General features: G+C 38.9%; 1 protein-coding gene and 1 long non-coding RNA gene across 2 annotated transcripts; one reads left to right on the top strand and one right to left on the bottom strand.

Annotated features, from left to right (window-relative positions):
- Positions 1 to 74,959: 74,959 nt before the first annotated feature.
- On the bottom strand, positions 74,960 to 221,686 carry LOC130606516 (contactin-6-like). Its single transcript, XM_057422950.1, is given in 27 exon segments — positions 74,960 to 75,093; positions 75,778 to 75,897; positions 75,900 to 75,942; positions 77,675 to 77,787; positions 81,252 to 81,438; positions 82,362 to 82,477; positions 82,991 to 83,225; positions 85,937 to 86,007; positions 89,602 to 89,751; positions 89,858 to 90,017; positions 90,875 to 91,000; positions 91,341 to 91,516; positions 99,266 to 99,393; positions 115,789 to 115,907; positions 115,909 to 115,940; positions 116,960 to 117,089; positions 120,563 to 120,699; positions 123,102 to 123,230; positions 123,233 to 123,282; positions 130,916 to 131,018; positions 132,773 to 132,837; positions 132,839 to 132,971; positions 143,847 to 143,942; positions 160,972 to 161,096; positions 167,225 to 167,351; positions 192,950 to 193,084; positions 221,252 to 221,686. Coding segments are annotated over 26 exon segments (3,060 nt in total). The 5' UTR covers positions 193,005 to 193,084; positions 221,252 to 221,686.
- Positions 76,395 to 83,112, top strand: LOC130606517 (uncharacterized). The gene is made up of 3 exons (XR_008973992.1): positions 76,395 to 78,526; positions 81,491 to 81,687; positions 82,899 to 83,112. It is a non-coding gene; the product is annotated as an uncharacterized LOC130606517 (long non-coding RNA).
- Positions 221,687 to 288,358: the final 66,672 nt, after the last annotated feature.

Genomic DNA, 288,358 nt, shown 5'->3' with positions numbered 1-288,358 from the left:
GCTCCTGGCTACTTCTATGCACGTGCTTTGAGAAACTCACACCCACAGGCGGTGGAAGTTCCTATATCAAAACCAGCTACCAGGTCCTTTGAGTGGTCCAAAGCATGAATGCTTAGGCACATCGACATGCAGGAATTGTTATTGGTCAGAATGAAATCTAAGCCTTCCCTTTCTCCTCAAAGGGATGCCCTTTGTACATTTCTGTGACACCTTGATGATTTTGGTGCCTCAGCAGCAGGTGGTATTATGGGATCCACGTGACAGCAAAGAAACTCAAAATAAATGTCAAAAGCTCCACAGAGAATGACTCAGAGCAGGAGAGTTGGAGGAAGTGGGTGGAGAATTACCAAGTTTCCACACATTTATCAGGCTTAGTCATAATCTAGCTGCTGAGAAGCTAAGCCATGGCAAAAACTGGAAAAAGCTGTAGGCATGTGAAGTGCCTCTCCAGGTGCCTCAGCAAACTGAAAAGAAATCAGCACTTCTGAAGCACAGGTGCAGACAGCAGCAGAATGGGGGCTTCTGTGTCTCTGTTAGATTAAGAAAGTTAATCTCATCATGGATCTGCCCAGGGGTAAATGAAAGGAGGAAAACTTTACCCACTTTAGGCTTCACCTGAGGGCAGGGAGTGATGATTGGTATGACACAAGGCAGTGTTGCATTTTGGTTTCAGCAGCAGCAAATGGAGGAATGCTGGCATCCGCAAACATCCCAGTGGAAAATTAAATTCTTACAGAAGCTGCATTTCACAGTGAAGAAAGCTTCTTTTCAGCCAAAAAAAAAAAAATTAAACTTTTCCCAGTGTATGGGTTGGTTCTGTGAGAATACTTCCATTGAAAAAATCCTCTACAAGTTCCTGAATGATTTTTTCGTTGTAGAAAGACCTTGTAGCGGAGTTTCAAGTCAGATTTGTTTGTATTTTCATTTATACATACCCTACCCCCCCCCCCCCCGCCACAGCTCAGGTCTTACTGCATAATTGCAATTATTTATCCCATTTTCATGTAAGTGACGACAGAATGCAATATACAATGCAAAGGTTCATTTGAAAAAAATCTAAGAGCCATCAAGATGCCACAAAAAGACAGCAAGCTACATTTTGCCTTTTATTGGCCATCTGCCATCCCTGGGATGGCAGTCAATAATGATCTGTCAAACAATTAACACAGCTAATAAATAATCACAAAGAAACCTAATTTTCCAGCAACTAGTAGCCACCAGTTGGGAATTAATGTACTGTAGCTATTCAGTGCCACACCTGACACCCAACCAGATGGAAAGGAAACATGATATAAGAGATGATGACTAATGAGGAAAACTACACGCAGCGTTAACAAGTATTAACACGGAAATCCTCTTTCTGCCAGGTACAGGGATGTGACTATTACAGGTGACACATTGCCTTGCAAAGGAAATAATGCTACAAGAATTGCTGAGATGCCACATAAACCCAGCGCTCTCCATATGTCTCTCCTATCCATGGTGAAGTCTGGAAATGTTCTGGGTTTTCTGCTGACACTGAAATTTTCAGTTTCATCCTTTCAGCAAAGAGAAGGAGGGTGCAGAATACTAGTGAAGTGTATGGAGTCTGTGATCAGAGCTTCTCAAATCTTGCAGAACTCTCCTCAGACTGATTTTGAGGTCTGAAGGGGCTGTTTTAATAACCTAGTCTGGCTTTGTGAGAAGCACGAGTTGAAGAACAGTACCCAATATTTCTCTCATCAAGCCAATAACTTCTATTTGAGCCACAGCATGATGTGATGATTTGGTAAGTCAGTCCATATATCATGAATTCCAGCTTGATTTTTGAAATCTCTGCTATAATGGCCTGAACCTTTGGATGTTCAACCTCATGCTGCCTATTGGAGTCCAGCTGGGGAATGGCACACGTGTGCCTACCTGTGAACAAGTCAGTTGTTAAAGACATTGTGTGGAATAGACTTAATTTGAGGAGAACAAAAGAATAACGGAATTGTCCATATTGCCACTTTTCTCTAAGCTCTCTGCAGGGTTCGGAGAGGTGGGAGACCATAATTTCCCCATATCCATGCAGAGATCAGCTATTAGTGTCGTGCCTTAAATTCATGAAGCCTGCAAAATTCAGAACAGATGCTCAGAAAGGAAGGGAAGCTGAAGCAGAAAAGAAAAACAGTGGGCTCTGGTTTTATAAAGAGAATATCTTCTTTAATGCTGGGATCATACAAAACAGAAATTTTATGTAACACTACACCGGGAAAAGAGTGCTTGTCTCTTTTCTGTTTATGAACCACTTAGGCTTCTCTTCAATTATCCAAATACATTAGTGAACACAGACAAAAAAATCAGTGGCAGATTCAGTCTCCATGAAATGCTTTTTAATTCCTGACTCTCTTTTCCTGCATTCAAACACAGGCAGCTGTGGCTCAGAGCTGAAAATATTCAGTGCCTTTGAAATTCATGGAAATTGCAGAGAAATTCATGGGAACTGCTCCCTCCTGTGGAGCAGCTGCTGTGCAGAAGCGGTTCTCCCACCGCCTGGGATCACAGCCATGGCTGCAGCCACCATACAGGGACCAAGGGCCACTTTTGTTATCATCTCTGCATGATGGCCAAGGGACTGTATTGCCATAGCAGGTACAAAGCATCAGTTGCCATTCTGTGAAGGACCATCACATCCAGGTAGAGATCTTGCCACAGCAGCAGCACCCAACAACAGGCAGGTGGTAGAGAAAGGAAAAAAAGAAAATGCCCACCACTGTATTGCAGCAAAATGATTAATTCCAGCTTAACAATTATGAAAAATCATTGCATTTTCCAAGCCCGAATGGGAATGGAGCAGCTTACTCCTCACAGTGCCAGGGCTGATGTGGTTGGAGCAGTATGGGGCTGTGTACTCCTTATGCTGAGTTCTAAGGCTGGTTTTGTCTTGTGAAAGTCAGGACATACGTTGCTATAAAATGAAAACACCAGATTCCACAGCACAGTTTTGTGGCATTATTCTACTCCTATGGGAGTCACATGGCTGAAACATCAGGGACAGGTGAACTGCAGTGCATCCAAAGGCATGATCACAACACATCCCCCAGTGGCACTGCTCTCTTGCCCTCCTGTAGTGTCCAGTGAGGCCCTGTATCATCTCTGATTGTGCTCATGAAAACACATGGTGATGCAGGGAGTGAAATACAAAAACACCGATTAAGAGAAAAAAGATCAAAATCACAAATCCAGAGCATTCCAGAGTTCACAGACTCCCTTAATGAAGGGGTTGCCCAGTAAAAGAACAGGCAGCAGAAAGTGAAGCAGGACTGAGCTGGCCATGGGAGATGCTGTATCACAGCACCCTGCACTTATTCAATTCCACTGTATTCCTAAGCACCTGATGCCTCCACACTGCTGAATGGTGCCAGGGCTGCCGCATCAGCTTGCATGAGCTTAGTCCAGGTGCTGGTCACTGCAGCACTGGACTGATCCATTCATCTCCTCATCTGCAACTCCTGCTGCTGTGTCAGCCTCCCTACAAACACAGTCTCCCGCAGACATTTCACTTCATGTCTCACATCAGTGAACATCCTCAGAGAAGTCTGTCTTTTGCTTATGCTTTTATTATTTCGTTCCTGTGCCTAGGGGAGCTGGGCACCTGCCACTGCTCAGCAGTCTGGCAGGGAAAGCTGCTGAGAGTATTTCAGCTAATAAGGACCCACAAAATACAGATGTGCAAAAGGTCACCTTCCACCTCAACAGCCCGTCCTATTTTATCATGTTTCAGACTGTACATGATACCAGATGAGACTGGTTTGTGAGCGTAAATGTTTCAGGGAGACTAACAAATGTCACTGAACAGAAGGAAGTGGTCAAACCACATTAAATATGTCATTATTAGGGTTAACCTGGATTTCACAGGTGACTCATTTAAATAGGATTTCCTCACCCTGTATGTTCTCAGTCCTGCACAATGCATGAGCAGGAGATCCTGTTCTGGCAGGTTCAAGTGTAAACTGGGCAAGTTGAAAGGAAGGACAAGGGAAAAACAAAGGTACTGAGAGTTGAAGAAAGGTACTGTGGTTTTTAATCCATTTTTCAATTCTTCTTTCTACTTTCCCTCCCCTTTCTCCTTCCTCCCTGAGCTGCAGTTAATCAGCACCTTTGAGCATTCATTGCCTCCATTCAGAAACTCTGTGGAAAAGTAGAAGTATATACAGAGAAAAATAATAAAAAGTAAAATAGAAGATATTGGAATTCCTGTGCCCTGCCACATAATTTAGAATGTATTCCTGCTCTTGTCAATCAAAAAATGCAAATTTAGAAAGATGTGCAAGAGGCAGAAGAGATGAGAACTTAATAAAAATATCTTCTCAAAAGCAGTGAAGAGACCATCATGTCTATGTCCCACAAGCTAGCAAAATAGTCTAAACAGTTAAAAGAAAGCAAAGTAATTTTATCTGCAGGTTACCACGATGGGGGTGGCTTAGCAGAAAGAAGAAATGGTGGTGAAAGCACATGTGTATAGACACACACGTAAGTGATTTTATAGTGGGAACTTTGACAGGCAAAAAAAATACTGAATGCTGACTAGGGAGGGTTTCAATTATTTTGACACTTATGAAATGATTTCAGGGAGGATGTTTGTTCCTGGGAAAAGTCAAGAGCTGTCTCAGCACTCAAAATCTCAGACAAATGCCAGAAACAGGCCTCTTTTCAGTGCTGAAAGGAACCACGGCTCAGTTTCCAGACAACCTGAGTGAAGAGGTGGGTTACTTCATTACCAGCCATGAAGTTTTGGGATGGGACGGATCAAAAAAAACAGGTGAATGGGGAGATTTCCATGATCTGAAATGGAGTATCTCCTAAAGCACTTTTTCTCCCCACTCCTGGAAGATAACACGTTATTGCTACTCGTTTGGCAGAACTTTAACTAAAGAAACAGTTTATCCTTGGGTTTCTTAGAATGAAATGATGCAAAACCACAAGCAGAGCTGAGTAGTGTATTGGATCTGCTATCCTGAATGAAGAACAAGGACATCCACTAATACGGAGAGCAGTCAATGCAATAAGATACTTCTCTTAAGGGTGTGTGAAGCCATTGAAGATTTGGACCTTTTGGCTAGGATCTTCCATAGAAATTAATAACTTAAAATGTAAACCTTAAACATTAGTTAAGAACAAAATGTAGGTGGTCAAATATATAAATCTACTGAAGAAATGACTCCCTGAAGAATGGAAAGTAGCTAGCTGACCTGTTATTGAAGAAATGTCCTAGATGCATGCTAGAAAAAAAATAAATAAAAGAATAGATCAGAAAAGAGCATCGTTTTATAGAGAAAGTGACCAAAAGGGTTTTTTGAAGATCAAATAGAAGAAAAAGCAGAGGAAAAATCTACAGAATTAAACACAGTCAACAAGATTTCAGAAAAGAAAGGTCAGGCTTCAGTAAGTTTTGCAAATTCTTCAAAAGCATGAATTGCCCTGGGGGTTGCAAGGACCAAATGTTCAGGCTTTCATAAAGACATGACCAAAGGCTTATCCTCGGAGCACATGTCTAAAGTATGAAACCATAGAGTCAGAAAAATTTTCAGCAGATGCCATTTTACAGTACTTTCCTCTAAACTGGGTGAAGAAGCAGTTACTGCCTTCAGCATAGTGACAAATGCCAAAAGACATGGAAATAGGAAGCTGAACTCTCCGAAATTGAAACAAATACAGTAGCAAACAAATATCTTAGTTGTACATGGTGTGTTCTTCTAGACCTTAAAAGATCAGTGAATTCTGTTTCTAATTACATTTGACAGGCTATGGATTTTGGCATAAATTTCAAATACCTATGGGCTCCTGTGGGCCCAGATCAAATGAACAAAATGATCAATATTTATCATATATGAACTCAGAGCTGGATGGAAAGAGCTGTGATTTAATTACTTTATTTTCTGTACTGGACTGTGGCAAAACCAAATTCTAATCAAACAATGGCCTGAAACAAAACTGAATCATGTCAAACACTTGGTCATCTTTAATTTTAAGTTTTCTTTACTCAGCTAGTCATTTCAAATTTCAAAAGGAAAGGGAATTACCCATTTAAAAATGAAACATTTTACTCGGAATAGGGAGCTGGATGTTTTAACAATTTCAAAATGTTTTTTTTCCAGAACAGGGAGATTTTTCCATGTCTTTTTGTCCCCTATAGAGATTTTTGATGAATTGGCACTTCTATATAAAACCAAAAAGTGTTGGCGAATTCTCAATCTGTTCCATAGAAAAAGAATCACGAAAGCCTCACGACACGGCTGGCAGTCATGGCATCTGTTATTAGATCCCAGCCTTCGGCAGAGATTTCTAGACATATGTAAAAATACTTAGTTGAGAGGAGAATGATCAGCATGAAGACTAAACATAACATAACAGAAACCAGAACAGCAACTGCTGCGCTCCAGGATTAAAATGGGTCCCTCACGAAGCAAGACACAGAAATACAGAGAATAATGTTGTCATTTTGCCTCATATGCAGGTGTGCTGCTGAGGGGTTTAACTGCCCACTCAATGGAGACCCATGGGATACAGGCCCATGGACCAGCACAGAGGTGGCTCAGCTAGTCCTTAAACCTCTAGCTGCTACATGCTCTTACTTTCAGGGTCACTATGCATTTGTTAAAGCTTTTCCAAAAGTCATGGCATAACATTTCTCATGCCATGCAAAGCTACAAATAAGCTGTGGGCATAGCAGGCAGTGGGAGGCAGGCAGGAAAGGTAACAATATGCAGAGGGAGATGGTATTCCACATGCTAAATGACCAGCGAAGGTCAACAATAGAAACATGACTTCTGAATGCTAAATAGTGTCTTTAAATGTTGAAATTCACAGATGGAAATACTAAGAGAGAAAATTTTACATAACAATCTGTTCCTTGAACAAGGACAAAAGAATTTTATTTATAATACAACAGATCATTGAAAGAAAGCAAAAACTTTTCTGTATCTAAAAGATATTTTTATTTATGCTTCAATTATTTCCAATACTAATATTTTTCTTGGTACAAAGAACTGCAGAAAATATTTTGGGAATCATTTGCAAGGCACTCACAGTTTAGGAAATATCAGTTCAAAAGTTTCCAGTGAGTGACCTCTTACCCTGGCTTTTTCTTAAGAGAAATAAAATAAAGTAAAGCTTGCAAAATAAAACTTGCCAGAAAAGTCCCTGGGAAGCAGAAGCTGGTAAGAAAAGCACATAGATAAATTCAGCAGAGCGCTCCAAGAACGTTGCTGCCTCCTTATTGACCTGAACTCCTCTGTGCCCTCTCTGGCCAGCACAGCCTCTGTGCCTTTGCCTCTGATGGATACTGGAGAGTGAGCAATTAAAGGGGAACCTATTTTCAGCACTCAAATGCAAGCCCCTGTATGTAAGTGGGCATATCATGTCCCATGTACTTCAAAGAGAACTGTCAGTCACTGGGTGGATGGTGCAGATGAAAAGGAGGCGGCTTCCACTGACAGATGCTGAGCTCCTTCTTTGTTTAGTCCATGGCATGGGTACGTAGCCAACGCAGGAGGAAATCTAATTAATAGGAAGCTAGGAAGAATGTGAATGCCCACAGTTCTTGGTTTATGAGTGCCCATAAGCTACTGAACAACCTGCATAGCAAAAGCAGGACTGGCAGATTTATCCCAGGCTGCCAAGCTCATATCAGAGCACAGACATGGCCAGGATTTCATGGTGACATTGGCCACACAATAGCTATTTACATATAAGCCTTTGGGGCTACATCAAGGTCCTTTTTGTTTTTCTGTAGTTCTGGCTCTGGTTCTTGGAGCTCTTTTGTTTATGTCTAAAAGCTGCCTTTCTCCAAAAGCTCCTAGGAATGAAGCCAAACACCAGTCTCTGGTTAGTCTGGGGAACTCAGTGCACAGCATAGCCCTGATCCCTATGGATCTTTCCTTCCCTGTGAGCATTTGGATCCCACAGCTCATCCCTTGGAGCTTTTCATGCCTGTATGGGCAGGCAGCTGTTAGCTTTCTCTTGATGTCACACACATTTCTAGGGGATGAGCTAGCAGCAAGGCTTACCAAGGTCTGTTGACAGCTGTGTCTCTGCATGGGCTGCATGGGACCATCACCTGGAGCTGCACTCTGCTGCTGCTCTATAACTGCCATGAGCTGAACACTGCAGTAATCTATATATATGGAGATTTAATCTATATATTACACTTCCACCTTCAAAACTTCTTGCAGGCACATAGTTTTGTTGTCTACAGAACAATCACAGACATTTTTTTACCAATATCTGCCTTTCAGATTAAGCCTGCAGCAGGCGGTTTTGCCACATTGTCCTAGAGATGACTAGAAGCAGATGGAAGGGGGCATAGAATCGCCCTCATTTTCCATCTGGCACCATCTACTTTTAGCTCCACAACTTCTTAGGAGGGTTTTAAGTCTCCTGGTCTGCGCTGTCTGCTCCCATGTTGCTGTACCCCGAGACGCTGCCCCCAGTGCCACAGTGCATCATGTACCACATGCTGAACAGCTCAGAAACTTTCCAGACCTTCTATGGATATTTTTTATGTGAAAATAAAAGCAGATGATGTATTGAAGACCGCTGTGCATACTGTATTTATGCAGCACATAAAAAGTTATGGGAATTTTTGCTAGCTTTGATAAAATATATTTGAATATAAGTGATTGTGGTGCAATGTAGGACAATAAACCCCAAATATTCTCAAAGGGAGATTCCTGAAGAAAAGCACTTTTTTGACTGCCATAAGTGCAGACCCTACTGTGTTAGAGCACCTCATAAGCAAAGAGCTCAGCCAATGTAAACATGTGGATTTCTGGTTAAATATTTACAAAGATCCTCATCAAGTGTAAAGTCTGTAATAACATGGTGGGACACACAGCCTGCATTTACTGAACTACAGTGGTCTAGCTCTATTTTACTATTGTAACCTAGTAATACACTTATTTATGACAGTGGGAGTGCATTCATTTGAGCAGACTCTCAATGAGTACATATGCAAACTTATTGCTTATTTACTTCTGTATAACTGATTTACCTATTCATGAACTTATTTGGAAAAGTAAGAAATATATCAATTCTTGTTGATATATTTCTAATATTTGTACTGGTTCCTGCTAGCTGAGGGCTCATCCTTATAAAAAGCAAAGAGTAAAAAATGTCTACAAGCTTATATATTATTTCATGGTCCAATGGAAAATAGACCATAATAGAGAACATAATAGAGAACATACAGAAACACACTGGCGGAAGTGACATTTCTTCAGGAGCATTCCCAGTGATACTTAAAGTAATTTACAATTTAGGGCCTTGGAAGTGGAGAAAACAGCAATCTGATAACCATTAAATACATAAAGACTAGTTGTAACTGTTGAGATGTTTATGAACAGGACTGTGTGATGCAATTGATTGTAATAGCAGGCACAGTCCTGCAAAGGGCTTCCCAGTTTTGTGACCTTTGTTACTATATTCATTGATTATTTGTGGCTAGAATATGTTTAAAATCCCAACTTTTAAATTTTGATTAACGTGGCATTTCACACATGTGCCACTTTTACAGTATTTCCATACAAGCAATTAACAGGCACAATTCTTCAAAGAAATTTATGTACAAACCTGAAACCTTATTCTGCTTGCATGGGAGTAGAGAATATTGCACACTACTGTATCTTTTGCCATTGTAATAATTGTTCCAAATGTTGAAAATACGCTTTGAGCCATGTAAAAAGCAGAACATTTATTACGCCTAAATCCAAAGTTTGATTTGAATTTAAACATCCTCCTCAAGGCCCAATTTTCTTATGAAATTTGGGTTCAATATCTGTTTTCAGGCGGAGTTATTATCCTCTCATTGATTTAATAGACTTTAAGGCTGAGTTTAGCTTAGATCTTTACAAGCAACACTGTCCTTATTAAAAAAAAGGAAAAAAGAAAAAAAGGAAAAAAAAAATGCATTTTACCTTGATCTCTCTTAATGCAAAAGGCCTCTCTTAATGTGTTTGCGCATAGATTCAAGTGGCCATTTGCAGGCTTTCACTGTAGCACACTTCCCACTATTCAAGAAAGACCACGATACCTTTCCCTGACATATAAATTTGTAACTCAGTCCTTCCTGCTATAAAAGTACAGTGGGGTGAGATGCATCCATGAGCTGGGAAGAGGCAGCAAACACAGTATGCAGTGCAGGTATCCACAACTACGTCCAAAGAAGCACTCCCCCTTCTTTGCCCAAGGTGACCCCTGACTGGTTTGTCACCTCCATAACATCAGAAGCTTCACAGAAGTGTGGTTTTGCAGGAAATAGCATGTCTCTACCCATTCTCCAACTCACAGTCACCTTTTGTTAGCATTCAATAAACCTCCTCTTTTCCCAAGCTTGTGTTTAATTTAGACACAATGTGTTAGGCTTGTCTAAAAAGAAGGAAAAAAAAAAGAAGAAAAATAATTTAAAAAAAGAAGAAGAAAGAGAAAACAGGTTTTGACTTAGAGAACTTCAATGTGTGAAATTGCGCTCTTGGCTAAAATAGCACATAAAATTTGAAACTCTTAAAAAATGCACGGTGTTTTAGTCAGGTTAGACCAGAGCCACCAGAGACTCAGACAGAACATGCTGCTTTTCACTGGATAAAGCACAAAGGATAATATTTGTTTTTCAGAGGGCCTTTTCCCACCATTAAAAATATTCATCCACTTTTAATGTCATGAATTACGAGCATGGGATTGTTTTTCCTAAACTACCTACTACTGCTAAGATTGCAGTAGATTTCAGATAAACTTCAAAAGCAATTCAAGTTTTCAGTCTGTAAAACTGCATGTAGTAATGTTTTGATTCTTAGTCTGAGTTCAAGAAAAGCGGTGAAAATTTGAAAAATCAACAGACTGAACATTTAAAACTGATGATATGGGAGCTCACTGAGAGCACATCTGCTCATGACACCTCTCCAAAATGGTTTTATTAGAAGGAAAAATACTATGTCAAAATAATTCTTCATCCTTGTCTTGAGTTTTAAATCTGAGAATTCATAATTTCTTACAATTGGATTTCTTATCTTTAAAAACCCTTTTTGCAGGTTAAAGATTTCAGGTTTCCTGTGATACGTGGGAACAATTTTGATGCATGTGATTAGAGGCTACTTGGTTTAAAAACCCTTTTTCCTATTTTCTTTTGCAAACCTGTGACACTCTGGACCTAATAAAAAACTCAACATGAAATATTTCAGAAGAATTTGCAAATAATCCATGAGTGGAAACAGCTCTGGGAAGAAACAGCCAGGGACAGACTCATAACATGGTGAAGCCAATTAGATCATTTCCCTACATTTTGATGAGGCTTTGGCCAAAGTCTGGTGCTTGGCTCTCTGGTAGAACTTTCCCTCAGAAGATCTCACAACACTTCACAGCCACTGATGCTTGAGTTTGGTCAGATCTCTTTGAGACTGAGAGGATTTATACATGTTTTCCTTTTCCTATGTTCAAGCTACCTAACAACTATCCAAGATTTCCTCAATGCATCTTATACTTTTACCATACATCTCTCAATTGGTTCATACAGGCATTTGTGAATGATGGTTAACATCTGAAGTAATTTTGTTTTGTAAGAGCTTGATTCTTTATTCCACATGTAATATCTTTACAAGGATAAAACACATTTCAAGGAGCCCATTTAACAGAATCAGGCCTGCAGGTTTCACAGTAAAAGAAACAGGAAAGGTGGAAACCCAAGGTGGCACATCCAGAGCAGGAATATCCCTGGCAGAGCAAGGCAGTCTGAGGCAGGGCTGAACGTGATTGCCCGCTGGAGGATCTGGGATAAAGATAAATAATCCTGGAGTACCCCTGAAGACTGAATCAAATGGTGCCAGATGATGACTGCTAGATGTACTAGGAAGTGAAAAGAAATTGAACTCTCTGAGATGATGGTTTCTAACGTACATAAGCTATGCTATGAGATGGCTGGTTGGGTGGTAGGCAAATAAAGAAGGATGGCTTCAGATAACTATTGCTGACTGCAACTGAGGAGATCCAGGCAGAGCAATGTCAGACAACTACAGCTTAGTGGATATTTGGGGAATGAAGATGAACAACGTCAGAGGAGAACTGGTAAGGAAATGTAAGTCAAACAAAGACAAATAATATCAAAGGATTATTACAGAGAATATATAGGGGAATGAAGATAAATAAAGTCAGTCAGTTGCTTAGCAGATATTAGACAAACAAAGCTGACTATAGTGAGATAAGAAAGATGTACAGCACAAGCAATGCCTACAGAAGTTTCCTTTAAATTGGGTAAAGAAAAGAACAACCAGTCTTCTCTCCCTCTAAATAGATCTTTGTTTTCTTTCCATTCTATTTTCTGAACAGATTCCCACTTCAATCCTAAATCTGCTAGTTTTTATAAGTTTTTTCCTCACTTGCTCTTTAGCCCTCAGATATTTATATATTGTCATATTTGGCCTGGAAAAGACTCGTAGTTTTGGACTCGATACTTTTCCTTCTAGAGCAGTATCACTCTGGTAAAATCATGAGGGAAAAAAAACCAACACTCTGATGTGACCAAGGATGAAATTTGGCACAATTCCCTTTGAACAGAAGTAATAAACAACAGAAGATACACAAAAAACCCAGAAATGCCAAATAATGATTCTTGCTGAGAGGAAAAAGAGAGAAGCTAATTATTGTAATTACAGAAGGCTCCAAAACAACATACTGAAATTACATGGCCCATCACTGAGACTGGATTCACCAGTCCCTTCTGATTGCTGATCTACTTGTGGGAAAATAGCGGGGTTTTAAAGGAAAAAGGAAATCTGACATTCTTGAGAAAAAAAGGAATTAAACAGTAGTTGAAGTGAATTACACAATAAATACTGAAGTGGGTAATGACGAATGGATTGCAACTCTGTTCTAAAATGAAGTAAACAGTAACTAAAAGGCTTACTTGTTGTGTTGTCTAAATACAGAACCATTCTTTCTAATGAACTGTATTATCACTGTCTCCCCCCTTCCATAATATACAGTTGCCAGGGTAGTTTTATTGATAAACTTGGGATTGTTTACAACTTAATTTATTGCTTAAGATGAGAATTCTTGTATTCTGTGTCTGTCTGATTAGAACATGGTTCAGACTCTATTTCTGCACTGTAAACAGTGAACATTAATTCATTATAATTAGATCTTTATGCGCTACAGAGTGTGAGATCATTGAGATAATAAACACATTGAAGGCAAAAAAAAAAACCCAACCAAACAAAAAAATTTACTGCTTTGTGAACTACTTAGGCAACTTACTGGGATATTGATGGAATAAATGTCTTGCAGTGTATTCAGTAACATAACCAAGGTTAAGCGTCCAGTTTTGATACGTGTACAAAGCCTGTTACTTCAAGTGGAGTTAGCTGTGGGCACTAGCTTATGGGGCAGGATAGTTTGATGATACGAACCTTCTACAGTTAATAGTATGTAAAAAAATACTAATTTCTTTGTACTTTAATGATGCATGTATGTTTACTATGTTCTACCAACACTGAAGATGTGACACACAAAGATTCATATATCCCAAACATACACCATTTTCTATTGAATTTACAGTAAATAAGAAATACTAGGTCCCAGATTTTAGGCTTTAGAACTTAATTTTCATGTATCTAGGCTAAACAGCCCTGGCAAATGAGATAGAAAAACACAGTTCTACTGTGCAGGCAGGCTTAAAAATCAAACCAGAAATAGCTGTATTAATCATGTATGGGCAAGCGGAAAGATCTGCTGTGCCAGTGTCAGAATTTGTCAACAATACAAGGTCAGCACGGGAAATGGTTCAATTATATATAATCATCTGCCATATATTGCACCCTTAGGTACAACAACCAAAAGGAGGACTATAAATGACTTATAAAATAAGTGAGGATTCTTACTGGCTGCCTGAATGAGTGACTTTTAGTTCTTCATGATAATTTATTTCATCTGTTATTTAAGGAAGACTTCTCAATTATAAGGTCCTATAGCACAGCATGCTTTTCCAACAGTAAGTACATGGTTTAATTTTTTGGGACAGAAGAACTTATTATCATAATCTAATCTGAATTTTCATTTAACAAGGGCAAACACTTCCTCCTGAAAAAATAATACAGTTTTCCTGGTTTAAATCATCATCATGATGTTTCATTCAGGTTTTAAGTGATCAATGTCTATGATAGGTAAAATGCTCAAAGAACAGAATTTGGAAAGTTATGAAGAGGAGGCATAAGATTTGTATCAAGGGAGGAATACTGTGAATGAAGGATAATTGAATATGGGATCCAGGTGAGGTCAAAACTAGATGGAGCCTGCTTTTACCTTAACAACAGAAACTTGTTGAGGTAATCAATAGGAGCCCCAGAGCTTTTCTTGTAATTAAAGCTTTAAGTTCTTCAGAAAAGATCAAGCTCTGTCCCTCATAACAGATGCCCAAATTCAAAAATGACTCAAAAAAGGAAGCTAATTAGAATAAAAGAATAAATATTTGGGAGTGTAGGTGAACTGAATGCAAAATTTTTCTTCCATATCAATTCTAAATAATTATTTTTTAGAAATTATTACAAGTCTCTATCAGCAATGCAGAATGTAATTTTACATCGCATTCTGTGACTCTTTTGGCTAAAATAAACTTTCCAAATTCTCTTCCCAACAAACGTAGACTCCAGGTCTCTCTCCTCCATTTTAAGTTTTTAAGAAGATTACTCTGAAGGCCTGTATATCCACACCTCTACAGAGAGAGAGACAAAAAGCTTTAATCTTGGCCTAATTAAAAGGAGTCATCCTTTAGACGAGGCTGTCTTTGAGTTTCTCATTGTTATACTATTTATCTCTTGAGGACTTTCCCCTTTCTTCCTCACCCCAGCTGAAGTCTATGTTAGATGAACTTTTGAACTTCTGTTTCATAAAAAATAAAGAAGCTTAAGATATTCTCAGCTTCACTACAGGGAAGACAAGATATTCGTCTCAGTGCAACATGACCTACCCAAGGTTAGACTTAGCAATGTTTCTGCCCTGAACAAAACACAGAAAGCAAAAGAAAGCAAGACAGGTTTAGAACTCAGTATGGTTGAAATAAGATGGATGAAAATCCACTAAAATAGAAACTCTTTAGGAGTTGTTCTCAATTAATACTACTGAAAAAGAGTTTCCAACTGGGTCCACAAAGATTATTCAGTCTACTTCCTTCTCTTCCTGTTATGCAGGTTCATAAAAACCAAACCAAACTGAAAAAAAAAAAAAAAACAAAACAACCAAAAACAACAGCAAAACTCAAATCCCCCAAATTGGCAGCAAAATTTGCCCTTCAGTGAGCTTGGAGATATGGCTCGTGTTTTTAGAAAAACGTTTCACTGTGAACATGTGAAAAATGTTTCATTATATGTATGTGAACACCAGAGGTTGTTGGTTACTGCAACCAACCTGCACTCATCAACACTAACAGAGAAAACGGTGCTCTCAGAAAATATTTACAGCTGCAAGAAGGAAGCTGCTACATTCCTTTAGTCTAGCTGTTGTACCTATGTACATGAGACTAAAATCCACATAACTGTAACTGTTATTACAGAAAGGAGAAAGGCACTTGTTGTACAAAGATGAGAAGAGAATGAATGCATCCAAACATAACTGAACATCAGTTATAAGCAGACAAGCCTCTATCTTTGGTCTGAAGGAACACTTTCTAGCTAAGTGGTAAATTGTAATAGTCACCGCACTGAGTAACTGCAAGGAAAAATGATTAGATATGTACTCAGGCAAATATACTGCGCCTACATTACTATTTCTTTACTGCTGACTTGGAAAAGGCATCTCAGTGAGATGGAGTGAGAACCCAATGGTTACTGAACAGCACTTAAGGACATATTAAATACAGTATATAAAAGAGATAGGAGCACACAACAACTTCGCAGATTTTAGGTACAGGGATTCTTGTTGAAATACTGTGGCTGCATGCTCTTCAAGGTGATTTTTATGTGAGATCAGAGAAAAACTGCTCTATACAGATAAAGCTTTTGATATCACAGTATCACAGTATGCTAGAGATTGGAAGGGACCTCGAAATATCATCTAGTCCAATCCCCTTGCCGGAGCAGGAACACCTAGATAATGTTACACAGGAATGTGTCCAGGCGGGTTTTGAATGTCTCCAGGGAAGGAGACTCCACAACCTCCCTGGGCAGCCTGTTCCAGTGTTCCGTCACCCTCACTGAGAAGAAGTTTCTTCTCAAGTTTAAGTGGAACCTCTTGTGTTCCAGTTTGTACCCATTACCCCTTGTCCTATCATTGCTTGCCACTGAGTAGAGCCTGGCTCCATCCTCGTGACACTCCCCCTTTATATATTTATAGACACTTACAAGGTCACCCCTCAGTCTCCTCCAAACTATAGAGACCCAGCTCCCTCAGTCTTTCCTCATAAGGGAGATGCTCCACTCCCTTAATCATCTTCGTTGCCCTGCGCTGGACTCTCTCCAGCAGCTCCCTGTCCTTCTTGAACTGAGGGGCCCAGAACTGGACACAATATTCCAGATGGGGTCTCACCAGGGCAGAGTAGAGGGGAAGGAGGACCTCTCTCGACCTACTAACCACCCCCCTTCTAATACACCCCAGGATGCCATTGGCCTATTGGCCTTCTTAGCCACAAGGGCACAGTGTTGGCTCATGGTCATCCTGTCGTCCACTAGGACCCCCAGGTCCCTCTCCCCTACACTGCTCTCTAACAGGTCGTTCCCCAACCTAGACTGGAACCTGGGGTTGTTCCTGCCCAGATGCAGGACTCTACACTTTCCCTTGTTATATTTCATCAAGTTATTCCCTGCCCAACTCTCCAGCCTGTCCAGGTCTCGCTGGATGGCAGCACAGCCTTCTGGCGTGTCAGCCACTCCTCCCAGCTTAGCTTCATCAGCAAACTTGCTGATAGCACACTCAATTCCCTCATCTAAATCGTTGATGAATATATTAAATAATACTGGTCCCAGTACTGACCCCTGAGGCACTCCACTAGTTACAGGCCTCCAACTAGACTCAGCCCCATAGACTACAACTCTCTGGCTTCTCTCCTTCAGCCAGTTCGCAGTCCACCTCACTACCTGATCATCCAGTCCACACTTCCTCAATTTAGCCGTGAGGATGCTGTGGGAGACTGTGTCAAATGCTTTGCTGAAGTCAAGGTAGACCACATCCACCGCTCTGCCATCATCCATCCACCATGTTATTTCCTCATAAAAGGCTAAGAGATTGGTCAAACATGATTTCCCCTTGGTGAAGCCATGTTGACTGCCCCTCATAACCCTCTTATCCTTGATATGCCTTAAGATGGCACCAAGGATAAGGTGTTCCATCACTTTCCCAGGGATGGAGGTGAGGCTGACCGGTCTATAGTTACCTGGGTCCTCCTTCTTGCCCTTTTTGAAGACCAGAGTGACATTTGCTTTCCTCCAGTCCTCAGGCACCTCTTCCATTTCCCAAGACTTGGTAAAGATGATGGAGAGTGGTCTAGCAATGACTTCCGCCAGTTCCCTCAGCACCCGCGGGTGCATCCCATCTGGACCCATGGATTTATGGATGTCCAGATTGCTCAACTGTTCTCTAACCCATTCCTCATCGACTAAGGCAAACTGCTCCGTCGACCTGACTTCATCTAAGGTCTCAGGGGTACAGGGCTCTTCAGGACTGCCGGCAGCAGAGTAGACAGAGACAAAGAAGGCATTCAGTAACTCTGCCATCTCTGTATCTTCTGTCACCAGGGCACCCATCCCGTTCATCAGTGGGCCTACATTGCCTCTGGTGTTAGTTTTGACTGCCATGTATTTGAAAAAGCTCTTTTTGCTGTCCTTGACCCTTCTTGCCAGGTTTAATTCTAAGGATGCCTTAGTCCTCCTAGCTGCCTTCCTACATCCTCTAGCAGCAGCCTTATATTCCTCCCAAGTGACCAGCCCCTCCTTCCATGACCTGTAAACTCTCCTCTTCCACTTGAGCATACCCAGCAATTCCCTATTTAGCCACGCAGGTCTCTTGGCCCTCTTCCTTGACTTCCTACGTGTCGGGATGCTCCAATCTTGAGCACGGAAAAAGCAATCCTTGAATGCCAACCAGCTATCTTGGGCCCCTTTACCTTCAAGCAGCCTTGCCCATGGGATTTCCCCTAGCAATTACTTGAAAAGGCCAAAGTTTGCCCTGCTAAAGTCTAGGGTTGCAATTCTACTTGGTATTCTCCTAGTCCTACCACACAAGATCCTGAACTCCACCATCTCGTGGTCGCTGCAACCAAGGCAGCCCTCAACCCTTACTGCTTCAACCAGATCCTCCTTGTTAGTGAGGATGAGATCCAGCAGCGCTCCTCTCCTGGTCGGCTCATCCACCATTTGCAGGAGGAAGTTATCATCCATACACTGGAGGAACCTCCTGGACTGCGGCTGGGTTGCCGAGTGGTCCTTCCAGCAAACATCAGGGAAGTTAAAATCCCCCATGACGACCACGGCCTGTGACTGTGAGGCCGCTCTCAGCTGCCTGTAGAAGGCCTCGTCAACTTCCTCACCCTGATCTGGGGGTCTGTAACAGACACCTACAACAGTATCCCCCCTGCCAGCTTGCCCCTTAATTCTCACCCACAGACTCTCAACTCGCTTGTCATCTGTCCCTGGACAGAACTCGGTGCATTGTAGTTCCTCCCACACATAAAGAGCAACCCCACCACCCTTCCTGGCTGGCCTGTCTTTCCTGAAAAGGACATAGCCCTCCATGACTATATTCCAGTCATGTGAGCTGTCCCACCACATCTCTGTAATTGCCACCAGATCATAGTCTCCTGACTTTACACAGGTTTCCAACTCCTGCTTATTTCCCATGCTGCGCGCATTGGTGTACAGACATTCCAGGGAGCGAGCTGAGCACACCGATTTCACCCTAGGATTATAGGAGGCCTCCCAGTCTTCATTAATTCTGGAGCGCTGCCCCACTGGGGCAAGCCCAGCAACAACCCCATCCCCCTTCGAATCTAGTTTAAAGCTCTCCAAATGAGCCCCGGTAATTCGTGCCCCAGCATCCTTTTGCCTCTGTGAGACAAACCTTTCTCACTTGTCATTGTCCAGACTGGTGCCCTATAAAACCAGCTGTTATCAAAGAATCCAAAGCCCTGCCTGTAGCACCAGTCTCGAAGCCAATTGTTTATGAACTGAATCTTCCCATTCCTTCCCACATCATCAGTGGAAGATGGAAGGAGTGAGGAGGAGATCACTTGAGCCCCAGACTCTTTCACCATCCGCCCCAAGGCCCTGTAGTCTTTCTTCATCCCCCTCAGACTGCGGGAAGCAGCTTCCTCCCCACCTGTCTGGAAGACCAGCAGCAGGTAGTAGTCTGTCGGGTGCAACAGGTTGGGGAGAGCCCTAGTGATATCCCTGATCCGGGCTCCAGGCAGACTACACACTTCCCTATGATGAGGGTCAACTCTGCATATCGGGCCCTCTGTTCCTCTCAGAAGGGAATTCCCTACTACAATGACCCTTCTTTCTTTCTTAACAGAGGCAGTCTTGAGGTGCAAAGTCGACCCCCTTTTCCTATGTGGCCTTGTGGGCTGGCCTTGCCCCACATTCTCACCTACCTCTCCTTCAAGATCCAGGGCCTCGAACCTATTACGGAGGGACACCTGGGGAAGCAGGGCAGGAAGGGGGGAGGGTTTCCCACGACGTTGAACTGGAACTCGCTTCCAACCCTCGTCGTCTTTTTGGTCCCCTACCTCTGCACAACAGCTACAGGGCAGGGGCTGCCTCGGGCCATCCCCCTCTGTGTGAGAAGGCAGGGGGTCCTTCCCCTTTCGGGGGGTATCTCCCTGGAACCGTTCCGACTGGCACGCCAGGGAGTTACTCCACCAGTCGATCTCCCTTTCACACTCCCTGATAGTCCTCAGCGTCTCAACCTCCTCCTTAAGTCTTGCCACCAGGCTAAGCAGATCTTCTACCTGCTCTCACCTCACGCAGGTGGAATGCTGTCCTCCCTCCCCCGGCAGCAGCAGCTTCTGGCACTCCCTGCACCCAGAGACCTGAACAGCCACGGTTTGGGATGGGGTCTGTCTGAGTTGCTGCAGTCACCTTACTGCAAGCTCTCTTTCTAGAGGCCACCATATTGATCCGCAGTCTGGGACACCAGCAACAGGGGCAGCAACACGACCTGCTTGTCCCTCGCTGTGCCCGGTGGGCAGCCGCTGTCCTCTCCGAGGCTCTTTCAAGGCAAGCAGCAGGGGAGTGGTCGCCGTCACCGTGGGAACGCCCCCCGCCACGTCAGCCTCTCTCTCGCAAGGGCTGCTGGGGCTTCGGGGATCGGGACATGTCGGGAATCGCGATGTCTCTGCGCTGTCCCCTCGGATTTTCCTCATCTCCGTTGACCCTCGCGGTCGCTGAAGCGTGCCGGCTGTGGCTCTAGCTGGGCTAGCTCCGATCAGCTGACTGATTTGCATAGTATTGAAGCATGTGGAAATAATGTTTGGATTTCCAATCTTTATAAAAACATTGTCTCTACCTAACGAGAAATCACAAAACCACTTATCTCAGTGATGATTCCCTCTCTCCTGGCTGCCCATCAAAATCCAGTGCAATACTTTGTTCACAGTATTATGCATCTCATGATTATCACACAGGATGAGTTTCAACGCACACTCAGCAAAGGAATGAATTATTTGCTGCTATTAATTAAAGGTGGATGAGGGTAGAAAAAAATAACCTGCTTGGTGAGTTAGATTGCAGGCATATACTTTTTCTACCAGTTTGAAGAGACTGGCCTAAGTAACTCATCAATAGATTCTTTTAAAATGACCTTTTAAGACTGAATTTTAGCTAGAATCTTCTTTGTATCGTGTATACCTTACAGATCAATGTTAAAAGATTATGGAACTGCTGCACATAGTTCTTTGATATTTGCTCACCTTCCCTCCAAATCTTTCTTTATTGGTGGTTTACTTTCAGCCAGGAGTTAGATTAGTCTCAGTGAGTGAACCTACAGAACAGCTCCGCAGATCCATAATATATATGTCTCAGCAGGATTCTGTATTGGTTCTCTGCTGCAGAGGCTAAAAACCTAACGACCTCATTTTCCAGCATGGGTGTCTGTAGTTAGGAACCTGGACTTCTACTTCCACAAATAAATGCCTGGATTAGATTATTTGGGACTGCTTCTGCATCACAAAGATGAAAGACATCTACATCTGAATTCAGTGGGTGCCAAATCAAATTGATACATCCCCAAAAGTATCAAAATACGGAGTTAATGTTTTGATTACATTAATTAAATCAGATAAAAAGGAAATGCTATATTACAGAATATATAGCTGCAATATATATATTGCAGCTATAGAGTTTCATGCAAGTTTTTTCTGCTAACCATGTTAATACTCCTTCAGGGCACTGCTGGTGAAGTTTTCCTGGTGTTGTGCATTGAAAAAGAATCAAGATAATTGACTACTCCTAACTGAGTTTTTATTTTCCCAAGTATAAGTTTACAGTAAGGCTTCCAATCAATGTCTCTGGTACCAAATGTTTCTCTCAAGGGCATGCTGGGTCTACAGATATCTATTGAGATCCATTTCATTTTCAGCTGGGAATATCCCAGCCCACATATTAGCAATTGAGAAGAACTGCCTGCTCTATAACCATGGCCTTTCCAGTACTTGTGGAAGAGGGAGCAGGATTTATTTCTTTGTATCCTATCCACCCTAAAAGGATTACATTAATATGTCCTAAGGGAAATAGAGGATAAAGAGTATTTATAGCCATTCTTTCTCACCATTTGTTAACTATGGAACATGATTAGTAGATTATAAAACAGCTCTGTTAAAGTATTTTCATTCAAACCAGTTGAATTTGGAATTGATTTATTAGCTTTTACTGTATGCAAGGTTTTCTTCCCCAAAAGACATGCCACTGAAGGATATTTGGTGTTTGATAAAAGTCATGGATTGTCTTAGTGCTCTAATCCCTTTGTTTACAGGCTATGTTATGATGGCAGTTTCCTCCTCACCCCATTGTTATTTGCCTTGTGTTTCATTGTTTACTTCTTGTTTACATCTGCTTCATATTTCTTACTAAGCACTTTAGAGATTTTCATGAGTTGAGGATTTTGGTTGATGACCTTCAGATTTCGGTTTTGACTGTTTAGACATAATTTTGAATTACTGTTTAACTACCCTGTAGCTTTTACACTTTTCTGTTGCAGGTATAGCAAACATAGCTGTCCTTGTCTTCCTCTCTTTATTTGAGATTTAACAGCTAGTAAATCAACTGGCATTAAAATGATTTTAAAATGAGGAGTGTGCAGAGGTTTAAATGGACCTATGAAGGCATAATGCACACAATCATCTGAAAACAATAATGAAATCTGAAAGTATTTTAGTTAGAAAGCTATCTAGAGCTCAAGCATATTTTGAGTTCTAATGAGCTGAGCGTGGGGCTTTTTTTGTTTGTTTTTTTTTTTGTTCATTCTTTCTTTTATGGTGAAATGCCATAAAAAAAGAAAAGTCTTAGTAATTTTAACTGTTGTGGTTGAATACACTCAGTGCAATACAGGAATGAGAGGAGCAGAGATGCCTGTTCATGTTACGTTGTATAACCCCAGTGGTATGAACAGGCTCTGTTCAGCGCAATATAAATCTCTTTGACGAGTGTGCAGCCCTAGTGACAGCTCTGCTCTTCCCTGCTGAGGTGGAAATAAAAAGCTGGTGGCCAAGAAACCTAGGGAGTGGTTCTTACACTGTTCCTTAGGGTCTCAGGGCAACACTGTGAAGGAAGCATCCTTGACATGCCTTTCTTTCAAGTGCAGAAGGCACTTGAGGATGAGAGGAGCTGTTGTCAGGTATCTCTGCAAATTGTGTGTGATTCAGATAATGCCATGCTGTGTTGGCTGCGCTGTCTGGTAAGGAGGTCACTAGTGTCCTCTCTTCAGCTCTACTGAATGCTGTGAAGAAGTCAGATGTCCTTAGGTACTGCACTTTAATAGGCACCTTACTGAACTTATCTAAAATGAAGGATTACCAAACAGTTTTATGGGTTGATTTAAATTTGAGTTACTCTGTGCAAGAGCAACAAGGGAACCAGAAGCTGCTTGTGGTTTTGGGAAGCATTTAACAAAACAGACTCTGAAACATGACTTTAGACCCCACAGCTTGGGTCTTTGTGGTAAACAGGGGGTAGAACTAGAAGGAACGCAGCTTTAACTACAGTCAGTTTTGATCCTGGAGGGAGCCACTGATGATGGTCCACACAGGACTGCAGGACGAAGCCACTATGTTTGTGCTGCAGGTTACTGGAAGAGAGAGGCTTTGGACCAAAACTGTACATGTAGTGTTCTGTCCTCTACAGGAGAGGTTTGCTGTGTGTGAAGAGCTGTGTTGCGCATTCTCTACCAAACCAAAATTAAACTAGAATGCAGACCTTGCTGGGAGGTGTTTTCAAGGAGACATAGCTTTTTAAGTGGTGAACTTCAGTTTGAAAGTATTAGGCTTTTAATGGGGTTGACTTCACGATTGTATGAATATTAAATGTCACAGCCCTTTTAATCAGGAAACAAAATTTCATCGTGTTAAAAAATTCTTCTTCAAGGGAGTCAGAACAGTTTATGAAAGTAAGATACTATAACAAATAAGTTCAAATGATGATGCATGAATATCAGGCAAAGAAATATTTGCAGTGAAGTCTACATTGCAGACTATGCGAGTGCTGATTTTTTCAAGACCTATTCATTAAACAATTAATGAAAGAATTGAAAAACCCACTTCTTTGATGTACAAGTTGCATAGAAAAAGTACTAAATAACACATTATCCACTGCAAATTGTTCATTCAGGTCAGCTTCTTTACTTAATGGCTTCATTGGAGCCAGCTCCATCTTTAAGCATTTCTTGTTTGCTACCTACTCTAAAACAGGCATAATTAATAGTTTAAATCAAAGTTCAGTGTCCATCAATGCTCCATTTGAAGGGAGTAGATTCATGCTGCATTGTATTTTTTACTGAAGTGTAAAAACATCTATCTATTAATTAATAAAATTTACCCATAATTCCTCACTTCTCACCCTACTTAATTATCTGCATGTGGACTGAAAGAGGAAAGTTTCACAGCTTGGAGCTGAAAGTATTTGGGATATGAATTTGGAAGCCCCTAGCCACACCTGAATGTCAGTAAGCAAGAAATTTACCATTTTTAAATGTTTAATACAACAAAACCCTTTTATTTTCCCAAGAAAATATTTTCCTTTTTTCCTCATTTATTCAATGGACTTTAGAATGTATTTTAATGTAGATTAATATTCCTTCCATGTTCATTTCATGTCATACCAATGTTTGTTTTCTTTGCTTTGCTGAAATACCTTCAGTACAAGTTGATTAGAATCAATCCCACTTTTTTCTTGCAGTTATACAGACATTTATTAAATGGCAAAAATTAGATGATCAATGAAAAAATGATAGTGGGATTTAAAGCAAGTCCTCATAACCTTTGCAGCCCTTTACAGCCGTATGTTGAAATGAGTTTTTTAAAAAGACCTTTATAAAATCTTTCGTGAACAAACAATTCAGATAATATTTGTTGGCAGAAGAATTTGAGAGAAGCAGAAAACTAAAGGAGGTATCCGATTCCTGACCCAGCTTTCATAAAATGGTCAGCTGGTCTAAACCACTGGCATAAAAATTAACTCTGTTCTCCAAGACAACTTCCAGATAGCAAACCAAACTGATTTCAAGTTGGGTGCATGAAAACTTATAACATCTTTTCCTTTTCAGCTCATTCAACAGCAATAGCTATATATCTTCTAAAGAACAAAATGCTACCTTTTCTCTTTCCCTTTTTGTATTACAAGTGAGGGGAAAAAAAATAAAGGAATCAAGGAAAGAAAAGGACTGAAGAGCATCAACAAAACATCATCTCAGTGTCAGAGTGCTCACACTGCAAAGTTCAGTTTTACTGGTGGTCAGTAACTGCATCTCCATTAGACAAATGGTCTGTGGGAATTTGGTACTTATGTAGATCAAGTTCACATAGCTATAGTCAGTGGCCACTTTTGAAAAATGTTAGCCTTCCTGAGTCAAAGCAACAGCCCAATGATAGGAGGCAGTCCAAAAAAGAGAAGTTAGACATGTTTTAAGCCATTTTGTTAACTGCAGTTTAACTAATTCTGGAACTGGTTTGTAAAGAGGTTGGCCCATAATAAGTCCAGAACCTTGACTATGTGTCACGTAAATGCCATTCATTGGAAGACAAAGGGGAAAAAGTGTTGGAGTGACACCTGAAGAACTGCTATTTCAGTTTCTGGATGGATATGATGCATTGCAGTGTCTCCCTATCTCTAGGAGACTATGACTTCAGAATACTTGATAGCACCATTAAGCAGCTGTGTAGCACTTAAACCAAAACACAAAAACTCAGGCTGAAACAGTGGAATTAACTGAAGAGAATACAAATTAGCTAACAGATTTATTTCTCACACTGACATACTAAACAAATATTGATGGTTTCCTCTGGTGTAATACATCCTTATTCACTGCTTCACAACTCACTTGGAGCTTCATCATTTTCTCTTCACTGCTTCCAAATGGGTGATTTATCCCATACTTCTCGAAATATTAGTCTGTTTACAGTCTTCAGATAGCTAACAGATTGCGCATCATTGAAGTAACAATGTGGAGACTTGCAATGGTTGATTGTTGCGCTATTCACCTTTATTTTCTTTTTTTATGCATCAGAGTTTTAAAGAAGAGACTTAAAAGCAGACTGCATCAGCTTTGTAGTTACAAACATTTTGACTGTGGATATTTATAATGCCTTTTGAATAACTTCATCTCAGAATGCCTCCAACCTTTTGAAAATTATGATTTCTTAGGTGCATAAATCAAAAAGACCACAGGTTTGCAAGCCACATGAAGAATGATGGGCCCCAAGTTGTAACCTGAAGTGTCAACTCACACAATGTGGCACAGTGTAAAACCAAGTTGCAAGTTTCAAATGAACAGACCCAATCCAAATGCAGTGAAGCCCAAACTCCTCATGCTTGGTGTATGCACAATTCAGATGAGAAAAGCAACTCTTTCTCCTATCTTGAGCAGATACACAAGCTCTACCTCCACCCTTCTCAAAGGCAAATACAAAGAGTAATCACTGTAGAAACACTGACTGAAACAGTTATGTATGATTGATAAACATTATTTCTAGCTCTTTTCTTTGCTCTCAGAATGAGAAATACTCCCATGCATTAAGCAGGTAATACTTTTCTTAATGAAATACCACAAACACTGAAAAATATAACAAGTATCTTGGCAGAATTTGTAGATGGAATCTTTGCATATATAAATTGACAGAATGTCACTGTGACGTTTCACAAAGTTAGGATCCTATCCATGGGAATTAAGTGCCAGAGTGGTTGCAGTCTAGCTCTGGACTTGCATAATCCCACAGAAATGAAAACATTCCTAGCTAAGGTTCATAATCATTACAAAAGTATTCTGAAGATTTTGTACTAATTCTGTTTTTTTTTTTAAATATATCTCATGATAGAATATTTTTAACATTTAAATAAACAAAATTCTACAATGCTTTAAGTTTTCTGTGCAGATAGGGTAATGCTCAGGTAGCACAAGTCTCATGGATTTTGATTAAGATTATTTGAAAGACTTTATTTCACTGTTTCCATCTTACTGTGTAGAATTGCTTCCAGATTTATGATTTAATTCCTTGACATTAACAGAGAATATAAATTAGAAGTTACTTTATAAAGTAAGTTCTACTGAGATTTAGGAGTTTGGAATCAAACTCTATACAGATCAAAATACGCACAATTTGTTCTGTAGTACTTGAGTTATACTAAGTGACTTAAATGCTTAAAAAGTTTCTTTCAAAACTTAAGATATGAAATTGTGCCTAATTATGCTATTTTTGCTGTATTCTAATATGTCTGTTAAGTTATTCTATGTAACGTGAAATGAATCAAGGGCTGCCAGAAGGTGCAATTTGCTTCTGGGGCATTTTTGGAAGCAATATGTTAGAAAGTGTAATTCACAGTTTGCTTTAAATGAGGGAAAAAACAGATATATCAATGGAAATGAAAACTACTTTGCCCAGATTATTGATTTTAGGAAAAGCAACATTTTAATTAAATCTTCCATTTGCAATTTAATCCTCCAAATCTGCATGAACAATCATTGGTATGAAATGAAATACACCCATAAGAGGCATGCAAATCAAACTGCTTGCAAGTGTGGTGCACTCATTTGCCTTCACTATTAAGGAAGAAAAGGACCACTTATGGCAAGGGGCTGAAGAAACCGGCTCCCTAACACCTGCTTGGAGTTTCATTGGGATTTCCCACCTTGCTTCAAAGGCTGAATGAATTGGTCCACTGAGAAGAATTGCATTTACATAGACTCTTTCTACCCAGTATCATCCTTCTCCAAGAGAGCAAGGACATCCTCATCAGTACCTCTGCCCTGAAAAGGAGCCCAATTATTTTTCTTCTTCTCTTACTCCAGGTTGCAGTAGCTGGTATTTCTGAATGGATTTCTTGACAGCCACATGACATATGTCATCTGATCTACCCTGAAGAAAACAGGTAACCTGGACTGAGCAATGGGAAGGAAACCAAACTGCTGTGTTCAGGGTATTTGGTGTCTAAAGTGAAAGCTTCCTCTCAAAATCACAATAAATTTAACAGAAAATTGGAGAGCTGTTTTTCTTATTGATATTAATAGCCCCAGGGGAAATAATTATTTCCCTTACTCATCACCAAAGTAGCCACTGGAGATTGAATGCGCTCCCTTGCCACGGTGCAGATTTGCTCACTGAACACCATTTACCCATTTCAGCAGCACCTGCTGGACCCAAAGACCCATCTTTGGCTTCAGCATGAGCTTCTGCTCCAGCTGCTCTGCTTCTCTGGAAAACATCTTCAACAATCACACTGGCAGTTTTCACATCACCTTGGGGCGCGCTGATGGTTTCCTTGGCTGGACAGCAATTCTCTCCTGGATTTGTTTTAATTTTTTTTATCAAGAGGAATATTCCAGTTTTAATCTATCTGTGACTGCCCAAAGCTTTGCTGATACATCTGATCTCTGTGGAGATTGTGTTGTCATGATCCCACATTTCCATACACAGCTCAGGCAGAAATCTGCTCTGACAACTCTGAGCTATAAACAACACTGTGTACTTCTATAAATCATTTCAGTGGATTTTTGGGTACTCCTTGACCTGAGGGTCCTTCACAGTGCAGTTTGATTTGTTGGACCACTCCTTTCTATTGCTCAGGCTCTCACCTCTAGGAAAGCAAACACATTTATGTAGCACTGATCTGATCTTTTCCTCAGAGAACTGGGCTGTAGCATATCTCTCTGTAGGAGACAATTTTATCTTTTTGTGACCTCACTTGGAGTACTGTGTACAGTTCTGGTGTCCTCAACATAAAAAGGATGTGGAACTGCTGGAACAAGTCCAGAGGGCCACGAGGATGATCAGGGGACTGGAGCACCTCCTGTATTAAGATAGACTGAGAAAGTTGGGGCTGTTCAGCCTGGAGAAGAGAAGGCTGCGTGGAGATCTCCTAGCAGCCTTCCAGTATCTGAAGGGGGGCTATAGAGATGCTGGGGAGGGACTCTTCATTAGGGACTGTAGTGATAGGACAAGGGGTAACAGGTTCAAACTTAAACAGGGGAAGTTTAGATTGGATATAAGGAGGAAATTCTTTAGTGTTAGGGTGGTGAGGCACTGGAATGGGTTGTCCAAGGAAGCTGTGAATGCTCCATCCCTGGCGGTGTTCAAGGCCAGGTTGCCCAGAGCCTTGGGTGATATGGTTTAGCGTGAGGTGTCCCTGCCCATGGTAGGTGGGCTGGAACTTGATGATCTTAAGGTCCTTTCCAACCCTAACTATTCTATGATTCTATGATCTTCATCAACATTATAGGCAGGTAAATCTGCTTACAGTAGGTGAATCTGTCCCTAAGATATGCAAAAGCACTCATTTAAGACACTGAAATTGTATTGGCAAGAAGTGCAATAGCCTAAGGAGCACATCAAGTGATCAGTAGGGTCATTAGTACCGACATTATCATAGAATCACAGAATCATTGAAAAGTTGGAAAAGACCTTTAACATCATCAAGTCCAACCATTAAGCCAGCACTGCCAAGGCCACCACTAAACCATGGCCCCAAGTGCCACATCTACATGTCTTTTAAACACCTCCAGGAATGGTGACTCCACCACTTCCCTGGGCAGCCTGTTCCAAAGCTTGACAACCATTTCCATGAAGAATTTTTTCCTAATCTCCAACCTAAACCTCCCCTGGCACAACTTGAGGCCATTTCCTTTCATCTTATTGCTTGTAATGTGGGAGAAGAGACCAACCCCCACTTCACTACAACCTCCTTTAAGGTAGCTGTAGAGAGTGATAAGGTCTCCCCTGAGCCTCCTTTTCTCCAGGCTAAGCAACCCCAGTTCTCTCAGCCAGTCGTCATACTTCATTAGTCATACTTCTAAGTTAACATAGCATAGTCATAAAAGGCAATGTTCAGGGGATTTTGTTTCAGGTTTTCTAAAGCCTGGACAAGCTACACCAGTTTCTACGCAGCCGCATTTTTCATTTTCTTTTCAGAACATGCAGCTAGAGCAGAATTGAACAGAAACTTGCATTCACAGCAGTGAATCTTTTTTTGATGCTTGCATGATACCAAGACTGCATTTATAAATTTGATTGCCATAAGCCCAAATAACATCTGTCAGGGCATCTTCATGCCTGCTGCTTGTAGAACCCATCCCCTCCAGATATTTTTATTGAAAGATTTCTTTACAGCCTTGTTAGCTGATACTCCTGTTGCATGATCTGCTGCTGCACATTTACTTCAACAAGTACTGTCTGAGGAGCACAGTTCATATCCATCATCTGACTCAGGAATCAATGGATGCTTTGGTGCCTGCGTTCATGCACACCCAGCAAACCACACAGTTCATGAGATGTGGAGGAACATCTGTAAATCGCAATAAACAGAAAATGAACATATGATTCCAGCCTTTCCTTGGTTTTTCGTATTCTGCAGGAAAACCAGTTAATTCCCAGAACTGCTGCTAACGTGAAACTCCTGTGCGATCAAGTTCTTTCCTATTTCACTGAATTATTTCAAGTGTCTATTCCTCTGTGTGCTTTTCCATTTCTGCATAGCTGTAGATTTCAAGCTTTCCTGTACAGTATTGCAAAACATAATAATCCTACTTCCCTCCATCCAGCATAATAACGTCTTGAGATTGGCTAATAAATCTCATTTTTAAAAAAAATAATACATTGTAGATTCTTTAGATTTGCTTTCTGGTTTTCTAGACTAGATTTCTCCCATTTTACATTGCAATTTTTCTTTTCTATACATGTGGGATCAGAAAAGAGCTTTATTTATTTATTTATTATTTATGTATTAATCCAAAACTGAGATTTACATGAAAAATCAGCAGCTTAGTCTTTAAAGAAAAAAAAAATATCACTGGAAATCATTAAAGTGATGATAATATTACAGTAGTCGATAACGTCTTCAGATTCACAGAAATCTTCTAATAAAATGTTATTTGAACACATTTGCAGGATCTATTCAAAGCCCAAATTTTTATTTATTTATTTCTTATCTAAATCATTAACACTTGGGATTAGAACTCATGGACTGAATACTTGGAAATAAATTACTCAGGTAACTGAGCTCTTTTTGTGTTCACGAATTGCTGTGATCTGAGCAGGGTTGCTGCAAATATATTTATTATGAAGAGTTGGGGCACAACCTCTCTTTGCATATTTCTGATTGCACCCTATTCATATCAGTTAGTGAATATTCACTATCTACAGTGTGGAACTGGTCACATGAGTAATATGGGTTGCTCTTGTCTGATGACAGACACTATAGAAAAATAATTAAAAGGTAGGAAATACACATTTACATGGAAATAGAGACACATGAAGGAAGAGCACCCACACCACAAAGATGTACAAAAGATTAGTCACAGAAATGTTTATGAATATTGAATTATTAAAAGACCTGAATATAATCAAAACCAAACTGGTCTCAGCAATTTAAAGGAACATATCCAGAATTTGTTTGCAGTAATCCAAGAGCTACATTAAGTAATAATTTGAGGCTGCTTCAGTGTGTAACATCCCTTGTAAAATTAGTTACTGCATGTGTGCTCATGTGAATCCAAAGGAAAGACTGAGTCCTAAGTGAATACCTCTAATTCTCTGATTTACTGTTCTGTGCCTTTTGCTGAAGTAGCATCACTTTATCAGCAAACAACATACCAATATGATCAGAGCAACTCCCACCAGCAATCCCACTTCTCCACTTCCCAGCATGCTCATTCCCGAGTTGTTCTTCACTCATCAGCTAAGCTGGTGTAAATCTGTTATGAGACATGGCATCTGGCCTCTAGATTTTAAGATTCCATCATATCCCTGTATTTATTTTAAGTTGAACACAGAAATTGCACATCTATTTTTATCTGCTACTACAGCACTGAGCTGGAAGTGAATAGCCTGGAAAGGAGCAAATCTGACCTTAGTTCTGCTGGTATTTTCTCTTATGCTTGTTCTGGGACTTCAGTTCAGTTGTAGTATATTAATGCTTGAATAAAAACAGATTTAGTTGTGATTTATTTTCCTCTTTTGAGGAGTGGTAGGGAAGCAAGCGAGTGATTATTACAGTAATACCTAAAAGTTGCTAGAAATTAAAAATCACATAAATTCCCTCAAAACTGATGGTCTGAATTATTCTGAGTTTTACTGGAAATTCTCATTGACAACAGTGGGTCAGAGGCTGATCCTGGAAAAATGTGCTTTGTATGCCCCATGAATAACCATGTTATCTGGCTCATACTGGGGTAAAACCCTAGCAATTGAAGTCGTCAGATATAACTAATCAAAAAGCAAGAAAAACAGCAAAGAGCATTCAAGACCTCTGGGAACAATTCCTTCCCATGAACAGCAGAGAGGGGAAAAATCTTTACCTGAGCTACCTTTCAAAGCAAGGTGTCTGTGGAAACCGAAAGGTAACAGGCAAATACCATGGCTGCATCTCTCTGAACCACTGAGCACAGATCCATACAGCACCTGGAGCTGGGTGGCATCATAGGGACCTAAAAGAGACTGTCATTGTGAGTGTGATACATACTCCAATAAATCTGAGCACATACCTGAACAGTATTCTTCTATTGCTATCTGTTATCAAGGCACTCTATTACTATGCAGTTCTCTCTTTATTACATTTTCTATAGTACATGGTCGGGGAAGAATGGGAGGAAAGGACATTGAGAGAATAGTGGATAAAACTGTGCTACACGTAGCTAAGCTGCATGCCTACAGCAGCTCAGTGTACTGCCAGTACCCTTCTGCTTAATGCTTAGTTGGTTTCAGACTTGTTTGACATCAAAGCAATGCTTAATTTAAAAACTGGTATTTATCTAAACTATCACCTCTCTACAACCCCTAATTGAACTTCAAAGTATCTGATTAGATGTCTATGGGTTTTTTTTTTTAAATACAGACCCAAATATTTCTGGGTCACATGCTTGTGCTCATTGACAACACTAAATATGACCTCTACTCTTGAATGCATTTAAATGTGCTAAAATCAGTATATCTAAAATCAATATGTTCATTCAAATCTGAGCTTAAGAAATGCAGCCTAAGGTTGTATTAGACCAAAAATTTGTTTGGCTCATTTTTAAAGTTATCTCTGCTGTTTATTTTGGCTCTGCACAGAACACAGATGAATGTCACAGAGCCCACATCTCACCAGCATCCCTCCACAGCCGTGTGCTCCTCTAAAGAATAACAAGATCAGTGGATTTCAGCTCCTAAGAAGTTATATGCAAAAAGTTAAAGGAAACAAATGAATAAGGATTTTTTTCCCCTTCATTCTGAATTACATACAGCAGAAAGAGAAGTGATCCATTTATTATTTTCTGGATGAAATAGAGCTGCCAGCATTATCAAGGCAATACTTAGATAACCCCCATGAGAGATAAGCAATAAAAAGTGCCCTGCAAGCAATATTACCTACTAAAGCACCATGGCCAGATGGATATACTGCTGAATTTCATAGAGCATCAGTGATAAATTACTTCCAATTTCATATGTGATTTATAAATATTCGCTGGAGACTAAAGAAATATCTTCTTATTTTAATTAACCACAATTTCTGTTCTCTCAAAATAAGGTGAAAATCTCAAGTGCATCTGATCCAAACCTTCACAAAAATTGTAGCTATTAGTTCAGAGAAAGTCACAGTTATGCCTCCTTATCTTTCTCAAAGTGGATTTGTTCTGGGTAAATTTTTAACAGATGGTTCCCAGTATCTAATGAATACAGCAGACCATTACAAATGGGACATGAGATACACTTAGATATAGAAAAAGGAGTTTGAAAGAGTGTTTAAAATACTTCAGAAGTTCAGGAAAATGTAGCTAAATTAGATTCAGGTACTTCATAGTAAGTTAATGACTTGAATTAAAACAAGAAGACATAAAATGTTTTCAATTTGAAATGAAACTTATTTAGCATACCTAATAAGCTTTCCTCTTGTTTCAGAGCTCTGCTAGAACTCCTGGAGTAACTGAGCAGGAGCTCAGCCCCTCCTTTCATTAAATACTTTGTGAAAGAAGAGTAATTTCTGTTTTTTTTTACTGGTCTATAAATAGACAATAAAAGAAGAAATTGGGAAACGGCATGCAATTCTTTAAGAATTACAGAAATAAAAACAAAGGGAGAAAAAATAGTTATCAGAGCTGAAGAACACTTCCTAGCTGCTGGGAAAAACTAGGTTTCTGAGTAGATGTTTATAAAATGTTTGTACCAGGCTCCAGGTGCTGACGGGCCAATAAAAGCAAAGGGAGGACTAGGAAATAGGGTGCTGCTGACACAGGCAGTGTGAAGAGTGGCTCTGTGGTGGCTGCTGTACTGGGAAGCTGATGTTATCACAGTACAGGCAGGGTTTTCGCTAACTTACCCGAAACTCTTTCAATCTTAGCTTAAATATAAGTTGTGAGTACAGCACAAAATGAGAAAAGGCAATTGCAGTTTAAAATTGTGTGAGACAGCTTCTCTTTAGGTATCTTCAGAATACGTAGGACTTGCCATTACAAGATGACAACAGGATTGCTTGAAAACTTTCTCTGTCTTTTTCAGCCCATGTTAAAAAGACCATCAGAGATTCTACACTCTGTTATTGTCTTGTGCAAATTGGAAAATATGAAGGAAACTGGGTTTTGTACCTGCCATGACTAGCAACCTGCTGTGTCCCCTGCAGCTTCAGGGGAGAAACCATTTCTAAGATAATGAAATGTAAACTCCTGAAAGACTTTCTAGTATTTGGCAAGACAGCATCAAACTACTGAAGCTTCCAAATAGGACTAGTGAATACAGCCCAGCCTCTGTTTGTGGGGGACTATAGCAGTTTGTGATGCAGAGAAGAAAACCTTGATATGGTTGGGTGCTTGTTCTGGGGGGATTTGTAAAGCTCTTCTGGTACTGCTGCTAAGTGTTGTGGCTCATCAGATACCAGGCAGCCCTAGGTTGTCCAGGGTTGGTTGCTTGCTGGGAATGTTAGGTTGAAACTTCAGCAGTAATGCTGAAGCATCCATGGTGGTATGGGTAGTCATCCTGGTATGACCAAAATCCAAGCAGGCAGTAACCCTGCTAGTGACTGAACATGGCTTGAGAACTAATATTCCCCTATTTAATCTTGCTGGCAATTAACATTGCAGACCTTCATTGATACATCAGATCTTATGGAACCACCTTATTTGGCAAGATGAGAAGTTGTTGGCAGCCATTGTGGGATGCTAAAATTAGGAAGGAAGGTGGAGGGAATGCCATAAACCATGTTTTCTTCCCTGCTGACCATTTTTAGGGCAGTAGTATCATACAGAGCTTGTGGGACTATTTGCTTCTCTGCTGTTGCATGGCCTTAGGCATATTATCATGCTTCTGCATGTCTTTGTTTCCCCTTCTTTCTCTCTTATAACCCTTTCAGTGTAAGATCATTGAGTAAGTTGAAATCAGAGGCCCAGGAGCCTACATGGAGTGTTACCTTGTTGGTGAGGTGCCTCTGAAGGCTCTCAGGCAGCTGGTAGAATGCCTTAAATACAGGGCTTGAGGTAGAGCTTAAACCATCTGCAAGCAGTACTGTAAAACTGCTAATACCTGCTTAGGAAAATTAATGTTATGACAGCAGTTATTGCAGGGAGATGTACTGCACTTTTAATGACAACAGCTGTAACTTTCCAAAGAGACAGCAGCAATAAAAGCCAATAGCACCCGGTTTGTCATTACACAGTGTAAAATGACTTCAGATGGAAGTAAAGAAAAACAAAAATCCCAATGTGATGTGTGGGATTAGAATCTCGTATGAAAGTATATTGCAATGCAACTGTTTTCATCAGTTAAATTATCATTTTGTACAAGTAGACAGATTTGCTTAATAACCTCAATACTGCAGGGAAGTAAGAAGAAATTGTCAATAAAAGCAATTACAAGTTAAATGATAGAGGCAAGCACTGTACAGGGTGGGTCTTGCCTTTTAAAAACATTTTTTACTTGTAATTGCAAATAATTGTCTTCATACAGAGCAACTTATCCTGTGTCATACAACACATCAATACTGGTGGATCACCATTCAGATAGATGTTTCTTTTCTACCTAGCTATATTTATATGGTATTTTCTGAACAAGACTCTTCCTTTACGCTACTAGGTAAGCTTTTATTTGGCAGAGATTGCCTGAATTGGCATAAAAAGCGATCTTTCTGATCACAGAGTTAAACAGCAGTTTGCTCATCTGCCCCTCAGAACGCATATTCAAAAAAAAAGCTTTAAAAAAACCCTAGCGGCAAACGTCTTGCAATATTTCAGGTCCTAATATGTGCACAGACCCTAAAGAGCCCACTGTCATGTGGCTTGTAACCACACTTTACCCTGTGAAGTTGTTTCTTCAGCAGGCTCCATCCCTCCACTGACTGCCATGTGGGACTTCGCAGGAGAGGCTAGGGGCTGACTTCAGCCGTGCATTTGGGCTGATTTCAAGGACATCTGTAACTTGAGATATCTTAGTGGAGAGCAGAACTACAAGAAACAGTCTAATCAATTATTGTTATTGTGTGACAGTATTTGGTGGGGAAGCAGTTCTGCTACAGCTTGTATGGCAGTTGAAATCTGTATGTCTGGATGAAAACTGGGCTTCAGAATGATGGGATTCTTTCTCTTTTTCCTGAAATCTTAAATTAGAGCTTATTTTGCTGATAAAATAACATGGTCTGCTAAGGAATATTGGGTTTCATTGATGGTTTGGGTGTGATTTTTTTTAATAAAGAATAGCTCCCATGTAGGAAAGTCGTATCTGAACTGGGCAACTTTAAGGTAGTGAACAAATAACAAACCACATTCAAAATCACAGCAGCAACTGATTTCTTTAGGAGGAGACTAAATCTTCCCCCTCTTAACAAGTCACTGGGTTCAGTGTGAGAGACCTCTTCAGTTTCAAAAGTTCAAATTTACAAGTGAGCATGTGACACGAGGGTCTCAAAGTGCTGAGGAGTTTATACGCCTAATGCACTGAAATGCAAACAATTAAGAATTGCACTGATCACAGGGCTTTAATGTAGCTTCAGATTTCAGGCTGAAGCTTCACAGACACTTCTCTCCAACAGCAGAGCTGCTTTAAGCCTTTCTCATTGGCTCCTTCCCTGCCTACACTTCTGCTGCAGCTTGCAGTCTCCATAGTGTAGATTGCACTTGTTTTAGGACTGTGCTGTAAGGAGGACAGATGTAATTATCCGGATTAAGACACTGAAAGCACAACAAACCTTCAGGTTGTATTTTTTTAACTCAGATCATTTGTTGATCCAATTTACAGCACAGCCCTGGTAATATGGTGAGAGTGAAGAACCAAGTGAAAGGAAGGGAGGAGGAAGGGCTAAGACGTGATGCCTCAGCCTGAGGAAATGCTCTTCTACCTTCAGTTGCTGTGTATTGCCTCTCCAGATGTTACCCAAAACCTTTCCTTAACTTTGACATTAAGACACAGATATTGGGCATAATAGTCTTTTTTTTTTTGTGCATGTAGGTTTAGATAATCTTGATAAAGGTAAAACTCCTCCACATCCAGATTTCTGTTACATACAGGGCGGGTCTTCTTGTTTCTAGCTTTACCTTTCAGGACACCCGTGTGCCATGATGCTTAGAGTCAAACTTCTGCCACTGTAGATGTAGCAGGCTCTGGCAGGATGAGGGACTGAGTGGTGAGCGGGATGGAGCAACCTTTCCCATTGCTACAGCAGCTAGAGAACTTGCAATGGCAAGCTGCGGCCACCATTGCTGAGTGCCATAGCCTACATTTAACCAGAATTGTGCCTATGAAAATGTCCCTCGTTTTAGGCTATTCCTGTCATGCGGATCAGAGGAGATGAAAAGCAGCTTTGGATATCTCAGATTCTTCTCTTTCCAGTACATTTAAAACCATTGGAGGATTGTTTCAAATAGCTCCGAATGAATAAGTTACATTCCAGGTGTCTCTTATTGTTTTCATTACAGATGAGTCTGCAGTCCACCTGAAACAGATCAAACATTACTACTGGGAACTGTCAGCTGGACTTAGGCACTTCTGGAAATCCTACTGCTGTGTATATTATGAGAGCAAGGTAGCAGTACTGACCTTTGCACTGCAAATTCTGATTGACATTGTTGAACAGAGAAAGGAAAAATATTTTTTTTAAATAAAATTGGAAATGAAAGCTGAAATAATGCTGTATGTCCCTAGCAAGGATGAAGAGAATACCCATTATGACAAAGTATTGAAAGTCCAGAATATTTGTTCTCAAAACCAGACATGCTCTGGCTCAGAGACCTGCCTGATCTGGGCACCCTGTTGATGGATTTGTCTGTCTCATTGCTTTGTTTTCCTTTTTAACATTTACTATCCCTTTCAATATTGAGGAGATTTTTTTTTTTATTATCTTTTTTAAATTGAAGCTTCAAAGTAAGTAGAATGCCTGTACAATTTTGAATCTACAGCTATAGAAGAACAAACATGCTTTTTTTCTGCTGTGGAATATGAAGATGGAGGAGTTAGGCAAAGAGAAGAGAATTTTCATCACCTCAGTTCCCAGCCAAAGTGATCTTCTCTTTCCAGCTTCCAGGGCTTCTGGGAGCCTCCACAGTCCCAGTACTCAGACTATGTGTTGTGACACCAGCTTAACCAGGGAAGAGCTTACCCTTGCTCCCCATCATCCCAAATGTCCATCACTGCCATTCCAGCAGAAGTTTCTGCCCCTCCAGATCTTCCATGCTGCAGCTGTAGTCATTCCTCAACCCAATTCTGTCAAAAAGATCCAGTTAATTTGAGCACTTTTAATAGTAGAGGGTTTTGGTTTTCTCTTTCAACCTGGATGATTTTGACAGACTGTGGAACTGAGTGGGCAGGGGAATGAATTACTCTTGGACAGATGGTCCTTTAATTCACAGTGCTATTACTACTTCTGTGGTGCTGTTGTGATACTGTAATAAAACCAGCAGTGATGATAGCTCTATTGTAGGTGCTATACAAAGATATGGAAATAAATCCTGTCCTGGAAAAACTTACCTCCCTTTAAGAAAAATATCAAAGTGTGTGTGTGGGGGGGGGAAGCGGAGGCTACATAGGTGAAATTATGCAACCCCCCTCAGCACCACAGGCAAGAATGGGGTCAAGATACTGCATGGAAACCCCAATAAGAGCAGGAGCTCATAGCTTTTCAGATGGGATCAAGGGGTTTATGACCATGCTGGCTTCTCTGAAAAGATAATTATAAATTAGGACTCCAGCCATGCTTCCCTCTCAGGAGTAATCAATGCAAACTCACCTTTGTTTGGTAAAACCAGACCAGTCTCTGCCACCATTCATCTTCCCTTTTTGTGCATTGCCAAAGCCATATTTATCTCCACTGGACTGGGTTCAGTTTCACAGCTTTGGCGTGACAGGAGTGGGAACATGGGTGTCACTCACAAACTGGCGGGGGTTTGTGAGGCTGTCATGGTATCCTGCTGATACAGAGTGCAGAGCATCATTTGGCTGCAGTCCCCCCACGCTTGTCTCCAAGGGAAGAGCTCACTGCAGAGTCTTCAGAGTCCAGCAGAGACCCAGTCCTTTGTTCTGTGTGCTGTACAAGCACACAGCATGATGAATTACATGGCATGAAGTGCATGCAATCCAGACAACACAGGGTTGGAGGAAACACTGTTCTCCCACTTTTACAAAGACGACAAAAACCACAGGGCAATAACAAGTGAGATTCTCTGAAGTGAGTGGAAGAGGTTGCCAGTTTTCCTTATCTAATAATTAGGCCACTGCTGCTCTATGAGAAATATTTGACAGAATATTAAATTGACAGAATAAATGCTTTGCAATGCAGTATGTATGACATTTCCCTGAAAACTCTTGAGGTCATGTTAGTTTTCCTATTATTGTGGAATATGACGAGGTGCTTTCCCAGGTAATGCCAGGTGTCAAGTCTTTTACAGGCTTTTTACATGATGAACCCAGAAAATGCTGAAGTTTACCAGAGATCGGTCTATCAGCATGGGGATATGTTAGAGGAGAAGTGCTGGGCAATAAAAGTAGTGGACTGGAGCATCTGGGTTTTGGAGCCTGCCTCACCCACAGGCCTGGATTGCCCACAAATTGCCCGCAGATTTATCAGACTACAGAGATTGTTGTAAAGAATCATTAGCAATAATAGCACATTTGGAAAGAGGTAGAAACCTAGGCACAGAATTCAGGTAACTTTATGGAAGAGCAACATTAAATTGTAGCCTGTCTACTTTTTGCAGTTAAGAACATGGGGAGCCATGGAAAGAAGGCTCTTTTGGAATAATTCCTTCTGCTTCTCCTCATGGCAGCTGGGAGGCAGTCAATGGTGATGGGATCTAGCATGAAGAGATTAGTCCAGGCTCACAAAGTGACCCTCTAACAAGACAAAAAACTGAACTCATTCCTACATGCTGACTTGATCACAAAGCCATCACTTCCTGCAGCCAGCAAAGCTCTTCCAAATCCATATAAATTAATCTGATTGTATTAAATGAATACAAAAATACTAATACCATAGATAATAATCTAACTATCTTCACTGTACCACAGTTTGTTGGTTGGCTTATTTGTTTATTTTTTTAACTTTTTTTCATTTTCATTATGCTGTTTTCCAGTATATAGAATTACCAGAATGTCTAATCCTGCCCTAATTGCTGATTGATCATTTCTTTATTCACAAATTGTCTGACCTGAGGAAAAGACTCTGTTATCAGAGGCAAGGTTGAAACCTTGTTAGATTGACAAGTACATGTACCTGGAATACCAATCCAGACACATCAATGACTAAAAGGGGAATGGGAATAATCACAACAAAAATCATATCCCAATAGCTTCCTCTCTGTGGTTTCAGCTGTGTTTTTCTCCTTGCATTTATGTTTAATTAAACTAATACTATATGATGCTTTTAGCAGGGTTTCTTATTCTTCCTTTGATCTCCTCAAAGCCAGTAAAATAGGCTGTGGGTGTTGAACAATTATGCAATTAATGGCTCAATGTGGTTGGCAAGTGTGTTGCTAGGGAGATAGTCAAAATGATATTTTTAATAGTGCTGTAATTCAAGGTGGGTCCCAAAGAGTATTGTAGTTTCTTCCTTGTTTGCTGTCATCTCCGCTCTAGATGTCAAAGTCGGAGAAGCTTGTTCGTGTTTTTTTAAGAGCGTAAAGGAAGTGGAACAAAGACATTTTAGTCTATTGATTTTTCACTTGTTTTTTCCATCTTCCTAAAGCATTTTGTGGCCTTTTAAATCTTCTCTATCAATCATGTTATTTTTCTTATTGTTGGATGTTCTGTATAAATGCCTTTTCTTTATTATATAATGCCCTTAGTCAGGCTGTAGTCTATAATTATTTCTTGCTCTTACTTTTGTCTGTAAATACAAGCATGAGATTTTTTTCTTAACTGTTTCTCAGTAACACGACTGTAGTTTTGTTTCCAAGGGGCATCATCTGGGCAGATTTAAACACTCCTGCCTAGTATGAGATAACATGTGTCTGTCCACAACTAAGGAGTTGCTGACTATAACTATGCCTAGCCTAGGAGAGGTTTCAACTCTTGGTGGTTCATGCTTGAGTGCCTGGTAAAACCAGTAATACCCAGGACAGCTTTGCTGGTCATTACCTCTGGGGTTACAAAGTCCCTGCGCCAAAAAGGCAAATGGGCATGCTCTGTCTATGGAGATCTCTGTACTACAGCCATGGCCAAATGCCTCTGCTTCAGGCAAAGGTTCCACTGACCTTCTTTTACACATTTGAACTGAACAAGTTCAGAGTGTGAATGAAATAAGGTAGGCAAAGATGTGTATAGGGGAATATAGGTGATGCAATACTTAAAGGTATTTTTAAACATGTTCCTACAGTATTGTTCAGTCCCATCTTTTCCAAATGTATATTGAGGAAGCCATATCACAATGAATCTTAAAGATTAAGATGCATGCAATTTGCATGCCTTTTTCTAGTGACTACTGGTATAATAAAAATAGTTGATCCAAATGGATGTAAGAAAAGGTAACAGATATCCTACAAACAGTAAGTAATGCCTCTTACATGCCACCCCATCCCAATTAGCACACCATGCTTCACAGCATGCAGCCTCATAAAAATAACCTTCCATATCACTATTAATAAGCCATTTTCATCTGCAGTGAAATGAAGAAAATAGACATGTGGTCCCACAAAAAGATGCGTGTTTGCTTGGGTGTCCAGGAAAGCTCTGAGAACTTTGGAGGAATCAGCTTCTAAGCAAACTCCCTTTCCGCTGACCTGCACAACATTTGCAATTCCAGCTTGTCAATTAGCAGTGAGCCTCCAGGTGAATGGCACTTAGCATACAGGCTTAGAGGGACTTGCTTGCTAGATGCTGAGGCTACTGTGCAAGGCGTGCTGTGATTCTGTGTTTTAATGACATGTCAGAGCGATAGCCTGGAGCAACAGAAATTCGTGGACATGGGGATTCTGTGCATTTAATGTTTTTTGCAGGATTTAGGTTATTCACAAAGATTTTCTGAAAAATGTGTCATATTTTCCAGCATATAACTTCTCACCTTTGGGAAATGAAATTTTTGTTCTCCCTCTAGTCCTGGGAGACAGACTAGAAAGTGAAAATGGATGTGTTTGGACCCAATGATTTGGCAGTATTGAAAAAACAGGCTCATTCCTTGGGAACAATAAAGAAAAAAATAAAAATCAAGCCAAAATAACTACTGTGGATGTGACCCTGTGGGTTCACCTCACTCTCAATTCCATGGATATGGAGGACAACTAGAATAGTTTTGCCAAGATGCCATGTGAAATCTGTGGCTGTACTGCCATGCATCCTGACAAATGAATTTGTTCTCCTTTCAGAGATTGTACAGGTGCTAGAAAAGCAACCTGATCCTGCTCTTGGTTTTAGTCTGCTTCATTAGTATCAGTTTAAATCTCATCTTTTGGCAAAATCAGTGTTGATGCTGCTGGCTGAAGCACCTCGAGTCCTAAATATAGGGCAATGCCTGTGTGTCACAGATCAGATGCTTGAGCAGATCTCATGTGAGTAAATAAATATTCAGATGATGAGTAAAACCCTTGTGTGGATGAACATCTCTACAGGGTTGTGCTAACGTCATGATTTAACCCCAGTTGGCAACAGCCCCACGCAGCTGCTCGCTCACCGTGCCCCTGGTGGGATGGGGAAGAGAATCAGAAGGGTAAAAGTGAGAAAATTTGTGGGTTGAGATAAAGACAGTTTAATAAGTACAGCAAAAGCAAAGCAAAACAAGGAATTCACTCACCACTTCCCATCGGCAGGTAGGTGTTCAGCCATCTCCAGAGCTATGTCCCCTCCCAACAAGTTGTGCCTCCCAGCCTGCTCATTGGTGGGGTGGGGTGGCGTGGGGTGAGGAGCAGAAAAGGCCTTGACTCTTCAAGCACTGCTTAGCAATAAGGAGAACATCCCTTTATTATCAGAACTGTTTCCAGCACAAGTCCAAAATACAGCCCATATTAGCTTCTGTGAAGAAAATTAACTCTATCCTAGCCAACACCAGCATACAGTTTGTATCATTCAAGACTAACTGATCATGCCTTGTGTATCTGTTTATTAACCTAAACAGGTTGCTTCTCCTCCTGTTCTGTGTTGAATTGAAGTTACAGAAGCTAAAGTAACCTAGCTCAGTGGAAAAGTATGGTGGGATAACTCTAAAGGACTAGTCTGGAGGAGGTGGACTGCACTGTGGTTATCTGAGCAATAATATTGTCTTTAGGCATTATGGCACCTGCTTTTCTGCATGTATTAGACAATCTGAACAGAGATTTTGCTAATTGACATAGATTAATTAGACCAGACTGTACTGGATCATAACACTGAGGATGTAGTTTAGTTTAGACACCTGAATATCCACTGTTGTTCACCCTTCACTTCAGTTTTTTTTGTTTTTGTTGCTTTTCTTCTTCTAAAGGTATCAGGGAGATCAGAAAGAGGAGAACACTGAAGGATAACTTGGTGTTTCACTCACAGGGATCTGGACAATGTGAAGATGACTAATGCAGCTATTTCAGATATAAAAAAACCCATCCAGCAGATAGTGAGCAAGCGTGCTCTTGATTCTTTCTAACAGGGCTTAGTGGATCCATAGATCATTGAGTTGTTTGATTTTAAACATATCTTTTCAAGAGCTGTGAGAGAACAAGGCCGAATCTTCGGATGATGAACAGAACTCTTACATGGATGAGTTTCTCTGTGGTGCTCTGTAAATGACAAATGAGTCACATCATTTTGACTAATTGATCTTGTCTTGTGTATTTGTTTATTAACATGAAACCACTTACTGCTGTTCCCATTTTGTGTTTATACAGAAATGCAGGTTGCAAGTGATGAACAGGCAGGTTTCTGTTGTGCTGTAATGGCAGGGGCTAACCAGGCATTTTCAGGTGGTTTTGTACTCATGCAATTAAAGCAGGGATTTTTTTTTATTTTTTTTTTTTTTTGCTGCAAAGCTAAATTGTGACTTGTTCCTAGCAGTCACTGCTTGGGGTTACCAGAGAAAGTAAAGCTGTGGACATGTTAGTGTTTCCAAGCTTTTGGACTAGGCTTAGTGCGACTTCCTTCAGGCATCATAAGTACAGCACAGCACCTAACTTATGAGTTGGTTGTCGTAAACTCTTTTTTCAATTTCTAACTTCTGACACCTAGGAATACACTTTTTCCTGAATTAAAATGGGTGTATCTATCTCCACTGGCCAAAAGGATGTCTAACTGCACCTTCCTCATCGGCTCTGGACCATGTGTACCTCTGGGGTTTCAGGCTGCTCAGGTGTGGCAGATGAGACGCATGCTGTTGCTGTGGCACACCATGTACTACACTCCTGGGAACTATGGGTATAGAGGTCCATTCAGTACTCCTGGGGTGACACAGCCTGCCTGGAGGTTGAGGTTCCTCTATGAGTGCACAGCTCTCTTCCATGTGACTTAGGAAACCTGTATCTGCCAGATACCCGCCCAAGGTTAGGCACAGTGATTCTGCTTTTTTGTCTCTATCCGGAGACTTGTCAATAGTGCCCAAGTACCTATTGCCAAGCAAAGACACAAGATAGAAAGACATGCCAAGCTGGAAAAAAAATTGAAATCCTCTTTCCTTGCATGCCATTTGGTGGGACTGTGTTGTGCTTGACAAGAACCATAATGACCTGCCAAAGAGGTTGTTAGAAGAGCAATGAGTATTAAATCATAATTTTGCAGCTTTGAATGTTTTCCTCCCTCCCCTTTAAAGAGGAAAAATGAACCAAAATGGTGTGAAGAATTTATCATCCAATTCCAAAATCAAGACACAGCAAACAAAACTTTGTGGAATAAAAAGGAAGCATGACCATCCTCTCTGTATCTTCTTTCACTTTTGATTCTTCCTTTTAAATGACTCATATACTTCAAAGCTTTCACAACTATTTTTGTTTTGTTTTATTTCCTGGGTAGCTCCAGGGTAGAACTAAGGGAACTAAATCTTTTAGAAAATATAATTGCTTTTCATGATGGGACATCTGTGACTAAAGAGGTTTTAACACCTTCACAACATGTATCTTTCCCAGTATATGATATGCTTAAAAAAATGTCCAATAGACAAAAGTAAAATTAAAACTGAGGTGTTCAGATATAACTGCACTCCTGTGTGGAGCTCAAGAAGCAGACATAAGCAATTATATTTAACTGCAGAAGAATTAATCTCAGTACATCAAGCATACGTTGACAGCTGAATTAGCTATCTGGAAAAGAAGTTGAGATCAGGTTTTTTCCATGAATTTTTTGATTTTCTCACCAATTAGTAAGTCTAGAGACTTAAAGCATTCCTCTAGGTTTTGCAGCTAACTGAATTGAAAGGAGGTGAACAGTTTGCAAAGAATAAGCGGTACATGCTCGTTTTCAAATTCTTTTTTCTTCCATAGATTATGGAAAAATGCAGAAGTAAAATGGACTCTGATGCCAGGTTTATAATAAGCCCAGAGAAAAAACAGTTGGGCTGGTTTGTAACTAGAAAAGGCCTAGAAAGCATTCAAAGTAGGTACATGTTGACTGCCATGGTATTGCTGTAGCCTTTGGATGGGATCATGAAGCATAAACCAGTATTCAACATGAAAGGAAATAGCACAAAAATCTGAAAGAGAAGTCAGAAAGACTCAGTTCGAGCAGTTAAAAATTTTAAGCAAGATTAACATTGAAGAGAATTAGTAAGAACAGAATGTGTCATGTTGCTGATGTAGGCTGTAAGAAATGTTTTCACCTTGCTGCTCCTACCTGAATGCAGCTGCGCTCATTGCCAAGCCCCAAAACAGTTTAAACACAGGCTCTTTGACACTAATCTTGATTCCTCTATAGTGAAAATGGCTGAAGATATTTAACTGGAAAAGTCCAGAGGAATTATTTTCATCTCAGTATATGGTATCACAGGGAACCTTCAACGCTAAATACATTTAAACAGCCTGAGGGGAGGAGTACAACAGGGGGCAACTGTAGTCCATAGCTGATTGTGCTCTGAGTGACACTCACTAATAACTGAAAGATGTACAAAGCCTTTGGTGAAAAACCTGAGTGACACATAGCATTTTTGCAGCGATACATTGTCCATGCTACTTTGATGGCCTACACTGTAACTGGATAGACTGCTTACCTGAATCTTCTTTCACAAGTTTTCAGTGGTTACTTTGATGGAGAATCCTGGCAAGTAGTTTCCATCCTGACTCAATATTGGGATTAGCAACAGGAGTAATTTTACTGTCTAAAACATTAAACAAGTCTTCAAATATTAAACAGCTAACCTTCTTCTTTTTGTTGTTAAATTTGCCTTGGAAGCACCTAGAAGCCATGGTGCAGGCTGTACATGTGGAACTGGTACCACCACTGTGACTGTGCTCTGTGGAACGCACTCAGGAGCAGAGCATGCCTCCTCCCCACCCCTTGTCTCTTACAGCCTCAAGATCTGCACAAAGGGAAGAGCTTTCTTTTCAGAATAGGTGACTTTGCTATTGATCTTTTGGGAAACAAATCTATGCGAATGAGCCTAAAGGGCCAGGCTGATCAAAAGAATAATAGGTTGATGTTGAGGGTTTCTTTTTCCCCCTTTCTGTGTGTTTTGTGTTTTTTTTTCTGCAGTTTTAACTAATGTGATTCATTAAAACTGAAAGGTAGATAAGTGACAAAATCTAGTTTCAGTGATAACTTTTATGGGACAAATGCTATCCCTGTTTGTGCCCTGTGCTGAAAACAAAGGAACAAAGAAAACAGCATTGTGAAAGAATTGCTAAAAAGAGCTAAGGGTGTTCAGAGGTGAGGTGTCCTCACCCTCCGCCTGTCCCCTTAGCATTGCCCGTGCAGATGTGCAACTGCAATCATTATCATCAGTGAACTGCATAAGCAGCCGGTCATCTTCCTTCCAGCAAGTGATGGAAACGAATGTGTGATGAGTGCTTGCAAAGCTAGCTATGGAAATCACGTGTTTTTTCTGAGCCCAGCTGCAGACCCCAGTTTCTGTTGCTGCAGTGCAGTGGTGGTACAGTATGGAAATGCCCCAAAGCTTTGTTTTCCGAATGCTACTGGGCCACTGAGCACTTCTGTTCTGCTGTACTTGGTGTCAAATCCATCCTCTGAAATGGGATAAGAAAGTAAACATTCAGTTCCAAGTCTCTGTATTTCTAAGGGGAAACGACATTTCATAAATACTCAACTATGCTATTCTCAGCATCCAGTTTTCTATATTTGATTAATTTCTCAAATCTACTTACTCAGTTCAGAAGACTGAAATGCTAATCTAACAAGTTCTGCAGTTTTATAAGCAGCATGTAGCTGTTCATTTAATCTGACAGTTGCATTTAAATGACCCTACAGCTTTAGGGCATTGAGGTAACCATTATTTCATTACAACACTTCTATACAACAATAAATAATTCTATGTGTGATAACTCTTGAAAGGAAATAATGTGCATATGGTATAGCTAGTATCAACTACTGAAAGAATGTGTGCTGTAATGAAAATTTGCCTATGAGCACCACAGGAAACCTCTACTTCCAGAGGCCAGATATCAACTGTGCAGTAAAGCTGAGCTGTTCCTAACAACAGTTTACTATTTCCCTCATCTGTGGAGAGCAGACTTGTGACCTCTGCATTGGGACTGCCAGCAAAAAAAAAAAATTCTAGTTAATAATGTTGGTAGAATTTAGCATTTGCAGTTTTGGAGCCAGCTAAGATATTCAGTGCACCACTGAGTAGTTGTGCAGTTGTTAATCAGCCAAAGTCAATTAGTGTTCTTGCTCTGGATTTGTTCAGTGTATGACAACACTGGATGGCTCTATGGGACTAGAAAGGAGCTGAAAAATGGGAAAGAAACATTTATAGAAATTCTCTGGTTCTGTGATTCAAATTCAAGACACTTCTGCAAATTTTCACCACAGTTTGTAAACTGAAAGTTTTAACCAGTCCCAATCAGCCATTCTATGTAGCCTTACAAAACTACTAGCAAAAAGCACAGGGCAGTTCATACTCAGAACGCCTTTAGTGTTCTGAGTGGTCACCTTTAATTTTTCGCCCAGGGTAACGTGTTGGGTAAGAGATTACCCAATAGATGAGCAGGGAACCACCATGGTGTTTGCTAAACACATTTGACTCAGCACGCTTCTGATCTGGTCATCTGTTGTCACTGAGCACAGACTAGTCCTGGGTGCTACTGGGGAACATGAAGGGACTCTAGTATATGAATAATGGGCAGTAAGGGCAAAAAGGACTCCTCTCGGGGAAAACAAAATGCTGTGCAGGGAAGTGTGGGGTAACCTCGTCTGAGCTCTTAGCTGGCCTTTCTGGAGCCCAAGGTTGGACTAGAGACCTCCTGAGGTCCCATTCAGCCTCAGTTATCCTACGCTACTAAGAAGGTGGGAGGAGAAAGACAAGACGAGACACAAGACAAGACTTTTGACTTTGATCCAAGACTTTCAACTTTGAAATGCAATGAAAGTCTACTGTTAATGGACTTTGGAATAATGAAGATGGTAAAGCAGGTCAGCATTGAGGCAAGGTACTTACACGGCATCATCTTTCTTGGCTTTCCCTGCCTGTGTTGCCTACAAAACACTTTTAGTGTACCATCTTGAGTCTGGTGCAGACCAACACTATTCCATTTTCTGTATGTGCTCCCCATCCGCACCTGTTTGATCTCGTCTTGTGCTTGACTTTTTGAAACTCTAAGAAGAAACATTGTTTTGAAGCTTAAACAAGATACAAGTAGCTGTGTTTCTTCATCTCAACTCTCCCGTTCCAGAGCAGCACACAACTCAAATCAATTAACTTAATCCCTTCATATTTTTAAGAAATGAGCTTTCATGTTTATAAAAGTTGAAATTTTGGTTTAAAAGTTTAATCTTCTTTTAAAGTTCATCCATTTATCTTGGGAGATGCATTCCACGGAGCACTGAATATATGCAAGTACACGGACAATGGTGATTCATTAGCTGGATGAAGCATGTGGACTTTTGTTTGTTTTGTTGACACTTCCTTTCATATGGAAAATCCAATGCCAAGTTTTCATCTATTCATGTTGTGTCACCTCTTGTAAAAGTCAATATGTCACTATTTTCTGTATGTCAGCTGAGACTGATGGGAGTGCTGACTTTAAAGACAGGTCAGAAAGGCATTGGGAAAAAAAGGCAACAACCTTTGCTAAAGCAGAATGATGCTAAATGTCACAGAACAAAGATTTAGATTCAATTTAGAGAGCTGATATGCAAAAAGTGTATACTGTGGAGTTCAAAGACTTGGTTAAAATGTAACAAAGTCTGTGATATTATATCCAAATACCTTATCACTTCCTCATTCTCTCCTCCAAAGCTCCAATATACGTTTTAAGGAACTGAGATCTCTTATAGCAGGACTGCAGGTCTGTATCATCTGGTGCAATGCGCAGTGGAATTTTGCAGCCTTCCCCATCAGATGAAAGTGTATCTACTCATATCCATCTCAGGATATTCCCTTTATATTAGCCCATTACCCCTGAAGAGATTCTGACTAAAAGTTTGGCTTAAAGCTTCTTTAGGCTACCCAGACCACCTTTAGAGCAGGCTAAGGAGGGAGAAGGGGCACTGACTGGCAGTGCTTCAGATCTGGGAATTCTGTGCTGGCATTGATCCCATTTCCATTCACTGTCTCCTATTTTTTTTTTTCAAATTCATGCATTATCATAATGGTGCAAAGCCCTACAGAAATCTATACTGTGGCTTGCCTTAACATGCAAAGTTTAGTCTGAGCGCTGAGCTGAAAGAGTCTTATTCATACAAGTAATTGTCATCACAAAAACCTATACTCCCAGCAGTGAATGGGATAGAGGAATTAGGATGCAGATATCTCTGCCTGACACTCTCTAGAGGTCACTATTTTGGGTTGATGAATTGTGAACCAGGGTATCTGCCTGTGTACAGTTTAAGACCTGATTTTTGTCTGTTCTTTCCTGTGACCTCAATTGTTATGCCCATATTGTTAGTTCAGTGCTGGAAATCAAAGGCAAGCACAGGCTAAAAATACTGTGAGGAAAAAAAAAAAAAAAGAAAGAAAAAAAGAGCTTTAATAACCTTTGCATTTCAAAGAATCTGTCACATCATTCGAAGAGCCACACATTTTTAAAGATAATGCCACCTATACCACAGACACTATTTTATTCATACCAGAAATTATTGATTTTTTTAACTGAATTTGAGTGAAAATAAAGTGAACTAGATACTCTCCAGTTCTGTAATGTGCTGTTGAATTCTTCGGTTCTAGGTCACTTGATTTTATTTATATATGTACATATAAACATATACATAAAATGTATACAACCAAGCCTGGAAATGACAGAGAAGCATTGCCACCTTGGTGTTCAATGCCCAGTGTGAAATGAGTTGTCTGCTTTCCTCTGTGCTTGATAGAGACCTGTTCCCATCACAAGTGTCATAAACTGACAGCATATCTGCAGAGAGGCTTGCAGGTCAAGGACACGCTGGAGCCTCTTGCTTCTCTCAGATGCTCCTCCTCTGGTTTGTTTCACATGGAGGTGACAAAGCTAGATTTCCTCCTGGAAAAACACAAGTGGAAATCTTTATTGCAGACCCCAAGGGAGCTGAAACAACTTTGTGGTCAGGTACGTCCACATTGCTTACGCTGAGGTATCTGACAGATTTCCTTCACTAACCAGTATCTAGGGCATCTGTTTGTCTGAGTACTCACAACTTTTCTCAGATTTACACACAGGTCTTTGTGCTCATAGAAAAAGTGTCATTATTTCAGAAAGGTTTCCTGGATATTAATGTATGGTTTTATGTGATCTTCTTTATAGGAAGATGAAATGAAATGAAAGCAATACTCTGTCATTTCTAGTTCCATGCTGCACGTCTTTTGGAAAGTATGAAAATCAAGTAAACCTGCCAAGACCATTTAAAACTAAAAGATTCTACTTTTAGCTGCTTCTGATATTCCAAACTACTCCTGGGGGATTTTGAGGGTCTTTTATCCAAGATTTAAGAGCTTTGATCAGTACAATAGTTTGAATAATTGTGAGTGACAGACAGTTATATAAACTATTGCACTGTGTAGTCCCACCTTCCCTTTAATGGTTCAGGAAAGAATACGTGTATCATATTAACATAAATTTAATTTACTGCCTCATATAAAATGCAAATCAATAAGGCGAAACTTCAAGTAGCATTCATTTAGTTTTTCATGCAGGGCAAGGATTCTTACCAAGGGTGAGGGATAAACAAATCAACATAAATCTACAAGTAATTTGAGCTCATCTATGAAGATGACAGAGAACAATCCTTTTAATCATCCCCTTTAGAGGTCTGGCCAGTGCTAGTTTAGGAATTCTAAATTGCTTATTTTGTGCTATTATGTGCTAGTTTTCTCATACGTGATGCGAAGTGGCCCCCTCAAATTCTTTGCTAGAAACCCTTATTTAAACAAGTTTCAAGTTCAGCTTTTCAGCATTGCCAGTGAATACTAACCAAGGGTGTGAATTTCCAAAATATTTTCAAACCAAGACCAACTCCTAGCTTCTGCTTTAAGGCTCACTGTTAACTCATCAGTGGACGACCAACTTACTTCCTTGGGATAGTTAACCCAACAGCGGTTACCATGGCTATGGGTGTCAGCAGTCAGAACCATATCAACATCTCAGAAGTCTGCAGCCTTCACCATTCAAACCATCCCTGTAAAATGCTGCTCCCCTGTACACAAAAGCTCCCCTCAGAACCTCGTTTTCTGGCAAGTCTGAGAAAATAAAAACAGGCTTTGAAGTATGCCCTGAAAGTCTTTCCAAACTCTAAGTCAAGTGTGGCTTTCTACAGCATGACAAGAGTTTAACATGATTCCTATGTTTATATATATAGATATATTTTAAGTCAGAGTTCTTTATTTATCATAGGATTTGAGCAACAAAAGTCTCCTGCCTTTGATTGCCTGGGATAAAGCATTTTACAGATGCCTCTAAAAAGTTCTAAGGGTTGTTTAAAGTAATCTGCTTTTGTAAAGATGGAAGTTGAAGGGAAATAATTTCAAAGAACCTCAGATGAGAGAAACTGAAGTTGGCATATCTTCTCATTTGTATATTCTTTAGCTTTTATTTGAAAGAAAAAAAAGTCATCTTGTTTTGTATAGACAGAAGAACTGAGATGGAAATTGCCAAAAACTTAAATAAGCTCTGAAGGAATGAAGACTTATTCTATCGCATGCTGAAATAAAGGGAATATTGTCTTTGTTTCATTTCAGGACTGAACATGGACATAGATAACACAAATGGAATTGTAAGCAGGGGTTAAAGGCAGAGGTTAATGGTTAAACCTTTTCAATCTCATAAACTCTTTATTGAGGATGCTGTTCAAGGCAAGGCATTTGAATAAAATCTCATGAGGAGACTTCAGCAAGACTGAAATGTTTATAAAAAATGGTGGGAAAGTGTTCTTTCACTCATTTTCTTACCAGTTTTAACTATATATCACCATATGTGTTCAAAGTACTGTTCTGTCATTATTTGCCTTTTTTTGAAGGTGATGGAAATGCCTAATAACATCTAGGAGATTTTCTAGAATTGGAGGATAATTTCTAGTTGCAACTTGCTTTCTTAATGTACAAATAACATTTCTGCAACACAAAGTCAGAAAGAGCATTTTGCAATCCACTTCACCAGAAATCACTCAGCCTTTGAAACAGACACTTTGGAAGTCTGCTACTTCTCTTCAGACCTCCATTTAGAAACAAACACTGCTAAAAAGGCTACACCTCTATTGAAAATTGCTTATTTATCCATCCACTGAAGACCATAACCTGCAACAGCCACAAGAGACTTTGTAAACTGTAGGCAAGAGGTCTCTCTGGTCATTTCTGCTTAGAACACCATCTTAGAATTTTGTATCATATTGGATACACAAAAATAGAAAAAGGTTTAATTAGTTAAAATAAATAGATTGATAGCCTTTGATTTACTATGGGCATGCTTATGCTTCCCTGGTCTGTGCCATCTCCTGAACTGTTCGCAGCAATAGGACACAATAATTTCAAACAGGTTGAAACAATTATGTAATCTAATTTAGAATACAGTTGCATCATGGGAAAGCAGATTATCAGCCAAAATGGTGTGTCAGCTTTATTCAGGAGAAAGGAGAATTGTATAGATTATTTTTCCTTCAGGTCTAATATCTCCTGTTCACAGTAAGTGACTGTATTTTCTGCTTAGTCATAATTTTCTTACTGTTTTTGACATTTTCCTGATTCTCATAAAAATATCCTGTTTTGTAATATCATCTATAAAGGCAAGTTCTATTTTAAGGGAGTATTTCAATTTCATTTGTTTGCGTCTTCATTTTTTTCCCTACTGTATTTAAGGCTCAATGACTTAAGAATCCTCTCCAGAATGCTTAAATGAAAGCATTTGACAGCTCATTTTAGTCCTTTTTAACCTAATTTTCTCCAGTCTGCACATAAGATCTGTGCCTTTCTGTGCCTCTTCTCTAACAGCCTGGATCAAGCCAGACCTTCTTCCAGATTTAAGTGGTTGAAAGGCAACAGTGGTATGAATGCCTTTGACAAACATGAAATAATTTATTATTGTGATCAAAATGGTAATTTAAGAATGTTTCCAAAGATCATTAATTAGTTCACTGAGTTGTATCATCAAGGACAATATCCAAAGAGCCTGTTTCTGCTTAGCGTCCTCACTGCTTACTGTCTTTCTGACTCACATACTTAACATCTCACCCTCTTGCATTTGATATTTGATCAATATTATCAGAAACCTGATCTGGTTGCCATTGAAATGACTGTAAAACATTCTTTGTTTTGACTAGACGCATGACCAGGCTCAGGTTTTTGTCTTTTAATTAACAAGAGGTTTTAAAGATGAGTTTTGTTATTTCTGGCTTCATTTGATCTGCATACTGACCTTTTCTAGTGCACTCAAGGCTGCATTTCAGAGCCTTGCTGGTGCAGAGGACAGGCCTTTCCATGGGGGCAAAGGGAGCAAAGCAGCAGAAGAATAAAACAGCCAGCTCTGAAGATGTCCCCAAGAAGAACAAAGGATACAACTAATTAGATTACCTTATTGCAGTGTTTAATCTTTTCAAATGAATTAAGATCTGTTTTCCGTCCCCATTCCCTGGTGGTTTCTCTGAGCTATATAACATCAGTGTATTCTTTGTAGATGTTGTTCCCAAGAATGAATAAAACCCTTGTGAAAGTGTCTAACCATCTGACTTTGTTAATCTACTTTTGCAGATTAATGTCTAAACTGAACTGTTCACCACGCATACCTAGCATTCTCTCTGCTGTTTTTCATACACTTTCATATAATCATTGGTCCCAAAGAAAGGATTAGTCTGTCATTTTGTAACATTAATTCAATTTTTTTAAATCCCTTTTAAATAAATCTTTGAACTTAAGAAAAATGTTGTAAATAAAGGATTTAATTAACAATGTAGTTTTAGTGTTCATTTCCTTTTAGGCTGGGTTTGGTCTCTATGCTTTCTAAAGTCTGTGAAGATAATTCAGTTTCTCTTGCAATCTTCCCATCTCATCTATATGAAATATTTAAACTTTCAACATTCAATAACGATGAATAAGATCAAGGTTGGAGCTTACAGCAACTTAAGGAAAATTCATTCATTTCAGCTGGTGATGGCCTGAGAACACTGAAATTACAAAATCAACATTCTCCTGTTTCCTTTAAGGTGATATTGTTGCTGCTCCTTTTTATTGAAATTTATCCTTTTTATATGTTACCATATTACAGGCTTGCTGACTAAAAAAATCCAAATTTTGCCTGGTCCATTTGCCTATAAACCACTGTTCTTTAAGATGCCTTTTTTTTTTTTTCCTTTCCTGAGATCTGAGTTTACAAGTGACCTCAGGTCCTCTGATTTCTTAGGTGATCCAGGGATAGCAGCTGTGTCCTGTTTGTGAGCACCATGCAGGCTTCAGCAATGAAATAATTAAAAAGACTACTTACTGTATGCAAGGAAGGGTTCAACAGCACTGGTCAGAGAAATAACAGAAATCTCTATCATAAGTGCTTCTCAAGTCCTAACCTTTTAAACATATTTCAATGTGCCAAAATCCAAAAGATTTCTACTGTCACCACTACTACTTTTTAGTTTCACCCTTTTCTCTTTGAGATGATGAACTTCCATGAGACAGATATTCATGAAACTGTAAGAACCGGTAATTCTCCCCTTGTGATTCTTGCATTCAGATGTATTGTAGTGGATGTTAATAATATATCTTTTAGTTATAGGATGCTAATTCAAGGTATTCCATACCGAGAATAATATACCAAATCACCACCAGATGTTTCTGCCTCTTAAGCAAAAGTATTAACTCGTTAACATTTTTAATTTTTGTGTTTCTTTGGCTAAGTACATATTTTTGTATGGGTTTATAAGTTAATGATTTCTCTTTATTCAAAAATTTGTTCAAGGTACTGATAAAATTCCTTTTTCTTGCTTTGAGTTAATTTCTCAACTCAATTACCCTTTATACATGTGTTTATTTATTCTCTTAAATTTTTTTTTGCTTCATTAATGAAACATCATTATTAAAACTGCTACATAAACAAAGCTGGAACAAAAATGTTCAGTGATTTGAGGAAGATGGTCTCCTCTTTCCTCATCTCCCACACACTCCCATTTCTAATTCCCATGTTGCTCTATTCTTCACTAATCCTCAGGGGGATGAAGACAGTTTGGAGGTGGAATCCCAACCCTTTCATACTGCTCATGCAATGAACAGTCAGACAGTGTTCCTCCTGCCCATTAGGGAGCGAAACTGGTACAGGACTTGGAAGAAAGTAGTGGAATAAAGTGACATCTCTTAGGCTCCCAACAGTACCTTCAGCCTGTGGTGCTGTTGTGCCTGGGGCAATGTAGATGGCAGCATGAAATCTGCATTTCTGAAAACCCAAATCTAAATGGATTGTCAAAAAGCAGTTAATTCTCTTGCAGATCTGAAAATATAATTGAGGTTCACAAAATCCCAGTGCATCCCTCAAGCCAGGCCATGGACATGACAGTGTTAGGTCAATGGTTGGACTTGATGATCTTAAGAGTCTTTTTCAACCTAAATGATTCCATAATTTTATGTCTCTAATTTGAAATGGACTAATGGTTGTGCCTAACATGAATGAGTTTAATCTCTTTTCTTGCTTCCCTTTCCCCTCTTCCTTTCTCCTCTTCTCCAGTTTCAGTTGTTCTAGTTCTTCATAAAATGCCTAAAAATAGATCACTATGCCAAGATAAGGCTCCTCTGAGTCTCCTTTTCATCACCTCAGAACTTTTTAATGATAAAACATATGTAGGTACTGATGGTTGTTCCTTTAGAAGAAGCCTTCATTATTACAGCTCTAAGGCAGAAACACATCATAGACTTTACATATAGTTTTAGTTTCTTGTTTGTTCTGCTTTACCTTCATCTCAAATTGGGAATGTAAAAATAGCAAATGTCTTCATTTTGTTTATGCTAATTTTATCATTATGTAGGGCAAACTTTTCCTGATTTCATGGCTTCATTTTATAATTTATTTAACATTTTACTGTTTGACCTTTTTTGGTCAATAACAAAAGCAGCATTGGTCACAATCTATCTGTTCCTTACTGTATGCTATTTAATAATTGTCATTATGTAGCTTTACAGCAGTTGTTTCAGAAAATGTGTGATTGCCAGCGTACATGTCAGAACACAACAACCAAAATGATACAATGGGAAACTCCTGTAAGTCATTCCCTGTTCTGGTGTGGTCTTTTCTCTCTCTCCACTCAAAGGATCACAGGGAAAAAAAAAGAAAGAAAGAAATGTCTAAAAGTTTCCTTTTTTTCTTTTTTTTTTTGGTAAACTTTGTTTCTCCCTGCCTGGCAGGAGGGAGAAATGGCTAATGTCTCCCTGCTGAAAGCATTAACTGATTGCATTGTTGCTTGAGCACAGCAGCTGTCCTTATACATTTAGACTCCCAGTGACAACAAAATTAAGGCAGCCTCCCCTTCTGTCAGGCAATAAAATGATTTTCTCAACTTCTTTATGTCTTCTGAGAACTTCTTAGTGCCTGCTTTTCTATGACTGCAGTGAGATGCTACATTTGAACTGATCATAATGAAGGGGACCTCTTACTCAGTGTTTTCTGGAAAGGCAAAAGAAAAAAACAAAAATAACCCAGATTCCAGTGAGCCCTGAGGACTGATTTCCCTCACTTTTCTAGCTTTAAGTTTGTTGATGTGAGTGGGTGTTTAATCTCATTTATGCCACCAGTGCTATGCTCAGTAATTGCCAATTGCTTTCTGGTATCTGATTAAAAGGATCTTGCTATGACACCCATGGCAAAGCACAATGTGCTGGCAAGCAGGAAGACGGGTGCTCCTACATGGTCTTAACTATTTAGCTTTTGAGTCTGGAAGGATCCCAAAGCTTTCTGCTAGATGGTGAAAGTAAATCCATGCATTTCTGTCAAACTTTCTGTGTGCCAATATCTTTAGCGTACGTTGGCAGAATAAGGCCCCAAGTTGAGAGTTGGAGCCAAATGCCATCTGCTCTTGCAGTCCTACAGGGCTGTGTAACATGAAGCAGATAACCAGGCCCTTGGGTGACCTAGAGTGACTATGTGGGTCTTCTAATACTGCTCTGGCTCTGTCAGATTCAAGCTAATCAGGCAATTCAGGGTTTTCTGTTCAGATCTAGAGGAGGCACTCCCTAACGGCTGCAGTGATGGTGGTCTCAGGGTGGTAGACCAGGACAAGGCACATGAGGAGCAGCAGCAGTGTGGGCTTGGACTCATAAGGAAGATCAACCAGCTCCATGTTGCTTTTCAATAATTTTATATCTGTGTTTTTCAGGCCAAGGCTTACTCTGACTCACTCAAAGATTTGGGGACTGATTTTGTTTTTCACTTTGTAGCAGACAGCAATATGACAATGAGGTCATCTTTGACAGATGTAGTAGAAGTCATAGAATCATAGAATAGTTAGGGTTGGAAAGGACCTTAAGATCATCAACTTCCAACTCCCTGCCATGGGTAGGGACACCTCACACTAAACCATATCACCCAAGGCCTCATCCAACCTGGTCTTGAACACTGCCAGGGATGGAGCATTCACAGCTTCCTTGGGCAACCCATTCCAGTGCCTCACCACCCTAACAGGAAAGAATTTCCTCCTTATATCCAACCTAAACTTTCCCTGTTGAAGTTTTAACCCGTTACCCCTTGTCCTATCACTACAGTCTCTAATGAAGAGTCCCTCTCCAGCATCCCTATAGGCCTCCTTCAGATACTGGAAGGCTGCTATGAGGTCTCCACGCAGCCTTCTCTTCTCCAGGCTGAACAGCCCCAACTTTCTCAGCCTGTCGTAATACGGGAGGTGCTCCAGTCCCCTCATCATCCTCGTGGCCCTTCTCTGGACTTGTTCCAACAGTTCCATGTCCTTTTTATGTTGAGGACACCAGAACTGCACACAATACTCCAGGTGAGGTCTCACAAGAGCAAAGTAGAGGGGCAGGATCACCTCCTTCGACCTGCTGGTCACGCTCCTTTTGTTGCAGCCCAGGATACGGTTGGCTTTCTGGGCTGTGAGCGCACACTGAAGCCATCTCATGTTCATTTTCTCACCGACCAGCACCCCCAAGTCCTTCTCCGCAGGGCTGCTCTGAAGTCCTACATAATTTCCCTGCCAGGACCCTGGGGTGACATAGAAGCAAGCATAACTTACTAATAAAAGAGTTTTAAACTCAATCCTTTCCTTTTCCAGTGACCTATTTTGTATAATTCTCTTTAAGTAGGCATCCTACCTGCAATTAAAAAGCAATGAGATTTGAAGTTGTATCACTGCTGCTGAACATCTGAAGTGTATTTTCATTGTGAATTTATATCTATATTCTCAGCTTTTGATTTTATATATATCTTTAAACATGCATTGTTTTCAACACGAAAATAACCCTTCAATATTTTAATAACTTGTTTCATCCAGTTCTGATTTTGTCTCTTCGTGCAGTTGCTAGTTCCAGCTTGAAACTCTAAAAGCACCAACTCCACTATAACTTACAGATTACAGGGAAAAAAAACAACGGGACTAGGCTAAATCACCCAAATTTGCCACAGCAGGATTCTTCACCTATTTTCTAAAACATTTAGTTTCATTTTTTCCTCTCGATCTGACCCTTGCAGCTCAGTATTGGTAATTAGCCCCCTGCTTCTTCTGTAGCTATGAAAAGCTGGGGAAAAATAAATGTTTCTATTTTAAACCATTATTGCAAAGGCACAGCCATGGAACACTGGAGACTCAGTCATGATGTAAGGGAAATTTTCATAAAATAACACTCCGGCATTTCGGTTCTAGCCTTCAGAATTGAGAACAGTAAGAACAGTAATTTTTTGTTTTGTTTAAATTAAATCTTGAGGCAGTGCTACTTCTCAGTATGAACTTGGCTGTTGAAATCTCAGGTTGAGATGTTATCGTCCTAAAATCCTTTATAGAAACCCCTTCAATTTGAGATAATAAAAATTAGTATTAGTGTAAGCAAAGTAAAAGTCTTTGGGAACATGATGTCTTCTTCAGTAATACTCAAAGGAAATAATGTCTATATTGATGTGGTCAAGCAATGACCTTTTTCAAAAAAATTGTTATTGCAGGAGATCTGCAAAATTATTTACTATCCCACATAGTCCTACCAGTACTTGAGAGCTTTTGGTAGCAGCTCCCTTGACAAAATATCCTTCCAATTACTGCATCTATGCCACTCAAATCAAAATTAAAGTTTAAAGAATCCAGCAAAAGGTTACATTACCTGCTACACAGTTGTTCAGCTTTCAGCTTTCTACAGATGGATACAATTAAGCAGGTATTTCATTAAATCAGTAAATATCAAAATCAGGCAAGAATTTACAAAACCCTCTAAGGAAGTAGTGCATTTTGCTAGCTATGAATCTGCTACTCTGTTTCTTGTTCAATCTGTGGATTTAAATTTAAATCCTATTTCCCTCTTTCAACAAGGGACGTCTTAGAACAGATGTTATCAACTGAGATCCTAATCCTACAATGACACCATGTCCAGCTCACCCAATTTCCTTATGAAATTTGGTGGTTTTCTTTAAGCTTCAGCTGCTTATATCAACTAGTTGTTGTATAAGGAGCTTAGCCTTTCATTCATTTCAAGAGGTGTATTTCTGACAGGCAGGATTGAAGGTTTGGGTACATACTGAAAGCTCAAAAAGCCCCATATTTATATATGTTAAAATTATTTCCCACTTTGGGTAGAAACTGTGATAACTGGGTGCATTGGGCAAAGACATCAATTGCATGGAGATGCAGAGGAAGACAGTAGAGGCGAGGAAGTGCAGCACATCCCACCCCACAGCTGGAGGCATGGACTGTGAGAGGAGACTGGAACAACTATCAGAGAGTCAGGAAGGATCTTAAGGTGTCCACGGGCTTAGGCGAAGACTCCAGCTCTGGTTCCCTCATCTCTCTTTTCTGTCCTATTTGTGGTTCTTAGAGATTAATCTGGAAATAACATTGCCTTTTTGTGTGGTTTTATTGAGTTCCTCTTTTTCTATAAGGGTTTTATCTACTCCACTGTTGACTTGATGCCATTCTGCTTCAGAAATCCTACTCAACTTCAACATTTCTTATAGCACAAAGGCAACCCGAGAGCCCTTAAAGACATTATTAAAAATTTTATTTCTATGCATTTCAAAGCCCCTGGAAATACATATTGTATTACATGCCATTGTTGTAAATAGCATTTCTTTTAATGCAGTGCTCTCGGTCTAATCTTCCAGTGGTATGAATATGCTAAAAGGAAGGCTTAAAGAGATAGATGCTAAATAAATTAAAATGGGCTAAGGGAAGATGATTTATAACCCTAGAAATAGTGCAAGCATTATTTAAAGTAGTTAATATTTTTACAGCCTTGTGAATGCTAATCTCTGGGAAATCTCAGGTACCATATATAGTTTTAATTCTCAATTTTAGTTATCACAAACTGGAACTGTAAATTAATTTCAACACTATTAAAAGTAATAGAGACGTTTATTTTCTTAAGTAATCTGGCTTATTCAGATGCAGACAAAATCTGAATTAATGGTCCTGGTATGCTGAATATGAAATTAGCAATAATGTGAAATGCATGTAATGATAATATCTGCTGGAAGAGTTATAATGCTGGGGTCCAAATTTTTCTCATTAACATACTCCACTGCTATTAAAAAAAAATGATACTGAGATTTCTATCTGGCACTTGAGTGCTTTTCTAGTACTTCTTTATGAAACATTGCACCTTGTGCAGTATCAGTATAACCTAAGTGTACTTCACTCTCTTGGGGATGCATTAAATGTAGAATTATGGTGCCTGTTGAATTTCTATTATCAAGAATCAGACTAAGGTAAAACCATAGAAAAGTCACTGCATGTGACATCCAATCTTCAGTCTGGATAAATTAAAGGAGCTTCCAAGTCCTTCTTTTGTTCATAAAAAAAATGTAAGCAATAGGGAGCAGTGATGAAACCCCAATGCTGTTCAATGAAAACATCCTGCTGTTCCAGAGCCATTGGCATTGCCCTGTTGCAGAGGAAAAGTTTCTTTGATTACAGATTGAGGGCTTGTGTGGATATGCATATAAGTTTGCAGAAGTGTCAAGTCAAAAGACAAGAAGCAGTCCAGAAAAGTGCATGAGGAGACTGAAAATACCATGAAGAAAAAAAGCAAAGACATTTAAAGTTATGGGAGGTACATACAGAGCTGTGAGAAAAAGTGGTTTCCGGTGTTTGATCTTGTGTATCAGAAACCAGCCAGAAACCTTTTTATTTTCACCATAAGAGACATATTGTTTGGTTCCTCTCCCTAACAGAAGCATCCTACAAAACTTTGACTGTCTCTTGACTCAAACTAAGTTTATTAATGAAAGAGTTTTCCCACAATAGGCAGGCAATAATGATGTTCATCTAAACACAGCTATGTGTCCAGGTGCAGTGAAGTGGTGTTGGGCCTTTCCAATCCTGGCCAAGGAGGCAGGATCGGCAGCCCAGTTCCTCACACCAAGCCCCACAGCAAGCTCAGCCCACCCATGCCTCCACTGGGCCCTTTGTTCTCAAAGGTTATTCAAAAGCCCTTTCAAGCTGGACACGAATCACTCTGTACTTGTGGCATTAAACAGAAGTCAAAGCAAATAGCAAAGCAAGAATTAACTTATTCTCCAGGATTAAAGATGAACATCTTTAACGTGACAGCTTGCAGTGAAATCTTTCCCATCTCGGTGGATGTTCGAGGACTGTTGCCCTTCCTGAGGCAGACCCCTAATGGAGGGCAATGTCAGAGGGCTGTTGGTTCTTGGTTTGTATTTTGTAAATACAGTGAGAGGGGATGGAAGTGATGCTGGATGCTTGCCGATGCATTTGCTCTGGGAGCAGCTGATGCTCCAGAGCAGAGCCAGGGTGCTGCAGGAGGCCTGTGGGAAGGATGGCTTCTTCTGCAGAGAACACAGCCGCCTCCAAACAGTGTTGTACCTCAGGGTGTTTCTGTGGTTACAGTAAAAGGTTTCATGCTCACCAGCATTTATTTTGTTTTCTTTACTCTGGGCTAATGAGCCTGAGTTAGGAAACCACACAGGGAAAAATCAGTGTGCTTTCCAAATAGTGTGAGTATCAATTTAACTCTGCAAAGTTGCAGTGAGCTGCATAAAAAATTATTAATCAAAACATTTGCAAAATATTGACTGCGTGTGTATGCTGTTAGGCCTGAGAGATCATCTGCGAAGTAAAGCCTGAGTTAATCACTTCTCGTACATTAATCTTTGCAGAATAGAAAATATGTAGGAGATATTTGTGCATATTTTTCTAACTGTGTTTTGGTAATTTCATTCTCTAATTTAAAATTATTTCCACTCAACAGTTGTCATGTAGAGGATAGAAACAAAATCTCAGCGTAAGAAGCCAAAGTGTGGCTCACAGAACAAATGTTGTTTTGTAGGGGGCTGGCTGCCACCTCCTTCCAACCCCCTGAGAGGGTGAACCCATAGTCCAAAGATCCCACAGGAGCCAAGCACAAGAACAGAATAACACTGATGGCATTTTGATGCCTCTTTTGGCTTTAACAGCTCTGGTGAATGCAAATCTAGGAAAATCTGGTTAGGAGGATTTGCCAGTGCCTGTTCCCAGCAAAAACAGAGTTGCATCACAATAAAGTAGAAGAAAATGTGTTACTGATGGGAAAAAAAACCTGCAAAACCAAAACCAAGCAAACCCAAACATATTTTAGTATCCAATCAAAGAATGTTGCCATTTTAATTTTAAAAACATGTTTTGTTTAAAATGTGTCTTTCATTATCTAAATGCAAAATATTATGCCAAAGTATTAAGTAAATCTTAAAATAAAAAAGCACCCTTTGCTAATAAAATAGAAATTTTTAGGTTTTCTTCCCAACCAGAAACAATATAAGCAAACAAAACATCCCCTGGGAAGCACTAAACCTCCATTTCTTTTCAGTCCCAATGGGCACTTACATTTTTGACAGCTCTTTAAAAACATGAAGTTATCCACATTACTGTATGAGAGTCTCTGTAAACTACTTGCAGTATTCAGTTACCAGCACATTGCTTTAATGAAGACTTTGCCTGGAATAATATGTAGGTGTTTCAGTGTACTTAGACCTCAAAAGAAATGTCATAAAAATCAAGTATCTCTGATAAAGCAGGATATGGTATGTTTCCCAAACTGAAATTTTCCATCCTCAGAGGGCAGATATCTTTCTATCAGTGCCTGCTCGGCTAGGAGAAGCCCATGGATACATCGGCAGCATCCTGGCCACCCTGAGTGATGATGAAAGCCTTATTAAACACTGGATATTGCACTGATTAAAAAGCAATGGCATAATTTAGCCTGGGATATTTAATTTTATTAAATGCCAAGGTATGTACCAGCATAGCCTGGAGTGCTTATGAATCAATAAGTGCTGGCAGGCTTATTATACTTAAAGTTGTGAACTGCCACAAAGTGGCTGTACTGTAGATGATGTCTTTAATCTTAAAAAAACAATCAATTTGTAGAGCTGGCATGATGGTAAGCAATGGCCATGATTTTATTTCATATGTGCCTTTTAGTAATTTTATGAAGATGTTTTATAAACAAAGTTTTAAAGTGCAAGGCATGTTACCATTTTATTTCCTCAGAACACCTAACAAATGAGAGAGCCAGCAATTCATTTATAGCAGGATGTATTTATAAAAGAAATCTTCCAGTGACTGGGAGTGGAATGAGGAAGGAACGCATATCTCCTAATGCAGAGAAATGATTGGGAGCTCATACTTATGAATGTAGTGCCATAGCTAAATTAGACAAATTATTATAGGCTGTAGATACCAACGTTCGCTGCTGTACACTGCCTACTATTGCAGAATCACTCTTACGATTTTCCTTCTAGGGGAGAGAGGGAAAGTAAAAAATGTATTACTCTTTTCACTGCACAGCACTCTGTTTTCTGTTCCATATATATATACACACATATTTGTTTGTATAAAGCTCATTTAGCTACTAACTTTTAGTTTTAGTTTTATTTTTGCTAACTGCACTCAACTCCTCTGTGGGTGCCAGGGTGGGTACATGTAGCTGTGGGGAAAGGCTGGTGCCCCACATGCTGCATCCACCACCTGGTACCACTGGGGCAGCCCCAGGGAGCTGTCTAGTTTGGAGCTGTCTATTCATTCTTTGGAGACAGAAATTCATTCTGAGGAAAACAGTGAAACCTAACATAAAACCATAAAGCCAAACTATTCTCTACATTAAGTCAATTACCTAATAGAATAAACTTCATCTTTTGCCAACTGATACAACAGGCACAGAATGCAGTATCTCTCTTCTAGCAGATAATGGTGATACTTGGATATGGAGAGAGAGGTGTGTGTATATTAAGCAGGAGCAAAGGATTATTTTCTGATTTAGACTTTAAAAGATATTTTCTAAAGCCTTGTGAAACTCAGTAGCCTGGGAGGATTTCTCTGTTAGCAATATCTTTGAACTGTAACAGTATGGGTGTTCATAGATGTTCTCCAAAGAAACTATTTCCTGTCTATAATAATTTTGCTTTAAATATTTTACTATATATTGTATATATACAAATACATAAATATACATGTATAAAAATAAATATAGCAATGCTGACTTGTAGAATCATAGAATAGTTAGGGTTGGAAAGGACCTTAAGATCATCAAGTTCCAACCCCCCTGCCATGGGCAGGGACACCTCACACTAAACCATGTCACCCAAGGCTCTGTCCAACCTGACCTTGAACACCACCAGGGATGGAGCATTCACAGCTTCCTTGGGCAACCCATTCCAGTGCCTCACCACCCTCACCGTAAAGAACTTCTTCCTTATATCCAATCTAAACTTCCCCTGTTTAAGTCTGAACCTGCTACCCCTGGTCCTACAACTACAGTTCCTAATGAAGAGTCTCTCTCCAGCATGCTTCAGACACTGGAAGGCTGCTATGAGGTCTCCACGCAGCCTTCTCTTCTCCAGGCTGAACAACCCCAACTTTCTCATCCTATCTTCATACGGGAGGTGCTCCAGTCCCCTGATCATCTTCATGGCCCTTCTCTGGACTTGTTCCAACAGTTCATAGAATCATAGAATCATAGAATAGTTAGGGTTGGAAAGAACCTTAAGATCATCAAGTTCCAACCCCCCTGCCATGGGCAGGGACACCTCACAATAAACCATGTCACCCAAGGCCTCGTCCAGCCTGGATTTGAACCCTGCCAGGGATGGAGCATTCACAGCTTCCTTGGGCAACCATTCCAGTGCCTCACCACCCTAACAGGAAAGAACTTCCTCCTTATATCCAACCTAAACTTCCCCTGTTTAAGTTTTAACCCATTACCCCTTGTCCTATCACTACAGTCCCTAATGAAGAGTCCCTCCCCAGCATGCCCAGTTCCATGCTGAGGACACCAGTACTGCACACAGTACTCCAAGTGACAGCGTCCCCCAGTTCAGCCCCTGCTGCAGGACGCCCTCCACCAGGGCGCACCGGCTGCAGCCCTGCCCATCGTGCACCCTCGCCTCTACAAGAGCAGTGCAGGCACTCTCTACACTCCGAGCTCTGCCCTGCAGCCTTCCCTCTCATGGGCTCTGCCTGGTGCCGCTGCTGCCACCGCCGGGTCAGCCAGAGCAGAGCTCCGAGAGCGGGCCCTGGTCCTGAGGCGAGCGCTCGCCATGCAGCTGCCTGCCCGCCCCAGCTGCCGCGCCCCGCTCTCACTGACGTGCCGCGCCATCTTGGCGCGCCCTGCTCTCTCGCACTGCGTGAGGCGGGTCTTTCCCCAGCCAGTGCACGATGAAGAGAGGACATGAAATAAGAGTAAAAATATTTTATTTTTAAGACAATTCTGGAATTCCTCGCTACTGTAAATGAGAATGTAAACTGGAATGGTTCTAAAATTTAGTCTGAACTATTATTTCTGAGAGCATTAGAATGGCCTCTTCCAGTCGTGTTGGAGAAATGCTGTTTTCTAACGTAACAAAACTGGAGCAAGCTGGAGTGGGAGGGGTGTAGTAAACAAGAGACATCACTCATCATAAACCTAACAAAACTACTAAGTCAAATGTTTATATGAAGCAGAACAGTGCATGCGTCATAAGGAAAAAAAAAAATCAGTGACATTGAAAAAAAATAGTGTAATTCTGAGTCAGTGGAAATACATCTCCTGAAAACATCAAAAATCACCATGTTCTTGCTAATGTTTTGCACTGAAGAAACATTGTTTTCTAACGGGAAACTGTTTTACGAAGCATTTTCCAACCAGCTTTAACACAAATACTGCCAATTGTCATTGTGTAGGGAAGTGAAAAATATGTTTTATTTTAGCTTTGATTCTAGCAGTATGCGGGGAAATGGCTTCTTTAATAGAAGTCTTTGAGTTAGAGAAGTGGCTGTGAGGAGCATCCTGTTACTGGGACAATAGCCCTAACGTTCCTCTGCCCCACTCCTGACCTTGAGTAAGCAAAAGCACTGTCATGAATCCCACTCAATACAATGGTGCTTCTTCTTACAAACTCATAAAATCAAATAATAATCGAACTGCTAAATTCCTGGATGCTAACAGCTGATCCTTGCTTCCCCATTTTATTTTACTCTTTTTTTTTTTTAAACAGGCAGGAAAGTCTGCCAGCTAGAGCAGAACTTTTCTGCAGCTTCCCACCTTACTCTTTTTCTCTTTTCCTAGGGCTTTAACAATTGATCTGTCTCACTGATGTTTCTATATGTTTGCTGTATTTTAGCTATATCATCATCTGAAGCAGCTTTTGGCTTTTAGGGCTCATTTAAAATCAGAGGAACTGCCTTCAGCACTCATAGTGGCTGGAATGGGGGGAGAAGGGCTGACAAAATTCATGCTGTGCCTTTCACTGCAGAATTTGAAACAAAATATTCTGGGTATTTTTTCTTCTTATTTGTTTCCATGTATCTTCACCTGGCCTTTTGTGGTCCTTCCCCCCCCCCCCCCCCCCCCCATGTGCTGTGCCAGATTCTCCAGGAGTGTTAATTCTATTTGAAATTTATCATAGTAAGGGAAGCCTTGAATCCTCAGGGTGTGGGGGAAAGAGTTTCAGTATCTGATGCTTAGAAACTGTGCAGGATAGATTTGAAGCCTGGGTTGACTGAGCCTCAAAATGGAGAGAATTTACCCCTGAGAATATCTGCCTTTGAAGTTAATTCAGTTTTCCAAGCTCCTACTCAAATGGAGAAGTTGCAGGAAGTCAAGATATTCTGAATAGGCAGTGGGGTGGGCCTGGTGTCATGACCCGGGTACTCATTTGAAGGTGGACTTTGCTTGGCCGTGAGAGAACAGCTCCAGCGGGAGAACAGCTGAAAGTCAACGTGGTATAAACAGTCACATGTTTCATGGGAACAGGATCCTTTCCTCAACTGGGAAAACTTCAGACCACTCATGATAAATGCCAGTTATATCCACTTTATGGCACTCTAAAGCAACATCTGTGTGCCACAGCCTGCTGGCACAGGTATTTGGAATAGCTCTAATTTTGCTCCAGATAGTGCATTTCCTAATACAGCAGGAAAAACAATAGCATTTGATCCTTTGGGGATACCTTGGGATGCCTCGAGTCCTTCCCCAACATAAGCCCACCTGAAGCTCCCAATCTTTTGCTGGATGAAGTGGACAGAAATATAGGCATTACAAACAGCAACAAGCTCTGAAAAATGTGTTCACCAGTTGAAGTTATGAATGAACCAGCAGTGTAATGTTCTTCAAAATTCAAATGGCTGCCTGTCTTTTTACCATCCAAGCTTTCCAGCTTGATACCTCACTAAGATCGTGGGCTGGATTTAACCCAGCCATAGAAATATCGCAGAGTTTCAGCCTTGTAACTTCTTTCCTCTGCACTGCATCAGAGTTTGTCTCCTACTTTTCTCTGCTAAAAGCAGGAATACAAAAAAAGTGCTTCTAGCTCAGCCAGTGGATGATTTTTATCAGCTCATTTTAGTCAATAAAGAAAGAAGTCAATCACTCCTGGAAAATAGCACTTTCCACTACTGTATATACCCAGCCAGTACAATTGCAGAATAAATCAATAACCGCATTAATCAATACGATATAAACTGCTGATCTCTGTGGATAAATTGTACCAGTGTAAGAAGGCTTTCAAATAAATTCTAAACCCACTCAAACTGCATAGGCTTTAAATCTACTAAGGGCAGTGGGACACTTGAAAGATTTGTGGCTTCTCTTTAAAATCTCTGGGATAGCAAGGCTGCCAAATAATGTAATTAAATCATGCTAGCAGTGCTCACACACAAAGTCCACTTCAATGAGGGCCCCAGAAAATATCCCTCAACTGAAATCTGCCAGCAACAGGGGATTTCTGGCACTGTGCAGTACCTCAAGAGGAAAGGCCAGGCTGAATAGGAAGGGAAGGCTGAGCTGCAATGTGGTTATTTTACAGCCCCAACAGCTGTAGGGTTTTTTCCTTTAAGCAACCTCAGTTTTTTTACAGAACCCTGAACCTAAGCATTTCTTTTTTTTATTTTACCTATTGCCACAACAGTCCCATTCAAGACCTCTAGCAGAGCCTACAGACACATTGCTTGTAAGGAAAAACAAAAGGTTATGCCTAAGGAGACTGGGCTCATGGCAGCAGCCTGTCCCTCTACTCCAGCTGCATTGTGTTCCTTGCGTGTCTGGCAAACAAGCAGGAGTCAAACAGGAATATAATTTGTGAACATTTTTGTTGGGCTTTTCACCATGGGTCTGAATGTGTCATGGAAAAAGAAGTTGCTAGGAGGTGATGATTAATAGCCATGAAGTTATTCATAGCATTAGTAGGAATGTGGTAGGGATGTGCACAGGTGGTGCGTATGGGCTAAAGGGAGATTGCAGGCTTTGGCATAATAATTAACAGAGCTACACTGAGCAGCTTAGGGTCATACGACCCATTTCTGGCAGACCAGGAACCGGAGCCATGCACAGCAGTGTCCAAGCCAGGCCCTTAATTAAACTGGCCCTTCTCCCATGCCCTTTGTGAAATATTCTAGAGACTTAAACTTATCTTGTGAAAAACTTACATATTGTAAGGGGTCTTCTTGTATCCTTTTGTGTTTCCAGTTCGTTCTCTCAGGATGGAAAATATTTGTAGCCTTTTTTCAGTACTGAAATATATTGGTGTATAAAGAATAGGTTAAGTAAAGAAATACATAACAGTACTATTAATATGACATTTTAATTGCTACATCAGACATGTTTTCAAGTACTGAGTGCTAGCAACTGATAAAAAGAGGTTCACATTAAAAAAGCCCTGAATGATTGAAGCCATTTAGAGGCCTTTATTGTACCAGGCTGTCAAAATGCCCAGCTGACCTTTTCTACATGGTAAATTTCTCCAAGAAAGATTTTATACAAGCTATTTTAATAGCTCTTATCCTCCTTCAATGCCCCCACCTGCATAGTTTTTGGATTAGATAATGGTCAGAGCAAGAGAAATGCCAAATCCTTACAAACACTCAAGATGACCAGATGACCAGGGACATTACATATGAAATCTCTGCAAACCTTATTTAATTTCTTTTGCACAGGCAGATGATTCTGAATGTACTATTTACCATTCTTTTACGCTTTCAGTCCATAACAATCATGTAAGTGGCAGCCCTCTGCTAATTCACACTCAGTAGCAGAAGGCAGCATATAGACATGATCTCTGAGTTAGGCTGGACCACTCCTTGGCATAAATAATGCACAGACTGTGAGGCGATACGCATTCCTGCACTCCCTATGCTTTGAAGAGCTCATCATCCTTGTGGCAATAGTTCAATAGTCTGCTGTTAGTATTACCATACCTCAATCCATGTTCACCCAAAGGCAATATTGTGGCTGCATCTACATAGCACTTGAAACCTAATATTCAGGAGCATCAAGATGCAGCAACTCTCTGGCACTTTGAGGGAAATTAGGAGTGACAGTGCCTTGGAAATATCAGTGCCAGAGGGGACCAAAGTCATTGGTTTATTCAGAGTAGGACAAGTTTCTACCCTAGTTTTTGCCCAGGGAAAGGCAAAGGCAAAGAGTTGAACATGTGCTCCCTGAAAAGACAAAAAATCAGTGGAGGTGTGGAGTGGGAGGCAGACACTGATCATGGCAGCCCTGTGCATCCTAAAACCTCTCTTAGCAGAGTAATTATCTCTTCCACACAGGCTCTGAAAGTCATTGGGGGAAATTCCCTGTGACTGCAGTACAGTCAGATATTAATAAAATCTTTTTCTGCTTTTACAACATATTTATATGTAAGTGTGATTTAGAGTTCTCTGTCAAGTCGTCACCAGGGCTGCAATCCAGCGACCTGCAGAAACACAAAATATTTCTGCAGTTCAGGATAATGTTGATTTAAGGGCTGGTACAATACCACACATGGGCTATTTTATTTAGTTTCTTGGCATTTGTATTCAAAAATTGCTCTATATAGAAGGGAGAAGGCATTAAATAAAGTCTAAATGCTCTTAAATCACAAAGAAACATTGTGTTTAAAGCGAACTGAAACATTTGGATAGGCCCAAGATTGCTTTTTTCATGGAGAAATATTTTGTTGATGTGTTAAATTTAAACTGAAAATCTTTTACTGTGACTTTTTCATTTTTTGGTACTCTTCTTAGATTATCAAAATAAAATGGGTATTATTCTTCCAGCTCTTTGAAAACACAGGCTGGTCTGTGATTTGATCTCATGCCTCTAAAATCTGTTAGGACTGGGCCCAAGGTTCCTTGCATTGGACACCTTTAAGTGAGGTTTTCAATTCAGCTTCCTAGTTGCCAAAAAATCAGGAGCATTGCATTGTTTTTAGTTTTGCTTTTTCCATAGTTTTCATTTTGACTTCTGGTTTTAGGGGATTTGCAGTGTTCCTATTTTCAAAGTTTTTTCTGCAACCACGAGTGACAAAACTATTTTTTGACATTTTTTTTCTTGTAATGAAAGCTGCCATCCATCTGAACTCTTTCTGTTTCAGCATCAGGTGCTTTAATAACACTTTCATGTAAAAAGGAGATCTGGACTTTCACTGCTTTGGGCAGCTCAGGCATCAGCTCATCTTGAGGAAACACCAATAAAGTATTGGAGAGCCAAAAAGAAGAAAATGAACCTGCAGAAGTTAGAGGGCTACGCTGATTTAAGGAGGATGGGGGAGCTATCATGACATCTATATTTAAAGGTGTTCTCCTTGAGACTGCTTAGAAGTTCTGCTCCGAAGGCATAATAGTCACTTGGCAACCCACATGTGCTGCAGCTCTGAGGGAGGTCAGCAAGGGAGTAGATGTATCCAGGTTAGTTGTCCTCCTAGGTTGTTTCTTACTTTTAAAAGGGTTACTCCCATGGGAATTTCAAAACAGGACTAATGTAGAAATTATGAGGTTAAGCACTGGAGACATTAAGAGCCCAATTTTGAAAAGCATCTTCTACAGTGAGAAAAGTACCTTTCGAAGAACATCAGTAATGCATGCAGAAATGAAAACACATCTGAAAAAGTGATTCATTGTTTACCTTGCCTGCAAAGAAAAATGTTTTTACTTCATTAGGGTATTATCAAGGTTTTTAATACCATATCCACTTCTTTCTATATTCTTCTCTTCATTTGAAATCTATGTTAAACCTCTTCCTTACAACTCCTGTGATTAGCATCTTTGTAGCAATCCCAGATGACAGGCTTCTAAAAGTGGCATTATGTTTCTAGAGCCTCCCTGTAATTAAATATCTATCAGGCCTTCTATTCAGTTGTATATAACTGCTCTGCAGAAAATCTCTCTTTTCTTGAATAAAAAGCCATGTTTTGTTTAACCTTAGCAGAAGGATTGCATTTATGTCATGAAATATAAGAATTTTTGGTCTTTATTAAATGCAATGAGCTGATCAAAAATCATCCACTGAAGAAAAAAAAGGTATACATTTCTTAATGGCCGCAAGATGGTCTGCAACCAAGGCAGAGGGCAGTTCCAGTTCCTACTGGAGACCTGGTGGGAAAGGATTATGCTGTCATGGTTTAAGCCCAGACAGCAACTAAGTACTGTGCAGCAGCTTGTCCACCTGATGGGAGCAAGGAGGAGAATCTGAAAAAGTAAAACCTGCAGGCTGAGATAAGTTTAATAATTGAAGTAAAGTAAAACATAAAATAACAACAACAATACTAATAATGGTAATGAGAAGGGAGATAACAAAAACAAGAGAGAAATAAAACCCCAGAAACATAAGTGATGCACAATACAATCGCTCACCCCTACTGACCAATACCAGCCTGACCCAAGCAGTGATAGGCTGCTCCCAGACGACTCACCCTAGTTTCTTTACTGAGCATGATGTTCTGTGGTATGGGATATCCCTTTGGCTAGTTCAAATCAGGTGTCCTATCTCTGCTTCCTCCTGGCTTCTTGTGCCCCTTGTCACTGACAGCACATGAGAGACTGAGAAGTCCTTGACCAGGGTAAGCGCTACTTAGGAACAACTTAAACATTGGTGTGTTATCAGCACTGTTCTCAGACAAAAGCCAAAACACAGCACTGCACCAGCTATTGGGAAGAAAATTAACCCTATCCCAGCCAAAATAGGACAGATAGAAAGAGCTCCACCAAATAACAATCAATTCCGTGAAAAGTTTTATTGAGTTTGATATGGGGATTGTTAAACATCACCAGGTGCAAGTGATATTTCCTTATCCACAGTAAAGAAAAAAAACAAGTTTCACAGTCACTTCAGTGAGACTGCAGCTGCCCAGCCATGAGAATGTGAAACATGCTTTTTTGGCTTCGATAGTGTCAACACAAGATGCAAATGTTTAATGGTGAGTGCAACTCCAAGTGAAACACCTTGTCCTAGGCACTTAATGATGTTTTCATCCTGTAGAGTCTAGATCAAAATTGGACTTTGTTCTGTAGCATGTGCTTTTGCAGTGTTGTTATTATTTTGTCACACATCACTATGTGTGGAGTTGTCCCTGAAGTCCAGCTCATGGGCTCTGGAAGTAATCTTAGTTACAAAAGTTTTGGTAGCTTTATATATGAATTCAGATTTTAGACTTGCTTGCTGCCAATTTGGCCTCTTGCATCCATGGATAAGAATGGATAAGATGCTGTTTGAAGGATTATCATGCGCAGATGAACCTCTAGCCTTTTGCTCATTCATGTGCTCAGGTACCACCATCCCCATTTGAACATTTTTCTTTTAAAAAATATTGGGGGATATTTGATTCACTTGTAGTTATAAATGGTTACAAAGATGAAACAACGCATATTTGACAGTGGTGCAACGAAGATATACTTCAGAGTAAAGTGGGAAGGAAGATGGATAGGAGACAAAAAAGTGCCTTTTATCAGATGTTAAAGCTAACATGAGTGTGACTTCATATTTTGAGCTGTATCTACTGACTTGAAAACCACGCTCACTCTGATGTTTAATTTGTCATTCTAGTAACTCAATAGACTGAAATGCTTAATTTTATGCTTTTATTTATATATCAAGATGATGAAAATCAATGTTCTCATTTAGCTTCATACCCAGCCCAAAGATGAATCTACACTTTCAAAACCCACATAACAGGATTATGTGAGCAAGCAACTTAACCTGCTTGAAGACAGGTATATTTCAGTCTCCTGTCAAAAAAGGTATTCAGCATCTCTTCTAGTTTTGTTGGTCAGAATAGTCTTTGTATGAAAAAATACTTTATATTTGAGAATATATAAGGTATCTCATATTGTAAAAGGTATGGTCTCATTCGACCTTGCTCAGGGCTTGCTGATGCCGTTGAAAGTCCTTCTACAGAATTCAAAGGGCTTTGGGCTAGTACATGTAATTTCTTTTATTTAAGTTTTCATTTTCTGAAAAAATAGTACAGTACACTTTATTAATGCATTGTATGGCACTCTCTGTAATAAAACAAGTGCAAAAAGTAAACAAATAGCTTTTAATTGAAAGTGTTTTTTGTTTTATTTCTCTTTACAGGTTACCTTGAAGAAAGTGAGATAAATAATATCCACATCACAAGCAATTGCAAATCTTCTCTCAGTTACAACAGCTTGTCACACGTCTTTCACGTTTGACGTACCATTATACTGGAGTTTCAATTAGAAATACTGCTTGTAAAATATTTGAGATCACTCTCCTTACAATCTGAAGTTACTTTTGGCATCACTCCATTAAATTAATGCATATACATTTATCCATTAATTTCAAAGCTTATTTTTGAAAATTAATGTAATATTGATACCTAATGTTTTCTTAATAATAGACCACTTCTTTCTCCCTCCACCATCCCCACTGTTTATCAGGAATGTTGGTCACAGTTAAGTATTAAGATAAAATCTACACATGGCTTATTTTTAAAAGTCCATGGCTGAGCATTTTTTTAATCATCAAGGAAATGACTATATAAGAATAGAACTCAATAGCAGGACCCCAGATGTCAATATATGGTTTACCCTTTGGGAAAATTTTATTGCTTCAGAGATTAAACCTGTAAAAATATAAGCACACAAAATTTTCTGACAGAAGTAAATTTGTCTCAAATAAAGGTTTTTTATGCATTCTAGCATAATAGTAATCTTAGTTCTATCTCCAAAATGCAACATTATCCACAAATGTTTCTTCTGTTTATCTTTTAAGTTGTAGCAGCAGTTCTATGGGGTTTGGTTTTGAATAATCTTCCTACCCTCCCTGTGGAATATTGCTTTTAGGAGGACTTTGGCTAGTTTGTTGCAAAACTGTGCCTTGTTTTGCAGGAAAATAAGGTACTTATGAGAGCAGGGGCTAGACCCTGGGATACCCACCCCAGCATGGAGCAGGGCTGAGGTTCTCTGTCTCAGGAGCTTTAGCAGCTTCAGAGCAGATTAAGAGCTGCATTATATATGAGAGCTGCAGCGTTAACTTTATCAAGAAAACTTATTTCTCTGTTCTTCCCAGACCGTTACAGGCCGCTACACTAAAACTAAGGTCACATCTAGGTGTTGTGCTAAATTTCTCTGATAATGAATCTGAGAGTACCAGAGATTAACTAATGCTGATGTGCCCAGCATCACAATGCAACAGAAAGGAGGCCAGCTATGGTAATGGAAAATCTGTTAATCTGTTGTATTTAGAGGAACATAGATTTCTTATTACACAGTAACAGTCAGAGGAGGGAAAAAAAGATCTCACGTACTTGATATTTTTGGAATCCTAATTTCTTCACTGCTGCTGCCATCCCCACTGTCACTGACTGTTCTTATTTCTATGAGATAATCTTCTTCAAATGGTACCAGAAATTCAGCTGAAGTGTTGTCTCCAGTATATGCGTTTTGCTATGTCTGTTTTGTCTATGCAAAATCTAAGTTAAAAGGGATTAGAAAGCAGGAGTTATTTAGTATAGTTTTAGGTTTTTATGGATTTTTGGAAAGTTAAGAGTATCTTCTGTCATGTCCCAAACTTTCCAGAGCACTATCAGCATCCTGCAGAGGATTAAAATTAATTGAAAACATAGAAATATATTCTGCAGATTTTTGTGATGGAGATCACAGTGGGCATTTACTCCAGCTTTCGGGGGAGCCTCTATCTGCTAGAATAAGATTATGAATCCCTATCCAAAACATTTATATTGTTCTATAAATGTGCACCTTTAAACAAGACATCAACCTCTAAGAACTTTCATACCCAGAACTCATCAGATGCTTTAGGAACTAAGGGTTTAGTGGTTTCAGTTTGGTTTTTGTTTTTCTGTTGGTTTGTTGTTGTTTGTTTGTTTTTTTATTTTCCCTGGTTGTAGTGAGCATTTGTAGTCAAACAGAAATACATTGATTTCTGTGTAAAATTACCACCTGTTAATGAAAACCTGGGATGTTGCATAGCAGTATGTTCTTAAAAGCTTCAAGAAAGGACAGAAATTTGGCTAGTAGCATCTAGGAAGCACATTTCTACAACTAAACATAATGGATCCAGAGCCTGCTTGCACATAGGTCTTTTTGCTAATGAATCACTGGACCAAGGTGCAGAGCAGCAGAGCAGCTTGGGGTGTCTAGACAAGGATCCTGCAGACTATGAACAGCTTTTTGCCTTCAAGAAGCCTTTCTTCCTTGCTAGCACATCGATGACAGTGTTTGACTTCTTTCCTTTGACAATCTTTTGACATATTTATGCTAAGAAGAGCAACTGATGAGCAAAGCAGAAGGAGAAACAAGGATCATACAATAAATAGCATAGCAAGTACATAAAAACTCTTTCCACACCAGAATGTTTTAAGTAAGTGTAGCCTAGAAGAAGGTAGATTAGACACAAAGGAAAAAAGCTTAATTGTCTAGTTTTAACTTTCTTCCCAGTGTGTGGAGCTACTCAAACACATTCACTAGAGTGCAAAAGAATATGCAAGAAAGATTGCAAGCTGGAAAGCTTTGTGTCCTTTTCCACCCTAGATATAAATAACTCTGCGTAGACACTAAAATCCCTAGCAACATGAGGATTTTGATCTTGAGGACCTTTCCTCCTCTAAGCACTCTTCACCTCCATTTGTATAGTCTTTCAGGAGTAAAAAAGTCTTGGCATGAGTCTTTTGGGGTCAGAGCCATTGCAAACAAACTTTTAACTATTTTTTTTCCCTTTAAAAATAGATCTGTGTGAGTGCGTTTACTTCATTCATGTTGAACTTTATATATCTTCCTTCTCATTTTCAAAGGTACATTTGTGAATTTCCAGAGGGTGGGGACTTTTAAATGTGTCCTATGCCTGTCTTTAATGATTAAGAGGCTGTGCTCTACTCCTTATATATGTGTGAATCTCCTTCCCCTAAAGATTTGAATGCAAGAATCTTAGATGAGTGAGATTATAAGGGAAAAAGGGAAAAGAGAGATCTAGTGTTAGGGACAGAAAAATCCTGTGTCAGGATAAATAAGTCTTACTCTGAACAAACACAGCCATTCTTCCAGTTTTATAAATTTCAGCAAACCTTTACAATATATCCATGAGAGTCACTGTTTTCCAGGTAATATACAGTCACCTTTCAACAAGTGACTGTTTGTACCTCTATTATAGAAACCATGTCTGATGAATGAGATAAAGAAATTACTTACTTTGTAGCCTAGCATCTCTGATTTGTTCTCCATTGTTTTTACATGTTCCCAGTTCAAACAGATTTTGGAATTTGTCAGTTTCCAGGCAATGTTTGCCGGAGGTTGACTTGGTGCTTTAAAAAAATATGATGATAATCAGAAGATACAACTGAATATTAATTTGCATCATGTAATTGAACGAGCTGCTGACACAGAAGCAGCAAATGCATGGGTGATTCAAATCTAAGAGTAAAAAATTGTTTCCAGTCCATCATTGCTCCCACATTAGTCAGAATAAAGCTCTATTCATAGCACAAAACCGCTTACTGTGAGAGTTCATTTTCAAAATTAGGGAAATCCTGACAGTGTCTGACAGCTCAAGTTATATTTGATAGATTTTGTTTAAGTACTGTCTTCTTATCTGTATTTTAATGTACTAGAGAATGTTTTGCTGTATGGATTTCAAAAAAAGGTAAAACTAAGAGCAAAATACAGAAGATAAGATTTTCATCAGCCATGAGGACAGGTTACAAAGAGCTACACATTAAAGTCTCCATATGATCCATCATGAAACATTGTAGATTTTATAAATTCCCAGCACAATAGGCTGAGAGTAGCTTTTCAAAGGCTTTTCATGCCTAAGTACCAGGACTTTGAAAATTTGCCTACAAGTGACTGAAATTGAATCCTGTGTGAACATGTGAAGCTGAAACTGTGCCTTTGAACCCTATCTCAGATTTAGAACAACACATTATCTCCTTCTCCATCGTGCATCCTCCTAGACCCTGCCTGGGAGGACAGCACTGGGGATGTTAGAAGAAATAAGGACTTGAACAGAATTTAGAAAAAGAGAGAGACTTGGAGGAACACATTGTGAGTATCCCAGATTTGACTTTAAAATGCTTAATTTCCAGGATCCTCGTTTTCTCCCTGTGGTTCCTATAAATTGATGATTAATGTAACTTGGAAGATACTGTTGATTTGATAATACTCCACAATTTCTTTAATTTCCCATGGAGATAGAATAAATTGATGGTGCCTGTTGTTTCATATCTGTCTGCTTCTTGACTATGGAGAAGTTTAATCTATCCCACCAGCAGGGAAAAAAAGTGTTAGTGGGCTACCCAGGTGAATATAAGCAGATGTCCTTCCATGTGCCATACTGTCACTGCTGAAAAGAGATTAATTTTCTTTTTGAAGATATTTATATTTAAGTTAATTAAACTGCAAATTAACTTAAATGTTGGCTGAAACCTCTTTGTTGCTTTCAGCAAATATTTTGTATAAGGAATTTGGTAACAAAAAACCTCACAACAGGCAATGGATGTCAAATTGCCTGTATCCTGAAAAGTCTTGGAAGCACTCAAAAAGGGGTGAATACTGCCCTATTCAAAGCTTTTTAGCATAGCAATTAAAACCATTTCAATTCATAGTTTTGGGGCTGAAAAACTACCATCGGATGAGTTTCAAGACAAATTAATTGGTTTTGCTATACAGCTGGGGACCAGAATAGAAGGTGATGCAGCACTTCCCTAAATCCATAGCAATATCTGCAAGCAAAACCACTGCAAAGAGTTCTTCAGTTCTAGTATTAGGAGATAATTTCCTCAACTACTTTCTTGTAATAATTGAAATCCCAACTATATGCTTCAGTTTATTAAGTTAATGATGTTACTCTTGTGTTTAGGTAACACTTTGTTGCTGCACTGAATTGAGGTTTATCCTTGCAAAGTATTTCTAGTATCTGTATCTGTTGATAAATATATTTTTAAGTAAAAAGAAAAAGCAAAGCAATTCCTGAAATCCATCATCTAAGTAAAGAAGCAGAAGAGCTGAGCTCCACAGTGGCTCCTGATGGAGCAATACGTTCATGGAAGGAGGACATAATTTCCCCCTTCCTGAGTAGTTTAAACTTAAATGAGGATATGAACTTAGACTTTAAATTGATCTCAGATAAGTATGTTTCAATCAGAATTGCACCTATTTGGCAGTAGGACCATTTTACTTCTGCTTAGTCTCTACAATAATGGCATGCACAGAACATTGTAGGAATCCTGGATGATGAGTAGGAAGACAGAGCTATTACATTGAAGCTAAAGCTCCGGCGGTAGATGCACATTGTTTATATTCTCTTGACATATTATCTCTACTCATATTGAAAGTGCTTGCATTTTTCAGAGGCTAACTTAAAAATTTAATATATGTTTTTAAATATTAAAAGGGTTGTTTTGACTTTAATTTTTAAGTGACCCATTAGCACAATCCTAAATTTGACAGAAGATGAAGTCAATGTAAAACAAAAGCAAATTTATTCCTTATACATCTTGTCTCTTGACTGCCATGTCTTTAACTTGTCTTTCATACATATGCACATAGGAATTTAGAGAATAATTTACAGAGATTAGTCCGCTTTCCCTTAAGAAATTGCCTGTGAGAAAAGTCCTCTTTGAATCCTTAAGAAATACCTTCTCTGGCTTTATTTTGGTTTATGTTATTTACACTAAATAGTAACTTTAATTGGCAGCTCATTTTATAAGTTGGTTTCTGTCTTGCACTTTGAGAAGTAGCATGGAACAGCACATAGATAAGAGGAAAATTGTGAAAGCAGGACAGATATTTCCCCTTTTGTGCCTTTTCTGCAAAAGCTCTGGTCAACTATTTACTGGGAGAACATAGTCCAAGGAAAGTATAAAAACAATGGAGTGCTTAAACAGCAACGGGTTTGGGGGACTCTGGTACATAGCAGATTACCAAGATTTACTGCTTTATGATTATTTTGCTCTTAGTGAACATTTACTTTATAGGTACAATCCTGCAGGATGGTACTCAGTGCTTCCTTGTTACCTTGGAGGGTGGCCACATGAAAGCACTGGTTTCATGAAGGTGCTTCTCACAAACAGAATAACATACGTCTTTGCTTCTAGGATTCCAGACCAAACAGTATTTACATGAATGTATTCATACATATATATACCCCCTATATATACGAAGACCCCCCCTTTGTATTTCACAGTCTAAAGGTCTCAGAAAAGCACTTTATTTGGACCATTCAACAGTTTCCTTTAAAGAAACAAACCCATATTCCCAATAGCCAAATCTATTGTTTGATCCACGGAACATCTTTCTTTTATTGACTTTACATATCATTGGAAATTTCCTGAAATCAAGTGGCATGCTGTTGCAGTGCAAAAGGAAATCCTTACTAATGGTTGCTATTTTGTGTGAACACAGACACTGGTGTTATCTAATTTTGTAGGTGTACTGAATTATTTTAGCATATAAATAGAATAAGGCAAATGAAATAACCTGCTTTAAGTTGATGAGAATTTTAGCTTCCATTGAGACAGACCTGAAGCTAAATATTTATTAATGTCTTAAATACCAGAGTCTGAGTAAACTTGACAGTGACCACGAAAGTATTATCAGATAAGACTTAGAGAAGTTAGTCACAGATTTTGTTGCTTAATTTTATGGAGAGATATGGGATACAATTTTCTTTGATATTGAAACATTTAGCAGAGATGGGTCATGGTAAGCTGAAATGTCACTATCACATTTGGGATTTGGCAACATTTATTGTACTAAATTGAATACTCACGTGACTTTTTAGTGGTGACATTTACCGGGGTGCTAGAGGGCCCAGTCCCTGCAGTGTTGTAAGCTCGAACTGTTGCAAAATAGACTGTGGTAGCTTTTAGTCCTGTGATATTTTTGGCTGTTACATTCCCCCTGACTCTGACTTTACCAGCTGTGCTTTCCTTGGGATCATCAGTCCAATATAAAACCTGAAAGGCAAGAACAAAGAACAGGCAATTCATTGTTTTCCATCAATTACAGATTTGGCTGGGAAGCAGACATGCTGACAATGAAGATTTCAAGGAATTCAGGATTTTTTCGTATTCAAAACTAGCAGGAAATAAAACCAAGTGTGAATATTTATAGAGAAGAAATAAAATTTCAGAGACTGAATACCAATAAAGGAAATAAATGAAATCCTTAACTTTATAGATGTCTAAAAAGAAACCTTTGATAAGGTGAGATATTTTAAAAGCTCATTTGGTTTTATGGTTTGAATGCATTTGAAGAAAATTTTAAAAGGTACAAAGAAACATTAATCTCAGTCATCTAAGAGATCTTTTAATTATTTTGTGTCCTGCCTTTGGTTTTGATTCAGGGACTGCTATTTATACCTGATGTGTTTTTTTACCTCTGAGTAATTGATTTAACAAAGTTTGTGTATAGTACATGACTCCTATTACCTTCATTTATACATTTATAATTATAGGACAGAATTTAAAGTGTTTCTGACTTGGTTTAGTATTGGTTTAACTTATCTACAAAAAACCCTACTGTGTAACTAAAATGCACAGGAATTATATCTGAGATTACTTTGAAGTACCCCTGTTCCTAATACAAAAACGTACTCCCTCTTTGTCTGCTGGAGGCACCTCCGGAATCAAGTGAGTGTCCTTTTTTAGTAGCCATCACACATGATTAATCTTGAGGTTTTACTGTACATCACAAAAAGTCCAGAGCTGCAGTCCTGGTCTGTAAATGTTTGTGAATATCTAAGGTGAAATGTTGCTAATAAGAGTCATGTGAAGAGCCCCGTTGTCTGTTGACTTGGAAGCAAGGAAGGAAGTACCAGGATACAAATATGGCCATGAAGGGGATACCTGTAAGGTGTCAGACACCAGCACTGGCTCACTCCATAGCCCAGCACTCTGCCTGTTTGCCTGTTCCATGCGATGGGCTGCCAGGAGATCTCTACCTCTGCCATTGAAATACTCAGTGCAGAAGCCCTCACTGGTGCTATCTGTGGCTCTGGGTGATGAGAGAAAACACAGCTGGTAGAACATTTATGTTGTGTCTGTAGGAGATTCAAGAAGAAAGGAAGAGATTCTGGGGGGAAGCAGCTCCCAGAGGCTCAGGAAGCCTGGTGTGAGCTGCTAGCTTTACCACTCATTTATTGTGGAACATCAGCAAAACCTGTTTTCAAAATTGGTCATTACCCGTAAGCTGGGAAATATTTTCAGGCTGCTCAGCTACACTGAGCAGTCAGAAAAGCTAGACCCTCTGAAGGCTAGACTTTTGGATGTCTCCTGATTTTCCCAGCTTACTCAGTGGGAGCTTCCTGGGGACCAAAATATTGAAACATGGTGTATACATAAAGCAATTCTGAAAACCTGCGCCTTGCTTTTTTGTTTACTTCCATTTTCCATCTTCTGTCATGTGGCTTGAGCAGGCTGCTTAATATCCCTGTCAGGATCTGTTTGATCACACCTGGGACCTGTTGAATGCTACACAACCATCACTAATAAAAGTAACAGGCATTACCATCCTCCCCTGAGTAGACGATGGAAATGGAGCTCAGAGTCCCTTCTCCTTCATTGTTGTAGACGCCAACTTTCACTTCAAAAGTAGAGAGAGGTTTAATGCTTTCATTCCTATAAACATATTTGCTTGCTTCCACTGAAGCCACCACTGCTTTTGTCCAGGTTGCTGAGCCAAGATGACGAAACATAACGATGTAGCCAAAACCTTCTCCATTTTGTAGCTCTTCTGAAACTGACTGTAGTGACAAAGCAGTCAGTCAATGAGCATTTGCAAGTATACACTATTTTAATTGAATCTTCATTCCCTGACTATATTTTAGCAGTATTGATTTAGTTGACTGTGCCTTAGAGAAGATAATAATGTTTGCTCCATCAGTCAATGTAATATTGAAATAAAAATCAAAATAATAAATCTATCGAGGCAATCAATTTAGAAACAAAAAAAAAGCTGATCAGCTCCATTAAAGTTATTCTCTTTCAGGCATGAAGTTTTCAAAATTAAAAGCATTTTCCTCAGTACACGTTGTAGCTGACTTTTTTTCTTTTTTTCCCCAAGGGGTGTAGGAATGTTAATTTTAAATAAATGATTCTTAAAGAAAAAAATAAGATTTGGCAAGGGAGCAAATGTATACACACAAGTGTGGTCAGCTGTAGAACTGCCTGCATGAGTCTCAAGTGCATGAACATATTCTTATTTAAGTTTGTTCAGAATGGAACTGTTATCACAAGTCAACATGGCAAAATTAATGCTTCTATTAATAAAATCTTATGTCAAGATATGTATTAATGACTCATACTGAACAGGCAATTACATCAGCACTGTATCCAGCATGAAATTTTTTGTTTTCATGGGATAAAAATACTTCTCTATTAGCTTCTCAAAGCAAGGGAACATTTATGAAACAAGAAAAGATCAGTAGTACATGGAAGAAGGAAGCATTTATTAAGAAAACTTCATTTATTTCAGATCCTTGCATCAGAGTGAGGTTCATGGAAAAGCAGATATGGAAAACAGTGCAGAAAGAGGGAGGAAAACACAGGGACAGAAGCGCAGACCCTGTGATCCCTCCTGGCTCCAATCTCCTCTCCTGCAGTCATTCCTGGGAACAAGGAGCACTGATGGTGTAAGATGATGGGAGAAAAAAAATCAGGAAGTACATCAGAAGATTTCAGGGCACTTATTTTATTATTTTCCTCAGAAATTCCTTCTAATAATAAGCCTGGCCTGGCATAAATAACAAAAGTGTCTTTCCTTAGCTGTTTTGCAAACATTAATTCCCCAATATGCCCTCTTCTATCTCTTTTCCTGTCCTGAGAGAGTTAAACGTGAGGTATGATGGTTCACTGGGGATTTGTAAGAGTTCAGGCTACTTTCTAGAGCATTTAATTTGTTTTTGAGGCTTCTGTGACCTCAGATTTAATCAAGGTGTTTAGTGAGTTCATCACAGAAAGATAGAGAGATGTGTTCAGTGTTGTTAGCTTGGCATAATCAGTATTTCTTCTGTCTATTTTTCATGACACACTATGGAGTCCAACAGGGTAATTTGATTGAAATATCTCAGGTTGTTTTCAATTTTCATGTTCTTCTGCTCCCAAAGAGTAGAACAGTAGAGGAGAAAATGAAACAAAAGAGTGAAAGATACTATGGAGGACAACTTAGGTCAGTAAAAGTGAAGTTTCATTCTGGAGCATGGAGAGTGGGAAGCCTTTGAAATAGTATTTATCTAGTGGGGATTTTTTTTATTCTGTTTTTTGCTGGCACTTCCCTTCCTCCCCCAAAAGGCTAGTCAAATGGCACAGGTTTTTAGCATACAGGAGAACACAAGTAACTCACTCAGCTGATGAGTAACATCACTTTTAGTTTAATTTAATTCCTTTTCCTTTCCTTCAGTACATAAGCTTGGTTGTTTCTTTGGGAAAATAATGAACTCAAGGGAGAGAGACTGCTTTTCTTGCTTAAGCTGAGCTAGAAGTCTTCTTTTTTTTTTCATGAAGAAATGTTTTCCATGACTTACAAAGGGAGCCCCACGGTTTTGGATGCCCTGTCCCAAATTAGGAACTGAAGAGAGAGCATCTTGTGCATCCTCTGAGACAGTTAGACCTGATAGTGAGATACGTGGCCAGGCTGCCTGGCTCTTGACCTCCAGTCTGAGTGCTGCTAATGGCATGGAGTAGCTCCTACTTTAGTTATATACCCTCAGACCCAGGGGAGAGATTTAATTAGGTGAATCACATTAACTTCATGTATACTTTTCAGGGGTAATAAAAAAACAGAGGGGAGGAGATGCGTTTTGGGGAGTTTTTCCATAGGGTCTCAAGTTCTAACTAAGTGCTTGCCCCAACCCTGCATGGGCTTTGCAAGAGGCTGCCTGCCTTCATCAGGATGCTTTCAGGGAGGCTACTGTGAGGCTGGTGAAGGGAAGCTCCTTCCTACAATGCTTACTTTCTGCTCTCTGAAATGACCTGTGCTCATCCATTGCAACTTATAGTATGGTATTAACTGTTCTAAAAATGTATATTCTCTCCTCTCACTGGAGTGCTAGAGAATTAAAGGGCTCATCTCCTTTAACGCATAATAGGATATGTCTTGTCAGCACAGCGTTCCAGAATGGAAAACATGTAAACAAAAGTATGAAAAATGTTAATGCAGAAAATGGCCAAGCAGATTAGTGTGTTAAGCACCTCCTGTACAATGAAGATAAGAGGGTTATATAGACTTCTAAACATCTTTATAACGTGCCTCTTAAACTGTTTATTTTTATAAATTGTTCACTATAACACAGAAAACTTGCTGTATATCTTACAGGCTGTTTTCCCTCCAGATGCAGGATGAAATCCAGGCTCAGCCCAAGGTAATGACCGAAATCCTCTGGATTTCAGCAGGGCTGTGATTTCACGCATGGACCTTCCCCATTAGGTGGCTTAGGTTAATTGAGCTAACAATTACCTCCCATGTGATCACCATCTCAGAGCGGCTTCCTCCTCCTCCACTGATATTTGTTGGTGCCACAGCAGGAATTGGAAAAGAAAAGACATTGGTTCTTGCAACTACCCACAACTACTGCCATGGGTCTTGTCAACTGGATGCTTAGAGCTTTTCCAAGCTTACATGCAGCCATTCTGCCTTTCAACACATAGAACAGGTACTATATTGTATAACAGTACATTTTAAATGAACTGAAATGATGTTTACTCATTTTCACGTTTATAAGGCTGAAGCCACAGATGTATGTGATACATGAGTACCTTGGTTCCAAAAATTAATTAAAGAAGCTACTAGCATCAAGTATCTGACATTATTATGCTTCATCAACTAATTGGCAAAATGATGTTCTATTCAGACTGTAGCTGCAACACTACTGATTTACTAATTATGCATTTGTTCAGTAAACATGTTGTTGGAACAATGTATTATTTTTTTTTTGTAATTGGCTGTATGCTTTTCTTAGGAAATTCAAAACTTGCAATTTGCTTTTCTCCGTCTCCAAGACTGTAAGTGTCCAAAAGTTCATTAATTAGAGCTTGAATTCCCTAGCATTGCCCTGGGTGTATGGCACAATGGGTACAAGGTTGAGGTCAGGCAATATGCTAGTGTCCCTGGCTGAAGGGGCCTTGTCACTCAAGTGACTCTTGGTGGCAAGGCAAAGAAAATATCAGCATTTTTTTCCTGTTGCTTTATATTTCCATAAACGTGCCCATCCCATTAGCCTATAAATATTGACAATTTTGGGGAACTAAAGTGTGATATAATGGATGGAATTTAGACAGACCAGCCTTGTTCTAATGGTAAAGTTCACGATAGGTCTACCTGCAAGGATAATATCATGTTCCTTTTCAGCTGCTGAGGAAGTATAAACAAGAGGGCAACTCTGTAACTGACTGAGCAGGAACCACCAATAAGAGGGCATTTATACTCTTTTCCATCTCCAAATCCTTGGTACTATTTTTAGAAATTTCAAGATTGCTTTGTTGTCCCCTTCATTCAGCTCTCACAGTCTGAAAATTGGATGTGTCAAGACAGGGCTGAAGACAGGGTAGAAATGGGTAGGATGGTTTCATCTCAAGCTTGTTCAAAGGTTTCACAAGTTTTACAATGTCTTCCTGTCCTTCCCCATTCATCCACCCAGCGTTAGGCCAGCTGCAGGAGTGACAATAAAAAGGCAATAGCCCTTTCAGTTCATGGAAATTTATGTCAACTCACTATCACTGCTAGATTCTGGTACACATATAAATCTTCATCTTATTCCATCCTCTCTAGAAATGTAGAAATTTCACAATAATTTTGTTATGTAGTCATAAAAGCGAGTGGAAGTGCAAGCGGACTAGCCTATTTTTGAGAGTTCTGCATAAGTATTCCATTTTGTCACTCACAATCAGTCTCTTACACGCATCACAGATAAATAATCTAAGATGGAAAAGAACCATGTTAAAGGGAAAAAAAAAATGCCAAAACAGACTTTCAATCTAGTGTTTCACTGTTTCATGAACCAGTTGATGCTCAATTAGTTCATGTGTTAAATGTGTTTCGTACTTACTACATTTGCATTGGGAAAAATATTTGTACTACTGCTCAGCAGAGCCTCAACTAGGTCATAGTTGAGAAACAGATGAAAGTTTACAGCTGAGTGCACTAACAGAGGCTCAATTAATTCTCAGCTCCACTTTAATGAAATGAACAGTGTCTCATTTGCATCCACAAATCTACTAATGCTCAGATTTCAGCTGGCAAAATAGCTATTATAACAGCAAAGTTCAAATTCACCCTTTCATGCCCAGACTTTTGCTGTCCACGCTATCACACTGCTTTCAGATCCCTAGTCTGATTAAAACAACAACCAAAGAAAAGATAAATTGCTTCTTCTGCCACTGCAGAGCAATATTTTGAGACAGAATGATTTACAGCAGTGAAGGGGTTAAGTGACTAAAAGCTGGAATCTTTCTATTCCTTCTGTTAAGCTTCAGACAGTGCTACACTTGTGCTATTGCTATGATAAATAATGTTAATTTTATTGCTTCCTTCTATTTCTAGCTCTAGCTTTGTGAATCCCTCTAATTAAAAAACAAAAACAAAAACAAAAACAAACCACCCCACCTTAAAAGATGAAAGCTTCTACTGACTATATAGGTGGGTTTGAACATCACTTTGCAAAGCCCTATGGTGCCAACAGCAAGAAAGACCTTCTCAAGAATAATTTTGACTTCATGATCAGTCATGAAAAGGAGAACATGTATCTGTGATACTCTGGTGGGAAATTTAGAAAATTTGGACCCTTCCTGTCTCCATCTTTTCTTTAATCTTCCTTGCATGTGAATGTTTCATAGTGTTTTCCTGTGGGAGGAAGGAGTCATGTACCACTCAGACATGCATCCCACAGACACCCAGGCGCAGGCAGGATTAGTGCATCTTTCCATACTCGAGGCTCTCAAGCTCTTTCCTTTATTTGAGAGCAGCCTGCAATCTGCTTTACTACCACACTGGCCAGGCAGTTCTGACTGCTGATAAGATTCATTTGATGCCTCTCTGCACCTGGAAAACTGACAAAAACCTATTAAGATTGGTGTTCCAATAATCAAATAGTTTTTTCTGGCATCAGTACTAAGTATGTTTTTGCTTCAACAACAGGAAAGAGAACTTGTTAAACTTAAATCAACTGATTTAATACATTGTGAAGTAATTCTGCCCTGGGACCAATATTGTAGGTATTCTGAGAAACAAATGGATCCCCCTTTCTAAGGATATATGTGTTTGTACTGTATAATGTACAATACTGTATTTTGAGTTCTGTCTTGAAATGCAGCTTGCCAAACTTCAGAGCTTAGCAATTGAGATAAACAGAGAAAAGAAAGTGGATTGTAAAAGCTGCTTCCATTTTACTGCTTTCCATCTTATAAGTACTGATTTTATAGGTAGGAGAGAGTTGATAAGCAGAGGGCTGGGAGAAACATAAACCAAAGGTTTAGACTTCAAATAAATTGTACCAAACTGAGTAGGTCAAAGGACTGACAGTGTCGGTCATCCAAGAATGAGCCTTCTTCCTATGAGGTTCCAAGTCCCAGAGACAGATGTGTAAAGGTTAGACAGACAGATAGTAAGGATCCTGCCCTGGAGTCAGTGGAAAGTATTAGTTTCAGTAGGCTTTGGATGCTGTAATTTATTTCTTCCAGTTAAAACGAATATCCTGTCCCTACTCATGCTGAGGTATCAAACATCCTCTGCATCAAAGGGTTTACATGCCTGTGCTAGGATATACCAGAGAGCTGGCTTTATCATTTCTTATGCAAGTGCCTGATCAGGGTATTAAAGCAATGAAATGTTGTGTTCAGGCATGTGGATCAGATATATTTTGAGACATAATGAAGGGAGGAAGCTCAGGCCAGCTCATAGCCCAAAAAAACTTCAAACCAGAGAGCAAAGTGGGTGGTACCTCAATCATGTCCAAGCATCTTTTGCATTGGTAGTGCAGGTCTGCTGTCGTGAAGCCGTACCAGACGCAGACTAAAATGCCAGACAGATAATGTAAATAACCCTGTACAAATGAGTGGCTCTGCTGCAGTGAAATTCTCACACCCTGGAGGAGCCAATGTGTCTGCATGGAAAAACTGAGGACTTACCTGCTGCTTTAGTTTTCAGTAGAGCTGATGGTCTGCTTGGTTCCCCAATTCCAACACTGTTGCTGGCAACCACACAAAACTCATATTCAACCCAAGGGCTTAATTCAACCACTGTTGCCTTGTGAGTCCTACCACTAATGACTTCAGGAACTAAAGGCAAAATAAACATGTCAGTGACAATTTATTTTTTAAATAATTAATGGCATATGCAAATTAATATTATATATAAAAAAAAGAAAACTCTCAAATTGCTCACCTGTTGAAACTGCCTGCCATCCAACTGAGAAAGGAGTCCTTGTCTGAACACTGTAGATCTCGACTGGACTATTATTATCGATTCCAGACTTCCAGGATAACACAGCAGCAGTGCTAGAAATATGTTCAACTTTAACATCTTCTGGTGGACCTGGGGGGGCCTATTATGATTAGCATTTTAAGATAGAGAAGATTTGCGGTTGGAATGTGTTGAGCAATTCTTACTTTCTCAAGTCAGTGAAATTAATGAAGCTGCAGTTTCATAACAGCAGCACAATATCTAAATGATGGCTTCATGCCTGTATTACATTTTTCTAATTAATGAGGGGTTTTGGGTCAGGAAAATTAATGTCTTCAGGTTACTAATATAAAAACTACAAATAAGGGAATGATTTCTTTTTTTGTTTGACAAAGAAAGTTACCCAATGTGTCTTTTGTTGAGCCATCCAGCGTTTTCAGAATTCCTATTGCATCTAATAAAAACTGAGATTTCGAAAGAATGCAAGGTGGGACACTATGCGGATTTCTGATTTCTGCTAGGATTCAAGGGATCTGCTTCCATCACAGCATTTCTCTTGCTGCTGGCAGTGAAAAGATTAGTTAGTTGACCATAGAAAATTTTTCATATCATCTCCAAATAGTGGAAAGGAAGCAGATCTCTTGGTTTTGGTTTTGGGGGTTTTTTTGAGCCTGCACAGTGACCCAGGCATGATCAGTAAGGAGCAACAGACAGCAGTCTGCTGAAAGTAGAGGACTTCCCTATGCCCTGCCATATTGACCTGTGTGACCAGAAAGGTTTGCCATCAGATGCCAAGGGAGAATTGCACAGATCTCGCTGGATTAGCTGCACACTAGGATCATGTTGGCCACAGTCTCAGTTCAATTCTGGGGCCAAGAGTACAAGATATATAGCATTTCACTTTTGAAATGTTGAATTGATATCCTAGAAATCATTTAAACAACAGCTGATGATAAGAGTTTCTAATTCCTCCAGAAGATATACGTGTTTACATTTAACAGACATACCTCTCACAATTATATCTACTGTTGCAGATTGACTGTCTAAAGTTGTTTGTACCCTGCGTACATATTTCCCAGAATGATGTAGCTGAATATTTCTTATCATCAAATCCCTGACAGACTCCTGGAAATACAAGAAAAGTAAACTAATCACTCACAACACAGTTTCCATACTAGACATTTTTATAAATTGCTCCATATTTATAAAAAATTCAGCTTTTAAATTAAAATATTCATAGCTATCATCAGTTTCTTTCATGTGGACATTTTTATTATGGCTTCACAAATAACTCAAGTGCCTTTATGAAATTTAAGAAAGAAAAATAAATAGCTGCAGCCCTTGTAAAGAAACAGTGATTCACCATGAATATAAATAGTGATGGAAGAATTATGATAAATATTTGTGTCATCTAAAGACTGTGGCAAATAGTTTCATTAAGCACTAAGGAGTTTAAGAAACCTACTTTCCCAGTTCTTTCAAAATGATGTATTTCTCTATTAAAATCAATTCTACTGCCATTAAATGACCATATGAACACCACATCAACAGAGGGGTCATGAGACACCTGGCATGTAAGGACTATGCTTTCTCCAACTGTTAGGTCCATATTAGAAGGTGGAATAGTAATTACAGTTCTGTCTGTAGAGACAAAAAAAAATCTTTTTCATTAAAATGCATATGAAAATAGTAGATCTTGAATGAGTTTTGTACCATTTGTGAAATTATTTAAAATTGGCCAAAATGTTCCATAATAAACAAAATTATCTCTAACACAGTGATGATTTCAGTACACTTACCTGTGTGTAGCCTATTACTTTTGCAATGAGCACACTGTGTGCCTCTGAGAGCGAACAGATGTCAGAGGCAACCTGCTAAATTAGTCATGTGTTACTTTGTAAAGCCTATAGTCAATAGATATGATTTCAGCTGAAAAAGTGCAGACTTCATTACTAAGACTGTTAAAAATATGCCCGCGGTTCTTCAAACTTGAAAATCACTCCTTACAGGAAACTGCAGCAACAGCAAAATTGCTGCTGATCTCTGCTTACTTTATACATTGAGATCCTTAATCTATATTAATATTAGTGGTAGTTTCCCGCACAAGGCTGTTTACGTTACAGCTTCAGAGAAGATATCTTCACAGACAAAAACTGTTTATGTGATCTCATTTAACCCCTTACACTGAGAAACAAATTTTCAACTCTTATTAAGGGAAGCAGTAGCTCCCTGAAGGGGAAAGAAATAGGTTTATATGGCTTCACTTTTCTTGAAATGACTAGCAGACAGATTAGAGATAACAACCACTTTGTTGTAAGCAATTCCCTTGAATAAAGCTTTTGTGCATGAAAGTGTTATAAAATAGAATTTAGACACATCTATAAAATGAGAGTAGAATCTCTTCAACAATATTAATATGTTCTGAAAATAATGAGCGAGGAGGAGAAGAAAATTTGCATGAACTGTATTAGCTCAGCATTCTAGCTTAACCCTGTGTTAGAGTGTACTTGAAAATTCAGGATTTTAGTTTTACCAAGGCCTTGGTTCCAAAACAATGATGCATGATAGGGCATCCAACCTCTTACCTTCAAATACATTTTCATTCACACTGTCACCATCATTGCAGTAACTGATTAATATGTAGGTACAGATAGGCAATATGGACTGAAACCTGAAAGGCTTCTTTCCAGCATCTGAAATGCACTTGGTGAGCGACTGTTATGGTACTGGCACAAACAAGGTGAAACATTGCATTTTCTCCTAACCTTTTAAAATAAAACTGGATCTCTCTGGTTTCAGTGGTACACTTTCTGTAGGCCTCAAATAATATTTTGCAATTAAAACAAAGAAAGCACTTGTCTGTTTTGTGGGGTTTTTTTTATAAACAAATTCAGTGTTTTTTTTCTTTATAAACAAATTCAGTGGTTTTTTTCTGGGTATCATTAAGTATCAGAAGTTCTCATTGAGTTAGAGCTCAGGAAGGATTTCTCTGTGTGCTGTTCTCTTCACAGCCACATATAACTATCATTGTGGCAGCTCCACCAGTTGGTCTGAAGTCAAAGACTGCAAAATGTGAAGGCCTCAGATGACTGTCTTAGAGATACTTGATTATTAGGTTAGAGAAATCTGTTCCTTTCCCTGGAAGCAGTGTGTCAGATGCAATAAATTCCAGATGATTCAAGGGCCAAATTCTTTGTTGGCACAACTCCACTGATTTCAGCAAACACTGTCAAAGAACTCAGCTCCATAAATCTCAAATGAAGTAATTCCATTGTGAAATACAGGTAACTTTTATAGAATAATTTTGAAAACTACAGAGAACCTCCATGAAGTTTTCTTTTCTTGCTTTTCCTCCTCTATTTCTTATTCTCACAGCTGAAAAGGAACTGTATGAATAACACTTCGAGGACCAAAATATATTACTTGCAATAAAGCTGTATATGTTAAAAAAAAAAAAGAAAAAAGAAATAATACCCTGGTATATGATAATAATTGGAAAATTGCTTTCATGATAACTGGACCTTCACTTTGTCACGAGCAGATGGAAAGGTATGATCTTCTGGTCTGATGTGGCCCTCCAAAATCGGCATCTCTTCATCCAAAGTCATCCTGCAAGACTCTCTCCTTCCTTAAACCTATAAACTGTGTTCATCTGAGCTTTTAAAGCAAACAGAATATGGCACAGAAGAAGCAAAAGTCTTTCCCTAAATACCAAGATTGACCTCAAAGTGGAAATTCTACATTGCTCTACATTGAATGTTAACAACACACTTTCTCCCAGGATTTTGTCTGCTCTGTCCTTAGCTTTGCAGGAGAGATGTCTCCATACATATTCTCTTATAAATGATGAAAAAGTTATGCCTGATTCACTAGAGGATGTCAAAGGCTCTGGCAAATTAGCCTGGGCTGTCCCCAGCCTGTTGTAGACCCTGGGTCTGATTGTTGTAGACCCTGGGTCTACATTGGAGCTGGGAGAACCAGGAGCTGGGAACTGGTCCTTTGAAATCACTGCAAGGGTCACCTCCACAGCTCCTGTCTCATGTACAGTGTAACTGCCCTGGGAATGGACAGGGCTGGCCCTAACGAGGCTTATTTACAGCGTCAATCAATTAGAGGGTGTCCTGGGTTCAGCAGCAACAGTCATTTTTTCTCCTTCTTAGTAGCTGTTGCAGTGCTGTGTTTTTGATTTTCAGCCTGGGAACAGCGCTGATAACACTGATGTTCTTAGTTACTACTCAAATGTTTAGTCTGGCCAAGGACTTTGTGAGCCTCATGCTCTGCTAGGGAGGAGGGGAAGCCGGGAGGAAGCCGAGACAGGACACCTGACCCAAACTGACCAAAGAGGTATTCCATACCACAGCACGTCATGGCCAGGAGGTAACTGAGAGTTACCCGGAAGGACTAGTTCACTGTGGGGTTGGACTAGGTATTGGTTGGTGCTCGGGCAGGCAGGGTGGGGTGCATTATCGATTGGCTGGTGGTGAGGTGTTGTATTCTCTTCCTTTGTTACTTCCTTTATAGTTATTATCATTGGTGGTAGCAGTAATGATTTGTGTTATACCTTAGTTACTAAACTGTTCTTATCTCAACCCGTGGGAGTTGCATTCTTTTGATTCTCCTCCCCATCCCTCCGGGAGTAGGGGGAGGGCAAGAAGAGGGGCGGGGGGAGAGAGAAACTGTGTGGCTGGCTTGCCGACAGGGCTTAAACCACGACAGATGGACAACAGCATGTTTCCTGAGCCTCCCACTGGTAAGCTCAGTATTTGGATATGAGTAAACAGTGGTTAGAGGGTTCAGCTTCTCAGCCTTCTCAGCTAGACCCCACAGCCTGATATGAGCTCCTTGCTGCCAGGCATAAACTGCTGCTGGTATTTTGTCTTGCTTAAAGCTGATTTGGGTGTATCTGTTTTGCATTGCTCTGATGACAGCCCTTTGAATTGGGTATTCTCCTAAAACTTCAAATAGAGGCACATATACCAGGGATGAAATTCACTTTTTCTGCTGTAGTTCATACAGTATCAGTAAAACCTTCTGCTACTACTGAATTGTCCATGTCTCAAGTTCTCCCTGTCCTTCAGATTTCTCTGTAAAATATCTACCCTTCATAAGACCCACATCACTTCTACTGCCACAAGACATAATGTCACCTAATATTGTAACTCCTGCTTCTCTGTATTGGATGGTTGATCACCAGGATCAGTGCATTTTGACTCTTCTACAATGCACTGTGTAAAATTACACCATTCAATAAATAAGTAAAATACTATAAATAAAATCAATTTATTTCTATGGAAAAGTCAAAATAAGACTTAAGCAAGAATGATGCAAACAGTATTGCATGGAATTTGTAGTCAGATTCAATGGTTACATTCAAAAATCCATAGAATATAAATAGGACATTATGTCCTAGTCTTTGCAAAATCTTTAAGCCTCCATCAAAACCAGCTGTCAAGGGATAATGGATTTAAACTTAAACAGGGGAAGTTCAGTTTAGACATAAGGAAGAAGTTCTTTACTGTGAGGATGGTGAGGCACTGGAACAGGTTGCCCAAAGAAGTGGTCAGTGCTCCATCCCTGGCACTTGAACACAAGGCCAGGTTGGACAGAGCCTTGGACAACATTGTCTGGGGTGAGGTGTCAGTCAGGGAGGTGGAACTAGATGATCTTAAGGTCCTTTCCAACCCAAACCATTCTATGATTCTATGACTCTATGATTCTATGTTTTTATTGTACAGGAAGGGGCCATTAGCTCCAGCTGGCTGTTACAAAACTGGCTGGGAATATTTTGAAACTTTTCTTCATGAGAAGGTTCCATTAACAATATGATTGCCTCATTAGGTCTTTCGTGTAATTTCTTGTGTCATTTTTTGATTACACATGCAAAAAGATCAGAAATGAGACATCTGCAATCCTGTTATAAGAGGTTATTGGAAGGAATGAAAATTCTAGAGATCATTTATGTGTTAAATCCTATTGAATGCCTCCTTAGGGAAAAGATAAATATTTGGGAAAAAAACATGCATTCTGTGGAACTCTCTAGTGAACTGGCATTTTCGAATATCAGAACATGAAGGTTTCTTCTTATAACACAACAAATCCCAAATCTATATCCCATTAGTATTCTGTCTCCTTACTTATTGTCACGAACCTATCTGCCTTCACCAAATAAATATTGAAAACTGTCCTTTAGTGAATTATACTTGTTTTGTGTGTGAGTTGTTTGGGGTTTTTTAGTAATATTAGCAAAAAATCCATTTTATTATGGTTTTATTATCCTTTTCTGTTTCTTGTTCTAGCCTGCTCATATCCAGTGATAACACTGACATAGAGTGGTTCACTTGTGCAATATTTTCTGCTTCTTTTATGGGGCTGTCTTTAAGACTTCCACCTCAAATACTTTTAAAAGCTTTTAAAAGCTCTTGGTTCTACATTATCTATCTATCTTGCTTAGCAACTGCAGACATGGAATCATGGCAAATCCTATTCCAGAGGAGAAAATAGATAAGATGTTGTGAGTGCTGGAGGTATAATAAAGACTTCTCACACAAAGAATAAACAACTCAATGAGCAGCAATAAACTTAATTTGCACATTAGATATGCTTTTCCAAGTTCTGACATTTCAGTTGAAAATAATGCTGAAGCAATGAGGCCTATAATTGAACAGCCAAAACTTCTCCAGAGGGGAAACAAAAACAAATGTTCCCTGCAAACAAGATCATTTTTATACCATGTTGTTACTCAGTGTTTTAATAAACTTCATAAATGCCAAACAAAATATTTTTTCATGTTTTAATGCCATTTTCCCATATTGCTCCATTAGGATGCATGTATGTGATATGTGAAATGGAATACAACCTTAATGAAGTCAGAGCTGCCTAAACCCTAAACCGCTTGGTTTATTCATTGCTAGCTGTGATGTAACATCATCTCAGATTACACGTTGCACTGCATCAATGCTAATTGCTCTTTCATACTATCAGTATGAAAAAGACTTTTGCCAGATGCAGTAGGTTAGGGAGGAGGTCATGCCTGTGGGCTACAGCAACCATTCTGAAGTCAGTGAAAAGAAGAATATTAAGAAAAAAGAGATAGTTACAAATTACATTTAATAACGTGCTCTTCTTGTAACTACAGACATTATTATTAGCTGTTTTGCAAAACCAATAAATATGCTTACTATAAGCTCAGAAGTTCCACTTCTTGACTTGTTCTTCTCACTTAAAATCAACAAATTCTAATACTTTTATAAGCAGATGTCTGTACTGAAAAGATCATGTGGGACCAAATAGAAAAAAACATAGTAAGTGGGCCTCAGCGATCAAAGATCAAATCATAGTCATTTCATATGCTGCTCATAGGAATTTCTATTAAAAAAAAATGATCTCTTTTCATGTCCTCCAGCTCTGGACTACTCTACCTGAGCAATAAGTTTCTACAAATTCTTTTTACTCATGGAGATGGACTATCCATCAGCACAGCAAAAATTTGAAGCAAAGGATTGCTTTGCACGTAATGTACTCTAACGTGTTCCACAATGCATTTAAGTGTGTTTCAAAGAGGGGTGAAAAATACTGAAGGAAAGACACTGCCCTGCTGAGCATCACTGGACTGGGACCAGAGCCAGAGTGTGCCGTCACACCACAAGCTCAAACCCAGCACAAAGCCGCAGCTTTGGAGGGAAAGAGGATTACAGCAGTTGTGACCATGTAAATGTGATGTGCCTCCTAACCCATAACCTGATTTTCTGGATGTTTAAACTGATAACTGCAGGATGGCTGTTAGGGAAGTTATTTATACATTTCCAACTAAAGCATCACAACATCTCCAAATAAAATTCTTCGCCTCATCAAGGTGGTCTGAAAAAATGACTTAGTTGTTGAACTTGCCTGTGCCTCCCAGATATCTCAGCCATGACTTGGTACAAGTCCAGTCCAGTTGGAGAAGATCTGTGACCAGTGAGGGCATGAAAGGAGGATAGAGGGAGGAAAGGACAGAAGAAGGCTTTAGCTTGTCTTTCCAGTCCTAAGACTTTTTTCTGGTTTATATGGAAGTGCTACAAAATGTGACTGGCAGATGATTACATGCACTTAGAGCCTTAATCAAAACCAAGAGGAGGAAAAAAAAGAAAAATAGAAGAAAAAAAACATGACTGGCATTGGAGCTGGAAGTGTTGTGCAGCCAGGCCAGTCCTTGCTGACATCCATATAAAGTTTGGGAAACATCATGGGTAACTATGTAGTCTCACTTCGGCACATCTCATCACATTCCGTCAGTCATTTTGTCTTAGAGGACATAGCATTTGGCTTCTTACAATGAACTTGGAGGGACAAGCTCATAGTAATGACTCTCAAAGAGGCAAGTTACTTTCTTTTTAAGGAAACAATTAAAATTTTATATCATATACATACTGGAGAAGAAAATAAGGGTAATGTGAGAGGACAATGTTCCTTATTCCCCTTTCAGAAAAAAAAAACCTGTCTAGCTACATTAACCTGTAGTTAACAGTTGAAATAGTTTAATTAAACCAAAAATGCAACAAAAGATAAGCAAAAAGTCAAATGCTTACAGATAAGGGGTGTCCTATGAAATGAGGTGCCTTAGTACTAGCATCCAGGAAAACAAACTAGTCTGAAAGTGTAGAAGATACCCTAACAGAACCCTTATTTCATTATTAATGCAGCAATATGACTGGAGGAGTGCTGTGGAAGATGGCCATTTAAATATGCAGAATTAAAAGCCCTGAAAGGGGCCAAAGAAGAGGTTTTGCTTAGCTCTGATTTGTTTTGGAGTTATTTACCAAAGTAGTGTACAGCAGATGGGGTGCAAGGAAGGAGTGGGTGGCTTCAGGATCTGCAGGAATGCAACTTGTGCAACATGTATCTGTCCTATGCTAAAACCCACCTGGTTTTCAAATTACTTCATAACATCTTATTTCTTTTTGGCACTCCAGCTTTAAAGTCTCTTGTGTAGTCTCAGATGTGATATAAATGGTAAATGAGCTGAATAAACTTATCCAAGCACACTGCATAGGGTACGCTGAACCTCCACGCTGCCTCAGTGTCATATCAAACGCTGGCCCTGCAACTGTTCAGCCCATACCTGCAATGTCTAGACAGTACTGTGGTGAAAGTATCGTTATTAATATTACCTCCTGTTTCTGTGGATATCTTGGGAGACCTCCCTGATAAACAAATTGATCATCAGAATGGTGTGGTCATGAGGTTTTCTTTGCTGCAGGCAGTGGTAAGTTCAGTTTCAGCTTTAAACTGCAAGCAGAAACCTGTCAATACTAGCACTGACTGGCACAGACTTGGGCATCCTAATGAAAAAAGGCATTTACCTTTTAATATCCATAAAGCACAAAAATAAAAGCCCAAAACCTAAAGTACCTTTCACAACCAGGTTCCCTGAATTTCTGGCAACTCCAAACTGATTTGTTGCTATACAGGTGTACACCCCGGCATCTGATTTGGTGATGTTATAGAGCCTGAGACTGCCATCCTCTAGTAAGATGACCCTGGGGAACAAAATGAAAAAGAAGAAAAAAATACTTGTATTACAGGAACTATAATAGAAATGCAACACTATTTTTAATATTTAAATTCTTCTATTATACGTTTTCTCTTCTACAGCAAGCTGAATATGTATCAACCGATTTTCACCTCTGCTTATTATTGATTTCTATATTAGGAATGTTATATTGATGTCCTGGAGCTGACTGTTAACTTGTCTAGCTGACTTTCTTGTGCAAAATTTGGAGTCTGAAGAGAAAGGAAGAAGACCCAAGTTGTTACCTAACTGTGCTATATTTTACCATGGTTTGTTTTTTTTTTTAATTTTAAATTTATTTTTATTTTAAATTTATTTTTTATTTCACATTTATTTTTTATTTTAAATTTATTTTTTATTTTAAATTTATTTTTTACTTTAAATCCCAGTGCTCCCATGCCTTACTAATATTGTGTCTGAGCCCAGCTGCTTCTCCAATTTTGTCAGGGTTATTAAAAGATATTAGCAGACTAGCTGAGGTGCTGAAATGCCATCTCACAAGCCTAGAAGCCAAATCAAATACATCGCTGTCTCACAGGGCCCTCAAATCACCTTATTAGTCACTATGTTGTTTACACCAATTTACAGAGTATTGTGTAAATTGCATTTAATGGTAATTTCAGGACCACTCCTGGGTTTTAAGGACAAAATTAATTTATAAGCTTGTTCATATGCTTCTTTATGTCAATGAGATACTTTAGGATGTAAATCAGTATGTAGTTCAGTTTCCCTTAGGAAAGCTCTCATTGCATGCCTGACACCTCTTTGCTTTTACGTACAAGGAGAACAGTGCGCAGTTTGGGGATTTTCTTCACAAATATACAGAACACATATATAACAAAGGTAGGGAATTTAAAACTGAAAGCTGAATTGGGTAAGCGATGAAATTTACGATAGAAAATAACGTTTCATTAATTTTGTGTCAGTTCTTCCATCCACCTGGTGCTCCTGGTAGATGTTGAAGTTTTTGACCAAATTTTTCTGAGTATAGTAAGACAGTGGGCTGACAGACATGAAGTTCTTGGAAGTTTCATGAAAATGGGATCAGGGTCTCTCTGTACAGACCTTCTTGCCAGCTAGGCCACTGCATGAGCACACTCCTTTGTAAGGCATCAGAGAATCTGCACCCAAACAAGAAGAGCTGCACTCAGATGTCATACTTTCTTACATCTGACAAAATACAGCTGAAAGTCACAAATTCACAGGAAACCAGGCTTCATTCATTCCAGCGCTCACATAAGCACTGCATTATTTTTTTATATTCCTCTTTTAATTGACATTTGAATCTAATACAAGAATCCTTTCATAAAGAGAAAATATCTAATTCATGCATCGCATCTTGGGTATTTAATATTTATTACTAACAACATAAGATTGGATGATGTAATGAATTATTAAAGGAAATGAAAAATAACAAGAGCAGAAGTTGAAGCTGGCAGTAATATCATAGCCATTAAACACACAAAAAACATCATAGTGTCTTGCTGCATTCCACTCTGGTATTTATATGCTTGCAGCTATATGTGTAACACACATTAGATCTTGTTCTGCTTCCCGTTATATGCTCCCAGCCTCTCAAATGATGAAGAGAAGCTAGACTTGGATTTATGGGGGTCTTCTCACATCCCCCTAGTTTCATGTCTCCAACTCTTGTCTGACCTTCCTTACCCTGACAAAAGATCTGCCCCTAAGAAGGGCAGGGGTGGATTTAGGAAAAAGAAAAACTGAGACATCCTTGTGGTGCTGGGCACTCTGTCACTGGGGTGTAGAGCTGAGAGGGGAGGGGATTTAGGCTTGAATGAAAAATCTTTGTTTCCTTGGCAATAATCACCAGGTGCTGCAGCAGTTGTTTGCATGCAATTTGTTATATGATGAGAAAAGACGTTCAGGTTTAATAATCCATCATATATACGTATTAAACTGGAGAGGAGCAAAATATGAAGCACCAAAGTATGCTCTTCCCTATAATGCTGTATCAACTAAATGACATTTTTCAGATAAGGAAGGATGAATAATCATGACAGAATTGAGACTCTGCTGATCCATGATGCTGTGCATTAAAACAAGAAACCATGGGTGCCTCTCCTTCTCAGTATAGGGACACATCTGATGACAGTGTTTCAAAGGCAGTTTTAAGTATTTAACATTTGCAAGTAATCCACCTGTGCCTCTGCGATTTTATTTGCACTAATGATGCATTTGTTCACATTCATTTGCACCAGCCAGAAGAAAAAAACCTCATTAGAAACTGCTGGTGATAAAATAGTTGAATCAATTGACTGGTTTGCTAACATACGGTGGCTTCATCAAACAGTATCAAAAGAGATCCAAGTGTGAGTCAGGAAATGTTCATAAATTGGATACCTGAGTAATACTTTATAACAAGCTGCTGTAGTGTCTTTCTCAACATCATCATCTCAACATCATAAGCCCTGTTATTTTTATTGCAGTTGCACCTAAAAGATCTAGGTACAAACTGGAATCCAGAGGTGGGCATGAGGCAAGAAGAAGACAGTCCCAGTCCCTGAAAGCTTCCAGTGTAGGTAAGTATACAAGAAAAACACAGTTTATGAAAATCAGATTATTAAAGGGGAGAGTCATGGAATGCACATGCTGTGTGCTTAGTCCCCCATGGATTTCTGTCTAGGGCTTTTTCACTAAAGTTTAGTCATGTCTTGCTCGGACGTTCTTTCATCTATTCTTCATTAGGAATTGAAACCTGAATAATTCCCAGGTTCCTCCTCTATCCACTAATAGGGGTTTGTACCCACTCAAGAGCTGATGAGGTGATGCTTGATCTGAAGAAATGCTGTTCTGAAACAATGGCTGGGCAGGAATGGCTCTTTCAGTGGATCAAAACAGAGCTTAGCAAAAAGATACCATGAGCTAATAAAAGCTTCAGAGTTTTTTGAAACAGAGGTCACACTACCTAAGGACAATTAGAGAGCTAGCAGTAAATAAGACACTCAGGCTGAATTTATGTAAAAGCACAAAGGACTCCAGAGTAATTAGTTAACAGTAAAGGGAATTAAAGGGGAAAAAAAAAAGTGAGTAATTTCCAGCTGTACTGAGGTCTGTGTTTGGAGAGGGAGGAGAAAGCAGAGCACAGCAGAAAATCAAGATGATGCCTTTCAAACGCAAGAAGAAAAGCACCCAGCTGCCACAAACAACAAAGTTGCCGCAAGCTTCCCTAGAGTCATGACTTTATACTATGGGTGAGTTCAGAGGGGCTGCACTTTATCCTCATCCATTTGTCTTTCAAATAATAGAACTGTGATTCTGAAGGCAATGGAAATACTTCCTTTAATGGGCTTTGGATCAAGCTCTAACAAACGTTTTAAAAAGAAGCTGTGAAACACGTCTCACCTGCTGAAAGTCTTGCTGAAAACTGCTACTTTTCACAACATTTTAGACTGCATGAAGGCTACAGATAATAATTCTTAGTATTTGCATCAGAAGACACGATAATTCCACATACTGAGACAAGACAGGAAAGTTTATCTTGTCCAATATAATATAGGTAGAATATTTTGTCTGCCAGGAAAACTGGACTTCTCTCAGTAAGCGCATGCCTGTCGAGGGACAAAAATCAAAAGATCTGAGGCAGATCTGATAAATGCATCACTGAAAAAGAAAGAGAGGAAGAAAGGATGAAATATGCTATTTGGGACACAGCTGTTCGTAAATCCCTGTTGCAGCAAGGGATTGCTTAAGCAAAAGTCTAACTCTAAACTGGTATCTCTGACTTACAAAATACTTAAATTCTTATCAGACTAGTGCGCACCTGTGGTCCTGCCTGAATTACCCATGTGCTGACTCTGGGTAAACAGCTCAATTAGGCAAAGTCACTATGACAAAAGGAAGAAATGAAAATCCAGTTACATAAATCCATACAAAGTTACTACACACAAGAGCTAACTAGAAATACCCAAAAATATCATTCCATATCTAGCAATCCTAGGAATTTACCCTGCAGAAAGATGGATGTGTTGGGTGCAGTTCATTCATGTGGATCATAAGGCAGCTCTTAAAGCCCAGTTCAGAAACATGTCTAGTCAGTTTTCCAGCCGCACGATGTCCCTGACAGGGGGTTAGGGTGCGGTAAGGATGCAGCAGCAGATGCCATAGCCCTTTCCCAGCACAGAGCCTTTCTATATTAGATGAAATCTGTCTTCAGGAGTTACTCCAAAGCCCTTTGAGTCTCTCCCAACTTTTAGTATCACATCACTTTGTGAGTTTTTCTCTGGTTTATTTAAAAGACATCCTTTTGTTTGTTTTTAATCTGCTCATTCCATTGGGTTGATCCACATCCTTGCCCTCTCTGAGTGACTCCAGTATTACACAACATAAGCATTATATGCAGAAAGGGAAAACAAGCAACCTATCCAAGGTCTGCTAGAGTCAAAACTGCTTAATGTTCAAAAATACTACTTTGCAATGTTTCTGCAGAAGACATTAGATGGGAAGAAATGAGAGCTCATTAAAATTGTCACACATACTTTTTAAGTACAGAACTTGAGAAATCAAGCAGGGTTGATAGGTACAGCTTTTAATTAACCAGGCCAAACAAACCATCTCTGAAAGTGTTGTCTCATGTGAACGAAAGAGTGTTGATGGCTATTTGCTTTGATCTTAAGAGTATGAAAGAATAATATGTATTTAACAAGGCTGATAGAAAAATAAAATCTGAGAAAAGACAGAGGTGTCAACTCATTTTTTAAGGTGTAGCAGAGGTAAATTTTGTGCATTGCTATACTGTTCAGCCAAGTTTTAGAGGTGTGATTTTAATTCATAGATGTATATTACATTAACTCAATACAACAAATGTCTTTGAAATCCCCATCAAAATCGGTTGACCTGTACTGGTGTAAAACTGGGGGCAAACCAAGCTTACTTCTGCAGGTTTCCAGCACTGCCAGTAGGGTAGCTATCTCTTCAAGAGAGTAAAGTAATTCCTTTCAAAATAAAGTAGCCCTGATACTTAATGTAAAGATTCACTCTTCTGTCTGCCTCTAACATCATTGTCTGACACCTCACAGCGTTATTGAAGTCATGATCATAGCACTGTGAAGATAAAAAGGGAGTATACTGGATCTGATGAAATCAGAGGCAAAGTAATTTTTATCATCTGAGAAATCCTATTTGAAACCGTGTCTTCTCAGTCTCACTTTACTGCTCAAGAGCAAAACCACTCTTGCTTTCATAGGCTATGAAAAGATATATATTCAGATATGCTAGCAGACATTGAGACAATAACTGACTTTTTTAATTTTACAAAGATTGAGAAGCAAGAGAGACGCTGAATTAAAAAGTACAAGGGGAAGTAAGTGAGAAGCAGAACCATGAGCACAGCTCTCAAGTGAGTCAGAATTACTAGTGATTTATGCAGATGTAAATGTGAGTAAAGTTTGACTGAGTGAATGAATTGTACCTACTGATGACAGCTCTGGTATTTTGGAAAGGTCCCACTGAGTCCCATCTGAGATCCGACTGTCTGTATTATATGGTAATGATCTTTGTACCTGTTTATCCTATTCTGAGTGCAATTTGTATGCTAATAGTATTGCCATTTAATAAACTACGCTTAAAGGAAGACTTCCCTTATCTGCATGCAGATACAAATGAGCTTCAGAGTTGACTGACAATGAATTGGAAATAAAATAAATGCCATTAAAGTATGTGTTAACTATCTGGATCAAAACAAAATTACACAATCTAGCTGAATACTCTTATTAAAATATTTTACAAAAGAATACTATTAGCAAGTGATAGAAGGTGACATGGTAATGCTGTTCCTTGCTATTCCCCAAATTTCCCCTCTGTTCCTAAAAATGAACTTTTTTTTTGCATTGAAACTCTGCAATTTAGGAACACAAATATTTATGTCAATATATACAGACATCTGAACTGAGTTGTACTCCATCATGAAGCTTTCAGATAAAATACATTATTTTCAGGAGATGGTGCTCCCTTTAACATAAAATAGTAAAACTGGTTTTGCCCTGTTTTTAACATACTCAAGCATTAAATGTGAGACAGATGTTCTCATGTGATGACCAAACAGAAAAGTTACAAAAATGGTATGTGTCTAGACATGTCTAAATATATTGTAGTAATATGTCTCAAAACTTGCATCTGGGGAATACTGGACAACAGCACCTCTATGTGTATGGGAAAGAAAGAGTTGTCAAACAACTGGTTTAGTGATGAAACAAAAGAAACCCAAACAAAAACAACACCAAAACATGTTTCTTCCTGTGTTTTAATCCTTTCAGCTTTCTAAATCTTTGTGATAGTTTCAAGGTGCTTGTGAGCCTGGTCATCCTCAGTCTGCTGTGTTAAACAAACACTCACATTTCTGGTCTTTTCCCACATAGAGAACTCGGTCTTGTGTCATATTTACAAGATATGGCCACTTTGTGGCTCTTCCCTATGGCTGTCCTTGCCCTATTTCAAATCTGCATCTAAACAGTGGATATCATGACAGGAGAGATGCAATAGAACCTTGGACTGAGGTAAGAGCAAATCTTAGCATGTCCTGCCTGGCAGAAGGAAAGATTTCTTGGTTATTAGTCTACCTTGTGGACAGGACATAATGAAACATCGTATTTATGTAGCCGTACATTGATTAGTCTGAACATTCATAGCATAAAAAGATAGTGATGTATTAGAACATGAGAATTAAAGGATCAGGAACCAGACTTTGCAAAATTTTGTTGTGGTAATCCTGGTAGGAAATGGACTGAATTGCCAAAGAAAAAGGTTGCCAAGTTTTCTATTTGCCAACAAATTCTGCTAGTTTTATGAAATCTTTGTAACTCCAGTGCATCAGAGAAAAGTTCTTTCAGCACAGGATGGTATGCCCCCATTACTACTATTCAATATAATCCCACCATTAATGACTATTTTTATGATTCAGACATTGCTAGAAGTTCAGACAGCCATTCGTACAATCAAATTCACTCCAGATGTAAAACTAAGCCCTTAATATGGGACTTAAGGAGAATTTAAACAGTACATAAAGCCCTGAATTGCCCTCTGTGTGGGAGTTTGATTCACTTACAGGAATCTTCTTCCCTATCTTCTTGTCAGAACATATTTCAAAAATAAAAGTACAATAAAACCTGCTATAATTCTATATATACAACAAGAAACTGACACCAGGTACACAGGTTTACTTTCAGAAACCCTGCATGGCATGTTCATGTGCACATACATCCATTATAGATATTAGATGAACAATGTTCATTTTCAGGGATTTCAACTTCCATGCTGATGACTCATCTTTCAGCTACACACACCCTTGCTCTCATGTCTTTAGCTCTCATCACTTCTAATTTCTTGTGCCTTTGGTTGGGCTACCTGCAGGCTTGTAGGAAACCCTGGAGCAATCCTCACTGGGCTATTGAATTTATGCTTAATTTGAGTGCTAATGATAGGGATTGTATGTAGTTCACTGAAGCCTTAGACCCACATCCTTGTGCGAAATATCACAGAGCACAGAAATTTTATGTCTTTTTAATGTGTGAGTCATGTTCTGCCACTTGTGTGTGTCCCTTAAGCAGCTCCTCTTTTCACTGAAAATGTGAAAATATTTTTAATTCTGATAGAAAAGTAGTAATGAAATAGCAACATTTCTTTGTAATAAAACCCCATGGTTAAACCAGAGATCTTAGTATCCTCCTACAAACCCTGCCTGTTGGCCAGGCATTAGACACAGTTTCAAGGTGCTGTTGCTGTGCTTTTGCTCACATAACCTTTCACACTCAAAATGATCCCAGAAACTCCTCCCTCGAAGACTGTTCATCATGCATACAGTATGATTGGCAGCAGCCCATGTACCTGTCATGTTAATCAATAACTTACTGCGCCTTTTTGCATCACCGCCCCAACGGATCCTGATCTGTACCTCTAACATTGCACTTAGTTTGAAAAATTTTGGGATCAGGAACTCTCTTTTATTTAGTGTTTGTGCAATATGTTTTTCATCCAGCAATAGTATTTTTGTATGCTATGGCACTATACACCAGAGTAATGCAACCATAATGATGCACATGGCAGTACAACTTGGACCAGAAAAGAAGCACAGAAGGTTGCATTCTCTCATTATTCTTTGTACAAACTCCTAATTAGGGGTCTTGATTCACAGCCTAGTGAAGTCAATGGAAAAACTCCAATGAGATTAGCTGGCTTTAGATCAAATCCTGAACATCAATCAGAGTATGTGCATAAAGCAGGGATAGAACATGAACCGAAAGGGAGAGAAGGCACAACTGGGGTTTAGTTTATTGCAACTCTATATGACATGGAAGAGTGACAGATTGCTTGGGACATTTCAGCGTGTAGGACAGCCCCTCAGAAAGGCTCACCTTAACAAGGTTCCCAGGAGTTGAGTAGGAACAACTTAAAATTGTATTAGAGGTGTCATAGGAAAGGGAAATTGTAATAAATACACATCATGCAGGTTGTCATTCTTATACATGAGAACATATGGTTCATTTGCTTATTTGATGCTCATGGTATCTGATATGCTAAACACTATTGAATTAAGTAGTCAGTAATACATAATGAAATTAGGTTTATTGGCTTGTTCCATTATGAAACTCTCTAAGGGGAGAGAATAGAAATGAAAAGCCCTTTTCTTATGTCTTCCACTGCACTAATATTCTCTATCTGGTGCGTGCCAGCTTTTCATTGGGTCAAGTAACAATGGGGGTCCCCTTCCGCCTTCTCATTACTCTGCAGTGCATTGACTTCAAATGGAAAGAGAAGAGAGAAAAAAGAAAGTGAAAAAACAAAGCAGAATAAGATTAAGAAGAAAAATAAAATATTGTATATTTCTTTCCCTCATCTGTGCTCATTCTTCCTTTTTCTTGTATCATCTCCATCCTCATCTTTCACTTATATTCTTTCCATACCAATGTCTTTGCTCTCAGCTTGGGGGAGAAGACAGACATAACTGGAAACATGGAGGACACAAAGAAGGAAAGATTGAAGGTACTTTGGGTCAGTCTGAGCAATCCTTTGGTTGTAAAACTTTTTTAATGCCAATATCATTAGTTGTGCTGGATTACCAAATATTTCTGCCCATGTGTACTCGCTCTTCAGTGAGCGCTGCCATGTTTTGTATTCCTCCTAGATTCAGTTACGTTATTCAGAGGGATGCATGGACAAATGCTTGCACACCTATGTCTACAGCCAGTGCTGAAACCAGAAAAAAACCTCTGCTGATACCAAACAAATATTCAAGAAATATATTAAGGCTGTCGCCATTAGTCTTCTGTGGCACCCTCTTTTCTGCTGCCTTTCCAGAGAAACTATAATATGAGCATAAGATATTTTTAGCTAGACCATAGACTATACCTTGCAGCTCTCAGCATTCCCTCAGGAAGGGTATAATGATGGCTTTGTCTGGTTAGCACCAGATATGCAGTGGCAATGTGGCCTGAGAGATAAAAAAACAAGGCAATTCTATACAGCAATCTCAGCTTTTGTAGGAGTTCCCATATCTTAACGTGTAAATTCAGACCAACCACTGGAAGCAGGCAGGTGAATCCATGCCTTTGATTTCTATCAACCTGTCAGCAAGAAATGGAACTGAAATGATTAATCAGATTTAGCAGATGTGGAATCAATTCTATTGGTTCCCTAAGTAAAAGTAGAATTTCATCAACAGATAAGCTTAATTTGTATTCATGTTGACTTACAGTGATGGCATCCAAGATATCTGGAATTGCTGTGATCACCAGTGCCCACTTTTCAAGTGCTCTATTTAAAAACTAAAACAGGAAATGAACTTCTTTACAAGCACACAGACACTGATAAGATAGAAGGGTTAAGGCATATCAAAGCTATGCAAAGCTCCTTTTTGTAGAAAAGCAAGAAGGATAAAAAACAGAGATACACTTAATCCAGGCTTCAAACACCTGACTTAAAAAATAAAATAATAGTAATATTAATATCCCATTGCTATTCACCTAGCCACATTGCTGAGAAAGCTGGAATAGCATGAGAAAATATGTTTTATCTGAAACTTGCTACCAGCATAGAAACGTCTACACCACCTTTATATCCAAACAGTGGGTGCATAAAGCAGGGTGGTTTGTGGCACTAAGCAGAATGACATGGAAAGCTCTTTGCCTGTGCTAGTCATCTGGTCTGATTTCAGTATAGGTAGGGGTTTTATTTCAGACACTGTATAGGTTTCATCCCCCTAGCTTTGCTCATCTAAAAGTTAGGTATCTCATGTAAGACAGAGTTGAGTGCTAAGAAATGTAAATAACTACTGTAGACCAAATATTGACTTCAGCTAAATTAAAGTTAAGTGACATCAATCTTCTCCTTTGTTAGTAGACTAGTGCAAATTTTGCAATTTTCAATCCATTCTGTCTTGATTCCTCCCCAAGCACATGTTTTATTTTATTTTTTTTTAAGATAATGGATATTCTGGAAGGTTTCAGTACAAGCTAAACAAACAGTGTTGACATTCTCTTAATTGAAATGTTTCATTGAAGTTTGTTGAACTGCCCTGACACATTTCTTCTCAAACTGTTTCAAGCTGAAATGCTATTTCACACTGCAATATGCACTGTATGTTGTATTTGATCAGTTGATAGCGGAATCCTCCTGTTTACCAATTAATTCCCTTTATTTTTTAACTCCTTATCTCTCTAATTACAACAGCAATCACAAGAGAGGATTCTTTTCTCAAATAACAAAAAAGTTTAAAATGTGTTAAAATGTCCATGGTTTTGGAAGCAGTGGAGCAGCATAAGATATGCAGAAACAGGTGGTGGCCATGAGTGCTCTGAAGGCTGTAGGAGAAGGGTCCTGCCCTGGAGACTGATAAAGCAATTCAGATGCAGCACACAGGTGTGGGCAGACCTCACTTTGCAGGTAATGAAACCTGTTGGGTCCTTCTGTTTCACATGTGAGCAGGAAAATCCCCTTGATTTTGACATTCCAAGGGGCAGCTGTAAGACTTCAGCAATTACCAGATAATTGCCCTCACCCATAGAGTTAGATGTCTTCAGATCCAATACCTGCTCAGTTTTCTTTGCATAAGGCTGTTGAAAGACAGGTTTTCATTTTGGTGCTTAATTATTCTCCCACGTTTCCTTTGAATATGGCAAGAAATTGAGTACAAACCACCAAAATTAAGTGTAGAATGGGAGGGATGATTTTACCACACAGAGCAGCTTTATTTATGGCAGAGAATCAGTTATCATCATTCACAGAGATGGGACAGAACTGAATCGTGAAAGCAAGGCTAGGAGCCAACAAGGATTGAACATGTGTTATTGACCCCTAAACATACTTCTTGTCCAGTCCCAGAAAACAATTTAAATTATGACTATTTGCTCATTACTGATTATTAATGCATAGAAAGTATGAGTAATGCATTCTTTCAGCCTACCTCATTTCTCAGCTATCCTAATTTAAATTCTGAGTGGAGTGAATCACATGTGTTTGTATGCATTCACTACAGTGTTTGGTGATATTCAACTCATGGTGAGGGAATAGCACCTCTCTCTGGTAAAGCAAAAGGGGCTGCAATTCCCATTTATTAAATGCTTAAATCAAAAAGAATTTTTATAACTTTCCCTTGAGGGGTCTGATCCTGAATCCACTGAAGGCACTAACAAGACATATTTTTATGATGAGATCAGTGTCTAGACTTGCAAATTTGTTTTATTTAATATATGAACTGTTCCTTTCTACTCTTCCTCAGTGGACACGTGAGGTGATAGAAGGGAGAAGTGAGATGAAGAGAAGCCCTGTTGCACTTGCTGAGAATATATGACCATATATGAAAATAGCTCTTATCTATGTCAAATTCTACAGGCTTGGAGTTCAGAACATTAAGCTTGTTCTTCTTTGTCACATTTAATTTCTACATTGAGCTAAAATCCACAGCACATGCCAGGAAGAAGTCACACCTTTGGCAAAGGGCAAACAATCTTTTCAAACAGTTGCCCACCAGACAAGTGCTGTTGCTCCTGAAAGCCAATTTCTCAAGACTTTGATCCAAAGAAGGGGGTTAATTGTGGAAAAGAAAACCTGCAGCTGTACTGCTACATGATCCAAAGAAGCTGACCACGGGATCACACGAAGAGAGCAGGTAAAAGTAGCTAGGATTAGCCAACCACTGTGGAATTTCTTTTTGATTCCTGCAGCTGATAACCTTGAATTCCCTCTCTTAGGCGGCAAGTAACAAGAACCAAAGATAAATCCCGTAACTAAGGGGGTGAGCCATATGAATGAAGCTGGAATTTAGCTATTTCTGAAAATTTTAAAGTAGAATACTGTCATGGTTTAAGCCCAGACATGTAACTGCTCTCTCACTACCCCCCTTCCTCCCCCCCAACTCCCGGAGGGATGGGGAGGAGAATCAAAAGACTGTAACTCACATGGATTGAGATAAGAGCAGTCCAGTAACTAAGGTATAACACAAATCACTGCTGCTACCACCAATAATAATAATGATAAGGGAAATAACAAGGGAAGAGAATACAACTGCTCACCACCCGCCAACCGATACCCAGCCCGACCCGAGCAGTGATCTCGCCCTTCTGGGTAACTGCCTCCAGTTTATATAGTGGGCATGACATGCTGTGGTACGAAATACCTCTTTGGTTACTTTGGGTCAAGTGTCCTGTCTCTGCTTCCTCCCGGCTTCCCCTCCTCCCTGACAGAGCATGAGACTCAGGAAGTCCTTGGTCAGACTAAACATTACTGGGCAGCAACTAAGAACATCAGTGTTAGCACTGTTCCCGGGCTGAAAGTCAAAACCACAGCACTGCACCAGCTACTAAGAAGGAGAAAAATGACTGCTACTGCTGAACCCAGGACAAATACTCAAAGGAGAGGGGACATGAAGACTGGGAGCAGTAAGCAGACCTGGTACAGATGTGTTTAGGCTTTGTTTTACCATCTAATATAAAACCTGATTTATCTGGGATTTTTTAGGATTTACATATATGCATCAATTGCAATAAAATATTTTACATAGATCTGGGCAATGATGTATTCAAGCTGCAGAGAAAACGAGAGAGAGGCAGGACTGGCGTAAACTGTCTGTGCCCTGAAAAGGGGATCAAGGGCTAAGGACCTCCAGTTCTGGCCCACAGCAAAAGATTCAGACTCAGGAAATGTTAACATATTTTTCAAATATCCGGGGCCCAAATGCTGCAGCTTCATAAACCTAAAAAGGTTTGTTAAATAAATCCTCAAAGGAAATAAAAAATATTTCATGGTGCTTTAATTTAGTCTATTAATTAGCCCTTCCTAGTTAACCCACCTCTCTATGCATACTTACAAATTAACATTACTATAAAGCAGTGTTATCTTGTCATATTGTGAAACTCAGATGATCAGGGAGAGCAGTGACCATGTATGCATGACTACTGCAAATAAACTATTACCATGACTGAAAGAAAGAATGTGGAAAAGAAAGAATATTCTTATTGCCTAAGGTAGAAAAGGTCTAGTTGCACTATTTCTGTAACAAAAGACTGAATTTCTATAATATTCTGAAGAAGTTATGTGATCTGATTTATTTAGCAATGCGTCCTTCACAGTTTTGCTGTCAGAACAGCAAGGGATTTGTATTTGCTTTTTTTTTTCAGCACTTCTAACTGCACCAATTTCTTATTTTATACTTTTTTAAAGGTAGTAAAGGAGTCCATAGAGATTATAGTTGCTGGGCAATAAAAAGAGAGCAGAAATAAGTTCATTAAAATAGTTAATCTGTATGTGACATGTTTAATCATATATATAGAGAAAGGCAGACCAGGTTCCTTCTCTTTATTAGGAGCAAAGTTACATGTGATTTTAGTAGTTTAATTAGCTGTGTACTTTTATTACAGCCATACAAATCTTATTTCATTTTCTGCTTTCTGTCACAAGGATCTCTGGAAAAATACTATGTAGATGATTTATTTTCTCTCCTTTAAAACTGTGACATTAACTATTTTGTCATTTAACAATCAAAAAACCCTCAAATTCTACTTTGCATCAGTGGATGAACAGGTAATATTTTGCACACAGAATTTAAACAGTCTCTCCCTTTGCCTCAGTGTAAATCCTCCTCCTTTTGTTTACTCCTGCTAAATGCCAGAAGCCCTTCTGGGATGCTCAAAAATTACAATGCGCATATAATTATTGTTAGTAAATTAATACAGAAGCACATGTAAATACTGTATGCAGTATGTAAGTATTTTTTATAAGCAAATCAGATGGGGGAATATCAGGCTACTAGAATCTCAAGATCTAGGCTTAATTCAACTATTGAAATTCTAAGTCTTAAACAGTGCTTTCCTCACTCCTTTTTTCAATGTCAGAAAATCCAGGGTCTACCTGTAGCAAACTGTATACTGAGCATATTTTCTACATACTGTAGGGTTAGGCTGTGTCTGATAGGATGAGCAGCTCTTTGTTGAATAGACAGTACAATCAAAATGCAAATAAAGATTTGACTGAACACTAAACAGAAAATTATTTTTCATCATCAGCTGAGCAGTTAAAAATAAAACTGCTATTGGTGAAAGTGGGGAAATAATTGGAAAGTTCTCTATGCCCTGTAGCATGGGCTGTTTACCCAAATATTGCTGTTTCATTGCAAGCACATATGTGAAATACTTCTCAGATTTGTACTTTCACAAATACTTCTCTGATTTACTTTTAGCTGCATTGTACGTTACTGTAACATGGGAAATACTTCTCCATGTCACAGTTTTAAATAACATTATTTTAATGTATTATAACTATGTCTTATGTGACCCAAACTAACCTCTGTGAGGTCCTATGCACAAAATCTGGTGTTCAATTTCCAGGGCTTTTTGAATTACTAATTCTGGGTTTGGTCTTTGAAAATGATAGTAGGCTAAAGCAATGTTGTTGTTATATTTGTAAACTAAAAGCGTTAGTAATAGGTGAAATTGTGTGTTGAAACAATAGTACAAAGAGAAAAGATAATTATATTTGAAAATCTGTTAATCAGTAGAGGGGGTTTATGTATTAGGAAAGTTTAAGAACAAGTTGAAATTCTTCTATTGTGTATCTTAGTTACTTTATAACTAAGCATTACAATGGTAGCTATAACGATAAGCAACTCACATAGTCATATATGGGAAAGGGTATATGGGTGGATTTAGGGGAGTATTGTGAAACTCTACCGAAGCAGAACTTACGAAAGTACCAGGAGTAGTCAAGTGAAAATAAGAGAATGCTGGCATCCACATAATGGTTGGGACATGTCCAAGGAACAAAAAGTGAACAGGACAAGCTGAGGAAGACTTCTTACTTCATCCGAGGAAGACTCCTTACTTCATCAGGACGACCACCAGAGGGGGGCTGCGCAAGCACAAAAGAGGCTGATGTCGTAGTAGACTGATGTGGCAATCCTTGATGCATATGTATTAGTCAATGATGTAATCTGTGTTGAATATGCATTAGCTATGAAATTCCTAGTGTATAAATTGCAAGCACGATGTGACGGGGTTGAAGCCAGATTTGGGTGCGTACCCCTGGTTTCCCAGCGCTGCAATAAAGCACCTCATATAACCATTCCGGTGGTTATGTGTCAGTTCTTACGCTAACAAAAGGGTTGCTAATAAAGATTACAGTTCTTTCTTAGACACTGTTGCCCATTTTCCTGTCTACATTTGAATATGGAAATATCATCACAGTTATATATTGTGCATACTGTTCACAACTTAAGTTGCTTTTGATTTTAATGCTTTACTGTTTAATTGGCATTAGCATGTAATAATGTAGATGGTTTGTGTTAACTCACAGATAAGCTACTGGCCATTGCAGACAAAATGTCAATAAAGCCCTGCGAAGACCATGCAACCCCATTCCAGTTGTTGGGGGAGTATACAAGTATGCTGGTCCAGTGGCTAAACCCTGCCTAAACAGAAGAGACAGAATATGGAGGCTGATGTAGTTATGGCTTATTATACAACCTGTACAGCTGTGAAGCAATTATGCCATAGCCTGGGGGTATAGTCTGCTTCCCTGAAGCCTCCACTGATGTCTCCTACATGAAGCTGATTCACTCCGGCTTTGTGTGTGGTAAACAGTCAGCTCTGATAGCATTGCAGTGGACTAACTGCTGATGAACACAAACATATGTATCATACAATTACCCGCGTGTATTCAGTTTGGCTTTGTTCTCAACCAGGTTTATATCCACAGAACTGTATGGCCACCACTAAAGACAAAGAGGCCTCTGGCATCAAAGTTTTCCATCAATGAGCTGCCAAAAGAAATACTAAGCTAGCTGTGTGTCAGTGGTGTTTAAATGATATTATTAAAACAAAGAATTCCCACCGATCCAGCAACTGATTTATGACGGTACCTTTTGTTCTGGTGCAGAATCTCTGGGCCTTTTCTCCAGTTAATAACTGCTCTGTGAGAAGCACTTGGTTTACACCCAATTGTAGCTTCACCTCCAATTTGAACAACAGACTTTTTTTTCCACAGGATTTTTGGAAAAATCAGGTGCTGCAGCTGAAAACAGAATAAGAAAGAGCAGAGCAGTATGCAGCTGACAAGCTACTAAATGAAGTTGCTAAATTCTTCCAAGTTACATAGTAGGTGAATCCAATAATTTCTTTGTGTTTGAGGTTTTGGCGAAAGTACAGGTATTTAAGAAAAAAGATGTATTTAATTACCAAAGAAAGGAATTCATTGTGTCTTATTTAATGTTTATTCTGCTTCTGTCTACTTAGAAACTGTCTGCTCTGACAATCTTTCCTTAGGATTATCTGCAGGCTGGGAGAATACCTCTATCTATGACGAAGAACCTTGAGCAGAGCTATGTCAGCAGGATAAACATCAAACTCCTGATCCCAGTCACGTGTACTCATCTGCAGAGAGTATTCAGTTATAATCACAGATTTTCAACGGCTTTCTGTTCAAAAACTGACACTGTTTACTGAAAATATGTTTATTTCTTCAGTAATTTATGTGAAAATTCACTCTTGAAGGAAAAACCACAAGAACTATACAACAGGTGATCTTAAAGTCTTTTACTAGTTTCACTAGTATTTGGCCATTGAACAAACTTTATATTTTAATATCTATAACAGAATATATATATGTACAAATTCCATTTTATGTGCATTAGTAATCATTAATGAGATCACTTGCTACGTTGTTTTTGCATACATATTTGCCATATGCTCTTTGTTTATAGTTAAAACTATTTTTCTTGCTTTCTCAAAAGACTTAAAAACTGCAGAATAACTATTAATAACTCAAAATACTAAGTGAGAAACAGCATTCATTAAACTTGTGTGTATGTGTTAAAAAAAAAGACCATAGATGGATTAGATTCTTCCCCCAGGGCTGTCATGAAACAAAATTAAAAGAACATTTGTATGTGGGTGAAAAGCAAGCAGCAAAGAAATAGCATCAGACTTGAACTGCCAGGTGGAAAGTAATCTACTAATTCCTTAATTTCAATTTTTCTCCAATGAGTATCCTTTTATACTCAGCACCTGCTCATTTTAGTGGCGTTTACTCACCTATCACTTGCAACTCAACACTGGCATAAATAGTGCCACGCTTGTTTTCTGCCACACACTGATAGAGGCAAGAGTCTGACATATTCAGCATAGGTATGATAAGAGTTCTGTTTTCTATTTGAATTCTTTCCTGATAAAGAAATATAAGCAAAAAACACTGACAGGGACAATGAATGTACAATCCCAAAATTTTTTGGTATCACACTGGTGCTCCTGGTCGTAATTCAGAAGCAGAAATGTTAATTTACCTGGAAGCAGCGTGGACGAATATGTCAGAAATATAAAATGTGATGTAAACCTCACTATATGATGATGGTTATGTTTTCAGACCTCTTGGCTTCAAACTTCCTAAGAACTTGAGGCATGTGTCGCAGTGTCATTGCCTTAGGCAGGTTTGCCCAGATGTTCCAGCTGTGGCATGCATTTCTGTGCTTGCTGAACTGTGATTCTGTGGGTATGCTTCACTGTGAAGCAGACGCTGAAGTGGCTACCATAAAGCAGGTACGGCTGCTCCACACTGGGAGCCTGGAGCATGTTCCATATGGCTCCCAAGAAGCTGCACCAGCAGCCCTGTCTGAGGCCATGGTGAAACATGGCCTACCCCTCTCATCCAATTAGATAAATCAGATGATGATGATCTAAGATGATCAGAAAAGCTCCACAGGAGACAGAGGTGCTCAGATAATGGAAACATTTCAAATGTCATCAGATCACAAGCCACAGAAAAATGATCTACTGAAAAAGCTCTACTGAAAACCAACTCTTTTATATTCCTATTGGAAACCCACAGGCAGCCGTTCAGATCGGAGGGAGAGCATGCCCCTCATAGCTTGAATTTTATACGCACTAAATTTCTTCAGTGCAATTCTGCCAAAATAGAGAAAGCTACACAGTAGGTAAATTTGGACCAGAGCTTAGGTTTGGGTGTACTTAAAGGAGTTTCATCTGCTCTATTTTGGCAAATAGAAAAAAGCCTGTTTCATGCGATAGACATAACTTTGAGATAATACATTGTGATTTTACAATTGCTAACCTCTAGAGACAGTATTAGCTCCACTGAGGAGGAGAGGAGGATCTGACCCCCAAAACCAGTGAGTTTGGAAGAAACCCACAACAGGGATTATAAATACCATCACGAAATGCAAGTCTGAAATAACTGATACTGCTATTACGCTGCTCCTTTAACCTGGCTTTACTGCCTCTGAACCACTAATGGGAGCATACACTGAGTATACCGTACAGTCTTTGCTGAACAGTTGCGAACATCTAAGACCTATTTGTGACCTGCTGAACTTATAGAACCTAACTTTTTGTGTGGCCACAGATAAGCCGGTTGAACAACCTGTTGGGAGGGATTTCACCTGCTGTGCCTGCAGAGTGCCACCTATTGAGACATGGAGCTCTATTTCTCTACACTCTGGCTTTTCCTTGGAGGTCTCTCAACTGAGAACTGATCCAGACCAACCTTGTTTAGCTTGGAAATTTGATGAGAGCACAGCCTGCAGTTGTATGGCTGGTGTATTGCAAACTAATTAACAACATTACATTACTTATCCACTGTTAAATTTTCTGGTTTTTGAGGCTCTCACTACAGATATTTTTTGCATACTTAATTTTACCTTCAGGCTGTTTGCCATCCTCTCTACACATTCTACTTTTACAATCATCCTTTGAATGTGTAATCCTCTTCTAAAGCAACTCTCATGTTTCATACACATGCTGAATTCCCCACCATTCTCTGCTGGCTCTTTTGAGCTACGCAGACAAAAAGAAGAATAAAGCATGCCATGTACACAAGCAGCAATAATGCAGGGATGACCAACTAGGTGCTCAGAAATAAAGGTTTGACAAAGAGTAGACAACATCTTCAGAGCCATCCCCAAGGTGTAAAGTGTCTGGAAAGTATTCTACCTATGATACTTCTGGCGAGCAGGGTGCTGTGAAAGACTGAATATTTTATTACACCTTCCTTGTACTTTCACCTCTAAACTATCCATTTTGACCATTGAGCAATAGCATTCCACGTTTTGTTGCCTGAAGTATTCCATTTACAATATACCGTAAGTACTGTGAAAATGTTGGTTGAAAATATCTGTAGAGTGTTTTATTCTTTTTTATAGAAACGGTACAATCTAAGTGACAGATTCTAAATATCACTGTCTTCAAAGAGAAAGACTAGATAATATTACTGAGGAAGAGGTGACAATAAGATCATGTTTAGGAAAATTTCAATCCAAGTAAATTCTGGCTAGCCTTCTCAGATGCTAGTTGGATTCCATTTAGGACTAATCCAGCAGAAAATCATAAGGATGATTGGACCCCACTCCAATTGCTTCAAAGAAGTAGTACTAAGTCAAACAAGTCCTAGTTCTGCAACCCAGCAGGTGCTAATTCACCCCATATGTTTTGGAAATTATTCTGTATCTGTTATTGCCAGACAGAAATTAATCACAGGATTATTTTTTCCAACCAAGTAAAAATACATTGCAGATGAGCCATGCCATTTTATGCCTGATAGATGCTGAGTAGATGCTTAATAAAAGAGGAAAACTTGGCCTCAGCAGAAGGCAACCGCAGCAAAGAGCCTCTTGCCACAGAAGTCATTCTCCATGAGGTTGCCAACAACTGAAGATTAGAAGACAAATGTGCCAAAGCATAGCCACCACAGAAGTATAATTATACTGCCTGGAAAGAGACAAAGGATTTCAAAGAGCTGTCTACATAAGTATCTGATCAGGTACAAGTGAGCTTCAATCAATTGCCTCTCTCCTCCTGCACTCCTTCTACTTCACTACTTCCCTTTCCACTTGATCCTTCTTTTTCCTTTAAGAAAGTTCTTTCACTTATTCACATTTTCCTTATAAAGTTTTCTTTAGTCTATTATTTCACTGTATAGTGCCAGAAAACTATTAATCTCAATATTAACCGATTTTCATAGCTAATTCAGTTAAAGGATTAAGATAGCACAAGAATTGCCATACTGCATGAGACCAAAGATCTATCCAGCCTACAGCTTAAGAACACAAACAGAATTAAAACACAAGTTAACAGGCAATTTTGTAATGCCAGCTCTGAAATACACTTCCACAAACAGTCATTTGGCATCTTATCAATTCCCCAAATTACAGATTATGTCTACAAATGTGTTTAGTGTTTCTGGATAGTGTGAGGTGTCCCTGCCCATGGCAGGGGGGGTTGGAACTAGATGAACTTAAGGTCCTTTCTAACCCTAACTATTCTATGATTCTATGATAGACCCTTCTTTCATTAACTACAAATTATATTTTTAAACCTATCCATACCTACTGGCATATCTTGTACTAATTAGATGCTCTGTAAGAAGCCATATGAGAAAATTGGCATATCTCTATCTGAACTGGCAATACCATACATTTTCTATAAAGATTAACTCGAAGAACCGAGGCTTTGTTCCTAGGATTTGCTGGTAATATATACATTTTGATGTTAACCTTTAATTAAGTTTCTGAAAAAAAGGTAATGCACTGTAGAATGAATGTCATTACTAAATCATGAAAAAAAACCCAAACAAACTAACCCAAAAGATGAGCAAGAAAGCAAAAAAAAAGCCATCAGGAACCTTACCTCTGGTATGAGTGGCTGGCCATTTTTTAACTGACTGTAGGAAGGGCTTGGTTTTCCCTTAGCTTTACATTCCCAAAATAAACTGTCATAGAGAGACAGAAAGGCATTTTGGATCTTTTTATCCCATTCAGGGAATGCTGAAAAGAATATGCAAACCATTTTAAACAAGAGAAAAGTGATGTCGCTGGAGGTATGTTGCCATTAATTAATGAACTGAGCAAGGCTAATTAGTATTTGTCCAACACGTTCTTTTTGTATCACAAGTAAATTCTGCAAAACAATTCTTTAGCATTAAACATCAGGACTAACTTGGGAAAAAATGTTGGAGATCAAGTGGCTGGTAGGCAGGCAGTTGGTTTAGATATTGTTCGTTTTTATGGGCAAAGTTTGCAGAAGCAGTGATTTTAGATGTCTGAAATTCTGGTCATGCTCTCTGAAAGCACTATAACTACTCCTTTTTGAGAAACAGTCTTCCTCTAAAGGTACTTGAATCTGTGCACCAAAAATAGAAATTTCAAAATCATTTGTCAGTTAATAAAACACATGGATTATAAATATTACCCCTCTATTTTACCCACATATCTGAGACCATGGGTTGTTTGGTTGTAATTTACCACACAAATAATACACAAAAGAATTAGGGCTACTCAGATTAGGATAACAGCTTCTGAATACTTGTGGCACATTGGCATAAATTCATTTCTGTGTAGCAGCAGAACTTTCAGGAATCACATATGAGCTCTGCAAAAGCCACATGCAAGTGAGATAATAGGTTGCATCCCTCTGCCTCTACCGTGATTGGCTGGTGTCCTAACATCCTATGAAAAATGTTTGGCTGGGTTATTAAATCATAATGCTGTAGTCTCCATATGTATATACATATATATACATATATGCAATTCTTACATAGAGCAATTCAGTTTTAAGAAGATAATCATTACCCTTTGAGACCAGCAGAATAAGCCTTCCTCTACAGCATGGTTCCGCAGGTAGCTCTTGACTCTGTCCCAACAGAGGACTTCAAGATCGTCCAACACCAGAGTAATACCATGCCAACAAGCTGCTTCCCAGAATGGGGAAGTATCTGGGATATATCTCACCATGCTTAGAAGTGATTCTAATTATACCTCATTTTTATTGCACTCAGAGCCTAAGGCACGGGATCCAGGTATCAGACACAAAGCAACAATGTCCAGGAAATAAACCCTATTTCCTCAAGACAAGCTGCCTACTGAGCAAGAACACCGCAGCACAGAAATTAAGCAAGAGGAAGTCAATTATGCAGATAATATACCAGCCCACTCCTAATATGATAAAAACCAAACTTGTGCAAAAGCTTAATGACTGCTGTTTATATATTTCACTATGAACAGCTATTAATTAATTTACAAAACACGTTTAATAAGCTCATTGTTTTAGATTGCATTAACTGATCATAATTTTGTAATTGCCTATGCTGTTATCAATCATGTCCAGGTAATCTACTGAACTTAATTTTAATGGAACTGCTTGATTGATGTTCTGCAAAAATTAGTGAACGAGAATAAAAATAACCCCCCAAAAGCAAAGAAGCAATTAAATATTCAAAAGAGCAGCAGACTGCTGTATTCCTGGCATGTATCTTGATATTAGTCATGGCTGCAGGAGACTGGTGGTTTATCAGCAAAGCCTGCATCTCTTCATTAGAAGAGATTTACTTATAAAGAACAAAAATACTTTCCAAGGTCTTCTCAACAGATGTTAGTCAGGTGTAGGCTCAGTCTAGCTTTTTGTAATTTTTGCTCACTGTTACTTTTGCCGTGCTTTTGGGTTGGGTTGGTTTTTATTCCCACTCATTTGAAAGATTTATGAGATAAAGAAATTATCTCCTTTCTTATTTATGTTGAAATATGTTACTTTCTCCAAGTATTAACAATGGGACTAAAGAGCATATAATTCGTTGTGGCTATAAGGAACCATCATGTGTGACTCGCATCGCAGGAAATTAATGCATGAGGGAAGGGAAAAGGAAAAGGAGAACAGTTTCACAGATATATTATTCTCCACTTATAGACAAGGAGGATGGAAGCAGTGGAATGAGTTTCCCCTGCTCTGCTCTCATCTGTTTATGGAGCAATACAGTTCAGCTAGAATAAGGGGTGAAATAATCTTACAGCCACATGAACCAAAACCTCATGAATCCTTCCCTGATCTGCATCTGGGACAGCACAGCTTTATGCTGCTGTGAGCTACTGAGAGTAAACCTTTCTGCCTGTTTCATGCAAATGTACTAGGGATTTCTTTCTGCCTTATATTAACCTTTACAACTTCATCATGTCACAGCCCACATTTTCAATCTGAGTTTTAATGCAAAATATCTTTATTTGCTGAGGATGTAATTCAGTGAAGGTCACTGCAGACCTACAATCATTATTTAATCAGCTTAACCTGAACTACATTACTTATCTCCAGTAAGGGGCTAATAGACTTCATCTATAAAATACATCTGAACACCATCATACTCAAATAAAAACCCAAAAGAATTAATCAATCTTCTTACCATAGACAGATAATTGACCTCTTGCAATGTTTATTCCTCGAATGTTTCCTGCGATGCACTCATAAGAGCCTTCATCTTCTTGCTGAACATTTGGGATTTCAAGAACTCCTTTGGTTTTGCTGTGCTCATTTTTGTCAATGAGTTTACATCAGACCTCTTCCAGCTAATACTAGGGACAGGACTAAATAATTATATTTTATAAGAGAAAAAAGAGAACATTTGTTATAGCAGGGAGAACATAATGTTAAATCCTTTCAGAAGAGTAATAATATGTAAAAAAAATGAATAATTTACATTTCTGACATACAGAGGTACATAAGGCAGGTTTTATAACCTATCTTAATTTATTTAGAAGCAAAAGTCAAAGAGTGGCTTGAAGTTCTCAGTCAATTCTATGATTTCTTCTTAGGCCGATTTGGATTTTTCCCACAGTAACTCTTAGCTAGGGCTCAAGCCTGCCTGTAAACACTGTGACACTGAAGAAGTGACTTTGGAAGTCCAAATAAGCTCCATAGAAGCACTGAATTATTGACTGGTTTTCAGACCAAACAAATTCCCTATAGCATTACAGGTATTTCACACTTCAAAATAGGAAATATTGGACAAGAACTCAAAGGACCTAAAAATACCAATAAATCTAGGTATAAAAAATGGGGGCCAGGGTAGAGGAGGGCAGACAGATAGCAGAGTGAAGAAGTGGAAAGCACGAGACACTGAAGCTGAAAGGAGACAGAAACAAAAGAGAATATTTCTTATTTCATGTTCTCATAGCTTTCTGTCATTTTCATTTATGTTTGGATCAATGTATTCAATACAATAAAAATATAGTCAAGTGTGAAGGCAGCTATAAATACTTCTTGGATTTCTCGTAATATCACAAACCCAACAAGCCTCACTTTCATGATCTATTATGTCACCAAAACACTTTGAAATATTAATAGTCTTGGATTTCACAGTTACTTTCTGCATTTGCAAAACTTAAGTTTCTTTTTCTAAACAGATGAGCAATTACATTTTGAACAGCTTTTTACAGAAGCTTTGGCTAAATGCTGACTTTTTGATTGGAAATAACATAAACAGCAAACAGTCAGTGCTGAACTTGAAAACATAACTTCCATGGAAATTAGAAGGGCACGTTGCCCTTGCCTGCCAGTCCCCAAGGCCTCAGTCCTGCAGTGCTGATGTACAAACCATTTATTCCGTTTTAGCAGGGGCTAGAACTGCTTGCACCTTATTCAGGTCTCTGGTTCAAATCCATGTTTATTGATCAAAGAAAGTAACTTGTATGTAGCTGTGATTTGATTAACACAGGTAAATTTAAGCTTAATTTCTGCATTTTGAGTCTATATGGCTATGATGTTAACAAGTTCACTTAGAGGCAGAACCACCAGGATGCAGATGTGTGAGTATTCAGCAAATTACACAGATTGAACAGCTAGGCAGGTGTTAGCAGAGTAACTACAAACAAAATCAACAGAAATAGTCTATGTGCAGGGCAATTTACAGCTTGACCACTTCAACATACAACAAAAAAATCCCATAATAACCCTATGAGCTATTTAAGCAGCATAATAATTTCTCTAGCTACCTTGTATTTTCCACCAGAACTGAGCTGCCCATGAAAACAGTTTGGAACTATAAGCAATTTATTCCAGATTCTGGTATTAGCTCTGCACTGGTAAGTGTGTACATATACATGAATACCTTATAAAGGCACTCACATATTCTGACTCTCACAAGGCACCTCCAAAAGCTGAACAATTTACTACAAATGAAAGGGATTGGGATATGCCAGATACCATCAACTAGTGAAAATGTGTAAAGAACTACTGAGATTTTATTATTCTATTTCCCATTTTGGTTCAAGGCCTATATAGATGTTTAAATTTCAAGTCTTTTTGGAAAACAGTTCTCATCACCGCCTGTATTAATTGTTTTTCATTATGAGACCAAAAACCTATTTCAGATGCAAACTGGTTTAATATTATTCCTTACAAGGAACTTTAAAAGGGTTTGTCTGTTTTGCTTAAATGCACTGGTTAGTCTGTTAAAAGGTACTGTCTCCTCCACAAATCTTGCATGACATTATTTGTGCAGAACTTCTGTAAACTAAGTTACTTTTAGTTGTTTGAAAGAAATGCAGCTCTAGTGCAGAATAGGTCTGTCCCACAATTGCTTGCTTTAGTCAGGAAAACAGCCAGAGGTATTTTGCAGTCTTACAGTAGATTGATTCAGATGGTTGGTGACAGAAAGTAGAGTATGGCTGGCTTTTAAAATGCTACTGCATATTAAACAGTGGGTGAATAGCTACTGTGTAACAGAAGCATGCAGTGCATTGAATGCCAAAAACGTTTAACTACTTATTTTAAAGGCATTTCTTTTGGATTGATTTTTTTTTTTTGGTAACAAAGACATTAAAGAAAACTAAACCCATATGGGAGAAGGAAAACAATTAGATGCATTCATTCACACTGTGCTACCTGAAATTGTTTCATCTAAATATTTCCTGTTCTAGGAGCCATTTGTTTTCTTTTAGTACCAACTATTCATGAACAAGGAAAGTCTGCGCTGACACCAAGGCCAGAGGCAGGGCTCTGTGGGAAAAGGCCTCTTCTGTCAACTTGTCAAGTCAAGTTTACCGGGGCTTGAACTGAAGATGCTGTTCTGTTTTCCTTATCCACACCACATACTAATGACATCCTTGGAGAGGTTTCAAACAAACTCATCTCATTTTTTGGCCACATACAAGGGTGTTGGAAATGCACTCCCTCTATTGTTAGCTGCAGCAGGATGACAAAAGCATCAGTTTGGTTCATCAGTTTTGCTGTGTTTAAATGTGTAATTGCAATATATAGTTAACAACACTGTTCTCCTGCCAGGGAGTCTTGCACCAAGTGGCCTAGTTTTATCAGCAGAAGGAATTGATTTGTCAAGACAGCAGCTCCTCATCACCCTGAGCTATAGGTTAAATAAGCAGACTGCAGAAGGATCCACAGCTCAGCCGTGTACCATCATCCATAGGAAGGACCTTCGTTATCACCACAGCTTGAGAAGATCTGCATTTCTTCATTGTCTTTGCTGACGCTCCATTATCACTGACTTTCCAGTAACTTCAGTCACTGTATTTTGCAGAAGGCAGGTTTTTTTGGCTGGTTTCACTGTCTTCTGATATTAGTTTACATTTTTATATCCAAATCTCCCAACAGCAACTATTACCACAGTACGAAACCTTCAAGGTAACCCCCCCCAAATTTAAATATAAAATTTAATTAAATTGCTTTTTGTAACAAATTGTCTATTTTCCATGTCAATGCTCTAATAAGTGAAGCTGTCCTTCACACGTAGGTAAAATATATATATATAAACCCAAGTTTAATAAATATCGCCTTGTGAATTTTTGTAGGATGCTATATAATCATTCTATTGAAGGCCAGTATCCAACATTGCTACACAGACTAGTACCTTCCCGTGGAGATCTGGGGTAGTCCCGCAACTGGTGGGTCTGTGCTCATTTAGTTACTACCAATAACCAGATTAAAATACATAACTGCTTGGGGATAAAAAGTTTTGGAATATATAAAGAAACAATGAATACACTTTTCAAATTTATTACACTTCATAGACAAAGTCTTGCTTTCACTTTAGTAAATAAGAAGAGTGCATAAATATGAGAGTGTCTCTGTACATAAATCTACAGCTTATTTTAAATCGTCAGAGCATCTAGGAGTACTAATTTAATTTATATTCTACATACAGGCACTAGAATCACAAACTTGTAAGTTACTAACGCAGAAAGAAAAGGCAATGGAAAATAATTTTTGGTCGGTGACAAGTCTTGTCACATCGAACATGAAACTAATTTGTCTGCAGCATTACAACCCACACCAAGATGAAGGTTCCACCTTTTTGCAGCAAAGACTCAGCAGCCAGAAGATGCATGGCATCTGTGCCTCATCTTCCGTCATATGCGTCTGAGGACATTTCACAATAAAATGAAATCTACAGCTTTGATAATAAAGGCGATGCCTAGTTAAATAAAAGAGACAAAGCTGAGGTTTGAAAGCTGCTATCATGTCTGCATCAGCTGCTGACATAAGGAAGAATTAGGATTAAACCACTCTGTCTTCTAATCATCCTGATATATTACTTAGGAAACTTTCCTGAAACCTGCCATTGTGTCCCATTCACTGTCCTACACAAACTCCTTGAGAACATCCTAGAATAGCTATCTAATGAGGAAGAGAAGCCTGGTATTCTTGCATAAAGCAGAATACCAATTAATCATCTTCACCGAACCCCCTTGTAGCTGTATGATTTCCTATTTATACTAACAACCTCTAGAAAAACCCTTCCTTGAATACATACACAGGAGTATATACAGTCTTCACACACAAAAAAATAATGCTCTGGGTTGAGAAAAATACTGTTTTATATCATTCACATGTGCTCTTTACAGCCTTGACTGGCAGTGGCCCATCTGCAGGGATTCTGGACAGATTATTTTCCTAACTTCAAGAAGGGAAAGAAGAAAAATGTAAAACACAGGCACAGTTTAACAAATATGTGTTCCAGACATGAATCTACTTTATTTTCATTCAAGAAACTATTCTTACTTGTGCAACAGAAAAAAAATAGTTATTTGGGAAGAAAGCTACAGAAAGTAGCACAGTAACTCAACTGAACATAATTCTTTCCATGGTACTCAATCCCTCAAAGACATAGTGAACAATAATTTAGATGTATAGCATGATTAATATAGCTTGATCCAAAACATGACTTTTAATACTGGCATATTATTAAACACTGTCAACGTAATGAATATTAGTGCAGAACACAAACCCTCATCTCTCCTATTAAATTGCCACAGGCTGCAGTATTTGAAATAGTCAAGCTATTTCATATTTTAGTTTTCCCTCTTTTAAAGAATTAATTGTAAGGTGGCTTTTTTTTCTTTCCCTTTTTAGATTCCCCCTGCCAGTCATCAGACAGTCACATACTGCACACATTCCCTTTTGCCAAATCATACTTCCCATCACAGTGAGGACTAATTTACTTTTCAAAGTCTTCTCTACTATTCATGGTCTCTGTTCTACAAAGCAGGATTCAGAGTCAAGAGTTTGCCCAAGTGCTTTTGTCCATTTGGGATCCATCCTTCCAAACCCTCCCCCCAGAAATAAATACTGACTCTTGCCTCCTTATATTTATTTTACTGAAAACAAGCTAAAGTTTATGACTGGGCTAGATGACAATTTTGAGATATTTCCATGTAAAATGCAAAAAAGAGAGCCTTGCAATAGACCTCTGTGGAATATACCTGTCCCTGGGTGTCCCATGCCTAGCTGTAGGAGTACTTAGATGGTTTTGAATTCTCCCAGCTAAAAAGGCATCTTAAAACTCAGCCATAAGTCTGGCCTCTTGTACTTGTTTTAAATGTGAAAGTGTTTTTTGAATAAAGTCCAATAGGTATGATTTGCTGTTCCATACAGAAAAAGAGATGCTATTTCTCTAAACACCATGAAAGTACTATCATTTAAGATTTTTGGAGACCAAAACCACAGCAGGTTGCCTATAATCTGTCTTAGATGTGAAAGATTTCTGTTATTCATAGCACAGAGGTAGTAGCAGCTAACAGCATTGTCTGAACCAGTGGACTAACAGTATGAATATAGAAAATTATGGATAATGGGAAAGCAGTTCTGAAATCCAAGAGAGATAATAACCTTTAGTGCTTGTGACAGATCAGAGGTATAGCTCAACAAATGTTGAGTTGAATTGATTTTAACATAAACAGACAATAGTAGAGGCTAGAGTTTTAGTGGAATTTAGGCATCTAAAGGTGCAGATGGCTACACTGCTGCATTTATATGTGCGTAGCTGCAATTGTAAACAGCTGGAGGTAGGAAACTTAAAGCTTTTAAAGTTACCACTGATCACCTACGTACCTTTAGAAATCTGGCCTTACCTAATAAGTTAAGAGTATTTCACTTGGAATTTGTTTCTCTTGCTTTATTCACATATAAATGCCAGCTCTGAAATAAAGCTTTTTCACTGATTGACACATTAGTGAAAGTGTGGTTCAAGGTCTGTTCAGAGTGAAAAAGCGGACTGAAAAAGTACATTTGGGTATGAGACATCTGTAAATAAAAAACAACCTAGAGGAGAAATTCTCCAGTGACACCTCTAAAGAGCCTTTACTCACAACAGCATCTCTCAAACACATGCACTAAACTAGATGCACATTAACAATATTATATAATAAACCTGTGAAGAATGGATTTTCACCCCATGGATTACTGCTATTTATGCAGTATAACTCCAGGGATATACGGCAGCACAGGTTTCAGCTGTAGTCCTATATATGAAGAAAAATGCATATTCAAGCTGCATTAACCCCCTCAGCCATTTCATTTTCTAAGCACAGCACAGAAGGGTCTGTGCTCACTGAGGGATTTCATTATCTGTCTTTTCAATACACCTTTTTTTTCCCCTCAAGATGTTCTTAAAGTGGCAAAACCTGTGTTCAACATTAACATGACCCATCTTTACCCCTTCAGTAAGAAGGCACTGTTTTGTAGATACCATTTGCTCTATTTTGAAATGCTCTTCTGCAGTCAGTGTATCATTGTTAAATGCTTTCCATGCAACAGATGGAAATGTAAAATGACAACTTGAAAAGCAAAGCCTGCACTGACTCACACACAATTAAGGAGGTATTTAAAGAGAAGTAGCTTGACAGTATTTGGAAAGGAAGAATCAGCTTTAGCAGGAATATTCCAGTCTGGTACTTGTTTGGGGCCAAAAAAAAAAATGCATATGTCTTAAATAAAGATTAGCCCTAAGGTTAGTTTATATAAAAATCTCATCTGAAAGGGAAGCCCATTTCCTGTCTTATTAACTTTTTATTTGCTTTATTTTTCTACTTCCCAGCATAGGTTCCAGAGGAACGTTGATTAATTTGTGCTGTCTGCAAGTAAGGCTTTTAACCTCTGGGAAAGCTCTAAACACTTTAAAAGCTTATAGCCTTAAAACGGGTTGTTGAGGTAAACTTAAACTAAATAGAGGTCAACAATGTGAGGTTATTTTAGCTTTTCTAGGGAAAACAGTTGCTCATTGGAAAGACTAGTAGGCTGGTTGCATTTATTCAGTTAACTATCTGCTGTTTGAATACAGAGCACCCCTTACTGTTTGAATGCACTACTACTTCTGTAAATGAATACAACAAAAATAATGTAGGAAAAACATAGGCTACTGCAAGCCTAATAGATCTGTAGACTTTAGCAAGAAGGGCTGCTGATAGGGCTTCACAGGGTTCCTCAAAATTACTGTGTAGGTGCTGGGAGCCATGTGTTAGATCCTTTCTACACAGTCTACATGCTTTTGAAACACAGTCTGTTTCTCCAAGTTTCATTCTTAACAATGCCATACAAGAAAGCATTTGTTTTGATAAGAATAAGATATGAATGTGCAGTTACACTAAATGCTGTAACCAGAAGTAAGATCTCATCTCAGAGTAAAAACTACTCTTAAGGAATACAATTCCTGTTCCAGTTTTCCCTCCCTATCTTTCCTCCACCCACCTTTATGCTGTAGCCAAGAGAGCTTCAGTTATGGTGTAGTTGTGTTTCATATCCCTGGGAATATATAGGGCAGAAACAATCAAACCAAGATAAGGTTACAAGGAAAAAAGTAAGTTTCACAAATTCACATTCTGACCAAATGAGTTCTACTGTGCAAATTAGAAAGAGCCATTGCTTCTCACAGTAGAACAACATTAGAACCTTAGAACCCACATTTTCAGAAGACAAAAATCTTACTTTCCAAGGACAAAGCATTCCAGTTTAACAGATGAGCCCTTCGCTGCATATGTTGTTTCTGGAAAACGCACTTCAATCTTTGGTTCATACTCCCCCATCACACCTGTTGAACATCAAAACACTCCAGTTGAGCCTAAGACCTGTCTAGTGCAACAGAATTTCAGTGTAAAAGAAAGTATGGTATTAATAATGTTAGAGCCTTATGTTCCACCCATGGCAATCAACACATTATGTCTATGGAACAGACTTAGCCTTTTGGGTGAAGTTCAACTTTATGTTGAAAGCTTATGCGAAATCTGTGAGTTCTGCGCATTTGAATGTTGGAGAGCGTGGCTTACATTACAAGTATGTTGTGCATTAAGGTTTTAGATATAAATTAGGATTTATATCTCAAGGTGTGAACAGCAATGCCTTTAACATTGCTCACTTCTTAGGACAGTAGTTATATTCTGGATACAAGAGAATTATGGAATTCTGTGTCCAAAATACTAAAGACTTAAGACTTTCAAACATCCAAATATGAGCTCCAGACCTGAGAAAGGCTGATTACATGTAATTACCACATCTGAAACTGTAGTTTAACATCTGATAAACCATAGTATCAGCTTAGGACATTAATTTTGCAACTGGTTTGGGATTGTTTTAGCAAACTAAACTTTCAGCTGAACTTGTTAAATGTAACTCATTTCAACAGTAATGGTTCATATGAATCAGACATTTTCTTCCCTGTGAGGGTGCTGAGGCACTGGCACAGGCTGCCCAGAGAAGCTGTGGCTGCTCCATCCCTGGCAGTATTCAGGGCCAGGTTGGACGGGGCTTGGAGCAACATGGTCTAGTGGAAGGTGTCCCTGCCCGTGGCAGGGGAACTGGAAGATCCTTAAGGTCCCTTCCAAACCAAACTATTCTACCGTGTTCCTGTACAGTGTCTTTGTCCAGAAAATTAACTGATTCTTATTTTATATTTAAGAGGGGTCTGGCTAATGCACATAAAATTCACCCCTAGAGGCTGCATATTTAGTACACAGTCCAGAGGCCACCAAAGTGAACAGGAGAAGATGAAAAGACTGATAGTACAATTCTGAGGAAAAGAATAGAGTGATTGAAAGGAAGGAAATATTCAGAAAGGATCTTAAGCATTTACAATTGCAGCTATACCAAATTATTAGCTTCTGAACCATGGAACTATAACTTTGTTTTGGGTGATCCAATTATGTTATAAAGCAGCACAGTTTCATAGTGGAAGTATTATTCTACAATGCATGGTTGAGTTTATTTACCTTAGAAATCTAACTCTGTACAGACTTCTGTTACTGATTGTCACCACTGTTTTGCAAACAGTACAAGTATATTGAAATTTAGATGAACAAACTTACAAACTGAACTTTGTGTAAAGATTTCCTAGGTATATATTTCTGACTGTGAGCATTTAATTGGAAGTCTTGCCAGAAAGTTATTTGTGTATATGTAGGTGAATTTCTCACCTCAATGACTCACTTTGAAACACCTTTCTAGATTTGATAGTTGAGATAAACTTAGATTATAAATTTAGAAAGCTTTGGGCAGATTTAAACGTCAACACAGGCATTCATAAGATGAAAAATATTAGTGTATCATTTGACATTCTCATGTTATTTTTCAGTGATATTGCACACTGCTTTCTTTGCATACATTTAACTCATCGTCCCAGTCCTGACAGTTCAAATGTCATTTCAATCCAGCAGAAGCTGTACAATCATGTCCCTGCATAACTTTTTACCGGAAGCCTTTCACCTCCATGAGGATGTATGGCAGTATCTGGAGGTACACCAGTTAGGATTGTGCTGCACATCTGTAGCCAAGGATGCCCAGATAACTTACCATCACTGCGGAGAGTGAGAGGAGTGGGTAGCCCCTGCACACTTTGATCTGCTTTGGAGTTAGTCACAAGTGTAGTTACCCACATCTGGTGGCTCTACTTTGACAAGGTACAGATTTCCAGTTTCTTGAGAAACAAAGCAGCAGCTATCTTCCTGAACATATAAGGTACTATTGTTGAAGATCCATGTATAGGACAAGCCTAGAAAACACCAGATACGTATCATGCATCCTTTCCCATATAATCTGCTTCCCATTAGTGCTTAAGTGCAATATTGCCGGTTGAAACAAGTCAGCTATAGGGCAAACCACTGAGGATGCACAAATTAGTAAAGACAAGGTAAGCATTGCTTTAGTTTTAAACTCATTTCAAGCCACTTCAGAAGTCAAAAAAGTTTTTGCCCCGTTACTTTTCATTTTCCTGTTTAGCCTATTTTTAAGTAGGAATGGCAGTGCTGCAGTGCCATGAGAGCACTGTTTTAGTAAATAATTTCTGCTTGTAACACTTTCCCTATGAACATCCAGACAGTAAATTGCTGGTCGGTGTTACAGCTCCTTTCTTCACTCCAAATGTGGAAAAAGGAAACTGGTAACATGGAGCTTTATCATGAGATTATCATGACAGGAGAGCTCAGCTGCATGCATATATTTTGGAAGCAATTTAAAACTATTTGACTAGCCCACCCTGGAAGTGCAGATCGCCCTGTGGGATTACCATCCAAGGGCTCTTCTTTTCAGATGGGCTCTTTGGACAAGCCTTGTTATGCTGCCAGCAGGTAGGTTCAGTGCTTGTAACACAGCATACCACAGCGTGGGTACACCTGAGGTGTTCTGCCAGCCCCACACTGCAGCTGCTCTGCATCGGTGCCAGCACCCCACAGTGGGAAGCAGGACTGGAACTCTGTCTTTAATAAGACAGAGTAAATCAGAATTTTCAAAACCTACCGGTTTAGCTGTCCTTAATTAAATGTATAATTCATAAGCTAACAGTGTTCTGCCAACAGCTTCATTTTTACATATTTTCCCTATCAACAATCCCATTTGAAAGATTATTTATGTTTTCCCTGCCCCCCTTCCCTCCAGTTACAACATGGGTACTGTACGGCAATAAGTCTGCAAACTCTAGTAGTTTTGTGGACTTTTATGTTATCATCTTCTAACATTTTAGGATTCTCATTACAAATTATGCATCTCCAGGGAGCAATCAATGACACTTTCTATACTTGGCTAAATCCTGCAAATAGGCTCTGGTTTACTACAGATTAACACTAAACTTCTTTCCCAGGGTACAGTAAAACTAGAAGATATAAGCCCTAAAATAATGTAATTTGTGTGTACATGTACGTTATGTATACACATGAGATAAAAGCACCCTGTTTTCACATTTGCATGCACTGCTAGATACTTGGTTTAAGCATCTATTTACAGAAGAATATATGAAGCAGGGTCAGTTTTACCACAGGGAGGATCAGCCTATAGCTAGAATGATGGGATGTAGCTATGACCTGATATATCTTCCAGAGACTATGTCCTCACTGTGCTTGTGTCTCATGCACAAAGTTTAGTGGCTACAGTCTGGCTATACAAACAGACTGAAGTGATGAGTAGGCAAAGCTCTGGTTTCAACTAATTTTTGAAGTTTTAATCTGCAAGTGAGGGACTGTAAGGAAAAAGGGTAAATAATCTGTTCAATGAAACAACAGGTTGTAAACTTGTGATTTTTGAAGAAAAACATTAAATCTGAAACCTCTTCAGATTTCAGAACACCTGAGGGCTTACACCCTGACCCCCCTTTCATGACAGCTGGAACCCTTGCTTTCCTCCTCACACAGACCTACACAGAGGCACATAAGGGCTTATGTGCAACAGAAATGCACTGAGCAGCTGGAACATGATATTTGGATTCCCAGCCTTCTGTGACAGGATAGTGTATCTAATGAGAAACTGGAGGTAAACTAAAATTTGAGTTAATATGAAAAAGGAGTTTGGGTATTCCCTTTCCAACATCTAGTTCTGGTGCTGGGAATTACAGGGCTGAAGAAAGCACTGACTCACTCTAACAAGGTACCACCATATCTGATAAGACATCAAATAGATGTCCATGAAGGACCTTTAAACTATGTTACGGTATGCAATCAAAACACATTCTTACTGTATGACCTGATGATGCAGCTAGAATGTATGATTCCTAGTAAAACTCTATTAAAACCAACTTTATGCTACACAGACATTCTTCATGAGGTCAGTCCATGAATTAAATAATAAGTAAAACAGAAGCGGCCCTTGTCTGTCCTGATTTCAGTTCTCAGGGGGTTCCAGCTGACTTCATTTTCTGAAGTTTGTTACTCTCTCTGTCCTGTACTCCACCATTGCCTTAGGGCCTATTGATGAATTTTCCCATTAACTGGGAACAAGTGCAGTTTAAATCCTTTTCCCCTGAGAATAAGGGATATAAACATCACCACTCTTCTAAGTGCAGGTTCATCACCACCAATCCGCAGGCCATACTTGCCTAGAGCATAATTCAGCTACACTAAATTGTAGAAACCCTGATTTTAATTGTCTTCAACAGGATTTGGATGAAATCTCATGAGAAAGGAACCAGACTTCAGAGATCAAACTTTTTTGTCTTCTAAGGCATAATACCAGCAGAATGATCCCTTACAGAATATCTTTCTTTACAAAAATTAAGTGACAACATCAAAAGATATAATAGACTAGAAAATTTAATGTTGCATTACAAAAGAAGCTACTACTACTTAAACACTTCCATTTTGGGTCACTTTGAATAAATCAGGCATATATCAGGACCATTGAATGAACAAAAGGCCCACATTCATTTGAGTAAGTACATCAGAAACTGGGAAGAGCCTGGTGAAGGTGATGCTGAACAGAAGGTAGTAGAGACATAGAAGGGAAATTGTAAAGAGATACTAAACTCACAATAAAGTCTAGCTTAAATGAACCTCAATATTGTGCTGCCAGCTATTTTATGGAAGAACAAATAAAGTTACAATCGTAAGGGGTTTTTTTTGTTTCCCATTTAACCACAGGATTTCTCGACAATGATTAGGAGCACACGACATATCCATCACAGCATCAGTATTATTGGATTTCAGAGACTGCTATGAGAGGGTTTCAGCATAAAAGGTTTTACACAAGTCTTAGCCTTTATCAGCACCAAAGATTTTTGTGGGCTTCTTTTCTCCATTTCATTTCTTCCTTTATGCATAAGCCTGTTTGGCTGTAACTTTCCCTCCAAAGCATCCACTTTTCACATGATTTTGAAGATGAACCAACATGCCTGAAGAGAGGGAATAGAAGTTTTTCTACACCAGACAAAATAGCCCAATTTTCCTGTTACTCTTTTCACTATAGTTAATGTTTTTGAACAATAAACGTGTGAGGTAAAGCTACATAATGGGGCATAAAGGAGAGAAGCTACTGAGGAAGGAAGCCCTTCCAGAGGTGTACACTGATCACAGGGTGTTGTGTGTGTGGTTTTCAGTTCTCTGATCCCAGGGTGTGTATGGGTTTGGGTTTTTTTTTAATCCAAGGTAGGTGATTGTATGGTGTCAGCATCCTTTTTCATTCTAAAGGCCCCCAAAAGCAGGTCAACTCACCTTCCAGCCAGGCACTGCCTGGTAGGCAAGTCCTAAGCTTGGCAAGGCAGGACAGCATCACCTATGCCCATCAGCTATGAACACTTTCTGTCAGAGCACAGCTAGGAAAGAAGAGCAGCTGATGATCGCTCCCTTTATACCAGTCTAGGGAATAGAACATTTCAGCAGTTTCCTCAGCCCAAGCAAATTCAAATCAATTCTGCTCATTCTGCCAGAGAACAGCTACAGGCTGGTCTCAAGGAGGAAACTCTCCCTCTCCTGACAGAGCTGGCAGGAAGGGATTAAAGATTCATAGGAGCATTGAGAAATAACAGCAGAGAGAAAAGGACTCTAAACCCATGACTAAGGTTTTCAGCTCTATAAACAGTGATACACTTCAAACCTTCACTTTAACATTACACATTTTATCAAGTAGGCTCTTGTATAAAATGCAGAAGCAACTCGAGGCAGAAGTCAAAGACCCTTTTACATAAAGCAGCACCACTTGTCTCATCCTGTCCTTTCTACACACCCAGTTTCCTATATCATGATTTCACCTGCACCTCCTTCCCCACCCTTCTGAGGGCTGAGGATTTGGAATATTCACACACTGAGCAGATCCATAGAGCTCTTGCTTGAAAGTCTTTTACTTTTTTAATGTAGCCTTGGTGTAGTAATGTCAGCACAGAGAAAAGCCTACAGACTCAGCATCCCAGCTTCAAATCCTGGCAGCTCTTACAGACACATAAATGCAAATGCATAAGGGACCCTGCTGCTCCTAACAAGATTAGCAACTTCCTTAAAGCTCTGTAGGGAACCACCTAGAAGGAAATAGGCCTTACATTAGACTTCACTTCTAAGAAAATAGATGAATAACAATCCATCTTACAAACTTGTGTCAAGTATTACCATTTAAGCAGCAACTCCTTAATCATAGTCAGGTCAAGCTTGTACACAGCTAGAGAAATGAAGGCTTCTTCAAGCTCCCTGCCTTCTGTCTACGAGTATTAACTCCATACAAAAAGCAACCTTTAGACAATACAATAATGTTATATGTTGATTACATGTGGAAAAAAAAAAAATCAGCCGACCTAAAGAACTTTTCAGCTAGAGAAGAGACACTTCTCAGAGAAAGAAATACAGCTTACCTTCCCACCCCTGCACTCCAGAGCCTCGCTAACAAGCAGAGGAAACTCACATGCTGAACTTTACAAGGTGTATTAATGAGCCTCATAAATAACAACAACTGGAGAGTGGCTGGTGCATAAATAGGCAAGAAGGGGCTAGAGGAAGAAAGGAGGGGTTGTAGGCTGGGGTAAGTAACATGGGGAAGCTTTATTTTTACTTTCAAAAGCTTATTACAGGCTGTAGTTTTTTGTTCATTAGCTGTAACAGCTTTTTAATGGCTTGCTTGATCTAAAGTATAAGCTAAGCCTTTGAAAGGTAGGTTTGTGTTTTATTTTTGCTAGATGTGCTAATGTTTGTTCATAGCAATATAAAGTTAGCTCTCTTTTGGTGTTAAGTGTTTTAGTATAGCCTTAATGCGACATTTCCAAATATTATTTTTTATTGTTCTCTGAGAGTTAATTTAAGGTATAAAGCTGATGTGAAAGCCATTGGAGCAATCTTTCTGTTTGTTTTTGTTATGTTTTTATCAACATGTTATTTAATGTATCCTCTATTGCTGATGAGAGATACTTGTTTCTCTTGTATAAGCAAAAAGTTACCTTTGCAGTCTCAGTTAAGAGATGTATATACATAAAAACAGTAGTGGAGCTGTTCTTATCACCTGTAGCAGAAAACTAAGCTTTGTTAAGCTTTAAGTGTTTAAAATGTTTCTGAATGTGGAAAAGTACATAAAGCACATAATAGACAGCCTAATGATATCTTCAGTGCTTGCTTTCATGTGAACTTAGCAGAAAGTTTAACTTTAGACTGCCTGAAAACCCTTGCTAAAGGGCTAGGTAAGAATAGCAATGTTTTGGTCCCTGTAGTGATAGAAGGAAAGATGTGAAACATTTCTCTAGATGCTAAAGATGTCAGAAATATCTCTTAAGCTCTCATGCTGTCTATGTAGTTCTGCTTCTTGATGTTATAAGGCAATAAACTTTTTGCTTTCTTAGGTTCTTGCTTTTCTGTCTTTTACTTGAAAAAATAGACACAGACCTTCAAGGTTATCAGGAAGGCAGGAGGTTTTATTTGCATTCTATTCCAGAATACTATACTAACAACTGCTGTACAGAGACTTTCTGCCTTTAAGTCAAAGGAAAGCAAGCTAGTAGCCATCAGAACCATGTTGCCTTTCCTCTGTAATGTGTGGGTAGGGCCAGGTCTGTTAAGTGATTCATCCTGAGGAAAGCAGCACCTGATCTATAAGGAGGAGTGCCTGAAGGACTGTATCCATCTGCTCTGGCTCCCTTGGGTGCCTTTTCAATGACATGGATAATTTCTTTTTAAGAGCATAGTTGGTGTTTTCCACCTGAACAGGTAGCCTTGATTTCCTTGTAAATGCTCATACTAACAAAAAGTTTGCATTGGTTATAGGCTGTATCTCCTAAGTTGGCTAGGAAATTCTAAAAACAATTTGCTTCCTGGTATATAGGACACATTATACAGATGTGTTATCTTCTGTTTACATTATAAGGAAAGGTGACTCTTTTCCTGCTGGTCTATGTTTAACTAATTCCTGTCACACATAAAGTACTGTGCAGCATGCTTGTAATGGAAGTTGTATGCATGGTTAGTAATCCTTTCTCCTGTAGGTATTGTATGTTTGAGGCAAAGGTTTCAATTAAAACCCTATATATACAGTCCTTTTAATAAAAACTGCCTAAGCATCCTGAGATGTTATACAACTTATCAAATTCACACCATGTAATTCATCTCCATAGCATATAATTTTGAATCATAAATACAGTGTTTCTGGATGACAAAAAGAACTCAGTTTCTGTTTTCTAGAGCCTTGCTATTTCACATGATATATTTTTCAAGCCTGTTGGTCAACAGCTTGCATCTGCAGCTTAGGAAACACTGTGGCTAAGGCTTTGCTCATGGATACTGTTTTGTCAGTTCAATTAATCTGGGGAGAAATGACTTGTTAACTATTTATTTGTTCTGAATGTTTTCTTCTACTCATTTCTATTTGTCAAATCATAATTTTACCCTACAGCAAGAGGAAAATATATAGCTTACTGACTCCAGGATGGATGTGTTGTCTCTCTGTCCTATTGATACATCAAGCCTTTTCTGCCCTTAAGGACCAGGTTTCACTTCATCTCCTTGATTATATACTTCTTTCATATGGCTGTAAACACTAAGTGAACTGACATTTCCTCCCTGTTCAAGACTTGCGGGCTTTAAATTGATTGATGGGTTTCTCTACATCTCTGATATACTACATCCTCTTTATAGATCACTATTCACGTTCTCATAGGAATTTGTCTTATCACAGTATCACAGTATGCTAGAAATTGGAAGGGACCTCAAAAGATCATCTAGTCCAATCCCCCTGCCAGAGCAGGAACACCTAGATAAGGTTACACAGGAATGTGTCCAGGCGGGTTTTGAATGTCTCCAGGGAAGGAGACTCCACAACCTCCCTGGGCAGCCTGTTCCAGTGTTCCGTCACCCTCACTGAGAAGAAGTTTTTTCTCAAGTTTAAGTGGAACCTCTTGTGTTCCAGTTTGTACCCATTACCCCTTATCCTATCATTGTTTGCCACTGAGTAGAGCCTGGCTCCATCCTCGTGACACTCCCCCTTTATATATTTATAGACACTTATAAGGTCACCCCTCAGTCTCCTCTTCTCTAAACTATAGAGACCCAGCTCCCCCAGTCTTTCCTCATAAGGGAGATGCTCCACTCCCTTAATCATCTTCGTTGCCCTGCTCTGGACTCTCTCCAGCAGCTCCCTGTCCTTCTTGAACTGAGGGGCCCAGAACTGGACACAATATTCCAGATGGGGTCTCACCAGGGCAGAGTAGAGGGGAAGGAGGACCTCTCTCGACCTACTAACCACCGCCCTTCTAATAAACCCCAGGATGCCATTGGCCTTCTTAGCCACAAGGGCACAGTGTTGGCTCATGGTCATCCTGTCGTCCACTAGGACCCCCAGGTCCCTCTTCCCTACACTGCTCTCTAACAGGTCGTTCCCCAACCTAGACTGGAACCTGGGGTTGTTCCTGCCCAGATGCAGGACTCTACACTTTCCCTTGTTATATTTCATCAAGTTATTCCCTGCCCAACTCTCCAGCCTGTCCAGGTCTCGCTGGATGGCAGCACAGCCTTCTGGCGTGTCAGCCACTCCTCCCAGCTTAGTGTCATCAGCAAACTTGCTGATAGCACACTCAATTCCCTCATCTAAATCACTGATGAATATATTAAATAATACTGGTCCCAGTACTGACCCTTGAGGCACTCCACTAGTTACAGGCCTCCAACTAGACTCAGCCCCATAGACTACAACTCTCTGGCTTCTCTCCTTCAGCCAGTTCGCAGTCCACCTCACTACCTGATCATCCAGTCCACACTTCCTCAATTTAGCCGTGAGGATGCTGTGGGAGACTGTGTCAAATGCTTTGCTGATGTCAAGGTAGACCACATCTACCGCTCTGCCATCATCCATCCACCGTGTTATTTCCTCATAAAAGGCTAAGAGATTGGTCAAACATGATTTCCCCTTGGTGAAGCCATGTTGACTGCCCCTCATAACCCTCTTATCCTTGATATGCCTTAAGATGGCACCAAGGATAAGGTGTTCCATCACTTTCCCAGGGATGGAGGTGAGGCTATAGTTACCCGGGTCCTCCTTCTTGCCCTTTTTGAAGACTGGAGTGACATTTGCTTTCCTCCAGTCGTCAGGCACCTCTCCCGTTTCCCAAGACTTGGTAAAGATGATGGAGAGTGGTCTAGCAATGACTTCCGCCAGTTCCCTCAGCACCCGCGGGTGCATCCCATCTGGACCCATGGATTTATGGATGTCCAGATTGCTCAACTGGTCTCTAACCCATTCCTCATCGACTAAGGCAAACCGCTCCGTCAACCTGACTTCATCTAAGGTCTTAGGGGTACAGGGCTCTTCAGGACTGCCTGCAGCAGAGTAGACAGAGACAAAGAAGGCATTCAGTAACTCTGCCATCTCTTTATCTTCTGTCACCAGGGCACCCATCCCATTCATCAGTGGGCCTACATTGCCTCTGGTGTTAGTTTTGTCTGCCATGTATTTGAAAAAGCTCTTTTTGCTGTCCTTTTTAAATTAAACCTCTCACCAGGTTTAATTCTAAGGAGGCCTTAGTCATCCTAGCTGCCTTCCTACATCCTCTAGCAGCAGCCTTATATTCCTCCCAAGTGGCCAGCCCCTCCTTCCATGACCTGTAAACTCTCCTCTTCCACTTGAGCATACCCAGCAATTCCCTATTTAGCCACCCAGGTCTCTTGGCCCTCTTCCTTGACTTCCTACGTGTTGGGATGCTCCGATCTTGAGCACGGAAAAAGCAGTCCTTGAATGCCAACCAGCTATCTTGGGCGCCTTTACCTTCAAGCAGCCTTGCCCATGGGATTTCCCCTAGCAATTGCTTGAAAAGGCCAAAGTTTGCCCTGCTAAAGTCCAGGGTTGCAATTCTGCTTGCTATTCTCCTAGTCCTACCACACAAGATCCTGAACTCCACCATCTCGTGGTCGCTGCAACCAAGGCAGCCCTCAACCCTTACTGCTTCAACCAGATCCTCCTTGTTAGTGAGGATGAGATCCAGCAGCGCTCCTCTCCTGGTCGGCTCATCCACCATTTGCAGGAGGAAGTTATCATCCATACACTGGAGGAACCTCCTGGACTGTGGCTGGGTTGCCGAGTGGTCCTTCCAGCAAACATCAGGGAAGTTAAAATCCCCCATGACGACCACGGCCTGTGACTGTGAGGCCGCTCTCAGCTGCCTGTAGAAGGCCTCGTCAACTTCCTCACCCTGATCTGGTGGTCTGTAACAGACACCTACAACAATATCCCCCCTGCCAGCTTGCCCCTTAATTCTCACCCACAGACTCTCAACTCGCTCGTCCTCTGTCCCTGGACAGAACTCGGTGCATTGTAGTTCCTCCCGCACATAAAGAGCAACCCCACCACCCTTCCTGGCTGGCCTGTCTTTCCTGAAAAGGACATAGCCCTCCATGACTATATTCCAGTCATGTGAGCTGTCCCACCACATCTCTGTAATTGCCACCAGATCACAGTCTCCTGACTTAACACAGGTTTCCAACTCCTCCTGCTTATTTCCCATGCTGCGCGCATTGGTGTACAGACATTCCAGGGAGCGAGCTGAGCACACCGATTTCACCCTAGGATTATAGGAGGCCTCCCAGTCTTCATTAATTCTGGAGCGCTGCCCCACTGGGGCAAGCCCAGCAACAACCCCATCCCCCTTCGAATCTAGTTTAAAGCTCTCCAGATGAGCCCTGCTAATTCTTATAACTCTCTTTCTTTAAGAATTGAGGAAACATTGCTTAGAGCAGGATGTTGGTGCTAGCACATAAACGGCAGCTCCTGTGGATGTGTGGTCACTCCTGCCAAAAGCAGGGCATAAGTCATCTAAGAACTTCTGATTCTTTCAGTCCAGGGCAAGACAATTTAGTTACTATGCTACTGATGTTTTCTCTTTATTAATATGCATTTGTTTTTCTGCAGTAAAAGTCCAGTTATCTTTAGCTAGTTATGTTAGGAAGCCATAGTTCTTACTCCAGGCTTCTAAGGTTCTGGAGCAATATTGATCTTGATTCCAACACCCCTGGAGAAGTTTAGTGAAAGCATATCACTCAAAACTTACAAGAGTTAATGCTGGGGAAATAAATCTCAAAAGGTCACTCAAGAGCTTCACTTCTGGCAGGTACAAAAAGTATTAAGAAAAAAAAAATCACAACAGTAGTGTACATGTATGTTCAAGCCTTTGTATTGTTCTTTAAGTGCTAATGTTGGAGGTGGTAATACACATATAAAAAGAGGGAGAGGAGGAAGGAAAATTGCACCATATATGTAGGGATTTCTTAGGTGAAAAGTATGAAATGTAATCCTAAATAGATTACTGGTTCATTGCATGTCACCTGGACTTTTCCTCTGCAGAAAGGAAGACTTACAAAACAGCCTTATGGTTAAGAAATAGCAGTGAGCAGTGATAACATATGCAAAGTGTCTCCAAATCAATTCTCTAGGAAAACCCTTTAGTTCTTTACCTGAAGGATTGAAAATTATCAGGCAACCTGATCTAATCAAATCCCCTTTAATCAATGAGCTTGCTTCTTCAGAATTCCCTTCCTATCTACATCTTTCTAATACTTTTACAATTATTGGGAAGGACAGAATTGGGTATTTAAGAATAGAAGACAAATTTTCATGACAAATCTAATCTATAAAATGCAGAATTCAAATTACAGCATGGGAGTAGCAAGCAAGTTGATGCTGAGGGTGCACAGTATGTAGTTATTCACCATACCTCTGTAATGTGGTGGAGGACCACAGGGCAGAACCACTCCTTATCCTTCTCTGACTGATACTGTGCTTCTTGGTTTTGTTTCAAAATTTTCAAGATCTTGAGAGAGAAGGAGAAAGCAAGACCCAGTTATTATCTGTCAGATCTGTTCCTAACTGCACCCCAGGCTATGAAGCTCTGTAACGCTAGAACATATTCACATATTTAATAGCATCATATAATCCCAGTATGTGAAGTGACATACTACATGGAAAAAAATAGCTTGTCCAACCCAGTATCTCATCTTTAGGCAATCATGAGGTACTTGTTCATAAAGTAGTTCTACTCTAACCCTGTAAGCTTGTATTTACATATCCTTATCACAAAGCTAGTGTATTATTCCATGACTTTCTAGCATCATTTTTTGGGAGCTTATTAAATTCTTAATCTACAAGAGAAAGAAAAACATTTGTCATTGTTTCTCTTTTTTTATAGAAATAAAAGCAGGTGTTCTCATCTATATATACAAGTGATAATTGAACTTTAGCAGGTCTCCCACAGAGTGTGTGCTTAAGTCATGATAAAAGTATGTTGTTTTCTTGAGTCTGTTCTGTCCTAAAGCTGGCTGCAGTATGTGGATATGTTTTAATTGACTTAAACTTTGTCACTGGCTTTAAAGGTGAGAAAGAGAATATTTTCAGAAGAAAATTATGTGATAGTTTAGAGAAATCTCCTTTAGAAACATGCCCATGCCTATCTCCCATACTGAATCTAACACCATATTCTCTCTTTTGCTTGCATTTTACTGAAATGTGTAAGTATTGGCAGTCTCATTACCTTTAAATAATTCAGTTACAAAGCATGACACAACAGATGTACTTTTAAACTTTTTAACTTTTTGGTCAATTTCTCTTCCTAATGAGAAGACTTTCTACTTTCATCGGAGTACTTTCCAAAGTGATTGCTTGAAATACTTTGAAAATATATTTTAATGTAATCGTATCATCTTCCTATTCTATCTCTTTATGCCAGTGTAGCATAGTGCTTGCTTTTAAGCTTATTTTATTTACCTTGCTGCAGCTTTTTGTCTCAAACAATTGCTCCATTTTTCACCAACTGAACAACTACCTGATCCAGAGGTCAATAGAGAGAAAACAGTTCTCTTTGGTCAAAGCAATAATGATTGCTACCTGTACAGGCTCAGCTATTTATGTCAATATATCAATTTTCTACCCCTTAGTTGAACTTTACACAGTTAATTTTTCTTTTCCTCCTCTTCGTCACCTGTATATTGCTCTCCTATGAAGACATTGTCTACCCAGAGGTGACTGAATTGAATTAGCCAGCTGTAGCACTTCCTTGCTCTGTCATAGCCACAATAGATAGTACCTGTCAATATACTGGGAAAGTGTTTTAAACTCTGAAGTTCTTTTAATTGCCTGCTGGCTAGATCTCTGCCTTGCAGTCTGCGGGAGGTGGGAAGGTGGAGGGGAGAGCTGTGGGAACAGATTTTAAAAAAAAAGGAGAAAATCCAGAAAAAAAAACCTGTTTTATTTCATCCTGTAATACTAATTGCAAAAGAAAAGAGTGGATGGATGCAATATGACTAACTGGAGCTTGGGTTCATATTTAGAAGACAGTTACTGGTCCAATCTTTTAATGAGTGGATTATTTAATTGTATTGAAAATTCAATCTGAGAAAATTTATTATCTGTCTTTTGTTCTCTGTGGGTTAAGTGTTTTCTGAGAAGGAAAATATCAGCAGAAAATATTTGTGTGGGAAAGTGATAGAGGGATAATTGTTAATACATTAGATGGGGATTTGCTTGGGTTGGCTGGCATGAGGCTTTGCCCTCTGGGAGAAGAGGCTAGCTTTGGAAAAATAAAGACCCTCAAATGTTAATGTTTATGTTAAATAGAAGACTGGAAAGGTGCAAAAAATGATAACTTTTTGGATTCAGGCACTAGAAACAGAAACGATTACATTTCCCTTTGCTGTTGCTTTATATAGCTGCTAATACAAAGCAGGCTGTGCAGTTTCTACATAAAAATGGAGTTTTAAAACCTCATACTCTTGAGGAATATACAAAATACACTTAGTCTAGCTAGTGGTTTCCAATGCTTTCTGCCTGTGGTAAATCAGGTCTGTCTTTTCTTTTTCTTTTCTTTTTTTTTTTTTTCCTGAGAGCAAAATTTCACTTGCTACGAAACACCTAAAAAATGGGAGAGAAAAAAGGAAGTAGAAACAATTATGGAATCATAGAATGGTTTGGGTTGGAAAAGACCTTAAGATCATCTAGTTCCAGCCCCCCTGCAATTGTCAGGGACACCTCACACTCAACCATGTTGCTCAAGGCCCCATCCAACATGGCCTTGAACACAGGCAGGGATGGGGCATTTACTACTTCTTTGGGCAACCTGTCCCAGTGCCTCACCACCCTAACCATCCAGTGCAATGGAAGCAAAAGGTTTTCATGACAATTGTGAATTAACTATGTAATACTCTGAAATTTTAATAGATTTTGGAAAAGATTTTGTAACTAATAAATTGCTAATAGTAATCCTTAGTCTAATGACAAGACATCATGGTATTATTTTTACTTTCATCTTGGAAACTATCACCTGTCTGTTTCTGCATTAAAACCATGACAAGTATCCCTGACTTAACAAAAAAGCAGTAGTACTAGATTTCTTGCGGGATTCACTGTTATAATTAGCAATATTATATTGTATATGTGGGGGAAAACTTGAATTTGCATTTCTAATCTACACTTTCACCTTTGAGTATCATTCTGTATGCAGAGGTCTGAGCTTCTTAGCAAGTTTATAGTTTGGTTATACAAACCAGCTCCTCTTTTCTGTTGCTGGAGAGATTTTCATCCCGTTATGCTTACTAGTGAATTACAAGTATAAAGCAGACATGGAGGAACATAAATGGTCATTTAATCCTTTTTTCTTTTTTTTTTTTTATGGCCTATGATGGGTAACAGCATGCAATGTCCTTCCAAGCAGATAATTATTTAACCCAGTTTTAAAAATCTCTAGGTAGAAATTTTCTTTTGAGAGTTTGTTCCAATGTTTGACTCTATCTTCATCACACTGCATCTTTCAGAAACTGCCACCTCCAAAAAGTTAGTAGGCCTAAACAGGAATGCTTTTTTTCTACTGGAAGTTGATTTTGATAGATAATTATTAAAAAAATATTTTTTTTCAGTGTGTTTCTGTAATAAGAAATTATAAAAACCTCAAAGGCAAAACAAAGCAAAATAAATAAAAATAACTCATTAAAGGAGTCAGTCTTAATTCTGTTGTCATCTTTACTGGACCCTTTCTCAGGCTGGCAACGTCTCCTGTGAAATATTATGACACCTCATTCAGATGACAATAATAATGAGTTAAATGTTTCTTATGTAGTCCAGGGTAATAAAGAAGAAGTGGACCATCAGAAATAATGTTTCTTTTACCCAAAATATTTTTGCAGCCATTTTCCCATCTATGGGGTGGTGTGTATTTTCAGTGACTAATTGCAATCTTAAAATCTTAAATGCGTAATAACTGTGAAGATTAATATAAATTTAGACATACTTCTTTGCTCTTCTTCTGCAAGTTTGGCCACTTCTTGAAACCACTTCTCTTTGCCCTGAGCAGGCATTTACACTGACAGAGCACAGCCACTCTGTTCCCCCAGTTACCTAGCATAGCTTTATAATATAACGTGACATAATCTAATAAAGCATGATGTTGCTTGTCAAAAAGAGTATTAGATAAGATTGCTAAAATCAGGTGTTTGACACACATTTGGAATGCTAATATGCACTTAGGAATAGTATGACTATTTAACAGATGGTAAATTTGTTAACTTCAGTGTTTCTGCAGAGATCTATAAATAAATTATCACCTAGTTCCTACATAATTCCTTCCATTCTTTGTATTTATCTCACTTTTTGAGCAGCGAGTTCCTTCAGACTGCATTGCTTTCTCAGCTGTGAGTTCTAAGAAAAAGCAACTTTCTTCCAGCACTGTGCGTGTTGGCAGATTGCTATTGCTATAGCACAATTAATCAGTTGGATGTGATAATGAGGTCATGTAGGCTAAGCAAAATATTCAGATGAACAAGTGATTCTTCACAGTGAAGAGTGGAAATGTATGGACTCAGCTGTGTGTGGCAAGAAGTCATCATTTTCAGCTGGGAACATTTGCAGACCTAAGCAAGAAAGGTGTGTGCTCAGAACAAGCAAAACATATGGCATATTGTGGAAACTGAATCAGAACTATAGGGCTTTCTATAATATAAGTGGGAATACTTGAGGTGAAGGAAGATTATGGCTCATTACCACGTACAAAGAGGAACAGGGAGAAAGAATGGACCAGAGCTTTTTGTTGCTGGTGTAAATCAATAGTACCCCTACTGGAGTAAAGGAAGTTATGCTGATTTACAACAGGGAAGAACATGGCCTGCAAGACTTCCATGTAGATATCTGATTACCATAAAAACAGAAGTTGAGAAGTATAGTGGTTTCAGATGAGGATGACTGTCAGTGTAGCTTTACTGAGTACAGAGGTGCCATAGATAAGTGAAGTGATAAAGATAGAAATTAATTATAACTGATATACACAACTATTTCCTGCTAAAGTGCTTGTGTTAATCAGCTAATTATTAGGTTCAGTCACACAGAATTTCTTTAGCCTTTTAAGGCTCAGCACTGACATAATTGCTGACTGCATCATGAATATATCTCTTCTAATTTCCCATCACCACTATTACCCACACATCGGGTTTGGTATTTTAATATAAAGCTGCTTTATGAGTTGTTAGAGTGGTACGTTTAACTTGCACAATACTATGAAGACAAGGTCAGTTTTCCTGGGTTGATTAACTGCTTAAATATGTCTGATAGGAACAAAAACCTAATCACAAGTAGTAACTCATTCACTTCAACCTCTGAACCGTATGCTTGAAATTCCTTTAACTGCTCAAGGATAGGTGTAGCACTTCCAAACCAGTCCATTTTAAGAACAAGCATAAGATGGCTCTGTGTTATCAAATAGCAAACAAGGGAACCGGGGTGTTTTAATATATGGAATTGTTAGTTACAGACAATTAAAGAGTCCAATTTATCGTCTTGCATAACTATGAACAGTTCATATGAATTAATGTAATTTCATGCTTTCTTGAACTTCTGATTTTTAAATGTTTTATCATTACATAATCCCAAATATTATAGTTGTAATTACTTGTTATTGAAATGTGCAATGAATGTTAAGGCATTAGTAGTAAGAGCACTTTACAAATTAGTTATGCTCCTGAGGACAAATCAATGTAATTTTTCACATTTCCATGTGGCCGTGTCTCATTGTGATATATCACATCTGTTCTGGTTTTTTGTTTTTCTTGTTGGCTATGCTATATCACAATATGATCAGTGCTACTGGATGTGATGTATCACAATAGAAATTCTCACACAGGAAATGGGCTAAAAATTACACCCTCAGCAGTTCTTAAAAGTAGCTCATTGTTACGATTTGCTATAAGCATTTCTAACAGCTGTGTTATCAGTTGAAAATTAGTTACCTTCACTTTCCTGTGATTGTGGTGGATTAGGGGCCCACAGGTAAGCGTGGGTCTGAATTCAATGCCTGATGCAGAAGAACCAAGTTTGTTATAGCTGTGAATAGAAAAACTAGAACTTACTGGATGATTTAAATTATCCCAAATTCTGAAAGGTCCCATACTTGGCCAGATCTTGGATTTATTTTTTCTTTTCATATCAAGACCCAGACTTTTGTTCGGCTAAAACACTTTTAGAAACAGACTATGCCTGTTATCAAATGGTTGCGATCATCTGTTTGGACCACTCCAGACGTGCATCTAGCTATGTCTCTTGCTTTTTCTCATTATTACTATACGGAATCACATTGTACGAGATGAGTACCAACCTCTTGCAACTAGGTCACCAATATGTGAAATGGAAATATCTTTTTCTTCAAATATCTCCCAAAGGAATGGCTAATCTCATTTCCTGCAACTCTGAAAAAAGTTTACTTTCCAGTGAGCTTTCAAAACTGTAGTAAACTTGCTAAACAAATCCTCTGACAGTTCCTTTGTCTTGGTAATAGTGTCAATACATTAATCTTTTCCTGTTACCATCTAATCTCAATTTTTTGAATGTTCTAATTGATTTACTATAAATTCAATTCTGAGATTAAGAGCAGTGTTATCTCTAATTAAGGTGTCTGAAAGCTGCTTAGCGTTTTCCATTTCCTGGTTTTTAAATACTTGCATTTTCCACTAAACACCTACTGAGTTCTTCTACTCTTTCCCCATATGAAGTACATGTGAGCCACTGCTTTCTTGGTGTTGCAACATCACAGGGTCTGTAGGAGTTGAAGCTGCTTCAGCCAGGACAAGCCTTGGCAACACCTGAATGTCTCTTTTCACTAGGGCAGGTTAAAAATCAACTATAATTCAGACTTTTGTTCTAGTTCTCCACCTGAAGTGAACACTGCATCCCACCTTGGTTAGAAAACAATGTTTTGCTCTTTCCCCCTTGAAGAAGGCCATCAAGAGAGCCCTGATGCTGCTCTCTGCCCTGATGGAGCAGTCTGCCGAACAGAGGTAAAAGCATAATTGCTGGGTCTTGTCCTTTGTTCAAAGCTGCATAATCAACCAAGGACCTTGATCAGTGCTCCTTTATTTAGTTAAATTGCTTTGGAGCTTCTAAGGGAGAGGATTTGTAATTTACACATTAGGATGTACACAGACCCCAGGTCTTCAATTTAGTTTAAATGGTATGAATAGCCGATCCAGGCACTAATTTTCAAAGTGGGGAACAATAATTTCTGCCACAGCCTGATTCTTTTTCAATTAAAGAGTGAAAATGCCCTTTCCAAAGTAATATCAAGCTTCTCCAGAGGAAAAAATGGAAGGTCACAATTAAATTAAACATAGGGGAGGGTGAGAATCCTTAGCTGACCTGATTTTTGCTCATGCACTAAGAAATCCAGTGCAAAGAAACATATGCTGTGAAGATCTACTGCTTGTCTACAGCTGGTGAGGTTTTTTTCCTTCTGTTTTACAGTTAGCAGCATCAAATATTAAAGCTCTCTTCTGAACCAGACACAGGACTTGCACCGAGCAGTAAGTGTTGGTGCAGCCTTAGGGCTCTTATGCTAAACCCCATCTGCAGGCCGAAGGCATGTCTGAGGATCTGACCTTCTCAAAGGAAGTGGGATGCAAGAAATATATATTTAATATTTTATATTCCTGAACAGTTTTCTCACTTGTCACAGCAGAGTTCATTTGTCACCTGTCATCAGAGTCACTTAGCCGTCTGCATGCGTTTTCTCCAGATTGGAGTGCTCTTAAAAACAGATTTCTCTCCCAAGTGTAAATCTCATGGGCTAGATTTATCCCTGTCAGAACTACACTGATTTGACTGACTTACACTGGAGATGACCCTGCCCCCCTGTGTCAAAATACCTCTTGGCAGGGATGTTAACTCTTATCCAAAGGTGACTTCTTTCATTTCTACTTTCCCCTGCTCCTGTAGTAACCTGTTTTTGCAGGATATGAGGAGATAGTTCATGAACTTGCTCTTTTGCATTCAACCTTTGCCACATTGTTGGCAATGCTTGTCCTCTGTGTCCAGGGTCCTGCTGGCTTTCTCCTGTTCAACACCCTGCAGTCCCACTTCAGATTATTCATTCCTTTTTATAATTACCAATAGGGTAATCTATGATCAAATATGTACAATTAAAAAATGGCAAGGAAGAGCAGGCTTTCATGCACAGCTGAAAATGTAACAAGTATATCCATGCATATTTCAGCCTTTCCAAAATTCCTACTGTTTCAAGATCTTGGTCTGGTACTTCTTGCAGAATTACCTTGGATTATCCCTAGACACCACTGTTTTATCTTGCTCATTCCAGCTGCAAAGCCAGCAAATACTTCCTTCCAATGGGAATTTCAAGATTTATGAGTGATGTAAAGTATTTTTGAATGTGCATTTTGTAAGTGGGATTTTGTGTGTAGTATATGTTTACGTTTTTCTTTCAGTAACATTTAGAAATGAATGTTTACGGCTCACGGCATTCTCTGTACCAGATGTGGTTTGACTATTGAGAAAAGCTGTGCCTGTGGCCTCATTCCTTCACACTGTGGAAAGTACCAATGACACTGTTCCTCCTTCAACATAAACTACAGAAAATAGAAGTTTAACTTGTACCTTAAATCTTTGTGTTAGACAGGATCAACCTTCACTGCAGAAATAACTAACGAATTTCATTATTTCTATTTTTAAAAGGCAGTCATTTATTCCAAATAATGTAATTCAGGTTTTTGGGTTTTGTTTTTTTGTTGTTTTTTTTTTTGACTTGCAAGCCTCTACCTGTTACTTTTTTTTTGTCACACCAAAGAATGGAGAAGCTTATGTAGATGCTATGGAGATTCAATAATTTGTTGGAATCTGTCATATTGTCTGCAATGAAAGAAGAGCAGATAAAGAAAATCACCTGGACTGCAAATATAGACTAGTTTTATCCTTCAGAAAATATTAAATTTTATCAGAATCCAGTGGCTTTGGGACCTGTAGATTCTTGTTACAGACCATATCTCAATCACATATGTTGCTTTTCCAATACAACTTGCAATGGGTTGATTTAGGATAAACACTTTGCAGGAACTTCAGAATAGCAATATATAACTAAAAGATAATCTTTGAATACTTGCATATTCTCTATTACTACTTTATCTGTGAAACACATACATTACAGAGGTTGTAAGGAGCATTACAGTCAGTGATATGGTCAGATAAAGAGTTTGTGTATAAGAAGAGCCTCCTTTCATAATAACACTTTAAGCAACTAGCCTAATGGAATAAAACAGCTTTAACAAAGTATTCTGATACAACATAGCCTTGAATATGGTGGTTAAGTAGTCTGAAGGGTGTCTAAAATAATCTGAGACAGAAAGATGGGGTTTGGGTTTCTGATGCTGTTTGGTCTACTACAGCATTAAAAAGGTGAATGTTACTACCTAATAATCTCCAGTTTGTGCGTTTAACAAGAGGTCATGACTGCATTTAGTGTTGATATATATTAGTGGGCTCTGAGAACAGGGTGGGCTCAAACCTTTAGGGGATTAAGGAGAAAGTGAAAACCCTTCATTATGTAGACATATCCATTACTTCTGGTTTTAAGATTCTAGACTGTTCTTTTTGTCTTCAGGAATGCCTGGATATTTGCATAATCCTGTTCTTGTAGTATCTGAGTTCTAAATAGCAGTGCTATTATCAACCTGCCTTGTCCTGTCACTGTTGAATGGTGGTTGACGGTTCCTGCTTTCCCTTAAGCCTGTAATAGCCTGCATATGCACAGACTTCTGCAAAGAAATAAATACTGGAAAGCTTAACAGAGATACAGAAAGACGAGCTGAATGCAGTGAGGTCTTGCAGCACTTTTGTTCTTTGATTAAGTTGCATTGCTTATAGCTGGTTCCTTGAAAATATTGTGCTTAAAGTAGCCTTGAAGGAGACAGTGCCCTGATTCAGAATGGCTAGAGCAGTGTACAGACCCCTTACAGCAATGTGTATTGGTTATCAACAGGTTTTTCCTAATTTTGTGGGGAAACAGTGAGGGGAGGGAGGAAGAAAATATGACTGAGGTTCCTCCATGGAGAACATCCATTAAGCAAAGATCTTGATGCAGACTCCTCCCACGGGGAACTGCTTCCAAGAGTGCTGGAGCATAGGCACAGAGTGTCCATAGCTATTAAAACTGATAAATAAAAATTGTTTCTTTTTACTCTAAGCAGAATTTTGACAAAATATGGGCTTTATTTCCAAGTAATAGACTGAATTCTTGGTAAATCTACAGTAACTCATCCTATTCAACGTATACACAGGGAAAGGTCGGTGCTGCTGCTGTAGTTATATTGGGTTCTTTAACTGTAGTTAAAAGACCAAAGGGGAATTTTGAGCTGTAAGCCTATTTAGTGATGTAAGAAGCGATGACAGTATTATTTCCCTCCTTCAAGCAAGATTGATCTGCAGGGAGTATTACTGCTGGAGGTTGCATTTTTTTCTCACCGGCTCAGGGGGAGATGCAGGTAGTGAGGCATTGCCCGGATCATCAGGAAGGCTGTGCAGAGCCTGGAAAGGACCCTGGTTTTATCTGATTCTCCACATATCTACAAGTTGAGATGTGATTTTGCATTATATATAAGGAAGCCCGTTCAAAACACAGAGGTAGATTTAATGCATTGCTTAGCATTTGTAGGTTATAAAATGATGTGACTAGAGGCAAGCCTATGACTTTACCTGAGTTGTCCCTATAGAGGATAAGGAAACTTAGTAAATGAAGTGAAACTTTCTGGGATGCAACTTTGACCTGCTTCTGCCACTGGAAAGCTGAGCTCTTCCTCCTGTTTGCCCTTCAGTTATCATTTGGCCATCTCCGAGTGCTGCTGAGCTGTAGGTTGAGAATCATATACCCCTTTTTGAAAGACAAAAGTTGCAGTGTTCACTCTTGCAATATAAGCTGCTAGACAGCCTGATCAGTATGCCAGCCCTCATGTGCAGTGAAGAATTAACAATCAGTTTAAAGACCCAGCGAGCTTTACTCAAGGTGGTAGTTACAACATCTAGCACACCTTTTAATCAAATACAATTGCTACAGAGGGATTTCTGGGCACACAGACAGTACCACAATACAACCAATCCAACAGCCTATGTGCCACTTAGACTAAAATTCATGCATGCTCAGACTTTGCAAATTCAGACTATCTGATCTAAGTGTATTGATTTTTCCATTTTCTGTTTCAAAGCATATACTATGAGTGAAAAGGGTTACGACATTTTGAGGCATGCTGTATTGCTTTGTGATGTTTCTGTAATTTGTGTGTAGTCAAAGGTAAATAACATGATGAAGTAATCAGATGAATAGTAGGCTTTCATGCTGGCTGAGCATCTCATGGACAGTCACTCTAACAGGGCTTTGCTAATGCCCAGACTGTCATGATCTAGTGAAGACTAAAAGGACTTGATTGCTTTTGTTATTTCCCCTGAAATAGTTAAATGCTAATGATGAACTATTATTTTATGTTTTGGAATAGGAAAACTCTGTCCAGGAGGGACTATTGTCTCTTTAATCTACTTCAGCAAAACTGTGTCTTCTGTCTATCTGACAGAAAGCATGTGAGAAGGCTTGGAAGCTGCAGATTTTGTTCCAAGTGCTCCAGCACTATTGCTGTCATTCGCACTGCTGCATGTTGTCACTGGCTGAGAGGAGGCAGGATGTGTGTGTCTAGGAAAATGCTATTGAGAAAAGCACCAAGCAAAGGGATGGCCCCTGAACACCCCTTTGAAAAATGTGAGAATATGGTTGCAGCCCAAAAATGCCAAGGAAAAATCCTTTCTTGGTCTGTAGCACTAGGGGGGAACTTTTAAATACGTGGTCTAACGCCTCCACTGTGTGCCCTCCTGTGTGGTTCACGACAAAATGACTAAGCTTATTCATGAACTTAAATTGTCATTGTTACTCAGAATTCATGATAATTAATGGGGGCCTGAGGTGTGAGAGAACCACAATCAAGACTGTCTATCATCAGCCATGGTAGAACAATTTGAGAATCTAATTTAAGATCCATAGGCAACTAGATGTTTTCAATTAATACTGAATTTTCTGGGTTTATGCCCTGCATAGTTATGAATTAGTTTCCACATGATTCTTTTTCGTGGTGGAGTACTTTTTTTCTAGTTTAATTGCACTTCTTGTTTCTTCTATGTATCTGTTAACGCCTCTGTTATAGACATGTATGAGCACTAAAAGAATTAGTAACATGCATGGACAGACTGTTTTACTGTTGCTAGTTGTGGGGATTTCCCTCAAGACTAGGCATTTTCACACAGTTACTTTTACTTAAAACTGATGAAATAATTAAAACAAATCCCTTGTGTGCCTTGGGATTGAGTTCTGGTTGAAGCCACATGTAAGCAGTTCTCTATAACAGGTTTTTTGTTTGTCCTTTTTTAAGGCATGAAATTCAATTTAGATGCTCTTTGTTAATGAAAACCGATTTGTGCAGAGCACCTCATTAATATGCATATAAATGCATCTTGGCACCACAGAACAGGCAGAACTCCAGTTTTACTGATCAAAAATACTCTTTAAACCTGGATGCTTCTTTCTCTCATGAGTTTTGAATGTGACTGTGATCTTAGTATCTTTGGCTCAAAAGTGATAGCTGCTGTGTCTGTGCCTGGTCAGACCTTGTCATGCTTTGGGAGGTGACTGCTGATGGCAGGGCTCAGGGCAGCTGCTTCACAAGTGTCTGTTCCAATGTGCATGCAGGAGGAGCAAAACCTGTGACATCTGGGAAGCTTGTGCATGAGCATCTTCATTTTGGTTTGAAAACTGTAAAACCTGAAGGAAAACCTTCCATGTCCCCAACTCTTCAAGCTGACTCTTGCATACTTCACAAAGACGAGTTCCTCATGCAGTTGTCTTTGACCTTCCCTTTATGTGCAGCTGAAGCATTACAGGTGACTTTCTGCTGGATGTTAATACTGAACTTGATGGGGGAAGCATCATGTGGATGGCAGGCTGTGTCTTGGGAGCAAAGCTCAGATCTGTGTAAGGATCCTTGTGCCTGTGATGGGGTTTGGTTACCTAAGCTGGGCTGTGACAGCAGCACTTTTTTAAGCAGACTGAAGATCCAGATCAACAGCTCCAGCTCTTGGAAAACACATTAGTTTTTCAACATGTACTGCTTGCTGGGCAGCAACAGACATACAGGATTTATAAGGAGCTTTCAACTTTATTTATGACAAAACAAACCTTTACCAGGAAGTACGAGTAATACAGGGCTGCCATCCTATGCAGGCTGCTAATGCATTTAATGTGCTCTTGCTCTGCTCTCTCACTGATGCTGTCTCTCATTTTCAGCTTGTAGCTTTAATAATCTATGCCACTTCCTTCTGTACAATGTTCCTCCTGCAGCTTTCATTTGACAGCTCTGTTTTTAATAGAGGATAAGCATGAAATGCCACCTGAATCTGAAGACATATTTCTAATCTCATACCACATTTATTTTGCTACTTAGAGAGCTCACTATCTTGAACAGAGGAAAAAGCATTTTTCACATATTAAGTTCACATGTACAGTAGGTTTCTAGAGTTGTCATTAATTCAAACTCATACTCAGTTAGGTACCTTGTAGTAAAAGACAAATACACATAAACCCCATTACTTGAATAGTAGTCTTGGTTCAATTATTTATCATGGTGATTGCAATAAATATGCAAGGTAGCTCAGTTCAGGGAACAGTCCCATTTTTGTTAGGCATTGAATAAAAGTGCTATAATATCAACATGCTTACCTGGATTTTAAGATATAGCCTGAAGTATTGGTTGAAACAAAGAAGTAAATTAGATGGCAACAGAATAAGAAAGAAAATGTTAACTGTGAAATAATTGTTTCAAGGTAATTTGTTCCACTCATCTCATAAGGTCATTATAACATTTTCCATGTAGTGTGTTTTTGTTGGTTTGTTTTGTTTCTTTTTCTATTGTAAGACAAGATAAAACTTAGTTTCACAGTGATGCTGTGAAATTGAAACATTTTCCTGTATGCTTGTGTTTGCCAATGTAAATGACAACCTTCGATTTGTCTGTCTTCTTTTTTATGTGGGAAAGGATGCAAATGACTGTCATTGCTAAAGAAAAAGTAGTCTGCTTCTTGAATATGGGACGTGGTTGCTCTTAAGAACTGGAGGATTAAGACAGGATGGGAGCTATGGGTTTGACTGCTGCTGTGGACAAACAGCACCCAACTTCATGTGACAAGTTCCCCATAGTAACTCTGGGATATGTCTTGGTGGGGGTATGAAACATAAGAAATTGTTTGATACTTAGCCTGTTTTGATTATTGTATATTGGCATTAGAGTTCAAGCTATTAGTGAGCTAAGTGCTCATCAGAGGGAATGTTTCACCAGCACAGTGTTAACTGAAAATACTTAATGCCATTGACAAAGTCTATTTTCTGGCAAACAGGTCCTCTAGCGGCTAAGTGACATCAACTGCATTGTATTGAGATGTGCACTGCCTGAGGCAGGCCAGAAATAACATGTAATTTATTTCAGGTTTGCATGTCTGACAGCAGACCTCTGGCTGTGCTGCACCAGAAGAGGGGGAGTTGCAAAAAGGTCTCTGCAGACCTACCTTGCTCTCTGCAGGAAGGTGCAAACCCGTGTTGAGGTTCTTAGTAAACTCAACCTCATAAGGAAAACTGTCCATTCAGAAAGGACTCTTCTCTGTCTTCCTTATTAGTAAGGCTTTTGCTTTCTTTCCTTTCTTTCAATTTCAGCTTTCTCCAAACCCTTTGCCTTGCAAAGACTTAAACTAGTTTTCAGGAGCTAGCTTTGGTCTTCCTCATGGTTATGAAATAATGATAGATAAAAGCAAACATAGAAAGCCATAGGAAGGAAGTGACATTAATGATTGTGCAAAGAAGCACTGTCCAGAAGAGCTGTTTATATACCCCAAGAGGTGGTGCACCAAGCCAGTGTGATTCCCTATCGGCTGGGAGAGAGCAGTGATGGCAAACCAAAGTGCTTCCAGAAATCTGAATTGAGGATAACATTTTCAACAAAAATATAAAACCACTGAGTAATGTGATATGCTGAACAATCACCAGAGCCTTCTTTCTCCCAAGGATATTCCTGGTTTTCCCCACCTCCTCTCTCTCCTCCCCCTTTTAATTTTTAATATCTCTTTTGTGCCTTTGAGGGTATTACTTTTCTTTGGGTCTTTTTCCAGCACCATTTCTGGTCTACCCTGGTACCTTGGGGACTGTAGATTCTGTAGACCTTTTCTTGTGGCCATCTATTCTGTCTTCTTTCTAAAGTTTCTAGTTTCTAAAAAATAAGCAATTTAATCTCCAGATCTTGAAATAATTCTCTATGCAGGAAGAGTGGCTTGTAAAGATGTTTCAGAAAAAGTGGGAAAATAATGAATCAAAACTTTTCTTTCCATTTGATCACCTCTTGGGAAGCAAGCTTTTAGAGAAATTTGAGGTAAAACATTATTAAATGAGATACTAGCGATATACCATTTGATCAGCTTTACTAAAAGAGAGTCTGTGAACTGCTCTGACCTCTAATATCTCCTTTGTATAACCCCTGTGACATGAGATTTGCTATGAGAAATGGAACAAGATTAATAAGTAATACATTTGCTGGTGTCTGAAATAGCGACACAAGGCTGGCTTTAGACACATGTTTTATTAATGAGGTTTGAAAACAATTGCTTTCTCCCAGCAACAGACAGCTCAGACCTTTCCACTGAAAGGAAAGGATTGGAGGCAATATTTAGGGTTTTTTGGCTGTTGCTGCTGTTCCCCTACCCTGGGGCATTAGCAGAATACAGTCACCACATGTAACACTGTGAAAAAGATTGTGGAATTAAATGGAGAGCAAGCTTAAAATAATTTTTCCCACACAACATCCTTGTCTCTAAATTGGAGAGACATCAATTTGATAGGTGGACCACCCGGTGGATAAAGAACTGGCTGGATGGCCGCACACAAAGAGTTGTGGTCAATGGCTCAATGTCCAGCTGGAGACCAGCAATGACCCTCAGGGATCTGTGTTAGGACTGATCTTGTTCAACATCTTTGTTGCTGACATGGACAGTGGGATTGAGTGCGCCCTCAGCAAGTTTGCCGATGACACCAAGCTGTGTGGTTCAGTTGATACCCTGGAGGGAAGGAATGCCATCCGGAGGGACCTTGACACGCTTGTGAGGTGGGCTGATGCCAACCTCATGAAGTTTAACCATGACAAGCGCAAAGTCCTACACCTGGGTCAGAGCAATCCCAGGCACAGCTACAGGTTGGGCAGAGAAGAGATTCAGAGCAGCCCTGAGGAGAAGGACTTGGGGGTGTTGGTTGATGAGAAAATGACCATGAGCTGGCTCCAGTGTGTGCTTGCAGCCCAGAAAGCCAACCGTATCCTGGGCTGCATCAAAAGGAGCGTGACCAGCAGGTTGAAGGAGGTGATCCTGCCCCTCTACTCTGCTCTTGTGAGACCTCACTTGGAGTATTGTGTGCAGTTCTGGTGTCCTCAACATAAAAAGGACATGGAACTGTTGGAACAAGTCCAGAGGAGGCCACGAGGATGATCAGGGGACTGGAGCACCTCCCGTATGAAGACAGGCTGAGGAAGTTGGGGCTGTTCAGCCTGGAGAAGAGAAGGCTGCGTGAAGACCTCATAGCAGCCTTCCAGTATCTGAAGGGGGCCTATAGGGATGCTAGGGAGGGACTCTTCATTAGAGACTGTAGTGATAGGACGAGGGGTAACGGGTTAAAACTTAAACAGGGGAAGTTTAGGTTGGATATGAGGAAGTTCTTTACTGTGAGGGTGGTGAGGCACTGGAATGGGTTGCCCAGGGAAGTTGTGAATGCTCCATCCCTGGCAGTGTTCAAGACCAGGTTGAATGAGTCCTTGGGTGACATGATTTAGTGTGAGGTGTCCCTACCCATGGCAGGGGGGTTGGAACAAGACGATCTTGAGGTCCTTTCCAATCCTCAATCTTTTATGATTCTAAATTTTAAGTAGCTTAAGACAGCATGCATGCTATATGTCAATGAGCTGAAATGTGCACCATTTAAAGTACAGGTCACCGTTTTGCACACTGTACAAGGAAAAAAGTGTTGTTACTCTGTTAATGTTGCAAAATATCAGTGTGGCAATTGGGACTACAATGTTTTTAGGACTCAGATGCTATAGACAATAGAAAGCCTGGGTTTTGGCAACATTTCTTCTGCTCCTATTGTAACTACTTGCAATGCAGCAAAGAAAGCACTGTCTTAAAAACACCAGGAAACACCTTTATTAAGTTATAATTGTACTTATCTTTCTTGACCTTTAATTTTCTGAAAGTTATTCTTGTTCCTGAGAGCTAGCAGCCGTCATATGTCTGGTTTTGTTATTAATATTTACCAGGAAAGGCTTTTTAATAATAAGCACTGCTGAAGCAAGCTAAATCTTTTGAAAAAAATCACCGATGATACTTTAATTACCCAATAAATTGCACTTCATGTGCAGAATTAATTGGAATATAATGTTCTAATAAATATGAGCTTCCCAACTTACATGCAGATTGAAGCTTTGCTGTCCTGCTCAGAATTGTTCCAAATGAATTTGTGGTCAAACACTGGTATGTTCCAATATCCTGTTTTTTATGTGGGTTATTGATTGCTAAGCTGCCTCCAACCAACCTGTAGTGATAACTCATGGTAAGATCAATATCTGTGCCATTTTGCTTCCACCTTTGAGGGGAAAAAAAATCAAATTACGCTTACAATTTACAGAGCCTATTCATATTTATCTTATATAGTGTGCTGTAGCATAACTGTAATGATAAAAATGTAGTTAAATATCACAAAATTACATCATTTTTTACACAAGACTGCTTCTTATATCAATCTTAATAATACCAATAGTTCTGTTCTTTGAAAAATCTTTACTGCCTTTATGCTAATCACCAGTGCTCACACAAATGTCTACAAAAAGTAATTATAACTTATTCATACAAACTAAGTTGTCCATCTGTTTGAAAGCATTGTATATGCCTCAACTACAGCTACCTTATTTTTTATAATATAAATGGTACCTGAATGTACTTCATGGTGCTTGCAATGATGCCATAAATTTGGTTACAAAAATGATTTGGAGTTACAGATCATGAAGGATTACACTTCAGAGGACAGACAAGAGAAGTTTTTGTGCAGCAAGCTTGAAACTCATAATTTAATGAGTGCTACGAGTTTAAAACGTGATTTGTTCCTGTTAGTACAGTAAGTAGGAAATGAATTGTCTGCAACATTACAAATCTATTTACAAATGTCAAAATTAAGCTTATATTTCAAAGAAAAAAAAATTATGCTTTAAGAAGGGAAATTTTGTGGCTTTACTGTTAGTCACTGAATTTTCATTTTCCATAGAAAGTCTGATGGAACAATAAAGTACCTCACTGATGTCTGCAAGTTTTTGTTTGTTAATACCACACTAATACCACACTTAAGGTTGCCGGCATCCTAAAACTATATAACCACATATTTTCTTTTCCTAATTTTATACCACAACCAGTTCTTCTGTCTGTATCACTTCTGTTGGCTTATGTAGGCATGGTGTACCCCTTTGTAGGATGCAAAGACCACACAGGAACTGCTAATGGCTCACTTTGAGTTTGCAGAATGCTTTAGGGCAGTCCTTCAAACAAGGGCAATAGTCTCCTTGTTAATTACCTGAAATCGCAGCATAAAAAAAAAAATCTATTTGTTATTTGCAGAGATGAACTTACTGATAGTGATGGTAGTTTCCACAGTTAACAAATTGAAGCAAACTTCCATCATAACTTTATTCCTGGAAGATGTGACCTGGATGCACAGCACAATTCCTTACTTTGGTTGCCCACAGACCTTTCTCTACAAGATCAGACTGCACAGGCAGTTGTTCTTCTGGAGAAAGGTTTTAATCTGTGCTGTGAAATACATTTGTGTTCCAAAGCAAATCTTGACTAGTATGTACAGAAGAAACAAAGATACTGACTTTTCATTTGTTGTTTTTAAAGAGAAATAATGACTGATTAAAATATAAAATCAATTTAATCTTGTGAACAAATTCTGGCACTGTTAAATTTATCTAGCTCTGCCTATCACAGCCTTCTTTATTAATGCATTAAAAAATTAGATGCAACACTGGAACATCAGTAATTGCAGCTGATTTTTGACCTTTATCTACCTTTACTCTCTTCCTTTTTTTTGTTTTCGCTTTAGTTGATATAGGTTTATGCTGCTGCTCTAGGGTTTTTTGGCTTTCTTCCTTTTCAAACATGAGCAAAATCTTAGCTGGTGCTCATCCATGAGCTTGTTCTATGAAGCAGTTATCTGTATCAGTGTTAGGATTTTGCCTTATTTTGTGATTTGCATAGGGTACATGCTGTCTAAACCTTTCAGTTTTCTAATATAGGATATTCTGGTATTTAGTTTGCCAGTTCTCTTTAATTTCTGAATCAATCACTGAAATAACTGCTGTCATCATTACATGGTTCCCAATTAAGGTCTATAATTGTTTTTCAAAACAAATGCAAAGATGTTGGCTTAGTTGCTGCAAATGAATTCTTCACAGTATCCCCATAATCATTCTAATCACCGTGGTACAGTGATTATTAAACTTTGCATATAGATCAGAGGTTCATCTCCTGGTGTGGGCTTTTTCCTAATTAATATGTTTACATCACTGAAGGAAGCGAATTAACAAATTCATGTGGTAGACAACGATTTAACCGCTTTGTGTTCTGCAGTACACTAATACACAGAAATCTTTGTTAAAAAACTTAACTTAGGCCTGTTTTGTTTTTTTTTTGTGAACTTCATGCAGAGATTGGCAAATGCTTTTCCTCCATTACAGGAAATGCTGCCTGGACCAATTGTTTCAGAATGCGAACTTTTTAAAATATGCTATATTCTGGTTCTGAATTCATTAGTTCCTTAGGAATGTAATAAAGAGATGTCCAAACTTAAAAGAAAACTGTGGTTTATGAATTCATTAACCAAATTTTCATATACTATTATCTTCAGAATCTAACATTTTGTAAAACACCAGTTATAAGATATTCTCAGTAACTTCTTCATTAAGTTAAAGACTTTCAGAACATATATATGTGGGACCTCCCCTGCTTCCCACCATGATTTGAAGTTCTCAAGCAAGAGGTAGCCTACGCTCTCTTGTTCTCTTTTCTTAAGTTTTTATCAGTTTCTGCTATCATTGGAATATACCAAAATACCAGCATCTTTCCAATCCATTTGGTTATGTTAAATCTTTTATGCTGCCCTTACTGGGAACTTCCTTCTAAAGTACACTGCAGTCACATCACTGACATAAATAAATGTGTAATATATGCTTATTTCCCCTTATCTATACTACTTAATCAATACTTGTGATTTACTATTCAAATAGTCTCCACTTCCAAGCAAATAAAAACAGGGACAAGTAGAATTTATTAATGGACATGAATATGTGACTAAGGTAAATTTATAATGCAACCACTAATTATGCAATCTGTCTATAGGGAATTGTTGAAAAAATATAATGAATTTTTATCCTATTTTCACACTGAAAAAAATATTTAAAGATGTTAGAACACAGAAGCACATCAAACTTATAAAAATACTGAAATATTAGAGATTTTTTTCAGAATACAGGGTATTCTTAGGGTCTGTTTGAGAAATGTCACTATGCTTCATTATATACAAGTTGGTAGTTAAGATACAAACCCACAGGTTTCTCTGGTGTTCAGACTTCCTTTTCCTCTCTGAGTAGAACTTCTGTGCAATGTATGATCATGACAACATGATCTTGACACCTCTCCTTATACCCTGCCCCATGTTCAAGTAAATCCAGAAGAGCTGAGAAGGCAGAATCCTCAGCCTGGAGCCACCCCTTTAAAGAAAAAATACAGGCATGAGGCATTTGACTTGGAATCCAACACTTAAAGCAGGCTGAAAACAAGCTTCAGAGCAAGTTATTTTCAGGGAGATAAAACTGCTGCTTGGTCACCTATGATCTCTGATATTTTGGTAAGGAAAGGATGTAAACAAGATAAATATATTTTGGGGGTTACTGGAAATCATTCTATGATTTTATGCAATGATTGCAAATGACAAAATAGGTTTATAATAATTTCAGACTTTGTGGTCCTGTACCTCTCACTTTTATTTGTCTGTTGCAGTTATTTTCTGAGGTAGTTTGATATGGAATGAATTTGAATTTATTTATCTTATTTTACTGCATAATTCTAAGTTATGCTGAAATATTAAAATACTGTTATAGTGCAAACTGCTCATGCTGTCCTCAGATTTCTTATTTATTTGTTCAATTGACTGCTTCTGTAAAGATTGAGGGGGGGAAAAACTCCTCAATTTCAAACATGTCTGAAAATGCTGGGTTCTGTGATTATTTTGGATACTAAATGTAAGTTCAGGAAAAGTTGGAACTAAGCACCTGAGACCAAACAGGAAATGTCAAAATAGTGTAGAAAAGATTTGCTTGGCTCTAGGTGAATTCTTTTATTTGTTTTCCAGTGTGGTGGAAGGTTAGCTGTACTTAGTGACTTAATGAAAGAAAACTATGGAACTGCGATATGTTTGTGGATAGGCTGTAAACAGAAAGACAACTAAAATTCATTACTTTAGTTAGTTGATGGTAATCCCTCAATCAAGTATGACAGAAAAGCTTACATAGAAAAAATCGCAAATCTAATTTGAAACGTTATGTTTATTTACCACCATCACCACACAGAGAAACTGGTGAAATAATGTACCCGATACTATAAAAAATTTTGACTTTGTAGGAAAAGACATAATAGATAAAATGGTGTTCAGCAGGACATTTAGATAATTTTCCCAACACATGCACTGATTTTATAGATACAAGTCCATATTTTTGTTTCTATTATTAACTGATCTATGTGCTCCACTTCCAACAGTGTCCAACAGGAAATCACTGTCCCTCGTTTCTTATTACTTAGTCCTTATGTCTACTTCAGTTCTATACAGATCTTGCATTGTGATTGTTGTACACCCAGGATTTTGAAATGAAGTTGCAAAAAGCTACCGCTATTTGAGTCTCTAAGACTAATACAGTATAGAATAAAATTTTCAGAAAATCCTAAGCGTTTTTTTCTTTAAAGAAAAGTATTAATCAGCTTATTTATGTAAGAAATGCTAAATAAAAAATTAGTTTGTGTATAATTTTATTCCTGTTGTAGTGGTTCTGTATTTCTGGAGGGAAGAGAAACCTTGCAGTAGTCTTTGCTGTTCTTTTCCATCACTCAACAAAGCATATGATTCATATCTCATATTGTTCTTCGCTTATATAAAATAGTTGGAACTTTAAATGTACGGGTTCAATCCTTATCTGACAAAACTGGCATTAGCTCTAGTGAAATCAAAGCGCTGAAGATTCCTTTTGCTTTTCAAGTCATGGTGAAAAGGTCCCAGGTTGTAATAGCAGTGATAGTCTGATAACTTCTAATTTGACTTAAACGGTTCAGGAGCTATCCCCAGCTGCTGATCTCAGATTACCAGAGTAATTGAAGCTTTGCACAATGTCCTTATAGTGCAAAGGAAATAATGAATCTAATTAATGGATAGGTAGGCAAAAAGTAAAAAAGAAAGTATGAATATCAGCTATATGATGAGAGGAGACTTCAAAGGTCTACTGCCTGATGAAACCTTGTTGTCTCTATTATCCATGCGTGTGAGGAGTCCATGGGTGCAATACAAGAGCTAATAATTTTGACAGGTCTGAGGATGCTGCCTGTATATGTGCATATGGAGTAGGTGGATAAGTGAACTGGAAAAGACTTGAAATTCATGACATGAAACAGTAGATGTTCATGTTGAAAACAGGATGAACAAATAAGATAACAAATGGGTGAAGATTTCTAATCCTAGAAAGAAAAGTTACACTGTGAAAGGGAGATAAAGCATTCCTTTACTAGCACAAGAGTTGGAAACAATACATGAAGTGTAAAAGCCAAGTTGCTAACTAGTAGTGGTACTTTACAGAGGAAACTGTTGTGTGAGAAATTAAAAGCTATTGAATAAGTACTAAGTATTTGGTAAAACCACTTTCATTACTTGCATCAATGATTCTATTATTGCTGTTGCTGTTATTATTATTATTACTATTATTATTTTCCTAGGTAATTATTTACCCCATTCTTTTCTAAAGAAAGCACACTGTCATTTTTTCCCAGATTTCCAGCTTTTCCTCTTACTAGACTTAGGTTTCCACATCCTTGATGCAGCAACCTGTTTTGAATTAGTCAACAGTGATTGAATAAACACACGGTCCTATGTACCAAGGTTTCAAGTGCATCCAAAGAGTATCTTAAACTAGATATCAGAGTTTTGCCTTGCTGTTTCTCTAAATAAACACTATAAATATATATCTGAAATGTTAGAAATAGAAATGGGCAAGGATGTTGCTCTTTCCTTTTCTTTCCAAGCATTTATTAATGTATGGAAAGTTTTATCAAATGCAGATGCACAGCATTTCATTTTTTACAGTTTTTCACAGCTGTTTTGTGGAATCAGAAGTAATTTCGTATGTTTTAAAATAATCTGAGGACAATTTTCAATGATGTACTTCCTTCTCCTGTGTTAACTCTCTTAACAGTAGACTAGCAAAAATATTTTTCTTTCATTCCTCAAATTTACTATGCCTATTTGTACTCTAGCTGTAAGTGCTCAACACATGTTGAGGTACGCATGATGGTGTTCTACTGATTAAAACACAGATTTACAGTGAGACACTGCTCTTCCAAATTTGACTTCACCTGTAGTATGGGAGTGGGTATCCTTTAGCTGTACAGTACAGTAGGATTTCTGCATTTGCTGAGGCCACAGAGTAAGTGATATCATATGGCTCTTGGATAAAAATAAGACCATGAAGGGTTTCTTCCTCTGTGAAAGAAAAACAATAATTTAAGTTTAGACAACTTTAACATGTCCTTACACATAAAAGTGTCCTTTGCTTTTGGTCAAAAGTTAAGGTCTGCTGTTATATTCAGCAGAGAATGCACATCCAGACTTTTGGCTATTAAGGAGGAAATATTTCAAGCCTGATTGATAATAAAATTGCATATCCTAGGTGGTGTTGATTTATTGTGCATGTGCCAGTGAAGACTAACTTCTTTGCATATTTCCTATGGAAGCTATAAGACAGTCTATTAAATCTCCCCCATCTACCTCATATCTGTGCTCTAGATGGCGACTCAAAACAGGAAAGGATAAAGTTGTGGCTTTCTGTGTTTGGCACTCCTACCTCCCTGCTCGCCTGGTGGATGTGTCTGCCTCATATCACCCTTCAGAAGACAGGGAGCTCATTGACTGCAGCCAAACTCCAGCAACACAGTTTTTGCTACAGTCCATGGCAGTGCATACCATGGGAGATGGAGAGGAGGGACCCCAGCAGACCAGCAAACGGCTTCTGGATTGCAAGGTACATTATGGTTTCAGGGTTTGGTTTGGGTTTTGGGGGTTTTCTTGTTTGGTTGGTTGTTTTCTCTTGTTTGGTCACTTTTAAAACAAAAGTAACATCAAACAAAGGTTGATTACATATAATATTCAGAAGTATCCTCCCATTGACCCACAGAGTCTAATTGTAGCATGTAAACACAGAGGAACAAGAGACGTGGACTGGGGTGATACACATTTGCTTCCTCAAAATCTCAGAGGCTCCTGCAAGAAAAACTTTTATGGAGATTAAGTGACTTTTTTCACAGCTATAACTGAATCTAGTGACAGGGCAAATAAATGATGCCAGATCCCTGAATAAAGCTTTTCTCCACTTCTTGGATATCTTACATCAGTCCAAGAAATTCAGAGTTTGCAGTAAAGTTGCATAGCTGGGAAGAAGAAATATTAACCCAAAAACCTAATTGCTCTACAATTGTATTCTGGAAGCAACATAAATGTTGGCAGTGATTTTATCCACCTATTTTGTCTGCTTGTTGGTAATGAGAGAGGGAAGGTGGTACCATCTAATTCCCAAAGGCCACTGCTTCACCACTTTGTGTTATCACTTCTGTCCCCAGGTTCCCAAATGTAGTTCTCCAAGTGCTCTATAGCTCTGTAACTCTAGAAAATTTTCTCAGCTGCTACAAATAGGTCTTGCTCTACTGACACCAGCAGAGTCTCCTGCATCCCCAAAGATGATAAGCTGTCCTGATGCATTAACTCAGTGTGAACCCCCAGGCAGTTCCCCAAGCTTTACCCCAGCCAGGTCAGCACTAGCTACTGGCACCCTGTCAACCCAAACACCTGCAGGGCTATAAGCAACTGCAGACTGCATGTCAAAAATCAGATCTGTATCTGCTACCAGCTGTATGCATATTCATCTCCCTTTGTACTTTTCCACCACTCCAGTCTATGATGTCCTCTACACTTTAAGAAAGCCAGATCAGCGCTGTTGTCAGCTTGCATCATTTTGTGGCGCTTGCTGTTATTCTAAGAGCCCTAATCCTGGAATTGTATGAAAATTTTGTTCTGAAGTAATAATAATGTAATATTTAATTATATCTTTTTATTTATTTTGTTTAATTATTTTTTATTTATTTTATGTCTGAAATAGTTTTCACTAAACCAGAAAAGTTGACAACCCCATCTTTCTAGGAGAAAAATTGCTTTTTACTGGTGAATATAGTCTTTCTTGCTTCAGTGGAGATAAAGCAAAGAACATTCGGCAAAACTAGAGAGTGATGAACAAAGGAAAATGCTTTATATTTCAGTTTTTTGACCAGAAGCTTTTTAAGGATGGCATCTGATAATGATAATGTTTTTCACATATCTGAATCAAGGTGTCCATTCCTGTGTGTTTTTAGCCCAATTTGCACTGTATATCCTTTGAAAACTCAGAACGTCAGCCCAGCTGTGAGTGTGTTTTCATGAGCAGTAACTGTGAGAAATAGCCTTCAAGAGAACTGGAATAAAATTCAAAGTAGCACTCAAAAAAGATTGATTTGTTTTATACTACAATAGCTGTTTGGGTAGACACATCTCATTTTAAGAATATCTCGTTATAAAGGAGATAGCATTGGCACACTAGGAAGCAAAAATACATCCTCTCAATTTAGGAAATCAAGTCAGGCCACTAAAACAGCTGAGATGAGCTAGTGGTCTGAAGACAAAATATTAAACTTGGCTGAATGTTATATGTGGTGTTATAAGTGACACAACAGACTATAAAATGCAGTAAATCACATAAAAAGTATCACTTTTCACAACTCTTTCATTCTGTTAAACTCTACAGACTATATGTGTTGCTCAACTACATTCAAAACATGATATGGCCTTGCTGTTTAATTTTGGTCGGATTACTCAAGTACCTAAAGATAAGTGTGTGTTTTGGTCCTTACATTTGTCTAGAGCTTCAATTCATATTTTTCTGGTCTTTATATTGTGGTTCTTCCAAGGGTCTCTAGCCATAGAGCAAGATGCTCTAGTAAAAATAACTTGTATCTTGCAGTCCTTTCTATCAGAAAATTTACACCTCTCCCAAAACGGACTTAAAACCCTGTATTATTTTTCTTTTATTTCATGCTTTTGGAATCAAATGACTGTAAAGTTAAACCAGTTCTATTTCTATTTCTCACAATAGTCTATCATCTTGTTGTGGAGAGTAGGGAAGAAGGCAATTTGCTGAGCAAACCATGTGGGGTGGCTGGCTATAGTTAAATAATCTTTATTCCTTTTCCTGTTACTCTTCTATTTTTAATCCCTTGACAATTTTTAAGACTTCTTATTTTGCTGTTTCTACAATTGATCCTTTGACTTGTCTTTGGTAGAATTTTTTTCCCCTTCTGGTTTAATTTACTTATCCTGTTAGTCATTCTTGCTACCTTTCCAGAGCCACCAGTGAAAATGTTTTCTAAAGCACCCAAATGCCCTAGGGATCATTTTTTAAATCAGTGTAGCTGGGTGGGACTGAAATTAACAATGGAAAGCTGCCTGATGTATATAAAAATCCCTGCTTTAGCTGAGAAAAATGAAAATATTTTGGTAAATCTGGAATTAAATTCCCATAATGAGTTCTAAATGGAATTTAGACTCATTTGTCATTTGCAGACTTTTGAACATCTTACTTCTTGCATCCCTTTTCAATGTCCTTAATACAGCAGACCCTTATTGTGTCAAACAGGAACACAATCGTTTACGTGTACCCTAACAGCTCCTTAACAGCAGAGTCCCTATCAAATAAATGTTAGCCGTGAATTTTAGTACAGGTGGCTTTGTGCAATCATTTGGCTTTCTCTTTAATATCCTTTTCTTGCTGACTGATCTGTAGCAGAGAATAACATGAAACTTGTGAGAAATGATGTGCACTTTCAGAGCCAACAGTATACTATGAGTCCATCTCATATTTATAGAGAAGGTATTATTTGTAGAGAAGGTCAGACTGGTCATTTCCAATTTCCTGATGCATCCTTTTGCGTTTTGTATAGCAAATGGCCATATATTTCCCCCCCTTTCTCCAGATTCAATACCAGTCACCATGATTTCTCCAGAGATACATATGACAAATGAATCTTTATAGAACTGTTTACTTTTGTTAAGATTCAAGTAAGTAAAATTTTTTAAATCTATTGGAATACAAATATTTTATTAAATTTATAATTTTGTTCATAAAACTTGTGTGGAAACCCTCAGTGTGGTGCTAGAAAGCAAACATAAACTCTTGTTATGAAATGTTTTGTAAGAAGTTAAAAAGTATTTCGTTATGATACTAAATGATCTCCATAAAGACCATAATTATCCTTGTCTGAATTCAGATCTAAAGTATGAAAATGAATCAGCATTCGTTTATTCGTTATTTCATATTGTCTTCAGCCAATACAGAGATTAACACAGTGCCAATGGAAGAGCAGGAAGCCTGTTTTTTTCATAATTATGTATCAGCAGAGGATATCACAGTGCTTTGTGAGCATTAGTTAGCTATTTTGGGCTGTGATATTCATCTCAAATATAGTCAGAGGTTTTGGTTAGTCACAATAAATATTTAAATGCTTATGCACGGTCTCATCCAGACAGGGAGAATAAATCACAAATCTGGAGCCTACTCTTGATCAACTTAATTTCCAGCCAAATCCTTCTCCCTGTACTTTTCTGTTGCCTGACTCTGGCTGGCTTCATGTTTAGCTCCTTACCAGGTATCTGTTCAACTGGAAATGATAGGCAATACAGCCTGAGAGCAATTTAGACTGTTCAAGACCCAGTCTGTAGCATATGTATAGATAACTCAAGTGAACCAATTTTGCAAACAAGCTGATTATCTTTTTATCCCTTTCCTAACACAGCTTTTCCTTTCTATTATGATTTTTTTTTTTTTTTTTTTACAAAGTGGAGTTGTAATTATTGTTAATCAAAACTGCTCAGTAACGTCAGATAAATTCTGTTTGGTGAAATTGTCCTAGAAAAGTCATGCTTTGCTGGCAGAGAAAGACCACGTAAAGCTTTGGGTTTGCCTGTATGAATCAGCTCCAAGTAGACAAACTCAAGAGTATTACTTGCTCAAGGCCAAGAAACGTACAGTTCTGTTCTGAGAGCTCCAAAGTCTGCAGTATTTGCAACTACAGTGATTATTTCTGTTGCAACCATGTTTTGTGGAGGTGCTCAAAGACTACAGAGTCCTGTGTGGTTGAAGAATCCCAAATAAGTGATGGACGAGGGGTGCTCTTTCCTCACTTGGACTCACACAGCAGACATGGAGGGGTCATGCAGGTTTACATGTAGCCTATCAGTGCACCCTTACTGAAGACAGTAAGAATAAAGAATCCAAAATAATGGCAAAATCTGTACTCTGAAAAGCTTCTGAATGCAAAACTGCTATAATTCACATAAGCAAACCAGATAAGGAGGAATTTATCCAGGCTATTAAGCTCCAAGGAAGGCTGTAAATTCCAGGTGTAGTGAGTTTCTAATGAATCTTTCTTAATGTGCCTTAGATAGAGCCTCATATCTGATCCAAAACATTAATATGACTTTATGGGCCAAAGCTGACACCTGATTAAGATGCCTCTTTTAAATCAGCTTGATAGTAAAACACCTGTCAGCTCTAGCTAAAAAGATGAGACAGGTGAGTTAGGGACTCCAACCTTGTAACAACAGCATGGGTAGAAAAAAATATGAGAAGTCCAAATGATTTCAAAATCTGTCTAATTTTCTTCACAGCTGAAGACACTAGTAAGCTTTAATTGGAAGATGAGGAATTTATAGGGCCTACAAATGTTGTTGAGTCTTTCCCTGCAAATACCATTGGGTTTATTTGATTTAACTTGTCAAAAGCAGAACAGAATGATTATTTTCCTCATCAAAAGCCTGGCCCAGGCAGCTCAAGGACTTTAAAAGGGGCATGACAGATGCAAAAGAAGAGGTAATGGATGAGATGCTGTTTGCTATCAGGAAAGTGTAAAGTAATGCACATCAGTTCAAGAAATCAGATGTTAACACTGGAAAAGAAGGTGGAAAAAGAAGAAAAGAGCCATAAAAGCATTCTGTAAAAGGAAAACTAACTTGCCAGAACTATAGGAAATGGGAGGCAGGCTTCCCTCTTCTCTCTCTCGATTGATTGAATGTCGATTGAGAAAGACATTCAGTTCTCAATCAGAGAATGAAGCAGTAGACATACACAAAGAAAGGGAGATTAGATGTTACAGGTTTGAGCAGGCAGAAGCAATCTAAAACCTGTAGGATTTTCCCAAAAGGGCTTTCAACTTTTGTGTGTTTTCTCCCTTCAGACATGGATGTGCAGAGTTCCAGAGACACAGGGCTCCTTTCAAGTCTTAATTCCTATTGAAAAAGTCAAATTTGGAGTAGTGGTCTCTGGCTCACCCAGGGAATCATGGTCTGGATTTGAGTTTGGATAGGTAACTGTCAAGACCAAAGTAGTGTTGCTTCTGCTTCTCCAGCCCTGGTAAATGGCACAAAAGTGTTAAATGTCTTCACTGAAAACAATTCTGTAGACCCTAAATTTATTCCTTGAAAAATTATTCAAATATTCCAATATTTTTCCTAGTATTTAAACATAACCTGTATGGTGGTGTAGGTAGGCGTGATCTGAGGTTAATGTGCCAAGCAATGCACTCAGGTTATACAATAACTGCACATTTTCCTGAAGTACTTGGGTGTGAAAACGACCAATGAAAGTATAAAATATGACTTTAATTACTAACATTACCAGCTGTCAGGACTGCCAGAATCTAGCATATAAATATATGTGATATATCACAGGTAATAATTATTATGCAAAACTGACCATATTGAATTATAAGTCTTGTTCCATTAAATAAATATTGACAAAAGAATTTGTCAAAATCTGATGCTTCAAACATTTTTAACAGTTCTGCTATGATAACCAGTATTGCCACAACACTTTGAGATAACTTTCTGTGATTATAATTGGGTATCAGTGATTTTATTACCCATCTGCATTCTGGTCTGATATATACACACATTCCAATTCCAAAATAATTAAGGATGGATCGCTAAATGCCAAAAAGTGATGCTACTCATCATTTTATACTGAGTATAGCAATCAAACTCTTCCTTCTGATTTATATGATACTGACTGCATTCAATACGAAACCAAAATATTCCCTAAAAATTCCAGACCACAAGTTCAAGCTACAGCAAGGAAACTTGCTGATAATGGATGTGTTCTGGATAGCATTCAATGGAGCTTCACTAAGCTTACACCTTTGGCTACAGATGAACACAGATTTATGAACAGTTCTTTGTGGAGATACGTGTAAAGGTACAATAGCCTGAATAAGTGTAGGGGTTATGAACACACTAGTCTGTGAACTGTATTAAAAATGTAGTATTTTATTCAAAAATAATGTGTGAGTAACAATGCTAGAATTACTACCTGTGCATGACTTCACTGGCTTTATGGAAATATCTTATGAAGACTTTTGTGCTGTTATGCAAGATGTAGGCAAGATAAAGGAAGCCTTTTCATCTGTGTAAATGATTTGTTTTGTGTCATGAACTTGGTCATGTCCTTCAGGTACAGAACTATTGTGGAACAAACATCTAATTACAGAGACAAATATCCACAATGAAGTTAGAGGGATGTGTCTTTATGATGTATAGTAATCCTGATGTGCACTCTTCTCAATGAAATTTCATTAGTTTTTGTGTTACTAGGCAAGATGAATAAATAATAATGAACCTTTTCCAATCTACTGCACAAGCATTTTGTTCACTGTAATTTCAGTTATAAGTGAGACCTAGATTCAATGACAGATACTGTTTGCTGCATTGTACTGTTGTAATATTCATTTGGCACTGTTGCCAAACTGACTGAAGACTTAATTCAATAATTTATAATACAGGAAAAGGTAACAGCTATATCATTTAATATCCTGCCAGTTAAATCCAGAACTTTGTTTCTCTGTAACTTTATTGTGCAAAATAGAACTGTGCTTTACTGCCTTAGAAGGATGGTGATTAATTAAGCTCAGACATTTTTTGTCACTGCTAGTGCTGGTCAGCTCTGGGGTTTTGTGTAATGACTCCAAAACTCCATTGCAACTACTGATCAATGCTCTGTAAAGAGTAGCTACTAACTTGGCTAAGCATGTAACACTATGGCAAGCTACAGTTCCGCTTATACTCAAAAGAGGGAGGGGAGGTAAGAAAGATAAAAATTTCTTCCAGCCTTTAAGCTTCATTTCAGACATATTTCAGTCTTTTCATTAAGCATCTTGCTTTGCAGCCCTACGTTCCCATCCAGTGTCTCTGGAGACAGAGAGAGACAAAGGGAATTGCTCCATTGCCTCCATCCTCCAGGCGCTGAGCAAGCCGAGGAGGAGGAATAGTTCTGTCTCTCTTTTCTCCCTTTTCCTGTGTTAGGACAAATCATCTGAGTGGTTTCAAGAAGTTAGACTGAAATGCATTATTCCTCTGCCTCCTTGGTTTTGGCTAGCCTGAGGTATGTGGGACATCCAAGCCGCTTAATCTTCAAGCTCATTTACGCAAATCTTTGCCATCTTTCATAGCACCCCTCTTACTACCCTATGGCAAAAAGACCTGGGGAATCTGCTGGGAAAATACTGATCAAATATGACTGAATGTACAAGGACACCTTTTTTTTTTTTCATTTCCCCAGTGTGACTCTAATTTCAGTGCAGAAATGTGCAGCAGCCTGATGAACGCTATGTCTGGCTAGCACTCTTATAGTTGGTGGTAGATACAATTTCATGCTTCATCCATTTTTTTCTATGTAAAGACTACGAGCCAAAGTGCTTTGAAGTCAGGGAAAGCCATTCATAAACTTCAATGGGCAATGGATCAACCCCTACTGAACAAAATATAAGCAACTGATGGTCCATTTTTTCTTAATAATCTTCTCTGTGTGTGTGAAACACTACTATGCAACATATATTTATCCTATATCGAGTGTGCATATAGTTATATAGCACATATACATCCTTACAAACAATTATACGTGCACACATTGCAGGGAAAGAGGGAATAAGTCTGCTAAGAATATCTCTTTGCTCTTTATAGTGGCTGCAAGCCATTTAATAACTTATAATCGATGTACTAATAATATGGAGTTTGAGAACTGTACCAATTTGGTGTGCAATAGCTACTGGATGTTGATGACAGCTGCATTATGTTCAGGCAGGTACTTAGCAGCAAAGATCCAGCCACAATGGAAGGAAAAAGAAATGAAAAAGGTTAGTTTGCAAATAGTTTGAATATAGAAAAGCAAACAATTCCTCTTTTTTTTCCAGAGGGCACACTTCATAATTCCCATTTATGTTAAATAAGAAGAAACATGTTCTAATGTGAAGCAGTGTTTTGTTTTTTGCAGTATTATGAGTCCCAGACCTCGTAGAAAGCTAGATACAATCATCATTATAGGGGACTTAAATTGCAGGTGGATGTTTAAACCCAGTGTACATGTAATTTAAATTTTGCTTATTTACTTTGAATAACTGGAACAAAATGGCTGACTCGGAGATGCTTGCTTTTCCCACTAGGGCTTAAATAACAGGCATGAATAAAGGTAGTCAGCAACTAGCTGCAAGAACTTGACATCAAAAAAGAGTTTGCATGTAGGTAGGAAGTTTTATATTCTGGAATAATGCTTAGAAGTTACAGAGATAATGAAAATCACTTAACAACACGTGAAGAGAACTTTTGGAGTCCCAATTACTACCATGACAAAATTCTTTACGACACAAGAAGCTCTGATATAGAAATTTCAGGCTGCCACCTACTTCTTGCTTTCAAATGATTGATAACTTGGGAATAAAAGCTTGAGAAATAAATCATCTTAAGCAATGATCCAGGCAAGATTAAAAAGGTCTTTATTTTCTTACATATAATTGAAGAGGAATGCAAGAGGTATTTATAACATTTTAAACCTAAGGCTGATACTGATTTAAATTAGATTAATCAGGCAGGATATTATAGAAATATTTATCATTTTGACTGATTTACATATGCTTGCTATTACAGTATTGACATCTATTTGGTAGATTAAAACTAAATTTAGAATTTACGCAAAAAAGGTCTTTTTTTGACCAAAAATCAGTCTATTGCAAAATTGGCTATTGGCCAGGGAAGAAACTCAAGGTTCAGGTAGAAATATCTGTTAGCTTTCCCTCTTAGCCCTTTGTGTCGCCATACAAATAGAGAACCTCTGCCTGGTTTCTGGTGTACAGCACACTTCTCTGCTCCCAGGGGATTTTGCTTTATTGTGTCCACTGTCCAGACCAGAAAAGTCATCCTGGTTCAGCTCTGCTTTGGTCATTGCATGTAGTGTAAAAGTAGTATATGCAATGTAGTATTCAAGCTATAGGCCATCTCAGCTCTTATGTTCTTCTTCAGGTGTCTGCTTTTGGTTGGCTGTCATGTAATCAGTTGGATGAATCTGTAGACTGAGCCAGGACGGCTGTTTTGATGAGATGTACTTTCTCAAGCAGCATCACCTGCAGATCAGCCTCACCCTTAGAATATTTATGTTTAATTAATATTTTGGCATCCTGGCAAAAAAAAAATCACAACTATCATAAGCAGCAGAAGGGAAATAGTGATTTAAACAGTCTGTATCTCAGAAAAATCTGGTTGGGATTACATGGAAAATAGCTTTACCACTAGACACCTACTGCATTTCAGAAACCTGCTGAAAACAACGAGGTGCAATGGATCCCATGAAAGGGCATCATGGTCCTCTATCATGGAAAATATCAGGCAACCAAAATATAATTAGCATTGTACATTTTGTTACTGTGTCAAGCACAGAAAGCTCCCAGGCACTTTTAGAATAAATAGAATAAATGGAGATAAATGAAACTGAACTCTGTTAAATATCATCAACTAAGATCTGCTTTATTACTGGCAATTAAACAGTGAAAGTCAAAACACAAGCTATCATTATCACTCATTGATTAAAAACCAGTTAGAACATTGCATTTCAAACTAGCCTACCTCTTTGCTCGTTACGCTTTTCAGCATGGGCAACAGCACAATATTTCAGAAATAATTAGGAACACAGCATAAGCGATCAGTGCTAATGTTCTCAAATAAAATTGCCAAAGCAAATGACTATAGATCAGCCAAAAGACACTATTTGAAGCCATCATCTTTTGTGACTATTCAATATTTTCATGATGATCTTTTTCTGAGCAAACACAAATGAAGTTAAAGTCATTTTAAGTAAAAACATCCTAAAATTTAGCAGGAGGTACAAACATAACTTTGTAAATGCTCTATTTTTAAAAAATAACTGCTAGAAATTGAATTGCTCAGGCAATTTTTGTCTCTGGTCTCTGTTTTAAAAGAGCTAATATCAACATTTCTGATGTACTGCAAGCTGGCAATGTCTTACTGTCAAATTACTGTTCTTTTCCATTCAAGTAAAAAATGACCTTTATCTGATCTATTCTCAAATAAATGACAGCATAAATAGCAAAACAAAACCCAGCTGAAAGGAGGAAAAAAAAATGCAGGTTGATAAGGCTGCACTGAAGTTCTCCTTTGGAGTAGAGACGGAATGGTAAGGGTTCAGTTGGCAGGGCTAACCTGTCCATGGCAGGGCTTGGATCCAGGTTGGGATCCATGAAAGGGAAATGTCGCTGTCCATGTTAGAAAAGCCTTGGGAAAACTGGAGAGACCTACCATTATGCTTTTAAGGCAGTCTCTTTCACCTTCTCATGTTGATTCCTGACATCATTTCAATGCTATACTGTAACAAGCAGCAGTAGTCCAAAATTAAATTTTCTAGGTGTCCCTGTTAATTCTTCCTGCAGTATTCACTCCAGAGAAAAGCCTCCAGAGCGTGGGATGATATGCCACCTGGGGAGGTTTTGTGTGATATGTCTTCTTGTGTGCATATGTTTCCAGAGGAGACCCAGAAATATTTTTAATAAGCAGATACAAAATATTCCTGTATCTCAGGTACCTGCTCAATTGCCAGGTCTAGTTTAGCTGGCTGATACGTCATTGCCCTCTTAGCTGCTTCCTTTTATCTCTACTTTTATTATTTGTTGTAATCTGACAATTTTAAGAAACAGGAATGCTTTATTGATAAAAAGTAATTTTGATAAAAAAGTGTCGTGGTTTAAACCCAGTCAGGTAATTCATTCACTCACTTCCCCCCCTTTCTTGCCCTCCCCCTACTCCCGGAGGGACGGAGAGGAGAATCGAAAAGAATACAACTCGCACAGGTTGAGATAAGAACAGTTTAGTAACTAAGGTATAACACAAATCACTGCTGCTACCACCAATGATAATAATGATAAAGGAAATAACAAGGGAATACAACACCTCACCACCAGCCGACCGATAACTCGCCCCCCTCAGCCCAACCAAGCACTGACCGATACCTCCTCCAACCCTGCAGTCTCCCAGCCCTTCCGGCTCACTCCCAGTTACATCCTGGGCATGACGTGCTGTGGTATGGAATAGCTCTTTGGTCAGTTTGGGTCAGGTGTCCTGTCTCTGCTTCCTCCTGGCTTCCCCTCCTCCCTGGCAGAGCATGAGGCTCACAAAGTCCTTGGCCAAACCAAAACATCGCTATCAGCTCTGTTCCCGAGCTGAAAGTCAAAACACTGCACTGCACCAGCTACCAAGGAGGAGAAACATGACTGCTACTGCTGAACCCAGGACAAAAAGTATTTTAATCCAGATCTTAATTTTCAAATCAATCCTTTGCCTATGTTATCATCAAAATTATTCTGCAAAACTATTTTTCCAGTTGGGATTTATATTGATCCCTCTATGCTAGTGTATATAATGCTTAGGGCAGGCTTTGGATTCTATCCTTGCACATTATTTCACTTAAACTTGCAAAGCTCACAAAAACTAATCTAAGCCTTATGCCTTCTCACCACTCGAAAACATTGCACAAAGGATAACATGAGTGCAGGCAGAAGAACTGAGTCCAGGGTCCAAGTTTAGGGCCTCCCTGCACTGATCTCAGTCCATTAAGTTCTCTGCAATTTTGTGAAATTTCACTGTTTGGGCTGGAAACAGAAATAGAGCTCAGACAATCTACATTCTGAATAGCCTGATGGGAGCTTTAGTGCAGGGACGATAATGAAATACAGGGAAAACATTTTGTATGTATTACTTTTCAGTAATTTTTCTCTAATCCAAAAATCACAAAAATGCTGTAATTCTGCAGAAGTCTTACATACTTGGATTGCATATTTTTCCCAGCTACAGTAGGAACTGATAACAGGCTGCTAAATTACTGCTTAATAAACCACTAAATGAGTGCCATCTGAGATAACAGGGCATTAAATGACAACTATTCAGGGAAAAAGTAGAAGTGCAGAAAGTACTGCAAGAGAGCTCTCTGCGTAGAGGGAAATTGGATTAGTCATCTCATCTATGCCAGTGGTGAAATTCAAACTGAAGTAGATTTGAAAAAAAGGAAAGTGGCTTGATGCCATAATGCGCGAAAGGAAGAAGTGCACTCAATGCAGGAGCTGCTTCTCATCATAGCAAACTTGAGCTGGGGCAGAGAGTATTTCAATTATGGGGCTAATATGAGCAGTAAAACATAATAAGTGCAACTTCACTCCTCACAACAAAATAAAGTGCAGAGTAAAAGTCCAAGAAGCTTTAACTAATATAAAGGTATTATAAATAAAAATAAATCGAAAGAGGGAGAGGTGGTAGAGAATTTCAGGTTGTAAAGATGAAAGTCCAGGTGTTACTTGAATTTGTGCTCTTGATCCGCTGATTTCAGTGGGGTTTAGGTGTTAAGTGCCTGTCTTCTCATAAGGTTAGGTTCCTGATCAAAACCAGTGAAAAGGCATCATAAAGGTCTATGAGGGACTGACTGCTCTGTTTCAGTCCATACATCACAGCCTGGTGTCATCCATCTGCAAGAAAGGTTGTCCCAGAAGACTGAGAACATATTTGCTTGACTTGTAGTAGTTGGAAAATTGTATCATCTTGACTGATACTTAATGTGTCTGCTGTGTAATATCACCACTAGAGTTATGTCAAACTGCCTGAAGGCCATATTTCTGGGGAATGACATAATCAATGATAGATACTTCTCTAATTTAGGTAGGTTTAGAGACCAGAGTTCTAAAGAACATAGGGTATTACTTGTTTCCTATCTTCAACTATTGTATCCAGCCAAATTTATAACGTCTTTGTTCAAACAAATTTATTTTCTGTGTGCTACTATTTCCACTTACATGTTATCTTGAAAACTGTATTAACGTTTTGGTAAAACATCAGTGCAATACAGCATCGTTGGTTTACTTTTTTGACTTGCAGTGAACGTCTGCCTTTGGCCTGAAAAAATTGCTCTTTTCTCAACTTCTCCCTATAAATTAGTTATGTATATGCACAGTGCAGTGTTTTACACATATCAGACTGTGAGATAAAATCTTGAAACAGGTTAGGTTTATTTTAAATATATATGAATTTCAATTAATTTTTCAAATCATATGGTTTAGATTTTTAGCCAAAACTGTAAACCCAAGTTATTTTAAAGCATAAATGATGAACTAGGTTGGATCCTATTCATGAGATTTCTTTCTTTCCCATACAAATATCAGGTGCTTAACTTTCATGTCATTCTTGGTCTATAAAACACAGTAACATGTAAAAATTTAAGGACCTGAGCATTTAACTTATGAAGGAATTAAATTCAAATCTTCAAAACTTTTGATATACAGCTATCTGTCCCTGGAGGTGCTCAAAAATTGTAGATATGAAGGTTATTTATGTGAAAGCTTACCGAGCTCCTGAAGTTGTACTTCTCTACATCTCCAGAAATTATTACTTTAAACATGCCATAGAAAATCTTGAAAATAAATATGAGAAGAAAAATTAACTTGGAATCCAGATAAAATTCGTGTGGCTTCGGATTTTATAGGGGGTGTTTATATATGATTTGTTATAAAAGGATAATTCCAAGAACAATAACAAAATTGGGTTTGATTTCTGTACTTTGAAATGTGTTTTAATAATATGGAGGTATTCTTGGTCTCTAGATGTCACTGGGCACTTTTAGTGCTATTGGATTATTCTTAGACTCTCTAAAGAGAAGACATTATAGTTATTGGTCAGTAAGCTTTGCAAATCAGTGGCATCATTGGGGATAAAAGCTATTTCAATTTGTGATTGATATGATATTAAGGAGAAGTACTTTTCTTTAAGGCAAATCTGTGGAGTACATATGCACCACCATTTTAATTGCAACACTACACACAATTTGGTACACCGTCAACTTATCTTCAGGAGAGGCTAGGGGTTAATTTAGTGAAAAAAAATAAATGTAGACTAATTAGAAGATGACAAGTTACAGCTGATAAGGTCACTTGTCAGGTAAATATGAATCCAATATCTATTGCATAAATGACTACATCGTCTCTGGCCTAGAGCAAACTATCTGTGTTTCACAAAACCACAAATGTTTACAACAAAGATGCAGAGAAAACTCTTTTCTTTCTCCTATGTTCAGTGTAAAGCAGAATAAATCTAATTAGAATGAGGTATAATGTTATATTCTGCTTTAAGTTGCATTACATCATCAGTGATTTTTGTAGATATATACTAATATGACTGAAATATGAAGCTGATTAATGCTTAACAAAACATTACTAGGGATTAACCCCTGCAGGTTTTTTTCACATTGCCTGCACTGACATACATTTTTTTATAAGCTGTAGGAGAAGTAATCAATCATCAAAAACTATTTGGCATAAGTGTATGAAGTGAGACAATATTACAGGATAAAGAAATTGCGTTCCATAAATCACTTCTGTATTGGTGGGAAGGCCATCTCTGCATGCGAGTCAAAGTTTGGATAGGTTTTACTCTAAGCTACAAAGTCGTTTCCAGGCTGAGTTCAGGCCACAGTCTATGAGATGGAGACTGTACTGCGGTCTGACTGGAGTGGCAGCCTGGGTATCTATTAGGACAGTGAAACAATATAAGCAAAACCTGTCCAAAAGCACACAGCAATTCTGCAAAGGGGAAGCCAGTGAGCAGGCACTGGCAGCAAAACAAGGGGCTCAGGGTGACATCCCCACCAGGTGAAGTGTGACTTCAGTCCAGCCTGCATATGCTTGTAACAGCACTGATAACCGCAGCTTTCCTGGTATTGCCTGCCTAAATCAGAAATGCAAATGAACTAACGAAGGTACAGAAATCAGATTTTATGTAACTGTGGCACTGGTATGCAAGTGTAAAGTACACATGTGTGTAGAATAGCTCAGGCATAGCAGTTCCACTAGAAATATCTGCTACCTTGTCATCCCTTTTTACTCTCCACTAAAATGACTAGGGAATGAATCTCACAGAAATAAATGATGTTTCTGGTTTTCCTGGAATTGTATATAATGTTTGCAATATGCAGAATACATCAGATGTCCTATCACTTAAAGAGAATTATACTTACTCCAGGTACACATCTAAAAGTCCCTAGCCATTCACTAATTCACTGAAGAATGATGTTTTTGTAATATCTTTTTGTTTGGCAGCAAAAGTAGACAATGTTACCAGGTGCATAATGAAATTGTGTTGCTTATTTAGAGAAAATATCCCAAGAAATAGTATGACAGATCTAATCTTACACACGTGTTTTGTGAAGAGAAGACTTTTTAAAGCTATTATGACTTTCCTTGCTGTTGTCTTGAATAGTTGTATTACTTGAGTAACCTTTCACTTTTCCCTCAAAACCCTCCTTTTTTTGTACCCAGTTTAGAACCATCAACTACAATTATTCTATTTCTAAAGGATTTTCAGGATGCAGTGGAAGGTGCATTTGTCATCACAAAACTACCTTTGTCCACAAGAACTTTCCATTCTTACCAGCAGAAGCTCACACCATGGTGAAGCTCACACCATGTCAAAGCTCACAGGAGTCTTGATTGAATGACCTGACTTACATAAGTAGAAATGAATGACTTGCAAGTAATTATAGCGGGCTGAAAAGCAGGAGCATGATGTTTGGAGCTAAACAATGTCACAGATAGGGCCTTAGTTAGCAGCAAAAGTGATTTAGCAGGGTAATAGTCTAATACCGATTCAATTGCTACAAATCATTAATAACAATAAACACAGAATAACCAAGATCCACTAACAATGAGACGCAATGTCTGTCAGAGGGAAACCTAGTGCCCCTTTAATAATGAGATTGTAATTAGAATAGAACAATAAAGCATATATTAATATAGGACAAAGGACAAAATACCATGGTATTATGCTATGCAGGAGGAAAGAAAAATATCTCATTGTCAAAATTCAAAAAGGGTCTAAAAATCAAATACATTAAAATAAAGGCCTAGAGATTGGGATAAAAGTCTATAAATCTACTTCTTGATGCAAACCTGATTGGACTTCAGACAGCTTCCTCCTTAGGCTGCCCTACTAGGACTGTCACCCCAGGTGAACCTTGCACAGGTAGAGGGAAGCAGAGAGAACCAGAGCAGTGAGGGCTGCAGGTCTTCTGTGTATCTGAGGTCTATCTCCACATTCAAAAGTTGCCCTCTTGCTTGCTCCCTTCTTAACTCTGCAAAAGAAGCTGTAGATAGCTTTATCTCTGTTTGGATCCTAATTATGATAACTATGCCATCAACTAGAGCAATTACTAATACAAATCCTGAAGTGGTAGCTGTGGGTTTTTTCTCCAGTTCCTAAAACTGTATAATTCCATAATAGTTAAACTTTGCTTTTAATTTTAGGGAGAGGGGGGCAGAGAGTTTTGAGTTTAACTCCAACATTTAATGAAAGAATATAGAAAAATTGAGTTCTGGAAGATTGGGGGCGGGGGGGGAACAAGATAAAAAGAATTTATTTGCATTATTGTTTGATTGTTCAGGACTATAGTCTTATGGAAAATCTATACTTGGTCTGTGATTTTGTTTGTGTTTGGACCTGATAGAGCCAAAACTAGGAAAACTGTAGGATCTGAATGTAATAAGACCAATGCAAGGACTGTTTTACAGATGGTACAGATATAATAGCTTCAGTCAAAGAATGGTTCATTGCTATCTTTGATATTTTCATTCATCCAGACCTTACACAAGGCCCCACTAGAGTAATCCATCCATATTTTTCTCAAATTACAGATCAGCATGTGTCTCAGAGCTGGCTTCCCATACACACCCCATCAAGCAATTTTAGTGGTAATCACAAGAGTTTCTCTTCCAGATAGTAATGAAAAAATGCCTCACATTCCTAAGAGGTTTATTTTTGTAATGTAGGCATGATAACCACAGCCTAAATAATACTGTATGGTTGGAAATTACTCTGTGAGCTCAAACGCTGTGACAACATTTTCTGTCCCAGGCAAGTGCCAGTGATAATAAAAACAAAAAGATTTTGTGTATAAATCTTTTTTTTCTGCAAAGAGATTGGAGAAGAAAACAAAACAGACGTTTGAAAAGCCCAGGTCCAGCAATTGTGGTAGCAAGCTCTCCCCAGGAATGTCAAGTAGGTATGAATGCAGTGAATTCCAAGAAGTTTTCAATGTTAATTTCTGCTCAACAAGAAACACACACACATAAACAGAGATCAATAGTCGCTAAATGAAAAAAGAAGTAGCAAATCAATAACTAGAGACATTTTATTTTCGAGCTTCTGCAAACAATGGAAAGGATGATCAGTCTGTGATTACATGAAAGTAGCAGATATTGTTTCAGCTATTAAAAGTTAGTGAGCAAGGTCTTCACCCATGTCAGCGTGTGCAGATCTGCCGGGTACAAATATTAAACAGCACAGAAATTTGATCTGGGTTTCCATTTCTAAGTAAAGCAGATTTAATAATTTTTTGTGTTTCCAAGGTCTGAAAACAAATTAAATCCTTCTCATTCTTACTCTCCACTTACATCACTTTTCCACTAGTGGAAAATTATACACTGCAGCTGGGTTTCTCTCCATTTCATGTAGGACATGAATAATAATACCATAATAAAGCCTAAGGTTTTACTTGTCAGTCCTTTAACTGAGGCATTGGTTGTGAAGATAAAAAGATAATAAATTTTGCTATTAAACTCCAAGGGCTTCCATGTATTGATAACTATTTGATTACCATAACACTATGTTGAATCAAGATGCAGCAGACTCAACTCTGAAATGGGGGATCTCAAAATCCACCCATGTGGTTTTAGTTTAACATTGATAAACAAAATACCCTGCTCTAATAGTGACCTCTGAGAAACAATGTCTTAAAAGTTAGTTTAAGGGGTAGCTTGCTATAGAAGTGAGAGATCAAACATAGATTGTGGGCTTCTTTATGAAGGTCCCTAGGTGTAAACAAAATCAATGGATGAGGGAAATGCCCTGTGTGATGTGGGAGGCTACAACAGATGTACAGTATATGGATGTGTATATATGTATGTCATATGTAACTGGTCTAGAGTTTTAGAAGCAGGCTCCCTGCCAAATATTCATATTAAATGGAAGAACTATATTCAAATCACATTTTACTTTAAAAAGTGTGTTTCAGTAAACTATTTCAGTGATATGTTATTGTACTATTTTAATGTTGGTTTTTTTATACTTAGATTTTCTATTGCTGGCAACAGAAAATGTTCAAAATATTTTAAGTTCTCAATCACCTGCTAATTTTAACTTCTTGGCAGTGATAATAAAGAAAAATTGTATTATCTCTGAAGCTGTTGCAAACAAAAACTGAAAAAAAAATTAATTATTTCTAAAATGCCAGGATGTTATTTTACAAAGAAGCCTTTCCTACAGAGAGATGAAATAACTTGATACAAACCAGAAAGAAATCATGTCAAATCCAAAGCATAGAGGAAAAAATGTAAACATAAAGTAACTAATTGAAGACATTAGGAAATAGTAATTGTTTAAACCAGTCTAAAAATTGGTTCTGCCTTTCAGACTATAGAAGAGACGTATACACTAGATGATAAAGAAAACAAAAAACTCTAGTAATGACTTCCATGAATTCTAGCATGCTCCACCTAACTTCAGGAACTGTAAATAACATCTTTCTGGCAGCTAAATCCAAGCAACTTAAACTTTGAAAGTGCACCCTTGAAGCACCTGAGCTCTAACCTCCTTTTTACCATATGTCTGTGCACTCAAGGGAATTCAAAAAGGCCTTTTTTCTTGGATATAAAGAATAATAAGGAAGACGCTTCTATAATGTGAGTCTAGCCATGTTATACAGTATTAAATTATTATCATTCCCTGTTTCCAGCTGGCCAGTTTGATGTTATGTGATATGGTATGCTTGGGAAACACAGATTAAAGACAGCTTCAAGGTGGGTTTATGTCTGTTTAGTAAAAAGCTGCAAACCCTCTTAAATTCACTGAATATAAAAGGTGAGGCTTTCAGAAATGCAGAACTTTGCCCTAATTCTTCCCTTTTCAAAGCAAGAGATAAGACTGCCATTACAATCTCTGGGGGCACAAAAGTACCTATGCTGAGTCCTTCTCACTGTCACACTAATAGCCATTAATGTAGGTTGTCACTTCCTTATTGGAGTTATTATCATTGCTGCATTGTCATTTCTTTTTGCATGTGCTTCATTATCATAGCAGGCAAAGCCACAAACTGGTGTCACTATATCCCTCTTTGAATTGAGTGGTGAAGGAAATAGTTATCTTAAACTCCATGGTGCTTTGTAACATCCTCCTGCTCAAGCAGCCAGCAAGTGGTAAAACCAGAAATTGCTCACAGGCTTCCTGCACACTGGTCCTCTTTGTCACAAGAGGACTTGTCCTTTATGTTGTCTTGCACTGAGGACAGAGATTCACATTTCTCACATACTGGCTTATTTTGTCTGATTTTTTGCCCTTGAGTTAGAAACAGTTTGTGGTTCTGATAAGAGACAGGAAATGGAAGTAGTAAAATTGCTTATTCACATTCTTATAATTAAATACAGAGGAACCAGTTCTGTGTAAGCCCCTCCAGAAATGAACAGGGCAAGCAGCTCCATCTCTGTGATTCACCCACTATCCAGTTTAAATCAATATTTTGGATAATATTTTCCAAATGTAATGTCTGCAAAACTGGGTGATGGATTAGACAAATACCTTATTTCTCCTTCCTACCTATAATGTCTTTTTCCTTCATGTTGCACATGTTCTCATGTCTGCTTTGATAACAGTATTTTTCCTGCTAGTATAAAAAATACTAAGTCCCAAGTTTGCACCTGAGTATATTGTGTGGCAGTTCCCAGAGTACTGGTTTTTAGCTGGGATGAGACTGGCCGATGTCAGACCCAGATAACTGATCCATTGCATGTAAAGGTAAAGCAAGTGAGGTATCAGAGGAAGATAAGGGTGAAGGTCATGCCAATTAGCAAAACCTTTATGAAGTTTTTCTCAGGAAAGAAATTAGGTAAAGCCTGTTAACATCAAATCAAATAATTAATTTCATAGTCCATCCTCTCTAAACACAGTCACAGTCCCTCTTCCTGTGTCTTGCCAATAACAAACAAATTTGTAGTCTTTGAAATGGCAGGGGAAGGGCTGCCCACCTCTCCATAGCTCAGCACCACTCTTTCACCTGCCCTGGCACTTCATCTTCGGGGCATCAGGCATGGTCTTTTGCTGGCTTTGTTGTACCAGAGTATGTTTGTTGTGCACTGATGTTGGGAAATGAGCTGAATGACATGGCACCCCATAAAATGGAAACAATGGTTTTTCTTTAAATGTCACTTTTTGCTCTTGTGAGAAGGTCATGGAGGTACCAGTCATCCTCTCCTGCCAGATGCTTGGAAGTAATTTACAGAAATACAGCTTTCAGGGTCATTGTTTCCCAAAGTCACAAAAACTCTCCATGTTGTCCAATGGAGACCTAATTATTATCATCTCTGACTCATCAGTGGGTCTCTGAATGTCTCTGGTTGTTCAGAGAAACCTTAACATTTTCAGGCTGGACTAGTTTATCTCCACAGTTCACTGTTAGAAATAGCAGAGATGTCACTTGTCTTAAAATATATGGTCTGCTGTTCCATTCCTAAAGGTGCTGTTATGCTAACAATAAATCTGCAAGAGACTGCAGGCAGAGTCTGGGATGTGATGTATTCAATATTCATCATGCTGTGACCCAAAGGAGTATGAGGGCACTTTACATCATGAAATTTCTCTCCTTAATTTAGCAGTTTCAAAATGATGGGCCAAAATACAGCCTGGGAGGTTGCGGTTGCATCTTCAATTGAATTTAAGCCAATAAGCCAAAGGACTGTGTAAAAATACATTTACTGCCTCATTTTCAAACCAAAGGTTCAGACTGTCTGGTTTGGCTTTTAATATTTATATTGTCTATAGCTAATTTTAAGAGCCTGATAGCTTTTACTGACATTTTCCTTTTTCCTCATCCTTACCCCTGGAAAACCTATTTGCTTCCATGATGGGGTCAAGACAATCAGCAGAGCAAAGGAGAGTTGCAAAGGCCATCTCTATATTCAAGACTGCGTGTTTTTATTTGAAGGGCAGAAGACGCCAGGAATCAGATAAAAAAGGGGTCATGACAGCCTTTAGAAATGGGAGGGACACAGAAAATTTGCAGAAGCTGTCCAGGAGGAAGACAGAAACTGCAGAAATAATGAGATAACTCCTTTTCCTGAACAGTAAAGAGAATTGAGAGAAGGAAGCAGGGAAGCTCAAATATTTGCTATGAAACTGGTGCCAAAGAAGGACTGTACATAAGCTGCTGTGTAAGGAGCTACCAGTCGACTTCTGTTTCCACAGTGTCATATACTTAGGTCAGACACTGGAAAATCAAACTCTGCCAGTTTCTCTTCTTGCCTAAGATCTGCAACCAGTATTTACCCTGTATTCCTAAACTGAGTAATAGCAGAGGGTGGGGGAATGGATTTTGCGACATATTTATGATCAAATTATTCTTTGCGTTAGAACATAGGGCAGAATTCATAAATCCTTTTAGACAGAGAAGCCATGGAGGGGCCAGAGAGACAGATGGATGAGGCGCTTGTTGTGTGGACAACATGCCGTAGAATCAGGTGTGGCACCCAGTTCCAATCAGCAGTCTAAGGTGCAGCTGATGGATACTTAAGACAGCTTCCTCTCTCAAAATTATATTGCTAGCAACCAGCCTTGCACAATAAGTCCAGAGAAAGGAGCACAAGCTCCTTTCCTCAAGGAAAATTTGAGACAATTCTGGTGCAAAGTAAAAACTGTTTCTTTCTTGAGCACTTTGGACACTTTACTGTTCATACCAGCTTCTCAAACTTCCGTCTCAATCTTTAATCCCGAAAGAGAGGGCTCTTTCTTAACATATTAATATCAAGTGACGTTTAAATCCTAACAATAGTGTAAGAATATAGTGGTCAGGCCTCCTTGTAGCAAGTACACAGAATTTAAAGTAGTGATCTCTGAGTTTATCTTAATCAACATTCTTGCCTCTGGTGCTCTGCTTAGATCAGATTATCTCATTTAAATAACAATGGGTTATGAAAAAAAAGTCTAATCTGTTCCCTTGCTGTGCCACTGTATATGCATACATTATTTTATTTAATCTCCTAAGGCACTTGCAAGAAAACCTAAAGACCCTTGTCAAGTCACATAAAAAAGTCTGCTGGAATATAAGGATGGGAGGGAATATTACTCTTTTGCAATCTTTCCATATAGAGAGAATATAAAGGACGATTAAGTAATTGAATTAGTGGGTTTGGGGGGTAGTAACACCTAACTCTGCTGTACAGCCCATTTAATCCTTAGATTTATCTCAATATCATTTTAATACCATGTCTGGTAGAACTGAGGTAGACATGAAGAAATGACTGACCAATGTCATCTAACAACCTGAATTACCTTCCAAGCCACCAGCCACAAGACTGCTCTGACTAGTTCCTAATTTTCCCACTTGATCCTATCACTCCTAAATTGATGTAAACAGTCTGTGTAATAAAGACATTTTGCAAACAACTACAGGTTTGACAGTTACAATCAAGCATATTTCAGAATGCCATGGAGTGAAAATCAGCATAGCTCCACTGAAATCAATGGGGTTAATTTATACCCAGGTGTAAATTAACTTATCTCAGTGAAGACAGTGGGAGCTTTTGCTGTTCCTTTAATTGACATCAGGTTCAGGACAAAGGTGCAGCTGAGATCTACTCTTGGTGCCTGGGAATAGGGAACATTGAGATTTTTATCTATTGTTAAGTCTTCACAGAAACACATTAACGTAAAAATGAGTTGCTAGTATCTTTTAACTCAGTTGGCTGAGGATACTGGTCTCATTAAAAGATGATCCTCCAGCAAGTAAGATGAAGATGACAAAATGTTTGAAAAATGAAAGCTTTGTGGAAAGATGTGAAGGAAAAGGTTATATTTGGAAATACAAAACATGGTATAAAAATATCTTGTCCACCACCAAGCTGTACTGCAACCCAGTGATTCATATTCCAGGATCACCACCTACTTCAAAACTGCTAAAAGGAATTATAGGGGAATTATAGGGGAATCCTGTACTCTCAACGGTTGGTACAAGTCCTTTGCTTAGACTGATAAAGAAAGAAATGATCTGTAGGAAGTACTCAGGAGAGCTGGTAGATGCTGTGGTGGTGCAGTGGGCAATTAAAGGGAAGGCTGGGGTTCTAAATAGGTTGTTGTGTTTTGTTTAGCATATCTGGACCTAAATGAGTAACTGCCTGTTTGAAATCTCTACAAATGCTTTAATATGAAGTCCTTAACATGTTGGCTGTTTGTTACTGAAATAGACATTTAATATTGATTTAACAAAGTCTGATCCTGAGATTTATATTTTTACCTGGTATCTCTTAGATAAAATATTATCTAATTTAATTTAAATATTTAAAAATGCTACCGAAGTCTGCACTCTGATTCTGTCTCTTCCTTTCAAACAGCTGCTGACTCCTGCACTACATAATTAATTTAAGTATCGTTTGAGGTTACTTTAATACAATTTTCTCGTAAGCACATGAGTAACATCCCAGCTATTTAGAGTTCAATACATTAATTGAAGACAAAAGGCAGTTGTCATGGTTTCTACCAAAGACGAGTGTGACGGGTCAGGTCATCCCCAAATTCATTATAACCTCAACAATTCAGTTACCATTTTGTGCCTGTTTTTAGATGAATTTGTAATGAGTCACATGAGTTAATCCCATTTATATGGTTTTGTGAAGAAGGATTGTCAAGTTATGTGCTTTGAATTAGAAGAAAGGTTCAAAAAAGGATGAACTCAGAGTACCAAACCCTCACTGTGAACAGTGCCCAGCCAGGCAGAAATGAACATTTTACCTTACAGTATGTTAGCAACATGCTGATGTTTTAATTAAGCACAAGGGATATTTAAGGAGAATGACGTAAAACAGTCTTGCTTCCCCCAACCACACTGCCCTCTGAATACAACCTGAGGACTGACAGGATGCCCAGCGCTTGGTTCAGTGACAGGATAGGTTGCATGAGGGTCTATCACCATGCCAACTGGAGGCTAAGAAGGAACATTTGCATTTGCTTTGGTCATTAAGCAAGATTTTCTTTCATTTTTAGTGTTTATGTTTTGATAGTCCTTATGATTCTTACCTATTCTGAACTTCATACATGAATGCTTTTATTTGTCTTCAAGTTAAATGTGATTTCAGTCGGGCCCTTTGCTAGTATGGAGGCATTTGAAGGGCATGCTATTAACTCTGGAATTTAAACCATCTATGCAACATTCCCATACACCTCACTAAACAGTTCTGGCTTTTAATCCACTCCATTTGCTGTCTTGGGAGTTAGTCATGCTATGGCTAAGAGATGTCTTTCATGTGTATATTGTTAGCCAAGTAACAATAAGTACTTTTTTTTCAATGTTACAGTTCATAATATTTTTTAAAGCTATTACCTGGAGTACAGCTTTCTTATGATCTTGGAACGTGTTTTCCTGGTTCAAAGGCAGCATCTTGTGTTGCTTAAAATTAAAGCATGTCCTAACGAAAAGCTCCTTAGTCACTTGTTCATGCGAGTAAGTACTGTTAGTTTTGGTAATTGCTTCTCTTTTCTAGAAGAATTATGATACTGATAAAGATTTATCAATCACAAACACTAATAGTGGAACATTTTACCTGTGCTGCAGCTCATGAATGGCAGCAGACTTATTAGTTTCCATAGCAACACCATCTCCACTTTCCAAGGTCAAAAATTCCTCCCATCCAATCAGTGGAAAATAAAGGGTGGCCTCCTGTGACTACCTTGATATCCTGTAAAAACAGGAAGAGATATCAAATAATTAAAGTGCAGATTCAAAATAAATACTCAAATTTTCCCCATGTAAAATCATGTTCGACCGTACCATTTTAAGACATTAAAAATGCAATAAATAGTCTAGATAGCATCATCCCAGCATGAAAAATCATTCCCAAATCACACAAAGCTGGCAATGAGATCAATTAAAATCATGCATATTGTTTGAGACCCATCCATCCACTCCATGTGGTACAAAGATCACTTGCACCGAAGTGAGTTTCTCCAAATAAGAAAGAAAAATTGGCCAAAAGTTTCCAGATTAGAAGAAAGTAGTTGCAAAAATGTTGCAAAAGTCTTAAATCTTTGTAACACTTTATGATGTTTCTTGCCCTATGACAGTATGGCTTCTGTTCCCAGAAACAATCCTTTTGTGAAGGTACTGCAACGTAAGCAGGTACTAATGCAAAATGGTAGGTCTCACATGGGATGAGAGGGCGACACAATGTCATATATACACTATGTAAAAAAAACAACCAAACTTCTTTTTTGTTGACCTTTATTCTTCAGAAATGAAACATTCACCCATAAGGATTTACATAGCAATTTGCTTTAATTTGCTTTGACATTTCAGTCAATATATGATGAATTTAACCAGGAAAAATGTTTCTGTTTGGCCTACACTCCCAAAGGGCAAACTAGTAATTTACTGTTGGGAATCAGTTCATAAAACAGCTGAAACCAGAAATCACTTAATAAAATGGGTTTACAAAATCATAAAATCATTCTAAACCTTTTAAGTGCTGAAAATTTTCCCCTGAGAAATACATTTATGATCCACACTTACAGATCCATATTATCTTCTCACTTACCTCATTTTTCATACCAGTGTGAAAACTTACCATACAGGCTTGCCCTGAAACTTATTGTTAATTTGAGTGAGAAAGACGGTTTTTTAGAAAATTAAAAAGTTCAACTCTTTTGAAAGTCATTTCGCTTCTATAAGGGACCTAATTCTGTTCTTAGGTTATAAACTTCACTTAAAAATAGTAGGTGGTCTCAGGGGAGACACATGTAAACCTGGTGCACCTTTGCTAGCTGCCATTTCAGGCAGGGAATGATCAAACCTTGACATAAGCTTTCATGATTTAACAAAAAAAAAAGGATGGAAAAAGCAGAGTTTCTTTTAACCTTCTATGAGGTCCTACTTCACACACCTCTGGGGTCTGCTGAAGCACTTCACGCATTTAAAAGTATAAATGGCTTCAGCCTTGTAAAAAAACCCAGAAATTTCATTCAATGCTTATTTCAAGAGCATTTCCCAGTGCTGCCTACTCTGGTCCCACCCAAATCCTTTTCCTCAGGATTTCTCAAACAAGTCCCATTTCTGGTCATTGCACATTTGGTGTGTGAGTTATTTTGCGCAGATCACCTGAATTTCATTTTAAAGGTACAAGAGTTGCCAAAGGTAATTATAGCTCAAAAGAAAAAGGACTTGAACCCTCCAATGTTACTCATGTTACCCAGGGGAAATATTCTGAATAACAAAAAGAAACACCTATAAAATCCAACTAACTGACCAGATCCATTCTTTTCCAAGACACTTGCCCTTTCTTACAAGGCCAGATCCTTCTGAAAAACTCCCTGCCTTCTATTCTCTTTCTGGGTTATACATGAGTTGTTTGAAACTGAGAAGCAAGCACCCACTGCTGTCAATATCCAGAATATACACCCAAACCTCTTTGTATTCATATCAGGTATTGATCAGTCCTCAGCTCTGTATTTTTATGCTTCTAAGTCTGAAAATTATGGGGCATTATTGTAAATATATATATATACACACACACATTTTCTTTAAGTAACCCAACTGTTTTACTTGTTTTTCTCTGACAAGCACAAGGACCTAACTGGCAAGCAGGCACTTAATAATTTTTACAACGTCTTTGCAACAGCAGCTTCCATGGGATTATTTACTGTCAAACTAAATCAAGAATAAATGAAAAAAATGAAATATTTATAGCATAAGAAAAATCTGGTTCAGACTAGAAATCCCAGGCTGGCATTAAATCAAGAAATGTAACAAGATAAATTGTGCCATCATACTCTTTGTTTTCTGGATGTAACACTATCACTTATTCTAATTGTTATGCCACAGTTTGAACAGTCAGTCTTAGATAGATAGATGGAAAACAAAGTATGTTAAATATGATCATGGGGGAAAAATTACTTTTCCCCCTAAAAATACTGATCACATGTCCATTTGTCAACAGTGTATAATTTACAAATGCATTTTTATGAAAGTAGTCAGCATAATTTTTTGTTGTTTTCCTGCTAGAAAGGACAAATCCATAGGAAAGGACTCAGCCCTCAAATACTTTTTAGCTGTCACTTTTTTTTCTTATCTGTGGGGGAAGGAAAGATGTCTGTCTATTCCTGAGACATCCAAATGCTATGTCTGGGACATACAGGGGTATATATGAGATGAAGAGCTAGAAACACTGTAGTGGATAAGGGTGGCTGAAGTGAGTATGGGGGAAATACACCGTTCAGCTGTGGCTCCGCAGGCAGAACAGTACCAAGCTGCTGCCTGGATGGGTTGTGCAACAGCTACTTCTCATTGCAAATACCTTGAATAATATTGTAAGAAAGAGCACAAATGTACTGCTTTCATGAAACATTTCTTTTCAGATAGGTGGAATATCAAAAATTTCAGTCTAAACATGGGATATAGGTAGATGTATATTAACTTAGTGGCATTGCACTTTTAACACAGAGGGAAAGGCTTTTTGTCATGTGTCTGAAGCTTGCAGTTGTATTGTTGTTTTCCCCTGGAAATGGAATTTAGAAGGAGATATGTTATAGATTAATTTATTAATTAAAAAGGTCTGACATATATTTAGTACATTAGCATAAGCATCAATATTTTCTTCTTTATTGAGCTGAAGCTCAACCTTGTTTGTAGCCTTTAGGTTTCAAGACCTATACCTTCTTCAACTGCTTATTTTTTGAGCAGCAAAACACAAGATCAAGTCTGTGACAAAGAAGAAAATGCATTTCTGGTGTCATCTGATTTTTCATGAAAATATGCACCATTTCACTTTTCTGCCTGTTAGTTTTGTAAAAGCTAGACAGAGCTGGTTCAGGTGGCAAACTGACATCTTTCTGAGGTAAAAGTTGTCAGGCAGTGGGGATGATGAGATTTTGCTCTTAGCTAAATTCAAGCAAATTGACATTTTTACCCATGGCAAAATGTAGCTATGTTATAGAAATAGCAACTTTTTGACCTGGTGAAAGGAACAGTGTTTAACAACAGGGATTTGGGATTAAATTCCACAGTGGTGAGGGCAGAAGAGCTTCATTCCAGGGCTAGTATATTGGTGTAACTACCTATAGAAAGAGATCTCTTGAATGCATATGGGAGGAAAAGAATAAAAATGTGAAGACGCTGTAATCCAGGGAGTGCATGCATTGCCTTTTTATTCTGCAGCCTCAGCTTTCCCTCCCACCAGCTTCCACACATCTATATTATCTTTTGAATTTGGCCTTACATACTTCTGTATTCTTCATCTGCCAGGAAATAAGCTGAGTCTGTCCCAGCTAGGCTTGCATTCTTGGCACACCATTGCTCCTGATCTCTATATTGTTTCCTGAGCACCTGATTTGAAGGCACCTAATGTGAATTTTCTCATGAATGCCAATGATATACAGCTACATTTTTCTTTTCTAACTTTTTATCCCTGAGGCTCTTTCTGCCCTCAAACTATTTTCCAGATATCCGTAACAGACTGAATAGCAAACACTTGTAACTACCAGAGCACAAGCAGAAGCAACCAGTTTCACAGTCTCCAGCAAGATTTACCTATGCTGGTTTAGTACCTACTGCTTATTTAAAATTATTGAACCATATTTTGAAGGAGGAAAGTACCCCATGTTATTTAACTAAAGTTTTTTGATACTGATCACTCCTATTCTTCCCTTTTCACAAATAGACTTAGATATTCATTTGTTTTTCACTCCTGACTGCTGCTGCTTACTTTTCCTAGGGAAAAAGAAAATATTGTAGCTTATTTGCAATTCAAATTCAGTACAAAAAGCTTTTGGAGAAGGTTTAAATCTTCTGTTTTCAAAACTTTTTCCTAAATCCTAAAAAGTTCATTGTTTTTGAGGTAACATTGGGACTTCCATTTGGTGTGACACTGTAGATGCTTTTGTTTCTCAAACTTGAAGCACTTCAATGGCATGTTGCTGTTGCAATGCACTAGTAAGGTATTAGTGAACTAAAATATGCTACCAATTTACTTTCACCAAAACATTACACATGCACTGGTTTAATGCAATAGCACAAACATTTGTGTGGGCATTCACAACTGTAAGTAACTGTGTCTCGATAGGAGAGAAGAAATGAGAGAATTTCCTGTATTTAACCCAAACATAAAGACTGAAAGATATAAACCCCAGTGTGTCACATTGTTGACTAATCAGCATAAAAATGTCTTTCAACACTAAACTGCTGAAGCCGTAATGAATATAACTGTTGTAATACAATCACAGCCCTCGTGCTTAACCAAGCCTTAGGAAAGCACAGTAAAGATGCAGTTATCTCATATGAACCATGTCATTTGGAGCTTATTTACTACTACTTTGATATTCTTTTTTTCAGTTTATACACAGTATGCAGTGCCAGTAATCATCCTGAAAGGGATGTCTTATGGGCTTCACATACTCACATTGTTCATTCTCCAACACTGCTGGTAGTGTTTCCTTGTAACTTAGGAGGCATAGGCATATTAGCTTTTTATATATGTATGTGTCTGCATGTATATATGTATGTGAGTATGTGCATATATACAATGTACAAACATAGGCATAATTTGACTCAATCTTTTCAAATGTCTCTTTTTCTGACATACAAAATTATGGTGCTATTTCTGCTCTTTGCAGTGATACATACGATAAATAGAGACAGAAATTTCTGATGGTGTAGTGGGATAAAGCTGGCACAGAAGTTGGTTTTGTTTGAAAAGTGGTGAAGTCTTTTCTATTCATTATAAACCATTGCTGATCTATTGGTCTCTTACTCTGGGAAGCATAGAGCAAGTATATTTAGTCTGTGTGGAAAAAGTTAAGGCACTTTTGCAGACCTGATATACTGCTCTTCAGGGTATGCCTTCACACCTGCAGCACTGGGCTATGCCAAAGATTGTCTTCAGTCCATACCCATTGACAAATCCCTTCCAGGAAAATGAAACTAAAACATGCTATAACTAAACCAATTAAGGTTGTCACTACTCAGAATGGTAATTGGCATTCAAGTAAACTGCTTATCCCATTACCAGAACCAGAGGACCCGAATTTTATAAGCTATAAATAAAATCCCAATAATTGTATTCCTCTTTATAACACCTTTTCCATGGCTTCCATGTCCCCTTCTCATACCTGACTTTGTGTATAAAGATGTTGTGGTTCAAGTCAATTGAAGACATATATAGTTACAAAGTCAATACATTACTGTCATCTCTATGACATGGAGGATTATGTTTTGGAACATCATCTATATGTAAGACAGTCAAAATTCAGGCAAGTATAAAAAATTTGTTGCTTAATTAAGTGAGGAACATCGTGTATCTTAAAATATTCAGTGAATTATTATTTTATTGTTAGTCGCACAATTTTACCCCATATAATGTAAAAACCAATTGTATCAGTTTACGTAGTTTAGAAATATGTCATGAACATTAGCATTTATTCATTACTGATATTCCTGGAGGCCACAGCAAGGATCAGCAACCATTTTCAGTGTGTAAGCTCCTCATCTTTAAGATCTGTAAGAAATGTGATACCAAGAAACATAAGGTCTTATACCTGCTACAGCTGTGCTTCAGTTCAGCTATATGTGTCTAAGTGCTTGGTTCTCTGTTCCTAGCAGAATTATCACTTCTGATTTCAGGAAAATCAAATTTGTATCTGACATATGCATAAGTGCCTTTGCCAATGGATTTTCAGCCTGCAGCTCATAAAAGGAAGCTAGGCAGTATCAGAGTGAGGAAAAGTAGAGTAATAATTTATCGTATATTGCTTGATAGAAAGAAAAATGTCAGCCACAAAAGCTTCCTGGGGCAAAATGGATAACTTTGAAGAAAGATTTGCAGCAGTGATAGTAGCAGTGATTTAGCAATGACTGCCATGTTTCCAGAAACTGAGGGAAGGCAAAGCTTATTCAAGCTTAGGATTTTCTGTAGGTGACATGTACAGTGGTACTCCAAAAGGATACGTGCTATTGACCTACCATTTCTTTGCATTAGCAGATACACTGATCCTTGAGGCATTGCTGGAAGAATTAACCTCATATACAAGCTTCCATTTTACTTTCCTTTTTGTTTGCTGTTTGAGTCTTCTGCTGTATAATATGTGGTATGTATGAAGACAGTAAAAGCAAAATTTATTATGTATGTTACTAGACTTGAGAATATGTTGAGTCCTTAGCCTTACTAACAGCCTAACTCCAGATGGAGTCAAGATCCCCAAACTTCCACAGTGGATTTTCACTGGAAGAACTGGGAGCTTGGGCTGGCTTACTCATATTCCAGCCATTGCCCCTTCTGGACATGGCAGCTGTGTGCAGTTCTGGTGTCCTCAACATAAAAAGGATGTGGAACTGTTGGAACAAGTCCAGAGAAGGGCCACGAGGATGATCAGGGGACTGGAGCACCTCCTGTATGAAGACAGGCTGAGGAAGTTGGGGCTGTTCAGCCTGGAGAAGAAAAGGCTGCATGGAGACCTCATAGCAGCCTTCCAGTATCTGAAGGGGTGCTACAAGGATGCTGGGGAGGACTATTCAATAGGGACTGTAGTGGTAAGACAAGGGGTAATGGGTTAAAACTTAAACAGGGGAAGTTTAGATTGGATATAAGGAAGAAGTTCTTTACTGTAAGGGTGGTGAGGCACTGGAATGGGTTGCCCAGGGAAGCTGCGAATGCTCCATCCCTGGCAGTGTTCAAGGCCAGGTTGGACAGAGCCTTGGGTGACATGGTTTAGTGTGAGGTGTCCCTGGCCATGGCAGGGGGGTTGGAACTTGATGATCTTAAGGTCCTTTCCAGCCCTGACTATTGTGTGATTCTATGATTCTATTACCTTCCTCACAATGTCAGAAACAAGATCTAATGCTACCTTAGTTCCAACACAATGCTTAGGACACAGTGCTTGATCATCTAAGCCTTTTCTTCCTCATCAGAACAAAGGTGACAGAGCTTCCACTCTTTTAGTTTCATCCTTTCCCACTCCTCTTCATCCTTTACCACCAGTAGAGCACTAGGAGTATCATCTGCCATCAAAATTCTTATACACTAAAACTAGAAATAATCACAGTTGTTAATATTTAAATTACTTTGTATATGCTGAAATGTTATTCTTTATCAGAACTGCCATAAGTCCAAATTCTCACGTAGTACCTGACAATCAGAATACTTTAAAAACATGGCAGAAAGATGTTAACACCTACTACAATATGATGGCAACCTCACCCATAACTAGCTTCATGTAAGGACTTGGGTTATGACTTCAATACTGCTCCTGAGTCATTCCAGTTAGTCATTCTGGTATAGGACTTTCCAGCTCAAATAACTGACAGGACTGCAAGGGCCAAATACAACAACTCTAGCCATTCTTTAGCTAAGACAGTCCTGCTCTCATTTAATCTCTACATATATAGAAATGGACAGTCAATCATCCTATGAAATCTGTTGTGTAAATTCTGATAAGATGAAAATTTCACTTTTCAGAGTTTTCTGTGAACTGCAGAAGAGAATATTTTCTGCAAGAATTAAAGTTTAGAAGTTTCCATCATATAGATTATTTCCCACAACTTGAAGAATTCCTACTAATCATACAAAACAGTCTGCAGTAACCACTGAGCAAACATTGGAACAGAAATGTCTGATAAAAAGGTTTGGCTGAAGTGTAAGTGTAGATCAATTTTCAGTTCAATACATCATGAAATACATTTTCTGGAAGTGTTAAGTTTACTAAACCTGACAATACAAACTAATTATCGCATTTCTTTTAACATACTTACAAACATTAAAGCTAAATGTCTAGATATTACCCAAATACCGAGACTGAAGAGCATACATTATTCTTCACAGATGAAAAGTTTAATATCTACTTCATACCTCTGAGAAAAAGCTTAAGAACTCTAGAAAATAGCCTTCCAAATATTATTGGTGTAATAATGAAAAAAAAAAAAAAGAATTATTCTACTCCAATGGAAGCTAGTAGCAAAATTCCCATTTCTTGAGTAAAATAGAATCAAAATTAGAACGTCATCAAAAGATACTGTGCAGGTTTCTTCAAGGATAGGGATGTTAATAAAGGAACTACTGATAAACCTTTACAATGGTATCTTGAAGACTTCATCTCTTTCAAGATCTCTTGCAGAGGTTGTTTCAATATGAGCCTTATATCACAGGAACACTTTAATTTGTGCCACCATAAAGTCCGCTATTCCGTGTTTTCATTTTAGTCTTTTTCTTGCTTCATATTTAATATCCCAGATCTTTTTATTAAAATCCATATGAAAGGTATTGTTATATCTTTACAGTGCTCTCCTTTCAAGCAAAATAATATCCTTAGTAACAATGCATTTAGTTCTCCATTTCTTATATATCTACACCTCCAGCTGGTGGCCGTGAAGGGAATCACGCTGCACACAGTGACTGATGCAGTCTCAGGTCACCTCACTTGGTTCCTTTTACTCCAGCCAGGGTTGAACTGCTCTGTTTCCCAGAAGCCTAATAATAAGCCTCTGTCTTTCTCTGTAAAAGACACCCAGCCGATGCCTTTACCTGACAGTCATTCATCATGCTAATGGCTGAGGGGATTTCCCTGAGAGGGCTCACAAGATCTCATTTGATCAGTATGCAGCAGGAATTTACCATTTACTGAGAGACCCTCTTTTTATTGTTCCTGGCTTGTTGATGTATTATATATTTACCAGCATAGAATCTCATTTGTGGTTTATTGCTCTAACATCTGAAATGATCTCTCTCTTTCTCATTTCACTGTTGCTCATCATTTGTTATTCCTCCTAGTTACAGCCAGCCAGCTTCAAGTGCTGGACTCCCAAACCCAGTAAGGGTGCCAGTCGCTCATCATCATAGCACCCGGCTAGCAGCTTCTTCTACTTAAAAATAATACTGTTACTGTCATTATTAAGAAACTATTCATTTTTGCTTCCTCTCTTCTGGAGGAGAAAAGGGAGAAATGATGTGCTTGGCACAAGCAATGAAAGAAAGCAGGACATAACGTGTTGTGAAGGGTATTGAGTGGGTATTAAACACGACACTTGAATTATATAGCACATCCAAAGTCCCCTGTCTGCTTCTCAGATTCCTTTACAGGGCAACAAGTAATCTTGGAAACTGTTTTCAGGAAAAAGAACCAGGATGTTCTCTTAGCTGAACAAGAAGGTACTGCAGTGAAGCTGTAGGGAAAGGAAAGACTTCTTCAACTTTGGGGAAAATCATTCAAGTCCCTTTTTTCTCTTTGGTTGAAAATTGCTAACTGATACAGTCTGCTCTCCGGAAGGGTAAGCTTAATGTTCTCCAGCATTATGAGGGCAGGCAGTTTATAAGAATTTTCAGCAGGCTTCTCTGAAGTACTGCAGTGGAACAAGATGTCCACACTGACTCCTTTTGGGCTGCAAATGACACTTAAACTTAAACCTGAAACAGTTTCAGCCAGTAGCAGAGGCAGCAAGGCACTCACTAGTACCAGTTTTAGTCCTTTGACATAACTCTTTTTATCTGCCTGAAAAAAACCTACTCTAGAAAAAGAGATGTTTGATTTACTGACATTGCACTTCCTTGTTGCTGTTCAGAATGTTCTTGTGTTCACTAGGATCTTACAGCAGGATGTAACATGGTGGGCTACCTGTAAAAATCAAACCCAAACTAAAGAGAAACTCCCATCAAGACTGCAACTTTACTTCTGCAGCATATAACCCAAGCAGGAGCAATGGCAGTTGTGTGGCATGAGAAAAGTGGGTGTCAACTAAAGATCTAATGCAGACTGGGTTTTGTGGATACCAGTCTTGGGGTAAGCACTCACGGGGTTTCCCAGTGTACAAAACAATGTGCTTGCACATCAACCACAGAGACACCCACCAAACCACCAAATTTTCTTTCCAAAGTGAGTGTGCAGTTGAGCAAAACTGGAGCTGAAGAAAAGTTCTTCTGAACCAGAGGCTTGGAGAGATGCCTTCAGAAGGGGCCTGGGGACTCCCCCTGCCACTTCTGCCAATTCATGGATCAGAGTTAATATTTGTAAACGAAACAAAAAGTGAAACCAAAGCTAATTTTAGACAAGAACCTGGAAATCCACAAAGTTATTAACAACTGGTCCTCAGCCTGGCAGGAGGTATTGAGAGTACCATGAACATAAACTAACTTTAGATTTTCCCAGACAGCTGTCAGGAAATATTTAGATTTTATAATAGCCATACATTGCTGTGCAGCAATAAATAAAAAGGCTAGGACTAGTTCTGTGCCAGCCTAAGCAGACACGAATGCTTATCGGTTAGATGAGTTTAGACCAGCTAACGATGGGACTAAGTTGGATACTAAATAATCTAAATAGGAACAAGACAGGACTGTAATGCCAGGGTGACTTTGAGATTAGCTGAGCCACACACAGCCATTATTTTTGCCTAAGATGGAGTCTCTAATCATTTTATTTACATGCATATTTGCATGCATGTCAGGAGAGAAAGTTAATTTCAGAGCTTATTGTTTAACAAGTAAATGATTCAGTGAGAAATGATAATCCTTACCATTGCCTTCCTCCTCGGTGATGCTATTTCTGTTTATTACTATCACTTAGATTCTCTCTGATAATGAGGAAAAGAAGAAAATAATCAGTTGGTTTTTAGATGAAATTAGACTTAATTCAGAATAATCTATGTATTTTAAGATAGGGGATATATCCAAGTAGAATAATCAGTGCGGCAAACAGGTTATTTTAATGTCTACACAAGGTTCAAGACGATCTGAAGGTGAGAACAGGCATACAAGTTTTATACCTCTTTTGGTTAAAAATATGTCTAGATGCTGGTGGAATCCAGAAGAAAGAAGGAGAAAGAAGTCCTCATAACAAAAGCCAAGGAGAAAAGTGCTAGGGTTTCTAACAGCTTCACCATATTGTGTTCATTTTCTACAGAAGGTTTTTGGGTGCTACAAGAAAGAGGAGCAGAGGGCTCTTGGGCTGGCTCAACAATAATGAAATTAATAACCAAAGCAAAGCCAGCTCATAAGAAGGTCTGTTATTAAAGCATCATCTTGTCCACTACCAGCTCACTGATACTGGCCATCTCCTTGTATTTATATATTTATTGTATTTATATATCCCTAATATTTTGGTCTCTCTTTATAAGAAAGGAGCCCTCAGCTCTGTCCTTGCCAACTGCAAATGGCCCAGTCACAGCAGAAGTGCCAGAGAACTGCTTGGTAAGACTTTGTCCTACATTTGTGTGACAAAGATGAGCATGTAAATGGTGATGCATGCCTGAGGGTTGTAGGCTATGCATCAGCTAAGCCAGAGAGGAGAAAGGGCAAGTGGCTGAAAACTGGGTGATGCTTCCTTGCTTCCAACCTGAACTGGATGAACAGAGGGTCCACTACTCTCAATTAAGACTCTGAAGATAAACAATTTATTAGTGCTTAATAAATAGCCATGCCCTTAACAACTTGCCACACATTAGACATTAAGCAGTTTTAATTTTTAGAACATGATTTTGTTTCAAATCATAGCATAACTTGTAGATTTCTTTTTTTCTATTTAAATTAGTAATTTGAAACAAAAAGTTGTTCATGAGCTATCTATCTGAATATATAGTGATATAGGGAGGAGCGCATGCTAACATACTCTAAACACAAATTTAGAGATTCGTATTATTACAGAGAATGATATGGCACATTTAAAACATGCGCTATTTATTTTCCTTTTTCCTATAATTAAACGTGTCTTTATATTTGCTAAGTATTCCATTGACACATCTAAGTTCTTTTAAAGTCACTTCAAAGTCAGCTCACATAACATGTACTGATTGTATCAAGTTCTTGAAAATTAAGATTTAATTCTAGGCTAATATGTTTTTATTTGTTTATTAATGAATTTCTTCTGTAATTCATGCTTTTTCTTAGCATGCATGAGCTCTTTTCTCATTTAGAAGGCAGACCTTATCAAGTATCACCAAGCAGGTAAAAGAAGGAGATGGAAAGACGCATTAATACAAGTTACTACATTAATTACTACTGGACTTCTGCTTTGCACATGGCAGATGATTTGTTAGAATTTGTTAGAAATTGATTCTATTTTTTTGATAATTATTCTGCCATCCAAACAAGTCATGCATGCTAGTGTCAATACATTTGCATCTGCTGGATACACAGCAGCCAATTTATATATATTCAGAATATGTTAGAAAAGGAAAATGTTAGCTTGACTAGTAATCAGTATTTATGAATGTTTTCTCTTCCTGGATACACTGAAGAGATCTGAACTTGAACTTACTATTCTGGAGGTGTTCTTTGGTTTTGACAGGTAAATAGGGTTGGATAGTCCAGTGATGTAAGGAGGAATAGCTTTGAGCTTTATGGAGAAATGCTAATTTACATCAGCTAAGAATCAAGACCAAAGGTATTTAAAAGAAAAAGCTTTTCCATTTATCTGTTGTAAGATAACAATTTTTCTTAGGGTTTTCTAATACGGAAAGAGATAGATAATATTTAGGATGCACTTATTTATGTATGCACTTATTTAAAATTTATCAATTCTAAAATTCCAAAATATGAATGTCCATGAAAACTATCTGCATCAAACCTGTCCATGACTGAATGTAAATATTTAGCAAGAGATTTTTACTGGTACAGCTTTGTGTGTGTGTGTGTGTGTACCTTGTTTTCTCATCTATTAGACTGTACATTGAAAGCTAATAGGACTTTAACCTGTTTTCTTCTAACATCAATGCTCTGAAAAGCTAAACCCAGGACAATACCCTTCTCTTCAGCACTTTCATGTAGACTCCTTTTATGCACCAAAATATGTTGTTGGAATCACAGAGAATAATCAGAGTAAATTGCACAATTCTAGATGTTCTAATGCAAAAAGAAATAGTAGTGAATTAAATACACTGCTATCTTACTCAAGGCTATATTAGGAGCACTTATTTTGCAGAGCACTTACTTTGTGAAGCACTTATGCAAAAGATTCTGCTGAGTAAGTCCCCCAAAATATAACTAGGTGCTGGGGAACTATACACATCCCTCAACATAACACAGTCCCAAGCATCTAGGTAAATTGTGCTGCACTGCACTCACAAATTAAAACGAGAAATTACCATAATGAAAAGTCCTGAAGTTTTGAATATTACTGCTGTGTCAATTAAAGAAAGATGGTGAAAATTCACCTGCATGATTAGCTGTTATTAACTCCCTTTTAATTTTCCTGTTATGTTGTATTCTAAGCATTTCTCTGGTGTTCTTAAATAGTTCCTGCATTCTTAATCTGTACATATTTGGTGCTTTTTTTTTTTTGTAGTGGTAAAATAAGTGAAATTTTCAAAGCCAAATTTTCTTTCAAGAGTTATATGGATGATCTCCACAGCTCCACAGGTTTGTTTTCAGCGAGGAATAGGTACTGCTCCTGATGGGACTCATGAAATTCCGTTGGTAGTGCTGGGATTGTGTGTGTTTGTTTCTCAGAGGGATCATAGTCATACAAGCATGGAGTACTGCAGTCAAAATGCTCCATGTGGATCTAAGACGAGACTTGTTTTAACTGCTAAAGCAGAGAGCAAAAATGTAGTCTATTATGAATTAATTCATAAGAATTTAAGGAAAGAGTTTCTCATTTTTATCTTCTTTGCTTAGGTGATCCTTTTCTTTGCGTGATCCTTTTCTCTCTGTCTTAGTCCAATATCACGATCACAAAATGTAGGGCCACTGCACAGCTCTTCTTACAGCTCGTCTTCACTGGTTGCTCTCAGAGGTAGCTGAATATACCCATGTCCATACAACAGAGACTTGTAACATCTCTAAATAACATTCACAACTTTGTCAAGGACAAGTGCCAAGCAAAACCAAATTACTGATGTCTGCACACACATGCTAGTGTGGAACGCATCCATGCCTGTGGCAGGGTGGCTGGAACTAGATGATCTTTAAAACACCCTTCCAACTCAAACCATTCTTTGATTCTATGATTCTGTGCTTCCATGATTCTGTGATTCCATGATTCTATTGTAGTAGTTATAGGAACAACTGAAAATGTTCCAAAATCTTCTCCTGAATGTCAGAATGATCCAAGCTGCATATAATAATATTCATGTAGTATTTCAAGCCTTCACACCCATATACACTTCTATAGAATCTTAAATCAAGAAGAAGTCTTTGCTTTTTGAAAATTATATACAAGGGACATACTTTTACTAGTTTCATACCTGCATCAAACTCTATTGTAAACTTACAGTTGTTGGTAAAGGGGATATTTACTTATCCTCATAACATTTCTATATGCATTATCAAAAGCAAGTTTTGCCTTTTGGAGTCACTAATAAAGCATGTGATTTCCCCAAACATCTTACAAAAGATGTCTGGGGTTGACACCAGTAACAGTCTACCTTTGGAGTTGCATCTTTGCCATTCAAAGCTATGGGTAAATGTATAGAACTTCATAGTCCAAATGAACCAGAAGAACCCCAGTCTGATGTTTTTCCAGGACCACCAAAACTATCCCAAGGACTGTAGAAATATTACTGTATAAGTATCATTTTCAGTTTCACCTACCTGCAAAGCTGCTCTATCAAGAAGTTTCTACACGTTTCCTTTGACTTGCACTTGTAAAACCTCAAAATAGAGTTCAGTCTCTAATGGGCTTAAATGTGCTTCCTGTTTGAAGAAGAGACATTGAGGATAATCTTGAAGTGAAGTGTCTGCAGTTTTGTATGCTAATCATACTTTCATGAGAATTATGTTCTTAATAATGCAGATTGTTTCCTGGGATACTGCAGCTCTTCCCCAACTTCTTGACATCCATATGTTTGATTGCACTCATAAATTGCATGCAGTCACTAATAACTTCTACTGATGCTACACTGCATGTCACTCTGATCATTGGCTCAGCCCCTCTTGCACTCCAGGACTTTCACTAACATGTTATAGGTTCGGGAAGAGTTTAGGAGATTGAATAGAGATGATGAGAAGGAGATGATGGACCTGCATTTCAGTCTTGAAAACATCTATTTACTGGTAATGATCTAAATAATGGACTATTTATTTTTTTCTTGACGTATAAAACAATGTTGTTACTACATAGTCACACAAATCAAATTTTTCATGAGTTCTAGGCTATGGGCAAGAAATAGATTGATTACACTCCTCTCTTGGTCTGCTCCTCTTCAAAAAATCTATCACCAGTCAGGGGAAACAGCAAGTACCAGGTCTGAAGGAATCCACTATCTTTAGCTTTTATTTTGTTAACAAGCAAATCAGTCCTCATCAGTGTGCAAGATCATCAACACGTACTTCAATCTCTGTACACATCAGAATATAGCAATCACAATTACATTATGTGGAGGGTAAATCACACAGTAATTAATGTTGCTAATAAGCAGAATACAAGGTCTGATTCAGTCTTAAGAAACTCAGGGAAACATATCCCACTGACTTCTGTAAGATTTAGATCAGCTTTCTAAAGATTTGGATCTTCACTTACCTTATGTTACAATCACATGTTTCAGTGAATGGGTTTATACTCTCTGTGTGTATCTGTAGGTCAGTACACTCCTACTTCATCAGGAACTACTGAGAAAAAGCTTCTTTTATGTTTGTGTGTCTGGCTCAAAAAAAAAAGTTGCATTTACTCCAAATTATTGCTTGCTTTGAAACTACACTGGAAAAAAGAATGTTGCGTACAGGCCAACATGTGTTATACAGAGAAATGTTATACAAGAACAAAATACCTTAGTAGTAAGCACAATACATTACAGTGTACTTCATGAGTACTGTAGGTATGATTCTTTCTGAAAGGTTTACCAACCCTCTTGATCCAAATCACAAAAGCCATGATGATTTGTCTTTGAGTACCCCTCAGGCTGCTGTTTAGATGTGCTGGAGAATGAAGGTTGCCTTCCCTTCCTTGTCTTAGTCACATCCAGCAGAAAGTTACACCAGAAAATAAACACAAAGTATGCAACTATCCTATAACATCTATTCTACACTCACACCCTGTAAGATGTGATTCAAGGGTGAAAAAGTCCCTTTCACAAGCTTCATAAGTTTTATATGGTTATTTTTCAGAGCATCTGATGTAATCCACCGTAAAATCCACATGCTCAAACTGTGAAGCTACAAACAAAAGGCTGTGCTGATAGAAATATAATTTGTCCCTTCAAGAAAATTTCAGGCAGTTTGTTTCTGTTTATTTTGGTCTCATTAGGCTGCGACTGTATGATAAATGATTTAGGTTAAGGGTAATTTAGTTTATGGCACATATGGTGTGAAAGGTTATTCCTTCTTATGCTGTTGTCACATAAAATCTACTTTTAAAAAAGTGAAGTCTTTATGTCTCAATAAACAGAAGCCACATAGATATTGTGTAACAAATTACATACAGGGTAACAATCTATAAAATTTTATTGTCTTATGAGGTTTGTATTGATTAGAATTTTACCCAAAAGCAAAGCATTACTGTTTCTCCAAGAGACTGAAATAAAAGGAAAACAGAAATCTCCATTACAGTTTTCTTTTTTTAAAACTGTAGCCATCAGAAGCATCTCTGAGCAATTCAATTAAATTCCTGTGAATAGCCTAGAGTTCACTTTACCTCTTCCTTGTGCATGACTGTCAAAACCCTGTGAATCAGCTCCAGTGAGCTGCTTAGCACTGAGGTTCACCACAAAGCCAGGAAACAGCTCCTGACATCGGACTATAATTGCAAGATGATTCTGTAAAGCTCCTGTTGCCACATTTCCACTGTGAGATGTTAGCGGTTTACTGTTTGTGTGAGTGATAGCACTGCTTGGAACTGTGGGTGAAAAATCAACAGTTTGTGCTGTTCATTTTGCACAATCATCTGCTTTCTGAAACACAGTTTTGTGGAAGAGAAAGTCAACGCTTAGTCATGGTTAGGCTGCAAATCTGTCTTCACTTGACCATTTACACTCCACAGGCCACAGGAGAGGACATAAGAGACAGCATTTTAAATCAAATAATTTTTGTTGCTCAATGAAAACCAAGAAGGAACAAGGTGGCTGATTTTTACCTGATGACTGATGGGAACAGACATTTTTCTTACAGATACAGACTGTTTCACCAAGACCAATATACTCTTTCCAATGCTGACGAACAACTGAGACTCTAGACTTTCAGAGAAATTAGACATATGGTCAATTACAAAGTAAAAGTTACAAACAAAAAATACAAGGTGTACCATTGCAACCTCAGAAATAAAACTCACAGGGATGCTGAGATATTACCCAGTCACTTTCTCTGCCCCTGTAAAAAACCTCATGATACAGGAACTACACAAATCTCTCAGAAGTTATGCTAATTTCATGATGTATCTTCAAAAATTACCTATTCAAGGACTGGCCTTTTTCTGTGCTTTCCCGTGATCTATAGAGGTATTTACCAGCCTGGGTAGCGGTATCATGGGTTTTTCAGTTTCATTTGGGTTTTGTTTGTCTTTTTTTGTATCAGGAGAATGTGGGAGAAAGAATACTTGGCAGGAAGGCTTCATCCAGAGAAAGGCCATTGATTGGATTCATAGTAATGTCTTGTATTTGGCTGAATTTTCATATATGTATACCCTTAAAGTAGAAGGACTTTATATATAAAGTAGAAGGACTGCAGATGTATACATTCTTTAAAGATTCAGTAAAAAATACTGAGCCTTAAAGCAGGGAGGTGAAGCATAAACAAGTCTGTTATTAATGGTAGTAATTCGCATTATACTATCCAGAAGAGAATAATAGTTGCTGTCCATGTGTATCAGTATTATTTTACATACCTAATGGCAGATGAGGCCATGGTGCCAATAGTTTACAAATGATTTACATTGCATGGTAGAAAGCAACCTATCAGCAGCAAATACCTTCATTGAAAACACATTCATTGTATTTGATCCTGTCTGTTGGACTATGCTTTGCCCAGAGTTGATCATCAGGCCACAGCCTGTGCAATTCCCCACTTCAATAATCAGTATCTGATCCTGATGAATTATGACATGGGCTGCTGCATTGTTCAGAATAAATGAGATGGTATAAATGGTATGACAGGCAACGCATTGGTAATAGTGTATACAGCCATTAAGCTTAATGTGTAAAAAGGAGCCATTAAAATATGTATAAACTTAACCAGAAATAAAGTTAAAAATACATTTAAGGCTGTGGTTGTTAACCAGGCATAAGAGAATGAAAAATACCCTGATTCTGCACCAGTGCATGAGGATACCTGGCAGTACACACTATATGGCCTCGCTCAGGTCAGCACTCAGATTACTTGCCCTCCACATTCAAGTTCCTGTGCCATTCGAAGTGACTGATATGGCTGGTTTACTGCGATGGTGTAAATTTTGGCTACTCCCTTGACTGCTATCCCCAGTGCTGCTAATGCTGCCTATGCTGGCAATGGACAGTCAACAAAAAGTTGCAAGAGATGGCCTCAGGATGCTCTTACATGATGCTACTGCCCTAATCAACCCACAGGGGTTTGGGCTAAATTCCTGCTGTCCTATGAACATCTTTTATACTCTGTCAGCACCGCATCCCACATTCAGTTGAATACTGGCTTTAGCGACTTTGTTGAAAAAGAAATCCCACATGCTGCTGGTGAGAGGGTCAGTTCTAGGAAGAAAATTGGACACTTCTTACAGTAAAACCAAGCCATAAATTTACAGTCCATATAGAGGAGCTTTTACTTTCACAGGGAGAGGAGAATCCTGTGGGAAGGGCACAGCCTTGAGGACCTCCTTTCTCCCCCAGCCCCAGCTGCAGGGCACTGCATACACAGGGAAATAAATGTGGAACTGAGATTAATGACAGGGTTTTAGTGTGCTTTTCCTGCTGTATTTTCTTAATCAATTTTCTATTTTTGACTTCCTGATTTCTCCAGTACAGTTTTTAAATGGGAGCTCCCACAAGAAATGTTAATAAAAAGGATCTCATTTGGTTTTACTTCGGTGTCACTTGGCCTCAGATTTCCTTACTACTTTTAACTCTTTCAGAGGTCACAGGCATCACCCAGGCATTCATGGTATACACCACTGTTTCATGTTTGATTTTGTCCTGTTTACAAACAATGAAGTTTACAACATTGTATGATATACCTTTCTGCAAGACAGTTCAGAAAACCACCAGTGACCGATACCTGTGATTCAGCTTTAGTGTATCTCATGAACAATTCCTAACTTGGGAGGTTTTTCTGTCAAAATATTTCTTATGCATCTGTGGGTATGGATGAGAGTTTTGCATGGCTTACTCATACTTCACTGCACTTAACAGAGCCCCCTGGTGAGTCAGGGCTTCGGCTTTAGTTTTGGGTATTGCTGCTGGTTGCTCTGGCTGCTTCAGCGATCCCCTCAGCATTGTCAAACAAAGTGGTTTTCTGTTAATTCTTTTCAGGGCTTAGATGGATTTTGAATCAATCTTGCTGAGAAAGTCAGCCAGCCAAAGAGGTAAAATCGTGACATGGTTAGTCATTTATATTTTACCCTGGATTAGTGAGTGAGGTACTTTTTGTCAGTTCTTACACTTCAAACATAACATTTATTCTACCCTTTTTTGACGAAAGTTTGATTTTGGCTATCTTTTGCCTATGTCTTCCCAATCAGCCCTCAGTATCCCTAACCCAAAGCTTAACATCATCCATTATTCAACACCTTCAATAAGAGTAACTTTAAAACTAGTAATCTCTCAGTAAAGCAGTGCAATTAATGCTGAAATACCTCAAGTACAGAATAATACCAAGTAGCACTCTCCAGAGCCTTCCTCAGGGCAACCCAAAACACCAGTAGCCTTCCCTGAAGTCTCTAGGTATCAAATATTCTTTAAGATTTAGTGGTAGATCCTAGCTTACCTAAGTGAGCCTTTTACATTAAAATGCAGAATATTTTTCCTGCAAATTTTACAGTGGACTCTACATCAGCTCACAGTTCACCCATTTTATGCCAGATTAGAATAATCAAAATGCACCCCCAATGCTGCTTGTTGCAATAATGCACTTTGCCCACTTTATTTAGTTCTATCATTTTTATCACTCTTTAATTCATCATATAGATTATCCACTGTTTTCTGTAGGTGCCGCTGCCCCATAACACCCAGCCTGACCTGGCAGGAAGGATGGCACAAAGCACCCACCACTACAGCCCCCTATAGCTATGGAAGAGGGTTTTAACACGCTGGAGTTTTCCTAATCCTTGAGGTATTAGGCTATGGCCTGCCTTTAGACTAAGCTTTTGCTTTTTGCCTTTATAGTCTTCATGCCTGCAGTAGTGCACATTTTATCTGAAAACACTGCATTTACTACAATATAAAGAGGTCATTATTGTTCAGCTACGTTTACCATTGTTCTTCCTTCCCTCCCCTCTCTTTCCAATGTCTTCCTAGAATTATCTAGTATATACTATGCTCACTTATTCCTGCTAGCACTAGATACAACACAGTTATGTTTCTTCCCCCAAGCTCAGTGTCCTCAGAGGAGTATTTAGGTTAAGAGCAGTTTATTCCTGGCTGAAACTGCAGCAATTGTGTGTGGGTTCATAAGCCCGGATTCTCCTTTGCTTCAGGCAGCTACTAAAAGACAAGGTGATGTCTCAGATGGAGACAAAAATAGAGAGGTGCAGCAGTGGGGCATGAAGCATCCTTGCAGCTGCTGCAAGGATGGTCCCCACAGCACAGCCTGGTGTTTGTGGCACGGCAGCAGCGCGGGGGGTGAATGATCCTATTAACAGACAGAAGCACACAGGGAGATCTGGCCAAATGGTGCAATAAACTTATAGCCCTCTGCTCAGCTGCCCCCCGGAAACATGGAAAAGAAAAGCTTATGTGACAGCTGCTGGAGCCAAGAGCCTTCACTGAATAGTAGAAAGCAAGAGAATGCTGAGGATACACTATGAACTCAGTCACAGCTCTGTTATCTGCTTTTCAGGCAGCCACACCTGAGCAAGGTGCTCTTCTCATCATATTTCCATTTCCCACCATAGCTCTGTTCCTCACCATAGCTCTGTTTCCCATCGTATCACACCTCCTGCCTGGGACAGGGGCGTTTCGTGGGCAATGTTTGCACAGGTACCAGCCTGACTTTATCCTGGTCAGAGGTTCTTGGTACTTAAGCAGCAATGACAGCAAATATTTATAGTACATTTAGTCCAACAAGAATTCTCTCTTTGAAGAATGAGTCTTTTCTTTTTTTCATTTTTTTATGGAAGGTTTGGAAAAGAAATGCATGAATAACTGTTCCTAGTTCAGCTGTGTATGGAATGAAGATTTTCCTTGTAAGTAGAAAAGTATCCTTCTGACAAGTGCTTCCTCTGTGGCTATGCCCTCACCAAGCAGATGGCTATACAGCTGGCTGGGCATTACACAGTTATATACTGGTAAATATAGATATTTAGTTTACGGATCTTTGGGTGGGAAAAGTGAGACAAGACTGAAAACACAGACCTAACTCATGGATATGATGGAAGAGAGGGACCAGAGCAGGTTTAGGGCAGTGAAATTAGACCTGCACCTCCAGTGGCTTCAGAGTAAGTAATACTGGAAAGGAGAGAGTTAAAAATATATATGGCTTTTAGCTTTGTATGATAGCTCCAGAAAGGACTGGGTCACCTCTGCGGAGAGGCTTCAGCAATATGTCATAGCTAATGATGTCAGTGCTGAGAAAAAGGTGGCAGTTTAAGTGACTGTAATAGGGGTAAAACCTCTAACCTGCTGTGCAGCCTAAGTGCTCTTGTTAAATCAGCAGACAAAACAATTTCTGGGAGAGAAATTTCCTCCGTGCCCAGACCTGCCAGCGATCACAGAGATTCCCCACTATTACCAGCCTAAGAAAAACAAACCCATTTGGGGCTAAGTGCCTGAATTAAGGAAATTAGCAGAATGTCATCAGTGGGAGGAGAGCTGCAGTACCAGGGACCAGCTACAGTACAATATGTAAAACGATGCAATATGCAGCAGTCACCATCCAGGGTTTATCTGACTCTAATGCAAGCATTAGAAGTAGTTGTTGTAATAGTGGCTGCTACCAGACATGCCAGAGAAGTGCAACCAATTCACACAGGATGTTTAGCAGCTGCACTGGAGATCAGCCTGGATGCACAGTATATGTATACCCAAACTGCATGTGCTTCCTCTGCGGAGAACACTCCCACAGTGCAAGTAAGATGCTTGGTTTCCTTTACTTGGCTCAAGGACAGACTCCTTGGATGCTGTAAGACTCTAGTCAGAGCACAGGTCACTGCAGACAAACCCAAACTGCCTACCAAGACTACTGAGAGTTTTCAGATGAGGGGTGGGAATGCTCAACAGTCCATGTGGCACAGCTGTCTAATTTAGGTGATAAAAATCTACATTTTATCTGGATTCCTTTACAACTGGAGGAAGTACAATTTATAGCGAGGTTTGCTCTGGTCCTGCTGTTTTTGTAATTTCATGGTAGGATTATCAGAAACTGCTTGGAGAGATGAAGTTTGCAGAAACTTCAGGGCTTTTAATCCCCATTTCTCTCAGCAAAGATACTACTTATATGCTTTATGTGCCAAACTCAGCATATGTACTACTTGAGAGGGAATGTCTTGGAGAAATGGGTTGGAACTGGTAGAGTGTACAGTGCACCAGGTTTTCAGAAACAATGACAAGTATTTTCTGGTCCAGCAAGACCTATTTTTGGTGGACTCACCTCCTGATGGACAAGACACTTGCACAGGATGAAGCCTAAAATGCACAAAAGCAAAAGATGTGTTTGAAGGGCAAATAATTATTGAACATCTGAAAATTCATTCTTTTGACTGCAGCAAACAGCTTCTCTATTTCCAATGTTAATCACAGGGGTGTAAAAGAAAAAAAGGTGCTGGTGAAAGGTACTTATCTTCTCACGCTTGCTGATAACATAGCCTTGCATGTCTTTTGCCCAGAAGAGAGAGCATTTTCCTCATGAACCTCCTAAAATCTTCCTCTCCCCAAGTCTATCAGCAGTGGAGTTTGAGCATTGTGAAAAGGTGAACGCACGCAGTCCATAGTGCAGTGTGATAGCAACAGCTCTCACACTTGGTACTCAACAAGATGCTGTTTCTTCAAAACCCAACCTCTTCAGATGTACACCATCACTGACAGAATTTTCTGTGGGAAGGTTTCTCAAATATATGGGAAAACTGCTGGACTGAGGTTCAGGAATAGCCCGGAGTTTAGGCACAAGGCTACAAGCGATGATGAAATTTCTTCTCTACCTAAACAGCGATCTCCTGTACCCCTGGAGAGTGTCCTAAACTCAGATTGCTGGCTGCTGGGGGCAGGCCTACCCCAGATTTTAATCATTTTGACCCTAGAAAAGCCCTCATGAGACAGGTTCAGAAAGAACAGCAGTGGGTAATGTATCCTATCCAGAGTAGGAGATTGCAGATATGAGATGATACTGCTAATGCCCAGACCACCAGCTCCTCTGAGACAGACTACTACAGCCCATTCCACACTGGAATCAGAATTAATAATAATACACCACTTTCAATAGCAGAGGATCCTTGTTTTCCAGCCAGCCCATGGAACAAATTTAAGAAGAGATTCCTTGCAGGCATTAGCACAGACAGGGACTTGGGATCCTCATGCTTTGGTTACAGCCACAGGAGAGCCTAATTCATTACCAATTCTCATATTTTTTCTGAATAATCTTGTCTATAAAATGGCTCCTATTGGTAATTACATCAAAGTGTCCTGAAGAAAAGTCAGTACTTAGTTTAGAAAAATTATTTTTTTATTTGTTTGAAAAGCCTCTGGTGAGAGCTGTGATCCGATCCCAGAGAGGGTTATTGTGTACCGGGGCAGCTGGGTCACCTCTGTTTGTATATGGCTAATAAAAAGAGTTATCTGGAAGCCAATTATATGAGTTCCCATATTATTATGTTGTGTAAAGAGCAAGGACATAACACCTTTTCCCTCATCTTTCTGCTGTTTTCCATCTCTTTTAACAAGAGCCTTACAGCAGATGCTGTCACAAATTTCAATAAAACAAACTGCCTTTTTGACCATCTTTATCCATTTCTTCTTGTCTTTATAGGCTAGAAACATATTAGAGGGTCTAAGTGAGGGAAATTACTCTTCTCTCCCACTCCCTCCTCCCCATCCCTGTTCCAGTCATTCTCCTGAGCACTGCATGCTGTGACGTTTTTCCTCTTGCAGAAAACCAAAACCACAAAGACAACCTCACAGAATATATGTAGCTACCTTGATACTCAGTTACACTGATTATCAGTCAACCCCTATGGTTTCCTCCTGTACGGATCTCCAGCAGGGCCTGAGATCATGTCAAAGCCCATCCCCAGGCCCCTTTGGATGCTGATGAGATAGTAAGCATGACTGTGGCAGCACACAGAGCCCAGCTACGGTGAGCAAGGTGCCACGGCTGGAGAACATCCTTAGTGTGGACAAGCCATGCTCCTCAGCTGTCCTGAAAACAGGTTAACCAAATCACAGCATCATCCCAAGGGATAAAAATCTAGGAGGTCTGCAATAACAACTCAGAGAAAAAAAAAAAAAAAAAAAAAAAAAGGAAAACAGGAAAAAAAAAAACCAAGCAAACCAGGAAATATGCCAATAACATGTAACCTGATTAAATGCTGCACAGCTGCTGCTAGTAATGCAGAAGAGACACTGTCTCCTGTCCCCAGACCATGGAGACTGCTGTACTCATGGAAATGCAGTCGTGTAGGAGAGTTCTGTGTGCACCAGTGATTCACTGTTTTGCCCTTTCCTGTTTTCAGGTGACTCAGGGCAAGTCTTGAACTCTGCATCTTGATGAAGAAGCAAGAAAGTGTGGAGTGAGCCAGGCTGGAAGCTGGCCGCTTGATGGGGACAGCTCAAGAGGAGATAGTTTTAAGACAGGTATTTCTCGTACTGTGCCCTTCCCACAATTTCAGAAGCTGATCACACTGCCTGAGAACAAATCTTAGAAGACCTCAGCATTCAGCTATGCCAAAACACTACAGCTATGACAATAACTAGAGGCAAGAGTCTGGTACAGGGACACCCTCACTTCAGGCTTGGGTAGGGTTTTGCTCCCCGAGTTAACTCAGAAGTCACGAGCTAGTGAGACCTTAGTAAAACATTTCTTACAGAAAACAAAAACAAAGCCCAACCAAAGAGCAGTTTTGTAAGGCAAATTACTGAGAATGGAGTAAGCTGTTTAGAGTCTTTAATGATCTCTTTGTCTAAGATGGGACAATCATCTTCACAGTCCCTAAACAAATGGGTGGAAACACCTGTTGTCTTCAAGGTTAAAAGCAGAATAATGTGTTGACTGATTGCAGCTGAGTTACTGGGTAGGGTCAGGGCTGCTGCAGTTGGGTAGGAGTCCGCCGGGAGCTCTCTTGGGGAGAGGAAATGAAGCTGAGCGCAGAGAGGTATGGAGAAACTCGGGCTGTTCTTCTGTATCTCAGTCGGGATATCCTAAAACTTTTGAAATTGACATGTGCAAGTCTCGGTGAATGTTTTTGTGCAAAACCATCTTGCTAGCAGTTTGCTTTATGCTGACCTGGTCGCTTTAGCAGCCTCCCAGCATTAAGATAGGGTCTTCCATATGTCTGGTGCTTTGTCTCACACTAGCTGTTCGTAGTTGTTTTCTCAGTAAAGTGGAGAACTCTGTGTGCAATGTCCTGATCCCTTTTGTGATGGGTTATTTTTGTTTTCCATGATTTAGCTACATGAAGGTGCTTGGTTCTCTTTGCAGTGGTGTGGTGTTTTTCTCGCATATTCTGTGCTTGTAGAAAGAGTTTGTGTGGACAAAAGAAAGGAGTCTGCTAGTTTGTAAATGGAAATGAGGTCACTTAATCATTTAAGTACTGGTAGGTTTCTTTAGCGTCCCAGAGATGATAGCCACTAGAACGGGTAGTTTTCATTGTGAAACTGCGCCTGAAGTTCTTTGTGCCTTTACTTCTCAAAGAGGGATTTCCTAGAAGACTAGGCTATAAATTTGCCTGTGCACATAGTTATAATCAACTTTGAGTGCAGCCTTTAATAAGAAGCAGTAGAGGTTTTTTGTGTCTTGGTCTCTGAAACAAGCCCTGTGCCAGGAGGGTAAGTAACATCTAGCTGACCTCTGGGCAGGGATTAGTGGAAGGTGGCCTGTGGAATAAACTCGGTCATAATTTCAAGCAAAAGGAATATTGCCTTGTAGTAACATGCAGCTAATACAGTTTCTGCAGGAAAAGGAAAATCTGACTGTCATTTTGAAGAACTGATATGTTTTCATGTACTCGTGAGACGAACATTCTCCTAATGAAAATTTTCTGTTCAAATACAATAGTTCTTCATGCAAAATACAAACGCACAACTTTGAGTTTCAAGTCCCCTTGAGGATGCTGGCACCTTGTTCTGTGATGGAAATAATTTGTTTCAACTGCAAGAAATTAATTTTAGGGTAGCTTATTATGCACTACAAACCTTTTTAATACTGATCATAAAGCTTGAGGAAGAGAGACATGTCTCCTATTTGATTTAAAACACTGAAGTTTTTATATATTATTGATAATTTTATCTCGGCATGGAAGCTAACAGTTCTAATACAGGGTGATCAGTACCTCAGCAGCATTTGAAAACTATAGCTGCATACATTGGTGTGTTTTAGTTTTCTTTTTTGCGCAATAAAATGTGATATGTGGTAGATGCTAACTTTGTCGAGGCACTGATTTGGGACTTTTTAGTGTCATAAAACCTCTGAAGCAGAGACTTGTGCAATGTGAAACACTGACATAGTGCCTCTGGAGCGCCAATGCAAAAGCTGGCTGATGAAGATGGGTTATTTGTGGTGGTGCTTGGAATTACAAACAGTGCAGGGTTCACTTGAACACACACAGAAACTTCCTTAACTTGCAGAACTTTCCAAACACTCGATGTGAGAGTAGTTTGACAATTCCCCTCTCTTTTGGGGTGGAGGAAAAAAAAAGGAGGGGAGGAGGAAATGGTACTTCAGAGAAGCAAATTGTCTGATTTTGAACTTGTAATAGTTATATGAACATTGTTGCAGTGTTGACAAAAGGACAACAGTTTTTTTAAATAAACTGTGGAGTGTTTGCACCTTGTTTAGTCATGCCCATACGTAAGTGCTGCAGGAAATTGTTAGCACAGAACCTGATTGTGCACAAGCTGTTGGAGGAGACCCTTTACATGTGCAACAACTGAATCAAAGCTTTCACTCCAAAAGCACTATGGGAATGTATGATTTAATGTAAAGCAGTAGCCAAGCATTTTCTAGCCTCTGGAGCCACAAACTTCCAAAACTTTTCATAAAGTACTAAATTTCCTTTATAGTTGTGCCATGCTGTGTAAACAACAACATCAAAACTAAAACTTTCAAATATTTGGATTCAACCCCCAAAGTTCAATATACATTATGAACTTAAAAAAAAAAAATCATTAAAATGAGCAACAGGGAAAACTTTCTTTTTAGGACTTACTTAAATTTTCCTGAAGATTTATGTTTATTGCTTTTACACCTTCAGCTGGTAGAAATTACATTATGCTTTCATTACCCACTTCATCTTTTAATATGCTGTAGAAAGTCATATAAAAGTGCCAAAATTAGCACTGTCATCCTCTGTATTGTCTGTTTTACTGCAGCACAGAGCTGTGATAGACTCAAATAATATACCTGTGGTGTCTGTTACTAGCACAGTCTCCTGTTCTGTTTGACTCGGACCTCACATGCATACAAATTCATTATATGCATTTTTCTTTTCCAAGAAAGTATACGTTTGGAGCATCAGCCATTTACAGACATATAGCACAAAAAAAAAAAAAACAGTGAATTTTCTTAATTCTTTACCCCTTATACTAATAAAAATTACGAAGGAAGGAAAAAAACAATGCAGAAAACACAGCTCCCCCAGCATTATTCACATTGCAGTAGACAGCACAATTCTGTACTTACAGATCTTAACAGTGAAATGTCTCAGGATCTTTACAATTTTTCTGCAGAACTGTTTCAAGCTCTCAGCAAGCCACAGTGTTCATCGAGGCAGAACAGAGCCGTATGGAAGGTCTATGCAGCTGGGAGATAATAGAACTATTTTCCCAGCTGGGACTACAAGCCTTTTATCCACTGAGCATTGCGTGTCTCTTCATTGGTACTAACTGTGAAATACGCTGCTTTCCCGTTGTATTCGTGTTAGTACCCACACAATTAGTGATTGAATCAGATAAACAGCCACTACAATACACATATTCCTATCTGGAAATCCTGAGCGTATGAAAATTAGCTCTGTGTGATCATCCCTCAAGATAGCTGAGAGAGTGAAAACGCAGCTGTCATACAAGTAGCATGGAAGATTAAATGTGCTCTTGTTATTCTTTTTGTACAAATATGAGCTCCTGTCAGGTAATCAGAAAACTGGGTCAGCACTTGATATTGGGTTTGGAACAGGAACGGGAGTAATTTTGTTTAGTCCTGAGTCCCACAGTCGCTTCCTGAGCTCCATAAAATTAAGCTCACAGGATGCGAGTTGATACTTAGATTACATCCCAGCACCGACTCTCCTCTTGTAACTACCCCTCCATATTTTACATATTTAAATAAAGCCCCAAAAGTAAAACCAGGGGACTTGTTTGTCTACAGTAGCGCAGCCATAAATCCTGATTACACATAAACCTTCTTAGATTTCCATTTTTCCTCTTGGGGCTGCTTCAGCAGAGCTCAAATGCAAAACTCAAGACAGGGGCATGCCTTTCCTTTAGTAAGCAAAAGCTATTTGTATTCACAGGCAATGGAAGTGGAAACAGGAGTTTTTCAGAATGTCTCTGTCAAGAAAATTGCAACTGTGTCAGAGGCATTATTTCATAACATTTTAATGTAATCTTGGTGTAAATCCATTAGTTTATGATGGGATTAATTGCCTGTCTGTGCAATGGCAAGTGGAGAGGTCAGGCGGCAAGAAAACACAGCAGCATGTGGATGCCTTGAGTAGACCAAAACGGTAATTCAGTCAACAAAAGGGGAGGTTTCTGTATCTTTTTTAGTTTGAATTTTCCCCTCCTATAAGCTAGAAGTACATTCTTTCATCCCGTTAGTTTCCAGCACAGTCTCTGTCTATGGAGAACTTGCACTAGGAATTAGGTGGTGTCTCCTCTGGCTCTGCCACAGTGCAAATAATTTTTGTCTGCTTCCTCCTTCCCCCAATGTGGTTTGGATGTGCTGAGGTGCAGTGGTTCATTGCAGTGTGACTGTGCCTCTTTGCTCATTGCCAGCCCGTGCGGAGGCATTGCTGAGTTAAACAGTGAGATTGCTCTTATTTGAGGTGGCTGTTGAGTTAGGACACCCTTGAAGAAAGATGAAGTAGCAATAGCAGGAGAGAAGGAAAAGATGTTGTCTTTCCTAAGAGGAGATTTCTGTTGGCCATCTGCAGAGGAAGATGGTTTGTTGGACCTGATTTAAGTGGTCCATGTTCAACCTAATACCCTTGGAGGACTTATGACTATGGAAGCACCTCAGCTTCAGGTCTATTCTTCATTTGGAAAATGAGGACAATGGGACTATGGGAACTTATGGGATGTGCATAGAAGTGCCAAGTATCTTATGCCAGCCCTGTAGGGCTGGTATGGTGAGTGCTCCCTTCCTATTTCAGAGTTCTCATAGCCATCCTTCTTATTAACATAAACAATTTTAGACTTCCATTGTGTGAGCTTCTCAAATGAGCTTTACTGACAATTAATTAAGCCTTGCAGCACCTTCTAAAGTAGACAGGCATTATAATTAGCAGTTCTACTTTTAATTAGGAATAAAATTTGAAATGGAATTTTAGGTATTTCCTCATTAAAATTTTCTTTTAAATAATGTCAGTGCTTTTTCTAAGTTGTATCAAGAGTGAATAGACATAGTGGCTTACAACAGATTGAGCCAAGCTTCTCATCACCAATTTTAAAAGTTTATTTAACAATCTAATCTTTCCTATGTCAAACCAAATGATTTTGCTTTTATACTGGTAGTGTAAGAAGACTGCCTGGGAACAGAACTTCTCAGTTGCAGAGGAAATTAATGTTGTTAAAACTTTCTCATTTCCAGCTGTGAATGGAAACAAACATTTTAGAAATGTCCCTTCTAAAGGTAGACTATAAATTTCAAGATGTTGTTTCCAGGAATGACTGAAAATGTTAAATGTATGAATTTTGAATTTCTGAACCTCTGAATTGTATTTTTTTAGTTAAAAATTGTGAAGTCCTAATTTAGAATTTCTGAGCTACATTGCACCCTATTAAATATTATGTTTATAGCTTTTAGAAATTATATGAAGTTATGAAAAAATTGAATATAAACCAGCCTGTTCCTGAAGGTCAAGATAAAACATTAAAATGTTACCAAAATGTTGTGGGTTTGCCCAATTTTCTCTCAAAACAAAATTTTGTTGATGTTTCTTTGTCAAATATTTTGCTTCTGAGAAATCACCATATTCTGACAGAAAAAGCTGTCTTGACACCTTTTTAAAAAAAAAAAAAACAAACAAAACCCACAAGCAAACAAACCCCCCATATTCATAAAAAAACCCTACTTAACATATGTAACCTAGTTATGTTTCCAGCAGTCCGAAGCCCCTTAAAGGAACTTTTTCAACCATTAAGTCTTCTTGCTATTGTTTGGGTTTTTGACAGTGTTGGAGCATGGGCACTTGCTGCTCTGTTGTAAAGCAATATTTGGTGAGGCTTGAGCAACCTCAGCAGGCTAGGATGGGGGCTCTGACTGCCCCAAAAGTTGGCCCTGGATTATACAGTGGCAAAAGTTTCCCTAGATCAGAGTGAATTACACAAAGTTCTTGCCTGCCTTTCAGGGCACTTATAGACTAAAAATAACTCAGAGATAGGATCTGGTCTATAAACTGGACAGCAGACAGAACCTGGAACATAAGCTGGAAGACAGAAGAGAATTAACAGGAGGTGGGGCAAGGTGTTTTTTACAGAAACTGCCATAGAAGGGTCTGGAACATGCTTTTCTCTCTTTCCTCTGTGAAAACTGGAGATGTCTTCAAATGATACACACGTCCTTTTGTAAGAGCTGTCACTATGCCTTCAAATGGAAATAGAGCTTTCCACCTTACTGCTAACTTCTTGTGGCTGTGTCAGTTTTTCTATCTCTCCTTTAGACAGGGTAGATAAATCCAAGATATCTTAGCAACATTTAAAGTGAATTAGATCAAGGACTAATATGATCTAGGCTTTTTCCACTGTGCTCAAACAGCAACTTGCCCTTGAGCTAGTTCCTATGATCACAAAGGCAAAATTTAAGGACAAAGATGAAACTCCTTTGAACAAAGGAATGTGATTGCATCCCATGAGGTGCTTTATTCAGGCACTGGTACCTGCTGCTTCGAAACTTGTCTGTTAAGCAACCTAAATTGCTATTTGGCGTTTTCTCTGTGCATAGGACTTTGGTTGCTCTAAAATCTTTAATCATTAAGAATCTGTAGGCACTGCTCAAATAAGAATAAAAATGAATTTTGCAGGGCTTATCCTTATTCCAGAGGCAAAACTCTTAGGCCTGATTTGCTAACTGAATAGGTTTGGGTACAGGTGGCCTTACTACAGGCATCCTGTGTGACGTTGGAGAAAGTCCTTACCTAAAGCAACTGCTCACTGCTTTTGTAAAACTTCACAGCACTTATGTACTGCCAGCAGGTAATTACTTTCCAAATTATTGGCTTAGTTTTTCCCCCTCAATCCTGTTAGATATAAATTGCAGCACACAGTAACAGCAAACTAAATGCTAGATGAATGTACCCTTGCAAGTTTTTTTTTAATACAGAAGTGATGCAATTTCAAATACATGCAGTTATACCACGTTTGTCTTGTGATATTCCTGAAAGTCTTGTCAGAGGCACACATCGAAAAACATAAATAATGGAAACCTGAGAGCAATAATTCATAATCATTCACTTGCATTATAGTGAAAATTAAAATGTACTATGACATTAATTGAGCCACTGGACAAGCTGGGTAGCTGAACTGTGCATAATGCAGACATTGGGGAATGATCTGGTCTTGCATAAAGGAGGTCTCAAAATCGCATAGAAAAATAGAGTTTTGTACCACTGAGCTTCCCAAAAGTCTGCTGTTGGAGCAGTGTTGCTTTCCTTCAATTGAGTAACGGGTAAGAAAACCCAGACAAAACCAGATCACAGAAATTTTGAATGACTCATGGGTAAGAAACTGCTACTAGGAAGGGAGGTGATACAGTTGTTCCAGCAATAAAATGCACGAGTTACCAGAGAACAATAATTAAGGTTGGTGTGTTTACTACTCTTTTCATACATCATGGCTTGACTTTGACTCAATGTGATGAGTCATTTTTATAGTGTGCTGCTAATCATTCTATGGGGAACCTCTTTAGATGGCTGGTCAGCTCATAGATCTGGACTGAAGAGAAGCTCCACATCTCAAACAAATACTAATATCCATATGGCCTTATGGAATTGGTTTTGCAGTCTTCTACAAAGAGGAAAGGACTTTGCTTTAAAAGCAATGTTCACTTTTTTTTTTAAAGATTTTTTTTTTAATATAATTTTTTAAAATCTTTATTATTCTCTTACCATGCAACTGGAGAGAGCACAAAGTTTCAGTACCTTGTCTTCTCTGTTTGTCTTAGTACTGAGAGTTATGGAAGAATGGTAACGCAGAAAAACTGATGTAATTTATAGGAAATACAACTTAGAAGAAATACCGATTCTATACTGTAGTCTTTGTAGATTTTATTTTACTGAGGAGGAGCAGGTGGGACACACAAGGAAGCAACAAAACTAGAAGAAAAGGGATCTGCAGGTTTAGCATAATCTGTTAGAACATTTTGCTTTTTTTCTGCTGAGTGTAAAAGACACAATTAAAAGTATTGAGTTTATTGTTTTTTTACAGTTGATCCACTGAAGAACCAGAATTAGATTACTTCAGCCTTTGTTTGTATTCCACAAAATTCTTTCCTCTGTCTGAATATCAGTGTTTGTCTCTTTCATCTGGTTTATTTAGGTCTCTGTTTTATAGTGACCAAGCATAGTTACAGACAATCATAGATCTGCACTTGGTGATGTTTTGGAGTAGTTAGTTTCCAGCTACACATACACATGACCACTCATGCACACACACAGGTAAACTAGAAAACAAGCCCTCTGAACTCATGTGACTCTACAAACCACAAAGGGGATGAGAGAGGGAAAGAAACCTCTCTGAGATGTCCTTAGTCCTTGTGTTAAAGTACCACATTGATCTCCATCTTTAGAGTAAATGTGAAGGTTTAGTGGGTGTTAATCCTTGCAAAAGTACTGCTTATTAATGATCACTCTAGAGAAGGTGACCTCCAGAGCCATGAATAATGCTCTGAGTAGAGCTTAAATGGTTCCTATGCTTTCATCTGATCTGCATTATTCTCTCTTTTCCCATCTCTTATTCTCACTTTTCCCGTGTGGCAATGGATTTGAAAACTTTGTCCTCTACAGGTACCTGTTTCTGATTGAGGGTGGGAAATGCTCAAATCAATGCCTGTGGACTTATCTATAATGGAACTAGAAACTCTTCAACCCCTGGACTGAAATGTCAGGCCCACTTGGAGATAATTGGACAAGGAAATTTTAAAAGTATAAGGAAATTTAAGTACAGAGGCTTTTATTGGACTTATTTTTGATATGGTAGTGTGGTTTCTGTTTGATTGTGGCTTCTGTTTTAAAAGCATAGCCAGGTTCAATCACTGTGGAACAGCCTTCACTGTCAAGACAATTACAGTATTCTTAGTGATACTTTTTAATGCCTTAGGGATACCTTTGTGGCTAACTCTAGTATGATTTTCTATTTATAGCAATTTGGGGGGTTGATTAGCTTTTTATTTTCTTCAGAGGTGTGTGTGGGATGTAGGATTTGGAGATCTTATGCTTGCATTATCTTTCTCTCAAAAAAAGAAGACGGGCATCTAAGAAAACACCAGTTGTGTGCTTCCAGATTTTGAGGGTTGTATTTGCAGTTGTACCAGGATGTAAGCATCAGATAAATGTGTTACTTTTTACAATGATTTAACTTAAGGGAGAGAAAACTGTGTTTCACAATTCTGCTAAATAGTCAGTGGATCAACATCCACTGCTTGTGCTGTGTGGAAGACTACGAAGACATCACTGGCTATAAGTATAGGGTGCTAGGTGTCACATAATGGATATCAGCTGGAAGTAGTCGTTTAGCTGTGAGAGAGAGCTCGGAAAACTGGATTAAAGTAGAATAATTCACAGAACATTTTACATTACAGAACTTAGTATAGCTACATGCTAAGTTGCTCCTTTCAAGCACAGTTTTCTTTTAGGTAACACTTGGCATGCTGTTCAGCAGTCATGTTTTGCGAAAGCGCCTACAGGTATTACCTAGTCTCTGCAGATGTATCTCCAGCTTGACGTTCTGGTGCAAGCAGAAGGCCATCTCCGGGTGGCGCTGCCACTCGTTGTGACTCATGTTTCCCATCATTTTCCAGAAGTTGCTACAGCTTCTAGAACGTCGGTTAAACCCAGTTGTTTTCAATGCATTTATTTTCTCTTGTGTGTTCATGCTTCTACAAGTCCCCAGTGACTCTGGCGTTGTTATTTTTGTAGTAAACATATAGTTTTCCCCAGATCTCTGGGAAAACAAAATGTCAGTAGATAATACTTCTTGCTATTCAGTAGAGTCTTATAAAAATCACTTGTGGTACATCTAGTAGACTTTCTTAACTTTTCAGAATACATTTTGCACTTTCTATATTACATGTAGTTATCACAATGTTTATGCGAAATTCTGTTCTGAGTGCTACTCCTTGAGTTAATAAAGCAGGGGAGAAGGATGTCCAGTCCCTTCCAACTTGCATTAGGACAGTCTGCTCCATTTCTTCCTCAGCAGATGTTCTGCAGTCCCACTCCACATCTGCTTTAGGTTGCATGGGCATTCCTTGCATCAGGCTGCAACATCTGTTATGCATTTTTACCAGATCTTCTTCCCCCTTCTTCTGTTTTGTACCCAATTTATATTTGAAAACAAACTGCCAGCTGTCGTCAGCTCTCAGAGGTGAAGAAGCTGGTTTTAACACCATTCAGCTTTTATTTTTTCTGCTTTTTGATAAAATTGCCATTCTGTTGGGTAGTACTGCTATAATTTAGTTCATCTGCAATGCTCTCAGCCCTGTCTACCTAACCTGAGACAACTAGCTGGGCCTTCTGTGTCAAAACTCTAATGACCCCTTGCTACATCAAAATTAACAAATCCAAAAAATGTATGAGCAATAAGAAGAGTCCCTGAATCCTCTTCTGTGCCAGGGGCATGTATGGTCTTCAGGGGCTTTAAACAGGTGATGATGCTGGGACAACTGTGAAGCCTGTGCATGCACAGGTGGACATGAAATAAAAATGACATATTGTTGGTAACTTTGATGGTTTTCTTCTTCAAGTTCTGTGTAATGCTTTATATTTATAATACCCATTTATAAATATCCTTGTGTCTTCTCTTATTGTATAGACAGTAGTATCATGGAGTTACTATGTTTATCATTCTCTTTTCTCATTTGTAATTGCTTAAATATCTTGAGTGTAACAAGGTGGGCAGTAGGTGAAAAGGCTATGTTGGCTGGGATGCCTGTATGCATGCCTGTAGCAGCCCTGTCTAGAGCTGGTCTCAGAGAAAGCTTTCAGCTGCTGCCAGTCTCGAAACCCTAGAGGGTCTGTCTTTTTGTGACTTGATGAGTGCAACCCACACTTTGTCTGTCCCTCTCAAGTTCTGGCAATTAAGCCCTTATCCTAGAGATACAAAATAAAATTGCATAGGAGTCTTCCAAGTTACTTTTAATGCTAACATCTGTTAATGAACCCAGTTCAGTTGTCTAGATACACCCAACATGTGGTTTCCCACGTGTTTCTGTATTTGCTTCATTATACATTAAAAACTAACCCAGTCCCCCCAAAAAACCCCAAACCAATGAAACAAAACCCCTCACCAATAATAATATTAATTTGCATTAGAAATATGACGGATAGTAATGATGCTTTGATTTCCAGGATTTACAGCCTAAATTTTGCTGAAGAAGTAAAAATTATCTGTAACTATATGCATGAATTGCAACAAGGAAAGATCCATCACCAATAAGATATTCATCCAAGCATCTGCTTACCTGTTCTCCATCTGGAACGCAAGTGCAAGGAAGCAGATAATTGTTGATTATGGAGGCACAGGTTGGAGAGTGCTGAAAATGAAGCAAACAGGGACAGTAATGTAGATCTACTTAACCAGGTAAATTACTTAATATTATAGTTAATACTGAGGTATTAAGAATTAAAATCTATAAATGCTGCATCATAATCTCACTTCCCACAGAGGTAGGTAAACAGCAGATTAAAACCAGAAAATGTATTCATTTTTTCTACATTATTTCTGGATCCTTTAAAGTCGTTAGTCTCCCTTCTCAGCACATTTTAGTGCTGGAAGAAAATACTGGATATATGCTTTAAAATATATCCATCTTCATCTAAAAGAAGAAAATAAACTTCTTTTTTAAAAGATGTATATTGTGGCAGCTCATATAAACTAGAGCCAGATTAATCTGCACTGTGTTTCCTGTTAGAAAAATGTACCAAAAAGCCTTCAAGTACTATTGCTCCTTGTGCTACTTCCTTGTTACTTTGATTCCTTCATTTTAAGCTTGTCATTGATGTCAGTGGTATTAAATCAGTGTAAAGGAGTAATTTAACCAGTTCTACATCCAGCCAGAGGTTTTCCCCAGGGCTCACCAGAACAATGTTTCTGCATCCTTCTCTGGATTATGTTCAAAGACATTTTTCATTTGGATTATGACTTTTTTTTTATTATTATTTCAAATGGGAAATAGAAAATATTCCTCTTTCTAGTTGTAGATAAAATTGAGTAATATAATATTCAGGCAGGGATCGTCCGTATAATATCTCTTGCTGGATGCTTTGCGTAGAAATATCCTTGTGTTTTAACACACTGATTTCTTGTTCTCTGACAGTGGTGTAATTTGCTTTAAGGATTGTTTCAGTCGTTTCCCAAATATTTCTTACACAGCATTGGAAAGAAATAATTGAATTTTGTAAAGTTAGACCAACCTTTATTATGAGAAAAAGATCTCTTTATGCAGTCCCATCAATTTCCCCCTCAAAGATCATCTTAATTAAAACTACACTCTCTTAAAACAGACCATCGCTTATGATTATTACGAAGTTGTGCAGATTAGTTTTTGTATCACATACAATAATTTATTATTGCTGTTGTCTTGTAGAATTGTAGTAACAGGTACTGTAACCAAGGATCAGCCTGGTTTTCCATTTGAAAACTCTAATGTATTTTGGGGGTGCATATAAGCCTACAAGGATAAATCTTGCAAAGGCACCAGCTTAGTGAAAGTCTCAGCGCAGGCAGGGTTTTATTCACTCGGAGTCTTCCCAAAATGGTAGAGGAAAGACTACAGAAAGTTTAATACGCATGTCAACCAGCACCATGTTTGTTCTGTTTAGAGATATTTACAGACTCAGCAGGGCTGATCTAAATACAGAACAAACATTACAAAGAACAGTACACAGACAAGTTTTGCTGCACTGGAGTCAGATACTAACATATATTTAGAAAGAGATTGAATCAGCTGATTTTCATGAACTCCTTAAAATGACAGTATTTAGCCCATTCTCAAAATATGCTCTTATTCAAATGGTTCCCAGCAGTTTAACACCCCATCACTCTTCCCGTAACAGTCATTTGTGTAAATCTTTGCATCAATAGTACTTTACACTATCCAAATCTTTATGCATCTTTCAATTGTGCAATGGATTTTATCAGACTATTAAAAATAAATTATGCAGGCTTTGTGCCACACAATCAAATCTCTGCTTGTTAAGTATTTAACGCCAGTGATCAAACCCCCTAAATGTCAGAAAGGTTGTAGCCTCGCTGTGTTACCTGCATAAAATAAAAGCTTGTCTTGCAGGTAGCTGTGCATTTTCATGGGCAGAACTGTTCTGAATAAAACAATTAGCTGGAACATTCACTCAGAGATTGTGGTGGTTCTTCCATAAAACTGCAGTTACAGCTATTAGGCAAAACATCTGTGAGGAAATGAGGGATATTTGGTCCTTTTATAGGATATTTTCTATTCCTGCCCTTGATTCTAGCTCCTTTCTTTTGGTTTCAACTTTAGGCACCGAAATCCAAAGAGATTTGTGTTCTTGAACGCTTCGCCTTTGGCCTATGTCATGCTATTCTGAAAAGTTGTTCCCCAGGTTTCTACATGATTTCATGAAATGTTACACTTCAAGATAGTCAGTCCTGCAGCTGATCTACTAAAAAAATGTTGCAGCTTCAACTTGACATGAGACAAAGAGGTATCACCCCTCTAAACTCCAACAATGTGGATCTAACTTACAGTGATGCCTCACATCCTTGACAAAATCTTGCAGTTCCTCAGTCAACTTCTACAAGAAAAGAAAGAATGATTTACCAAGATTGCTTTCCACATAAACGTCTATATGTTTTATTTAGTTGTACCCATCCCCTTAGTGCTATTTATTTCAACTTTCTTATGGCAATTGTTGCACCATTTTTTCTCATCTTGGTGCATAAACTCCATTGAAAAAGTAAAATGGCCACAATAGTGAACTCGTGCAATCCATGCCAGCAGCTCCCTCATCCAGCTTCTCATGTTCTGCCTTGCTCCAGCAAGACTTCTGTTAAGTAACTGGCAAAGGATATTCCAGATCCCCTTGCAGATACTCGTGTGCATGAAAGATAAACTATGTGTTATTACAGCCAGTAATGGATTTACTCCTGGATCTCTCATAATAAATGCTGTCATTTGGATCCATGGTTGAAACCTTGTCCTGGAAAAGATCAGTATTATGGACGTCATTACTGTCACAACAAAGGGAGTCCTGCCTAGTGCAGTCTTTAGCTAATATTGATGAGTATGTCCTCTACTGCCTTGAATACAAAGACTTTACCTCAGATTTACACCAAAGCAAGGTGCCTTGTCATCCCTTGGAAGCAGTATGTCTTGTGGCTACTCCAACTTCATCTGACAGTAGTAGAAAATTAGAACTACATATCTGAAATTGGAATTAAATCTATTATTCTCAACATTGCTGAGGACAGAAATGGCATTGCTGCTACGTAGTGTTGGGCAGAAAAAAGACAAAATTAAAAACCCAGTTTGACTGACAGTAACGATGGGCTAGAGAACAATCGACTCTTTGCAAGAACTTTTAATACTGGTGTAGAGGATGTTAGGCTATTCATTACAACCTGGAATATGAATTGACAGGAGGGAGGAAATGTGTCTCTGTATTGTTGGTATGTTCATGGAATTAGTTTCATTATCCTCCATCAGATTCAGTCTTTTTCAACATCAGACCTGTGTCCAGGTCAATGATTAGCTCTAGGAAGGACTAAAGACTGTAAAGTATCCCATTAAGGGTGTGACATAGAGTCTTTTGTGAGTACAGTGTGCAGATCTGCAGTGAAACAAAGAGGATGTTTACGTATGGAGTCACATTGTTCATGAAGTGCTTGGTTCGAATGAATAGGTTTTATCATTCTCTATCTCATAGTAAAAGAGGGCCCCAAATACATCTATTCATGCTGTTGTAAAAAGCATGGTGTTTGAAATCAAATTACCTGGCTTGATTCCCAACCAGCTGAGTTATATCTGCTAGAGGACTTGACAAGGATGGCTTTTCACCTTTCATGAGCTCCAGATCTCAGGTTGTCAGGAGCTGGGTTAGTCCCCAGAATAAAATAGACCACTTGAGGTAGTTTGCTTTAGGTCCAGCTGTTTGCAGGCTTTGTGGTGTAATCTGGCCATAGGACATCAAATGCATGGGGAGCCTAGCAGTGCTTGGTCTTCTGTGCCATGGGCATCAGAGGGATGCTGGGTGAATAGCTGTGGTTGTCAGTCATGATAGAAAGCCCATCTGCTGTCCTTGGGGACCAGGACCTTCCTGCTGATGGAGAGCTGCCAGCTGTGCCATTTGCACAATGATGGCTACTGTGAGAATGAAACAAGACAGCCAGGGGGTCCCCAGGTGCCTAGGACTTGATCTTACTTATGCCACTGACAAGTCTGATGAATCAAGAGGTTTCAAGGTCAAAAACCTGAATAAAAATCCTGGCTATATGAGCCTCATATACTGCCTACGTTTTTCAAATCTCAGATGAGTGCCTTTTGGGATCATTGATGATGCTTGGTCTTAGAGAGGTCAAGACTACTTATGAAATGTTGCTTAATAAGTTGATTAGTTGGTTGATTAGATGTGAGGTTTAGATGTGGATTTTATTTAAGTATTAGCAATAGTTATGAGAAATTTATAGCACATACTTAATAGCTCAGTCATAGTATCTAATGAAATTTCAGTAATAAAACCTTCCTTTCAGGTGATAGTCCTCACCATTATAACAAAACTTTAATCAAAGGATTAAATATTCTTTCTTTTTGGTTTACAGTCTTCAATTCTTTTTCCCTCTGGAAAGCTTAAAAAGAACTGCAAGAAATATAAATCTTAGAGGGAATTAAGCTCCAGTTTTAATTCCAATAAAATTACTGAGAGCATCTCACAGACTTTATACATGAGCGTATAAAAACACCTTATAAGTTTATTTATTTCCATAACATGCCTATGAAATAGGGATCTGTTGCAGTCTCAATTTTACACCAGAATCCTGGCTAACAGAGCAGCCAGGGGCTAGTTTTACAGTAACTCTCCTTTGCTGTGAGCTGCAATGCTTACCAGCACCATCAGCCTCTGAAATCACCTAAACTCCATGGATAGCTCAGCGTTTAGTGTTAAAAGCTTCCTATGGCCACACGTTTGCTTATACCTCTCTGAAACTGAGACTTAATCAGGGTGCAGGTTTCACTCATTCAGTTCACTCATTGAATGTTTTTCCGTAGTGGTCTGGAAGAGCTACAGTCACAATATGTAATTTGTATGTCTGCTGTGAGCCTGCTGATTATTTCCTCCTACATAAAGGCTGGAAGCCACTTAAAATACTTGATGAATATTGAACAAAATACAGAGTCAACATTATAAGAGGATGCCAATAAACAAATTCCTATAGACACTCGAGTTGATTTACGTACAATCTTATTTTTACTCTAGCTAAGGATCGTTTCCCTCTCAATAATGTTAAATAATGTATATGCACATCAAAATGTCTATTGCAATGTGGAATAACCATCTTGTTAGTGTAATGGTGCAAGGTGCTGATTTTTGAGGACCCTGGTAGGTGAAAATCCATTTCAATTCTTTCACTGTAGATCTAAATTTCCCTTTTTATTGTTTCAGTATCATATTACTTTGTCACTTACAACTAAGTGTTGCGGTACACAATAGGAGGTGCATTATTCTATACCTGAAATTATAAATACCACCTACAGTTGTGTGTGTGTGTGTATATTTTATTTCTGCTACGGGTCTTTCTATATATATATAATTCATAGGTTCAAATACAGTTACTAAAAATTTTTGCAATAGCATATATTACCCTCTATATCTTAAAAGAGATGTGTGATCTTTAGAAGGATTTGTTTCTGGAAACAACTACAGCAGTATTTAATTATTTCTGTTTCAAATCAAGCAGACTTCACAGACAATATTTTGTGTTAACCTCAGTGGATTTGCTTTTAATAGCATAAAAAGTCTGGCTCATGATAAGACTAAAAAATTATTCTATTTTAATCCTTTTCTGACCTGCTTTGCTTCTGCAATCTTTGGAAAACTACAAAAAAAAGAGTTTCCTCAGTTTTGTTTTCTCTAATATAGTAAAAATTATTTTCTATCCAGGTTACAGTGATTTTGATCCATATCCTCTTAGGTATCTATTTTCAATTGCCATTCATGTCAGTAGTAGCGAGAAATATTTAAGTGTTTGAAGATCCAGTCTGTTTTGTGTTAGATTACAGTCAATGTATTATGCAGGCCACAGTTTACCCATCACTTACTGTGTGCAATTGTAATTTAAAAATATCCAAATTCATTGAACAATTTATGCGTGAATTAGGCATGAGAATATGCTGATTTCTGCCTTTATAATTGAACACTCACCTTGGAAAATGAGAAGTTCATTGACTCAGTGAAATCCTAGCTCTGTCAACACTGTAGGCAAAGTTTCTCCCTGTGCATATTTAAGTTGAAATTGTCTCTTTATGGTGGGGGAAAAAAAAAACCCTCTTTGCCTTTTGATAGTTGCAGAATCATAATGACTCCAATCATTTTAAAAATCTTGCCTCTTGCCTTTTAAAATAGCTAATAAATAGCAATGCAGCAATCACAGACACCATTACTAATTTAAGTGCATGTGGGACCAAAGCCAGAAAAACTTGACTTGGGATTGATTCATTATAGTCTTTGTAACAATGTTTGATATTTTTCCTAGCAATTAGAATATAAACAGGCACAATCCAAACCAAAAAAAAACAATTCTTGAGGACCTCAGAAGCAGCTTCTTTCTCCTCGTTTACTCATTTCTTTTCAATAAACTTTGCAAAAAAAAAGTATCTAGAAGACAAAAAAATCAGTAGCATTTTATTTTGACCAAAGGAGGAAAATGAAACCAGGCTGAAAGCATGGATTTCCTTCTGTTTCCATTCTTCCTTTGTTTTGCTCTAGTTCTCTAAATGCACCCTTTCCCAGGGGGAGAAAAATCTATATTGTCTAATTATCTTTCCATTAAAATCTGCAACAAACTCCTACAGCTTTATAGAGGAGCAAGATCAAGGTAGGAATATTTATCCATGTATTGATCACTCCTGCAGGATATCATGCCTTTTCTCACAGTTGATAATCTACCATTGCTTTCTGATCTGGCAAATTCTACTCCCTAAACATTGTATGGCAGGAGGAGATTGCTGCTTTTAGTCTGTGTCATTTGAAGATTTAGGTCTAGATTTTAATTTCATAAGGGCATTATATCTCAGAGAATCTCAGAAGAAAAAAGAAAATGTTACTAATGGGTATGCAGGGAGCATTGCAGCCACATTTTTCATGTAACAAACAATGCATGACATGAACCTGAAGTTAGGATCTGGCAGACATGAAGCGTAGAGGGAGAACCCCACAGTGAGCTCTTACTGATTTCACTGTCATTGCTCATAATCTGCCATATAATAATCTCAATAATTCATTACATATTTCTACTTGGGGATCTATAAGCCTTTTCACATCCAAGTCCAAGTTTTACACTTGAAATACGCATACCTTTCTTCCTCCCCCCAAGAAGCCCTGCAAAATTATAAACAGACACACGCTGATCACAGAGCCCATATCTGAAGTTTTAATCCCCAAATTATCTTTTTTTGTCCCCATTTACTTAAACGTAGGCATGGGGAGAAGTCAATATTGCTTGGTTGTGTGAGCATCAGTAACAGCATGCCCAGCTATGACTATTTACTGGCAATGTCCTCACAAACAGCTTCACTTGTAAGGATTTTTTTTTTAACTATTTGTATCGTAGCAGAGCCCAAATGCAGTAAATGAAAGTAAGGCATGATGTGATGTACACATACACAGCAAAGGGTAGCTCTTAACATCGTGAGCTTAAACCACCGTGAGACAAGAAACATGGGATGTAGTAGTTAATATCCTGCATTGTGGGAGAACTGAGGCACAGAGATTGTGGGAGAACTGAGGCACAGAGATTGTGTGCAAACATGTGCTTGAGGAGTCTGAGGGGAACTGGCCTTAAAACTCCTCAAAAACATGATATCTGGCTTCCACACATGTGCACACAGTTTAGATAGTGTACTCACTTTGAAGTCACCAGAAAGATTGTGAACCTACATCTGAATTAACAGGTTTAGGCCAGATTTGTTTTTCCTCTTAGTCATTATACAGAAAACTACTTTTCTTGGAGTGCTTATTACCATGATCTGTCAACTAAATACACTACCTTGTCTTTTCTATTGATTACCAGTGCAATCCATTTTATGCGTTCTGGGTAATATGCTCTTCAAGCCCTGCCTGGGCTGAGGTGAAATCCCCCAGGGATTATCAGGGTTGTGGTTCTTGACTGCAGTGTAACACAGGTTATTATTTTTTCCCCTCAAAACATTTATATTGCTTATAGGTAGGTGTAATTCAATTAGCATTTTGGTTCTAGCTTTCACATCTTGAAAAGAGAGAGGTGTGGGATGACAATGCTTTGTCATATTTTGGTTTCTTCTGTATTGCATTATTTGGCGTGAAGCATCACTCTGTGTATCCTTGCATAATTATGACTAACATAGTTCAAACAGATAGAACAGCTAGATTTGAGGTTCTTTTTACCAGCTTTCACATATTTTGCTGCTCCCTGTAAGACCACCAAATATTCTGCCTCTATGGCTGTGATCCACGTGGAAGGATGCACTAATAGCATCACCAGTGTATTCAAGATGAGCAAACCTTTTAGCTGTTTTTCATCCTATCACCAAATTCTTCTATGATATCATATTGCATATAAAATTGGGAGCCTAATGAAAAAAAATCAGTTTTGTGCAGCCCGTAATGCTAACAAGCCTGAAGAAATTTGATAAAAACTTTGGGCGCTTTGTACAAATGCTAAAGTGTTATGTTTTGGGTTTGTTTTTTGTTTTTTTTTTGTTTTCTCGGGGTTTTATTCCTCTAATTGTTGCTACTGAAGACAGAACATGTTTGAAGATCTGAAACTTTTCATTTGAAGGAAAAGTTGCCTTCTTGTTCTGTTTCTCATGCTGTGTTGACATGTTTTCATCAGCAACATCGTGTTACCTCTTCTACATTAAAGGCTAATCACAGACTTGGAGTCTGCAGTTACCAGCTACAAACAGAAAGATTTCTCCCTGTGAGACCACAGCATTCCTCAAGCAATTTTCCACCTTTATGCAGGGTTTTTTGCTTTGTTTCATCAGGATTATTTTTTGTTGTTTCTTACCATCTGCCTTGCAATTAAGTTACTTAAAAGCACCCACATCAAAGAAGTGTTCTGACTCTACAAATAGACCTCACTACTGCACTGCAGAAGTGGCAAAAATAATTTACCCAGTCTCATAGCTTATAATTATGAAATAAATGTTTGCCTGGCTTTTGTTTTTTTTTGACTGTAACAAAAACAAATCATAAAAAAGGTGTATTTTCTCAATTGGTTTAAATAAGACAATGCTTCACTGAAGAATGCCTAGCTAGAAAACAGAAATCTAACCAGCAGCATCTATTCCTTTAAGTCTTTTTATGCATACATAAGTGTATATAAAATTCCTAGTACTCTTTAATTTTCTTGGGTTTTTTTTCAACTCTTTTGTTGCATTCATTGTCTCTATTAAACCCACAATGATATGATACCATACCTAAATTAGATGTATATTTATTTTTTATGGAAAATGGTATGTGTGGTTTTAATGTTATTTCTAGTCTTCAGGTTTTATGGAGTGTGGAAAACAAGTAGGTTTGAAGAAAGGAATGGAAAATTAAGGTTGAAGAGCAAGTTAGGAATGCTCAGACAGCTAGTACTTCACATTAATTGTAATTCTAAGGGTGTTGTAGGGATGAGTTCTTCAAAGGATACAATATTTAAACAACAAGGTTATACTGAATGTAAAGGCAAAGGGAAAGAAAAAAGCGTGGGTTAGAGAAGCTGTTTAAAATAAATGGCAGCCCTGGCATGTTTTCCGCTTCATAGAACCACAGAATGGTTTGGGCTAGAAAGGACCTTAAAGCTCGTCCAGTTGCAAACCCCTGCAACGGTCAGGAACCCCTTCCACTAGGGCAGGTTGCTCCAAGCCCAGTCCAACCTGGCCTTGAACGCTGCCAGGGATGGGGCAGCCACAGCTTCTCTTGACAACCTGTGCAAGTGTTTTATTACCCTCATAGTAAATAACTTCTTTTTTATATTTAATATAAATCTCTCCTCTGTCAGATTAAAGCCATTCTCCCTTATCCTATCCCTACAGGCCCCTGAAGAAATTCTCTCTCAGGCTTTCTTGTAGGCCCTTGTTAGGTACTGGAAGGCTGCTCCAAGGTCTCCCTGTCCTGGAGAGACATTGTCCAGGCAGTTAAAGCCCAACTCTTGTCTCCACAGGAGAGGTGTTCCAGCCCTCTGAGTATGTTTGTGGCTATTTGGACTCACTTGAATAGGTCCATGTCCTTCTTATGTTGGGGGCCCCACAGCTGGGTACAGTACCCACGAGAGTGGAGTAGAGGGGAGAACCTCCTCCCTCAACCTGCTGGTCACACTTCTTGATGTGACAATGAAAAGTCTGCATGAAAAGTGTTCAGAACTTGCAGGTAATTTGGGGTTACATTTCATTGCCTGGACGCATGACTACCTCTGTGTTGCTCAGTGACCTCCCTAAACAATTTGAAACCAAGCTGAGAAGATGTGATTTTCTGTTGTCTTCCTTTCTGATCTCTACAGTCAAAAGAAAACAAATTAGGATGTGTTTGCTTTATTCAGAGAGCACTATTTTCCTTTTGGTATACCCTGTCTTATTAGGCAGCAGCTAATGGTCCAAGTTCATAAGAAAAAAAAACAATTTGCAAATTCCAATTCTTTCATCAAAGCCTGATGAGTAGACTGAACCTGGCTCTTCCACCTCCCCTACCACAGAGGCACAGAGTCGAGCAGATCATTTGACACGTGGGTACTACGGAAAGGTTTATCAACTCCGAAGCAATCAGGAGAGAGGTTTTGTAACTTACTGCCAGCTTTGCCTTGTTATACTTTCCCCTTTTTTCTCTCATTCCAGTGATTGAAAGTAACCAAATTTCAATTAATTGTCAAGTTTTGAGAGAATTAGGCTAAGCATTTTCAAAGCGATGTCAGACAGGAACATCTTGGCTGTGGCAATCACTTTGTTGCTGTGTGGTGGTTGTCTTAGAAACTTTCCTAACATGAAACATTCATGCAAATGAAGGAACTTTGTTTTTGAAGAGCTCTTTAAAAGCTCAGATCAGAGGTGTCCTCTCTGTACTCTTCTCATTTAATGTCACTTCACAATGAATTTGTTTTCACACTTTATTTTCCTTTGGATTTATCCTTTATACTCCAGGCCTCATCCAAAGCTTATTTCAGTCAGTAGAAAGTTTTTTACTGATTTCAGGGGAACTTGTCTTGATACAAAAGAAAAGGCATCAAAGAGTCCCTCCTGTTAGTCCTAGTGGCCATCAGGCTGCTGGAACGGGGGTCCTGCCCCATCATCCTGCCAGGTTGACCCATGCTGAATTATGCTTCCTCCTCTTCCCTGAGTTTTCCTCTTCTTCAGGTCTCTCTTTTGCAGTTTCTGTCCCTCAAACAATGCTTTTGTCTTTCAGCTTTGGGATATTTCATCTGTCTCAAACTGCATCTGGTAAAAAAAAAACCCAAACAAAACAACAAATAACAAACCATAAAACAGAACAGAAAAGGAAAAATAACCCCAGCACAACAAAAACCAACCAAGCAAAAAGAAAGGTATTGTAGCCTCTGTACTGATAAAACTGCATTGTAATATCTTCATTTAAAGTGAATTAAATCTGTGGAGCTGAAAGAGTGGAAACAATGGCAGGATTTGCTCCACTGGTGTCTGTGATACATAAGCTTGCAGGTCTTAGGTGAATCTTCATACGTCCTTTAGGAAAGTTTTACCAAAAGATAAATAAAAGCAGTCAGGATCAGCTCCATAAAGTTTAGCAGATCTAAATAATGTAAATTAATATCTATTTAACAAAAATATTATGCCCAAAGTCAGGTACCATCACTGTGGCTCGATGCTGGGCTCATCATATTCTTCTCAAGTGTTAAGGAATGAAGTTATTCTTCAGAGGAGTCCTCCAGGGCTGCATTTATGACAGATACCAGCAGTATGGGGTTCAAAGCATAACACTGTAAGCAACACTTACAGTTCACAAAAAAAGCCACCTTTAAGAAGGAGTGAATTTTCAGTGAGCTCTGTAGTGACTCTACATTAAGGTCTGCTGTATAATGAACAGTTTAGTAGGCAAATGTTAATGACCAAGATGTAAAGACTGATCTATTCTCTCATGGTAATGGCTGCTTTAGAAATAAAACCTTTTAACCTAAACAGAGTGAAAAAGTTTAAACCTTGACTGCATGGGGAAGCATCAACTGTCTGGGGAAGAATAAACCCAGAGAGTAGCTGACTACTGAAAGCTTAACAGATTTATATAATGCAGAAACTGGGAGGTATCCAGAATGCAGAACATCATGATTCTGCTGAACTTATTAATAAATCAGTTTATTTGCTTTCTATCAGGCAAACTTGGACAATCAGAACAATCATAACTGATCAGACATACGTAGATTGTTGGTTTGCTTTTCCTTCCAAGGGCATTTTTGAGTACAAACATGTAAAGATCATTTTCACATAACTCCTTTAAAAGTGAACCACTTCAAATCTCAAATGTACATTACTACAGCAGAGCTTGTGCAGGTAGAGAAACAGCCACAATTTGCTGTGAAAGCCAGAGAAAAAATTCAAAATGAAAAATAACCAGGGTTTGTTAGCAAACCTTTATTGCTAACTTAAGACATTATATTTTTACTCATTATTTTAGGTCTGTTTGTTCTTTAGTAATAATCTCAATTTTCTGAAGAAATATTGAGTAACCTAACCTTAGTAGTAACAAACATATGTCTTCCGTTTAAGTAGTGTCTCTAAGGATTCTTAAGAGATTCATCAGCTTTACAAACCATATATAAATGAATCTTACAAGTTACGTTTGCCTGGCTGTTGTTGATCACATCCTAGTTAAATAAATAAATAAATAAAAATTCCTGCTTTTACGTTAAAAAGTCTTGAAATGGAAAATTCTGAACATAGAAAAATCTGAATGACCAAAGGGTTAACAAAATACGTTGCACCATAGAGGCAGAAAGCAGGATTGCAGACAGTGCTCTGAGTGCATAGCTATCTTCCTTCCCTGATAATAAAATAAACAAGGTGATTTCAGCACAACTAATTGTCAGAGATAAGAAACAAATGTCAAGGAGGGAGGTGAACCTGGAGCTCTGCTCCGAGTCTGACAGGCAGAACATGTTAAACACCTTACCTGCATTAGCAGCTGAGATGCTCCTAGCACAAATGAGATCAGAAAAGAGAGATTAAGTCCCATTTGCTTAGCAAAGAACTGTGGATGTGGTTTGTATCTAAAATACTCAAAGCCAAAAATGCATTTCAATAATGGACCAAAAAAAGAAAGGTTCAATACACTTTCCCAGTGGGGTTCACCTGTTTTGGAGGAAGTCTTTTACCCAACTCCAGAAACAGAGAAACATAAATCAGAGAGCTGTGTAAATACAGCATTCACAAAAGCGTGTTTTCTGTCATTAGCCAAACTACTCATTGTTGCAAATATTCCTAGGAGTACCATTTTATCACAGCCTAAGCAATATATTTGTACTGCAGAAGCCTTCAGTAAGCACTTATTAAAGTCAACTATACAATGTGTTAAGTGGAAACCATTTATAAATGTAATCTGAGAGTTAAATGCTGTTAGTAATTTTGAAAGTATTGATAGAGCCTCTTATTAGAACAGTTAGAGATATTACTTATCCAGCCACTTACTGAGGAATGAATGTGTGTGATGGAACAGAATTGGTACTGCTGTGCTCAGTCAAACCTGTACTGTTATACAAAATTTGTCTACACATTGGATAGCAGGTTTTTAGTCAATGACTGCATTCCCAACATGTTTGATGCATGCAAACTAACATGCATACTAACCCCAGGTATAGCTGTGTTTTAGGTACTCAGTTTACGACGTTCAGGAAAATCACTATTTTACCTATGCCCTGTTCACACATCTCAAGGGCTATACAATAAGGTTTAAATATTGCAAGTGAGCAATGTATGAACTGAAAATAATTCTAATTTTAATGATGTTTTGTCTCTTCCAAGCCAACTGCTGTCAGGGAGGAAAGCAGAATTTTCCTGGGCAGAATTTTTCTTAAATGCAGTGAAAAGAAATAGAAGGTTAAAATAAAACAGCAGGACTGTGAGGAAACATCAGTTCCTTATGGGCAGGAAACATCAGTTCCTTATGGACTATGAAATGAAAAAGGCTTACTAATTCATAAACTAAAGGTATCTGGGCTTTAAAAGAGAAAACTTATGGGACACACACTTCGGTTTTTCCATTTTATTAACCATATGATGTGCTGTAGGCATGTAATTTCTTGAGTCTGGAATTCACTCACTTTCTCAGCTCTGTCTTACAATACCTGCCAGCACCTTGAAATAAGAGCATTACACAGCAACAATATCCACTGGCGAGCGCTTGTGTCTGTGGTGGGAAAATCCATTTCATGTTCTGCGGGGCTGGCAGGGAGGAAAGGAGTGAAAGGGAGCAAGAAAATTGAAATGGAACAGTGATGAAAAGGAAGGAAAACAGTTTCTCTCAATGTTCTGCTGATTTATTTTCTCTTTTTAAAGAGTTAATATTATTGTTGTTGTTATTATTATACTGTGATGTAATAAGACCAGTATCCTTCTATGACCCTTGAGCAACTGCGTGAGGTGCTCTCCATTCGCATGCACCTCCTGTGTCCTGAGAACAGGGTTTGGAAATAGAAAAAAGATGTGGAATATAGGAAATGTTGTTATCACCTTTCTACAGGCAGAGACACAGAAAGAAGTGGAGAGAGAGCAGAAGAAAGACTGGTAGCAGCACAAATCAACTTCAAGTCTCCAGGGTCATAATCTTGATGCTTTCCCTATGACAGCTCGAAATGTATAAAACTTACTTGTGATGATTTCCAAGAGGAGGAAGGATTATTCTTTACCTGCTGTTATTAAATTCTTCCATAATTATCACTGCCACAGAGCAGAATCTTGCTAAATATATCCTTAGCTTGACCAGCTGTAGCAGTTCTTATGCTCTTAATACTACTTAAGACTGACATCATCAGAAACAAGATATTTCTCTTCTTTTCACACTGTTATTAATTTTTAGCCCTGGCTTTCAAATAGACTATATGATGAGATTAGAAGCTGGTTTAATTATTTGAATTCTGCTTTCTGATTCATATCTGAGGTATCACTGTAGAGTGTTGTATTATGGCTAAAGAGAACTGTTGCATGGCGTACAAATGGGAACAGCTACAGGTGATGCTTTAGTTCTTCAGAAGGTGATTTATGAAGCCTTCTAGACAAAGAAGTGTTAGCAGTAAAAAGAAGCTCTCTGGGGAAGAGTAAAGCCAAAGCAGAGAGTGGAGAATTGAAAGACACAATAAAGATTATTTCACTTAATTGTGCTTCTCAGTTCAAGGACTGCTTCCCTCCACTGATAGCAAGACACTACATTGTGGTGCAGGGAGAGGGGGGCACATATGGCACCTGCTGTTTCCTGTTGATATGTCTTTAAAAAGTGTATGCAGATATAGTTTGTCAGAGTACCTGTGAGACTGCCTGGCTTTCTAATTTATCTCTTTATCCAGGTGGCATATAACTACCTAAATGCATAGAAAATTCCTGACAGTGGAAAGATCTTTGGTACAGCAGGCAAAGCTGTGGCAAGATGCGGTGTTCGCAAGCGGAGGCTGGGTGCAGTTGGTTCAGAAATGGAGCAAATGGCCCTAACAGTGTGTGCATTGCCTGGCATTTACCACAGAATGAGGAACCTATTTTGATAGGTGTTACACCAAGCGTGATGCTTTCTGGAAAGGGGACCTGTGGTTAGGCTGATGTGGGAACTGTCAGATGCCAGCACTCCACAAAAAAGCAGGCATGTGTTTTGTGGAGCACTCTGTACTGCTCCAAACTGTACCTACTGAACCAAAGACCAGTGTGCATTAAACTCTGTCCCCAAAATATGCAGCACCCTCAATAAAGCATTTTCAGTCCTTCATACTTCATTATCTACACCATGTAAGTGGGTCTAGTTCTAGCAAAAGGCATTGCTCAGTAGTAAAAGGAGTTGCCATTGAGGGTATCACCTTGTTGATCTACTGCTTTCATTTTGGAAAGCCTGAATTCAAAGCCTTAAACAAAGTATGTGGCAACAAAGTTTAGACAATAACTTAAATAATTACATTGACATTAGAAATAGTTGGAAGTATTTTTATGCATTGTCTTGCATGCTTAAGCATTGCTGTGATATTTAAAACCATTAATGTGTGCTGTTTGCAAGTTTACTGGTTAAATGCAAATTGAGACCTTCAGGCTGTATGTAACTAATCAAAATATTACTATTAGTGGGTGAGAGAAATTCTATGAAAAATAAAATGTGAGTCAGATGTCTGAATTTTATACTGCATGAGTATAGCGTTCAGATTTCTATCAGCATAAATTTCTAGGACTCAATATTGATGGATATACTGTAATTGTATTGCAAATATTTTGCAGTAATAATGTGCCTATCACTAATAGCAGAGGAGCAAAAAATCAGGTATTTCAGGTGGCCAGAGCTGAGGCATTACCACCTCCCTGGTAAATAAGGTGTGAGTTTTATGAGCTGTGCTCTAGTGGGGAAAGAGGGAAACAATCTTCATCCTGATTTTATGGAACTGGATCAGTCTCAAAATACTGCCAAAGCTCCTTGCCTTTTGGTGACCCCAAAAAACTCAGACCAGGGTATAGAAAAGTATTCTTACTGTGAGGAGCAGCTGCAACTTCATTGTAACTTTAAGACGCCTATATAGAGATGGATTTCTACCATTTCAAACGTGACCTTGAGTGTGTACATAATCTTCAGCACTTATTTTCACTCTGTGAACCACAGCCACCTTTCTAGTGGCCCACAGACTCATGGCCTGGTGCCTTTGAATGGCTAAAGGAAAGCAGCAGAAAATGGGCCTGAAATCACCATATATCAAACCCTGGTGAGATTTGAGAATAGCAAAAAAAAAAGCAACAAACAAACCAGGAAATGTTTCCAAAGACCTTAACTTTTCCAGTTCCACCAGCTAAAAAGGCAGTCCTTGAAATCATTTTTAAATGCCACTGGCAAATATTCAAGGAACTCTTCATTTAGAGTTTGAAAAAAATCTTCTCTTTCTAGCGTTCCTTAGTTTACATGGGTTTTATTCTGTATATATCTAAGAGCAAACAGGGGGTTCTGTAAGGAGGCGCAAGCCAATATTTATGTGCCAATAGGAAAGGCAGGCTAAGTCTATTCATGAGTGAATTTTGAGTGATTTCCATATGTTAATGACAAATCTTTGCTTTTTGCAGTATTGCAAAGCTGATGGAGAAAAGGAACTGACATAATCCAATTTCATTACAGGGGTTGTCTTATAATTTTAGAAAAATGACATTTACTAATCTGTTAAGTAAGTCACTGATATGATAAAAATTATGCTTAATATGATAAGACTTCATTTTGCATTAGTTTCCCCTATCACATCAGGGAATTCTAGTCTCACTAACACACTCCAGAAGCCTTAAAATTTAAATAACTTTAGGTTAAGTAAAACAAGGTATGCTTAATGATTTTACAGCCATTTCAGTACAGCAACATTAGTGTTATTAGTCAGTCCCTCAGCAAACAGGTAATGTGATGTGAGTTCTCTGAGATGATGAGGATAGGAAGATGGCCCTTAGGGCTGGAGGCTACCTTTCCACAACAGCCCTGAGTGATAGAAGTTCTTTGAAAGGATGAATTATCCCCTATGTTTTTAATGTAAAGACAGGCAAAACATAATGGATCTGGAGCTTTTCTTGAAATGTGGAAACTTTTTACAACCAGAAACCAGTGCAGTAAAGTCAAAATATTAACAGGCAGTTTGAGCTCGTATTTCCCACACACACAAATGAGATGTACTGTGGAGCATGAGTTTGCTGTGGGGATATTGCCAACCTTTTTCTTGCTTAGATATAGGAATTTGTTTGCCTCAGACCCATAGTCCTTTATTTCCACATTTGCTCTTTGACAAGGAGCTGGCACTGTATGCTTTGGAAAGAAGCAGATGTCTGCAACATGCCAACTTGGGATGCTAGCCTCTCCATCTTCATTCATAACCACTAAATAGATGGCTCTAAACCCAGATGCATGAGGCTTCATGTCTCTGGTAAATTTCCTAGCTAAATATGCTCTAAATACATGCTTATCTTTTCAAATATAAAAAGATAACATGGTATCATTATATGCTGAATGTTTTTGTTAACCCTGTCAATGACCAGCTCTTAGACTCCAGCTACATTCTTTGCATCAATTAATTTCACTAACTAATCATACACTGTGTGAAAGCAATATAGTTATGGCACAGGGGTTGGAACTAGACGATCTTAAGGTCCTTTCCAGCCCTAACTATTCTATGATTCTATGTCACTGTTCAGTGATCCCTCTTTCATGCAGTGTGAGATGGTGAGAACATTTATTTGCCATTAATTATGTGATGTAATGCCCTGTGTCCAAAGTGAACAGCCTTGCTTTTTCAAATGCCTAATTCTTATCACCATGCAGAAGTTGTTCCATGCTAAAGGGAAAATGCTAGCAAGTGGTCAGCTAATCTTTATTTTGTGCATCTCCTAGATTAGTTAACACCTTTTCCAGAAATCTGTCAGAACAAAAATTTATGTTATGCCTTATGCTGTGTATCCTCTTTATATATGGTTCCCATTACGGTGCCAGGAAATAAGCTGTTGGGGAGTTAAGGAGGGATACTCATGTAAGAAAATGAAATAAAAAATTCAGCCTCTGACATGGGGGACCAGAAACACCACCCCTACCCTAGCTGTGCGCAGCTGGGAGCAGTCCAACCCTTTGGTATTTCTGCCAGAGCTGGTGCCAGAGCTTGGGATGCATGAACCTAAAGGACCAAATCAAAGGGGAAGGTTTATGCAAACTCTTGTCCAGGAAAGGCAGAAGCCACACAGCTGTGCCTGTGACTTATTTCTTTTTATAAGTATCTGTCATCCAAAGCTGCTGAGAATTGTGAAGGTTGTGTTAGATTACAAAAATGAGATGGGATATAGTAGTCCTTCTGTCAGATAAATAAGTCATAACTTCTGCAAGGGAAAGGAGTCTAAGAATAACTCAACCTAGAGCTTAGAAAGGGAAATGCTAATGAGTTTAAATCAAAGCTTATTTGCATGCAAAAATGCAAGCTCTTTAAGTATTAGCTTCTTAAGCTGTACAATAACCTCTTGGAGTCGCTAGTAATGTGTTTGGTTTCAGTAAGAGATGCTGGGCTGGGAGCCCTGAAGCCTGAAGGGCTGTTTAGTCAGAAAGGAGATGTGGCAGCATCAGCAATGGCTCAGAATGCTTCCTGGTGCCACACAGGTGCCACTGCACTCCTCGGGCTGGGCACCTCTGAGTCCCAGTGTGCATCTTTCCATATTTATTGCAAACAAATCTGGTCTCTGCCATTTGTTTACCCTTGTATTCTGTCTTCCTGCCTTGGTATGCATTTTTAATTAGGTGCACTCCAGTTCTTTCCCTGCTTGCTCGCACTTTAATTTGGGAAGCGCAGTTTTCATTAGCTGTGCAAATAACCACTGTTCTTTGCAAAGTCAAATCTATTACTTGCAAAATAACCTTGCTTAGTCCTGGTTATCAGTTATACCAATAATACTGTGCGCTCTAATTAGTCCAGCTCTTAACTGTTCAAATTCACATGACTTAGCTGTATTATGTAGCTCTGCATCAACATGATCAATGCTGTCACTCGGCAGGTATTTTCTTGCAGAGAAAAGCAGCTTTATCAGGCTCCTGGAAGAGGTTTGGGATTTTTTTTCTTTAAATTTCAGAATGATTTTGTCTTGCAGTTTGCACTTTTCTTTGTAATCCCACTGTAATGTACTGCTGATTTTTAACGCCTCGAAGCCTGTCACCTGGAACAAACAGAGGATTTCTCTGTCTTCAGTATCTCTTCGGAACTGCTTGCTTCCGATGAAAACCACAAGTGTTACAATCTTCCCTTCCCAGTCTTGGGCCACGTTCAGCTCCTGGCTGAGAAATTCAGGTGGCTTCATTTTCTGCCAGAGGTTTACTTGCTCCTGACACCCTGTAAAGACCCAGTGGCTCATGGGTGTATGGAGGAGATAGAGAGGAGGAAGGAATAAAAGAGTGGGAGCCCCTTTTCTGCTGGAAACTTTTGATACCACTGATGAAACACCCAGTGCAGGTCTTCTACATGTGCAAGGCTTTAGCTATCATTCCAGATTTTTATGAGCATTCTCAGAAACCAGTCTTTTATGTTAAATTCTCTACCCCAAGTACCAAAGAGCAGTGTAACTCTTCTTGTGGACCATGTAAAAAAAACAAAAACAAACCCTCATAGACTATTTCATAATCTGAACCTTTTATCAAACTATTAGTTTTTGCCAGAGTGATTCAGTGAGAAGAAACTGGAAAAAACCCCACCGAAACAGCAAAGCCTGAGGTGTGTCCATACCTTTTTGCAATATATTCAACATGATTTTTTTGTTAGCTTCAGTGTTTACTTTCTAAATTTATTTTCATCTTGTTTGTAGACTTTCAAGCAAGCTTTCAAGTACGAAAGAGCATTTAATTTTGGATTTGGATGGAACATTTTGTTCAACCCAGAAAGAAGGTTAATTATTATTTTTAAATCTGCCAAAAGCTTAGACAAATTTTCATGCCATGTTGACTGAAGTTTTTTTAAATTGAAAATAAACTACAAAATCTTTCCAAAGCTGTACATACAATTATGCTTTTCAGTTAGAAATAAGATGCAATGTCAATGTGCATAGGTGGATGGCTGTGGCAGGAGGGAGGTTAACTCTCATTCCTCTTCCATCATCGTATGGCACCACAGATTGAGAACAGACCCACCGGTCTGAGCAGAACCTGTTTGCAAAATGAAGTGTAACTTGCTGTGAACATATGCTCAGCTTTTGTTCCTAAATAAGTAAACCCTTTGACATGAGAGCATAGGCAGCTATTGCTGCTGCTCACAGAGGAAACGAGCAGATTGGAAACCCTTGTGCAGACCCAGGGAGCAGAGGGAAGGGCAAGTGAAGTGCCTCTGACTGCTCTGCACGTGCATAGGAGGAAGTCAATGCTCAAGAGCTCCTCAGTGTGAAATTACCCGGTGGAAAAGTTAACCCAGTATTGAAAGCAAATGCACTTACAATAGCAAAAAGAAATTTGGTTAGTATTACAATGCGCTGTAACCCTCCCTAAGCTTGTTTGAAACAATGAGACCATAGAGCAGCGGTTTTGCACATTTCCCCATTGAAGGTTTTTTTAGATTATGTTTAACAGCACTGAAGATAAAGGTTTGCCTTGCCTTTGATGTAGCCAGGGAGTCTGAATGAGTTCTCAGATGATTTGCAAAATGTATCTGATTTGAATTTAATTTTTAAAGACCTAGTCCAGCAGCATCCTCTAAGGAAGGGAGGTTTCAGCCAGACCCATGGTGTGGACCAACAGGTCACCATTCACTGATTGAGTCATTTTCAAAGCCTATGGGTCCGTCAAGAGCATTTAGAGCACATTATTAAGCGTTCTTTTTTTTTTTCTTTTTTAAGATTATAATTTTCTCCATAGCAGTGTATCTCTTAACTTTGATTTACTACAGCAAGCAAGAAAGGATGAAAATTACTGCTGTAACTTAAATACCCTAAAGCTTGAATACTGAACAGAGACTATGCACACCATGGGGAATTCTTCTAGTCTAGTAGAAGGCAGGCAAAAACTATTCAAGGCCTTTCTGGTAAAAGCAAAAGGGATTGCTGTGGCAGGGCAAAGCCCCTTCATCACCACCCTCTCTTTTCATACCAGCGTGGAATATCTCATTCGCTACGTGCAGAGCAGACTGGGGCAGCATCAAACTGGTGGGTGCCTTTGGGTAGAACCAGACCTCCTGCACTCCTCTTTCCGAAGGTCGCTGTGGGAGATGGTTTAGACGAATCCATGTTAGAATTTGGGCCAGCTCAAGGCTCTGGCATGCATAGAAATCTTTAAAATTTTCAGGAAAAGTATGCAGAAGTGCTCTAAAGAGAGTTGGGTACAAAAGTGTCAGTTAAAGAAACCAACTCAACTCAGCTGAGCTACAGCCAGGTGAAAAAATAAAAAGAGGTTTTCAGATAAAAAATATGAGGAAAAACTTGTAGATGGAAATACGTTGAGCTAAGACAAGAGAAATCCAAGCATGGAGATAGCGGTGTGTGTATAAGTGATTGCTGAAAAGGAAAGAATGATACTAGTATTTCAGATACCTTATTTTTTCGGAATAGTTTAGGCTATGAATGAATGAAAGATATACTGTCATCTCCTCAATCTAGAAAAATGTCCTGAAAAAGCTTTATTATGCAGTGTTAAAAGGTTTGGAATAACAAGCTGGCCAGTGCTTTCACATCCTTCCCAGTTCACAAAGAGACCCTGCAGTCCATACAGAAACTCCTAAACTCTTTTCCAGGTAACGAAGGTCTTCAGCACAAACTCTGTTTATGATTGGCATCTACAGTCACTAATTGTCCTTCCGGAGCTACTGGAGCTACCTCCGTGTTCTCAGGACCTAATCCAGCTCTGACAAATCTTCCTGAGAGATCGTTATGGCAGGTGGAGAAATCGGGGATTGTCAGTGGCAAGTTTACAGAAACACAAATTAAGTGCTTGGGCAATTTTAGAACCTCAGTGATGTTAAGCTCAGTTTCAGATTTCAGATTCACAGAAGTATTTTTTTCCCTTTCTTTGTTAAATTGGGTTAGACTAACTTTTGTACAATAAGTAATGCATGGCATTTAAATTCAAGTATTTCTTTTTGTATTAGCCTAGGTAGGAAGTAAAACAGTATTTGCTGCAGCATCTTACTAGAGCTCCTAGAAAGCTACCCTTGAAATAAGTGAATGAATAAATGTATATTAATTGACAAGCCTGTTTTTCAGCAGTGATACACTGGCTTTGTAAACAGACACTGCACTGAAGCTCAGTCAAAACTTAAATCTGGGTTTGTACTCATTCTCACTCACTTCCTGGGAAAAATGAATGAAACCATAAACTTGCAGTATAATAAGATGTGAGTTCCAGTACCGTGCAAGAACTATGATCCAGCTAGAATTCAGATTGCTAATTTCTTACCTACAGCTACATATATATTTAAAAAACCTGTGAATGATCCATCTTAGGTAGGATTCTTAAAGAAAAAACTCGCTAGAAAACATCTGTACAAGTCTTCCTGCAGACTCCTCAGGTTATGGTTGCATGATTGTTTAGGTGCTGAGAAAGCATTTGACAATTTCAATTTCATTCCCACTTTTTACGTGGGTCACAGTGCTTTATGCCTATCTGAGTCTGTAAAGACCTCTGGTATCACCTCATATTTCCCACAGGACCAAGGCAAGAGATAAGAAAGTGTGCTTTCTCCTTTGTTGTCCTTTAGGATCAAAGACTTTAATGGCAGCGAGTTGGTTTGCTGAGCAGAACAGTGATTTATGCATCCAGAAAACTGAAAATAGGATTTCAATTATTTGTAGGTAGTATATAGATTTTTTATGACTGATCCTAATAAGCCCTTTTTAGCATTTGGCAGGCAGAAGTGTGTGCATTTTTAGCAAGGAAATCAAATGAGAACAAGTAATTTGATGACACTTGCTGGGAGGTAGTTGACTAATGGACACATAAAGGACTATATTGTAAATTGGACTAGATCAGATGCAAGATGCAGACAGCTAAATGGTAGATCTTGTTGCCCTTCTCTGCCTAAGCCACTGTGGAGACTCTTCCTACTACACAAGAAGAAAACCAGGCACCTGAGAGTTAGGTATACCCTGTATATTCTAGGCAGAAATAATCTACGTGTATCTGCTTGCAGCACAGAGCATCTTGAACCTGACTGCTGAGTAGGAAAATTCCTAAAACAAATAGGCTCAACAGGTCTATAGAGAAATCTGAAAGGATGAGCCAAGTTTAAACTCCAGGCCCTTTTGACAGCTCATTCAAGGCAACAGCAAAGCACCTGTTCAGAAACAGGGTCTGTCTTTAAGCACCGGTAGATGGCAGGATCTTCATCTGGGGTTCCTGCTGCTGGGAGTGAACATGCCCTGGAGACGTCTTTGACAACCCTTTGTGGCTATGAGATCATTGTCCTGCCACTGGAAGTAAGAAATCAATAATAAAAAGAAGTCTTTCTGTAACGTTGTTGGTTTTTTTTTCCCGATGCCTTATACAGAGGTGTGCCCAGGGTTCCTAAGGCAGTCCTGCAACCCCAAGAGCTCAGATGTGTTTGAGCAGAATCTGTAATTCAGACCCAAAGCTGTATCCACTAATGTTAAATGTCCACAGCCTCTTGGATGGGAAAATATTTCTTTACTGAAATTAGGCTCCAGGGTGGCAAAAAGTTGGGCTCGTTCCAAACTGATATCTAGGGCCTGAGTAAGGAAGATGCTATAAACTGTAGGATTTGGGGTATCGGTTTTTAGTGATGGTGATGGATGCACCCTCCCGTTAGGTATGGTGATAAGCCATGCATGGCTGGCAAACAGCTCAAAGGAGTTAGTGTGGAGATAGGTTTGGTTTTTTTAAGATATATCTTTGCTCTTCGTACACACCCACACAGAAGCAAAATGCCAGCAGGGACAAGTTGTATTTCTCTTTTATGTAAGATAGATGCTACTGTGGTCCCTGTTACCTAAGTGTCTCAGCACCTCCTAAATCTGTTCATTTATTTCACAGTACCATATTAAATTGATATTATGGGGTGTAGATGTACCAAGCAGCTGAATAACACAAACAAGTCCGCACAGGAGGTCTGGAGTCCACAGAGTTGGGAATTGGTCCTTCATTTTCTTCATTTCCTGACTATCCAAAAATACTTTCCTTTGTGTTTTCATCCTTCTTCCAAGATCAGATCAATTTCTGCAAAAGCACAAATGCTTCAATTTCTTCCTACTGTTTTCTCTGAAAACTTCACATTTTATCTATTTGCTTTACAATTTTGAAGTTTATTTGCTCTAGAGGGGCAAGATTGTTTTTCTTATGTACCTTGTGACATGAAAACAAATTATTTTGCTTTGCCATTAGCCTATTAGATTGTTACCCAGGAATAATTCGGAATTTCCTTAAAAATAAAACTTGAGAAAATGTAAGTACACCTCTTCGGAATATAGTGATAATGCCTTTGCGCTACACATTAGCATCCACAAGTTGGTACTTTGTGGGATGTAGTGTGGAAATAGACCTTTTCCCTGAAAGAGGTCATCTTTCTGATGCTCTTTGTAGAAGGAAATAGTGGAGGCACTGGTTATTAAAGGCAACTTTTCTGCAGTGACTTAGGGAGGACTGTGAGCCTCTGCAGTGTAAACAAAGCTTTTCAAATATGTCTCCAACCAGCCTTGGCAATATCCCTGCAATCATTAGTAAAACAAAGGAATCATTTCCAAAGTTGTTATAAATATCCAGCCTTACACAAAGCCCTGCCTGTACTTCAGCCTTCATAATATGGCACTTTGTCAGTCATTTGCAAAATTAACCCGAGTATCATCATGTGCGAGCTTAGTAAAAGCTGTTTGTGTTTTCTCCAGACAGCCTGGGAGATAAGGCTTGTGACTACTGAATCATGTTAGTCTAATGCTTTTATTCTTCCCTTATGAGAACACGTACCCTTCTATACAGTTTCAGACATGTAGAGTAGGGACAGTAATAAACAGATGTGTTATATTCATCCATGTAAAAGTGCTGAGGAGTTGGGTAAATAAAAAGCAAGATAGAGGAGATGCATGCAGTAGCAAAAGTTAAGGGGCCCTGAGCATCCATGCTCTGGCAGAGCATGGCTTTATTGCTGGTGGCATTGTTGATAGACTCTATTTGACTGTAAAAAATAACGTACATTGCTGATCTGACAACCCTTTATGTAAATACTTAAGAAAATATTTGAGGGCAAAAAACACTTCAATCTCCAGAATCCATAAGCCTGAAAGGAACTTCCCATAAGCCTTATTCGTCTTTAGGTAATTTTAAATTCGCTCCCCTAAAGGCAGAACTATTAACAAGACATGAGATCTTTATTGGTTTTGAGTCAGTGCTGGAGGAAAGGATCTTACACAATATGCTTATTTAGAGGTAGGCTTTTCTCATGCTGCTATGTGGTTTGGGGTTGTTTTTTTTGTGTGTGTGTTGTTTGTTTTTTTTTTTTAATGTAGACTTTGTGAGGCATGTTTCTGCTTTTCTTTCTTGTAATTGAATTATTAATGTACTATGGGGTCAGCAGAATGCCTTATTTCTACCACAGTACTGGCCAAAGCCTGATATCATTGTTCACACTGAGAAGTGCCATACTCAGTATAAGGCCTCTCTGAAGGATGTACCTGCAAAGTGTGGTGCTGCTGCTGGAAAATTATTGGTAGTCCCTTGTAAACAGAACCACAGTACAGGCTCCAGAAAATCAGAAGCAGTAATAGAGGTCTGGATGGATGTAAAAAATTGAGATACAGTGGAATGCAATTAACCTAAACCTTTACCTAGTCAAACGGAGTAAAAAAAAAAACAAAACAAACCCAAGCATAATGAAAAATTCACCAATGAACTTTTGGAAAACCTCCATTCATCCCTGCATGGACCACAGGACTGCATTCCTGTGCACTTAGTAGAATCACTTTTCTGTTTCAAATACCTGCTGCAAACCTTTTGCAGCCCAGAACTACATCGTTCAGTTCCTAAAACGGAATATTTCAATTCCCAGTACTGAAATCTGTTGAAACTTTGTGTGTGCTTCAATAGAGGATTCTCAGTAACGCATCTTGCTCTGTGCAATTTTTCATTGGCACAATGTTATATCCTGATTTTTTTACATATTCTGGATCTTCTTTATGCTCTGTTCTCCACTGCATGCCTTAGCAAAGAACGTTTATGGTTTAGTGTCTGCAGCTTTTTCTTCACAAATAAAAAAGAAAGAATGCTGAATAAGAGATGTCAGATCATGTCATAGTGTTAGTATGTGAGAAATGTACTGTTAACCAGGCAGTTTGCAAGTCATACAAGCTAAAGTGTAGCTGAGCATGAGTATTGCTAATCAGGTATATTTAATCATAAAGCAATGAATAAACTAAAGAAAATATGGAAATCAAAAGCAGAACTTGTACGTTCACGTGAGGCTCCCTGAGAATAGAAATCTGTTATTGGCGCAATTTCGTCTGGTGTAAAGTATTTTCAATAGGGTCATATGCTGAGTTGACCTTGGTGGGCCTTGAAGTACCCACTAAGGTGCTCTCTCACTCCACCTCCTCAGCAGGACAAGGGCAGAAAATAAGATGAAAAAATCATGGGTCATAATAAAGGCAGTTTAATAAAGAAAAACAAAGCTTGCTGGGAAGCAGGGCCCCAGTACGTGCAGTGATTCCTTCCAAAGACAAATATCTTAGCTATGAGTGCCTGTTCTTCCTCCTTTCTCTTAGTTTTTATTGCTGAGCACAATGTCATATGGTATGGAATATCCCTTTGGTCAGTTTGCAGTCTTTGACATCCTTATCCAGTCCAGGACCTGCTGACCATGTGGCCAAACTTGTCCAAATTTCTATTAAAATAAACTCCATGTATAAACTGAAGATGATAAAAAAATTACTGAAATTAATACATTGATCAAAAAAAATCATGACCTGTTTCATGGGCAATTTGTTAACCGAACAAGTGACATGTTTAAAATAAATAGAGTATTATAAATGTCTTCTCTACTTTCTTAATATGCTACTTTCTGCTTACCCCTATTCCTGTGCTCAGGAACTCAATGAGCTCAAATTTTAAATGTAGCAACACAGAGATCTTTTGTAATGTTGCTAGAGTGAACCTTGTCTGTTCTCTAATCCTGCACTATCTAGGAGCTGTGGTTGACACGTAAACACCCCCAGTATTTCTCTGTGTAATATGATGTAATGAAACCCTCCATCTTGCACTGCAAGTAGAGGAATAATAGAGTTGAAGGAAATCCGAATTATATCATGCCTAAAACCATTAAATAGTTACTTACCATCAAAAAACAAAAGAAAAGAAATTTGACTGCTTGTACAGCATTAATGGTTCATCCCCAAATTCTACAGTCATAGTAACTTTAATTATGGACAAGGAAAAAGGCTGGCATGTAATACCTATGTCTGCTGGAGACTTAGAATTAAAAAATTAGCAGGAAGCTTGTCTAGCTCTTCAAAACAGAAAATGCTTAAAGACCAAATAAAGACCTAAGAGCTTAACACAATGCTATGGAAGGTAATGGAGGGATTCTCTACTGAACCCTTTGAACCTTGGATCAAGCTGAAATAAGAAAAAGCTCAATAGGAGTTTTTCCTAGGAGGAAATTATATAATATCCAGTGAGCCATAAAGAAAGGAAGCAGCTGCTTCATCTAAATCAAATGATAACACTGAGAATGAGGAGGAGCATATTCAGTTCCTCTGCTGTTCCTAGGAATGTTTGGGTTCCTTTTTTGTTCAAAAGTGGTTTATATTTACATGGTGGGTAGTTATTGTATTCTCAAATAACCACAAGCATGACAGTAACTCAGGTACCCCTCGATCCTGCTGTGAGTTAACACCACTCCCAGAAGGTACAGTCCTGATCTACAATGCATGGTTCCAACAAATCAGCATTTCCTCTACAAGACAGTAACTCTCTTTTCAAAGCCCTCTTCCCTGGAGGTTGCGCATATTATGTCAAAACCACATTAGTATGCCTATCAGGCATACTAATAGGATGAGGGGTAATGGGTACAAACTGGAACACAAGAGGTTCCACTTAAACTTGAGAAGAAACTTCTCGGTGAGGGTGACGGAACACTGGAACAGGCTGCCCAGGGAGGTTGTGGAGTCTCCTTCCCTGGAGACATTCAAAACCCGCCTGGACGCATTCCTGTGTAACATTATCTAGGTGTTCCTGCTCCGGCAGGGGGATTGGACTAGATGATCTTTCGAGGTCCCTTCCAGTCTCTAGCATACTGTGATACTGTGATCAGAAAGGTAGGGAATTGAAAGAAAGGATAGGACAGTATCTTCCTGAAGAACAAAACAGCTGAGTATTAGTAGGAGGTATTTGTTCCATCTCCAGCATTTGTTGTTTAGTTCAGCTTTAGCTTGTTCATTTTTTTACCTTTCTAAACAACCTTAAATAAGTCACTTTTAAAAGCCCTAAAGACAAAAGAATACAAAGTAACGGCATGTAACATGAATAATAAAACAATACTTTGACTTCATTTCCCCTTTCAAGTGGCTTAAGTGTTATAATTATTTATAGCACAGAGGAATGCATGGTGTGTCACAGATGAAAAACTTGCAGTCTGAATAGTTTGGAGAGCTCAGGTATGAAAATAGCATACTAAATAGAAACATGTAAACACTTCAGAAGAAAAAGTTAACCAGTACTCTAGCAGTGTCCTGTTCTTCAGAAGAATATTATTTTCCTGCATTTATGGCCAGCACAACTACCAGCATCCCAAGTAGAAGAATTGAGGTCTCCATTCCTTTATTTTGGAATGGAGGGATTTGGGCCCAGAATATATCAAAGATAACCTAAAGCTTTGAGACAAAAAACATGGTTGAAAACTCTGCTCCTCAGGCACAAGTTAGCCACACGAGTTCAAATCAGTTGAGCAAGCGACAAAATCTTTTTCAAGGATCAGATAGATGATGTGAGCTGAATTCCTACTACAGCTGCAAGCCACTGCTAATCTCCTTGCCTTCATTCCTGATACGGAACATTTCATCTAGCAAAACATATATATTTCTAGAATAAATAAGCACCACTCGTATCAGGTAGGACTTCTTATATATGTACATTTCAGAAAAATAGTGGAATTTGACTCTCTGAGTTAATTGCTATGGTTCCTCATGTAGTCCTTGGAAGCAAACAGATATCCTCCAAGGATACAGTGAAATATCCCTGTCTACCTAAGTGTCTGTATTTCAGGAAATAAAATATTTGGAGGCTTTCACAGGGACTTACCTCTCTTCTCTGACTCTAACTTTGGTGTAAATATTGTTCAAAGTTGGGTGGACTGTACCTTACAGCTTACTTGCTGAAACAGGAATAGCAGGCTGTATGTTATTCAAGCTGCCTAATGCACCAAGAGGCATTCAACCACTATTATGATATTGGTGGTAAGCATTGGATTTTTCTAACAAAATATCTTACACTGGGAAATGTTGATATGTCACATACTGTCAACATCATTATTATTGTTGTTGTTGTTAGTAGAAGTATTAATAGTATTAGTAGTATTATTGGTTGGTTTTGTTGCTGTTATTGCTTTCTGTTAGTTCACAAGAAGAGGGAGATTTTTCCATCTCCAAATGTTTTTCAGAATGTAAAAGTTATTCTCTGCAGTGGTCTGTCTCTGTGGCTCAGAGCAGATGGCTGGCCGGGTGTTGCCTGCCTAAGGAGGAATTTTCTGGGATGGGTGTCCCAGCAGTGTGGATCCTCTGCAAGGGGCCACAGCCCCTGCTGTATGGATGGAGGATGTAGCAGTGAAGTTTTTATATGCTACATAATAGCTTCAAGAACCGATCATTAAAGTATTCTTAAATTCTCTTTGATATCCTTGGAAGGAATTTTGATATATAGAAGGAATTCTAAAAAACACCAAACCAACAAACCGCTGCCCAAAGACATTCATGGAGCTTCACGATTTTGGAAGTCTTGTTCTGCCTTAAAAATAATTGCAGCATTTCATGTAGCCTGGCTTATTTCTTCACTATTCAGCTTAGGTACAGACATGGAACGAGCAATTAAGCCAGGCTGAGAGGAAGAGCAACGTGGGCTCTGTGTGTGGGATGGTTTCCAGGTGGGACAGCTTTCATAAGTGCCTTAAAAAACATTCTGCCACATGGCTCTTTAGAGGCCTCCCCACAGAAGCAGCTCAATTATTCATTCAGAGCAGAAACTGTTTTATTACATGTCTTGTAGTTCGAATGGTTAGACTGAAATGTGGGACGCTCTGCTCTCAACAAGGTTCTGGTATTTGCATTTGTACTTGCACTTGTCCTGCAGAGCAGTAAAAGAGTTGCCAACACCAGCTGGGAGATGGGAATATCATTAGCACATATTTTGTTTTGTATCTTCAAGGTTAGTACAAATCACAAAACCTCTGCAGCTGAAAGAGAGAAAAAGAGCAGAGTTCTGGAATTAAACTTATTTTTCAAAACAGTTTGGACAAGTTTTAAGATACGATTGAATATTTGCCTTTGGCCCAGGGGAAGATCACTGCAGCATTGCATCATCCGGCTCAGAGAGTCTGTTTTCATCGTTACTTTAAAACTCTTCTTTCTGCCCCCAAACACGTGTTTTGTACTCACAGACTGCCTGTCTGCAGTGGGCAGTAAGGAAGGGAGATGCAAACCTGAGATGCTGGAGGGTCCACTCCTGGCCTTCATCTGCCTCCTCTCTGCACCCAGGGTGATGCTGAGGACCTGTGGCTGATCTGGGCCAGCATGGACTCCCCTCTGCATGCTACAGGGGTTATATAGCTTCTCTTTAGATATTCACCAGAGAGCTGGGGGATTTATAACTGCTTTGGGTTAAGAAAATACACCAAAAATTGTAGCATTCTTCTGTGTGAAGAAAAATCTTTTTGTCCTTCGTATTTAGCAAGAAGTTGTGTGAGTTTAAATTAATATTGTGCCACAGAGGTCCGAGGCTGGACTGGGGGCTATGAGGTACCGCAATCTGTCGCTGCATTAGCAATGAGTGATTTTCAAAGATTTTCCTTGAACTAACATTGACTTAATTGTGTAACACATTATATATTACCATATGTACACATTACCGAGGCTCTTGATTATTTTCTAATTTGAATTTCTCCAGCAGTTCTCGGAAGAGCACTAATTCAGTATCACTTCAAAAATGAAAGTTACTTACCACCATGATGTTTGCCTGGAACCATTGAACTGAGCAGAATATCTCCCTGTCTATCCATAACTTTGTATTTCCCCAAAGTGAAGAATGCCTCGTTATTTGTGGTCAGTGTTTACACAGTAAATAAGCATGATTTCAAATTGTTCTGTTCTATTTTAAAATTGGATTAGTTTATGTTTCTTCATAAAGCAACTACATTCGGTCAAGCTCATTTGTTAGCACTCCAGAGACAATCCTACCAGCAAATGAATCATCTCATCAAACACAAAGTTAAATTTGCCAGCCCATGAGCTGTGGCATCTCCTGCAGACAGGCTGACTCCTTCTTCTACTCAAAGGGCAAGACTGAGCCTAGAGGTCCTGCCAACATGGCACGGTGGTGTCCAGATGGGATAACACCACGGAGCACCATGTCCTTGTTGGCACACCTTGATGGACAGCAGGTATAGGCTTGCTGCTGCGCTATACTCCATTTTATATCCCCAAGGAAAAAGTTATTCCAACTCAGAGAGCATAACATCTTCTTGCATGTTTAAGAACTGGAGAAATATAGGAAGATATAATTATAATCCTACTTGCCAACACACTCAGAGTTGCCACTAGCATGACTCCTGCCCTTCATGCTAACCCAGAGCCAAGGGACTCAACGAGATTTAGGAAGCTTTGTCTATTTGCTCTATTATTCTAGTTTCTTCTTCAGAGTTTGGTGTCAGGATCAAAAGTGTCAGAAATTCTTACTACTACCAAAATGCTTAACAAAAGAAACACAAGTATCACTGAAAGGTATTGTGTTGTTGTCTTAGAAGGTGAAGTCATGCAGCACAGCAGAGATGTCTGAAGCTTGGGAGCTGTGGTTATCCATGATTTGCGAATACTGTTTTCCTACCTGATCCACTCACTGATCTGCTATTGAGGGGATCAGCGGGATGTCAGTGTATATAATTCAAGCTGCAATTTTATTAGAAAAATAGAGGTCCCTCATTCTGCACATAAGCCTTTGAATAATGGAATCTTTTGCACACCTACAAGACAAAAAACAGTATGTTAACACAGCTTCACCCCAGAGACATTTGAACCTCAATGAATTTTTCAAAGACAGTGGCCTCAGGTTTTAATTTATAATCTAATCGAAACTCAGACAGGCTTCAGGATTTCAAGCCCAGCATGAGAGTGCTGCTGTCAGCATGCCCACCACAACACATTTAATGAATATGCTAATAGGCAAGTTAAGGATAGGAAAGGAAGATAGGAAACTTATGGCTGAAACCTGGCTCAGAACTTAGATGTCCTCTCCACTGCTTGTGTTAAAAACTGCACACAGCTTTCCCATGACTCTTGCCATTTGAAGTTTGGATCTGTCTTCTTCTTGGGAAAGAAATCAGGAAAACAAATGACTACAAATTACAATACAGGAGGAGAGCTAAACAACTTCAAGAAACTCCAGATCACACTTCATATTAAAGACACAGGCAGCCTTTACTTGTGGGAGGTTACAGCTACATCCTTCTGAACATGATGGAACTTCACCTCCGGATACCTTCTCATCTTGTCTGGAGATGCTGATAATCACATATCAGTGAAGAGTCAGATAATGTATTTTAAATGAAGATACAAAGATACATACAAATGGTAATATGACTAGCTTATGTCAGGTGTCTGACCTCAACTGATCTCATAAAACGCATACAGGAAAAATGACACCTGCATGAAATTCCAGATACTGTTACCTTCCGGGAAGAAAACAAGATTAACACAGAGCAACATCTGGATTGCTGTATGACCTAGTGTCCTGGTTTAAACCCAGTCAGGTAACTCGTTCACTCACTCCTCCCCTCTTCTTTCCCTCCCCCTACTCCCGGAGGGACAGAGAGGAGAATCGAAAAGAATGCAACTCCCACGGGTTGAGATAAGAACAGTTTAGTAACTAAGGTATAACACAGATCACTGCTGCTACCACCAATGATAATAATGATAAAGGAAATAACAAGGGAAGAGAATACAACACCTCATCACCAGCAAACTGATAACTCGCCCGCTCCCAACCAGACCAAGCACCCACCCATACCTCCTCCAACCCTGCAGTCTCCCAGCCCTTCCGGCTCACTCCCAGTTACATCCTGGGCATGACGTGCTGTGGTATGGAATACCTCTTTGGTCACTTTGGGTCAGGTGTCCTGTCTCTGCTTCCTCCTGGCTTCCCCTTCTCCCTGGCAGAGCATGAGGCTCACAAAGTCCTTGGCCAAACCAAAACATCCTTGTTATCAGCTCTGTTCCCAAGCTGAAAGTCAAAACACTGCACTGCACCAGCTACCAAGAAGGAGAAAAATGACTGCTACTGCTGAACCCAGGACACCTAGACATTTATTGGGTGCCTGCAGGTGGATATAAACACACTTGTATGTATTCATGCACTGGCATTTTTTGTGCTTTATCACTCTTTTCCTGTCCTATTCGTACAAAATTTCTGATGTGTAGTGGAATGTCCTTTTGTAACAAAACCATACCTAAACAAGACTTGCTTTCTCAGAATTTCATGAAATCAGGAGTATAAAACCAGTTTGTTTGCTTTTATACAAGTATTTTTGAACCCTATTGAATATGAGTTTAAATACTACAAGTGAAATATGAGTGCTTGGTCTGTAGTACATGTACAGCCCTCAGTACAGCTTATCTGAAGGATTCTTTTCATGTGAAATTGCTATGATCAGTGGCCACATATCCAGAGATCAAAGGAAACGCTGAATCAACGCCTGGATTTCATTTCAGCCCTTCAGCAAAAGAGCAGGGAAACTGCAAGAAAGCTGTTAGATATTCTGCAAGGAATCTACAATTAATTTTAGATTTTCCCTCCCCCCTGCACACCCTGAGTCACTCAAAATATTATGAAAACATAAGTGACTTACTCTTTCCTTCACATTACATATTTACCTCTCAGAGACAAGCTGAAGGCTTTGCCTGATCAGGCTGTTGGCTTCAGGCTCCTCCCTCCTTGTCCCCAAAGAGGTTATATACACCACAAAGCTTTATTTTTTTCTCTGTTTTGCCCAGATTAATGTCCTTTTATAGGGAATAAGTTAGAGAATGCTGCAGAAATACACAAATATACAGTAATTTGAGTTCATTGATTCTTCTCTGGTATCTTCAAATATCACTTGTCTCTTTCTTTCCCTCACACGTGTCAGGTAATAGCTGCTTCTTGAAAGGCTATAATGCATATCTGAGCCCAACTTCAAGTGTCAGCTAAGAGGGAAAAGCTAAAGCTCAGCTCTCTGTTAATACTGGATATAGAAACATACAGCTCAAAGGCTTTTGCACCGCAGGGTGTGTTCATGGCAGACACTGCACCTCCAGAACCCTGAGCTGGACAACTGCCACGCTCAGGGCAAAGAAAGAGCCATTGGCTCCACCTAAATCAGAGCTTCTGGTTCATGTAATCCACAAAAAGAAACAATCCTGGAGATTCATGCATCAAAAATACGATTTCCAGATTTGATGTTGCCCAAACATCCCTATTAGCTTAGTTTGCATGAAATTTTAGCTGTTGACAGATCTAGCTGCATTAGTTTCCTTTTTTAAATTGTTGCACCATGTCGTACACTTTGAATTGTCATTGTTCTTTCCCCAAAAGCTGTTGTAATTTGGTGCTGGACAAAACAAAAATGGAGCTACATCCATAAAGAATTTGAATAAATAGGGAGAAAACCACACAGGTCTTGTCACTTTTGTGAGCGGGACAACCACATGATCGAGTAGAAGTAGGTATTAAATCTGTTACTCACCACAAAGGTGGTGCCTACGAGATGAAGTTATCAATTTATCTCGACTGTGGTTTGTAGGTACTGTATCTCAGTGTCAATCTTGCAGGATGCAGGCAAACTGCCTGATGTATTATCCAACCCCCAAGTTAATTTAAGGCTACACTTCAATTTGGCCCAGGGCCAGCTGTCATCAGACACAGGGCATCACATGGTCCTGCACACAGCTCGCAGAAGCATGCTGCCTGAGCTTGCCCTTGCTGTGTGCCTCTAATGAGCACTTGCACTGGATGAGAGGGCAACAAAGGAAACAAGAACTAGTTTCCCCCAACCCCCAAGAAGAATTTGCTTTGCATCAGCTCACTGCAGCTGTTCTGACACAGGTTAAGCTTTTTGACATCTTACAGGGACCAGAGGACAAAAGATGTACAACATCAACACAGGGCAACAAGAAAAAGCCCTTGAGGGATCCCTTATAGTATCCCTTATAGGATGCTATAACACCAGCTTTTAAGGCCTGAAGTATTTTGCCTTTGTGAAGAAATACAAGTCCTCTGTGTCAGGTTTTGCTTTACAGATCTAGAAAGTACCGTCCTCTTCAGTCTGAGGCTCAGGCATTATTTCTCAGCAGGCTCAGTATCCCACAGTCCCATGCATCACAAGTGGACAGTGTATCAGATATTCTCTAACATTGATAGAGCACATCTGTCAATATAAATTAATAATTATATGAGGTATTTTTGCCACTTGTGAAGCCATATTTTTCTGTAGTATTTTAATTTAAAACAGTGCAGGCATGAGTGTATTCAAACAAGTGAATCTTCCCCCCCTACACTTCTGGGGAAGGCCAACCAGATAGTGATGTATCCCTACCATGTAGCTCTGTTAAGTGGAAGCATGAGTATTTTAATAAGCAGTGCTTGAAAGCAGAAGGCAGTCATAAGCCCTGACTCCAGTTTGAACCCACTAGGAGAATTTACTGAACTAAATCAATGTTGCAGACGTCTGTAACTGTGAGGCAGGAGAGGCTCAGACAAATACTCAGAGTGGGCACTAAACTGACCCCACTATTAGCTTTAGAAAAAGGAGTAGCTTCTTAATAAAAATCAGAGATGCATCAATTACATCAGCAAAATGACCTGATGGATAACTGCAGCAGTGTGAACAAATTTCTGTTCCACAGGTGTGCTTGCATTGACAGCAGTGAGGACTTGGTTTTGATTTACATGTCAGAAATAGGAAAACAGTGCCTGCCAGGAAGGTTGAGTACCTCGTCCAGCATCTCCTGCCTCTCCAGAGGTCAAGTATGGGATTTTAGCATTTATTTAATAAGTTTATTTTACTCCTTCTTCACCATTTGCATTCATAGCTGCTTATGAAACCTGAACTTTATGCTTTCAGCTGAAGTAGACTTAGTCCAGGATTTAAACTAAAACACAGTTTGGAAACCAAATACTATATTTAATTTCCCTTCTACTTTTCCTGAATGAAACCCTTTCTGAATGTATAAAAGTGCAGAAGAATCTGTTAATAGTCCATCTTGGACTCTATTTACACCTTTATTTCCCCCCATTTTTATAAAAGGATGGAACACTTGGTAATTTGTTAGGTAGCAACAGTCTTTCAAGTGGAAACCTTTCTGTTCTCCTAGGAAATAGCACAACCAACTTGGACAATGCCAGTGTCCTACACAGCACCACTTCAAAATTAAAATACTTTTAATGTGCAACTTTAGAGGTAAAAAGGTAGTTGTAATCATACCCAAAGATCTCATTTTACTTGATCCTTATTGTACAGCATCTACCACCCAGTTTACCACAGAGCAATGTCTCAAACACTAGTTTTTACAACTGGTTATTCCAGGGAAACATATTCCAGATAATGACTACAAAGGCATAAAGTGAAGATGAAGATTCTGGCTTTTTTAGTAAAATATTTAATTTTTCCTTATAGCAGGCAGCAATTCTCGTTGAGGCCATAAAGTGAACAAGAAGAAAACAAAACAAAGGAATTCTTCACTGCACCATTATTTATAACTTCCTCCCATAGGAAGGAAGAGGGAAAGAAACCCCATAGTTTTATCACTCTGTGTGGCAATGCAGATATGTAAATTAAGACATCTCCCAGCAGATGAATATAGCACTAATAAGGATACTGAAGGAATTGTCTGTGAGAGGCCTCAGGAGGTAAGAGACTGTAGGATTAACTGCTTTCTTATTAGGGTTCTTTTTCTTCAAATGGATGTTGAAATTGTGACCATAAAAGTGAATGTTTAGTTCAGATTAATTTGGTATCCCAGGCTGAATAAGACTGGTTGAAACCAAGAAAAAAATATTAACTGTCATCTTCAAAAAGTTTATCGCTGCCCTCTCCCCAGTGTGGAGTAATTAATCAGCTTTGATGGAGACCCAGGGATCCTCTTACAGGGAGCAGAGGATTTCCAATTAGAAGTACAAATGTGTCAGGCGCAAACTCTGATACCCTGGAAAAACTGCTGGCAAATTTCTTACTGCAGAAATCACAGCACCGTATGCACAGATATACCAATGTTAACATACAGAATCCAGAATTCCCATTTATTCAGGAATTTTACTTATTATTTGAATTCCAAATTCTCACTCTGTGATGTTTTCAACTTCTGATCTATCCAGGCAGTCTCAGATTACAAACCAGGGCTCCCTGGTCTGCTCATCCCATGGATAAGCAGTTCAGACACAACAGAGCATGTCAAGCTCCTGTCCACTCCAGTGGCAGAAAAACTGAAAACTTTAATCACAGACGGAAACATATTCTGAAAGACTCCACTTGTTTGATGCAAGTGATGAGATGCAGAAAGACATATTGTTGACATGATCTACAAGTGTGACATCCCATAATGTAAATACGAATTTATATACCTCCAGTAGCAGCTTCCTCTCATAAACCTCCCAAAAGCATTTGTTTAAAGTCTATTGAGTCAGTGTCAATGCTGAACTGGAAACAGTAGCTATGTGCAAAAATGAACTTGCAAGTTGTGTTAAGATAAAAGCAACACGCTGCAGGCCAGGCAGGGAATGCCTCAGCTCCAGCCTGGGTGTATTAACCTCAGCTCCCTTCTACTCTGTGCTGTCAGCCCAAGAGCTGCACAGTGATGCTAGCCACGGGGCTGTGCACTGAAATATATAAATAGCAGCAATTAACAGACCTCATTTGCCCACCTCCTTGAGGGACTGTAAAATGGAGCAGCCTGAAGCCGAGGGCACACCTGGGAGTTGAGGAGATCCTGCTAAAAATATTACTGCAAATTTTTGAAACAAAGAAGTCATGACAACCATTTTGCAGCTGTATGCGCTGGGTGCTGGCACCCTCTGTAACTCCTCACACATGCAGCACAGTGCGGGTGTGCATTCCCTGCCTGTGGGGCTGCCCTGGAATAAAAGTGTAGGTTTGGGTCATTGAGATGTCTGTATGTCTTCCCTGCATTCCAACACCACTCTAGGAACCTTTAATGAACATGAAAGAGAAAGTAAATATACCTCATTTCAGCTTATTTCAGCCCCATCTCTGCTTTGCATTCTTCAATTGGAGTATGTAAAGGATACTCAAAGATTCAAGCGGAAGCTGTAGCTGTGAGCTGTGATAACAGTTGGCAACCCTGGCTGGACCCATCCTCAGCACTTTGGTGGTTCCCAGATTTGCAGCAGACTAAGAGATTTGAATACTGACTGTTTTGCCACGCTCTTAACACTGTGCTCATAAATGATTCATGTAGTACAGCTAGACAAGCGAGATTTGACAAGAAAGCAAACAAAAAATGAAAACCCTAACTAACCTCAAAACTAGCTTTGTAATGTCTTTGCTTGTGTTTTGCCTGCCCCTGTTCTCTAGTGCTGTAGAACAGGGGGTTGCTACATGGAGGGCACACACAGAACTGGACTTGTCAACCTCTAAACCAAACCAAACTGAACAGGGACTTCATGGCCAGAGTTGAAGGAGCTATCTCCCAGTTCTGGGCTCATATGTGCTTCCTGCACATTTCCAGTGTAACTCTGGTGCTGGGCAGCAGTTGGCTAATCTGAATTTCTGGCTACTTGGAGCAAGCGGTCCAGCCAAGGATACTGCTACCCTGCTCTCGTGATGGACAGCAGGCTGTCTGGTCCTGCCCAGCCCCAGCAAACACCAGTTGGCTATAGAACTCAGACCTGCTCATAAAAAGTCTTACCACTCTGAGTTTTGTAACATGGATTTTGGCCACACCACGATTTTGATTGTTCAGTCGAGAGGGTCAAGAGCCATTGCAGGGTGTTTGCTGTTACTCAAGAACTGGTGGGACATGAGAAGCACCTTTGGCTCGGAGGTGAGAAAGAAAAGGTCAGTGAAATCTGCATTTCATGAGAGACTTAATTTACCTTAGAACTCGAGCTCTTAAAAGGAGAAAAAATGACCAGAAGCCTTCATTGATATGCCACGAGATGACAGCTAAATTATGAGCTTTATGATATTTTCTGAGCCTAATCACATAATGTAGCAGCCATTTAATGAGGAGTACTCTCTTGAAAAGGAAATCTGGACTCTTCAAACACTGGCACAGGCATTGGTGGCAGCAAGGTCAGCATTATGTAGCAATTTGCTGGCTGCTCATATGACAGGTGGCCTGGGAAGAATACAGAGATGTTGTCCAGGGAGCTAGGGACCAGGTTAGGAAAGCTGAGGCCCAGTTAAACTTGGCTAGGGATGTGAAATATAACAGAAAGGGATTCTGTAAGTACATTGAGAATAAAAGACAGACTAGGGACAACGTGGGCCCTCTCTGGAAGCTCTCAAAAGAAGTGGCTACCCTGGATTTGGAGAAGGCTGAGGTTCTGAATGACTTCTTTGCCTCGGTCTTCACTGGCAAAGGCTCTGACCAAACCACCCAAGTCCTGGAAGGCAGATGCAGGGACTGTGAGAATGAAGATGTTGCACCCACTGTAGGAGAGGATCTGGTTCGAGACCATCTGAAGAACCTGAACATGCACAAGTCCATGGGTCCTGATGAAGTCCATCCGTGGGTCCTGAAGGAGCTCGTGAATGAAGTTGCTAAGCCACTGGCCATCACATTTGAGAAATCACAGCAGTCAGGTGAAGTTCCCGATGACTGGAAAAAGGGAAATATAACCCCCATTTTCAAGAAGGGGAAAATGGATGACCCGGGGAATTACAGACCAGTCAGTCTCACCTCTGTGCCTGGCAAAATCTTGGAGCAGATTCTCCTGGAAGGCATGCTAAGGCACGTCAAAATCAACAAGGTGCTTGGTGACAGCCAGCATGGCTTCACTAAGGGGAAATCCTGCCTGACCAATTTGGTGGCCTTCTATGATGGGGCTACAGAACTGATGGACAGGGGTAGAGCAGTTGATGTCATCTACCTGGACTTGTGCAAAGCGTTTGACACTGTCCCACACAACATCCTTGTCTCTAAATTGGAGCGACATCAATTTGATGGATGGACCACTCGGTGGATAAAGAACTGGCTGGATGGCCGCACACAAAGAGTTGTGGTCAATGGCTCAATGTCCGGCTGGAGACCAGTAACGAGTGGGGTCCCTCAGGGATCGGTGTTGGGACCGGTCTTGTTCAACATCTTTGTCGCTGACATGGACAGTGGGATTGAGTGCGCCCTCAGCAAGTTTGCCGATGACACCAAGCTGTGTGGTGAGGGACCTTGACACGCTTGTGAGGTGGGCTGATGCCAAGTTTAACCGTGCCAAGTGCAAGGTCCTACACCTGGGTCGGAGCAATCCCAGGCACAGCTACAGGTTGGGCAGAGAAGAGATTCAGAGCAGCCCTGAGGAGAAGGACTTGGGGGTGTTGGTTGATGAGAAAATGAACATGAGCCGGCTTCAGTGTGTGCTCACAGCCCAGAAAGCCAACCGTATCCTGGGCTGCATCAAAAGGAGCGTGACCAGCAGGTCCAAGGAGGTGATCCTGCCCCTCTACTCTGCTCTTGTGAGACCTCACCTGGAGTATTGTGTGCGGTTCTGGTGTCCTCAACATAAAAAGGACATGGAACTGTTGGAACAAGTCCAGAGGAGGCCACGAGGATGATCAGGGGACTGGAGCACCTCCCGTATGAAGACAGGCTGAGGAAGTTGGGACTGTTCAGCCTGGAGAAGGGAAGGCTGCGTGGAGACCTCAGAGCAGCCTTCCAGTGTCTGAAGGGGGCCTATAGGGATGCTGGGGAGGGACTCTTCATTAGGGACTGTAGTGGTAAGACAAGTGGTAATGGGTTAAAACTTCAACAGGGAAGTTTAGATTGGATATAAGGAGGAAATTCTTTCCTGTTAGGGTGGTGAGGCACTGGAATGGGTTGCCCAGGGAAGGTGTGAATGCTCCATCCCTGGCAGTGTTCAAGTCCAGGCTGGACAGAGCCTTCGATGACATGGTTTAGTGTGAGGTGTCCCTGGCCATGGCAGGGGGGTTGGAACCAGATGATCTTAAGGTCCTTTCCAACCCTAAATATTCTGTGATTCTAGGATTCTGTGGTGATGTGTCGCTAAATCTTTGTGTAACATAATTTGTGGGAATGAGTCCTGATTTCTTTTGTGCTACCACAGAGGAAGGCCTTTTATTTTTCATTGTCTTTGCTAGTAAATGTAGTGGTTTTTATCTATAAAAAGGATTTCCATACCCCACAATTACACTTTTTGTTGACATCAAATATCCTTTGCGTATATGACTTAGCTTGAGACCCAGAAGTCACTGTGGGTCATGTGAATTCTTCTTTTCACCCTGTCCTACACCTGGAATATTGCTGCTGTATTTCAAGGTCCTGACCAGGAACGGGTCCCTGTCATGCTGAATGCTGAGCAAATAGAGACAAAGGGAAGCACCTGCTTTGGAGATATAAAATCCACCCTCCAGGTGAGCCTTTTTCTCCGTATCTCCTGGTTGGCCATGGAGAGGTAAAGCCAGCATCACTGGAGCCATGTGGATTTGCCAGATGGCAGATCTGACCCCTAGGAACTTCAGTGGGGACAAACAGCCAAAGTTGTGTGCTATTTATCACCATCTCATTCCAGGCTAATAACATGCTCTGTTTGAGTATGGAAGGAGACACTGACTTCTGTTTGCCACAGGCTGGGGGCTCTGCACAAGAGCCTGCGGGAGAGGATGGCGGCGGTCCCGTGCCCATCACCCAGGTCATACATTCAGTGCTGGAAGCTGCTGGCTCACTTGTCTGGACTTGACACAAGAAATAGGTCAAGGTTTGTTTTCTTTATAATAGGAGTTGTGTCCACCAGCCTGACCTTCATGGTCTCACCAGCAGGTTATTGCTGAACCCTGCCATGTGCTCTAACTGTCACATAGCAAAGGCGATGTAGGAACAGTTCATTCACTGTAGTTTTATATGTTCTATTATTACTAAATGAACTAAAAAAAAAAACAAAAACCACCCTGAAGCCCCTAACTAAAAGCATTTATATTTTAAATAATGAATGCATTAATAAAAAGTAAATAGTAAATAATAAAGTGGGGGATTTTAAGTAAATAAAGTGAATTTCAGAAGGGGTCAGAACTGGTACAATTTCTGTGGAGTGCAGCAGTACTAAGAAGCATAGCGTGACAACTGCAAGTATCTCTTTTTCTCAGCTGTTCAAAGAAAACATGCCTACCACACCATACAAACAAGTCAGTGTTTTACAATAGGCAAGAAGCTATGCAGAGGTTATGAATAAAATTGTGTGCTGCTACCAGCTCATGAGGACTGTCTTTATATTATAAACCCAGCCACAGCTCTTGCAGGGATTAGAGCCTCAGCTGATTATATCAGAGATTTCTCTCTGAAAGGCTCTTCAGATGTGTTTGTTTAATAAACAGCTACTGTAAACGGTCGTTAACAAGTCTGATGAGGCACCAACCATCCACTTCATGGCTTCATTCAGGGTTGGGAGAGGTGGAGTGGCTCCAGAATTCCATTAGCCTGAAGGCGCTTTTGTTGGCAATCACGAGAAGCTCAGTCTTTCCTATTTAATTGCTTGCATCTTGGTGGGGAAAAAAAAAGTTACCAATTTAAGATTCGGTTATAGGAGCACTGGCTATCCTTATGCAGGCCCTACCAAGTGATAACAGCCCATTTGTTCTCTAATCCCACACCACCTTTAATAAACCCTGGTAAATAAAACTTCTGCCTTCATCTGTGCTTTTGTTTCAGATACCGATAAAAATGTTGCAAGCATTAACACTGTTAGGTTAATAGAACCATAGAATGGTTTGGGTTGACGGGACCTTAAAGCTCATCCAGTTCCAACCCCCTGCCATAGGCAGGGACACCTTTCATTGGACCAGATTGCTCCAAGTCCCGTCCAACCTGGCCTTGAACACTTCCGCTCCAACAATTAAGTGAGAGGACTGGTCCAGGACTACTTCTGTCACCCTATAGCCTTTCTTGCACGTTTTTTTCTGGGGAAAAAAAAAAAAAAGCATAAAAATTTAAATAGTATCTTAACATTTATTTTGCATACTTTATGTGTTCTACATATTTATTATATACTAGAAACAAACACACCCCCCCCCCCCCCCCCGACAAACAGTCAGAAACACTGCACAATTCCGCGTTTATTTTCCTCGCAATCCCGTCCTGTCTCCTGCAAAACTCGAGCTCTTCTGATCAGCGAAGCGCTGCCCGCGCCTCCTCGCAGGGAATTCGCCCAGGTGGAGCCGGGGCACTTTAAGAAACGTTGTTTTTCAGGGTGCCCCTTCCCCCGAGCAATGTCTTTGTCTCAGTGCTCCAGGTTTCCAGTCGTTTCCCCTCCCGCCTGAGCCGCCTCTCTGTGTCCGGCGGTGGATGCTGGAGGCAAACTGCAGAGGAAAGAGCATCGTGGGATTCTGGAGGGAAAAAGGTAACGCGGAAAAGAAAAAGCATCTGCTTCCTTTGGACTGTTAATTTAGCTCTCTTTTATTTAGTTGGTTAGGCTGGAGTTAAACTCCAAGTGAAACACCTCCAAGGAACTTTGGGTTTCTCAGGCTGTAACTTCTTAGCCAAGTTCAATGGATATGACCTTTGGCTGAAGCCTGTGCGAAATGTGGGTTTGTAGCGAGACGGGCAACTCGAACTAACTATTGCACTATTAAATTCTATCGGGGTGAGAGGTACGCGCGACTTTTATTTTCACGTATGTGATTAAATTAATAATGCATCTGCCCCATCTCGCCTGTTAAGCTACACAGAGGTTAAAAGTTGTGGTTTATTTTACAAAGTTTTTCTATTAAAATTTACTTAAACTGTGAGGCTTGCAAATTATCTTGAGAAACCAGGGTTACACTCCTGTAGATACCATTTATTTTATTTATGTATAAAGCTGTTGTAGAACTGGACTGTAAATTGTTGTGTTGCTTTGTGCTCGTTGAGCACAGGCTTCATTGCATTGGAGATGTGGTGATATTTAAGTAGCTGATTAAGTGCGAGTCTTTCAGGACGGAAGGTGCTTTATGGCCACAGCCACTTATACTCTGCCTTAGAACAAAGTTAAATGCTGTGTGAAAGGCATCATAAATTTGGGTCTCTGCATTTTGCAGAGGCAAGTTCAATAGTTCTGACAATTAAAGTGTTTAACTTGAAAAGACAAGAACAGATAGCACTATGTGTTATGTATGGTTTGGGATTTTTTCATTACTTCCAATATATTCTTTTGGTTTAAGTTTTGAAACATTGACGATTTGCATGGTATGTGTTGGGTGCAGAGCTTATCTACACAGGGATGTTTTAAAAGCTTTTAATAGAGAAAAATCATTGCTGTTGGCATTAACAGTGCTTCTGGAAAGATGCTGAATCAGGGACGATATCACCCTTACATAACCAATTGTTGCTCCTGCTCAGGTACCCTCCTGTCTTTAGCACATGGTGGCGAGACAACAAATTTAGCACAATTACTGGTGAGACAACAAATAAAGTCCTCTAATTCATCAGCATGAAAAGAGTTAAGGCAATGAAATATCTCAGAGGTTATCATTAGGTTTCAGGGTGAACGCTTTGCAAGGTTCACCTGTGGTATGTTTGTCACTTGTGTAGAAGGTCTGGCCTGTAAGGAAAACGGCAAACCTGCCACATGGCTCCTTTGATGGCCTGCTGTCCACCAACCTGCAATGAGGCTGTGTGAAATCCCTCCCTCAGAGCCCAACTGCTAGCAGTGCTTACTCACTTTAATTTTAGAGGTATCTTTAGGTGCTTGGTGAATAAATCCTGCTTAAAAATACTTTAGCAAATTAAAATGTCGTCATTTTGTGGGCCTGCTATCCTGCTCTGTCATTTTTCAAATGAATTATTACATAAACAGGAGGCCTGAGAAGGACAAAGACTCAGACTATTAATCTAAAGTAAATAACTTCCCTTTTTAATCTAGGTAAAAGGAAATCTGTACCTTCTTCCTACCTCTGATATCACTTTCGTAATTCTAAAGGTTTTGCCAAAACTTAGTGAGAAACTGAAAGTTCTGGGACAATCCATCGCACCTATTTTTAACTTACAGCTTTTGCATCTGCAGCTAATTAAGTGTTTTGACTGAAATTAATAGAGATGGTACAAATTTTAATATACCAAAACTACCGACATCTGTTGGATTCTCTCATAATCTGATGTTGCAGTAATTTATTCAGTATTTCATCTCTTTATTTAGAAAGGTAACAAGGGAAGAACTAATTCCAGCAGCCCAAACCTATGCTGGAGGGATGGCTAAGTGATCGGAATTCCAGGGATATCCCTTGCAGTTCCTGCAAGCCAGTTCCATTGATTGTGAAGAGAGATGTATGCAAGTTAAGAACAAATGGGTTATATATTTGAAATAAATAGTTTTGCTGTAAACATGCAACCAAAACCTACTAAAAAGCCAAAACCAAAGACCCTTCCCCCCCCCCCAAAAAAAAAAAAGCATCAGATAATATATTCTTAAGGGTTTCTCATCTGTTCTCATCTGAAGCACAGATGCAACAGTAATAGACCAGAAGTACAGTCTTTGTCTTCAAAGACATTAAATAAAGGATGTTATGTAGTTTCATTTGTGCTCTCTATAATGACCAGGGATAATTAAAATTACATCCTCTTGAATTTTCTTCTAACTCAGCTGCTATGAAATACAGCTGCAAATATGAGAAGGGATATAACATTTAACCTTTTAATGCCCAGCTAAATTAAGGTCAGTTCTCCAGTACCCTCAGCTTTGCTAGCAATTCAGTTTGCAAACCATAAGAGGAGGCATGAAGGGTACACACCAAAGCCCGTCCACACGGAATTGGAAATGGGTGGTCCCACTGGGCATTTTTGTTTGATACACTCCTGAGCCTAGCTAGAAATGCCCATAAATGACTACAGCCTTTCTTTGTGCCTCACTATGCCTTTGCCTAGCATCTTCACTTCCATTAGCAGAAAGTGTCACACTTAGGTTGTGAACTCTGCTGCTGCAGAAAGGCAGCTCCCTATTTAGCTTCAGCAAGGCATAGAGGATCTCTTGCGGAAACTGGATTCATTCATAATTAGACTCTCCAGGGCCTTGTTTCTTGGGATGTGTTTGATGTTAAAATAATGCAGAAAGGCTGTAGATATGATCATATCATATAAAAAATTATTCCCCAGTATCTCCACTAATAAAATCACTGAGTTCACTTCACTGCTTTAAGCACAGCTGATAAATCAATCACTGCCTTTTGCTGAAATGTATTTTATTTTGATATGTTTCATAGAATCATAGAATAGTTAGGGTTGGAAAGGACCTTAACATCATCTAGTTCCAACCCCCCTGCCATGGGCAGGGGCACCTTACGCCAAATCATATCACCCAAGGCCTCGTCCAACCTGGTTTTGAACACTGCCAGGGATGGAGCATTCACAACCTCCCTGGGCAACCCATTCCAGTGCCTCACCACCCTAACAGGAAAGAATTTCCTCCTTATATCCAATCTAAACTTCCCTGTTGAAGTTTTAACCCGTTATCCCTTGTCCTATCACTACAGTCTCTAATGAAGAGTCCCTCCCCAGCATCCCTATAGGCCCCCTTCAGATACTGGAAGGCTGCTATGAGATCTCCATTCAGCCTTCTCTTCTCCAGGCTGAACAGCCCCAACTTTCTCAGCCTGTCTTCATACGGGAGGTGCTCCAGTCCCCTGATCATCCTTGTGGCCTCCTCTGGACTTGTTCCAACACCGATCCCTGAGGGACACCACTCGTTACTGGTCTCCAGCTGGACATTGAGCCATTGACCACAAATCTTTGTGTGCGGCCATCCAGCCAGTTCTTTATGAAAAATAGTAATTTATTAAAGGAGTCAAAAAACACCTCAAACCCTCATAGAGCAGTAGTGGAAGCTTTTCTTCAGAAACATTTTGGGATCTTGAAAGTATATTGAGGAATACATCTTTTCTGGAGCAAAGTGAATAACCAAATGGTTACAATATCCAGTTTAGATCTTGTGTTCAAGCAGTTATCTGACCTTTCATTGTCACTCACCATAAGATACTGGAAAACCTTTGATGGGCTTCTTTATTTATTAAGCATTTATTAAAATGAAGCAACTTGGTATTTCAGGAAGTCTGTCTAAAAGTAAAATGAGCAGCCTTTGTTTGCATTAGGGGATCAAATAATGTTGAGGAACAGAGGAACGGTAATAAGCTAATGCAATGATATTGGAAGCAATTGCTTTTCTAACTACTGTGTTGAGTGCTTACCCTTTTTTTTTTCTACATCAAATTGTCATGTCAAACTGTTTCATTGTAATACAGCTGAGAAATGCAATCTTGGAAAGAGAAATACATCTAGAAAGTAGGAATTACCCCTTAGTGTTTGCTTGTTTTTTTTTTTTTTGGTTGGGGTGTTTTGTGTTGTTGATAAAACTGCTTCCATTGATGCTCAGCAAAAAGAAAAAAGAGCTTTCAAACACTGTTTCTGCCAAGTAGGAAACATCTCTGTGCTGCTACTTTGGTGGTGGAGGCAAAATTTGCCTTTAAAAAGATTTACATTTTTGAAACAAAAATCAAGCTTCCATTTTTGCAATTAATGCCGTTATTTTTATTCTGGAAAAAATCCATAGTCAGAATGAAGCAATAAAGACAGCAGGAGGTCCAGCCAGGAGCAGATAATGGAAATTTTAACTGAAAGAAAACTTCCTGCCTGTGATTCAAGAAATAAAAAATGGGGTGACTTATTTGATCTCATGCAATTTTGGAGAAGTGAATGTCTGGATAGATTAAAAAGAAAATAAAATCTATCCTTACTCTAATACCTGAACAAGAGTGAACAGAATAATTCCCTTACCCTAGCAAAGCTGCTTGGAAATGTTCTTCACGGTAGCAAGCCTTTAACAAAGCAGAGAAAGAAAATATTTCTCTACAGTCCTAGCCTTAACTGAAATAGCTGTGACAAGGAGCCTTGCTTTTCTTTCTCATGCCAGAATAGTAGGAGCAGGACAGGCTTGATAACTGATTGAATTACAGTAGAACAAGTGCTGGGAAACTTCCTTTTAATTCTGGTGTGAACCACTAGATCAGCACTTCACTGGGGTCCGCTGGTTCTGACTTTTCAGAAAACAACACGTATTAACTTGATGATAATTACACAACATGTCTGATTACTAATGCTTCAATAGTTCAGCAGGAGGAGAAGGAATGAGAAGTAACTTTTCCTATTTTCCTAAAAATACCCCAAGAATCAATCCTCAGAAATGTCTGTGGTGAATGTAACTTAGCCTCTGAAACACTGACCTCTGACACAACCTAGAAAAATGACATCAGTGTGGGTCACTGAGCAGATATTTTACACGTCCTTTGTTCCTCTGAACTTGCAGTGATGCATTAGAACAGTTCTGCTGGAGAAGGTGCCACTTTCCCTATGTATAGAGGATTTATTGTTGCAGAATTGGTAGAGAAATTTCCAGGAAAAATATTTCATTGACATGGATGATTATTTTGTGACTCTCGTAATTTCTTTTTGTAATATCTGATAATACCCTTATTTATGATAACTCCAGCAGCTGCAGAAGAGTTGGGGTAGAATCTTTCGTGAAAGTATAACCCATTGCAATATTCCTAGTGACTTCAGTGGTGATAATATTTCATCCCTAAAGTATTAGACTTGTTATTTATCTCTAGGCTTTGCAAGCCTTCCAAAGAGCTGTATCCAGCTGCATGTCCCAGTATTATATACGACTGTGAGATCCAGGCCAACATCACAGTGAAACGACTTTCACGTTTAAAAGTTAAGCACTTGAGTAATTTCAAGTGCTTTGCTGCAAGTTTTTTCATTTATAATCCTGTAGATCATGGGATCACAATATAGCATCAAAACCCTGAAATGCAATCACTATTGGAACTGAATGTGGCAGCAAATATAATACAGCTAATGCCATACAGTATTTTTCGACATGGAGACTACAGTGCACAGCTAGAAGGGGAAAACGTTCACCTGGACTTTACTACAGCAATTTGTTTTATTTTCTTTTTCCTTAGCTCCTGCTGGCTTTTGCTTAGTTGTTACTCAGACAAGTATCTGTTAAATTGTTGAAGCTGATGGGAGAAGACTAGAGAAAAGTAAAATTCAAGTTAGGACTTCAGTTTTGTCCACAAGATATTTGTATTAAAGTAAGATTTGCTTACATTTTCCAAATGTCCCTTGCCCATGTACAACAATATGCTCTGGTAGCTGACCAGATGTACTTGTAATAGAATTCAGTATTAATTCTATTTTTTATAAAAATTGGTATGCTGGAATTTTGCATGTCATTTAACAGACATGACCTTCCGTGTAGTTCCTCTGCAGACTGATCTTTGCTGACTTTTTACCAAACTTAAGGAATATTTCACTGCCACCAGCATTGCCTCATCTAAACTCCCTTTTCCTGTATTTCTCTCTCACACATATGTGAGTGCCCTTGCAGCATCTCACCATCCCAGGTTTAGCATGTGTTCTTTGCACCTGGAGGGCACAACACTGATTCCTCATAAATGTAGATTTCTTTTCCAGCTGCTGTATGAAGATTAGATAAGTTTATTTTTTTTTTCTTGGTGCATAAAAACTTCCTCTCCTTAGAAAATTCTGTTAGTGTTTTGGGTTCTGTATGATCTTTGAGGAGCATATGAAGTCTTTGATATTTGTTCTGTAGCTGCCATTCAAGCAAGTCATGGCAAAGCTGTGCCTACATCCTCTGCTGAGATGAGAGAATCTGGGTGGGTTGGAGAGATTTCTCAATGTAGAAACTGCTTTCGTGGTATAGGATTGAGGTAGAGCAAGTCCTATGGCAGCCTTCTGGCAATGAGGGAGGAAATGCACAGGGAGAAAGAGGATGGGGAAGTTTGCTCATTGTTAGGAGTTTCTGTGCACTGCTACCAGTTTCTGAATCCCTTGGAGAGCTTTAGGCAGTGCAGGGGTAAAGCAGCTTTACATAGGCTCTCATTGGATCAGTCAAAAAGTCTGGATCCTTGATCCTGAGCTGTATGGATTTCCTCTTGACTGTATTTATCCTTAGATATACTGTCAGATAATTTTTTTGTAACATAGTGGTAGTATCTTCTCTAATTTAAGACCCCTTTGAGAATGCTAGTTAGCCTTTTAGTCTATGAGAGGCAACCCTGGCATCAAGTTTTAACTAAAGGTCTGCAAACTGTAGCGCTCACCATGATAAATGTTTCTTGTCTAACTGGAATCTGAAGAAGACAGAATCTTTTAAGATGGTGGGGGTTATAGGCTCAGTAAATGAGAAATAATACAGTAATTAGAAATTTCTTGTAACACTTCACAATAAGAAATGACATTGAATCTGAAAGCTTCATAATATTTAAATATATTTCATGACAGAACACTGACAGCATTTAAAAGGTCTTAGGGGCTTTGAATTTCTGATTGGTTTGACAGCTTGACAGTGATTTGTAAACCGAAGGCGTTGGCACAGCTTGCTCTTCTGTCGGAGCAGGTATCAAGGTTCAGACTCCAGACTAGTCACGACCTGAACACAGAGATGAAAAATTGCTCTCTTCTAAATGTTTTCACTGTGGAAGAAATAAGCTTCTTGTCCTGAAAATAGTAATGCCTGATCCAAAATTGATTCAAACCAATGGAAAGACTTCTATTGATTTTGGTGGCCTTTGAAACAGTTACTCTTCTTCACATATATCCCATTTTATGGCATACTGGGTATGTCTGGGGTTTATCAGATGATGGGCAAGAGCTACAAACCCCCAGCAAGTCTACATCCAAATGAGATTCCACCAACATTAGAAGGAAACAAGACTTAACAAGATGAAGCACTTAGATACAGAGATTTATAATGTGGGATCATATAAATTGAGATGAACATCAAATTTGAATATCCTTTTCTCTCTTAAACTTTTCTCTGAACATGAATTCATGCTTTCTGTTTCTGCAAAAATCTGAAAGCAATCTATTTTGTTTCTACTGGAATTTCTCTGTAATATACCCAAAACAATTCTAGCTGTAACAGGGCAACTTAAGATTACATATTTGTAATTTTAGATAAAATAACTTAATTTTCAAAGATGGTCTGTTTCATGATCTTCTACTGGGATTTCAACAACCATAGAAATAATTAAATGGGGCATCTGAGCATGAAGCACCACACCTGCAAAATTTGTTATCCATGGAAACTTACCACTGTTTCCATTGCAGTGCTGTATTTTACACATTACACCGAACCCATTATTAAACCATAAATTTTCATGGCATACAAACTTTGCAGGTGTGGTGTAAAATGCTCAATTGCACTGGTTAATTATTCGCATGATTTTTAGCAACCTTGTAGGAGACTTGGAAACTGCACATGTGGGCAGTAAAAGCCCTGCCTAGCCCTTGGCCAGGAAAAAGGCCCCAAGGTGCAAACATTTAAAATTATAATGATGGGTATTTTTTATAGTGTTCTATTTTTAGTTAAACTCCGGAAATATCAGAAAAGCGATCGATGCTCTCCAGGATGTCAAGAAATCCTTTCTAAGGGGAAGAATGCTGAAGCACTGGAATTAATAGATGTTAAGAGCCACTCCATAGCCCAAGCCATCTGCTTGTCTCCTGCGTTGTTGGGAAGTGGTAGAACTGTTCTCAGTAGCTTTAGACACCCTCTTCCTTTCTGCACTTTCCTTCTGAAATGTTTTCACAGATTCTCCCTTATCAGCGGCTGTCCTTACCCTGAGAGCTCCTCAGCAACAAATGCTGACCGGGAAGCACTCATGGAAGGTGGTCCCCAGATACAAGTACCTTTGTGCTAGCAGTTTTCAAAAAGACGAGTACAGTCCTAAGATTGTCTCATGACCAATAGAATACCCTGAGAAAAACATGGAAAAATTGATCGAATTGCTCTTTGATGTCCCTTCCAGCCTCATTCATCTCTAAATCTGTATCATATCTGTATCACTGGCATAGATACACGATTTCAGCATGAAGACCATCTGACTCAAATGCTGACTCTTGTATTTCTGCAGATGCCCAAGTCTCAGTAACTTCATATAGAACTTAATGATTTTTTTCTCTTTATTTCTTAAGACAATAAAGTTTAAATATCATTTACTCTATTTTGGCAGCCTGGGAAACTGGGGAACTATACCTGTTCGCTCAGCACTTCTGTCAGTCACATCCAATTTGATGTAATTTACCCATGAACTAAGTCAGTGGCACAAGTAAAAATAGAACCAGTGTCCTAAATCTCAGCTCCAGTCCCTGTCCCTAATGTATTCAGACTCCAGTAACAGTCATTTTTTCTAAATGCTGCTCACTGTTTAAGGACATAGCAAAGTCTCAGTTGCAGCCCTGAAAATCACTGATTTTACGGTAAGTAAAATGGAGAAGGTCATTTGAAATCTACCATATGTAAAATGCTTTATGTTTGCATGCTCCTTTCTGCTGCCTGACACATTACTTAGTTTTACATTAGGCTAATGTAGAACAGTATTAATGAGGGAACCAAGGTGTAATGTTCTTGCAATAGTGCTGACAGAAATGAGTCCAAGTTTTAACCAGGGGCTGCTTGCTATAGCATTATCTCTATTGCCGTTAAACATTTTCTGGGCAAATATAATTTAGAATTAATTGAATGGAAAGGAAGAGGTTCAGAAAATGTATCTTTAGAGTTGTTGAAGTATGACTTTTTAATCAAACTGAGTGATTGTAAACATAAATTAGTTCTTGTTCTTCCTGCTGACTTGAAAATGGATAAATGTGTACAGTTTTAGGTCAAAATCTTTTTCTCATGAGGTTGCAGTTTCAAACTTTGTAGATGCTTTGCTGGTATAGTAGAACCATTATGTAATAATTATTACTTGAATGTTACTTGAAGCACAGACTGCACATACACTGATTTTCTTTGCTGGGTTTTTTTTTTTTCAGTTTTCACTATATTCCATTATTATCCAGGTTCAACATATGCTGTATCATGGCAAAATTCTGCTTATGCTTTTTTTCAGTTCATCTTGGACAACAACATTTCAGGGTATCCTTAACAACAATTTCTAATACATTTTCTTCATAAGGAGTGACAATAATGAGCAAGAATACAAAGTGTATAATTTCTCCATATGGGTTTTTATTGTATCTGGGTAAAGCTTTGGAGTTTTGTAGGTCTTCAGCTTCTCTGGGGTTCTCTTTGAGAGAGAAAGAGAACACGATGTGGATATTCTCCAAGTATCCAGTAATCAAATCAGGTATTAGCTGTAAAGATGAATGATCCCATTTCATATCACTGGATAGTCTGATTAGAGTTCAGTCTGAAGCTTAATGGGAGCAGAGAGAAATCAGTAGAAATGCCTGCACTTATAAGGAAGGAAGGAACAGCATCCAGTCATATTCACAGATTTTATACTAAAATGCATTTCCTTTTATTTGCATAGTACTAGCTATATAAAAGGGAATTGGAAAATCTGAAATATGTCACTGTTGCATTAATCTAACATTACAAAACCTCCTTAAAGGTGTTTAAACCCCTTCAGCTTGCAATGTACAGAAGCAATATGTAAAACACTACTGGATAAAAATAATAGGAAAACTGGATTTTTTAATTTGGGCAGTTTCAGATATTTCCTCTGATGTTCCCTGCTGCTGTGATCCGAGTATGACTCTGCATATAGTAACACACTAAAAAGTTAGTTCAAAAGGATCATCAGCAGAATATGATTTCATAGAAAAGAATTTTGCAGAAGGTTCAGAAGTCATTCATTGCACATATTGATGGTGATGTCTGCCTGGGGCTTAAGGGCTTCTCTAAACATGTAGTTAAGCAATAATTGTTATTTCCAAAGATAAAAAGGTTGTAAAAATGTAGATAAACAAAGGAAAATTACTTTAAAGAATTGAGAGGGCAGGGTTTTGTATTTTTTTGTTTCTCTTAAAAGGATAAAGGCAGATCATCCTTCCACCATTCCTAATGGAGAAGTCAAATCAGAATGAGCTGGTCAGCAGCTGTGATATGCAAAGTGCTTGCAAATGCTTAGACAGCCAGTGTTCAGTGGCTCTGCTTACTGCTGTAATCTTAATCAGTGCACTGCTGTCATGTGCTCTCCCCACCTGGCCATTGTTTCTGCTTTTGTGCTTAGAGAGAAAGCTCTGGGGATCAAATCGAGGATCATATTTTTATTCCATGTCTGTATGGTGCCTATCTCAGTACTCATGAGATAATCCAGATGTATTTTGCTATGTTGCAGCTTTTTATTGAGTCTCTTACAAGATGCGGCCTTCTTTTCGTTCTGGCTTTAAAACCAATATTACTATTAGATCTTTTCTAGGGACAGTGTAGGAGGGATCTAAATGTGCTCCTGACTCATCATTCTGTTGCTTATGTCCTGCAAGAGATATACAATGCTATGGCAGGGGTTGTGTCAAAATGTGTTCAACAAATGCCAGTAGGAGAAAGTATTTCACCCTCCTTTAGGAATTTAGTAAGAGCTGCTTTAAGTATCACAGTACATAATGCCCTGGCTTTAATAATTCACCTTAGGACCTTAACTCTGCCTGTGTGATTCAGTGGCCCAGATCTAACCCAGAAATTCAACTTCTGGAGCTGCAGCAGTGACTACAGAGTTTCAGAAATCTGGTAGGGCCTTTGTTAATTAATTCAGAAGTAAATACTTCCAATTAAACTTGAAATTAGGTCTGGTCCCTGAGATAGTGAACTATGGGATTCACACTGGAAGAAGAGTGGGTGGGGGAGGTCTAAGAGAAGGAATGAGTATCTGGGAAAGGAGAGGCCAGATGGTGCCTCTTGCAGCAGCACCCTTATCTTTAGCTGGTTTAAATTTCACCACAGTATAAGTGTCTCTGTTGGGCTGGAGCATGTGTCAGCACAGCAACTGAGGTTTTCCTTCTGTTTAAAGTGTTAGAAAGCTGACTCAGAAAGGACTTCTTTTCCTTTGGCTTGAGCAATGCATTGAAAACGTCAGTCTCTGCAATTCGTTCAGTCCATTTGAGGGTTGGTTGGTTTGCTTGTTTTGGTTTTTTACTGTTATCCCACGATGACTAAAGATGCAGAAATTGTGGAAATGCAGAGCTTCATGAACAGGAAAGCTCAGTCCTGCCTTAGCAAGTACTTTGTCCATAATCCAGGAACTGGAAACCCTGACATGAGAGAACTGACTGAGAGTAAAGCCCACTGCTGCCCTGGTCTTTCCTTTCAGTCTCCCACCATGGTGTGATTTTCCCCTGTAAAGTCATTTTGACACCAACTGGCAAGTCACAAAAGATGAAGTCCTTTATGTCTTAAAGACCTTACTACACCTTACTGAAGTCTTTTGTGAGCAAAGGAGCGCTGTGAGGTATTTTAAACGCAAATTTGCTTTCTCTTTGGCCAGTTCTCACCAAACACTGAGGGTATTGGTACAATCTTTTGGACAACCATCAAGTGGTCAAAGACAAATATATTATTTCTATCTTTTTTTTTGTGGTTTGCCTGATGGGGTACACAACAGAGTTGAAACACAACAGCAGAATATGCTATTTACTAACATCTGAAAATGCTTTATTTGGTCTTCAATGAAATCAATGTCATCTCCTGGGTCCCGTTTCTGATAAGAGAATAGGAATGCAAGAGAAGCTCATGCAGTGGTTTCCACAGACATTCTTGACGGATGCAGTTTATAAACTTTTAGGATAAATGTTGGTGTTACTCTTTGAAAAGTATGGATGTAGGCTGCCTATTTTAGGAGAGCAAACAACATGGGTCCACAAGGCAACCTGGCATCCTCAATTCTGCTCCTACCACCTTACCTCTGCAACCTGCAGGACTCTTGCTGATACTGAGAAGTGGCAGTCAGTAACAGAAGAGCTGTAGTTTTACCTTTCCAAAAGCAACAACTCTTTCTTTGTTAATTAATGTTCTTAAGTGCCTGAGTAAATGCTGCTATTTGACCCTGCAGCACAAGAAGGCTAAAATCCTATTAACTGTAATAAGAGCTGCAAGGCTAAAGCCCACATCCAAAGTGAAGGTAATTATTTTTAACATTTTTTTCCCTTCATTTTAATGGAGATGAACATAAAAGAAAATGAACCAGTCCTAGCAACATAGAGAGGATCTGTCCACAACAGAAAATTGGTTAGACAGTCAGAGGAGAGAGCTGATAGTATGGAGTAATTGAGGTGAGAGGGACAGTGCGTCTCTCACCTGTGTGAATTTTATCTTAACCCATCTGGGACTACTGAAGAACTTGCATGTCTTGGGGGGAATAGCAGGATAGCAGCACAGAAACGTTCTTAAAAAAAAGGATTTGCCATTCTTGTGCTTTAAAATGAACAAGAACTGGAGGAATTTAGGAGTAATAAATTGGATCCAGAAAGAGGTCCAGCCAGATTTAGTTTAAGACCATGGAGACAAACTAAAAGGAAATTCAACTGCTAGTACGGAAACAGTCAAAACCTTCATTCCTGCTTTCATTAGTCCCATTAAATTATTTAGCTTGTTTCAAAATCAGATCACGAGTTTACTTTCAACAGTTTACAGCATGTTTGATTTTGCTTTTGATAGGGAAAATCATAAATTATCCACTGGACTGTTAATGTCACACAGGACTAATCAGACATATAATTGTGCATAATCTATCATAGGCTCTCCTGTACTGAAATAATGTTAATTATGAGGATTTAATTTATTATTAATATGGAAATATGTAGTTCTACTGTATATCTGAAATTAATGGACTGTAATTTTGAAGGGTTGCTAACATCATCTTTAGTGTTTCTTAATTAGTCACGTGGTATTTTGGTTTTGACTGGGAAAGCTTATGCTGTGTTCATAGCAAACATTCTTAATTACCAGAAATCAAAGCTAGAAGGTCAAAATGAAAGCTTTAAGGACAGAATTAATTCCTTTTTGGAGATCATCTTTCGAAATCAAGAATTTCTCTTACTTCTACAGAGACTGAAGCATGAGTAAGGAACAAATGCATTACAATTTATTTTACAAAAAGCTGTAATTTAATTATTGTTATTGTATGAAAACTCCCATGCAGATTCACTACCAAAAAATACCACGACTCAGCTGATATGTAAAGCTTGGTTAAAAGCAATGGGAGTGATGTTTCTCAATTATCAATGTTAAATGAGGTAGGAGTACACATGGTACTCCTACTCTCTTTTTTTTGCCTTCTTCTTGGCAGTGTATACTTTTTCCTTCAAGAAATCCCATTAGGCACCTATCAGCATCTTAACATGCCTAATAACTCATGAAATTTGTTCTAAGTGGTTTGTCCAACAAAACACAGATCATCACTGACATTATCAGAAACTAAATCTAAAGATTCTCCTTTAGCAACATCCATAAGACCTAGGATAGTTCTCCAACTCTCAGAACCTTTAGTACACGATCATTGTTAGTAAAGGACTATTTCAGTTCCTTTTTATTATTAAGTTGAAAAATACAACCTTCATTGACATCAGTAAAAGATTTCTCAGAACCTATCAAAATGCATCTGAAGGTAAGCTTGGAGCAATTTCTGAAAAGGGTTGGAATAGTCTTTTTTTGACAGTATACTGTTAAGAAACAGAACAAAACATGAAAAGCAGCTGTCTTACATTCCTCATTTCCTAAGAGTTTCCCTGTATTTGTTTATGTAGACCTTCTCTTTCCAGTGGCCTGCCAGGCCTTGATGAAGTACAGTTTGTTGAGCCTGTTTGTTGTACCACCAGTAGTTCTGGGTGCGGACTGTACCAAGCCATCTAAGACAATATGGCCAAAGTCAAAGGTCAGCCCACAGTGAAGCCAAACATCTGATCACAATTCACCTTGAAAGAAAAGCTGAGCACATTTATTAATAGTAAAATTAGAAAGAGAAAAAAAAATTGTTGAATTAATGGTAAAACAGAAGCTGCAGCCATGCAGGACGCTGGTTATGACCTAGTGTTCCTGTTGTTCTCAAAAAAATCTACAAGTTGTGCATGTTAAATGCTGCAAGCAACAGAAAATGGATTAGGTGAGAAAACAAGCCTTGGTGAGAGAAAAGTACAAAGTCATTATGATTTTCAAACTACTAGTAAATCAATCTCTTCCCTGCTGTTTGACCTGATGCGAGGTACCAAGTTCCCCCAAATATGTGTTTATAGTTGTGTTACAGTTTTATTGGAACAAATGTTCAA

The sequence above is a fragment of the Pezoporus wallicus genome, unplaced genomic scaffold (genome assembly GCF_028554395.1).
Source record: "Pezoporus wallicus isolate ANWC-B61680 ecotype Strahan unplaced genomic scaffold, APGP_CSIRO_Pwel_v1 contig_7073, whole genome shotgun sequence".
Lineage (NCBI taxonomy): Eukaryota > Metazoa > Chordata > Aves > Psittaciformes > Psittacidae > Pezoporus > Pezoporus wallicus.
Note: the sequence above shows the minus strand (reverse complement) of the source record. Positions and strands in the feature narration are given on the sequence as shown.